This window comes from Diadema antillarum, unplaced genomic scaffold (assembly GCF_040938485.1).
Source record: "Diadema antillarum isolate AM-2024a unplaced genomic scaffold, OU_Dant_1.0 seq00000604_RagTag, whole genome shotgun sequence".
Lineage (NCBI taxonomy): Eukaryota > Metazoa > Echinodermata > Echinoidea > Diadematoida > Diadematidae > Diadema > Diadema antillarum.
In genome coordinates, this window is record NW_027271532.1 from 845,166 (window position 1) to 1,066,475 (window position 221,310).

The 221,310-nt window shown below is 38.6% G+C and overlaps 2 protein-coding genes across 3 annotated transcripts; both read right to left on the reverse strand.

The window, feature by feature from the left end:
- Window positions 1–1,522: 1,522 nt before the first annotated feature.
- On the reverse strand, window positions 1,523–115,292 carry LOC139735868 (uncharacterized). 2 transcript variants are annotated; one of them, XM_071646616.1, is made up of 7 exons: window positions 114,639–115,292; window positions 89,283–89,516; window positions 84,870–85,134; window positions 52,830–52,929; window positions 42,220–42,276; window positions 11,253–11,381; window positions 1,523–3,042 (listed from the first exon to the last, which is right to left on the reverse strand). In XM_071646616.1, the coding sequence occupies exons 1-7, from the start codon at window positions 114,805–114,807 to the stop codon at window positions 2,161–2,163; spliced, it is 1,836 nt and encodes a 611-aa protein (XP_071502717.1). In that variant the 5' UTR covers window positions 114,808–115,292; the 3' UTR covers window positions 1,523–2,160. The 2 variants fall into 2 exon arrangements, with proteins under 2 accessions (XP_071502717.1, XP_071502716.1); XM_071646615.1 differs by having other exon boundaries at window positions 42,205–42,276.
- On the reverse strand, window positions 71,009–72,854 carry LOC139735884 (piggyBac transposable element-derived protein 4-like). Its single transcript, XM_071646638.1, has 3 exons — window positions 72,496–72,854; window positions 72,208–72,457; window positions 71,009–72,055 (listed from the first exon to the last, which is right to left on the reverse strand). Exons 1-3 carry the CDS (start codon window positions 72,852–72,854, stop codon window positions 71,009–71,011), a joined length of 1,656 nt encoding a protein of 551 aa, XP_071502739.1.
- Window positions 115,293–221,310: the final 106,018 nt, after the last annotated feature.

A 221,310-nucleotide genomic window follows, 5' to 3' on the forward strand; every position in this document is an offset into this window, starting at 1 on the left:
GATGATCTGACTTCAAACTTTATATTCTTGGCTCAGCCGTCAGTGACTTTCGGATCCTTTTGTTGTGGTGGGTCACATATACATGCATCAGGATACCCCAAAAGGTTTTTTAGTTACGCCGTCCAAAATTGATTACGGATGGACAACCCGAAAACATAATGCTTCCAGTGACATTTTGTGGTGGAGGCATGAAAATGATGAATTAGTTATCAAAATGAATTGCTAAAATTGATAAACTCATGTATATGAGCATGAGCAGAGTATGGAAATATGTTCACAGCATTACTCAGTAGCTGCAAGAGAAATGACTTTGATCCCTCTACATTAAGCTTGAAAACTGTGGGTAGGTGTGCAATGCATTGTGACGATATTGCTTGAATTAAGGCTGATCATGCAGGAACTAAAAAAAAAAAAAAAAAAAACTAGAGAAGCACCTCTGCGAAGCAGCTCATTTCCACCACTTGTTCTCCGAATGAGATCAGTGATTTCCACTCACACGTATATATGTTGAAAATTGCCCAATTTTCCAATATAGAAGCCTTTTGTTATGTCATCAGCTTCCAGCTGCGCGGCACCTCACCCCAGCAAAGCATGCCCTTTAGTGTGCATATGCAAACCCCAAAAATGCACAGCTTGAACTCCCAAGTTCATTGACACTTCCTGCCAAAAGATCAAAAATCATTCATAAAATCCATAATACCCGGATCACTACTAAAATTTAATCATCTGTTCCTTGTGTCACTTCCAACCTTTCCTAGATGTTTAATCCAAAACAAATCACAACTTTTTAGATTTATTTTGCACACAGACAAACAAACTGAAAAACAAATGTCGATGAAAACATAACCTCCTTCTTTGGCGAAGGTAATAATAAAAATGACATCCCTAGCTAATTTTTGAAGATTCAAACACATTTCCAACATGTTATATTCTATACTATACTTTTGTGTGAAAGGCTTTAAGAATTATCAGGAGGTCTCCTTAATAATAATCTGAGCCTTAAAAACCCTGCCCTCAAGGCCACTTTGGACACCACATAATCTTATGTGTTCTGAAGAACTCTGCATTTCCTCCCCACTTTGGATAATTCCTGCCAAATTTAATAAATGGGGCCCCCATCTTTGGAACTGCCATGGAATCAGTCAGCTTTTCCCTTGAAGTAGAGCATATGCATGCAATGCAATTACAGAGTCACACTTGATCTGAAGTTGTCTTCTACAATCAATGCATTGGATCTTAAACTTGGTACACCCTCTGGTGCTAAATTAGTCCATCTCTGCCAATGCCATAAACATTCCTTCTCTTTACTTCGATCCGGTTGTACTACTTCTAGATCAGAAGAAAGTTATCTTTGAAATGCACTGTTTGGACCTTTAAACCTGCTCCTGTGTCCCACTGGGGCTATCAGCAAAACATTTGAAGTAAACAACTTCATATTCACTACTTATCAAAAGAATGAGCCATGCCACGTTTTGTGAGTGTGTGATCATGCACTGCAAGGTTGAAAATGTATATGTCAAATTTAACCCTTGTGCCCTTCCCACAGGTGAGCACAAACCAAAATACACAATTTTTTTCTTTACAAAGTGGTGGAAGGGTTGTGAAAATCACAGTTCTAATTCACACCATTCCTTCTTTCACCATCATCTTGAGCATTGAGTTAAAAGCTTCATTTGAAGGGGGAGTTCACTATAAATACATATTCACGAGTAAATTCACTGAATGTAGAAATGATAGTACATAGTAGTGAAAAAAAATAAGGAGAATTCCACAAAATTTCATTTTGTATGTAAAGCACACATTCCTTTGACTAGTTACAAGACAAACATTAAGTGTAACATTATTCCCCCGTCTTTCAAAAGAGGTAAGTCACATACTCTTTCAATATGCTACAAAAACCAAAATATGTCAGGTTCTGAATATATATATTTTCCTTTCATCGTTGCCCTACTGTGACAATACACATTGTTTTAGTCTTCTCGTCTAGTGATGACGGCACATGGATTTGATCAAAACTTGTAGGTAAAAATTTAAAACTTCTGAATAGATAGTCCAATGTTACTCAAAATTTGTTGACATGCATTCCTAATATTTCTGCATTTACACTATCCACATATCTGGCATGAACTCCCTTTTAATTATTAGAATAGGTGTCATGCTCTAAAATGAGAAGTAAATCTTGTTCACTGCCTTATAGTCCCATGACATGCTTGCTCCTCTTCCACGCAGTAAGCTTTGACTGCGATTTTCCACTAGTCCACCGAACATAACAAGTTCACCTCGAGCTGTTGTCAAGGAGGCCATGATAGTGGAATCTGGTGGTGGGCCATGCTGGGCTGGGAGTACCCCTGAAACCAATCTCTCATGGAACTCGGGTGATGTTGAATCTGGAACAGGCAACCAGCTGACAAGGGCCTGAGTGGTTGCCTGACTAACATCTAACACATACAGCTGCAATGTTGATTTCTTTGGCTGAGGCCCTGGTGTTGGCCATGGATATGGGCTAGCCTGTGCCTCTGGGCGACATTTACATTTTAGGAGATTTAAATGTGCCCTCTCTGTGGTGCTTTCTGTCACAGTTGAATCAAGCGAGGTAACATTCTTTGTAAGCCCCTTCTGTCCATTAATGATCTTCACTTTAGGTCTAGCTCCCCCATAGTCCTTAGGTCGAGCACCACCACATTCCTTTGGTACAGACTCTACAACACTATTCGTTTTAGTACATGTGCTTGGACAAGGACTGCCATTATCTGCACTGTCTGTAGAAGAGTTTGTGCAAGCGTTGATACTGTCCTTGATACCTGACACTGCCACCTGATGGCCAGACAGGTGCTGGCTGCGACGTAACAGGCTCTGCAGATTGTTCTGACCACGGTGGGAGCTACGCCCCTTGTGCTCCAAGTCTCTGGTGCTGCTCATGGCAGACTGCTTGGTATGAGGCCTTGTGGGGGATGGTGTGTTGGTTGTATGATTCCGCTTGCGGGAAAGTCCGAATGGCTTCTGCCGTTTTGCTGTTGAATAGATGAGCACAGTGTCTCCAACCTGTAATGAATATGAAGGTTTTTAATTGATAAGCAAATTTCTATAGATATTTAAGGGCTAGTGTTATCTGAACACGATACCTCTGGGACTTTACTGTATCACACCTAGCAATTCATACCGGATGCTGTTCGTTATTCCGAAGGTTCGTTATTCCGAAGGTTCATTATTCCGAGGGTTCGTTAATCCGAAGTTTCGTTATTTCGAGGGTTCGTTAATCTGAAACACACAAATTCCCTATACCTAGAGGTTCGTTAATCCGAAAATGAAAAATGGTTCGTTATTCCGAACACTTGTGGCGTTATTCCGAAGGTTCGTTAATCCGAAAATGAAATAGGGTTCGCTATTTCGAAGGTTCGTTGATCTGAAATGGTATAGGGTCCGTAACGAACCTTAGGAATAACAAGCTTTGTTTCATTTTTGGATTAACGAACCTTCAGAATAACGAACCTTATTTCATTTTCGGATTACTGAACCTTCGGAATAACAAACCTCATCATATTCTCGGATTAACAAACCTTCAGAATAACTAATCTTCGGAATAACGTACCTTCGGAATAACGAACCTTCGGACTAAAGAACCTTCGGAATAATGAACTTTTGGAATAACGAGCTGTAACCATAAATACCTTGCTAATCAAGAAGGGAGAGTAACACAGATGCAAAGTGTACAATACATGCACACTGTTCTTTCTTCTCTTTCACTAAATGCATGCATGTATGCACACACATGTAGGCCCCCTACATGCACATATTACACTGAAACCCTGTTATTCCGGTTATAACGAGGACATTATCGGTGCATCATGATAAAGAAAAACATAATCTGATCTAAAATGACGAGATTCCATTTCTTGACCTGCTGCTTTCAAACATGCGACAAATGAAACACTGAAAACTGAATTCACCCTATCAATGTAATCTCTTTCTTGTTCTTCATAGTCTGTGCTCAACACAGTAATGTGCAATGTACACACATGTGCATAGTAGATATACTGTATGCTGTCTCTTGAGACATGAATTATCTGAAGCGGAAAGAGGAAACAAACGTGCTTTATCATCCATTATCAGTGACGAATAACCAAGTAACATTCTTTCTATGTTTTCTTATAAACCACCCGATAAGACACACAAATACCCTCCGATGTTCTAAGATCACTGAACATAATCATTGGATTTTTTCTTGTAATACACATGCTCAAACCAGATTGCAACGTAAAAAAAAAAACCAACAAAGTTCATTCAAAAACTTTTCATCTAATGAAACTCGTGGCAGAAAATAGAATGATAATTTACGTTTTTGAAATGCATGTGCAGCTTATCATTATCCTTTCGATTTTTTTTTTTTGCTGGTTGGTCAATATTGGCATGTACCGCATTACGTAAAAGATTAAAGCTGAAATAATTTATGAAATCGTGATCCCGCCGGGTGGCAATAGTATAAAACAAGTTGAATAGTGCATGTTAATCTATATGAGTTGATGTTCAGAAGAATTAACAAACGATATTGAACAATTTTAGTAGATCTGATTTTTTACATAACCATTTAACACTGCATTTCACAATCGAATGTTTTAATTCTCTCATAATGGTCAATGATGAGGTAGAGATATGCGTAAAAAGGATCACAAATTCAACCCTGTCAAGCATCTTTCAAGAACGCATGTACATACTGCAAAGAGATTTCTGTTGCTACCACAAAATCCGTCCATATAAGCTGCTGGGGGTGGGGCAACAGCAAAACTAAATAGTAACTAGAAATGTTGCTAAGGCGACTGGTATGCCTCCGCCACAATGCATGATTCTCCTAATAGGTCTATAGTACATGTGGACAATGTGTGATTTCATTTTCACATAACTGGAAAAATATTAAAATGACAAGTTTGTCACAAATGTGTTGAATGTTCACCTTCCTTGACCTAGGTTTAATTGGATGAATAGGAGAGCATGTATTTGGGGATTTAAGGACTTTAACTTGACTTTGCCCATTCATAAGTTTATGCATTGAGTAATTTTCAAGGTGTGGAGAAAAAGTGCAATTTCTGTATTGAAAAGTACATTGTTACCATTTTCATCTGGCCTTTGACCCTAAAATTCATAGGATAATCACTGTCAGGCAGAACATGCATAAATATGTAGAAAGTTTCAAGATAACTTGAGCCACTTCTGAGATATGGAGGAAAAAGTTAGTTCAGCACTTCCCCTTGATCTCTGACCTTTTGACCTTTGAGGCAAAAAAAGAAAACAAAAAAAAAAGTTTCCTGAGAATCTCTATCAGGTTATACATGCATACACCAAGTGTAAAAAAAAATAATCCTGCTGGCATTGCATAAATATAAGGGAAATAGTAAAATGTTGAAGTGTTGCCCTTGACCTTTGACCCCTGACCCTTGACCCCATGAACCCTAAATTCTCTAGATAATCACTGCCAGTAAGTACATGTATATATATACTATGTTCCATGAAGATACCTTGATTAATTTCCAAGTTATGGAGAAAAAAGTGAAGTTTTAATATTGTTACTTGACCTTTTGACCTTTGACCTCAAGACCCCAAACTTCCACCAGAGAATCTTAATTGGGTAATACATGTATACACTAAGTTTTAAGAAAATATCTTCGGGCATTGCATAGACATGGTGGAAATAGTGAAATTTTATGTATTTGACCTTGATCTTTTGACCTTTGACCTTGAGCATGTGCACCTAAAAGTTGATAGGCAGAACTTCACCCCCTAATGCACATACATGCCAAGTTTCATCAGGATACCTCAAAAGGTTTTTTAGTTATGCTGTCCACAAAATTCATTACGGACGGAAGGACGGACGGACAACCCGAAAACATAATGCCTCCAGCACCACTTCGTGGCGGAGGCATAACAATGAAAACAGTGCATCATCAGTGCCGCAACGCAAACAAGTCACACCAGTGAAATGGAGTCAAAAGGAGCCTGAGCTTTCGATCCTAGCAGAATCTTTGTCAGAAGTAAAATGACAAACGGGCAGGGAAAGCAATCACAAATAAGAACTACATACAACAGGCACAGTCAGGGGAGGGCTAGGGACACGGAACAGAGAAAACAAAAGGGATGGGTTAGAAGTCAAGGGCAGGGGGCCCAAAAAGCAAGTTAAGGAGGGGGATAAAAGCAAGAGGGTGGACAAACAAACGGCAGAAGTGGGTCAGTGATGATCCAAAGGATCACAGGGCAACTTGTGAAGGATAAAGATGAATAGAGAGGCAACATCACACAAGACAAGCAAAAACAAAGTGATAAAGAATGGGAAAAGAGTGATACAGCAACAATATGAGTGAAAGGGGGGGGGGGGGGGGGGAACGACTGAACAAGCAGCATGCCCTAACCTGGTGTACAGAGAAGTAGCAACAAAATGAAAGCGAGAGTCAACCAACAAATTCAAGATACAAAACATATCAAAGTGTGTGTATGTGTGCACTTATTCATGGTGTAAAACAAGGACACACATACAAACTTTACATTTAAACCGAGGACAAACAGAACCGAGGATGTCCTCGGTACGCAGATCATTCCAAATGGTCTGCTTTTGCATGCTTTTGTGTGTAGGGGTACAGGTTTGTAGGTTCTTGATTAACAATATTGTAGTAAGTCCTCGGTTGGATGGTAATATACAAATGAGTTCTCGGGTGACAAGAGTCCTACTTACACACAGGTCCTTGGTTATGTGGTAAAATTCCTATGGGTAAGACAGGCCTCGGTTTCCACCATAGACGCGTATATATGTACAATGTATGTGTGTGTGTGTGTGATGTGATCTGTCACATCAAAAGTACCGTAGCCACAAGTTGCTGGCACCACAACCCAGAAAAATCAAATTTTAGTTGAGGTACCGAAACTATTTGTCTACCTCAAGCTCAAATTTCAAGGTGTTGCATCTACTAGAAAAGTGTGAAATATTAAATTTTTTGTAGCTTTTAATTTTTTGGCTCATCTATTTTTGTTGCACAGTATGAGCAAGGACTTTGCAAGGCAAGTTCATGAGCTCTGCCCCCTAGCAACTTGTCGAAGCTGATGGGCTGGTGATGATGTACTTCACTGAAGTCGTTCATTGCCCAAGTGCAAGTAACAAAGCATGATCGATCATAAACAAAAACGAAGAGCATTTCTGTTTCTATTGAAGAGAGCCATGGCCTTCGGCGTAGTTGAAGCAAACAATACACAGCATGTGCTCTGTCAGCTGATTGGACATAATCCTAAAATGATACTGTCAAGAATGTGTAGCTGTGTGAACATCTGCTGTAAGCATGTAGCTGAAGTTAACAGATTACATCTTTTCCCCTGAAGTGAACACATTACTTCTTTTCCCCCAGTAGCTAAATGACCCTTAATCTACATGTATAGATATATTAAAGCATTGTGCTATCATTACTCTCGAGTGCTCATTATCTTTATTAAAGGCATTATTTACCATTTGCTCATGAAACAAAAACCCAGCATTAGTGCTTCAGAATAGATCTAAGATGAGAGTTAGGATAGAGACAACCAACGTAAAAATGTTAATCTATTGTAATTAATGTTAAGTACTGTTAAATATTATATTTGAATGTGGATAACAATTACAATACGATTACTTCTAGAATAAACCGTCTACAGTTACCATTTATTGAAAAAAATAGTGATATCACCTCAAATTGTAGGCTTTATTGCAAAATTTTTATATGGTATGATGTTTTGTGATACAACTGACCTACACATACACATCAAATGTGATAACTCAAACAATTATTCAATCAGTTCTCCTAATGGTAAACTATACCTCAATGACAAATTTATTTTTTTTCTCCTTTCTTTACTTTGAATATGTGGTTGTTCAAAGCAAGAAAAATCCGAGCACAAAACTCTTTTGCTACAAACCTTAAAGACGCCAGTGTTGTCTTGATTTACATGTAGCTTTTTTGTGAAGAATATGTACAGCTTTTACGCAGGCAATAAAAGCTACAATGCCCCCCTCCCCCCTAAAAAAAAAAGAAAAAAACTTTGAAATATGGGAGAGGTGAAGAATTGTAGCTGTTCTATCAGTGCAATCCCCTTTAGAGCTAGTTTCTAAATCCTGTGTGTAAGTCATTATCTATCAATTTTTATGATAACAAGAGACCCGGGGGTCACGCGCTCACCTGAGTATCGCAAGTTCACCCTCCATGCATTCTTGCAGACTCTTACCTGAGAACATTGGAAACTTATGGTGGGGGTAGCTTTGAGAGTGGGGGCATGGTGTCCATTTACATATTCCATCACACTGGTAAAAGATACCTACCAAGTACACTGTACTTTATAGAATGTTGGATTATGCAGCTTGGGGAAAAAAGACTTAAAGCCCTATCACTTTTGATTAGAACTAGAGAAAAATATTATTGAATATTCATTAATCTAGGAGGTTTGGACCCCCTGGGGCCCCCAAGGAAAGCATGGTGCCCATTCAAACACTTTGAAATCTTATCCCCATGGGAATGCTATTTGCCAAGTTTGGTGAAAATCCATTATGTTGTTTTCAGCAAGAAGATGAAAATTTAGGTCCGCATTTGGACCCCCCCCCCATCCCATCCTGCTTCCTTGGGTCCCAAGGGGGTGGAGGGGGTAGGGCACCCCTGATTTTCCCATGAATAAACTTGAAACAACAGTCATCAATATACTGACTCATTGTATCAACTTGGCTCAATCACTTCTGGTTCCAGAGAAACTCTGTAAAGATTCCTTACAGGAGGGTGGGGGGTGGGACCCCTGGGGGCCCCCAGGTGGGGCATGGTGCCCATTTGATGGAATTGAGATTCTATCTTCCCAGGGATGCTACCTGCCAAGTTTGGTAAAGATCACAATACCTGCCAAGTTTGGTGAAGATTTGTGATCTAGGGTTTTTAAGAAAAAGATGAAAATTTACAATTTTGGTCCAAATTTAGGTCCCCTGGGGACCCCCAGGTGGGGCATGGTGCCCATTTGGTGGAATTGAGATTCTATCCCCCTAGTGATGCTACCTGCCAAGTTTGGTGAAAATTTGTGATAGGGTTTTCAAGAAAAAGATGAAAATTTACAATTTGGTCCAAATTTAGGCCCCCCTGGGGCCCCCAGGTGGGGCATGGTGCCCATTTGATGGGAATGAGATTCTTTCCCCCTAGGGATGCTACCTGCCAACTTTGGTGAAAATTCATAATGGCATTTTCAAAAAAAAAAGATGAAAATATACAATTTGGACCCCGTTAGGACCCCTCCCCACCCCCCCTCCCCTGGGTCCCAAAGGGGGCACCCCTGATTCCGCCATGAACAAACTTGAAACTACAGTCATCAATGTACTAATTCATAGTATTAACTTAGCTCTATCACTTCCAGTTCTAGAGAAGAAGATTTTTTAAGATTCCTTAATTTTGGGGGTTTGGGCCCCTCTGGGGGGGCCCCCAGGTGGAGTATGGTGCCCACTTGAACAAATTGAGATCCTATCCCCCTAGGGATGCTACCTGCCAAGTTTGGTGAATATCGGTCACGGGGTTCTCAAGAAGAAGATGAAAATGTAAAAAGTTTACGCATGACGCACGCCGGGTGAAGAGCATGCACGCGCTACTGTGTCTCATTGTACCTGATGAAGCTCAGTAGTAGCAAACAAAATGTTGTACATACCTTACTACAATTTTCTTTGCGAGACAAACAATTAATTTTACCCCTATCATCTTAGATAGCTGTATTCTTCATCAGAAATATCTGTCAGATGAATTTGAGGCAGTTGGTAAGTGTGAAGGTCCCCTGATATTTGCGGTTTCATATTGCCCAGAGGTCACCCCGTCCCTGGCACGGCTTCGCAATTTTCTGAAAAATACCTAATTTTCCCTATCAATGTCAATCAGCTCCCTCACTTAAGCCTGACAAATACGAGGGTGATGCGACTCTGGACTTTGCCGCAAATATCGGGGCACTTCACACTTACCAACTGCCTCAAATTCATCTGACAGATATTTCTGATGAAGAATACAGCTATCTAAGATGATAGGAGTAAAATTAATTGGGCATATCATATCGTCTTTGGGGGCAGGTAGGACTGATGTTACTTCATGCACGAGAGTGCTTGAGCATGAGTTCAATTTGGAATAGCCTTTAGCGCCTGCCGTATTCTTCACTCATGGAGACAGGGTTCCCAATATTCGGTTGTAAAACACCACTTGAAGAGCCTTCAGAAACACATTACACAAAGTTGTTGGGTCTACAGCCGGATTTGTGGTAGTGTTCTGAATACCAGTAATCGTGCATGTATTTGTTGCAGGTCGCAACATGGGTGGGTTTTTGTTCTGTACTGCCTGAGAGGCAGGAGGTTTACTTGTGGCCTCATCTCTGGCTACGACTGTGGAGGCAGGAGTTTAACCTATGGCCTCATGCACAGTGGCTTTCTCTTTGGATTTGGTTGTCTTACATTTCCAAGTATCAGCAGTAGCTTTGCTGCCCTTCATACTCTTTTGGGAAAATGTTTTCATTTTGTTGGGGGACCTTTGGTTGATATTTCAGACTGATTCAGTCTTTTCTGTCCGTCCCTACTAGCGTTAGGTATCTCCTGCATCCCACGCTGAGACGTGGTCGCAAGAGACTTGCTCGCTGAGACAGCGTAGTTGCAAGAGACTTGCTTGATTCCCTAGTTTAGGCGGCATGACTACCGATCACGAAGCCCTTAAAAGGGCTTATACCTCATACTGTAAAAGGGAAAGCACACAAATATTTTTGCATGCCATATGTTCCAGTATTTACCGTCTTGATTCTGTGGAATTAAAAACATGCGAAACTCAATTGTCGGAAAACTGCTGGGAAGATCTGACATACATAGCGCTCATAGTGGTCTATTATGCAGTGTGGGAATGATGCTCCCGAATGGTTGCCAGGGCAACCGAGAGAGCAAAGAACTTTTAAGCTACTGAGGTTGATTCTGAATGGGATCAGAATGGCATGTGACATGGATAGGTACGTAAAGTGATATGAAGTAGATAGTTAATGGGTGACAGAAGAAAGATGATGGATGATAGTATGTCAGACAAAAAGGTGACTTGAATCTGGGGGTCAGGTAATGAATGAAGAGGCATTCATTCCAATCATTTATTCAATGATATTACGATTTGTTTTTATTACATAATGTCATATTTCAGCAATACATTACATAAGAGTTAACCATTTTAGCATAAAGTGTAAAATAAATTCAATCATGTCTCACATACCTTGCAGGAGGGATGTTGCCAGATCTGAGGAGCAGCAAACTCTTCATTGCATACTCTCATTTCTTGCCATTTCCACTTAGGGCCACTCATGTCCAGCAGCCAGGCATCTGACAGAATCTCTAGAGGGGCCTGTAGCAGGGACAGAATATCAAGAGATATTGTGCATGCTATTAAAGCCAAAACATAGTTCTCAGAAGGGCTCAAAATTCATCTTCCATCCTTTGGAGTTTGCATGCAATACATCGAAAGTGTCTAAAAAAAAAACAAGGCAAGTGCCAAAATGTGTCCCGCCCATTCGCCTACAAGAAATTAATGTTTTTCTAAATCCTGGAAGTTCATTGACCCCGCCTATGACCTTTGACCTTGTGGTGACCTTCAACTCACCAAGGGACATTTACTAGCCAAGTTTGGTCACAAACGGACATATGGATCAAAAGTTATGAGCCATAATTGAAACGCGCCGTAAAAACTTAACATTGGGCCCTAAAAGTTTGTTGACCCCTGTCTGTGACCTCTGACCTTGTGGTGACCTTCAATTCCCCAAGGAACTTCTACCATCCAAGTTTGGTCACAAACGGACATAGGGATAAAAAGTTATGAGCCATAAGTTATGACCTTCAACTCCCCAAGGGACATCTAAAGTTATGAGCCATAATCGAAACGCGCCGTAAAACATTGGGCCCTAAAGTTCCTTAACCCCTGCCTGTGACCTTTGACCATGAGGTGACCTTCATGTTTGGTAAAATGTGTAACTTTACATAACCACTCTTCCCTCCAAGTTTGATTGAAATTGAAGTCCTCAGTAGAGAGTTATTCAAGTTCTCATAGCATTACAGACGGACTGACGGATGACGGATGGAGGACGGACAGAAGCCGCAGATGATCCCTTAGTCTCCCCGCACCTCCAGTGGGCTCGACAAAATAACTTGTCTGGCTGATGCGATTAGCCAGGATATTGGACTGTTTTGGAGTATTTTTAGATCAAAGTGTGAAATAATAAAAAAGTCGATTTGCGCGACTGTTATTTCTGAAATGCCCTCTTGATTCAATACTGGATACACTACTCGTATGTGATGACTGAATCATGCCCTAGCGGCAGTATTGAAAAGCATTCAGCTAACATGCTGCACACAATTCACTCTCCTGTTTGATACTGCTTGGCCATAATCTGGCAGAACTCCCTAAGTCGATTTTGGTCGATTTTCAGATTTTGAGTGTTTTGTGTGTTTTTTCTCATGCTCTTTCAAGTGGGCCAAAAATTAAGTTGTGATTCGGTACAGAAAGTTATTTTTAGAAAGTAATTTTGGCAAAATTCCTGAGGAGAGAGGGTGATTAATCTGGCAGAACTGCGTAAGTCAAGATACGAAATGAATTTTCCAATGTTAATCAGGCAGAACTGCGTAAGTCGACTTACGACAACGCTTGGACCAAGGTGTTCCTGCATCCCGCACGGACATGGTATATCTTAACACGTGCGTGCGTGGTCTTGGTAGTGACGAATGCGCTGCGCGTTCAAGCTAGCAGTGCCTAGGTAGCTAGACACGTCGTACGGCGCGGCTACGGAGTATGTACACGACGACAGTCATGCTAAAGCAATGGATCCAAAAGCAACTAGAATCGGAATTTGTCAACACTGACAAATTAGGTGATCCGATCTGTTCGGAAATCAATTGTTTGAGTCTCCTGATCCCAATAGGCATGACCATACCGGTTTCATCTGTGTTAAGTGGACATTGGCCGTGTGATGTTTGGATTCTCATTTAGAAAAGGGAGTCAGACCTGCCATCTATGTTACACAATTCCGTGTACACTAACGAAGATACAGAATGAAGTATATTTGACCTTTGACCCCACTTTCCACAGACAAGATGGCATCTGAGCAAAAAGTAGTTATTTTGTGAAATGATCCTTGTAAGATGGTCTTTACGTGTAGAAAATATGGGAAAGAAAGGACATGTATTCACCAAGATACAGGATGATACATTTATGACCTTTGACCCTAATTTACATACCAAAGATGGCATCTGATCAAGTAGTTGTTATTTTATGAAATAATGTCCGTGACATGACCTAAACATGTGCAAAATATGGTGGTGATAGGGTATGTTTTTCTTGAGTTATTGCAAAGAAAATTGCAAAAAGAAAGGAATATGAAAATACAGTGAAGATAAACTTTAATTTCAACCAAGTTTTTGGGCGTGATCCCGATACCGTATGAAAAAATAAAGGGCACATTTACGATAGCCCGAAGTCTCAGCTACAACATATCAAAATCTGGGAGAAATTCTCCGAAGCATAAGTGAGCTAGTGCTCGAAAAAGACAGTCATGTCAATTTTCATTTCCAGAAAAACTGCACTCCCATAGAGATAACACGTAAACTGGTCAAATTTGACAAGCTTACGTTGAATCCATTTTTACGAGGTGATGCCGTCATCCAATTAAAATGTTGTTATTACATTAATGACAGAACATTTAATGAGCTACAACATACTGAAATCTGGGTGAAAATCGGCAAAGGATAAGTAAGATACGCTCGAGTGAACTTGAAATTTGATGTCATTTTGAAAATTTACTCTTTTTATTTCATTAAGAAATTTGATATCTTTTAGTCATTTTTCCAGCATCGCCAACCCATGAAATGACATGTACAACTCATCAGCTTTCAGAATATGTAAAGAAAATTGGGGATCACCGTCCATCCTGGCGAGTAAAATCGGATTTAAAATTGGCGTTTTTTTGGCATAGTTGCACTGTATATCGCCATTGACGCACGCACGGAATTTCAACTTTGACGGGCCCGTATGACGTCATATTGAGTCGGATTGACTTGAAACTTGGTAGAAATATTCCTTGACATTTCAGGCATCCGATAAGTGTGAAAAAATGGGAAATTTCACTTGCATATGAGCTGTGCGTGCGTATATATGCGCGCGCGTACGCGTCCGTCCGATTTTTTCAATTTTTCAAAAAATGCTCCAAATGGTCTGAAACGTGTGCAAAAAAAATTTGAGCTCGATTTGAGGATACAAATATTTCAATGCACGTTTTGAGAGAAAAAATGAATTTTGAGAACATGAGTAGAATGCGCATAATTTGAAATATATGTGACGTAAATTTCATCTAAAAATTCCATTCCAATAATGAGATATGATTGAGAATGTGTTTTCATATAATGACGTCATAGTGACATCACGGTTGACTGATCACTATGATACATTAGATTTATCATGTTTGGGACAAGATACATATATGGTATGAGTTTGAAATTGATAGGTAGAGGACTTTCTGAGCTAACCTCTGCACAACTTTTGAGGAGAAAGAAGAAAAAGAAAAACAAAGAATCAGTACAGATACAGAAGGTGATCCGAGAGGATACTCGGATCACCTAATAACCCTCGTTACTCTTGGGGGAAATTGCCACTTTCTTTCCCTTCATAGACTGGCAGGCTTAAAAACAGGTCAATATGCGGTATGCCTTACAATTAAGTTTTGCTACAATCTAGTGTTTTTTAAGCCTAGAGCATTTCTAGATCTAACAAACGCTATAGTTTGCATCTTGTCTGACATCACGCTCCAGTCAACTTCAGGCCTACTTAGTACTGCAGCACTTGTCCATTGTTAATGTACGTGAAATCAATATACTGTGCAGTAGGGTAGGTCACGCGAACAACAATATCTGTAATCAATAGGCATGGCTTCTTAATCTTATTTTGTTTTTCTTTGTAATAAGCGGTTAGTTGGCTTGGATCTATGGGATTGATCTTGAGAAGTTTAATGAATATCTAGGATACCCTCCATAACGATGACATTTTCGATCCAATCCTACAGACGTCAGAAATTGACCAATACTAACACTTTTACAAGTTTACTTTTTAATACTGGTACCGTACCGGTACTCCCAGTTTAGAGTTGTGCAGTAGGGGCCTACTAGACTACTGGGGCCTACCGTTACTTAACTTAGGCTGAATCGCCGGTTATTCTGTCTTTACTCAGTTTTCTATTTTTCTAGATTTGATTCGGCATAGACATTCTTTAAGTCTGTAATATGAAGAATCAAGAATCTACTGGTTAAAAGCTAAATTATAACCATTTAGCCCTAGAAATAGATCTGAAACTTAGATCTAGATCTGTGATCTACTGTATACGCTATAATTTTCGCGAATTGTCGCTGTCACACATTTTCGCGAGTGGTTAAATTCGCGATTGGGGGACAGAAAATATGAAGTGGCAAAGAAAGTGTGAATTTTCAACTTACTAGCAAATAAGAATGACACTAGTTATACACTGCATGAAAAAGACTTGCCAAACTCTGCGAACTAGTAAGTTAGAATTCAACATTTTTGAAGTGGTTAAGTCCATCATGCTAGATTTCTGACGAGTGGTCCCCTTGCGATAATGGATTGGCTCTCTACAGTATTCGTAAGTAGACGTGGACGTGCATAAACAAGCTTAGCCAGTATGGTCTGTTCGGTAAGCCGTGACATGGTATACTAGTACATGTTTTGTACTGATATGTTCGTATCACCAAGGCAAGGGATTCATTTTGGAAGGTAATATTTTCGCGTGTTGTTAATTTCGCGAAGAGCTCCCGACTCGCGAAATTCACGAAAATAAAACCCCTGCGAAATATATAGCGTATACAGTATACTAATACTACTACATACTAGACATTATAGGCTATGTAAGACTTTATAGACTTACCGTTAGTCATTAGATAGGCAGGTTAGGCTTTACGTTGTTCTTAGATCTACTATAACATTAGTAACAATAGTAATAGGCCTAGATCCCCAATAGACAGCTCTACCTGGATATAGAGTCTAGATCTAGAGTCTAGACTAGAAACTAATTTTCATTGATATTACTAGTCTGTTAATGACGCCCCAAAATAGACGTCTGGATGTTACATAGACCTAACATTGAATAGACAATCGAGTAGAAAGAGTTCGAGAGTTCTAGTACGTTTTAGGCCTGCGTAGAGAGGAATGGTTAGAACACTACTACCCTAACGTTAGTACTGTAGTAGGCCTACAGTAGGAGTCGACACAAACGAGACCTAGGGTCTATTTTTTTATTTCTAATAAAGCTGTAAATACACTTTTAGTCAGGCCTAGCTCCTAGTATTCTTTAGTTTAAATAGAGTTCAGGCCTTCAGCCAAAAGGGTCTAGGCATACTCTTACTTTGGGCATAGACTCTTAGAGTAGGAATGATGAGATCAGTAGGCCTATCGTATGCAGATCCCTACGTACCGCTCTACTAGTCTATAGATGTCTAGTGTATCGTTAGGCCTGAATGGACTACGGTCTAGACGGTCTACAATGTAGTACCTACCTGTAGTCTTGATGAACAATATAGCTTAACATCTAGTCTAATATTATTCTTAATCCAAATGCAATGCTTCATGAGATCGACAATGACCCAAGCAGCAGCAGCCAGGCTTTTGAGGTAGCGGTACTTCTTGTGCCGCTAAATAATACAGAAACATGGACACAGACTGACAATATTTGGGGAAAACAAGTTATTTCCCACATACGAATGAATGGATAAAATGAAATTGAATGTGAATCAATAATGATGACTTTATACAATACCAATATTTCAAAAAATTGTACTCGATCTAAAATATTCATTGTTTTGACACTGCATCCGCTGAATAGTAAGGGGGAAAATAGACAGAGATACATAGTTCTGGCTGATAAACCACGTGTTTATCAGCCAGAACTGCATATCTCTAGGAGATACGCAGTTCTGGCTGATAAGCACGTGGTTGACGACTAAAAAAGATACGTAGTTCTACCTGATGAAACACGTGCTTATCAGGCAGAACTGCGTATCTCCTAGAGATACGCAGTTCTGCCTGAAAAACCCCCCACATGGCCAAAGACTTATGCAGTTCTGGCTGATCAACCCGGGCACGTGACCAGAGATACGCAGTTCTGCCAGATTACGATCGCAAAAATTTGGCGACGATTAATCTGGCAGAACTGCGTAAGTTTTTTAAATTGGTAATCATTACTACTTAAAAAGGTCAAATTGTCATTTTTTTGCTGGAAATAAATTCTTTAGACCAATTATGACCAAGAAAAGAGGAAAAATGCAACTCATCGTATCCCAGTTTAGAAAGGTGTAACATTGAATCTTTAAACCCGATTTCTGGCGTAATGTGTTAAAGGAGATACACAGTTCTGCCAGATTACGGCCGTGCTGTGGCCCTATATATATTGTAATTGATGCAATATGAAACATCACAAAGCAACCACCATCGGGGTATGCTCTGAGACTGTAGTACTTCCGGCAAACCTTTTTTGGTTGGTATTTTGCATCTTTATTGTTACCCAACTGAAACTGTGTGTTTAATCATTCTTTCACACATTCCTTAAGCATCGTGTGTACATTTTAGAGGAACAATTGACAGTTCTGCAGGTAACTGAGAAGTATATTGTCTCTTTAAAAGTTGATAAATATGGCTCCCTGTATTAATTGTGCATGCAACACACATACAACGTACGTCCCCCAAAAATGCAAGTGTTTAACAGATATCACCCATAGAGCCATATAAAGAAATATCATTTGAAACCACTGTCCCTACAACAAGAGTCACCACAATTACAAAAACAACTTCTAAGAGTACATGTGTATGTAACTATTTCTATTCAGACCGCTAAATCCTGCATTAAATGTAACTGAACACACTTGCAAGGTGTAATGCATTGATTTCTACATTTTCTACCATATAATACTAACATTAGACAATGCCTGTACCAGCTGAAAAAGCATTTTTTAAGCAAAAGTTCAAGGATGTTTGACCTTGAACGATTTTGCCCATGATCACATTGAGTTCATGTGCATTTAACGGAGCATTCCTTGGCCAAGTACCAAGAGAATGAATTTTACAAAAAGTTGTTTAATTGCACTGAGGAGATATGTGACAGACAAATACATAATGGACAGGCAACCTGAACAGAGACCATGCAGATAGTATTGATGAGAATATGAATATGTCATGGAGTAAATCATTGCCAAGGCATACTTGGCAACATTTGAAAATCAGAAAAATGGAACACTTTTTGAAAGGAAGAAACCCTCCCCTAAATGTGCAATTCACAAGCACGAAGGCTCTTCGGGCAAGGTCCAGGGCCTGTCTAGGGGCCCTGGAAACTCTGGGGTACTAGACACTCTGAGGCAATCTGAGTTTATTTTAGAGACCATTTTCCCTAAAGTATAGAACCAATTTATGGGTGATTTTCATATAAGCACCTGTCTGGATAATGCTGTTCCCACTGTCATGCGATCCGTTATGAACAACATGATTGGTCATTCATATTTGACCGTGGAAATTTCGTAAGCTTCTCTGAAATTTCACATTTAGGTATAAGGTGATGCAAATCCGTATGTGCTGATATAATTTGGTGTGTTTGGATGCAATATGGTTACGATTAGTCAATTTTACGTGACACTATCTGTCACGGTCTGGTCTCCCATTCAGATACAAACCCGTAGGATTGCCCAATCAAATCCATGATTGATAGTGAACTGACATGATCGTGGCAATCAAGGTCCCTGATTTGGGACTATCTGGTACATGGTGTATGTGCAGATATATTCCGATACATTCCAGTACGACCATCACATACTGACTCACTCTGTTGAGATAGGATACGATATCTTTCACAATCAGGATCAAGAGCAACCATCATTTGAGCTACATGTATGATTGGATAATGTAGGGAATATACAATTAACCCTAACTAGGCCGGGCTTTTTAGGTAGATCATAGAGCCGGGGGGGGGGGGGGGGGGGGGCCTCCCAAGCTCCCCTCCAGATCTCGGCCGTCGACCGCGACGAAAATTCACACACACATTGCCTATGACGTAATCTAAAGTACCACCAGATTAAATTTTTTTAAAAGTTATTATTTATGCTAAATTATGCTAATTTATACGTAATGATGCATGAAATCTGATAATTTGATATAAATCACTAAATAAAGCTCAAAATGGGCACATTTTTTTGGGTAAATATTCTTTTTAGTGTCCTGAGCAAATATAAGAGAAAAAAAAGTATTTTATTGTTTTTTGAATTTCTTATGTATTTCTTTGTTTTTTCGACTTTGTTTTTCATTTTTTTGTAATGAAACTTGTCCAAGACATTGTTTCGAACAAGAAGATATGTTATTAATTGATTTTAATCAATAAAACCCCAAAATAATCATGCTTTTATGAAATTTGCCTGTAAGCACAATTTGCACTGAAATTGTACACAAATTCACGTTTTTGAGCAATTTTTGATCTGACATGCACGTACATATTTATGCGCAACTTCGGAACCGCGTGCCCGGGCACCGCAAATTTGGTGTCAAAAGATGCAGGAGACTCAAAAGAAAAAAGTCATGAAACGTCGCGGCGATAGCTTTTCATGTTAGCGATACATCACGCGAAACGTCGAAGGGGGGGGGGGGGCCTAGTTAGGGTTAATCGTACCCTGGACTTCCATTGTTTTTTTTAAGAGTGAACATTTCAACCCACAACCGTTGAGGATCGCAGGAATTGAAGATGACGATAATATGACATTTGAAGTATTGAAATTTGCTTATCAATAATCACCAGAGAGGAAGGCCAGACCAGTCACAACCTCAGAATGACAATCTTCGAAATTGACAGATAATCCCAACTTTGACATGCTCACTCTCCTCCCAAAAACACCAAATACATTGACCACCACAGATCATTGCCCCTCTCGAGAAATATGATACAAAACAAATTCCTGCTCTTTCCTCCAGGATATGTAACCAACAGAATGAAATGAAATTTAAAAAGAGAGTAAAACCTCTTCAAAGTTGTACATGATATGGTTAATATTTTTTCAATATCTTGTAATATATTCACTGTAGTTTTATATAATATGAGATGATACTCATTTGTTTTGCTACCCTGTAATTTAATTATGTTTTGTTTTTCTTTACAACAATGTAACTGTAATGTCTTTTGTCTTGAGAAGCAGAATAAATGCAATGGAACTATAAAGACAGTGGCCAAATAGAATTACTAAAATTAAATGTTATTTTCATTTTCATATTTCCATGTATTTGTATATAATAAAAAATGTCTTTTTTTTGGGGGGGGGGATATTGGAAGTTTGGTTTAGTTTGGCTTGATTTTATTGTATTACTTCTGTATTTTTCACACCAACATAATTGAACATAGCATAGTAAAGTAATAGCAAATTAATTTGGCAGGGGTATACCTACACCTATTGTCTACTTTCTGTGTGAAAATGTGAATGATCTGTTGAGCCATGCACAAGTAAGCACACATAAAAGACAAAATGGTCACTTTTAATCTAGAGTCACAAAAGTTACTTTGGGGAGTCTGTGATATGCTAAATTTTTTATGAATGTTTTCACAGTGCTGATGTTGTTATTACCACTCACTGTGTGACCCCTTATACAATATGTGACCGTGCATCACAAAACGAACGAAAAGTCACGCCCTTTGATTTCACGTGAGGACTCAAAAAAGGTGAAATGGGTCAACCGAGTCAATCTTGAGTTTTCAATATTTTCTGAAAGAGCTATCCTTCTTCTACACTATTCCTTAGTTTGGGATCATAACATGAATGGGAAAGTGTGTTTTCATCAGTTTTTCTACACCCATTTTTGGGGGAGAATAGAATGATCAGGTATGTCTTATCGTCCCCTTTTCATTTCTTGAAATCCTTTGGACACTCTTCACTTTCAAGTCTAATAACTTTTGAAAGGATGATTCTTCTGCCTTGAAAGTTGGCATTCATCATGGGTAGAATGTGTTGATAGAACATGTTTAATATCAGCTTAATCTAATAATTCCTTCATTGTTGTTTCTCAGGTGGTTTACATCCTGTGTTTTATCCCTTTCATTGCACAGCTAGCACAGCTCGGTAAAGATTAAGCGCTTGAATAGACTCTGTAGTTCAGAGCCTATTTTCTCAGTTCGCACTTTCCAAGAGTGTGCACTTTCTTTCTAGTATTCAGATAAGGTAGTCCATTTGACATGAATTACACATCACTTTAAAGCTTAGAGTTTGATCTTTAAGAATCTGTCCTCCACTAAATATCCATATCTGGCGGCTTTTTGTTTGTTTTGTGATGCAGGGTCACATATTAACAATATATTTTAGCATTTACTGTTCATCTTTACAGTGTGTCCACTCAATCACTCCTTATGTTCACACAACATGTGCTATTACATTGGTAACAATATCTGATGACAATCCTGTTAATTAGAAATGTCCATTGCTGCGCAATGCGATTGTATTCCCCGGCACCAGCAGCAGCTTTTGCTTTATATTCACATTTGAGCGAAGGACAAAGATCCCCTCCCCTTCTTCAAACATAAAGGTGAATATTGTGAAGAATAGGCGCAGCTTCACAAAACAATATTTCTGTAAATAGATTGATCAGAGTATAATGCATCTGAATGCAAAATTCAAAAGTACTAGATCTGAAGATATGTCACCTGCATGCAGAGTGGCTACAGGATAGCCACCAATGTCCCAGTCACACAGTTGCGCAAACATTGCTCTGAGTCTGGTGTTGCATCATAAAAAGTGTAATTTTTAAATGGACTTTGGGATGCAATGCTGGATGTAGAGGATTGTTTGAGTAACGGTGTGATTGGGGCTTAAAATGTGATATTTGACCATTTATAAGGAACATCAGAGTAGCATCAACTAGAAATGTCCCTATGGCGACTGGTATGCCTCCGCCATAATGTATGATTTTCCTAATAGGTCTACAGTACGTCTTGACAATGTGCCATGACAGTTTCATCTAAATGGCAAAATATTATGTTGACATGTTATAATGTCTTGAATGTCCACTTTTTAATTGGATGAACGGCTACATTTTCTAAGAGAGCATTTTTTGGGGGGATTCAGGGACTTTTACTGAACTTTTGACCCTTTTATAAGTCTATGCATTGAGTAATTTTCAAGGTACAGAGAAAAAGTGTAATTTCTGTATTAAAAAGTAAATTGTTAGCATCTTGACCTGGCTTTAACCCTTGGCCTTTGAACCTTGACCGTTGACCCTATGACCTCAAAATTCCCAAGAGAATCACTGTCAGGCACAACATGCATATAGATTCATGATGATACCTTGAGCCACTTCCAAGATATGGAGGAAGTGAAATTTAGCACTTTTACTTGACCTTTTGACCTTTGACTTTTTTGGCCAAAAACTTCCCAGAGAATCTCTATTGGGTAATACATGTATACACAAAGTTTCAAGAAAAATCTGGCAGATATTGCATGAATATGATGGAAAAAGTGAAATTTAATGAGTTGACCTTGACCTTTGACCCCTGATCTTTGACCTCATGACCCCCAAATTCCCTAGATAATCACTATCAGTTAGTACATGTATATGTACTATGTTCCATGAAAATACCTTGAACCATTTCCAAGATATGGAGGAAAAAAGTAAATTTTATACATTTTTACTTGACCTTTTGACCTCATGACCCCAAACTCTCACTAGAAACTCTTTATTGGGTAATACATGTATACACAAAGTTTCACGAAAATACCATCAGGCATTTCATAGATATGGGGGAAATAGTGAAATTTTGAGCATTTGACCTTGACCTTTGACCATGAGCATCTGCACCCAAAAGTTGAAAGGCACAACTTCACCCCCTCATACACATACCTGTCAAGTTTTATTAGGATAATTCAAACAGTTTTTTAGTTATGCTGTCCAAAAAATTGATTACGGACGGACGGATGGAAGGACAGATGGACGACAGACGGACAGAACTTGGACGGACAACCCGAAAACATAATGCCTCCTGCGACACTTCGTGGCTGAGGCATAGAAACTGTGGAAGAGTAAACTATGATGTTCACTATAAATAATCTGGAAGAAGTCAGTTTAAAATGTGACTGTCAAGTGCATGCAAGACAGCAACCAATATGCGACAATTGACCTGTAAAAGATGGAACACTGGGGTAGCATCAGAATAAAACAAGGAAAAGTAGAAATTACGCGGTGCGTAATATATGTCCCCGCCGGAAGTAGCATTTTGTAACAAAATGTGCAATATAGGTAAAAAATCAAGGTCAAAGGTCAAAGAAGTCAAAGGTCAAAATTCTGTGTAGAAGTTTTGAAGCCCTCACCTAGTGCCATCACATAAAGCAAACGGAATTGAAATCGGGTTAGAAATGGCGAAGGAGTAGCATTTTGTAGCCAATGTACAATATAGGTCAAAAATCAAGGTCAAAGGTCAAAGAAGGCAAAGGTCAAAATTCTGTGTAGAAGTTTTGAAGCCCTCACCTAGTGCCATCATTAAAGCAAACGGAATCGAAATCGAGTTAGAAATGGCGAAGGAGTGGCATTTTGTAGCAAAATGTACAATATAGGTCAAAGGTCAAGGTCAAAGGTCACAACTGAAATTCTGTGTAGAAGTTTCAAAGCTCCCATGTAGTGCTATCATATAAAGTAAACAGAATCAAAATTGGCTCATAAATGACAGAAAAGTAGCAAATTGAACATTTTGATCACACACGGACGGACGCATGGACGGACGCACGGACGCACAGACACACACACGTACGGAGCCCGTTTCATAGTCCCCTGCTCGAACTCGTTCGGCGGGGACAACTAGAGATTGTAATTTGTCATTACTGACAAATTAAGGTGATCCGATTTTTTTAAATCAATAATTCGAGTCCTGATCGCAATAGGCATGACCATACAGGTTTCATCTGTGTTTAGAGACATTGGCCGTGTGATGTTTGGATTCTCATTTAGAAAAGGGAGTCATATCTGCCATCTTTGGTACCACATTCTGTATACACTAGATAACAAAGATACAGCAACAAATACATATGACCTTTGACCCACCTTTACACTCCCAAGATGGCATCTGAGGAAAAAGTGTTTATTTTGTGAAATGATTCTTGCGACATCGTCTATACGTGTGCAAAATGTGGGAAAGATAGGACAGGTATTCGCCAAGATACATGATGAAACATTTATGACCTTTGACCCTAATTTACATACCCAAGATGTTGTCCGATCAAGTAGTTGTTATTTTATGAAATAATGTAAGTGACATGAACTAAACATGTGCTAAGTATGGGGGTGATAGGGGCTGTTTTTCTTGATTTATTGCAAAGAAAGTTGCAGAAAGAAAGAAATATGTCAATACATCGAAGATAAGCTTTAATTTCAACCAAGTTTCTCGATGTGATTTCGACGTCGTATGAAAAAACGAAGGGCACTTCACGATGGTGCAAAGTCTCAGCTACAACATATTAAAATCTGGGAGAAATTCACCCAAGGGTAAGTGAGCTAGTGCTCGATAAAGACAGTCATGTCAATTTTCACATCTAGAAAAATTCCCTCCCATAGAGATAACACGTCATAACCAAGATAAAGAAAGAAGTACATATGACCTTTGACCCCACTTTGCACAGACAAGATGGCATCTGAGCAAAAAGTGTATATTTTGTGAAATGATCCTTGTAACATGGTCTTTGCGTGTGCAAAATATGGGAAAGATAAGACATGTATTCACCAAGATACAGGATGAAACATTTATGACCTTTGACCCTAATTTACATACCCAAGATGGTGTCTGATCAAGTAGTTGTTATTTTGTGAAATAATGTACATGACATGAACTAAACATGTGCAAAATATGGTGGTGATAGGGTATGTTTTTCTTGAGTTATTGCAAAGAAAGTTGCAGAAAGAAAGAAATATTTCAATACATCGAAGATAAGCTTTAATTTCAACCAAGTTTTTTGACGTAATGCCGACATCGTATGAAAAAACGGACGGCACATTAACGATAGCCCAAAGTCTTAGCTACAACATATTAAAATCTGGGAGAAATTCACTGAAGCATAAGTAAGCTAATGCTCGATAAAGATAGTTATGTCAATTTTCATTTCCAGAAAAACTGCACTCCCATAGAGATAACACATAAACTGGTCAAATTTGACAAGATGACATTTAATCCATTTTTACGCGGTGATGACGTCATCCAGTCAAATTTTTTTTACTAACATAATGAAAGAACATCAAATAAGCTACAACATACTGAAATCTTGGTGAAAATTGGCAAAGGATTAGTGAGATACGCTTGAATGAACTTGAAATCTGATGACGTCATTTTGAAAATTTACTTTTTTTACTTTTTTAAGAAATTTGATATCTTTTCATCATTTTTTCAGCATCGACAACCCATAAAATGACATGTACAACTCATCAGCTTTCAGAATATGTAAAGAAAATGGGGGTCACCGTCCATCCTGACGAGTAAAATCGGATTTAAAATTGGCGGTATTTTGGCATAGTTGCACTGTCTATCGCCATTGATGCGCGCGCAGAATTTCAACTTTGACGGGCCCATATGACGTCATATTGAGTCGGATTGACTTGAAACTTGGTAGAAATATTCCTTGACATTTCAGACATCCGATCAAAGTGAAGAAACGGGAAATTTCAATTGCATATGAGCTGTGCGTGCGTATATGCGCGCGCGCGCGTATGCGTCCGTCCGATTTTTTCAATTTTTCAAAAAATGCTCTAAATGGTCTGAAACGTGTGCAAAAAAATTTTTAGCTCGATTGGAGCATACCAATATTTCAACGCGCGCATACGCGCACGTTTTAAGGTATAGATGAATTGTTAGAATATGAGTAGAATGCGCTTGACTTAAAATATATGTGACGTAAATTTCATTGAAAAATTCCATTCCATTAATGAGAAATGATTGAGAATGTGTTTTCATATAATGACGTCAAAGTGATGTCACAGTCGACTGATCACTATGATTTTACTAGATCTGTCATCTTTGGGACACGATACATACATGGTGTAAGTTTGAATTTGATAGGCATAGCACTTTCTGAGCTAACCTCTGCACAACTTTTGGGGAGAAATAAAGAAAGAAGAAGAAGAAGAAAGAATCCGTACAGATACAGAAGGTGATCCGAGAGGATACTCGGATCACCTAATTAGGTAAAGTACATGTATGGTACTCCTTACAAATCTGAATGGAATTAACTGGAAAAAAAAAGTGATTGCCGGAGAGGAGGCAAGACAAAATTAAAATGTGATATTTGTCCCTGTAAAAAAAAAAAGAAAAAAAAGTGGATCAACGAGAGCATTACATCAAGTATAGACACGTCCCAAATCTTTTGACTTGTAGCTCATATCATGGCAGACCTTCATACCAAATTTGAATAAAATCCGTCAAGAAATGTAGCCTATAGAGGGCACACAAACCAGTGCCGTATATAAAGAGAGTCTGGCCAACTCGGTTTTTGGCTTACGTGTTTTGAAGCCTGTGATTGGTCAAAAGCTGGTCCCGTGATCTACAGGCGCCATGTCGTTACTGAAGTGAGCTCATACGCAATGCCCATTGTTAACTGCCCCTTATTTGGCTTGGTTATTTTGTTACGTCTGAGCGTACACGCTAATCCTGTGACGCGTAATACGCGCGGTAACGACATGGCGTCCAAATTAGCAGTTGGCCAGACTCTCTTAATATACGGCACTGACACAAACCATCCAACAACCTGACCTTTGACCCCATAAAGACGGAACACTGGGAGCAGCACATCCAAAATATATAGGCTTGTAGATTACATCATGATAAACCGCCATACCAATTTTGAACAAAATCTGTTAACAAATGTAGCCTATAGATGTCACACAAACCCTCCATCAACAATATGACCTTTGACCCTATAAAAGATGGAACAATGGGGGTGGCACATCCAAAATCTTGTGACTTGTAGCTCATATCATGGTAGACCTTCATACCAAATTTGAGCAAAATCCGTTATGAAATGTACTGTAAAGTTCGGCACTTTTTTTTCGTCAGAAAATATGAAAAATCGGGGGTGCGTCTTATACACAGGTACAGTCGAATCACAGAAAAAAATCTGTCACGAACACCCAATTTTATACAGACTTGGGGCTATGTACTCCCATCAAGGAACAACTGCAGAATACCACGCACGACGAGAGCATGTTATAAAAGTGAGCCAACGACCTACGATGTGAAGTGGAAAGGATTGAATAGCTGCCAACGAACCAATGATGTCCAACGATGCATCTATGACGTCACTGCCTGCCCTGTAAATACGATAACGATGCCTCCGATGTGCATAATTTGTGGCCAACGCACCAACGGCATTAAATTTTTGGCCAACGCACCAACGATGCCAATTGTGTGAAATTACCGCCAACACACCAACGATCCGATAAGAAATTTATATGGCCAACGCAACGATGTGAAATTTGTGGCCAACGCACCAATGATGCCAACGACATTAAATTTATGGCCAACGCACCAACGATGCCAACTATGTGAAATTTATATCCTGGCCAACGTACCAACAATATACAATTTGTGGCCAACGCACAAACGATGCCAACGATATTAAATTTATGGCCAACGCATCAACGATGCCAACTATGTGAAATTTATACGGCCAACGTACCAACGATGTACAATTTGTGGCCAACGCACCAACGATGCCAACAATATTAAATTTATGGCCAATGCACCAACGATGCCAACGATATGAAATTTATACAGCCAACGCACCAACGATGCCAACGATGTACAACTTGTGGCCAATTAACGCACCAACGATGCCAACGATGTGAAATTTATACAAGCAACGCACCAACGATATTAAATTTATGGCCAACACACCAATGACGATGTCAATGATTTGAAATCTATACGGCCAAACGCACTAGCGATGCTAATGATCCGATGTGAAATTCATATGGCCAATGCACCAACGATGCCACAATGTACAATTTGTGGCCAACGCACCAACGATGCCACATGTGAAATTTATACGTCCAACGCACCGATATGCCAACGATCCAATGTGAAATTTATATGGCAACTTTCCATTATAAGATACAAACTGTGAACGATCCAATAAATAATTGTTAAACCATGCCAACTCAGGACCACTGACACCATTATCTTCTAGTTGTTCTAGTATTTAGCTGTCACTTGTGAAACTGTTTCAAAACATAACCAGTTTCGTACAAAACAAATAATGACAAATTGTTAACATTGAATTGGTAATACCCTTCCAATTATCTCAGTTTGCTTCATCAGTTTGCCCCTTGACCATTCAACACTTTTGGGGTTTGTGCCATAATATTTCAAATATCATTTCAGCTTCTTGCCAATCATGTGAAACTGTAATCTCACATTATCAAGATAACTAAGCTAGAGGCCTATTAAGAGAATAATACATTGCAGTTGATTTATAGGGCCTGTTCTAACTTCTACATAACAATGTTGTATATATATTGTGACAGTCATGGAAAACAGTAATTGTGATGTGATTTGTTTTTTAATTACAGTATTATTGAAAAAATGTTGATGGAAACGAATCTGTATGTCCTATCATAGACCTATGAAGATGAATCTAATCGACAATTTAAGGAAGTTTCTACCACCACAGACCGACCTCAGACCTTTTCTAGTTTTGACTGTTTTTCAGGCAATTGAAGCGTTACGTGCGTAAAACGAAAATCTTAGAAGGTCCATAAATGGATAAGAGTCTAAGAGTCTATGCCACAGGGAACCACGTATCCCTAGGACTCCAAGGTCTGCATCACCCTAGAACACCAGGGTCCACGTCACCCTAGGACATCAAGGTCTGCGCATCATCCTAGGACACTGGGGTCCACGTCACCCTAGGACACTGGGGTCCACGTCACCCTAGGACACCGGGGTCCGCGTTACCATAACACTAACCTTGACCCTAACCCTAGGACACCGGGGTCCGTGTCACCCTAGGACACCGGGGTCTGCGCTACTGTAACACTAACCCTGACCCTAACCCTTAAAGAGGACACCGGGTCGGCGTCACCCTATGACACCAGGGTCCGCGTCACCCTAGGACACCGGGGTCCACGTTACCATAACACTAACCCTGACCCCAACCCTAGGACACAGGGTCCTCGTCACCCTATGACACCAGGACAGCGTTACCCTAGGACACCGGGGTCCGCGTTACCCTAACACTAACCCTGACCCTAACCCTAGGACACCGGGTCCGCGTCACCCTATGACACCGGGGTCCGCGTCAACCTAGGACACCGGGATCCGCATCATCCTAGGACACCAGCCAGGGTCCGCGTAACCCTAGGACACCAGGGTCCACGTCACCCTAGGACACCGGGGTCCGTGTCACCCTACGACACCGGTGTCTGCATTACCCTAACACTAACCCTTACCCTAACCCTGACCCTAACCCATGGACATCAGGTCCGCGTCACCCTAGGACACACCTGGGTCCATGTCACTCTAGGACACCAGAGTCCATGTAACCATAGGACTGTGGGATCAACGTTACTGTAACACTAACCCTAATCATAAGCTGCAGTGTTGATATAACCATGGAAATATATATATATATATTTTTTTACATCCTGACCGTAAACCTGTACATCTTGACTACTAGCATTTTTAATGTTGATTTGCATTTTGGTCATGGCGAGTCATCTAATAATTGTGGCGAGTTGAATAAGGGACTGATATTTCTGTCAAATCTAGAAAAATCCAATAATACTGAGTCTGTGATCCTTGCGTTTGCGTTGCTTGCGAGCTTACCAACGATCATCCCGGCTCGTGCCGTGGGACCGGGGTTATGCAGGTATTATACTCTAGCCAGATCGTTGGCGTTGGCTGACCAACGATCATAATTATGGAGTCGCATTGCGTTGGCGTTGGCTGACCAACAATCATAATTATGTAGTCGCATTAGATTATTGCGTTGGCGTTGGCTGCGAGCAGACCAACGATTACACCGTCCATGGGATGGGGGGTATATGTAACTGTACTCTCGCCTATAATAGCAATCTAGCCAAATCGTTGGTGTTGGCTGACCAACGATCACATGAACGAAGAAGTCGCGTTATGTTGGTGTTGGCTGCAAGCTGACCAATGATTATACCGTGGGCGTGGGGCCGGGGGTATGTACTCTCACCAGCTAGCCAGATCGTTGGCGTTGGCTGACCAACGTTCATATAAAGTATTGGTGGGGTATTCTGCAATTAAGCCCAATTCGCCAAAGATGTAGCTAGTACATGTGGTATGGGTGGCTTGCACCCGTAGCCGTAGCGGAAGCACATTGTAGGTCGTTGGCTGCCAACGAGGTAAACCATATCGTAGATCCGTTGGCTCGCCAACGAGGTAAACCACATCGTAGGTCGTTGGCTCACCAACATGTCCAACGATGTAGTACAGCAGTCTTTATGGTAGGTGGCATGCAAACATACATTACGGGAAGTACATCGTAGGCCGTTGGCTCGCCAACTAGGTAATTCACATCGTAAGTCGTTGGCTCGCCAGGTAAAGGGAAGCACATCGTAGATCGTTGGCTCGCCAACGATGTGGTAGTATATTTTGTGGAAGGTATTGTGCAGTAGTCTTTATGGTAGGTCGCATGCACACATATGTTACGGAAAGTACATCGTAGGCTGTTGGCTCGCCAACTAGGTAATTCACATCGTAGGTCGTTGGCTTGCCAGGGAAGCACATTGTAGATCGTTGGAAGGCCAACGATGTAGTAGTATATTTTGTGCGGGGTATTCTGCAGTTAAGCCCCCATTGATGTCCGCAGGGTAAGCAATCATTACAACTTACCGATAAACGAGCGATGTATGAATCTGGATACAATACAACAGCTGTAAATACGGGATGTATCATTAATGTTAAAACTTAATCGGCCTAACAATGTATCAATCTGGCCATAGGCAACAGCTGTAAATACGCGATGTATCATCAGTAAAGCCTACCGATGTCTATCAGCTTACCAAGCTACCAACAGCCAACATAGTAGCTGTAAATACGGGATGCACAGGTATCATTAGGGCAATTCCATGGGAATGTGGACATGGCACTAAAATTTCAAGTTTATCATATTGCAAAAGAATTATATCAATCGGTCAAATATTTCCAGAGAAACAGCTACAAATGTAGAGGACAATTTTTCAGTCATCCAAATTGCTAAAATGCATGCTTAACTTAATATATATTTTTTTTAATAGAAAAATTCTGCTAGCACTTCAATTGATTTATTTCAAAGAAGCAAATTGGTTCCACTTCAGTCTCCCATGAGGAAATTTTTATGCCACCTTCAAAAATTTTTCATCACCACATGAAAGTTCAGCCCTTGAGCCATGTAACGCGAGTTACCGAAACAAGAAATATTTTTCATTCTGAAGGAAGCAGTGGAGGTGATTTGTTGGGAATTATAATTTTCTAAATTCATCACACTCTGATACTGTACACAGGATATTGACTTGAATAAACACTGTTATCACATTAAACAAGGCAAGTGCCAAATTGTGTCTCGCCCATTCGCGTACAAGGAACTAATATTTTTTATAACTCCCAGAAGTTCATTGACCTGCTTATGACCTTTGACCTTGTGATGACCTTTAACTCCCCAAGGGACATCTACTGTTCAAGTTTGGTCACAAACGGATATAGTGATCAAAAGTTATGAGCCACAATCAAAACGCGCCCTAAAAACATAACATTGGGCCCTAAAAGTTTGTGATTGTATAATACTACATGCCTGTAGCATCAAGGCCACTGATCACATGCCACATTGAAGAGTCTAGTCAGGCTTTCACCACGTGTGTACATATACATCCAGTGGTGAATGAGAACATGAAATTTATCTTCTTAATTTCCTGCATCAGTATTACAGAATTGTTATTACAGCATGCTATAAAGCAGCAAGTGTTGGTTCTAATTCTTATTCGGTGGTCTACTGAAGTTGACGCCTGTCCGGAGATCAGGAGGTTGCGGGTTTGAATCCTGCTCGAGTATGTATGCCCATGATTTTTTATCATGGCTACTACTAAAACACTGATCAATTCAGCGCTTATTTACGTTGCTGTAGGGCAATTTGTCAATCAGTTGCAATGAAAACATCTCAACGGAAGAATTTCATGAATTTGAATAATTACGCAGTACCCGCTGCATGCTATAAGGATTTGAACCAACACTTGCTGTTGAGCGAAAGCTCGGTGGTCTAATGGAGGTGATGCCTGTCCGGTGATCAGGAGGTCTTAGGTTCAAATACTGCTCGAGTATGTTCTCCCACGACTTTTTTGATCATGGCTACTACTTAAACACTGATCAATTCAGTGCTTATTTACGTCGTCGTAGGGTAATAAGCTAGTTCATAATTACACTGTAGCTCATACATTGGTACAAATGACCTTTCTTTTTTCTCAGTTGGTTCGGCACTTCACTCGTTTTCAAAGCGGCATTATGCATAAGCTTGCCCCACATAATTTATGAAATTCATGCTCAAAAAAAAAAAAAAATTAAATTGCGTTTAGATCAGGGGATCAGAATACTCCCATCATTTTATAATTTAGCAGGCATCCATTTCATTGTTTTGTATTGAATGTAGTAATAGCTTATTTCCTATTATTTTGCGAAATACCATTTTTGATATCAGGTGGATGTGCTGTCAAGCATCATTTAGATAAGGATCGCATGAATAAGCATTACATCACAGATACTTAAAATCTCAGTGAATTTACAAACCAAAATGCCTGTTAGTACAAATTGAAAGGCGAAACATATAGCGAGTACTGTATACAAGTCTTGCATTTTGTGTCTTCCATTCTTTGCCAAAGTCCGATGAATACCATGAAAAGAAAGTTTAAAAGGAAACGAAAAATAGAGCAAATACATGCTGCATTCTAGGGAAATTCTGAGCTGAAATAATATGTATGACACACACAATATTTGCGTAGAAATTTGAGTTTTTTTTTAATAGATTTTAGGTCCGAAAGTAGGGGTGCGTCTTATACTCAGAACTTTACGATAGCCTCTAAAGCGCATAAAAAACAATCCACCAGCAATATGACATCCAAAATCTTCTGACTTGTTAACGCAAAAATGAAATGAGGTTTGTTTTCCGATAGTTCGCTTACCCGAAAATTGGCAAAATAAATGTTATTCCTATAAAGTTCGTGAATCCAAAAATGAAATAAGAGAGGCCTATCTAGCCTACCTAATTCCAAATATTCATCAGTATGTCTCTACTCTGCTTCTCAAAATGCAGGGAAAAAATGTAACTGTAATTGTGGTGATAAAAAGGCAAAAAGTTTAAGCTACAAGTCCATTTTTCTTCATATATGCTATAGCATTACAAACTGACTGAGTGTGAGAAGCATAATCATGAGACAATTTATAGACCCAACATGAAGCTGTCAGGCCTACATCAGCACTTGTTTCTGATACGTACTGTATGTGCAGCATGGAGACGGGCGACACAACGACTGTATAAAGGACATGTGCCTATGGCGGGATTTCACAAAGTTAGGGCAGTAGCTGCAATAGAACAGACGTGAAAGCAGTCTTTGATACATTGTTTGAAGTGTCCTGCAACATCAGAACAGGATCTTGACAGACGATTGTCATTAATTCACTCAACTTACTTTGAACCCTTGCCTACAGAATGGGTTCCTCAGGCCCTACTTAGGATCTGGTCCCACTGGTGTTAAGGCAGATTTGCATATGAATTGCGCACAAAATTGGTTTATATTTGATAAACATCCGCAAACAAAATTTTGTGCGGCTAAAAAATCCTGGCAACAGAAAATTGTGTCTCTGCGGATAAATGCGGAAGTGTGCGGACGTTGGCCGACTCATACAAGCATGTTTTACGAATATTGCGAATGTTTAGTGAATATGAACCAATTTTGTGCGCAATTGCGCAAATCTCCCTAAACGCCAGTAGGACTGGGCCGTAAAGGGCTGATTAACGGAGCATGCAAGCGATTTGCAAAGGATACGAATGGCAGAATCCAACATTCGGAAAAGTTTTTCTCCAAATGTGTTCCGACAATGAAGCCGAAAACCATTCTTAGGCAGTTTGTGCGATGTTCTCACGATGTATGTGCGAATGTATTGGTACTTTCTAAAGGCATCTTAGTTTCCATTGACAACAACATGGGAGGAGAATGGAAGTGATCAATGCCCTTGGTAAAAGAGGCTTTTTGTAATACAAAGGCATGTCTTTTTCTTTTTTTCTGTTTGCTATTGTTGGTGCATTAAAAAATTGGGCAAAACTACAATGCGGTCGACACATAACGTACCAACTCATTCACACAGCGGCACGGACACAAACGCACTAAAGTTTACATTCTGGCTGTTGTGTTGCTTGGAATCATTAATGATAGACCAGTCCTGTGATTGGTTAATTGTCTTACATACCCATGCCGTCACGCTTTAAATTTATATAATAAATGCCGTCGCTAGGTAGAACTGCTGTATTGTTTTGTGTGGGGAAAGAAACAGATTGTGAGCTTGGACGTAACCTGAACTTTGGAGAGCAATTTTCTGTTTTTTTTCAAGAAAGTGACTGACATCATTAGCATAGTGATTCCTTTTTCAACCCTTTGAACCCTGAATCATTTGTGTATTTCATGAGCTATACCCTGAATTATTTGACATACTTTGCATATTTGACTTATGTCAAAAATATGTCAAAATAAAAGTCAATAGATGTAGGAATTTGAACAAATCAAAATCACATAAATTTTCTAGTAGTCTGCTCTATAAAGTATAACACATAAAAATAAAATAATGATTATCATATTTGAAGGAATGTGCTGACAAGGTAGAATAAGAAGACTTCTTTCTTCTGACTAACATTTTTTTCTGTGCCTCGCTGTGACTATCACCATCTTGGCTGTGACTACTTGCTCCATCAGCACACTATGATCCCCCCCATTTGCATCAGGCTGGGAGGTGCTTACGAACTGCTAAATCCACTAAAATACCTGCTGCAACTCATCCCTCGTATCAATTTTGTCCTCAAAATCACTACCTTGACAATATTCAGAGTCATCAATGTCTTCCGTGGATTCTCCTAGTATTCACTTGCAAGAGCCTCCTTGGCTGTGCATGTTTTTCTTGCCATTTTCCCCGCATTTTTACACTTTTTCTCCAATCAAAATGCACCAAAACTACACCTGCAATGCACAAGTTGCATAGATTGCTGTAACTGATCATCTGATCGAAAATGGGGTCATGCAGGAGGTCATATCGAGCTGAAAAGAAGTCACATGACATGAGGCCGGTAAACTGGCCTTTCGAGTTATTTCACTTTCTTGGCGTGGCCGGAAACCTGGCCATTTCGGTTAAATAGAGATGTGGAATTGGGTTGTATCATATATCATTGTAAAGCGAAGAGTCTGTAGAATTCACATACAGGCATAAATAAAATTTCATTTTTTTGCGATTGACTCATGTAGACGAGGCACATCACATATCTCGTTTTCTGATGACATGGCTGCTGGATCTAATCCATTCTCTTGCAAGGTCTTGCTGGAATTTAATCGCACCAACTCTCAGAAGTTGACTAAACAAGAATGAAATTACTGCACAATCAACGAAAGGTGAGCGAATTGATTATTGAGGAATGACTGTTACTACAATACATTTAGGCAGTCAAACTGTAACACATCCCTTCTTCATAGCAGAAATATCAGTCATTCCCTAATTCTTGGATGGAATTGTTTCACCAAGCACAATGGGCATGAATCACGAGTCCCCTACCTTCTCTATGCCTGAAGTGACCAGCCCCCTTGCAGTTTGAAACATGTACCAAATACTGCTTCACTGCAATGTAGCTCTCATTGGACCAGCCACCATACCAGCAAAGAGCGATATGCATGTACAAGGAAGAATCCTTACTCTGCAACCTGACATACTCCTTCAAGACTATGATGGAATGTTTACATCAACTCTTTAAGAAAACGTTAATATAGCTGGTGCAAGATCATTGTCAAGGCCACAAGGAATTATCCTTGCTAGATTACACCACCCATTCTCAGAAGCAATCATATTCCAGCTAATGCTTCTCTTGTAAAGTTCCATTCTACACCACAGGTAACTTTAAAGAGGAATACAAGATTGCTGATGGTGTTGTCGCTAGCACCATCAGTGTATGGTAGCATAGGCTCTCGACTAGCAGGGTTATGCTTTCATCTGATTTGACCAAGGAACAGAATGCCAAGGCTGAGCATCTATTGCAGTCGTCTTTCAATACCTTTGTTCATCTTCAGAGGACATCTGCAAAACAGATATCATAAAACATCACATTTCAACTAGCACAGACGAACCAGTACATCAAAGGGCTTACTGCACTAATGCCTCCGGTAACACTTTGTGGCAGACGCATGATAAGTTATTTGAGCAAGGGGTAATTGTAAATGACCAAAACTGACTCTTGGTAAACATACATTCAACTTGATAACAATGCGTCCTTGTGGGTGAACAATTGAATACAACATACATTCTTTTAACCCGATCTCTGTCATGGGCCGATTTAATGGCCAAAAGCCTGCAACGCCATTGCTCTGGCTGATTCAGTCAGCCCTATTTTGCTTGACAGATTACTCAAAATGCTTTGGTGCTACCACTCTATAAACTCATTTGAGATTGGTTGACGGTGTAAGGAAACTAAATCTAGTGTCAAACAAGCTTCCCCACCAATAAAAAAAGCCTTCTCAAAGTCCAAGAAGCTGTGGTGGCCCCGCCCATATTTATTTGCATTCAGACCGCAATGTGTTGTGTACAGTTTTGCCACAAGCTTCTTGTGTGGAGAACTTACAGGAATCTGTGTATGTGGGACTGTTATAAAGATTGCCGCGTGCGATAAAAAGTCATACACACAGGTCAGTTTCTGCCTATTTTATGTTATTCAAAATAGTAAAATATGATAAAAACATTCAAGAAAGGGATTTCAACATTTTCAAATTCTGTGAAGGGGTATAGTTGCAGTAATATTGGCCTCATAAATATCTGTAGAATGGATGAGTACTACACATTCAGTGCAGCAGTTGTAACTGTTCATTCAGCACTAATAGTCCAGGCTAGGCTCCATAGAAAGTGCACCTAACCTTGTTTTTTGATATATACAATGTTTTTTGATGGTTTCTTGTCAATTCGAGGGTGCTGATTCCAAATCCCATTGATGCCACTCGCGTAACCTTGAGCATTTTCGGCACAATGCAAAAATCCAAAATGGCCGCCAGATATGCTAATTTGGCCATGATAATCCCAGTTATTTCAATTTTATGACAAATTATTCCATCAAATTTTTTAAAATTTTTGTTCCTTGAGTAATTCTACTTGCACATGCAAGAAATTTTTCATTTGAAGAGGTACATTTAGTATTTTAAGCTTATTTTCAATTCAAAATGGCCGCCACTCCTATACTCATGTACTACATGAATGGCAAAAATATGCATAAAAATAGAAGACGAATTTCCAGTCACATACCTACGCTTTTATCAAGTTTTGCATGTGCAATGCAAATCTGATGAGTGCCACTAGCAAAACAAGCAAAAAAAGCAAACAAACAGAAAGTTTATTGTTTTTAGGCTTATTATATTCTTCTTAATACAAAACTTCAAAATGGACACCACTCATATACCCCTGCACAATATGAACGGCAGAGCTTGTGAAATAAACAAATTTTCTTTTTTTTCTGTCACTCAGGTACACTGTTTACCAATTTGTGTGCTGATTATAAATCAGAAGGTTGTTACTAATAAAGGCTGTTTTATTTTTTGATGCAAACATCCAAATTTGCTACCTCAACCTGAAATTTTGGAAAAATCCACCAAAACTTGAATTGACGCCAACATCAAGATCGTTTATCAGGAATTATTAGATATGAACATTTGATGCTTACTTGCCTTGAGATGTTCAACATCAAAATATTCATTCTGATTTACTGAATTAAAAGGCTGAATCCTAGATGAAGACACAAATGAAATTTCCAATTAACTGTCCTGTTCTACATTATCTAAAAGCGATATTATACAAACTTTTCAGTCCCCTCATCCGAGAAAGAACATGAGGCAGGGGAAAGTGGAAAAAGGGACCACCTCACTTCCTGTTGTCAAATCTCTGAAATGAAAACAATGCCCCAAAGTTTTTAATGTTAACCCAGATGAACATGGTAGATGAATTTTACCACGGTTTTTTTTTTCGGAGTGAATGTGTTTGAGTATAGGCCTAAGCATGATGTCGAGGGAGACTCTGAGATCTGTACAGTGCTGCCTTATTCTGAAAGCAGTGTTATAACAACTTCACACTGCTTGTCTTTAATCTTCAGCATTTGAAGATTCAGGATTGCTCTCGGTAACCAGACCAGCTGTGTTAGGACTCTGAATGATGGCCTCCTTAATGGTGGCTGTAAATTAACTCCACTAGAGGTCTTTTTAACATATATGTGGTGACATTACATTCACTTCACGTAGGAAGTTTGCAGATGATCTTGCCTTTACGTCTCAGGGTTAAAGTCCTTGGATGACATGAGCCGAGTACTGACCCATCTCAAGACAATAGTGGAGTACTTCATCTTCTGGAGACTTTGCCCCAACCTTTATTAGATTATCATCAGATCCATGCCTTCCATCTTAGTAACCATCTTGCCAACGCCATGTTTAAGGCAGCCCTCTGTGGCAAGCCTTCCAAGCATAGGCTAAGGAAGTCCACCCTCCTTCACTGGCACTCGATCACTCTCCCTCACACTGGAGGAAAAGGATGGCAAGTGTCACCAGTGCCGTCAACGCATACCTTGACCTTCCAAACACGATAGCATGGGGGGGGGGGGGGGGGGCATTTCATGAAGCATTTTGTCAGACAAATTTGTCTGACAAATTTGCTCTCAGCCAATCAGATGCAAGGATTTAATAGCTTATAACAGTTTGTAAAAAAGAAAAGATCTGACAAAACACTTCATGAAATGCCCCCTTGAACAACCTGCCATCAATGCACCTGAAATCCCACAAGCCTATAGATTTCCCTACTGTAACTTGAAAGCTTTGACCCCAAAACAGGTTGGTGCAGATGCTGGTCTGATGTCATCTCTGATACTACCCAAGTTACCGACAACACTATCTCTGGCCTGGCAACAAAGCCACAGGGCTTCAACGGGTGGTGATCAAGCAAGTCTTCATGTCTTCATCCTGTTTCTATGGCAAATAATCGCCCTCTGACCCCTGAGGAAGTGCTGAACATCACCAGATGTGGTTGCAAATAAAACAATTGCAGGACTAATATGCATCTTTAGCCTGAGAATTCTGCAAACTTGGGGCTGATGTCGCCTGCTGCTAAACATACCATTAAATTAAGGGTTCTTTAAAGACAATAAAAATGACAGTTTTAGTTTTAAGACAACACTGAATGAGATCATGATGTCAAAGTGTATACATGTATTATCAACACCTGATGGGAACTGTGAGAGAACTGAAAGAGGTATCTCACATTGCTCCTTGGTTGATGTTAAATGAATAGTTTGTACGGTATTGCATTATATGACAGTTTCGTTTATGCCCTCAACAGTTTTTGTTGTTGTTTTAATTCAAGAAGAAAATCAGGTTTGCTCGATAATATCAAGGCGGCACTTCTAAATTAAATCATATCAAAGTGATGGAGGTTATAATGATCCATTTTGAACTCGCCTCAGGACTGCTCCCTCCCCCCCCCCCCCCCCAACTCCTTGCTGGAAAAAAAAAAATCTACAATGTAAAGGGCTTTTAGTTGTGCCATTAATGTCCGATGTGTTTTTGTCTGCAACCATGTATCTCTGCACTTACTGTATAGGATTTTTCTGTACTTTGTTAATATGGTTTTAGGGGAATGCATATTACAAGCTTTGTTTTCTAGCTTCCCCTCCATTTTCAACATTATTTGATAAATACGATGTATCTAGGCTCCTTGATATATTGTGTTAGTATTTCATGTTTATATTCAACCGGCATGTAGACTATGATGGTATATTCATTCCTTGCGAGACGTTAGTGAACTTATATTGTTGAGACTTTTGTTGAGACAAAATGAAATATATAAGAAATTGTGTTCAACATTGTAAGGTTTATGAATATTAAATGCTCATAATGTAGTAATTCCCCTATATATTGTAAGTGACACCCAACATATTGCACATACAACACTTTATGATAGCGTAGGTACGGGACTGGAAATACAGTAAATTTGTTCTATATTCCATGCATATGTTTTGCCATTCATATAGTACATAAGCATAGGAATGGCGGCCATTTTGAATACAAAAATGAGCTTTAATGCTAAATGAACCTATATGAAATGAAAATTCGCTTGCAAATACAGATGGAGTAACTCTAGGAACAATAATGTACAAAGTTTGGTGGAATAGTTGGTCATAATATAATGCACATTATTGTGTTTATCACGGCCGAATTAGCATATCTGGCGGTCATTTTGGATTTTTGCATTTTGCCGAAAATGCTCAAGGTTACGCAAGTGGCATCAATCGGATTTGGAATCAGCACCCTCGAACTGACAAGAAACCATCAAAAAACATTGTATATATAAAAAAACAAGGTTGGGTGCCTTCTAGCCTGGACTATAATAGCAGTGCAATGGGTCTCTAGTTAGCCAGGGCCAGTGGGGCAGGTGTAAGGAGCAATAGGGTCGCAGTAGCCTCCTGCCTGTCGCCTGGAAGCTACACAGTCTCGAAGTTGGGGTATGTTTGACTGTTAATCATTATTACAAAAGAAACCGTCACTATATGAAACTTCAGTTCAATGCAGGTTGATCATGAAGAAAATGACTACAGTACAATAGTTCAATTTGTTTCAATGAGGATAGTGCAAAAAGTTGTAGACTACAATGTAGCATACTCAACTGAAATGGATACTCTGAAGACTGAATATTTTCAATAACAATTTTTACCCTTAGATTATCATAACATTATGGCAATACATTGTATTATAGGACATGAATATGGAGTCAAAAGGGGCCCGAACTTTCATTCCTAGCAGAGTCTTCGTCGGAGGCAAAATGACAAACAGGCAGGGAAAGCAATCATATGTAAGGACTACACACAACAAGAACAGTGTCATGGGAGGGCTATGGACACAGAACAAAGAAAACAATAGGGGAGGGTACACCATAGGAGGTCATGGGCAAGGAGCCCATCAGGTAAAGGAAGGGGGATCAAAGCAGGAGGGTGATTGCTTTCCCTGCCTATTTGTCATTTTGCCTCTGACGAAATTTCTGCTAGGATCGAAAGCTCAGGCCCCTTTTGACTCCATTTTACTCCATTAGCTCGCAACTACTGCATAAGCAGTTTTCAGCAGCTTTTTTTTTTTGCTACACTTAGGGCATGAAAAATCTGAATTTAAAGTAAAAAGCACAATTCAATTTATTTTTTTTTTCAGCTTGACTAGATACACACATGCCTTATCTACTTTCAGGCCAACATGTCACTCATTAAATCAGAAATTGCACAAAATGTGTGAAATCTAGGTTGGAATTGAAACAAACTTTTGTTCATAAAATGAAAAGTACTAATGCTATTGCTGAAAAATATCATGTCATCTGAAAGCTGAATAAATTCTCAACAACATTTGTGAGACTTTTTCATGATACAAGAGGAAGCTTTGTGTGAAAAAATGGGGTGGAAACATGTAGAAGTACGTCTGCAAAGATAATTATGTGACATAAGATGGCTTCCTACTAAAAATTTAAGGGCGTCCTCACTCAGATTATTACGTTAAATGGAAGTTGAGACTATAAGCTTTCAAATGATGTATAACATGACACATTAATGTCAAAAGCAACATTCAGAAATGGCCATCAACAATCTTGTGTCTGTGCACTGCAAAATGTCTGAGAAGTCTGGCTTCACCTTATATGTGACAGAAATAGGGTTTAGGAAAGTGAACTGCTGTGACATTTGGGAATGACAGTCCCACAAACAAAACAGTGTATCTGTCTGTGGGAGTCCTTCCTCCAAATAGACATGTTTTATGCCAATACATTCACTTTTTGCTATTACATTGGTAAATGAAATTATCTCAGCATTTCTATGTGACGTATACTTACTTGAGCATGACTTACCTCTTGAGAGGAGGTACAGCCACCGATGATCATTACATGGCGATCATCGATCACAACCTGCACCAAAGACAGAATGGTTTTTCAAGAGTTTCTCTAGATAACGTTAACATATTATTGTTGCCAGCATTGATATAAGATGAATTAGCTAACTTCACATTGAGTTGCTCTGCTTATAATATAAGAATTACTCTAATATATATTTGGATTCTGTAAATGCAGAAAGAAGAGTCATGCACATTGGTGAAATTTGAGGAAAATTGGACAATCTGTTAAAAAGTTACTTTAAAGTTTGGGTAGATCCATGTGTCATCATTGTTGAATGTATATTTGGAGTAAATTCCCCTTAGATACAGTGGAATTTGGGGATATCATAATAATCACGCTTCTATTTGCTTTCGATGTGCACATTCCTTTACTTTTAAAGTATAGTTGACAAAATGAATTCTTGATCCTCACACAATTGGATGTCAATACAGGTAGAGATTACTCCTTGACAATTCAATATCAAAGAACGTGGCAAAATCAAAAGTAATCTTGTATCTTTTCAGAATTGCCTCCTCATGATGTTTTGATTTTATTTCAGATCCGATTGAGAAGTTCACTGTTGATTAAGCCTAATACAAATGGGGGGGGGGGGGGAGGGTACAGGGCCGCCTGCAAGTCACAGTCACAGTAGTTTGAGAGCGACTTTGCATGCTCCAGTTGAGTGTAGTTTGATTGCGCTCACATCAGGACAAATCCACGACATATGGGGAACAGATGCCCCAAATGATCTTTGTTTCTAACACCTTACGTTTTCAAAAGATACTTGAGTTGAAGGCTTAAGAATCAGCATGTGACAAAGTTGGTGATGCGCATATCATTGGCATAATTTAGTTTATGAAAGGAGTTATAAACCTGGAGATTCTCCTGCCTGGATCCCCGAACAATGGCATGGAGACTCTGATCACTTGGACATGCATACTGTATACGCGGTTATTTTCGCGAGGGTTTTATTTTCGCAAATTTCGCGAGCTTCGGGCTGATCGCGAAATTAAAAACACGTGAAAATATTACCCCGTCATACCTTATGAACAAATCGATGACAAAATGCATCCAACACTGGCCAGACCAACACGGCTGTTACACCGGCCAGTACGTACACACACTCCTACTAGTACGGACGGTATGGGGCTGCGGACTGTAGCATTTAGGATCACGACAGAGTAGAATCGCGGACAAATATCAACTTGATATCAAAAAATTTCTCCAATTTGAAGACTTACCAGTAAAGTTAAAGTATTGACAACAGGGTTTGTGCAACGTTTGGTTCTGCCAATAGTCCCTTTCTGTTCGAATTGATGACTTAATGTGACTCGGTCGAGAGGAACCTGGGAGAGCTTGAGAGCCACGCTAAATTGACAGCCAGCGCATGTGCACACATCACATGCGCACAAATTTACAGATTTCTGTGTGAGTATGCGCTGGCCGTCAATTCAGTGTAGCTCTCCCAGGTTCCTCTGGACCGAGTCACATTAAGTCATCAATTCGAACAGAAAGGGACTATCGGCAGGACCAAACATTGCATGAACCCTGTTTTCAATACTTCATCTTTATAGTACATGGGCCAGGTCAGATATTGGTACCACCAAAAGGGACAAAACCTTTGTGGTGCCATTTTGTTTGTTAGACATATGGTCAGTTTTACGGTAAAGGGTGTAACTTTCAATTTTTAGCCTTTTGGCCCACCCTGAACACATAGATTTACAGATCTCAAAGATTTTTTCCCATGTGAGTCACCTTATGAGTAGCCACCTTGGGTAGCATAATCAGGTCCAGGTATTGATGCGTTTTGTTTTGACAGTCACATATGTACCCTAAAAATGACTATTTCGTTGCATTGAAATTTATATAACATTTTTGAAATGTTAATAATTTTCTACAGCAACTGCAGAGATCTAATTTTTTATGTTAAAAGCATAGTTGTATGGTCAATTGAAATGACCAAATTAGTTTGGTTTGTATCTGGCCCTTTATTTTAGAATACTATGACTTCAAATTTGAGGTTTCGGAGGCTTCATTTTCCGTTAACAATTGTTTACAAACTTTGATGGACAGTAATGATCAGTGGATGTGTTTTGGTTACTTTCTTTTATGCTGAAAATAGTAAGGTACAGCTAAACTTTCGACTTACATCAAAGTTTACTTGATTCTAGGGCTATTTGAAATTTTGTGATAATTTTATTCCATCAAGTGAAATTTCCGTTAGCAGTTTTGAAGCCTCCGAAACAAAGTGTTTAGTCAAATAATATGAATATAGATAAGAGAAGCGACCTAATCTATATGTCAAAATGTAGGATATGGGGCCCTAACCTAGTAGACCAAAAATAGTTAAGATCCGCCAAACTCTCTGAAAATAGGAGACAATACAAATTTTCCGTTAACACGTGAAGCCTCCGAGACGCATTGAAGCCTCCGAAACAGCAAAAACATCTAATTTGACATTTCTGATAAATTCTTTGAGTGTCTGCCCCAAATTATGCCATGAAATCATCAACAGACATCTAGACAGACAACAAAAATAATAAAAACATTATGATACTGCAATAATTTTTTGAGCTAATACACTTTATAGAGAAAAAGTGGTTTCGGAGGCTTCAAAAGGATGTTAACACTGCATTTTTGTGATTTTCTCTGGACAAAATCAAATTAGATTTATTGTTCACCCACCCAATGATCGCTTATGACATATCTAAAGATATTTAATCACATTCAGTTTTCTGGCTGCTTTGTTTACTCACCAATATAGATTTACTATATGATTTACCTATTTTTCTTAAACAGTGCAGACGTGTCACACATAACTCACCTTTTCATTCAGCAATAAAATATTAGCAGATGAGGATGTTGCCCCACAAATATGTTTAAACAGTGTATATCAACCAAAAAAGACACAATTTACCCATCACTTTCTACATAACATACATGATTTTCATAAAAACATAAGGCATACCAAATTAATTTTCCAGATGTTTCGGAGGCTTCATTTTATGTTAACAGCATGTAAATGGAATGTTTTGATTACAATTTTGTAATTCTAAGTCTATCAAATAACTGTTTGGACTGAATGAGACTTAATGATTCCTCAAGCAAGGTGTAGATAGTTGTTTAAATGTATGAAAAGCATTTATTTTGTAGGTTTCCTTTTGAAACAATGAAACAGGCTAGATATTGTGAGTAATGAAAGTGACTTCCAGCTTGCGTGCATGCCCACATCATGCAACAGTATAGTGCAACAAAGCAAGTAGTTGTGGATACATCAATGTTCTTAAGTTGGATAACTCATTTTTACTCTTGAGAGAAGTTGAAGTGTTGTGACCATATTTGTATCACTCTTTTGACTGGTTAGACTTTGATAATGAAGACCCAACAATTACTTAATTATTTAGTGTTAAATACACTTTTTTTTTTAAAGAACTGAACACTATTCCTGTCCTGAAAATTCAAGGACTTTAATAGATGGTTATTCAAGAGGGAAGCATACACTTAACTAAGAAATATATTACTTTTGAATTTAAGGTTGTATCTTTTATGCATGATCCAGAGCAAATGGTGGAAAATACTTTTTGGATTTTTACACTTTCGACTCACTATCATCTGAGTGTAATAGTTTCGAAACACAATCTTTTACATGTCCATTTATAACCCATTGACAAATCCATTCCATTGTTACTCACATGGCATTTGTTTTTGCCATACTAAAATCTTGACTTTTTCAGCTTTCCATTTCTTAACAAGTTCTTTGGCTTTCATTTCCAATACTTATTTGGAGGAAAATAATTAATCAATAAATTTGTGATTGGATTTGAAAATAGCTAACATCTTGCAGATTATCATTTCTGTGGTGTGACTTGGATCACAGGGTACTGTTTTGGAATTTTGACATTTGATTACTTCATTCAGACAGGTTTTCATATCAATCTGTATGTCAGATCTGATGCATGTAAGGTGCAACACAATCTTGATACTATACCCTATTTTCCATACTTTATTATGCTGGCAGTGACCACTTGACTATTTTTGATTAAACAAAATGTAACTTGTGTTACGAAACATCTCTTCGCATACATGTGTGAGACTCTATGACATGTTTGCGGATGTAGTTCTCAGTGCAGTAAATGGACAGTAATGGTTGGGATAGGATTGTTTATAAATGACATATAGACCTCTACTTATAAATAGCCTGTTGCCATGGGATACATGTAGTTTACAAGGATGGGTGACTGGAGAAGTTATGTTCATGAAGAACAATATTGAAATGATTGAAATCTTTATAATCTGTTTAGTCCTGGCTTTTCTGGAAAAAGTTACAAGCCCCTAACTATTTTGAAATTCAAAGGGTTAAAACTGTAGTCTGTGGGTTTATATACTATTTAAAACAAACTTGTGGGTTTCTAAAAAACTTAGATATTCTTAAACACATTTGCTGCTTTTTAATTTTTTGCTAAAAAGGTTGTCATTTTTAGAAACAGTAAAAGCTCTGTTAGCAATTTCTTAATGCGCACCTTCAAAAACAGGCCTCCTAGCTGTCACAGGAGTCACACTAACTGGAATTTTATAAAATAACTATAAAAAAAGAAGCCTTTGAAGAATTAAAAAAGAAAAGAAAAATAAAATGATATGAAACAGGGGTGACTTGTATACCACATAAAAAGAAAGTAAAATTCTAACTATCATATATTATAGGGAACTATACATTTGGTCAACATTTTTTTTTTAATTCAAATTCGTACACAGTCATGGGTAGGGTATGTACATTTATCTTTTCAACAGGCGATTCAAAAAGATGAATGGGATCTTGACCATTTCAATTTCTATTGAACTCCATGATAATATCACCAATATATTGATTATTCCAACTCCATTTTGATGATGACAGTTTGATGATGACCCTTACATGGAATGGCTGATCGGTGTTTAAGATTGCTGTTCTATGACCATGATCACTGCATTTGATAGCTATACATGTAGTAGGGGGTATCAGGCATGGTCATATGCAAAAGAATGTTTAAATTTTAAGCCTTTTTTCCCCTTTCTATATTTTACAATGCTATGTTGTAATCTAACCGTCATGCCATCACATAGTCTATTTTCTATCCCTTTCTCATCAACAGTTGAAATTGATTTCACATGTATATAAAACAATTATGATGGGTGGTTTATGTCAATATACATCCCACAAACTGCACTTATAAAGCAAGCAAACATAATATAGCTACAGTTCTAACTCATTGAAAGTAATTCTTACTGCATTATGATGAAAAGTTCGACAAATGCATACAGCTGTACATGTGTGTAGCCTAATCATGTTCTGCATTGCCAAAGTCATGGATATGCAAATACAGTGTATGTATACATATGAGCATAAAGATTTAAAATATTTTTCTTTGTCTCTTAACATATATGTTGGAAAGTCTTTTTTCTGCATACAAATAAATACTATTTCACATGTTACAACATTGTTAGTTATTTGGAAACAATCAGCTGCATTAAAGTACTTCATATCACCTTAAAATGGACCATTTTTGCATGTTAACAGTCATGATGAAGCCTCCAAAACATGCGTTGCTGCTAACTTTAAGCCGCAAAAAAAAAATTAAAAAAAGATGTTCCTAATCAGTGTACTTTTATTGCTACTGTTGCAGTTTCCTTTAGAATCATATTGCCTCATGTAATGTCATAAATTCGAACTGAGCATTGCTCAAAGTGTAGGCCTACACAGTTTGTTATTCACTTTTGTGGAAGCCAATTTCCTTATAATAATAAGTACAATTTGTATGAAGGGTAAACATTATGCACTGCCATAAAATGTACATCTGTATACTGTTATTCACATTTTATTGATGCCTTGTTCTTATTCTAGCATGTAGTGATAGTTGCTTACTGTAGTTTTATTATTTTAAGTGAATACAGGACTAGAACTTTGTGTTACCAGTTTTGAAGCCTCCGAAACACACTAGTTTGTTAACTGAAGCCTCCGAAACTCACAAGTCTGAAAATTTCAACTTTGTCAAAAATAATCCAATTTCTTTGGGATTTGGGTTGATAAATGTTTGTTACCAAGAGATAATTTAGGGCTATGTTTAGAGTGGCTCTTGCTTCTAGAACATCCTTTTAACTTAAAAATAGTTTGTCAGGTACCATTTTTACCTTGGAATTTGAAGTTCACATCCAAATAATTGCAAGAGCGAATATCTGTTGGGGGAAAAGTGTTTTGATATTTCAAATATATGTTCACAGCAAATGAAAAGTTGCATTACCTCCACCATTTATCTTCATTTGGTTGCTGTGGGTGACCAAAACATTCTTGTTGTTTTTACCTAAATTTATCTAAAATTCCATAATAGTCACTTCATTTTTCATATTTAGCCTAAGAATTAAGCTCTGGAATGACAAAATATTGAAAATATAGACATTCCTATATAAAATAAAGGCAAAGATAAAAATGGAAACACAACTTTAATTTTTGACCCTTGCCACATCAAAGTTACACCCTTTACTGTAAAACTGACCATATATAAGTGTGTCAAACTATGATAGCAATTCCAAATGAGTAGCTTAGTCATGAAAAATGTAGTCTTTAATCAATGCATTTTGGGCTTTAATAATCAAGCCTGTGCGTCTGAATCGAGACTATACGCAAAACAATAAAGCACGGTCTCTATGGAGCTCACTGTTTTGAACGCGGTATATCTCTGTGGAGTGATAGTCTACATTCAAGGCAGTCGAGGCTATATCCACAGGCTGTTCTACATGGTACCTCTCTTTATGTAGGAAAAAGTGTATGGAATGGGAGACGTTACTGCACAACGATATTTTCTTACTATTTATTGCCATTCATTTTCTCCATAAAAACACCCATGGAAATTGATTTTTACGATAAATTGCTACATTCCACTGTGCATCTTTTCATATCTTATGCCGAACAAAAAATAACAATTGTTTTCATACAGTTTTACAGCCAATTCAAGGGTTACATCTGGCTAAGTGACTATCAATGAATATTTAAGATATAGCCTAATAAAGGCTAACAGAATGATTATGATAAGATAAGTGATAATGAATTTTCCTGTTTGAAAGAACAGTGAAAGTTGGAATTCTGGAGTAATCACAACAAAGATGGCAGTTCAAAATGACAAGATTATACAGAGCGGAAGATAGTACAATTAAGCAATTCTATTTGTTCCTCGGTATCTAGGGCCTACTTGGATTTTTTTCTTTATACCTTGTGTCAGAGGGGATCGTTTGTAACTTCCTTGTTCGAGACTTATGAAACTCCACCAAAATGCAATTGCTCTGAAAATTCTGACAAATACTCTGCAACAAACACTAATTTGCTCCGTCGACATAGCTCTATCTGCATTTGCAGACATTTGCTACTCCCCAGCTATAGACCGAGGCTTAGTGACTTGTTAGAGTTACATGGCGGTGACCTAACAAAAACAAAACAGAAGAATAAAGCCGCCCCAAAACCTTCTGGTTTGGATTATAACGCCCATAATATACATCTGCGTGCCTATTTAGTGTTTGCTCATTATTTTTTTTAATTGATATTAATGTTCATTTTTCGTATATCTTTTGGTATGATTATCATGGCACTATCTATCCTATATCATGTCACTTTATCCTTTTCCATTACGTGTCGAAGTAAATTTGCTCTATAAAGTGTTTCGTATATTTTAGTAACATTAACTCACCCGTTTGGCAGAATTATTAGCATTAAGAAGGATGTCTTGCTATCTCTCGTTGCGCGCTTTGCTGAATATGACGTAGATATCTCGCTATTGGCGAGTTGGTACTTGGGGTTGTTTGTTGAGGTGCCTTATATAGGTCACTGATATCGAAATGTTAGTGATGATAGTGGCTCTGCTTAGTTGGAGAAGTACAGAGTTATTTGATTACGAATATTATAGTAATCATGATTTTTTTTTTTTTTAAAGGTGACAGATACAATTTTGCCTTTCATATTGTCCTTGAATGCCGTTTTTTAATTCTTTTCCCCTAAATATTTCACACAATGTTGATCGCATTGTTGAATAACAACTCTAAGAATACAATCGCTCTCGTGTGTGGAATGGGGGATGCCCTCGCATTTGATTATATGAAAGTGGAGGAATTGAATATTATCCCCAAAATAGCAAAAAATTTGGAGAGGGAGGTGCTCCGCTGATGATGAAAATTAAATTTTCTTCACCATAAGTTTCTTGATATCTTGTCTGATCACCTTCAAATTTGATGTCGTTTCCTAAAACTTATTATGCATAAAATTATATGTTGTATAAGATGATATGTTTAATTTGTGTTAAAGTATTTTGGTTACCATGGCAACAGCCTAAACATAAGCAAGTTCTGTTTCACATTTTGACCCAGTTTTAGTTTCTTGTTATCTATTATCTTATGTGTGACTGACAAATTTTCTGCAGACTTTGTTTGAGTGTTCTTTACATGACAGCTGCAATTATTGTTTTTGTTTTCAAGCTGATATACTGTTGGAGTAAACAAAAAAGGGGAAAAAAAAAATCATTTTCGGAACAGCCTGTGTATTAAACCTGCGCTTACAGAGTTGAAACTTCCTCATTATAATGTATTCAAATTATTCATACTTTAAAATATATATATTTTAAAGGAAGTATTCAATTATTTTTGAAATAGCTACAGCGCCCTCTTATGTTTTGTCTTGTTTTTTCTGTGGTAAACACCATTTTGTTAAGATTTGGACCTGTAAATTAATGCTCTGAAAAGGTCAAAATGAAGTTCAAATGTGTCTTAATATGTCTACATAGAAATCAACATCAAAAACTAGTTGCATTTTTGCCTTAACTGCCCGACATATGTCTTGAAATTGGTTAATTGAATATTATTTCATGGGATTCTCTTTATTTTCTTTGTATTTTGACGTATTGCTCCCTCTTTGTGGTTTCCAAGAAAAGTTTTGATGGTGCCATTTTGTAAGGTATGTCTTGTTTTACATTTGTGCCACATTTCAGAGCAATCAATAGAAAAATATTGAAATTATAGAGGGAGCGGATTGTGCCCTCAATGGTTTATGGAGCTTAAAACAGGTATTTGGGGTTATGAGGGTTAACGGCTGATACTGAGACTAAGCTACTTCTCTGGAATTGCTATCATAGCAAAATATCATCTACAGATACATACCATTTCAAAATGCATAAGCAGAATTTGTCCCTTTAAGTGGTACCAATATCGTAAAAATCTGGTCTTGGCCCATGGACTATTACCAGTAAGTCTTCAAATTGAAAATATTTTCGATTTCAAGTTGATATTTGCTCCGCGATATTCCCCTGTCATGATCCTGAATGCTACAGTCCGCGGCCCCATTATACGCTATGCGTACGGGGCTGCTGGTCGCAGTTACGTGCTACGTTTGCCTGCGCGAACGAACACCGGCTCGATGTGGTTGGGTGAGGCCAAGGGATGCATGTAAAACTTTTGCTAGCGCTAGCGCAGCTCTGAAAATTTGTCATCTACATCTATATTTGTTGCAACATTTGGTAGGTACTTGTGAATGCCGTGTGTGAGTGTCTCACTGCAAGTTCCCGTAATTGTTCATTTTATAAATCTTCTACTGTGTCTTTCTATTGTCATGTTTGGGAAGTCACAACGCAAATGGAAAAACGTTCCGAGTACGTTGGCAAGTGTTTGAACATGTTTCTCGGGCTTGGCAGTAGACCCTACTACTAACGTTACTAGTATCAATCGCGAATTTAACAACACGCGAAAATGCCACTGATACCGCGATTCGCGAAAATATCTGTACGCGAAAATATTGGTGTATACAGTATTACAAGTGTGAAATGTGACATCCCATGTGGCGAAGTCTAATGACGACGCGATTTTTACTTTTTTTCTGCCACTACATGAGACATTTTCACTTTTGTGAACCATCCATTGGTAGCTGGGTGGACAAGAAAGTAGCTACACATACTACGGTTTCCACAATATCCAGAAGATAGGCTGCTTACAAGAAAACAGAATTTTCACCACTGACCTCTCTTTCACTTCCTATTTATGAACTGCTGCTAATACAAAGTATGGAGTTTTTGCATGGTTTCTGTGAAAATATGCCACTCACAACGCTCATTATATCTCGGTGAAAAAGTCTCATTTGTGGCATTTTAGTTGAAATTCATCTGTTTTGTATTGAACATTACAAAGTCTTCAATGGAGGGGGATCCCCTCCCGTACCTCCCCCCCCCCCCCCCCCCCCCCCCCCCCCCCCCCCCCCGCATTCCACATAAGAACCATGTCTACCTTGAAGGTTGTTGATTACCATGACCCACATGTCTGATCTTCTACATGTTTTATGCTGGAATAGAAGCCAGATTTCTTGTCTCTGTTGAATGAGGGTATGTCACATGTGACAATTTGTTAGCAGTTTTGCTAGTCTTTCTTATTTATCACCTTAATTTCTTTACACATCTGCTGGTTCAGGACAGTAAGTCTCTGTCTTCATGCTGCTTACTTCCTTGTGTTACAATCATTTTGGCCAAGTAAACAAAACCAACATGATTAGGCTTAACCTAATTGCTGAAGAATACTACATTGCTCACCTGTTCATGGCCATATCTTTCACATGGTTTATCATGACTCCTCGTCTCCACCTCTCTCCATGACATTTCCCGCAGATCCAGGACCCACACGCTATTTGACCTGCAAAAATACAACACAATGAGAAAGACGTCTCTATGTAGAGGTCACCACTTTTAATATGTCTTTGTTCCCTCATGATTGTCATTTCGTCTTTGATTCATCTGAAGAAATTATTGCCTCCATGATAAATACAGTACCTGATAGTAGAAAATGCAACAAGAGATGTGAGGGTCTTGTGCTCACCCGAGTATCACTAGTTCACCTTCCACGCATTCACTTGGCAACCTGAGAACATTGTAAACTTGGGAGGGGGTGGGGGCAGCTTTGAGGGTTTTTATGGGGGCATTGTGTCCATTTGCAGATTCCATCACACTGGTAAAGTACCTGTCAATTACACTATATCTAGAAAATTGAACAATGCAGTTTAAAAACAAGGGGGGGGGGGGGGAGGGGGTGTGTCTCGCGCTCACCCGAGTATCCTAAGTTCACTTCACTTTCGATGCATTTTTGCAGACTACTATATAAGAATATGGCAAACTTGGGGGTGGTTGGTAGCTTTGAGGGCTTCCATGGGGGCATAGTGTCTTTTCACATAGTATATATTCCATCAAACTGGTAAAAATGCCTGCTAAGTACACTGCTTTTTGAACATTTGAATATGCTGTTAAAAAAAGAAGACTGAAATGGCCATTTTCAAACAAAAGTTGACATGAGGGTGAAAATTAAAACTTGGAAGAAATCAGTAGGCTTCAATATTTTTTGAAACTCGATATCTTAGACCATATTTTTCCATAAAGATCATGTAAAATAATTTATTATGTCTTGTGATACAGCAAATTTAGTACTAGGGTAATTTAATGTCATAAAATGTGTATTTTTGCATCAAAATTCACATACTGCAAATCATGATAAAATATTTGTATTTGAAGAGTACTTGTTGATAAGATAATACCTTAGTATTGTATTATCCCCTGAATAGCATTACATATTCTCAGAAATTATTTTCAGTACAAATGAGGGCTTTAAAGTTTTCAAAAATGGTTGTCGTGTCACTAACGTTTTAAACATAAAAGTTTTCTAGAGCTGTGTATTTTGAAGATCACATTTCCCCAATACAGGAGCAAATACAGTTTCACCATATCTTATTTCATGTGTAGTAACTTCGTCCAATTTGTAATATGTAAAGCCAGAATCTACAGTCAAAGTTCTGTCGTGTCACTCATGATAACATATTGTACACCAATCAGGACAGAGACTAATCATTAAAACATTATACTAAGTGGAAACAATGAATATAGTCAAATGTCATTCCTGTGAATAAGAGTAAGCCTCCTGTAGCTTCCCCTATTTATTTTCAAATTTGCCCATTGCAACAGGAATAGTGTGGTCATGATGAGTTCATCTGCATGTTATGATGTGTTTGTGTTTGCAATCGGCACCATATCTTCTCCATGTGGGCACTCCACTAAAAATGTTACCCAAGAATAAAAAACAAATAAACAAATATCCAGAAACAACTTTGTTTCGCAGTGGATAGTATTTAGGAAGGGTCATAGCAAACCGATACACATGTAACAATTTTTGGTCCAATTTGGAAAAATAAAACAGTATTTTTCAGCTATTGAAATGGTGTGTCTTTGCTGAAAATATTCATATTGGCAAAATTTGCATGTAGATCTTCTGAAGTACAGTGCCGTGTACAAATTTTCACTATAAAATGACTTTCAGTTGATTAATCCTCCTTGGTATCTGATAAAATAAAATATAATTTTTTTTTTTTTTTGGGGGGGATATGCATCTAATTCTTTCTTCAAATTTCAACCTCTTTCAAAGTGCCATGTCCATATACATTTTTGACATATTCAAGTTTTGGTAGAAAACAGTGTTTTGGTCAAATTTTGTTCTAAATTCAAATGCAAAGCTGAAATGTGATATCACACAACACATCCACACAGTTCTTTAAAAACCTGCATAATTCAGTAAAAGGTGCTATGGACATTACATCGCCATGCTGCAGACATTACACATTTGTAGCATAAGTATTGAAAATCAAGTTATGATTGCGGGTAATAGTTTGGATTCTACACTGCAATATTGATATCTGTCATAATGAATGCCCATGCCCTTGTATTAAACACTGATGTGAGACTTTCATCAGCAATAAGTGCACTGTTCAACAAGGTTTTGACCAATCTTCTGCATCCATTATGATCTTCTTATAGATTTACATATTTTTACCATGAAACTCTTCGACAATTGATGCAACCTACAACTTTGTATGTAACAGCAACAGCATATCATGCTGAGCGATTACACTGTGTTGGCAAGATTATGAGCTCTTGAAACATTGTTTGAGAAGAGAAACAGGAACATCCCTGCTATGGTCAGTTGCTGTCTGACTTGTCTGTGAAACACATTCCAGCCTACATTGTAAATATCTGACCATGTCGTGACTGGTAGCCATCTCAACACATAATTTTGTCAGATAAGAGAGATGTGTTCAAGCATGACACTTAATGCAAGTTGGGTTAGGGGTATACAAAAGACATTTTTCTATTCAATCCAGTTATTTACATGATAATCTTATGTTTCATCATTCAAATAATATGGAAATGAAAAGGAATGTGGCTGGAAAAACCCCTTCCTCAGAGTCTACAGTTTGTTCCTTCTAGAAACTGTATTTTGGTTTGTAGAAATATAATGTTGTATCATAGCAACATTTATGTCTTGAATTACTATTACTTTGCAAAAGAATCAAGTGTTTTGTACTTTTAGGAATCATTTTGTACTGAACAAGCAAAGACATTCATGTGCCATGCAGTCGATGTCTTTATTTTAGAGCAATCAAGAAAAGTGATAACTGTGGTCAGACTTTACTATTTGTAAAGAGGCTAGTGCTTGGAGTATGAAATTTCTGAAAAGGCAAGAATCCATCAAAATTGCTTTGAGTGCAGCAAAGGAGAGCCATTCTTAGAACAGAATTAAGTCACAGCAGTAGTCCTTCTCCCACAATGAACCAACAAAGAAAAAACAACAACTAAACACTTAGAAGCTTCAAGCCGATGTGGAAGCAAATAAACCATTTTTTCTAAACAGACTTTTCTCATCCTAGAAAGGATTGTGAATATACAACAAATTATAGAAGAAATAAAGTAAAACAAAGCCTTCATATAGCAAAAATGCGTACTGAGCATTTGCTGAAGTCTTACAACGTGTGCATTAAGTTTTCATTAGAATAGAAATTGCCTATCAGTGCAGAGTTACCATGAACATATAATGCCAAGAAATAGTTACATTATTTAGATAATTGTGGAATTTTTGCACTTGTTGTGTCACTCACATTTTGGATGTCGTGTCACTCACGGCATGTAAGGGTGAACCATTAACCACCTTCGTAGATAGGGAGAGATTGATTGTGACTATATATGTTAGATAGGTACACTATTGATGTTCATGTACTAGTACTCATGGTACTCTTGGAGTACTACTTTGGCACGAATTCAGCTGTAACCGTTAATGTTGAGAAACCCATGTCCAAAATTTGCCGTGTCACTCACGCACTGTTTTTTAATCATAGTTTACTTGTTAATGGCAGAATTCAAATCCAACTGGTAATGGTACATGCCAGTCCTACATGGAACCTAATATGATAGCCATGATCCATTCATAACCTCCAAGTGAGAAGATATGTGCCCTTCTTACTCTCAGATTGTCGTGTCACTCACATTTGAAAATGACCACATGAAAAGCCTGCTCCCCTTCCCCATTCGATCCCTGACCAACCCCTTGGATCTACAACAGATACTTTGGAAGTGCATTCACTAATGTATAAATTTCTCAGAGTATTTTTAATTCAAAACTTTTGTTTTTACTTTTGCTTTTTAACTATTTATGTGCCATGTGCGCACATCGGACTCAGTTGACTGCGTGCCAACTTCGCATATTCTGCTCAAACCCACAAACCCGCCCAAACGGATCGATAAATAGCCAAATGCCGAAGTACAATGACAACTTTTCTCATGCTTCCGTTCGTCTCACATATATAGCTTGCATTTTATGTGGTGATAGACTATCAAACAGTGTTCCCTCATAGATTTGCATGTAAATTCTAAGTTTGTGTCACTGCTTTGTGTGCAAAAGTCATGCCTTTACTGTAATGTTGCTACCGGTTATTTCAAAGAAAAACAAATATCGATCTGTCATACAATTCTCATCAAAGCAAAGCTTGGTATTTTTTCTACAACTTTGCTCACTAAATGTCCAGCCTAACTGAAATCTATATAGACATTATATAGATTTGAAAAACAGAATGTTTTCTCAAAGCACGACTACGTTGGTGTCTCAGAATAATGTGGCACACAGGGGGTTTCCACCATGGCACACAAAGAGTTAAATGGGGGTTCTGGGTTCTTGTATTAAGTATATAAATTGTCACTCTTGTGATAAACACTGGGTTTGGTGATAAATATGAAGAGATTTCCAGAAGAAGAAAATGTGTTGGCCCCCCCCCCCCCAAATCTGCCATGAACAAACTAAAAACTACAGTCACCAATCAATTTTCACACAATAGATAAATAATGTATTCTTAAATGAATCCCACATGGATTGGAACAATCATCCCCCAGCATTCCCTCTTATTCCCACTGATCAGTTACTAGCCATCCCCTTTAAAATTGAGCCCTGAAGTTCATTGGCCTCTGCCTGTGACCTTTGATCTCGAGGTGACCTTCATGTTTGGTAAAATGTGTAACTTTGTATAACCATTCTTCCCTCCAAGTTTGATTGAAATTGAAGACCTCAATAGAGAGTTGGTCTTGTTTCAGATCAACGGTGTAACTTTGAAAATGACTACTTTATGAACTCTAAAAAATAAGTACAAAGTCGTATTCACTTTTCCTTTGGTAGTTTGAAAGGGCACCAAAAGTGCTACCTCCCGTAGCATAACAAACTTATGTGGTCAATTCATCTCCTTGCCAGGGAGGCATATGTGGTCCAAAAGTGCCATTCTTCAGGGACAAATTTTACAAGGTTTTAGGATAATCAATATTATGTTATAAAGCTTTCCAAAATTAAAATCTTATTATTGCTGTTGTAGAAGAAGAGGAGTCATACTAAATACATGTACCTATCACCATTGGAACACTACAACATCTCATATGTGCATGTGACACTACCTTTAAAGGAGTGTTTCGGACGTGACATTTTCCGTTAACAAATTAGGGTCTAGTAGAATTAGTGCTTGGAATAAGTAAATTCAAAAAGAGAGCATCAAATCATTATTCAATGCATGGCCAATGATGTGTAGATTTACATGTAGCAGTATGAAGGCATCACCCATGCTTGAACAGAAAACATTCAAAAATACCTTTTTGTTAACAATTTTCTGTTAACTTTTTGTCACGTCCGAAACAAATTTCAAATTGAGATAATCAATACAAAAAAATATAACTTAACAGTTTTCACCATTTCTAAGTCACCACTGCTACTCTCATAAGAGTCTGTGAATATTAGGAAAGTATTTGTTTTTTAATAAAAATTTTCTGGGAATTTTACGTTTTCCGTTAACACATGTCATGTCCAAAACACCATGTCACATCCGAAACATACACATGATAACTTTCAAGTCAGGTTCTCCACGAACAGACTTACCAGGTAAATAGTTGCTTGTCTGACTTTCATAACAACACACTGGTTATATGTATGCATGAATTATGTCAGCTCAGGTTCATTTGTACATTTTGGAGTAATAAATATAAACAAAGGGTGTTTCGGACGTGACGTGTTAACAACCTATTTAGACAAATGGACCAGACACAGCAATATACATTTGTTCACTCATTCTACTTGTATCATTATCATTTACAGGGTACAAGATGTAGAATGAACTACAACTAACATTATTTAACGGCACCTACTTGCCCAGAGACACAAGTATGCCTAAATTTAACCTGGGATTGGGATAACTGAGTGTCTTTCATTTCCTCATCCACAGAGGGAAAATGGGGAGTAGAGTTTCAAAATATGTGTAATATCTTCAGTATGTAACTCATATTTGATATCTCTTACATAGTCTCTCTGCAGTTTATTTATTTTTTTGGTAGTTTGAAAAGCAACAGATGTTTGCATTATAGTAAACACTGTTTCGGATGTGACACATTAGTGTTAACATTACTTTTTACTTGAATTCTATACAATTTTGCTCACATCCATTTATGTTTTAAGTCAGTTTCATTAAAATACCAATGCAAGGCAAACTATTTGAAAAAAAAATCAACTTACCATTACTTATTTTTCTTTCTTTTTCACCTTTATTTGTCAAGAATATCCAATACATGTTTGGACATGTATATTGCATAATGTTCTCATTGGACATTCACATGTTATATGCCTGTACAATACATTGCACAGCGACTCATAAGTGTGCTACAGCAGTACATGTATGTTATTAAATTAGTGTCATGCTAAAGTGCTGTGAATAGTGAATCAGTTTCATTAATAATTCATTGATATTTTGTTACAACAACTTCTGTAAACACACAAACTGTAGTACTGAGAATACTGTGAAAATCAAAATGTCAGATTTCTCTCCCTACTTGTACAGTGTATGAGTAGGGTAAATCCTGATTTCAGATAAACTGCGCCCCATTAATAAACATTTTTGTTAGGAATAATCACATGATCTGGAAATGTAACTTATCCAGACAAGTTACCCTTAATCAACTATTCCCCCCCCCCCCCCATGAAGTTCCACCTTAGTGCACTGTGCAGTTGAACTGGGATATTATTAAAGGTGTATGAAACTAGTGTGAGTACTAATAACTGGGAGAGGGCTACGAGCAGTAAGATACTTTTACAACTCCCCTTCTCAATTCTATAAGGGTCATTCTTTTGTGCATCTCAATCTGCTCTACCAAAATATGACAAGTCAAGTTTTACAGGTTGTGCATATGGACATAAAATATATGGAGAACAATCAAAACTCCAAATTGAATTAAAGAGATGTAAACTTGAAATCACATCATATACCATCCACTCCCAACCAGAAGCTGATTTAGCGTTAGAATAGCCGATAAAAATGAATGTTTAAAGGACATGTATATACGCATTGTAAGAACTGTACTTGTACATCCCCGAGTGAGCTAGATACATACATTATGATGTCCCAACACATACGATACAGTAAAGGGCATTGCATCATAGACAGACAGGGTAGTGCAATATATTTGAACAAGCAATGCACTTGTAAATAGATAAATTTAAGTAAATGAAAATGTAAAATGAAACTTGAATTTAATGATTACATAGACACATAAAAAAACAACAATCAAACAAACTGGCAACTAAAAGTGGTATAAGGGGATGTAAATATGATCTTGCCTGCGAAGGTTCCCTACAAATATATTTAAATTTGATGGCACATATGTGTATGCATAACGTTATCTAACTTGTGTTCCTACAATCACAAATACCATGATGGTAGTCAGCATATTTAGCATTTTATTACAAATAACATTTTTTTTTCTTGTTACTAATGGTACAGTGCAGGACCAATTGATTCCAGTATAGTTCTACAAAATTTCGAGGCCATGATTTGATCTTTGTCACAGGTATAAAAAATACAAATAACAGCATTCCTCACTTTGAATATGCATAAATGCACAGAATAATTGAGCATTTCATGTTTGTATGTGCAGGAGAACTGGACAAATGTTCTAAAGGTAACTACTGTAGTAATCTATCTACAAGTTGTAGCTAGTAACCAATTTCAGCAGACAAGTGAGCTCTACTTCAATCGAAGGATGTGTTTGAATTCACCAGGAGAATGTTGTTGCAATTTATCAAATGCATATTATTTATGCACTGATTCTTGAATATTTGTGTAAGAAATCATAAATAGGAGATTATAAATGCTAGTGATGCCATGACTTGGTTGTTATGTACAAAGCACAGGTCACTCATTAGGACATAAAACTACCTGTACATCCTGTATTCTCCATGGCTGTGTTTATCAACTTCCCCTGTTTAAACGACTTTCGAAAGCCCTGTCCACTCCCCTGTACTATTAATGTGCCGCTTGTTTTCGTCGGCTGCGTTTATCAACTTTCCCCTATTTAAACGGCTTTCGATAGCCCTTTCGATAGCCCTTTCGAAAGCGCTTTCCATAGCCCTTTCGAGAGCCCTAAAGCCCTGACTGCCTGTACTATTAATGTGCCGCTTGTTTTCTAAGAAGGGACGGTGAAAAGCAATTACCATCATAAAGACATGATTATCTTCCTTTGAGAGTGACGAGTCATGATACAATGCCACATGAATCAATTGTCTGGCCTATCTGTGAGGCAGCTCCAGTTTAGCACATACTTCAAATATTTCTGAGTGGCGGCATGAGACATGGGATCAAAGGGAATGAGACTGTTGTTACTCTATTTCTCAAACCTTGTTGGTGAAAGAAACACCTCCTTGTTCCAAGCATATGCGTGCATTACACACAGCTGTATACACCTGTGTACCCGTACTCGTGTGCACTTTACGTGGCGCGCGTCTTTTCAGAAACCGGAAACGCATGGTTGCGTAACCACAGTAGGGCGACCTAAAGGGCTTTCAAAACAGCTTTGCGTTTATCAACTTCGAAAGGCTTTTACAAACAGGTTTCTGATAACCTGTTTAGGAAACCTGTTTGGATCGTCACAAATTTGGGGCTTTCGAAAAGGCTTTCCTAAAGGGCTTTCAAAACTGCTTTGCGTTTATCAACTCATGAAAATTCCTGGAAAGCTGTTTGGATAACCTGTTTCTGCCGAGAAAGGAGAGTTGATAAACGCACCCTTTCGTAAAAGGCTTTCCTAAAGGGCTTTCAAAACAGCTTTGCGTTTGTCAACTCGTAAAAATTCCTTAAAAGCTGTTTGGATAACCTGTTTCTGCCGAAAAAAGGAGTTGATAAACGCAGCCCATGACTCTTGAAAACTTGTACTAAACAATCTAGGTTGATTAAGTTTTTGGCAGCATAGAATGCACAGGTGTCATGTATCTATATTATGTACTTCAAGCTCTTTATTTCACTCTGTGTCATGTAAACTTTTAAGAGTCACGTCCGAAACAACATTATGGATTTTACTGATCTATAAAGCTTCGTGGTCTTCAGTCATTATTCTTGACTTGCAAAACTGACCTTTTTCAAATGTGTTTAGGTGACATGAATCACTAAATCCTTCTGTATCTCAATATTACCTGTATCTGACTTGTGTAATGGCAGGTTTCTTGATAACTAAATACTTTGCATGAATTGGCTATTACAGCGTTTTCCAACAAGTGAATAGGACATTTGGTAATAAATTTTCTTTTCCTCACCACTTTAATGTGGGAGGCAAGCTTGAGGGATACAAGTGCGTTGCTTTGCCAGGACAATAGTTAAGGCTTCGTGAAAGGCTTTGTATCAAACATTAGAGACACAAATTTGTGTAAACATTGTGTGTCACGTCCGAAACGAATGTCCTGCATGTATACTATTAATATGTTGAATGCATTTTAACAGGGTTATTATGCATAAACTGTGGCTTGGCCACCATTAAGAATTGAATTCTAATGAAATTGATTTTGTTATTCCACTTAAATTGTATGTTAACTACTGTGTCACATCCGAAACAATAGCCTTTTGTTAACAGTCACGTCCGAAACACCCGAGTCAGAAAAATATCACAAGTTAAAATGACTGAAATCCTGTTATACCTATATCATTGTGTTACTTCCTAAGCATGTTTTGTATACACCATTAGTGATTCATTTACTCTCATTTTTAATAAAGATATTCAAAAAAGAAATGGTCATTTTGTAAAAAATGACATATTTTAAGTTTTCCTCCTCAAATATAAAAAAAGTACATCTCCTTATCAAAAAATGTTGACTAAAATTTGGAGTCTATATTGGAAGCATGAAATATTGATAATGATGGAAAGAGAACTTGAATATTTTTATGCTTCTATGTCAAAATATGGAAAAATGAATTTTTCATAAAATTAACTCCATGCTTCAGTTTGCCTCCCTGTAATTTCCTTTTCATTGAAGCGGGAGCTCTGAAACTTTTTTTTTTTCCATTAAATACCAACCCTAAGGGAAATGTCCAACAACATTTTGAAGCATGAAAAGCAATTCTAAATTTTAGCCATTTTGTCCATCAGTTACACCATTAATCTGACACAAGACCAGATCCAAGTTTTTGTAGCGTTATGGATGGACGGACAGACGCCGCAGGCGATCCCTTAGTCTCCCCGCACCTCCAGTGGGCTCGACAACAATCAGAACTTGCCATCAACAATCTCGTGTCTGCGCACTGCAAAACGTCTGACATTCAGGCTTCGCCTATGTGACACATATCATCCTGTTAAAACTGTGATGGTCTTATGTGAGTGAGTTGGTGCAATTCACAATATTTTTAAGATTTTCTGTTTAAAACAAGAGACCCAGGGGTCTTAAGCTCACCCGAGTATTGCAAGTTCACTAATCTGAATTACACACAGCTCTACTAAAATTTGACCAGGCATTCTCAAGTAGAAGATGAAAATATACAATTAGGGCCCAAATTTGGAGCCCCTCCCAATCCCCCCCCCCCCCTCCACAACTCATAGTATCAATTTTAGCTCTATCACTTCTGGTTTTAGAGAAGAAGATTTTTAAAGATTCCTTAAAGGACAAGTCCACCTTCATATACATGTGATTTGAGTGAATGCAACAACATTAGTAGAACACATCAGTGAAAGTTTGGGGAAAATCTGACAATCTGTTCAAAAGTTATGAATTTTTAAAGTATTTGTGCAGTCACTGCTGGATGAGAAGACTACTACAGTGTATGATGTCACATGCGTACAACGATATAAGGAAAATAAAAAGAGAATTTCACAAAAACTTTTACTTTTTGAATAAAGTGCATATTTCTTCGACTTGTTACTGACATATTTTAAGGGTAATATTATTCCCCCTGTCTTCTAAAAGAGGAAAGTCGAGTATTCTTTTGTTATGAGAGAAAAGTGAAAATATGGTGAATTTTCTTTATTCTTTCTTAATATCGTTGTACACATGTGACATACATGTAACAAGCTATAGTAGTCTTTTCATCCAGGCATGACTGAGCAGAAACTTCAAAAATTCATAACTTTTTAACGGATTGTCCGATTTTGCTCAAACTCTCACTGATGTGTTCTTCTAATATTGCTGCATTCTCTCAACCTACATGTCTATGAAGGTGAACTTGTCCTTTAATTTTGGGGGATTGGAGGCCCCCTGGGTGGGGCATGGTGCCCATTTTAACAAATTGAGATCCTAACCCCCTAGGGATGCTACAACCTACCAAGTTTGGTAAAAATCCATCATGAGGTTTTCAAGAAGAAGATGAAAATGTACAATTTAGGCCATTATCACTTCTATCACTTCTGCTTCTAGAGAAGATAATATTATTCCCCCTGTCTTCTAAAAGTTTGGTAAAAATCCATCATGAGGTTTTCAAGAAGAAGAACTAAAAGTTTGGTAAAAATCCATCATGAGGTTTTCAAGAAGAAGATGAAAATGTACAATTTAGGCCACTATCACTTCTATCACTTCTGCTTCTAGAGAAGATAATATTATTCCCCCTGTCTTCTAAAAGAGAGAAGTCGAGTATTCTTTTGTTATGAGAGAAAAGTGAAAATATGTTGAATTTTCTTTATTCTTTCTTAATATCGTTGTACACATGTGACATACATGTAACAAGCTATAGTAGTCTTTTCATCCAGCCGTGACTGAGCAGAAACTTCAAAAATTCATAACGTTTACACGGATTGTCCGTTTTACCATGGCAAAACCTCCTAACGGATTTTGCTCAAACTCTCACTGATGTGTTCTTCTAATATTGCTGCATTCTCTCAACCTACATGTCTATGAAGGTGAACTTGTCCTTTAATTTTGGGAGATTGGAGGCCCCCTGGGTGGGGCATTGTGCCCATTTTAACAAATTGAGATCCTAACCCCCTAGGGATGCTACTTGCCAAGTTTGGTGAAAATCCATCATGAGGTTTTCAAGAAGAAGATGAAAATGTACAATTTAGGCCCTAATTTGGATCTTCCAAACCCTCCTGCCCCCAAGGGGAGCACCCCTGGATCTGGATCATTGTAAAGAAGATGAAAATGTACAATTTAGGTACACATTTGGATCCCTCCCCACTGGTTCTACAGAAAAATCTTTAAAGATTCCTCACTGGGGGGTGGGACCAACCCCCCCCCCCCCCCCAGGTGGACCATAGTGCCCATTTGATGGAATTGAGATTTTATCCCCCTAGGGATGCTACCTGCCAATTTTAGTGAAAATTCATCATGGGCTTTTCAAGAAGAAGATGACAATGTACAATTTAGGCCCCATTAGGACCCCTCCCCATCCCCCTCCCCTGGGTCCCAAGGGGGGGGGGGGCACCCATGATTCCGCCATGAACACACTCAAAACTACAGTCATCAATATACTACCTCATAGTATTAACTTAGCTCTATCACTTCTGGTTCTAGAGAAGATATATATATTTTTAAAGATTCCTTAATTTTAGGAGGTTTTGCCATGGTAACGCATTGTTCAACATCGACAAAAGATGTGTTGTGCACATCTACATACTGTAGTGGTCACATGTGCCCAAAGTTAAGTCAAATACTACTAGAAATGTCACTATGACAACTGGTATGCCTCAGCCATAATGCATGGTTCTCCTAATTTATACAGACATAGGTCTATAGTACATCTTGACAATGTGTGATGACAGTTTCAGATAAAATATTTCAAGACAAGTGCCAAAATGAGTCTCCAGGAAGTTTATTGTGGTGACCTTCAACTCCCCACGGGACATTTACCAGCCAAGTTTGGTCACAAACGGACATAAATTAATGTTTTTATAACTCCCGGAAATTCATTGACCCCGCCTTTGACCTTTGACCTTGTAGTGACCTTCAACTCCCCAAGGGATATTTACCATGCCAAGTTTGGTCACAAACGGACATCAGGATCAAAAGTTATGAGGCTCAGAGCCATAATCAAAACACGCCATAAAAACTTAACATTGGGCCCAAAAAGTTTGTTGACCCGTGTCTGTGATCTTTGACCTTGTGGTGACCTTCAACTCCCCAAGGGACTTGGTATCTACCATCCAAGTTTGGTCACAAACAGACATATGGATCAAAAGTTTTAAGCCATAATCAAAACATGCCGTAAAAACTTAACATTGGGCCTTAAAAGTTCGTTGACCCCTGTCTGTGACCTTTGACCTTGAGGTGACCTTCATGTTTGGTAATATGTGTAACTTTGTATGAACCACTCTTCCCTCCAAGTTTGATTGAAATTGAAGTCCTCAGTAGAGAGTTATTCAAGTTTTAGTAGCGTTACAGATGGATGGACGACGGACAGACAGACGGAGGATGGACAGACGAAAAAAATGACATGTTTGTCACAAATGTGTTGATTGTTCACTTTCCTTGAACTAGGTTTAATTGAATGAATGGCTATATTTTGTAAGAGAGCATGTATATGTATTTGGGGATTCAAGGATTTTTACTTGACTTTTGAACCCATTTTAACTCTTAACGTGCCATGGTCGCCGATCGGCGACCATAGTCCTGACGTGCCATGGTCACCGATCGGCGACTAAGAAGAGCAAGAAAACTCCTGCTCATTAAAATGTTTGTGGTATCATAATTACTTGCACTATGAAACTGCCATTGATATATAATGATAGCAGATAAGTGTATCTATCGTTTGAACTAAATATTTGTGTATGCTTACATAGGATTTTTTAGAGTAAATTCATGATTTTTCGACAAGGTATGTTTTCTTCGCGCCGGGAAAATTCGGCGTGAGCGCACCCTCTGTGAGCTGTGTATAAATCAAAAGTCTCATTGGTAAACCACGCGTGTGTACGCTATTGAGTCTGCGTGTCTTTTCTATGAGGTTCCAGTCGTCTTGTTCCGCTTGGATGCTGTCCTGCGGGACGGCTGAAAGCATGCTTTCATTTTGTCCCTCAGAGAAGGTCAGCTTTTATTTTGACGGTCAAGCCTTTCATCCTTTTGTCTGTTTGATGTACTGTAATCGTCCCGACGCTTACATACAATCAGATACAAAAGAAGAAAACGCCTTTGTCCTTGTGTATGCACGCGTACCAGCAAGCGAAAACTTGACTCGTGAACTAAGCCGCACGGCACATCCATATAATTTGCGTTGACGTGATCGTCATTGTTTTTAGCCTGTCATTGCCGGTCTCCTTGTCCAAATGAAAGTGAATACCAGGAGAAATTTAGGTTGGCGTACTTTAGGACTAAAGACAGAATGGTAGAAAAAGAGGGGGAGGTGAAAAGGGTATAAAAATACCCAGGTATAGTCCCCTTTTGTGTATGAATGTGTCATTACATAATATCATTAGCGCTAGAAAGAGTTCGATATACACACCTTGAGAAAGGGAAGTACTGAATACATAATGCAGCTGGTATGGTAGTGCCCGACATCATAGTAATTTCGTACGCATATTTCTGCGTACTTACGATCTTCAATACTCGCGGGACCTCGTAGACTGGCCTCACAAATCGTTTATAAGGACCGAAACCGCAAAAATAGAATGCAACACAAAAATGCAAAAACGTTAAGAAATTCACATTTTACCTCAGATTTAGAAGAAGATGTCGATTTATCGCAAGATTTTATCATGGGAACTATTCAAAATGTTCGTATTAGACATTTTGCGGTGAGAAAAAAAAAATGAGCCTCATTAGCCGATTCTTTTTCTCTTTGTCCTCCCCTCGGTAAGAATACTAGTAGGTACATGTAGTGAACCTTGGGTAAGAATTGTGGTTCTGGTGCAAGAACAAGATGTGAAAGCATTGACTATGCCATTACGAAAATCATGTACCTAATTATAATGCGATTTTTTTTTTTTTTTTTTGCGGTTGTAAAAGACAACTTTTGATTTTTTTTTAAATTTTTGGAGAGAAAGATATACTTGAAGCCTATTCTCCAAAAACCTGAGTGAATAATTTGCGTACTTTTGCTGAATTCGTATTTTCAGGACTTTGTGAATAACCGGTGTTATTTTTTGCCGACATTTCATCCACTTTGTGCTGAATTCAAAGCCACAAAAAAAAAGGCGTTCGGTGATACGATCCGCTCTCCTACTGTATACATAGTAAACGATTCATAGACATTCACAAAGCACACATCGCGATAGCTAATGTCCTATCTTTTTGGCCCTTTGTATGCGTTTATTGTGTACTTTCTTCTGACGATAAGTGTCCCATGTTTTGCAAAATGGTAAAGTGCTCAACAAAACTAGTCAACAAAAGGAATTCCAATGTTGACATTGATCAAATCCAAAAACGTACGTGAAGGACTTTCCAAGATAGCGGAAGTCATTCAAACTGACTAAACTCTCACTAAAACCCTGTGGACTTACGAACCTTGCGATATGTCTTTATTTCTTCTTATTGTTGTTGTGTATCAATGAGCTCCTCATATACTTGGCGAGCAACTCTCTTGCACTTCCTCTTCTACAAAATTTCGTGAATAAATTTGGCAAATACAACAGATCACAGTACTGTAGGCTGTCTTACTTGACACCTGACGCTGTTTTACGTAATTTGTGCAAAGTGCAACGTGATTTTGACCTTTTTTTAGCTTAGCTTTTTTGTTCTAATCTAAGATAGAACTAAGTGTACCCGTATAATCAAACCTTTTGTTGTGGAACTTGCCTTGATTCTTGTTTGTGTGTTGTTTGATATGTGTGTGTGTGTGTGTTCTTTTTTTTTGGGGGGGGGGGTACTATCCATACAAACGATCAAGACGCAGCCTTTTTCAATATTCAATAATTGGTGCAATTTGGTCATACAAGAATGTCGTTAACTCAAATCTTTACTTCACAAAATAAGTGAAGAAGTCGAGGTAAAATTATTATATCTCTCTATGATATATGAATAACTTCAAATTATTGTTGTAACGTTAACCTCAATATCCATCTGTCCCTTCTCTCTCTCTCTCTCTCTCTCTCTCTCTTTCTGACAGAATCGCTTTGTCTCTCAAACTCTTGTTGTTACTAATACCCTATTGGCGAATTTCATTTCTTCTTTTTTTTCTCTCTCTCTCTTTTTTTTTTTTTCTGGGGGGGGGGGAGAACTATATACTCTAAAGAGGAATTGCTGTACAAGGCTTCGTACATTGTTTCTTCGTACCTTGCGTCTCGTATGATTTGATGCGGATATAAAAACTGTTAGCTTACATGTTGACGTTGTTGTACAGTACGTTTGCATGGAGTGTATGATTTGATGAATTCCTTTGTTGTGCATGTTTTCAGCTTCGCTTATTATACTTTTCCAACCTTACATGCAACTAAGTGTGCTAATAATCATACTCTTGCTTTGTTTGTATGTGTGCTTTTGAGTCTTGTTTGTCGGTTGTTTATTTGATTTTGTGTTTTTAGGCGAAGAAGAAACTGACGACCTCGATCTATGTATGTATACAATATATATATATATATATATATAGAGAGAGAGAGAGAGAGAGAGAGAGTAAGAAATATACGCATATAATATACTTATATATTTATATATATATATGTATGTATATATACATATATATATATATGTTTATATATATTATATGCACACATGTTTATTATTATTATTATTATCGTTATACTGTATGTCATAGATAACTATTTTTGGAACGTCGAGTTCCATTTCCATTCGTCACTTTCTCTTCTCTCTCTCTCTCTCTCTCTCTCTCTCTGTCTTTCTGGCAATAGTATTCTCTCTTCAAACTGATCTCACTCCACATATACAACCTGTTACTGAATATACATTGCACCTTCTCTCGTCAATATCTCTAGATACTACTAGTATCCTTCAGTAGTTACATACACTTCAGTTTTGCAATCTCACTATAATTGATCAGCTTTGATCTGACATTACACACTCAGCAACGCTGATTAAATTACAAATAAGAAACAGATGAGTATAGTTTATCTCTTTCACTCGTCACTGTGAATAATGCTTTATTTTCAATTCCTCATTCACACGATGACTAGTGATATCCGGAAAAGAATTCACTGCTCTTACATTGGCAACTTACATGCATGTAATATGTGGTGATATGACAATTACTTATTCAAATGCGATCGTGGAACTCGCTGTAAAATCATGACAGCGGCTACTTATTGTTGAAGAGCCAAGGAATAATTACACAATGACATAAATAACCCCACATAATCTAAAGTTTGATAAGATACACCATTGAATTCATAAACACAATATACCATCGAGATTCAGAATTGCCACTGACAAGTATACATTGTAAGTGTAATGAGCACTACACAAATCCATAATTCCATAATTTGTCGGACATATGTATGTATACAAAATAAATTACTAGTACAAGTTGATAATAAACTAGTGCTAGTGGCACAATCACTGGCATATCACTGGTTACTCATGGGGATCGATTTGACCCATAATATCAACCTTTTCTGATAATACAAGAACTTGTGAGCTACATCTCAATAAATTATCACATTGTCATTGATATTTTGTGTATAACCATATCATCAATATGAACGTTTATCTCTTTGTACAGTATTTGATTTTTTTAATGCTATTAATTACTATTTCGAAGACTTACGGATAATAAATAACCAATCCTTACAATTACGGGAATATCACCATTATTGAAATGTACATACATTGTGTGTACACTGTAAATAGGCAATGTAATATGAGAGATAACTTGGCAGAGAAATTCATGTCTAAAGATTTCACGTTACCCTGGCTAATGACATAATCATTGGTAACTGGGATCGATTTGACAGACAATAACCACCTGGTTTTGTGTACATGCAAATGAGTACAAGTGAGAGTACACGGAACGTTTCTTTTGGGGTGAAGTTCAGACAGATATCGCGATTATACTTCAATACATCTCAGTCTTGGATCGTAAAACCAATAATGTCCATGTAATTACAATGAATCATGCACCTGGAAATGCTTGCCATCTGTGAGCTGTAATTTGAACATGCATATTCTATAAGCAACGGTAGACAGGCCTATACACGACAAGTTCATGACATTGTTTAGAGTTCATGTCATCAGAAGACTCAGTGTTTGTGACCTATGATCGGAAATCTTTTCTGGTGTGGTAGATCTCGAAACACGGGATGCAACACATAGCAAGTCCACATTGTCGGCAGTATGTCCTCGTCTGTCTTCGCCTTCCCCTCCTGCGGTCCGAACACACGTAGCAGTCAGGACGATGTTGTCGATCTTCGAACTCTGCTGGGAAGTGGAGCTCAGTCAGTCTTGCCTCGTTGTCGGCGATGGGAGGTGACGGTGTCCGACGATAGCGAGATGCTCTGTAGCCGTTCAGCAGACCCTCAATCACCCGACATCTGAAGTCGCGCGTGGACATCTTGTGGCCAGCCATGCGAAATGCGATGTAAGCGTTCACGAGAGCTACTTCCATGGTGAAGTGGTAGGTTACGCGGTATCCCTTGATTTTCTTATGAGGGTAGCGGTAGTAGGACATGCGTTGATCCATTTTGTCCACGCCGTTCATGAACCTGTTGTACACGTCAACAGTTGCTGGCTTCTGAATCGTACGGCGACCTCCTTCGGCGTTCTTACTCCGTATCTGCTTCTGTTTGAGATCGTTGCTGCTGACGGTCGACAGCACGTTCACGAGTTTCACGTCATGCCAAGTCACTGCTGACATTTCCCTCCCTTTGGCGAAAAACACGGGATCGTCACCTTTCGCAAGGTGCAGACCACCACGTCGGATCTCTTCTGGAAGTCCTCGTCGGTTGCTCCTCACCGTTCCACAGGCTCCAAGTCCGTTCCGTGACAGATCCTCGTAGAGCTTTACGGAACTATAATAGTTGTCCATCACGATCACGCGATCCGTGTTGTAGAATGGCTCCGTCAGCTGTTTCACCAGGGCTTCAGTGGCGCTGTCCCCATTGTCTTGTCCCTCGGCTCCGACATACTGCCGCCACCGCAGACAAAATCCCGTTTGGGCGTCACAGAGCATCCAGAATTTTATCCCCCATTTCCGTGGTTTGTTTGGGATGTACTGTCTGTAGGAGATTCTTCCTTTGAACGGCGCCAAGCTCTCGTCGATTGACAGGTATCCCCCGGGAAGGAAATGCTCAAGGTACGTCAGCTGGGACATATCGATGAGGGGGCGCGTCTTGTGAAGGGGGTCGAACCGGGCTGTCCACGGGGCACGAGCTTCTCGTTGTCATTGAAATGAAGGAAGGTGTTCAATAGCTGAAATCGATTCCTGGAAATGACGTCGGCAAACCCAGGAGTCACTAAGATGTCGGAGTTCGTTTCCCAGTACTGAGGCACAGATGGCTTTGACACCAGTCCCATCGCTATTTGAAGTGCGGTGAAAGCGCGTATCTCCTCCTCATCGGTGTCCAGCCATACGCCGAATCGAGAAGCCTCTGGGAGGGGCGCTGGGCAATCAAAGAATTGTTGCGCATACTTGTTCGTTTCATCTGCTATGTGGGCAAAGATGGGAGTCGGATAGAACTTCGTAAAAAGTCCACTGGCTCCAATCCTTCAGCGTCGAAAAGTAGTCTGGGTTGGTCGTCATACACTCGTCGACTTGACTTGAATCGCTCGTCAGGCTCAAGTCTCCGCCAATCGTGATCGGAGAGTGGTTCAGCATGAGTTGTTGGATGAGGCGGAGGTAGATCATTGAGGTGGTCATCGTCACCTCCATCAGCTTCGTCGCCTGACGAGTCTTCAAACAGTGATTCACCGTGCTCTTCAAACTCCGGGAGAAGACGTGAGGAATCACGTTCTTCTGTGCTTTCACTGCTACGAGATGATTGCGTGTCTTCTTCCCAGTTGTTATCTACAATATCCTCGATTTCGAAGTCAGAGTCCAACATGAAATCACGGACCTCTTCGGCAGTGAACTCACGCCTTCGCCGTTTTCTCGGTGGAGCCATAGAAGCGAGCACACTTTAGCTCATTCAGGAGAGACTGATAGAGTATTTAGAGATTATGAAGCAGTAACGTTGTTGAATCGCAGGAGAGATCGAGATAAATGATGATCACTGGCAATTTCCCCCTTCTTATGTAAGTCAATGTGATCAGTTCGGGTGATAGAATAGCAGGATTAAAACTATCAACGTTCGATACCTTCGCCAATCACGTATAAGCAAAGGTTATTATAGCTCTAGAATAAAACTTTCGTTTGAAAGACCTGAAAAGAAAGAGTACCGCCTATTTCCAAAACCTAGCCCATAATAAAGACGCGGCACGCGTGAATAGATGTTTCATGGCCACCGCCACCTCACCGCGGATACAATAAGAGTGCCTTATTTGCATAGATGAAAGCGCCTACCGAAAGACCGCCACAAACAAAAGAAGGCCTTGACACCCAACCTTGGTCATGGTCTATTACATTCGAAAAACATGTGTCAGTATTTTGTTGGTCAAACTATGGAAATACATGAAAATATCCTGTCGAAACAAGAATATCGGTCTGTAAACACTCGTAAAATAATTGGGAATGAATGTTTTGAACTGGCAGTAATTCAATTGCGAATGTCAACCTTACCTTTTCCCTGTTATATTGTACCTTTTCTCCCAGCAGATTCAAACGCGTTAATAATTGTGACAAACTATAATTATCATGCAGTTGATTTTAGTCAGTAAATCTAAGTTTCATCAAATATGTCAGCGAACTAAACATTGTAATAAAATGAAGTACATTCATTTCAATAAACCATTACCATGTCGATTTAAAAGACACATGTACATATATATATATATATATATATATATATATACACTCATATATACAGAGTGGGAAAAGATAAAGGCATTCATGGACGTATAGATAACGTACATGTTTCACGTATATACAGTATACACACATTCGTTGAACTACGTTCGTGAATGCCCTTATCTTCTCACCCTGGATGAATAATGAAGTAGCTACATGTACACTTGTTCTGTACAAGGTCGAGGCGCCTTCTCTTTCTCGCTCTGTCTCTCTCATTTCATATATATATATAAGTAACAAAAGATAAGTAACAAAAATACAATGAATAATACAATAATGTAAAATGAATTTTGTTATTGTTCTCTCAGTATCAACACTTGAGAAAGGGCGGCGAGACGCTCGAAAATTTGTGTGAAGAAATAAACCGTTGGTGAATACAGCATGAACTTTGTTACAGCTTTGTTACTTATCTTTTTATCTTGCCAACACGTGGGCTACCTTATCAACATATATATATATATATATATATATATATATATATTCATATTTTTAATACACATATGTGTATCTTTATAATATTAATAATTTTGCCTTATTCTGTTCAAATGTATGCAAATTGGTTGCTTTTTTGCGCGCTTTTGTGTTTACGTCCCAAGCCCTTGAAAAAGACTGGTAACTCCGTCGAAAGCTTGGGAGAGTAAAAGGCTATTAGTGAACATTACTGCAACGTCTGCGAGCAGTCTTTCCCGTCACACCTACACATAAATATAATTCAGCACCCACAACGTAGGAGGCCAAGCCCGCTTCACCTTATATGTTGTATATATATGATTATATATAATGAAACGTTTAGTCCGCGTGTTGGTACCAGTAGGTATAGAAAAGATGAAAAAGTAGAGTGGTAATGCATTTTGACAGTCTTCATCTTCATCATCATTTTTTCTGTCTACATGTATATAGAAATATATATATATATATATATATATATATATATATACCAAAATATATGTATCTTACATACAATTATAAATTCAGCAATGTTATAACAACTGCACTTGATAACCTAGGACGGCGCTTCTTCTCTGTCATAATAGTATAGGACAAAATATGTACCATGTAAAGCAGAACATAAAAATGCTTCTCCTTCATGCTTCAGTCAGATTTTTTTATCCCGTTTTGCAAAGCTTCTTCAGCATACATAATACCGTGTTGTTGTAGCCTATAAGAAAAGCAATCAGCTTTTGTGAGAAAAAGGAAAGAAAGAACACAGACAAGTTTCAAACGTAAAACTTGCCATTCATCTCTCTCATCTTGACCACACAGTGGTATAAACACGAACTAAAGATTTGCCACGCAAACGCTAAGAGGACGCTAATCAGGCAGATCATTATGTTCTGAACATGCGCGACACAGCCAACAGCCATGATCATTGTCCAACACGGGAGGCTGCGCCGTCTTGATGTTAGCGTCGCCGATCTGAAGAACTCGCTGTTACCACAGATCAGAATTGAAGATCTCGGGTAGTAGAATACCCATTTCCATGAATTTTGGATACTAGAGGTATTCACATGTGCATAAAAAAATCACACTATCGATCGAGATAAATGATGATCACTGGCAATTTCCCCCTTCTTATGTAAGTCAATGTGATCAGTTCGGGTGATAGAATAGCAGGATTAAAACTATCAACGTTCGATACCTTCGCCAATCACGTATAAGCAAAGGTTATTATAGCTCTAGAATAAAACTTTCGTTTGAAAGACCTGAAAAGAAAGAGTACCGCCTATTTCCAAAACCTAGCCCATAATAAAGGCGCGGCACGCGTGAATAGATGTTTCATGGCCACGCCACCTCACCGCGAATACAATAAGAGTGCCTTATTTGCATAGATGAAAGCGCCTACCGAAAGACCGCCTCAGACAAAAGAAGGCCATGATATCCAACCTTGGTCATGGTTTGTTACATTCGAAAAACATGTGTCAGTATTTTGTTGGTCAAACTATGGAAATATATGAACTTATCCCGTCGAAACAAGAATATCGGTCTGTAAACACTCGTAAAATAATGGGGAATGAGTGTTTTGAACTGGCAACACCTCAATTGCGAATGTCAACCTTACCTTTTCCCTGTCATATTGTACCTTTTCTGCCAGCAGAATCAAACACGTGAATGATTGTGACAGACAATTATCGCGCAATTGATTGTGGGCTGTAAATCTAGGTTTTATCAAGTATGTCAACGAACTAAATATTGAAAAGAAATTAAATATTCATTTCAATAAAGCATTGTCATGTCGATTTAAAAGATATACATACATACATAATATGCAGAGTGGGAATAGATAAAGGCATTCATGGACGTATAGATAATTCAACGTACATGTTCCACGTATACACACATTCGTTGAACTACGTTCGTGAATGCCCTTATCTTCTCACCCTGGATGAATAATGAAGTAGCTACATGTACACTTGTTCTGTACAAGGCGCCTTCTCTTCCTCTCTCTCTCTCTCTCTCTTATATGTATAATATATATATATATATATAATATATATATGTATATATATATAACAGCAACAAATAGTTTCTTCTCGGAGTCCTAAGAAAGTATAGATTCACTACAGTAGGTCAATATAAACTCCGTTGGAGACGTAAAGTGTCAAATGTATTGACTTGACAAAGCCCTATGGGCGAAAATGCGTCAAATTTATGTCTCCAACGGAGTTTATATTGACCTACTGTTGTGAATATATATATATATATATATATATATATATATATATATATATGTATATATATATATATATATATATATATACCTTTATATACGATTTTGCCTTATTCTGTTCAAATGTATGCAAATTGGTTGCTTTTCTGCTTTTGTGTTTACGTTCCAAGCCCTTGAAAAAGACTGGTAACTCGGTCGAAAGCTTGGGAGAGTAAAAGGCTATTAGTGAACATTACTGCAACATCTGCGAGCAGTCTTTCCCGTCACACCTACACATGAATATAATGCAGCACCCACAACGTAGGAGGCCAAGCCGCTTCACCTTGTATGCTATATATATATATAGATTATGATTATGTATTATGAAACTCATAGTCCGCGTGTTGGTACCAGTAAAGAAAAGATAAACAAGTAGAGTGGTAATGCATTTTGACAGTCCAACAGTGCTATTTATTAGCACATTCGGACTTTCAAAATTCATTACCATTCTACTTCTTCATCTTTTCTACCGACATGTATATAGAAGTATATATATATATATATATTTTGACAGTAATGTTATAACGACTGCGCTTGATAACCTAAGACGGCGCTTCTTCTCTGTCATAATAGTATAGGACAAAATATGTACCATGTAAAGCAGAACATAAAATGCTTCTCCTTCATGCTGCAGTCAGATTTTTTTGTTTATTCCGCTTTGCAAAGCTTCTTCAGGATACATAATACCGTGTTGTAGCCTATAAGAAAAGCAATCAGCTTTTGCGAGAAAAAGGAAAGAAAGAACACAGACAAGTTTCAATCATAAAACTTGCCATTCATCTCTCTCATCTTGACCACACAGTGGTATAAACACGAACTAAAGATTTGCCTCGCAAACGCTAAGAGGACGCTAATCAGGCAGATCATTATGTTCTGAACATGCGCGACACAGCCAACAGCCATGATCATTGTCCAACACGGGAATCTGCGCCGTCTTGATGTTAGCGTCGCCGATCTGAAGAACTCGCTGTTACCACAGATCAGAATTGAAGATCGCGGGCAGTACAATACCCATTTCCGTGAATTTTGGATACTAGAGGTATTCACATGTTCTTAAAAAAAATCAAACTATCATTTTTTAGCTCTGTATTATTCAATTTTCAAAACAGATTCAAATTCTGTCCATTCCAGTTGCATTACTCCTGTCTCGATACCGGTGGGACGTGGCTGTTGTGATGGGTCCGTACATGTATTTCCATAACCATCCTCCATCATGTCTATAGCAACGTGGATTGACTGTATGCATTGTGCCAACGATTTTCGTGTACATTTTTCAAGAAGTGATTATGTCAGTAATGCATCTAATTGTTATCAAAAAAAGAAAATCAACAAGCTGTATACAGGTACTTGAAATACGTGGGGTACCTTGTATGAAGAATGTGGTAATGACAGGGTGTTGAAGGAAGGCCTCTGATTTCGACGGACTGTGAGAAAAAATAGGAAATGATTATCATTAGCGCAGATAGGGTCTTTACCAAGAAAGAAGAGTCAATCAGAGCAACGTACAGAACAGAAACCAAGAATTCAAGAGACCTCCCCTGATGGTAGCATAAGTTGTGAAGATTTTGCATGTTCAAAGAAAGCTTTAGTTCATGAATAAACGCAGTATAAGCATATACAAACTTCGCCTTTTGTGAGAGTTCTTTCGGTCGACTTTCAAATGCAGTGAGCATCGCGGAGCTGCAAGAAAACGATACATGTTTTATGAAGACTAGAAGAGCCCTATGATAGTTATAGTCGAAGCCTGTGAATGAAACTTATATACTAGCGTGACACCTACGCTTTATTGAACATGGTTTGAGTTTTTAGGTCAGTAAAACACGTTTCCAAATTAATCTTTGACAGGAATTACTTCGACTCCCTTTGCCTATAGCATATTTTGCTTCATTTCTGTGCACAACAAAATATGAGTTTCAGTACCACCTGTGTTCTGCATTCATTCCTTGAAACCCTTCAGTTTGTAGCGAAATGAAGCATCATCCTATATGCATCCTACAGCATACGAGTGATTGCATGGATGTATACGAAACTACAAACGTGAAAAACAGCTCATTCTGTATTTGGCGTGTACATGCATTCATTTATTATGTATAATTATTATCATCATTGAGCGTATCTAATTGAACTCATGAACCAGACGGCGAAAACTTCCCCCTTCCTTTGCAGCGATAGTGATTACTATTGACATTGAGATTATCGTAACTTCACAGTCAATTATGCCTAATGTGAATAACAAGTCAACGATCAGAAATGAAGAAGTTGAGGGGCAAGATATAAAGAGAGAGTGAGGGAGAGAGAAAGAGAAGGTGAGACAGAGCACATACTTTGATTTATGCAAAGGCACGATCAGTGATCGAAATCATAAAAATTGATAAAGAAAAGTATGAATAATGAAGCTAGCATTCTACGCTACACCGGGACGACTGAACTTCGACAGTATAGAGTGTAAATACTGTTTCTGCTAGAGAAAAAGATGACACTCTGAGTTACAAGACGTGTAGTGAACAGAATTAGCAGCGATAAGAAAAGCGCCTCAGATCTTCCGACAGAAGATAGCTGTATTGACTATACTGCTGAATAACGTAAACTAATCAGGAGCGATTAGCGAGTAAGGAGACGTAATTTCAAAAGAGAGATAATGACATCAAAAAAGCCCACATTAGCAGAGTTTCTAAAGGTTGTCTTTATGTTTGTAGTTTCTTTTCGTTGTTTGTTTGTTTGATTGATTGACATCTTGTTTCTTTGCTTGATATTTTGTTGCCCCGGCGGCTCAATCCCACTTACCAGCATTGCCTTCTTCTTTATAGCTGCTACACGGGTACGATGATTTTTGAAGTCCTTTGATTCTCTCTTTCTATCATTTTGCATCATGGTAATTTTGTTGGAAAGATTTTAGTTTTTACTGCACCTCAAATGTTTTCCCTTATGTTTTTTTTTTTACCTCAAATAACGTGATCATACTAATCATATAATGTTTAACAATTTTATATATATTTTCTTTTTTTTTCAAAACATAAGGATGCGTGCTTGACTTGATCATATTCTTTGATGTGTGGATGCATGACTTTCGCGACGGATGAGTGCTAGACTTTACATTCTGATTTTGCAGTTTTCTCCGATATTACTAAGGTTGTGAGACGTTAGCGGTTAAAATGTCGGGAAATGAATCTGCCGTCATGCGAAGGTCCAGCATCAAAACACTTTTCCGAAGTGAAGTACAATTTCTGGGATACCTCTAATATCGCTGATATTCTGTTTGTAAGTGTTACCCAACACCCAATGTACCGATCACGTCAAAAAGCAAAGTAATAGATTTTTTCACATGGTCATAATATTGGTGCGATACGAAAATGAAACTCACTAAGCTCCAAAATAATTTCAGTAAACAATGATATTGTTACCGATCAAAATCTTTTGAAATATTCAGAAATACGCAAACCAAAAATCACTCTCTCCATTTCTTTACGCCTCCCCCCCCCCCCCCGAATCACCGCACTGCAGTGCACGCAAATGAACTATCAGTAACCTTTGTTTATTTCATATGGATGTGTAGTTCTTGGTCTGTGTGCCATTATGTCCTTCATTTTGAAATAGACTAATTAGTTTGAGAATTTCATATTCCTACAAAACGATGTTCGCATACAGTTCGCGGGAATATTAGACCTAGATGAGGGTCTGATTGCTCTTCAAAATCTGGTGAACGTTTCAGAATGAGGATTATGTAGATATGTGTAGTGCTATATTTTCAAATTCCACTTTGTTCCACGTATCTGGTTTCAGCCAGCGCTAGGCGCAACAAGCACGTGGCTTCAACTGCAGGTTTCAGCGGCTGTCCTCGTGGTGCTGTGAGTAAATCGCTTGTTGTGAGCCAAACACGCGTCGTTGTTATGAAGTTACTAAGGTTACACTTTAGTCATGCCGCGATCGCTTTGGTGGTGGGTAGCTACGCAAAACAAGGAACTGACCATTGATCGATTACTCGTAGACTTTTGATGAAATAATAAGGAAGGCATGCGCCGCATTGTCAATAAGATATTTTTTGGTCCGACAGTGTAGCACATTGTTCAAGGCATCCTCGGATTATCTCCGCCTGTGACCATGGGCTCGCACGCCAACGAGCCCCTCACCGACAAAGGACTGCCGATTTCAATAGGGCACGCTCGCCCCTCACACTAACAAAAGAGGGATTACTGTTGGCACTTCCTGCTCAAATGGATAAAAGAGTGGAAAGACTCTCCTCCAAGACCCGGGACAATTACCTTTACTCTCAAAGAGGAACCGGGACTAAATAACCAAAGTTTGGGAATGAACTACTCGGTCAAAAAAGTAAATTGCATGGGCAAAACAAACTGCGAATATCTTTGAAAGTATACGACTCTAGTTGACAAATGTGGTATCATTCGAAAGAAAAAATGTATATCTAAAACTTTGTCACAGAGTCAAACACACGTTCTATTGAAGAAAATTCACAATTAATTCTTCCTTTTCATGCTACCCAAAATTTCTTAATAATTTTTTTATGATATGATTTCTTTCAGCAATATTTCAAATTAGGATAAATATTACTGCAAACTGACGACATGGCACGAAAGAATTACCATTTCTCCACATTTTTTGTGCAGACAACATTTCAAAACAAGCAGTAATTACAGAGATATGACAGTTTGAAATTACCCTGTCTATCCAGATTCGGAGCTTCCGAGCACTGGCTAAAAATCTCTGGCACGTTAGGGGTTTTGGGCCTGGCACATTAAGAGTTAAGTTCATGCATCTTGAGTAATTTTCAAGGTATGGAGAAAAAGTGTAATTTCGGTATTAATTTCGTAAATTGTTAGCATTTTAACCTGGCCTTTGACCCTATGACCACATACTTCCAAAGAGAATTACTGTCAGGTAGAACATGCATAAATATGTACTAAGTTCATGATGATACTTTGAGCCACTTCAGAGATATGGAGGAAGAAGTGAAATTTACTATTTTCACTTGACCTTTACGGCAAATAACTTCCCACACAATCTCTATTGGGTTATACATGTATACACTAAGTTTTATGAAGTCTTGCAGGCATTGCATAAATGAGGGAAAAAGTGAAATTCTGAGGTGTTGGCCTTGACCTTTGACCCCATGACCTAAAAATTCCCTAGGAACTCACTGCCCATGAAGATACCTTGAACCATACCTTTTGAAATATGAAGAAAAGTGAAATTTTAACATTTTCTCTTGACCTTTGACCACATGATCTAAATTCTCTCCTGAGAATCTACACTAAGTTTCTAGAAAATGCCTTCAGACATTGCATAGGTATGGTGGAAATAGTGAAATAGTGAAATTTTGAGCATTTGACCTTGACCCTATGGCCTGAAATTTTCCTTAAAGAATCTTTATGATGGTACTAATACATATAGTGGCTCCTTATAAAGCACATAGGCCCACCTTTCAGTGCTCATGGTGCTAGTAATCTAGTATGTACACACCAAGTTTCAAGAAAATACCTTCAGGCATTGCATACCATAAAGTTCTGTGTATAAGACGCACTATTTTTTCATCGGAAAACATGGAAAATCGGGGGTGCGTCTTATACATGGGTACAGTCGAATCACGGAAAAAAATCTGTCACGTACACCCAATTTTATAATGTCAACTTGGGGCCATGTATGCCAATTGATGTTCGGAGGGTAAGCAATCACTAAAACTTACGGATAAATGAGCGATCTTTCAATCTGGACACGCGCAACAGCTGAAATACGGGATAAACTTACATCGGCCTTGTGTAGTAACGATGTATCAATCTGGCCATAGACAACACCAGCTGTAGCACTGCTACTGATGTACATTTGTATATCAGTCTACCAAGCTACCAACAGCCAACCTACAGATGAGTAGTAGCTGAAATACGCGATGTGCAGGTATCATTACTAAATTACCGATACCGTAAAACTTATCAATGTTTTATGGCCATAGACAAAAGCTGTAAAATATGGAGTAGGATCGACACTATGTCACCGTAATGTAAACGATGTGTGAAGTATGTACAATTGTACGCATATCCATGGCGTTCGTTTGCTCTTCACGAGGCCAGGATAGCATACTAGTAGCTACACTGTATAGCTACATGTAGCTAGCTAGCAAGCCTTTTGCAAAGGCAGCAGCTGCAGAGAGGCTCTCGCAATGGACTCGTGTGCACACAGCGATCGGATCGGAGCGCACTTGCCCGTTGCGCGCGGTGTGTGCAAGTCCATTGCTCTCTGTGTGCGTATGCTGAAATTATAGCGAGCTGCCTTTTGCAAAAGGCTAGCACTGTGCATACAAGCATGGTACAAGAGACACATATGTTACTGGTAATCCCTCCGGGCGAACAACAGTGAGTGTAATTACCGTACGCACCGTACATCTCGTCGTACGATCCCTCTGCTACACTTGTTGATGTTCTTCTTATTTTTCGTAATGAACCTTCCAGTCTGACATGCGTCAATATGCGAGACACCCTATATATGATAGCAAAGATCGTACTGTACACTCGCGAGTATGATATGATACATGTACCACGATTGAAAGGCAAAACAATAATAGCAAGTGAGTAACGAGACAAGTCTCGCATTTTGCGTCTTCCATATTTTGCTGATGTCCGATAAATACCGTTAAAAGAAAGTATAAAAGGAAACGAAAAATAGAGCAAATACATGCTGCATTCCAGGGAAATTTTGAGCTGAAATAATATGTATGACACACGCAATATTTGCGTGGAAATTTTTGTGTTTTTCAAAGTTTTATTTTAGGTCCGAAAGTAGGGGTGCGTCTTATACACGGAACTTTACGGTATATAAGGGGGAAATAGTGAAATTTGAGCATTATGCCATGATCTAAGATCTAAGATGGAATGCTAAGGGCAGTGGCACAAAATACAACAGGTCTCTACATTTGACTGTCAGTCACTCCAGTACAAAATTTGAACACTTTCTACCACAAAACACCAACTGTATGGCAGCACACAAGGCACCCACAAAGACGACACTGGGAACAGAATTAAACAGGAGAAAATTTTCACCATGAAGCAAGTCTATGAGTTTCAGGAAATGTGGATTGTCATAAATACACAATAAATATTATATGGCAGTGTATAAATTAGGCAGAATATTGAGGTCAGCATTATAACCAAAACTAACAAGTCAAGATCTGACGATAGTACACCTCTGTACTTCAAAGCTTGAACAAAAATCAGTTGAGAAATATGGCCAGTAGAGTGCAGACAAGGAGACCCTTGGAAATCAGTTTCTGTACAGTGCACAGAACAAACAAGGGTGTTACCACCAAAAGCTGCAGGAAGGGAGATTTTTAAATAACACACTTCCATATCAAATGTGGATTTAAAATCTTTCACGAAGTGCAGCCCATAAGCCCCACACAAGACACCAACTAAACTATGACCTTTGACCCTGTAAAAAAGCCCAGTGCATGGGAAGAATTTATCACTTTCAGCTTGTGTACAGTTTTGTTACAAGTTCTGCATTCATTAAATGCTGTCTACGTATCATTCTGGCCTGCAAATCAATCAAATCAATACACACATTATGCACAGGACAGAGTGGATTGGTGAGAATTGGATGCACAAGTTTAACTTTGGAACTGTTTAAACGACAAGCACAGTGAGTGGGTTTTAGACCATTTTCAAAGTTAAACAAGAGCATCCAACTCATCAATCCACGAAATGGGCCTACGTATCACCCGTAAATTTATGAAATTCAACCTTTTTCCCCCATCATGCGTCCGGTACATCTACCAACACAATACCAAACGAGGCTTGAGCCATGCGTTCAGAATTCACTGGACACAAGGCTCAGTGTGGATCAGTATACAAATGACGCAGGGGTCTGAGTGCATCAGTTGGAATTGTGTGCATAAGGTAACTATGGAATGCTTAACCCACGAGGCGAAGCCGAGTGGGTTTAGGCTAAATTCCATAGTTATCGCATGCACACTATATTCCGACGGTCGCACGAAAAGACATGTGCGTCATCTGATTTATAGAATGGGTAATTTTCTTGCCAAGAACCCATTTTTCTATCGTGTTACCCGATGACAAATTTACTAGATGCATTTCCTTTTGGCTTGCAATAGACGACCATGCATCAATTTTACTGGATGCATGGTTTCTCTTCAGAACCATGCATCCAATAAATACTGATGCATGGTTGTTTTAGCCAATAGGCGTCTCGTACTAAGTGCGCAAACGCTTGCTTAATGCGCGAACCTTTGTTACAAGTGCGCGTACTCTTGCTACAAGTGCGCGATAACATGTTTACCACTGTCTCGGCCAGTACAAAATATCACATAGCTCTCTACCAATGAGATCGCAGGATTCTTGCTACCCATTCTATAATAAAAATCAATGCAGGATAATTGACCAATCAGACTGCAGAGATTCTTAAGCCCATTCTATCTTGTTAATGTTAGATTAGGATTTTTACCTTTGTTGGCCATCCAAGAGGCCACCAAATACAACCATCTTGGTGCCGACAACACTTGCTGTGTGTCCTGCCATTGGAGGAGGGCAGAGGCTAGTGGCAACTGCTGACCACTTGTTCTTGTGGGGATAATATATGTGTAGTTCATTGAAGATCTGCGGAGCAAGGTGAGGTGGGTGTGGCACAGGTGGAGCCATGCCACCAAAGAGTATCAGGTTCCCCTTGTAGTTGACCATAGTTGCAGAGCCCTTTGGACTAGGGTATGTTCCTGATAAAGAGAATGAAGTTGAATGAAGTTATATCAAACTATCACTTCATTGACAGCTACAGATAACCCTGAAAATAATCATTATTTGCAAAAAGTGACTTAACCCTGACATTGGTATCTGTAGTATTCTTAAAACAGGGGGGGGGGGTGCATTATGGCCCTTTCAAGATCTCGGCCAAGGATCACCCAATTGCCTCAAAATTTTGCATGATGGTAGAGGATGAAATAATCTATAAAGATGTATAACTGAATATCCAAAAGTCCTTGTCTTTTATTCTTTATGAATTTATTTATGCTCATGTGAGAAAACATAGCTTTGGTTAATTCTCAATGAATAAAGCTTTAGGAATACATAAAGCTAAATGAAAGAAAGATATTATTCAGAGGGGTGAAGGCTCAGGTTTGAGTTTCTTCCTTTGTCTCCCTCTACCAATGAAAATTTTAAGATCGCAACTGCTGATCTGTAAATTAACAATTTTCATTTGTAGAGGGAGACAAATGAAGAAACTCAAAACTGTACATAAAGCTATTCATTTTTTGGTGCATATGTCTTTTATAACTTTCCTCATCAACGCCCTAGAGAAAATAATAGCTTGTGATTTTATTGCTTATGTATTTTATGTTTTCCAATTTTCGTGTATATTTCTTTGATTTTCTTTCAACCTGTTTTGGCTGTGCGTGGGTGTGTGTGTGTGTGTCTGAGAGAGAGTGTGTGTGGTATTTGTTTTACACTACAATAAAAGTGGAAATTTTTGTGGTGTTAAAACTTTTGCGCATTTTGCACAACCAGAAACCAATGTGAAAACAAAAGCACGCAAATATTTTTGCTTGCCATATGTTCCAATAGTTGATGTCTTGATTCTGTGGAATTAAAAACATGTGAAACTCTTCTTATCCCACCAAGCGTGAAAAATTTGTCACACGAAAATACCCACTCTTACAGTATTTGAGAAAGTTATGATACTTTCCAGAAAGTATTTACATAAGTTTGAAAAGTTTCTGATATCATAGGTTTATACACAGTCATACATATCTAGAAATAGCAAAAGTTCAGTGACATGCGTTTGGTGTAATGTAATCTGACACATGTACCAAATGTACGATTTCCATAAATTTGGTATCAAAACGTGCAAGAAGGATCACAGAAAGAAATCATGGAAATTTGTTTCAAAATATTATGGCATGTGGAAGCACTGACAAAATTTGACAAGGGGGCTTTTATGCCCCCTCCCCCCATATTAGGGTCAAACATACATCTTTAAGGATAACATCAGAAAGAATTTTGCGTTTTTTTTTCTTCACTAAAAAGAGAATTAAAGTTCCACAAATGATTTCCTTCCATTCATTTCTTTCAAGAGGAAAGAAGGCCACAAGTAAGAACTGTAAATCAATAACATAAATGAAAACAAGCTGTAAAACTTGAATTTGGTGACTTGCCACTGCAAAGCTGTTCTATTGTATAAGCTGCTTGCGTACAGATATTTTCGCGAATGAGGTCACAGACATTTTCGTGGGATGTTGTTTTTGCGAATTGACACTGACGCTGTCATTACTGCGCTATAAGTGTAGTGCATTGAAACATTATTGTGTGTCGTTAAAGGTAAAACATAGTTCTGGTACGCCTGCACAATTGTTGAATTTCACTCCAAAATGTACAAGTATGCCTAAGAAATGTGTGGAATAATGATGTAATAACAAGATATATATATCAATTTCATTGGGTAACTAGAAATGTCGCTACGGCAACTGGTGTATGCCTCCGCCATAATGCATGGTTCTCCTAATAGGTCTATAGTACAATGTCTTGACAATGTGTGATGACAGTTTCACACAATTGGCAAAATATTAAAATGACAGGTTTGCCACAAATGTGCTGAATGTTCACTTTCCTAGAACTAGGTTCAATTGGATGAATGATTAAAATGGTAGAGTGCAGGTATTTGGGGGAACTCATGATTTTTACTTGACTTTTGACCCTTTTATAAGTTTATGCATTGAGTAATTTTCAAGGTACTGAGAAAAAGTATAATTTCAGTATCAAATGGTAAAATAGTATCATCTAAACCTGGCCTTTGACCTTTGACCTCACAGTTCCAAAGAGAATCACTGTTAGGTAGAACATGCATAAATGTGTAAGTTTCATGATAATACCTTGAGTTACTTTTGAGATATGGAGGAAGAAGTGCAATTTAGCACTTTCAATTGACCTTTGACCTTTTGACCTTTGACCTTTTGGCAAGAAACTTCCCACAGAATATATATTGGGTTATACATGCATACATCAAGTTTAAAAAAATCCTTCAGGCATTGCATAAATATAAGGAAAGTAGTGATATTTTGAGGAGTTGACCTTGACCTTTGACCCATGACCCCCAACTTCCCTAGATAATCACTGCCCATCGGTACATGCATATATACTAAGTTCCATGAAGATACCTTGAACCATTTGCGAGATATGGCGAAAAACATGAAATTTCAACCTTTTTTTCACAATGACATGTGACATTTGACCTTTGACCCTGTGACCCTAAAATCCAAACAAAGTATCATTCCCCCAGGATATTATTAGTTATCCCCTGCTTGTTCATGAAATACGGGCAAATATCTACGGTCTGGTGCCATATTCCATGAGGCCGAAGGACGAATGGAATATGGCACCAGACCGTAGATATTTCCCGTATTTCGTAAGAACAAGCAGGGGGTAACGATTTTATCTTTTAGTGTAAGTGCTAACCTTCTTCTCGCTGATTTCCCCTCGTGAATGATGTTGAAATCGCCGGCTGTCAGCCATGACCATGTTGACTTAGGCCTACGTCTCGCGAGCTGATTACTGCATGCGATGCGCGCATACAAATACGTACACGTACACGCCATAAGATACTGCAGTGCAGTAGCCAGATAGATATAAGTTGCTGTTGTTTATCAAGCGTCTAGTGGTCTCAGGTTATGTGCGCAACACGCTTGAGGACCACGCGCTGTCCATTTGTTTTGTACAGGATTAGCGCGCACTTTCCTATAAGCGTCTTTGGTACACGCGCAGCTGGCTGTGTAATACAGTATCATGACGTCATATCCACGTAATACGGGATATATTTTGTAAGTGGTTGATTGACCAATGAGATTACAGAATTCACGATCACTAAAAGATAAACCCTCATACCAAGTTTGATGCAAAACCACCTCACGGTTCTTGAGATATCGACAAAAACAAAACGGGACGGACGTACGGACGACCCGAAAACATAATGCCTCCGGCCACTTCGTTGGCAGAGGCATAATGATTGAAATGCGAAATATTAACCAAAAAGGTTTGCCAGAGCCGCAGTCTCAGAACGGGGTCAGGCTAACTTAGACTCAAGGACAACTCAGCCTCGCTTTGATAGCGGGCAAAGTTGTCCCTTTGGATTGTAGAGTGCTGTACTATGGGAGCGCTTCGCGTTCTGGCTGGCCGAAGTTATGGGCCGAGTTGATACAACGCGCTCATCAAAGAACCTCTTTGGCGTGCATGCAAAATGAACGTGTGCCTTTGTATAAATATGGTAATAGTAGAAATACTCTGAACAACTCATCATCCCAGTAAATTGCGTCAGCCAGGTAAGTTTCTTGGTAGACTAGATATTGCAAGCAAATATGAAATGGTGCAAGACGGGTTCTCAAACCATCCAAGAATTATGTTTTTACTTTAAAGGGATTGTACAGTTATGGTTGAGACCTAATTTCAGGTTTCTAACATTTTTTGGTGATATAATGAGAAACCTCTTATAAAATGTGAAAGAGCATGTAATTCTATGAGGAATTCAACATTTATTTGATAAAAATTGGTTCTGAAATGGCTGAGATATCAAAAAAGAACAATTCTAATAAAGTGTGGGACCCACACTTTATTACGATCGCTTTGTTTTACTTTGTTTTTTGATGTTTCAGTCATTCCAAACCCGATTTTCATCAAATAAACTTTGACTTCCTCTTAAAATGGTATGTTCTGTACTATATCATAATTGTTTTCTTGGTATCTCGCAAAAAGTTAAAAACCCAATTCTCATCTCCACCAAAACTGTACTATTCCTTTAAATTTGTGATCCAACTGCGATTCACAAAATTCGCAAAAACTACACCCTCACAAAAATAACAGCTTCTACAGTACTTACCTGAGGCCAAGACTCTTGTCCATTCACGCCCACATAGGTCCAGCTGCCACATGTCATTGAAGGCAGTTCGAGAGCCAGAACAGCCACCAAAGATAAAAACCTTGCCATTCATATACACCACACTGTGCGAATTACGTCCTGTCACTGGTGTAGAGGGGCATTCACAAGAGCTCCACTTGAGGACTCCCTCACAGGCAGCATTGACAAAGGACTGTTTCCGCTTAAGAATGACCCCTGTGGTGGGGAAAAAAAGTCAGTGTAGAAAATACTTAAATGAAATTAACCATAAAGTCCTGTGATTGCAACTGCTTGACAAAATTGCCCTTCATTGACGAAAAAAACACAAAATCAATCAGTGTTTAGTAGTCATGATAAAAAAAAATAATAATGGGTACACATTACTCAGGAAGGATTCAAACCTACAATGGTACGACCTCATGATCAGCGGACAGGCGTCTTGTCCACTAGACCACCCAGCCTCCCCCAACAGCCAGTGCTGGTTCTAATCCTTACAGCATGCAGTGGGTACTGCACATTAAAGAGGAATTCCAGTGTACTGTAAAAGTGGTTTCTTTCGCGGTGGTTTTATTTTCGCGCTTTTCACGCTTTGAGGTTGAACCGCGAATTAAACATCACACGAAAATGTTTTGAACTCGCCGCTTGTTACAACGCTATTGCGCACTTGCACACACGAAGATTCCGCGCATTGAGTGTATTGATGGTCAACATACACACAGCGATACCGCGTAATGTACAAATGTAGGAACAAGCATGTTATAAAGTACTCGAGAGACGGAATTTCAGGTAAGCCTGCATTTAATTTTGATTTCTATTTGATAAATGAAAGAATAATTGGATTACAGTTTGGGTTTTTCATGTGCAAAATAAAACAGTTTTTGCCGACTGTGAATACACAGATTTTGCCGACCGCGAATTTAAACACACGCGAAAAAGTCTGCACCGATGGAAACCGCGAAAGTATCTGTACCTGAAAGAAACCACTTTTACAGTACATGTAGTTGAAAGTTAGTCTGAAAAGGAGTACAATTTTCTTGACACAAGAATGGAAATTTGATCAAAATTGGATGAAAAATAAGGAAGTTACAACATTTTGAAGTCGTGCTAATTTTTTTTTTTTTGGAAACAGTTCTCGAACAGTCAATATTAATATGCGAATAGCAAAGTGATGATGTCATCAGTCAGTAGAGCACCGGGCTAGCTCAGGCGGTCTCAGGTTCAAATCCAGATGGAATCCCATTTTCTGTGCTCAATTTCCCCTCACAACTTGCCACATACAGTTGTAGTTAGTTGGTACTCAATTATTTTGAAATATTCACTTTTTTACTCAAATGGAAGAATGCCCCAGTTTCAAATCCTGACATATCTAACATATCTGGGCCCTGTTTTATGAGGAGTTAAAATTGATTTTATATTTGATTTAGACTGTAAAGTCTATGGCAGCTTCTGTGGTAAGGAAATTTAAAATCGATGTTATACAAATGATGCACAGGATAGAGTGCGTTAGTGTAGGCGTATAGTGCACTCGAGGGTATTTACAATTGTGAAACATGCACTCGGCTTCGCCTCGTGCATGTTGCACTACATTGTAAATACCCGAGAGTGAGCTACGCCTCCACTAACGCCACGAAATAATCCTGTGCATCATTTGTTTTATAAAATGGGTCGAAAATTCTAAAACTAACAGCATTTTTCAGCGTTTTTCACGTACCTTTGTGGGTCAGACGTCCGAAGATGTTCGTCCCAAACATTTACGCATGTCGCACTCGGAAATCCCGCACATACAGTATAAGTATGATGGGGGGTTGGGTTTCCGGACACTTAAGTTCCCGCATGAAAACTTACTTATTTTACATAGAATATGCACCCTTTACCTTAAAGACTTGATATAGACTCCTCATATAGGCCTACTAGACAACATACTCTGAAATGGCGTGAGAATTAACCTGCTAAATCGTTGGATTTGCCCTTCAAAGTGACTCCATGTACGCGTCCGGTCCCACAACGCTTGGTCTACTGTACTGTACAAAGTGTACGTATAGTAGAGTATACGTACGCCACACATGTTATGCACGTGGGAAGAAAGGCCGGCCGGCCGGCCGGCAGCCCGAACTAGAAGTTGTTTACAGAATTGACAGCGCGTATGCATGCAATTCAAAGGAGCCGCAATGGGACTAGAATAAAGGAAGCACACGTGACTCATTTCAGCGCTTCCTATTGGCTACATTCTTGAACCCATTTTATAATATGTTTTGATAAAACAGGGCCCAGTCAGCATTGTATCCCCAGATGTATTATATGCTTGGAGGATACTTTTGATTCAGCAGCGTTACGTCGCCGTCTCCGCCACGTCACATTCTTGTGTGTGCTCTAGCAGCCACAAATCTGGACGGATTTCTTTGAAATTTTGTATGGAGGTTCATATTAGTAACGTCTCCACGCCTACAACTTTGGGTGATGCTGCCCCCAGTATTCTGTCTGTTATACGGTAAAATGCCATATTTTTGTGCATAGTTTGTGTGCGCTCTAGAGGTCATATCTGTCAACAGATTTCATTAAAATTTGGTATGGAGGTTTATCCTGATGTAATCTGCACGCCTATATATTTTAGATGTGCTGCCCCCATTGTTCCGTCTTTTTTAGGGTCAAAGGTCATGTTGTTTATGGATGGTTTGTGTGCGCTCTATAGGCTACATTTGTTTACAGATTTTGTTTAAATTTGGTTTAAATTTGGTATGAAGGTCTACCATGATATGAGATGCAAGTCTAAAGAGTTTGGATGTGCTGCCCTCAGTGTTCTGTCTTTTTTAGGGTCAAAGGTCATATTGTTGATGGATGGTTTGTGTGCACTCTATAGGCTTTATTTCTTGATGGATTTTGTTCAAATTTGGTATGGAAGTTTATCATGATGTAATCTACAAACCTATAGATTTTGTATGTGCTGCCCCCAGTGTTCAGTCATTTAAAGGGTCAAAGGTCATATTGGTGGATGGTTTGTGTGCGCCCTATAGGCTACATTTCTTGACAGATTTTGTTCAAATTTTGTATGAATGTCTACCATAACATAATCTACAAGCCTACAGATTTTGGATCTGCTGCCCCCAGTGTTTCGTCTTTTATAGTGTCAAAGGTCATATTGTTGATGGATGGTTTGTGTGCGCTCTTTAGGCTACACTTCTGAACAGTTTTTGTTCAAATTTGGTATGAAGGTCTACCATGATATGAGCTACAAGTCTATAGATTTTGGATGTGCCGCCCAGTGTTCCGTCTTTTATGGGGTCAAAGGTAATATTGTTGATTGATGGTTTGTGTACGCCTTATGGGCTGCATTTCTTGATGGATTTTGTTCAAATCTGGTATGAAGGTCTACCATGATATAGGCTACAAGTCCATAGATTTTGGATCTGCTGCCTCAAGTGTTTCATCTTTTATAGGGTCAAAGGTCATATAGTTGGATTGTTTGTTTGCGCTCTGAGGGCTGCATTTGTTAACAGACTTTGTTTTAATTTGGTATGGAGGTTTATCATGATGTAATCTACAAGCCTATAGATTTTGTATAAGTGCGCTCCCAGTGTTCCGTCTTTCATAGGGCCAAAGGTCATATTGTTGTTGATGGATGATTTATGTGCGCTCTATAGGCTACATTTCTTGACAGATTTTGTTCAAATTCGGTCAGACGCTCTACCATGATATCATCTACAAGCTTATTTATTTTGGAAGTGCTGCCTTCAGTGTGCTGTCTTTTATAGGGTCAAAGGTCATATTGTTGGTGGATGGTTTCTGTGCCCTCTCCAGTGCCAGGGGATACAATCAAATTTCTAGTTATTCTGTTATAATTCAACCACTGGGAATAACATTTTTACGCTACAATAACAGACACACTGAATTTTCATTTTTTGTACATGATCAATGGAAAATTTAGGTGGCAATGACATCCTCAGTTCACTCATTTGCATTTTTATATCAACTTGTATGAGAACTGTTCTGCAGAAACTAGCAAAACTTCACAATTTTATAACATTTTACTTGATTTTTATAAAATTTTCATTGTGGTATTCTTGAATAAGCTTTCACTTTCTTACGAGACCAACATACACATGTCATGTACATGCATGTGGTACTGAACTGGAATTCCTCTTTTTAAATACAAATTAATTCTTGCATCAAGTTCTTTTTATTACAACTGATTGACAACTTGTCTTTAATCAATGTAAATAAGCACTGAATTAATCAGTGTTTAGTCATAGACGTTTCTAGCCATTATAAAAAAAATCATGGGCTTACATACAATGTACCTGGGCAGGATTCAAACCTACGACCTTGTTGAACCAACAAATGTGGAAATGCCCACAATGTAGAAATACATCAACCACAAATGTAGTAGAAAGTCACCCACAAATGTAGAAATTGAACAGGGGCCAGTCATGTAGAAATAACGTGTTGGTGTGCTGTGCAACCGCATAAGTGTGCGTGTGTGTGTGTGTATGTGAAATATGATGGTATTTTACATGGCCAGTGCAACATTTTGTGTGTGTGTGTGGGGGGGCGGGGGGCATTTTCGGGTTTCATGAGCTAACAAGCAAAAAATAAATAAATAAATAAAGAAGGCCTTTAGCACAAATTCATAAAAAGTTGATAACTCTTGCTGGAATGCCAGTTGTCACGGTAATGACAAGAATGCAGCTTCCAGATTGGCTTTTGCTATGGGTAGTTGTCATTCAAGTAAGAGTTGACATCCTAACATCTTTTAAGAAACAGGGCCCTGTTGCACTTCCGGTGTTCTTCAGCTGACAAGCAAATTAAAGGAAGGTCTTCAGCACATGTGCTTAAAGGTTTCATTCTATTTTTTTTCCACTACCACTTCTGGGGTAAAATACGGCAAGTGCCAAAATGTGTCTCACCCATTCACGTAGAAGAAATTAATATTTTTATAACTCCCAGAAGTTCATTGACTCCGCCTATGACCTTTGACCTTGTGGTGACCTTCAACTCACCAAGGGACATTTACCAGCCAAGTTTGGTCACAAACGCACATAGGGATCAAAAGTTATGAGCCATAATCGAAATGTGCCATAAAAACTTTACATTGGGCCATTGGGCCATAAAAGTTCATTGACCCCTGTCTGTGACCTTTAACCTTTTGATGACCTTCAACTCCCCCAAGGGACATCTACCATCCAAGTTTGGACACAAATGGACATAGGGATCAAAAGTTAGGAGCCATAATCGAAACACGCTGTAAAAACTTAACATTGGGCCCTACAAGTTCATTGACCCCTGTCTGTGACCTTTGACCTTGTGGTGACCTTGAACTCCTCAAGGGACACCTACCATCTACCTTTGATCACAAACGGACACATACATTAAAAATTATGAGCCACAATCGAAATGCGCCGTAAAAACTTGACATTGGGCCCTAATGTGTGACTTTGTATTTTAAAGGGATGGTACAGTATTGGTGGAGATGAGAATTGGGCTTTAAAGTTTTTGCAAGACACCACTTATGAAGTAGTACAGAGCACACCATTTTAAGAGGAATTCGAAGTTTATTTGATGAAAATCAGGTTTGAAATGACTGAAACATCCAAAAACAAAGTAAACAAGGAAAAGTAGAAATTACGCGGTGCGTAATATATGTCCCCACCGGAAGTAGCATTTTGTAGCAAAATGTGCAATATAGGTAAAAAATCAAGGTCAAAGGTCAAAGAAGTCAAAGGTCAAAATTCTGTGTAAAAGTTTTGAAGCCCTCACCTAGTGCCATCACATAAAGCAAACGGAATCGAAATCGGGTTAGAAATGGCGAAGGAGTAGCATTTTGTAGCCAATGTACAATACAGGTCAAAAATCAAGGTCAAAGGTCAAAGAAGTCAAAGGTCAAAATTCTGTGTACAAGTTTTGAAGCCCTCACCTAGTGCCATCACATAAAGCAAACGGAATCGAAATCGGGTTAGAAATGGCGAAGGAGTAGCATTTTGTAGCAAAATGTACAATATGGGTCAAAAATCAAGGTCAAAGGTCAAAGAAGGCAAAGGTCAAAATTCTGTGTAAAAGTTTTGAAGCCCTCACCTAGTGCCATCACATAAAGCAAACGGAATCGAAATCGGGTTAGAAATGGCGAAGAAGTAGCATTTTGTAGCCAATGTACAATACAGGTCAAAAATCAAGGTCAAAGGTCAAAGAAGGCAAAGGTCAAAATTCTGTGTACAAGTTTTGAAGCCCTCACCTAGTGCCATCACATAAAGCAAACGGAATCGAAATCGGGTTAGAAATGGCGAAGGAGTAGCATTTTGTAGCAAAATGTACAATATAGGTCAAAAATCAAGGTCAAAGGTCAAAATTCTGTGTAGAAGTTTTGAAGCCCTCACCTAGTGCCATCACATAAAGCAAACGGAATCGAAATCGGGTTAGAAATGGCGAAGGAGTAGCATTTTGTAGCAAAATGTACAATATAGGTCAAAGGTCAAGGTCAAAGGTCACAACTGAAATTCTGTGTACAAGTTTCAAAGCTCCCATGTAGTGCTATCATATAAAGCAAACAGAATCAAAATTGGCTCATAAATGACAGAGAAGTAGCAAATTTAACATTTTGATCACACACGGACGCACACACGGACGGACGCACGGACAGACGGACGCACAGACACACACACGTACGGAGCCCGTTTCATAGTCCCCTGCTCGAACTCGTTCGGCGGGGACAAAAAAAGCGATCGTAATAAAGTGTGGGTCCCACACTTTATTGGAATCGCTCTGTTTTGGATATCTCAGCCAGTTCAAAACCAATTTTCATCAAATAAATGTTGATTTCCTCATGGAATTACAGCCTCTTTCATATTTCATAAGAGGTTTCTCATTATCTCACCAAAAAAAAATGTTAGAAACCTGAAATTAGGTCCCAACCAAAACTATACGATCCCTTTAAACCAAGGAGGTTTGAGAAATGGAGTAACAACAGTCTCATTCCCTTTGATTCCATGTTTCATGCCACCACTCAGAAATATTTGAAGTATGTGCTAAACTGGAGCTGCCTCACAGATAGGAAGACAATTGATTCATGTGGCATTGTATCATGACTCGTCACTTTCAAAGGAAGATATGTCTTTATGATGGTAACTGCTTTTCGCCATCCCTTCGTAGTGAGTACTTAGAACACAAGTGGCACATTATAAGTACAGGCACGGGGATGTGCGAATAAAAATTGTACAAAAATTGATGAAATGAAAATTAAAATTACTTGTTTTTACATGACTTTACACTCATCTGTAACATATAAATGAATAAAGAACTTATATATTCGAAAATTATACCATATCAGTTTCATTTGTCGGAAGCGATCGGAAAGATGATAAAATCAGCTTTGTAGTGAGAGTACAGTTTCAAATATTTTCACGACATACAGCTCAGGTTTACATTTTTGCACATAATCTTAGACGGGATTTACTTTTGTTTCATATGCTTTATTATTAAGGGAACATTCATTCTATTTGACAAATAAACAAGCAGAATATAGACGATATAATGTTAGAGTTTAAAATGAATCTTCAGATTGCTCAAAAAGACGGTGACATGGAACCCTGATAAGATAATCAAAGGCACAAGTGCACCTGTGGAATTCTTTTGTGCATCAATAGAAAATGGCAGCTGTTTGAATAATTACAGCCAGTTGGAACTCCATCTCTTAAACCTCCTTGCTATAACCACTCTTCCCTCCAAGTTTGATTGAAATTATAGTCTTCAGTAGAGAGTTATTCAAGTTTTTGTAGTGTTACAGACGAAGACCTCCCGTGGGCTCGACAAAAATGATGTCAAGAATGAAAACCCAACATTATCGACATTTTCCCTTTGTGGTTTGGACCTTCTTGGTACAGCGCTGTCGTGTTTTAACAGCCACTGGGCTGTGTATAGTTAAGACAATGGTAAGTGCAGGCAAAGAGGGCGCAAGATACAGTAAAACACAGTTACATGTACAACATACATGTAGTTACTTTCAACTTTCAACAAAAGTTACAACATTGCGATAAAATGGTGTTCAGAATATAAATTACTGATTTGTTACAGCAGACTTAAAGAAGAAATCCGGGACTACATAAAGTCATGCTCAAATGAAAGACAAAAATATGAAACGCTCAGATATATTCTTAATTTCACAAATATTTGACAGAAAATATTTTTAATCATTTTGTTTAATATTTTCATTTTGCGAGACGCATTAAAAGTGAGCGAGACTGTTCTCTACCACAATGCAATTCCTGATGACGTACGACCTGCACTTCCGTTTTCTACGATCGCTGCCTGCCCTTGCCACAGAAATTGTGTGTGTGTGCCACTTGTATAAAGTACTATGTGTGAGTGTGTGTGTATGTACGTGTGTTGTCGCAGCGTTCAGCGTTCAGCTCACAGCATGCGTCGCGTCGCGTCCCACTACACCGTGAACCATATACATACGTACAGCATGCAGTTCATACATCGCTTGTTCTTTCGTTTATAATTTTCTCTCTGCTCTAATTAGCGCCCATTTTGTTAATTTCCGTTTATTGCCGTACGTTCATTCTATGTGGTTTTACTGCAAGTGTCATGTCGGGTCCACCTGGATATGCTTTCCAACCAGAGTGGAATCAAGAAGAACTGACCGAGAGGGCTGCCGCTGCTGGCAGTGCTGATGCACATATCCCATCACGCGCGCACGAATGTCATCCTGGAACCAGTGCAACTCAAAATGGTCTTCGCATACGACTCGATTTGGATTAAATTTGTATGTTGCTGAGCCATTTTGCACACCGTTCCCTTCCATTTCTGGATTTGGTATCTGAAAGAAGCTCTTTTTCTTGCCTTTCCCAGGCTTATTCGTACGCCCGTATGCCTGACACATCGGCATCTTCGCTCAATGTTATGATGCACGCACGATGTCGAACAGCATGCATATCATGCATGCAGCTCAGTGTATACCATAACACAGTTGCGCAAGGTACTGTACGTGTATTGACCTCCTCCTAAGCTCCTCCGCAAATAAACTTCGCTCGAGCAATGTGAGGGTGAAACGTCATCGGGTCACGTGATTGATTTCGATTCCGTACAGCAATTTGAACTGTTTGGCTGAAAATATTCCCAAATGTAAAAATCTTGTTTGCTGCAACGGTTATGAAGTGAGGTATATTATTAAGCTCATCGGAATCCTGGATTTCCTAACTATATTATGAATAATCTTTGTATAGGTCGTGGATTTCTTTTTTAAGGACGTTCCTCAGTTAAAGTGAAGTCCATGTCATTTCCCTCAACCTTTCCATGTACCGTAACTTTGACCCATCCAAAGCCCAAATATAAAACCACAGGTTCATGTGCTTGTTTTTCTTCTACGGGACTTTGAAGAATATGACAATCTGTAGTCCAGGACCAAAATGATAGATAGCGTTACAGGATCAAGACCATGATTGGCAACAAAATCCGGGCCCCGTCTTATAAGGCCTTCAACTCAATCACAAGTCCCCAAATCAATCGCAACGTGCATTGCAGCTCTCAAAAAACTTGTGATTGATTTCTATCACAAGTCTTTATAAGACAGGCCCCTGCAATGACAAACTGAAATCCCCATAATTCTTTCAAAATCCATGTTATTTTCTCCAAATTTGCAAGAATTGCAGAGAATGGTACCCAAAATAAGGAAAAGGTTTTAAGATTAGGGTTTATTAGGGGCCATGTGCTCGTTTTTGTGCTACAGATTGTAGCAGCGCCCCGATGCGACATAAATCGTCGTACAAGTTGTAAGTCCCCAAAATCTGGTCAGGAACCTATGCAGAAATGCCCTGACAGGGTGGGTTCATAAATCTCATGCTGTACAAAATGTCCCCTCAAAAAGATTACAATCAAATTTTCGCATTGATAACACCCAATATGATTAAACTGTGTAAACGCTACTTCAGGGTCTTAAAATATAACATCTTAGCTCTACTTTGCAGAAAACCCCATTCAATTTGGTTAAGCGGTCACAGAGAATTGTGGATTGTTGTAAAGCATGTCATGAGTCTTATTCTTCCAAGTTTAGCACTTGGATGCTCTTGCGTGTGAAAACAATAGACAGAACTTGGAGGGAAGAGATTCTTGACATCCTCTACAAAATTCCTCATTTCTCTTTGACCACTGGCGCAAATCGAATGGGGTTTTCTGTAAGATGTGAGCAATGAGTTATAGTTTCACACCCTGTATTTGGGCAATTCCATGAGAAATGTTCACTTTGGTGAAAAAATGAAGTTTTGAGTTTCACTTAAGTTCTCAAATATTCTAAAAAAGTAACATATATATTTTCATTTTTCACTAGTTGCATCTTTGTCATTACAAAATTTTGTATTTTTCTCAGTCAATGAAAATACTGTATATTGGCTATTTTTAAAGAGTTTAGTGTTCCTGTCTCTAAAGAAGGCCAGATATGTCCTAGAGGCCTTGTTCAGCTTTTAAATTTATAGTCCAGTGCATATATCAACGGAAAATCACAACCAACTTCCTTAGCATTCATCAGTTTTTGACCCATTGATCCTCAAAGTTGTGTGATTTCTATAACATTTGAAGTGTCATGTCCGTTACGTTTTTTACTATAAGTTTTCATAGCCAAGAGGAAATTAGTGTAAAGTTGCTGCAAATTCATTTTCTATGTTAGGATTGAATCCCCTTGCATGTGTGGAAACCACTTTTCTATATCACTTCTAGTTTTCCTGTAAATGGCGTAACGGACATGACACTTTGCGTAACGGACATGACACCTCATATTAGACAAGTGGCAGAAATAACACTGTGGCCCAGAGAAACAGGGTGGTGATTAGTTTTAATTGCTTGAGGATAGTAGGACATTTCTATACTTTAGTAAATAATTAAGTCTGCACATCACTCAATAAAACAAAAACAAGCAGACTTTGCTTTCTGCCACTGGAAGACTGTTGATTTTAGATGATCTTGCTCCCCTCTTACACCGGTTTGATCCATTCCCACCTCTTGTAATCCTGACTGATAAACAGCAGCTGTCATTCCAAGGAGTATTTAGACAATGGAGTTTTCACTGTTGGCCTTCCCTTCAATACTTAAAATGAGCGCTTTCTACATATAAGTACATCGTAGACCACATTTAACACATATCTGCCATGGAGTCAACACAACAGCCAGGAACTCCTGCACAAATGGATCCTCGTGCATCCAATGAACATGATCACTGATGATACAACAACAAAGAATCCAAATGTCACCAGCATCAATGTCTTCAATGATAGTGTTGCCTCATAATTTTTTTTTTTTTAAAGTTTGTGCTGCATCCATACATGTACCTCTCTCATCTCTATGACTCTATAAATCCACACCTTCAGTGGCACGTTAATGAGATATCACTTGCCAAGAGGGCTGAGAATGGAATTGTTTGCTTTATTAAGCGTGTTGACAATACATTGTAGCTCTATCGTCAGAGAAAGTCAGTCTGAATGCTACATGTGTACCTATCCATTTCATCAATACAACTAAACTAGATGTACCTCTATGCCAAGGGATATACCGGTATATATGACAGCGCTCAGCATCATACAAAAAGCACAATTTTGAGATGCTATGAGAAGATGTTTATCCACTGAAAGGTACACTGTAATGACTGTATAATCATTTACAACCAGTTGGTAGGGAAAGCATCCAGTATTTCAAAAAGTCCTACTCACAAGCTGGTGGGAATAATGTAACCAGTACACCACTCTGGCAAGCCTTAAGAAGTGCCTAAGCAAGCAATAAGTTGATTAAATACAATTTGTATGAGTTGAATTTGCCATGAAGAAAACAAGAAATACTTTGTTGCCCAGGTGACCACTCTACATGGAAATGGATTATATGTTGTGAAAATTCTCTGAAAAAAGGGGCTTGATCATTCAACTCTATAGCCAAGAAAAGAAAGCATTTGTTGACAATGATAAAGTACTGGTACTAGCAGTGGTAGTTTTTACAATAGTCTATCCAAGATTGGATAACAGAGGATGATTCTACTCCAAGGATGACATTGATGCCAAATGAAAGAACTTTGCAGAAATGAAATTTACATACCTTATTTCTTTCAGATGGTAACACTAATTTGATAATGGTACCAAACAGTTTTGTGGTCCTGTTTCATTGCATAAAAGTTGATGCAATCCTGAGTGCATTTTAATGATGTTGTATTCAAACTTTTTATTTCATACAGATCTGGTTCGTTCTGTTTTCTCTGCCTATCCGCAGATATGGAGACATGGTCTTCTGTGTTGTACATGTACAAAAATTTGTATGTCATTGTGGTACTCTGGGCATTGTACTCCATGTGCTTTAGAGTAGCTGTTAGATCACTGAAACCTGCAATAAAAGGACTTTTTGATGTTTTGTTCAAGAACATAATGTAGTTAGCAGTGTGCAGTTATTTTAATCTTTTTATTTTGAAACAAAGAAGTGAAACTATGGTTCACCTTACAAGGGTGTCATGTCCGTTACGCTAGTGTATAATACTAAGTATCAAATATTAGGCCACTAAGAAAAAAATAACCATAGTATAAGATAGTAATATGTCCTGTTTTGCTATGGTGGGTGGTAGTAACTGGAAATTTGTCACTAATTGTAGCTAGCTGGTGCAGGAGCGAATTTGTTTTATATTTGTTTGTTTTGTAAATATATACAAAGACTAATCCCCCTAAAATGATATAAATATAAGAAATATTACATGATTGCAGTTATGATATGTGTCCCTATGTTCTAACCTTACTATGCCAACAATTGAACATCTGCTATACCTTGTAATAAAAAAATTATCTTAGCTTACAAAAAGTGGACAAAACTGTCATGTCCGTTACACTCGAAGTGTCATGTCCGTTACGCAGTATTTTAAACTATTAAAAAAGAATGAACAGTAAAACTACTCTAAATTAGGACTTTATGAGTAAAGCATGACCTAAAGGTTTAATCAAGACCCAAACCAGCTGCATCTTATCCAAAAATTCACAGGAATTTTCATAATGGTAAGTAGATCAAAATGCCTTGTCCATTTAGTGTCATGTCCGTTACGCTCGCTAAAAATGCAATTTCTCAACAACCACTTGATAAATTTCCACGAAATTTTCTGTGTACATTACATATACTTAAATGTGTCTGATAAACTCAATTAGAATCTTTTGGAGACTCCCAATTTCACTGTGTGATGGTTTGAATCACAATAAAGTGGTCTGAATGTCATGTCCGTTACGCTGGAATTGACCATTTGTACTTGGATTGATTCACTATTTTTAAAGATATCATTGCGGAGGGTCCAAGTGTAATTTTTTGGGGGACATACGGTACATTCAAAACCCATGTCATTTTCACCAAACCTGACCAAATTGTAGAAGGTAGCTTACTAATTCCACAAAAACAATAATAAGTGGGGGTTCATGTGCATGTTTTTGTGCTAGCAGTGCCCCCCAAGCGACATATATCATTGTAAGACCCCAAAATCTGGGCCCCATTTCATAAAGAGTTTATTTGATGACAACTCTTATCTGGAATGACTATTGTCATGGTAACAACAAGAATACAGCTTCCTGATTGGCTGTTTGCTGTGGAAAGTGGTCATTCCAGCAAGAGTTGTCATCCTAACATCTTTTATGAAATGGGGCCCTGGTCAGGAACCTATACAGAAATGCCCTGACAGGGTGGGTTCATAAATCTCACACAGTACATTAAAAACCCATGTCATTTTCACAAAACTTGACCAAATTGTAGAAGGCTTACCAATTCCAGAAAAAAACAATAAAAAGTGGGGGTTTGTGTGCTAGTTTTCTGCTGGCAGCACCCCGATATGATAGAAATAAGCCTAGGACCCCAAAATCTGGTTATAAACCTATCGTGGGTGCCCTGATTAGACGGGGTTCATGAATGTCATTCTGTACATTCAAAACCCATGTCATTTTCATGGAACTTGATCAAATTGTAAAAGAAGGGTTACTCAGTTGATGCAAAACAATTGTAAAAATGGGGGGGGGGGGGGGGGTTCGTGTGCTCGCTTTTGTGCTAACAGCGCCTCCTTGCGACAGAAATCATCGGAAGACCACCAAATCTGGTCAGGAACCAATGCAGGGATACCCTGATAGGATGCATGAATCTTATGCGGTTCACTCAAACCCCCATGTTAAAAAAAAAACAAACATCGCAATTGCAGTGACAGGGTGGGTAAATATTCAGAAAGGAAGGTCCATGTGCGTTTTTGTTATTATTTCCCTTGCACAGCCATATAATGTTATTAGGCCTATAAGGACGCAAGCGTGGAAAACTCCACTTTGACATGCCTGTTTGTTGTTGTTTTTTTACCCACTTACTGTAACCATGCGCAGAAAGTGATACCAGAAGAAGATGAATAGATATAAGGAAATGGGAGTTTTGGCATTAGTCTGACGGGGACTACAAAGGAAAAACAAATCTGAATATAATGGCATTGATTGTAGATTGCATTTGTTGGTTGTTGCAGTGGTTGGTAAAGTGCGTGTTGTAAACTATGGAGATGTACATTGTACATACCTTGAGTACCCCGACTATAGGGGTTACAGGCCCTACAAGTACAATTGTAGTTACCTTAGCACTCGAATTTACCATGTTGATGAACAGATAATGAACTGTATGTCACAAAACAGATCTACAGTTGTATGGAGTGAAAATGGAAACAGCTCAGTTCCACGCTTCCCGATTCTGTTGATCAGTGTTGTGCTATATTGTGACCATGTATATGCGGCTCAGACCGCTGAACTTTGCCTAGTACGTACAGATTGTAACGCGTACAGTCGGCGTGCGAGGCCGCCCAGTGCGGCCACGATGAAGAGCTGTCAGATATCCAAACGTAGGCTAGCTCGCTCTACTAGCAGCTGCTCAGCTCAGCTCGCTCAGCTCATCACTCGTGTGTGCGCTTCTATGCTCTTTGTTACGTCACCGACCAACCTGCGAAGCTAGGATCCTTAAGGACGTTCCTCAGTTATGTTTGTGCGCATCTTAGCTGGGCAGGTTGGTCAGTGATGCAACAAAGAGTGTAGAAGCACATGCACGAGTGATGAGCTGAGCTACAGTAGCTGAGCTGAGCTGCCGAGATACTAGCAGATCAAGCTAGAGTGTGGTGTACTTCCGGATACCTGACAGCTTCCCACCGCGGCCGTGCAGGGCGGCCTGATCGCTCGGCCCGCGTGGCGACTATACTCATACATGTACGCTAAGTTCAGCGGTCCGAGCCACATACGGTATACATGGTCATGGTAGCACAGCACTGATCGACGGAATAGGGAAGCTTGGCAGTGGAACTGAGCCGTTTCCATTTTCATTCAGTAGATCTGTTTTAAGACATGCAGTTCATTATCTGTTCATCAACATGGTCAAGTTGAGTGCTAAGGTACCTACAGTGTACAATGTAGTCGGGGACTACTAGTCTACTAGACTACGGGTAGGTGTTAAAAACAACAACAAAACATAAGGCACACATTTCATCTTTAAGTTTAACAACTAAAAACAATCTGAGTATCTCTGTTAAAATCTACACTGTATAATAAATTTGTCATAACTAATAAAAAAATATCATTTTTTAACTTTGGGTTACAAAATACAAGATCACGAAAGTATTACCAGACATGTATTCAGATATCCATTCAGATATTAAGTTTTGATTAACAAATCTAGTGTAACAAAAGGAAAATCGAAGAATTAAATAATTAAATTATTACTCAAGGTACATCACCATAGTTTACACGTATAACACACACTGTAGTACCAACCACTGCAACAACCAACAATGCAATCTACAATCAACGCAATATCTTAATTGTTTTTCCTTTGGAGGACAGAGTAATGTCAAAACTCCCATTTCCTTGAATATTTTTTCTTCTTCCTCCAGTATCATTTTCTGCACAGTTACAGCAAGTGGGTAAAACAAACAAACTTGTAAGTGTAGAGTCCACTCTCATTATGGACTGTGTAAGCGAAATTTTAAAAAAAAAACTTAAAAAACACACATATGGACCTTCCATCCTGAATATTTTCAACCCTACCACTGCAATTTTGACAAGTTTTCTTTTCTTCTTTTTTAAATACATGGGGTTTTTAGTGTACAGCATGAGATTCATGAACCCATCCTATCAGGCTCAGAGTATTCCTGTATTGGTTCCTGACCAGATTTGGGGGTCTTGCGAGGATTTCTGTCGCACGGAGGCACTGATAGCACAAAAGTGAGCACATGAACCCCCCATTTTTACAATTGTTCTTCATTAAGTAACCCTTTGTCTACAATTTGACCAAGTTTCATGAAAATGACAAGAGTTTTGAATGTAGAACATGACATTCATGAATCCCACTCACTCAGGGCACCTGGATCTAGGTATATAACCAGATTTTTGGGTCCTATGATGATTTCTGTCATATGTGGGTGTTGCCAGCACAAAAATGAGCATAAACCCCTCATCTTTATTGTTTTTCTGCAATTACGATTGTAGTAAGACTTCTTCGACAATTTTGTCAAGTTTTGTAAAAATGACATCTAGGTTTTGAATGTACAGCATGAGATTCTTGAACCCACGATCAGGGCTTCCCTGGATAGGTTTATGACCAAATCTCGGGGTCTTACAATGATTCCTGTCACATGGGGGTGCTGCTACACATTGTAGCACAGAAACAAGCACACGAACAACCCATTTTTACAATTGTTCTGCATCAAGTAACGTTTCTTCTACAATCTGGTCAAATGTCATAAAATTGACATGGGTGTTGAATGTACAGCACAAGTTCTATGAACCTATTCCTTCAGCCCACCCCTAACAGTAACAGAAAATGCTCCTGACAAGAATTTGATAGATTTCGGTGGTTTTCTTTCTCAAGAATGAGGGTGTACTGTAAACCCCAATTTTAAAACATTTTCCTTGTTTTGGGTACCTCTCTCTGCAATTCTTGCAAATTTGGAGAAAATAAAGAGGATTTTGAATGAATTATCATGGGGATTTAAATTTGCCCTTAAAGATTTTGTTACCTATCATGGCCTTATCCTCCAACGGTATCATTTCTGCACTGTACCACAAAATATGCGTTGAAGTCCAGCAGAAGAAAAACAAGTACATGAACCTGTGGTTTTATATACAATGCATATTTGGGTTTCGGATGATTCAAAGTTACGGTATGGGAAGTTTGAAGAAAATGACATGGACTTCACTTTAAACTAGAAGCACTCGCAATCGAGCACATGTATCCCCCGATCCCGTCTCCCATTCTCCATCTGGATTACTTTTTAGGCCAGAATTTTGTATGATATGGCAACTGTTGCAGGATACAATAAAATCCAAAATAGGTAAAGGTGTATAGATTTGACTATGATAAATTTACATACCAAATTTGAAAAAAATGGGTCAAGAAACAAGGCAGGGTCGCACACACAAGCAGACCCTGTAAAATTTACCTTTTCATGTGTAAAGACGAAACAAGCGAGGGCGCCACCACCAAAAACAATATGGGCATCTTCATTTCACTATAATGCACCTTTTTGCCAAATTTGAAGAAAATCTTATAAGAAATGTGGCTGATAGAGCACACACAAGAAATGAGCATTGGCATCCAAAGTCGAAACACTGAGGGCACCGTCACCACAAACTGTTGTGTCCTTCATGTAGAATGATCACCCATTTTCCTCCCTAGCAAGTCTGAATAAAATCTATCAGGTAACAATCAAGTTATTGCATAAATAAGCACTTTTGCAAATTTTGACATGATCAAGATGACCTTTGACCCTGTAAAAGGTGGAACAGTGAGGGCAGCATTATCAATAGGTATAGATGTATTTGACTATCATATATTTACATACCATTTCTGAAAAAAAATTGGTCAAGAAACAAGGCCAGCGTCACACACACAAGGAGACCCTTGAAAAGTTACCTTTTCATGTACAAAGAAGGAACAAGCGAGGGCGCCATCACCAAAAACAATAGGCATCTTTGTCTTACCATAATACACCTTCATGCCAAATTTGGAGATGATCAAAGAAAAACTGCAGCCAATATAGCACTCACAAGCAGACCCTATTGAATTTACCTTTTCATGTTTAAAGATGGAACAAGTGAGGGCGCCATCACCAAAAACAATAGGCGTCTTCGTCTTACCATAATACGCCTTCATGCCAAATTTGAAGATGATCGAAAAAGAACTGCAGCCAGTAGAGTGCTCACAAGCAGACCCTATTGAATTTACCTTTTCATGTATAAAGACGGAACAAGTGAGGGCGTCATCACCAAAAACAATAGCCCTCTTCATCTTTCCATAATACACCTTCATGCCAAATTTGAAGATGACCGGAAAAGAAACGCCGCTGGTAGAGCGCTCACAAGAAAATCTCTGCGGCGGCAGACGTGGCGCGACGAGGCCAAATCCATAGTATCCTCCAAACTCTGTTCGGGGGATACAATTAACTGAGGAATGTTCTTAAACAGTCTCAGAATACAAACAATACCACCCAGAGGTGTTTCACAGTAAATTTTGAAGTCTCTGTGTGAAGACTACACTGGAGCCTAAGTGGAGGTGTAATCCCGGTGCAAGGCGCTGTAACTCATACGGGTTGGGGTCGCTGGCGGGCAATTCCATGGTACTGTATACGCTATATATTTCGCGGGGGTTTTATTTTCGTGAATTTCGCGAGTCGGGAGCTATTCGCGAAATTAACAACACGCGAAAATATTACCTTCCAAAATGAATCCCTTGCCTTGACGATACGAACATTTCAGTACTAGAATACCATGTCACGGCTTACCTAACAGACCATACTGGCTAAGCTTGTTTACGCACGTCCACGTCTACTTACGAATACTGTAGAGAGCCAATCCATTATCGCAAGGGGACCACTCGTCAGAAATCTAGCGCAATAGACTTTCCACTTCAAAAATGTTGAATTCTAACTTACTAGTTCGCAGAGTTTGGCAAGTCTTTTTCATGCAGTGTATACTGTAACTAGTATCATTCTTATGTGCTAGTACATTGTAAGTTGAAAATTCACACTTTCTTTGCCACTTCATATTTTCTCTGGTCCCCCAATCGCGAATTTAACCACTCGCGAAAATGTGTGACATCGGCAATTTGCGAAAATTTATGTACGCGAAAATTATAGCGTATACAGTATATAAGGCACAGATGCCGAAAATTCAAAATGATATTTGTTTCAAACACCATACATTTTTAGACAATACTTGAGTTGAAGTTTTAAGAATCATTATGTTTTTCAATAAAAGCGGCCATTTTGATTTTCAAAATGGCTGCCAAAACATGCCTATAACTCAATAGTACTGGTAAGAAAGAGTGTATTGTCACATAACTTACTCTCTGTATATCCACTTTACCAGTACTCTAAACAACAATCTTTTATACAGTATGCAGTTACCAGAGAAGTCTTTTACCACATGATAGAAAAAAAAAAGCTGGTTGCTTTAAAGGATTTGATAAAAACTTTTAATTAGTTTGACAATGATGGATGTAATGTCAGTTACCAAAAACAAGGAATTTTTAACTTTATTCATCAAAATAAATGAGCTGTACATGGTGTAACTTGGGATTTCTAATGTATGCCCATATACCTTCCAGGAAGGCATATGGGCATACATTCCTTTTAATACCAGAAATAAGGATACTTGGCATACTGGAGAGTCAAAGTGAACACTTCAAAATGTGTAACGTCAGTTTAACGAAACGTCATATACCAGTATGTAACGTCAGTTACCATGATAGTAATTATAACCGAGGCAAATTTTTTGACGTAAGGCCATTTCAATACATCGGGAAAGTCTAAGGTTATAAAGAAAGAGCAGCAATCCCTTTGATAGGGAATGACATCATCACCATGGTATGTCCATGAATGCATTTTTTTGGTCATTTTATTTCATTTTTTTATTCATTTATTCATTTATCTCTTTATCATAATTATCATTTTATTTTTGGCTTGAGCTTTTGATTTTCGGTTCAGCAAAAGTTTAAGGTTACATCATCTGAAAGTTTAGGTTTACCACATGCAATATGCACTCAAATTACTATACAATACATTTACAGTCCTACGGGATGATAAAGCTACCAAAGTTTGTAGGCCTAATCAATGATGTGGTTGCATGGTAACCACCATTTTCTATTAAAAAGCTTTTGTACAGGTGTATACCAACAGTTTTATAATCTTTACTAATGATTGCTTTTGCTTGCATTTTTCTTTTTTTCTGGAAGCTTCTAAAGTGAAGTTTCTATCTTAAGGCAAATGCACAAACAGATATATTTTTTCACTTGCACTTACAGCTGTAAATGTGTGGTTTAGTTAATATGGCACATCTTGTATTATGGTACACACATTACCAAGGCATGTACATTGTACTGTCATTACTGTTTGAAACTTAACACTGATGTTGCTCAAAGTGAGAGGTGATTCTAGGGTAGAAAAGAATTGTTCATTTTGTTGATTACTTTATTTCATTCATGCAGGGACATGTTGTAATACATTATGAACAGGAAGATTCTTTTCTATTGATCTTAGAATTCTTTCATTGCAAAGTCCTACGTATTTCTTGGTATCTGGGATGTACAGTCAAACCTGTCTATAGCGGCCACCCAAGGGATACGGAAAAAGTGGCCGTTATAGACAGGTGGCCGCTATAGACAGGTAATCCAACTTTGTGTGCATTGCCTACATGTACATGTATCATTGTTGTATTTATGTGTGTACGTATGCACACGTGTGTATCATGCGTAGAACAATGCCGGTGTTTATGAAATTGTTGCACAGTACACTAGATGTAGCATGTGCACAGTCATGAATTAGTGCATTATTGTGACTGAATAAGTGATGAATGCAACGGTGGCGATCACTGAATGTTGCCCAGAAATGACTGGCACGGCTAAAAAGCAGAAAAACACCCTGGGGCCTGTCTTATAAAGACTTGTGATAGAAATCAATCACAAGTTTCTTGTGAACTGCAATGCAAGTTGTGATTGATTTGGGGACTTGTGATCGATTTGAAGGCTTTATAAGACGGGGCCCTGAATTATCAGCTCGGCTACGGCTCCATCGGGTTTTTGGCCGCTATAGACAGGTTAAAATCTACCGCGGGAAACAAAATTTGTGGCCGCTGGCCGCGTTAGACAGGTGGCCGCTATACACAGGGTCTTTAACATGGCTTTTCTCTCGGGGGGATTTTTCAGTGGCCGCTATAGACAGGTGGCCGCTATAGAGAGGTGGCCGCTAAGGCAGGTTTGACTGTATTTGAAACCTTGATATACCAGTGAAAAGGAAAAGAAAAACAATTATATTACTGTAAAAGTGGATATTTTCGCGCAACTAATTTTTCGCGCTCGGCGAGGTAAGAAGAGTTTCGCGTGTTTTTAATTCCGCGGTATCAAGACATCAACTACAGGAACATATGGCAAGCAAAAATATTCGCGTGCTTTTATTTTCGCGCTAGTTTCTGATTGCGCGAAATGCGCGAAAATTTCAACACCGCAAAAATTTCCACTTTTACAGTACTTCAAGCAAGGAATAAACCAATAATGCCCATTTGACCAAAAAAGCATAATGTTTTTTCTTCACAGAAAAATATCAAAAGTGTAACACTATTTATTTAAGTCAATTGATGATGGAGATCATTTCTTTATTTGTGGCCCTAACAATGCCTTGAAGGAGAAGAAAGAAAAGAAAAAGAAATACTGGTATATAAAAGTAGATTTCATACATATCAAAATGCATATTTATGAGTTGATATTTGTATGTGTTTTTTCCCCATGACCTGAAAGATCTATATTTTTTTTTTCACACAAAAAAAATATATGTGTTTTGTGTAGTACTGCAGGGTATTATGGGTGGGGCACTCTAGACAGAAACTTTCCTGTTCATTTAAAAAAACAAAACAAAACCCTTAGTTATGTCAATATTTATACTTGGAACTGCTGAATCTAAATGGCTCTTTGTAATCATAACTGTTAAATAAGCATTCACTCTTAAGACAAAAAATGTAAAGAAATATCCTCTGGTGCATTTACATTATTTTTGCTCAACTGTGCTATGGCGGGGGGGGGGGGGGGGGGGGGGGGGGGGAGCTTTCCCCCTATTGCTAAGGGCCCCATCCCATTTGTGTCTTTAGATTTTGTTTTCATTTGTTTTTAAGTAAATGCCTGGGATTGTTACTGATATACTGCAGCAGTATAATAACCTGTTAAATAAATTAGTTCTCTGTAAACCCCATAGCAAAAGTATGTGTAACGTCAGTTACTGACATGTTTACCTTTAAGTTTTCATAGAACACAAAGAAAATGGACTTATGTTTCATTTCATTTGTGTATTTGTAATTGATGAACCAAGGTATGATTCCATATCAAACAAATCACTCTGAAAGGTCAGAATTATAAAACATCACAAAACTGTATTCCCAATCATGATTTTGCATGTGTAAACCCTATGGCAAATGGAAGCATAACGTCAGTTACCATCATGCCTTCACTGAAATTGGCATGGTGCTAAAGGAAATATCTAAAGTGAACCTAGGTATATTGCCATATTAAAAACATAAAGGTTAGCAGTCAGGGACATGAGATATTTCCATTTAAATCTGCACCATAATTTCCAATGTCCTTTTTCCGTAACATCAGTTACCAACACATTTTCACTTGCTATGTGATAAGAAATACAGTTTGAGAGAAAAACTTTCCACCTATTTCTTCATTCTCATGAACTCATTCATCAATGCTAATTACAAGCCCCAGGTGCTTTCATTCACAAAACTACAATGGATTGTAAACAATTTCATGAAAATCCTTCAGTAAGTCAGTTACCATGGAATTGCCCTGGTGCGGTTACACTGGCGGTAGACGTGACTGTTTCTTCATTACAGTATTTTACTTACAAGTGTATTTTGGCTGGTCTAGAACTTCAAAACTTTTCGGAGATCTAAGAGAATTTCAATACAAATTAACTGCTTCATAAGGGTGGCTTTACAGCATATAAGGAGCACTTATTAAAGGTGCATGGTCCCTGTGGTTTAGTCAAATGCGTACGCGGGCGCACGGCGCAAGTTTCCTATAGAGACCTATGCTATCGACTCCTCTTTAGCGCTTATGCTGTGGCCCACTTCCCCGAGTCCGAAGAAATCCGATTCACTGTAGATCTAGTCAGTGTTCCGATCACAGTTCGGCTCATGATTCGGCTGAGGGGGATGACAGCTTTAGCAAACTTCTTTTGTGATGTCATAATAACAAGCACATATGCACGCACCCTAGCATTACTACAGACTGCGCGATGCGCAGAGAAGACAACAAAGGCAATGTTACTTAGCAACATCTTCATTGTACATGTATGCACTTTACTCTTGATGACAGCTCGACTTCGGTAATCTTCGTATGAATGCTAACGGTGATCGGCAGTATCATCAACAGCGCCCTCTACACTACCGGGACTATGCACCTTTAAAGTTTTGTTTTGCTGTTGTTAATGTTAGATATGATTCATGTTAAGCACTCCCAAATAGGCCTTGGGATATTAATTAGATCAGGAAAATTCAGAAATTTGAAGAAAAAAACGAACTCACTGCACCGTATAACGTTAGACACTTTTGACTGGTCTACAAACACAGCTGAAATAAACAACATAGAGGTTCTAGATGTCTAGTCATAAGTTTGGTGAACATAATTAAATCATTACATAAAATCAATTTGATTTGTGGTTGTTGGTTGATGTAAATTTATTTCTAACGTCGGTTCATAGAAGATTCTAGAGTAGAACCCTATTCTACCCTTACGCCGTAACGGTTAAATTTAACAGTGGACAGTGCCTTTATATTACTACATGTACCGGGTACTACTGTACTACTACTAGACACTGACAGGCTCTAACGTTAGATTCTACTAGGTGGGCATTGTGGGTGGGTTCATCAGAATTCTTATTTCAAACACTGAAACAAACGTCCCGACTCCTATCCATTAAATTTACTAGGACAATGCGACTAAACTTTGAGACTAGCTACAGTCAATATGTATAGAAATAATTTACGGAATTGGACTATTGACTAGTAGTAGTACTGTTGTTAGATAGGCCTAACTGAAGTCTAGAACAGTAAGTTACTGAGTTAGTGACAATTCTTCCACATAGGACAGCAGTAGACTGGAACCTGACGAGGAAACAGTCACGTCTAACGTTACATACCTTAACATACCTTACATACCTTGGATGTGGGCGTAAAGTTATACTTAACTTATTTGCCCCTCGGTGTCGTCATTACATGACATTAATAACTTTTGGTTAGGCGCTGTGCAGTATAACATGGACAAAAAAATATCCCATCGGGGTTGTATTTGTTCTTGTCTCGACTCCAGAACCTCTCTAAGTTAGACTTGAAACTATTCACGGATGGGCTGTCGACTACAAATGATGGCAACTTATTCCACTCACTAATAACTCTTTGAGAAAAAGAGCACTGTCTCACTTTGGACTTAACATGTTTCTTCATCATCTTAAACTTATGACCACGCGTCCTTCCTCCAACTGAGAACTCAAAAAAGTCTGAGGACTTCATATCATCAATCCCATTCACAATCTTAAAAATCTGTATCATATCGGCTCTATGCCGTCTGTATGCCAATGAAGGCAATTTCAAATGTTTAAGTCTTGCTTCATAACTCAAAGGTCTAAGTGGACGTATCATTCTGGTAACTCGACGCTGTACATTCTCTACTTTTACAACATTCTTCTTCCAATGAGGATGCCACACTGATGAACAATAGACTTTTACAGTTGAATAATGAATAATTGTCTTCTATTACTGTGATGTACTTGTATTTTCAATCTGTTTGCTTTGATGTACAATTGTAAAGCGCCTTGAGCATTTAATCAAAGTGGAGAACGGCGCTATAGAAATTGTATGTATTATTATTATTATTATTAATAAATCCTTTCTCATTGAAAGTAGAAAATGTACGATTGATAATTCCAATCCAACGATTCGCTGCAGTACAAATTGTGTCCACATGATGAGTAAAATCTAACTTCTTGTCATAATTTACTCCAAGATCTTTTACATATGTAGCTACTGGAATGGGCGCGTTTGTTTCATCCATTGATTGGCATTGTATAATTGACACATGGGTTACATCCAATATACAGTCTTCAAATAAAGTTATAGACTTCAAATGTGAAACACTTTTCCTGTCCTGCACATAAACGACCATACTAGTTATAACGTTGGTGGAGTACAGTTAATTCTGAGCATACCGACGGAACCGGAACAGAAACAGAAGGGTCTACCCAACAAGGCCTACAAAGTCATGGATATCCAACAATCCCACTTTTTCTATTAGGCCTACCTTGTATCAACCGCCTCCATAGCTTACACACGCGCGCGGCAAGTTGTAATTCACCGTACGGTGAAAGATGTACCAATACGCGTTCTAATATTTCCTCAGGGAGGTCATTGATGATAAATGTCGCCGTAGAAGAGTCTGAATCTGATGAGCTGTCATCGTTTTCCTTCATACTGGACTTCACTCAGATTCGGACGATACGATCCTAAAACTGAAGTATGCCGGTGTACAAACAACGTTATAAAGCTTCACTTAAATACCAGCTTAGCCTTCGAAAAACAGGGGAGGTCAGTGTTGACGAATCGGTCACATCAGATAGAGTTCTATGACGATTGTATACACCATTTCCATGTCCATAGAGAACACACTGAGCTGAGTGAGAAAACAGTTCAAATGCTCTTACGAGATCGAGAATAAAACGAAAAGTGTGTACTGGAATACGGCGTGTCGTCACGGTCATTTAAACTGCATTCCAGTCTGAATCGATGCGGGTCATTAAACTCCTCTGTGAAGACGATTCACGATAGCTTTGACGACTACGGGTTCAAAAGCGGTGTTATTATCACTCAACACAACAGGAATTTTGTACAGAAAGTTGCACAGACCAACGACGCCGCGACGATCACGAGAATGTTTAGCTGTGCTGAGCCAGCTGCGCTGCGAATATTTTGCATGCTCGCAACTACTAACGTCAAGGGTGATGCATTGCACTCGCTCCGCGGCGAGTGTTAGCCTGCTGGAAGCCTATTCCACAGAAATCCTAGTACACATCACCACACAGTCAGTGCGCAATACAGCGAGCGGTTCCGCGTACTAGTAACTTCCAAGTCGAGAGCTGCGAAGGTTGGCTGTCGTATTTCGGCCGTCATGTCCTCCACTAGCACTCTGGTTAATGTTATGATAATTTTACGCAGACTAGTCTTGTAGAAACTCCTTTTGGATATACAACCTTCACACTGCATGACGAGTAGTGAAAAATCAAGTCGAATCCGTGGAATCGAGTATACATATTATTATAGCGAATGAAAAGTTTGAGAAACACAAAAAACACAAAAATAAAAAGAAAACTAGAGATTGTAATTTGTCATCACTGACAAATTAAGGTGATCCGATTTTTCTTTTATCAATGATTCGAGTCCTGATCGCAATAGGCATGACCATACAAGTTTCATCTGTGTTTAGAGACATTGGCCGTGTGATGTTTGCATTCTCATTTAGAAAAGGGAGTCATATCTGCCATCTTTGGTACCAAATTCTGTATACACTGAATAACGAAGATACAGCAATGAATACATATGACCTTTGACCCACCTTTGCACTCCCAAGATTGCATCTGATGAAATAGTGGTTATTTTGTGAAATGATTCTCGCGACATCGTCTATACGTGTGGAAAATATGGGAAAGATAGGACAGGTATTCACTAAGATACAAGATGAAACATTTATGACCTTTGACCCTAATTTACATACCCAAGATGTTGTCTGATCTAGTAGTTGTTATCTTATGAAATAATGTACGAGACATGAACTAAACATATGCAAAATATGGGGGTGATAGGGCGTGTTTTTCTTGAGTTATTGCAAAGAGAGTTGCAGAAAGAAAGAAATATCTCAATACATAGAAGATAAGCTTTAATTTCAACCAATTTTTTATCGTAATCCCGACATCGTATGAAAAAAGGAAGGAAACAAAACGATAGCGCAAAGTCTCAGCTACAACATATTAAAATCTGGGAGAAATTCACCGAAGGGTAAGTGAGCTAGTGCTCGATAAAGACAATCATGTCAATTTTCACATTAAAGAAAATTCCCTCCCATAGAGATAACACGTCATAACGAAGATACAAAAAGAAGTACATATGACCTTTGACCTCAATTTGCAACGACAAGATGGCATCTGAGTAAAAAGTGGTTATTTTGTGAAATGATCCTTGTAACATGGTCTTTGCGTGTGCAAAATATGGGAAAGATAGGACATGTATTCACTAAGATACAGGGTGAAACACTTATGACCTTTGACCCTACTTTACATACCCTAGATGGTGTCCGATCAAGTAGTTGTTATTTTATGAAATAATGTACGTGACATGAACTAAACATGTGCAAAATATAGGAGTGATAGAGGCCGTTTTTCTTGAGTTATTGCAAAGAAAGTTGCAGAAAGAAAGAAATATCTCAATACATCGAAGATAAGCCTGAATTTCAACCCAATTTTTTGACGTGATTCCGACATCGTATGAAAAAACAAAGGGCACACTTACGGTAGGGTAAAGTCTCAGCTACAACATATTAAAATCTGGGAGAAATTTACCGAAGCTTAAGTGAGCTAGTGCTCGATAAAGATAGTCATGTCAATTTTCATTTCCAGAAAAACTGCACTCCCATAGAGATAACACGTAAACTGGTTAAATTTGACGAGATTACTTTTAATCCATTTTTACGAGGTGATACCGTTATCCAATCAAACTATTGTAATTTTAGGTTTGAAAGAACTTTAAATGAGCTACATCATACTGAAATCTGGGTGAAAATTGACAAAGGACTAGTGAGATACGCTCGAATGAACTTGAAATTTGATGACGTCATTTTGAAAATTTACTTTTTTTACTTTATTAAGAAATTTGATATCTTTTCATCATTTTGTCAGCATTGCCACCCCATGAAATGACATGTACAACTCATCAGCTTTCAAAATATGTACAGAAAATGGAGGGTCACCGTCCATCCTGACGAGTAAAATCGGATTTAAAATTGGCAGTTTTTTGGCATAGTTGTACTGTATATCGCCATTGACGCGCGCGCGGAATTTCAACTTTGACGGGCCCGTATGACCTCATATTGAGTCGGATTGACTTGAAACTTGGTAGAAATATTCCTTGACATTTCAGGCAGCCGATAAGTGTGAAAAAACGGGAAATTTCTATTGCATATGGGCTGTGCGTGCGTATATGAGCGCGCGCGTACGCGTCCGTCCAATTTTTTCAATTTTTCAAAAAATGCTCCAAATGGTCTGAAACGTGTGCAAAAAAAATTTGAGCTCGATTTGAGCATACAAATATTTCAACGCGCGCGTACGCGCCCGTTTTAAGATATAGATGAATTTTGAGAATGTGAGTAGAATGCGCTTGACTTGAACTATATGTGACGTAAATTTGATTGAAAAATTCAATTCCATTAATGAGATATGAATGAAAATGTGTTTTCATATAATGACGTCATAGTGACGTCACGGTTGACTGATCACAATGATTTTACAAGATTTGTCGTCTTTGGGTCACCATACATATATGGTATAAGTTTGACATTGATAGGCAATGCACTTTCTGAGCTAACCTCTGCACAACTTTTGGGGAGAAATAAAGAAAACTAGAGATTGTAATTTGTCATCACTGACAAATTAAGGTGATCCGATTTTTTTTTAATCAATGATTCGAGTCCTGATCGTAATAGGCATGACAATACAAGTTTCATCTGTGTTTAGAGACATTGGCCGTGTGAGGTTTGGATTCTCATTTAGAAAAGGGAGTCATATCTGCCATCTTTGGTACCAATTCTGTATACACTGAATAACGAAGATACAGCAACGAATACATATGACCTTTGACCCACCTTTACACTCCCAAGATGGCATCTGAGGAAAAAGTGGTTATTTTGTGAAATGATTCTTGCGACATCGTCTATATTCGTGTGCAAAATATGGCAAAGATAGGACAGGTATTCACCAAGATGCAAAATGCAAAGTCTTAGGTACAACATAAAATCTGGGAGAAATTCACCGAAGGGTAAGTGAGAGCTAGTGCTCGATAAAGAAAAGCATGTCGATTTTCACATTAAAAAAAAATCCCTCCCATAGAGATAACACGTCATAACGAAAATACAGAAAGAAGTACATATGACCTTTGACCTCACTTTGCACACCCAAGATGGCGTCTGAGCAAAAAGTGGTTATTTTGTGAAATGATCCTTGTTACATGGTCTTTGTGTGTGCAAAATATGGGAAAAATAGGACATGTATTCACAAAGATACAGGATGAAACATTTATGACCTTTGACCCTAATTTACATACCCAAGATGGTGTCTGATCAAGTAGTTGTTATTTTATGAAATAATGTACGTGACATGAACTAAACATGTGCAAAATATGGGATTGATAGCCATTGTTGTTGTTCATCTATTGCACAGAAAGTAGTAGAAAGAAAGAAAAATAAAGAAAAAAATATGTTATTTTATAGAAATTTGAAGGAGAAGCATAAAAAAATCAGAAAAAGATAAAGTTAGGAAGGGAGATTAAGACTAACTAAAGAAAAAGAAGAAAAAAAGTGTTTAAAAAAATGAAAAAAAAATATTGGCAGGGGTGAGCCTCGAACCAGGGACCTTAGGATTACGAGTCGGATGCGCTATGCAATGACCTATTTCATGCTCCATAGGCCCTGTGTATTAAGCAAAATGACGCTGCATCGAAGCCACGTGCCATTTTCAACCAAGTTTTTCGACGTGATGCCGACGTCGTATGAAAAAATGGAGGGCACACTTACGATAGCCCAAAGTCTCAGCTACAACATACTAAAATCTGGGAAAAATTCACCGAAGCAAAAGTGAGCTAGTGCTCGAAAAAGAGAGTCATGTCAATTTTCACTGCCAGAAAAACTGCTCTCCCATAGAGATAACACGTAAACTGGTCAAATTCTACAAGGATACATTCAATCCATTTTTACGAGGCGATGACGTCATCCAATCAAAATGTTGTTTTTACATTAATGAAAGAACATTTCATAAGCTACAACATACTGAAATATGGGAGAAAATTGGCAGAGGATAAGTGAGATACGCTCGAGTAAACTTGTAATTTGATGACGTCATTTTGAAAATTTACTTTTTTTACTTTATTAAGAAATTTGATATCTTTTAATCATTTTGTCAGCATTGCCTACCCATGAAATGACATGTACAACTCATCAGCTTTCAATATATGTAAAGAAAATGGGGGGTCACCGTCCATCCTGACGAGTAAAATCGGATTTAAAATTGGCAGTTTTTTGGCATAGTTGCACTGTATATCGCCATTGACGCGCGCGCGGAATTTCAACTTTGACGGCCCCGTATGACGTCATATTGAGTCGGATTGACTTGAAACGTGGTATAAATATTCCTTGACATTTCAGACATGCGATCAAAGTGAAAAAACTGGAAATTTCAATTGCATATGAGCTGTGCGTGCGTATATGCGCGCGCGCGTACGCGTCCGTCCGATTTTTTCAATTTTTCAAAAAATGCTCCAAATGGTCTGAAACGTGTGCAAAAAAATTTTGAGCTCGATTGGAGCATACAAATATTTCAACGCGCGCGTACGCGCACGTTTTAAGAGAAAATATGAATTTTGAGAACATGAGTAGAATGCGCATAACTTGAAATATATGTGACGTAAATTTCATTGAAAAACTTCATTTCATTAATGAGATATGATTGAGAATGTGTTTTCATATAATGACGTCATAGTGACGTCACGGTCGACTGATCACAATGATACATTAGATTTGCCGTCTTTGGGACATGATGCATACATGATATAATTTTGAAATTGACAGGCAGCGGACTTTCTGAGCTAACCTCTGCACAACTTTTGCGGAGAAATAAAGAAGAACTAGAGATTGTAATTTGTCATCACTGACAAATTAAGGTGATCCGATTTTTTTTATCAATGATTCGAGTCCTGATCGCAATAGGCATGACCATACAAGTTTCATCTCTGTTTAGAGACATTGTCCGTGTGATGTTTGCATTCTCATTTAGAAAAGGGAGTCATATCTGCCATCTTTGGTACCAAATTCTGTATACACTGAATAACGAAGATACAGCAATGAATGCATATGACTTTTGACCCACCTTTGCACTCCCAAGATTGCATCTGATGAAATAGTGGTTATTTTGTGAAATGATTCTCGCGACATCGTCGATACGTGTGAAAAATATGGGAAAGATAGGACAGGTATTCACTAAGATACAAGATGAAACATTTATGACCTTTGACCCTAATTTACATACCCAAGATGTTGTCCGATCTAGTAGTTGTTATTTTATGAAATAATGTACGAGACATGAACTAAACATGTGCAAAATATGGGGGTGATAGGGCGTGTTTTTCTTGAGTTATTGCAAAGAAAGTTGCAGAAAGAAAGAAATATCTCAATACATAGAAGATAAGCTTTAATTTCAACCAATTTTTTATCGTCATCTCGACATCGTATGAAAAAACAAAGGAAATAAAACGATAGCGCAAAGTCTCAGCTACAACATATTAAAATCTGGGAGAAATTCACCGAAGGGTAAGTGAGCTAGTGCTCGATAAAGACAATCATGTCAATTTTCACATTAAAGAAAATTCCCTCCCATAGAGATAACACGTCATAACGAAGATACAAAAAGATATACATATGACCTTTGACCTCAAATTGTACAGACAAGATGGCATCTGAGTAAAAAGTGGTTATTTTGTGAAATGATCCTTGTAACATGGTCTTTGCGTATGCAAAATATGGGAAAGATAGGACATGTATTCACTAAGATACAGGGTGAAACACTTATGACCTTTGACCCTAATTTACATACCCAAGATGGTGTCCGATCAAGTAGTTGTTATTTTATGAAATAATTCACGTGACATGAACTAAACATGTGCAAAATATAGAAGTGATAGAGGCCGTTTTTCTTGAGTTATTGCAAAGAAAGTTGCAGAAAGAAAGAAATATCTCAATACATCGAAGATAAGCCTGAATTTCAACCCAATTTTTTGACGTGATTCTGACATCGTATGAAAAAACAAAGGGCACACTTACGGTAGCGTAAAGTCTCAGCTACAACATATTAAAATCTGGGAGAAATTTACCGAAGCTTAAGTGAGCTAGTGCTCGATAAAGATAGTCATGTCAATTTTCATTTCCAGAAAAACTGCACTCCCATAGAGATAACACGTAAACTGGTCAAATTTGACAAGATTACTTTTAATCCATTTTTACGAGGTGATACCGTTATCCAATCAAAATATTGTAATTTTATGTTTGAAAGAACATTAAATAAGCTACATCATACTGAAATCTGGGTGAAAATTGACAAAGGACTAGTGAGATATGCTCGAATGAACTTGAAATTTGATGACGTCATTTTGAAAATTTACTTTTTTTACTTTATTAAGAAATTTGATATCTTTTAATCATTTTGTCAGCATTGCCACCCAATGAAATGACATGTACAACTCATCAGCTTTCAAAATATGTACAGAAAATGGGGGGTCACCGTCCATCCTGACGAGTAAAATCGGATTTAAAATTGGCAGTTTTTTGGCATAGTTGCACTGTATATCGCCATTGACGCGCGCGCGGAATTTCAACTTTGACGGGCCCGTATGACGTCATATTGAGTCGGATTGATTTGAAACTTGGTATAAATATTCCTTAACATTTCAGACATCCGATCAAAGTGAAAAAACTGGAAATTTCAATTGCACATGAGCTGTGCGTGCGTATATGCGCGCGCGCGTACGCGTCCGTCCGATTTTTTCAATTTTTCAAAAAATGCTCCAAATGGTCTGAAACGTGTGCAAAAAAATTTTGAGCTCGATTGGAGCATACAAATATTTCAACGCGCGCGTACGCGCACGTTTTAAGAGAATATATGAATTTTGAGAACATGAGTAGAATGCGCATAATTTGAAATATATGTGACGTAAATTTCATTGAAAAATTTCATTCCATTAATGAGATATGATTGAGAATGTGTTTTCATATAATGACGTCATAGTGACGTCACGGTCCACTGATCACAATGATACATTAGATTTGTCGTCTTTGGGACATGATGCATACATGGTATAATTTTGAAATTGATAGGCAGCGGACTTTCTGAGCTAACCTCTGCACAACTTTTGCGGAGAAATAAAGAAACAAAGAAGAAGAAAGAATCCGTACAGATACAGAAGGTGATCCGAAGGATACTCGGATCACCTAAAAAAGAATCCGTACAGATACAGAAGGTGATCCGAGAGGATACTCGGATCACCTAACTAGAGATTGTAATTTGTCATCACTGACAAATTAAGGTGATCCGATTTTTTTTTATCAATGATTCGAGTCCTGATCGCAATAGGCATGACCATACAAGTTTCATCTGTGTTTAGAGACATTGGCCGTGTGATGTTTGCATTCTCATTTAGAAAAGGGAGTCATATCTGCCATCTTTGGTACCAAATTCTGTATACACTGAATAACGAAGATACAGCAATGAATACATATGACCTTTGACCCACCTTTGCACTCCCAAGATTGCATCTGATGAAATAGTGGTTATTTTGTGAAATGATTCTCGCGACATCGTCTATACGTGTGGAAAATATGGGAAAGATAGGACAGGTATTCACTAAGATACAAGATGAAACATTTATGACCTTTGACCCTAATTTACATACCCAAGATGTTGTCTGATCTAGTAGTTGTTATTTTATGAAATAATGTACGAGACATGAACTAAACATGTGCAAAATATGGGGGTGATAGGGCGTGTTTTTCTTGAGTTATTGCAAAGAGAGTTGCAGAAAGAAAGAAATATCTCAATACATAGAAGATAAGCTTTAATTTCAACCAATTTTTATCGTAATCCCGACATCGTATGAAAAAAACAAAGGAAATGAAACGATAGCGCAAAGTCTCAGCTACAACATATTAAAATCTGGGAGAAATTCACCGAAGGGTAAGTGAGCTAGTGCTCGATAAAGACAATCATGTCAATTTTCACATTAAAGAAAATTCCCTCCCATAGAGATAACACGTCATAACGAAGATACAAAAAGAAGTACATATGACCTTTGACCTCAATTTGCAACGACAAGATGGCATCTGAGTAAAAAGTGGTTATTTTGTGAAATGATCCTTGTAACATGGTCTTTGCGTGTGCAAAATATGGGAAAGATAGGACATGTATTCACTAAGATACAGGGTGAAACACTTATGACCTTTGACCCTACTTTACATACCCAAGATGGTGTCCGATCAAGTAGTTGTTATTTTATGAAATAATGTACGTGACATGAACTAAACATGTGCAAAATATGGAAGTGATAGAGGCCGTTTTTCTTGAGTTATTGCAAAGAAAGTTGCAGAAAGAAAGAAATATCTCAATACATCGAAGATAAGCCTGAATTTCAACCCAATTTTTTGACGTGATTCCGACATCGTATGAAAAAACAAAGGGCACACTTACGGTAGGGTAAAGTCTCAGCTACAACATATTAAAATCTGGGAGAAATTTACCGAAGCTTAAGTGAGCTAGTGCTCGATAAAGATAGTCATGTCAATTTTCATTTCCAGAAAAACTGCACTCCCATAGAGATAACACGTAAACTGGTCAAATTTGACAAGATTACTTTTAATCCATTTTTACGAGGTGATACCGTTATCCAATCAAAATATTGTAATTTTATGTTTGAAAGAACATTAAATAAGCTACATCATACTGAAATCTGGGTGAAAATTGACAAAGTACTAGTGAGATACGCTCGAATGAACTTGAAATTTGATGACGTCATTTTGAAAATTTACTTTTTTTACTTTATTAAGAAATTTGATATCTTTTAATCATTTTGTCAGCATTGCCACCCCATGAAATGACATGTACAACTCATCAGCTTTCAAAATATGTACAGAAAATGGAGGGTCACCGTCCATCCTGACGAGTAAAATCGGATTTAAAATTGACAGTTTTTTGGCATAGTTGTACTGTATATCGCCATTGACGCGCGCGCGGAATTTCAACTTTGACGGGCCCGTATGACCTCATATTGAGTCGGATTGACTTGAAACTTGGTAGAAATATTCCTTGACATTTCAGGAAGCCGATAAGTGTGAAAAAACGGGAAATTCCTATTGCATATGAGCTGTGCGTGCGTATATGAGCGCGCGCGTACGCGTCCGTCCAATTTTTTCAATTTTTCAAAAAATGCTTCAAATGGTCTGAAACGTGTGCAAAAAAAATTTGAGCTCGATTTGAGCATACAAATATTTCAACGCGCGCGTACGCGCACGTTTTAAAATATAGATGAATTTTGAGAATGTGAGTAGAATGCGCTTGACTTGAACTATATGTGACGTAAATTTGATTGAAAAATTCCTTTCCATTAATGAGATATGAATGAAAATGTGTTTTCATATAATGACGTCATAGTGACGTCACGGTCGACTGATCACAATGATTTTACAAGATTTGTCGTCTTTGGGTCACCATACATATATGCTATAAGTTTGACATTGATAGGCAATGCACTTTCTGAGCTAACCTCTGCACAACTTTTGGGGAGAAATAAAGAAAAATTAAGGTGATCCGATTTTTTTTTTTTCATCAATGATTCGAGTCCTGATCGCAATAGACATGACCATACAGGTTTCGTCTGTTGTTAAAAACGTTGGCCGTGTGATGTTTGAATTCTCGTTTAGAAAAGGGAGTCATATCTGCCGTCTTTGGTACCAAATTCCGTATACACTAGATAACGAAGATACAACAACAAATACATACGACCTTTGACCCACCTTTACACTCCCAAGATGGCATCTGAGGAAAAAGTGGTTATTTTGTGAAATGATTCTTGCGACATCGTCTATACGTGTGCAAAATATGGGAAAGATAGGACAGGTATTCGCCAAGATACAAGATGAAACATTTGTGAACTTTGACCCTAATTTACATACCCAAGATGTTGTCCGATCAAGTAGTTGTTATTTCATGAAATAATGTACGTGACATGAGCTAAACATGTGCAGAATATGGGGGTGATGGGGCGTGTTTTTCTTGAGTTATTGCAAAGAAAGTTGCAGAAAGAAAGAAATATCTCAATACATAGAAGATAAGCTTTAATTTCAACCAAGTTTTTTATCGTGATCCCGACATCGTATGAAAAAACAAAATGAAATTTAACGATAGCGCAAAGTCTCAGCTACAACATATTAAATTCTGGGAGAAATTCACCGAAGGGTAAGTGAGCTAGTGCTCGATAAAGACAATCATGTCAATTTTCACATTTAAAAAAATTCCCTCCCATAGAGATAACACGTCATAACGAAGATACAAAAAGAAGTACATATGACCTTTGACCTCAATTTGCACAGACAAGATGGCATCTGAGTAAAAAGTGGTTATTTTGTGAAATGATCCTTGTAACATGGTCTTTGCGTTTGCAAAATATGGGAAAGATAAGACATGTATTCACTAAGATACAGGATGAAACACTTATGACCTTTGACCCTAATTTACATACCCAAGATGGTGTCCGATCAAGTAGTTGTTATTTTATGAAATAATGTACGTGACATGAACTAAACATGTGCAAAATATAGAAGTGATAGGGCGTGTTTTTCTTGAGTTATTGCAAAGAAAGTTGCAGAAAGAAAGAAATATCTCAATACATCAAAGATAAGCCTGAATTTCAACCAAAATTTTTGACGTGATCCCGACATCGTATGAAAAAACGAAGGGCACACTTACGGTAGCGTAAAGTCTCAGCTACAACATATCAAACTCTGGGAGAAATTTACCGAAGGGTAAGTGAGCTAGTGCTCGATAAAGATAGTCATGTCAATTTTCATTTCCAGAAAAACTGCACTCCCATAGAGATAACACGTAAACTGGTCAAATTTGACAAGGTTACTTTCAATCCATTTTTACGAGGTGATACCGTTATTCAATCAAAATTTTGTAATTTTATGTTTGAAAGAACATTAAATAAGCTACAACATACTGAAATCTGGGTGAAAATTGACAAAGGACTAGTGAGATACGCTCAAATGAACTTGAAATTTGATGACGTCATTTTGAAAATTTACTTTTTTTACTTTATTAAGAAATTTGCTATCTTTTAATCATTTTGTCAGCATTGCCACCCCATGAAATGACATGTACAACTCATCAGGTTTTAAAATATGTAAAGAAAATGGGGGGTCACCGTCCATCCTGACGAGTAAAATCGAATTTAAAATTAGCAGTTTTTTGGCATAGTTGCACTGTATATCGCCATTGACGCGCGCGCAGAATTTCAACTTTGACGGGCCCGTATGACGTCATATTGAGTCGCATTGATTTGAAACTTGGTATAAATATTCCTTAACATTTCAGACATCCGATCAAAGTGAAAAAACCTGAAATTTCAATTGCACATGAGCTGTGCGTGCGTATATGCGCGCGCGCGTACGCGTCCGTCCGATTTTTTCAATTTTTCAAATAATGCTCCAAATGGTCTGAAACGTGTGCAAAAAAATTTTGAGCTCGATTGGAGCATACAAATATTTCAACGCGCGCGTACGCGCACGTTTTAAGAGAAAATATGAATTTTGAGAACATGAGTAGAATGCGCATAATTTGAAATATATGTGACGTAAATTTCATTGAAAAATGTCATTCCATTATTGAGATATGATTGAGAATGTGTTTTCATATAATGACGTCATAGTGACGTCACGGTCGACTGATCACAATGATACATTAGATTTTTCGTCTTTGGGACATGATGCATACATGGTATAATTTTGAACTTGATAGGCAGCGGACTTTCTGAGCTAACCTCTGCACAACTTTTGCGGAGAAATAAAGAAACAAAGAAGAAGAAAGAATCCGTACAGATACAGAAGGTGATCCGAAGGATACTCGGATCACCTAACTAGAGATTGTAATTTGTCATCACTGACAAATTAAGGTGATCCGATTTTTTTTATCAATGATTCGAGTCCTGATCGCAATAGGCATGACCATACAAGTTTCATCTCTGTTTAGAGACATTGGCCGTGTGATGTTTGCATTCTCATTTAGAAAAGGGAGTCATATCTGCCATCTTTGGTACCAAATTCTGTATACACTGAATAACGAAGATACAGCAATGAATACATATGACCTTTGACCCACCTTTGCACTCCCAAGATTGCATCTGATGAAATAGTGGTTATTTTGTGAAATGATTCTCGCGACATCGTCTATACGTGTGAAAAATATGGGAAAGATAGGACAGGTATTCACTAAGATACAAGATGAAACATTTATGACCTTTGACCCTAATTTACATACCCAAGATGTTGTCCGATCTAGTAGTTGTTATTTTATGAAATAATGTACGAGACATGAACTAAACATGTGCAAAATATGGGGGTGATAGGGCGTGTTTTTCTTGAGTTATTGCAAAGAAAGTTGCAGAAAGAAAGAAATATCTCAATACATAGAAGATAAGCTTTAATTTCAAGCAATTTTTTATCGTCATCCCGACATCGTATGAAAAAACAAAGGAAACAAAACGATAGCGCAAAGTCTCAGCTACAACATATTAAAATCTGGGAGAAATTCACCGAAGGGTAAGTGAGCTAGTGCTCGATAAAGACAATCATGTCAATTTTCACATTAAAGAAAATTCCCTCCCAGAGAGATAACACGTCATAACGAAGATACAAAAAGAAGTACATATGACCTTTGACCTCAATTTGCACAGACAAGATGGCATCTGAGTAAAAAGTGGTTATTTTGTGAAATGATCCTTGTAACATGGTCTTTGCGTATGCAAAATATGGGAAAGATAGGACATGTATTCACTAAGATACAGGGTGAAACACTTATGACCTTTGACCCTAATTTACATACCCAAGATGGTGTCCGATCAAGTAGTTGTTATTTTATGAAATAATTCACGTGACATGAACTAAACATGTGCAAAATATAGAAGTGATAGAGGCCGTTTTTCTTGAGTTATTGCAAAGAAAGTTGCAGAAAGAAAGAAATATCTCAATACATCGAAGATAAGCCTGAATTTCAACCCAATTTTTTGACGTGATTCTGACATCGTATGAAAAAACAAAGGGCACACTTACGGTAGCGTAAAGTCTCAGCTACAACATGTTAAAATCTGGGAGAAATTTACCGAAGCTTAAGTGAGCTAGTGCTCGATAAAGATAGTCATGTCAATTTTCATTTCCAGAAAAACTGCACTCCCATAGAGATAACACGTAAACTGGTCAAATTTGACAAGATTACTTTTAATCCATTTTTACGAGGTGATACCGTTATCCAATCAAAATATTGTAATTTTATGTTTGAAAGAACATTAAATAAGCTACATCATACTGAAATCTGGGTGAAAATTGACAAAGGACTAGTGAGATATGCTCGAATGAACTTGAAATTTGATGACGTCATTTTGAAAATTTACTTTTTTTACTTTATTAAGAAATTTGATATCTTTTAATCATTTTGTCAGCATTGCCACCCCATGAAATGACATGTACAACTCATCAGCTTTCAAAATATGTACAGAAAATGGGGGGTCACCGTCCATCCTGACGAGTAAAATCGGATTTAAAATTGGCAGTTTTTTGGCATAGTTGCACTGTATATCGCCATTGACGCGCGCGCGGAATTTCAACTTTGACGGGCCCGTATGACGTCATATTGAGTCGGATTGATTTGAAACTTGGTATAAATATTCCTTAACATTTCAGACATCCGATCAAAGTGAAAAAACTGAAAATTTCAATTGCACATGAGCTGTGCGTGCGTATATGCGCGCGCGCGTACGCGTCCGTCCGATTTTTTCAATTTTTCAAAAAATGCTCCAAATGGTCTGAAACGTGTGCAAAAAAATTTTGAGCTCGATTGGAGCATACAAATATTTCAACGCGCGCGTACGCGCACGTTTTAAGAGAAAATATGAATTTTGAGAACATGAGTAGAATGCGCATAATTTGAAATATATGTGACGTAAATTTCATTGAAAAATTTCATTCCATTAATGAGATATGATTGAGAATGTGTTTTCATATTATGACGTCATAGTGACGTCACGGTCCACTGATCACAATGATACATTAGATTTGTCGTTTTTGGGACATGATGCATACATGGTATAATTTTGAAATTGATAGGCAGCGGACTTTCTGAGCTAACCTCTGCACAACTTTTGCGGAGAAATAAAGAAACAAAGAAGAAGAAAGAATCCGTACAGATACAGAAGGTGATCCGAAGGATACTCGGATCACCTAACTAGAAATGTCGCTATGGCGACTGGTATGCCTCCGCCATAATGCATGATTCTCCTAATAGGTCTATAGTACATGTGGACAATGTGTGATTACATTTTCACAAAATTGGCAAAATATTAAAATGACATGTTTGTCACAAATGCATCGAATGTTTACCTTCCTTGACCTCTGTTTAATTGGATGAATACGACAGCATGTATTTGGGGATTTAAGAACTTTAACTTGACTTTGACCATTTCATAAGTTTATGCACTGAGTAATTTTCAAGGTATGGAGAAAAAGCGCAATTTCAGTATTGAACAGTAAATTGTTATCATTTTCATCTGGCCTTTGATTTATAAGAGAATCACTGTCAGGCAGAACATACATAAATTCAGCATGTACTAAGTTTCAAGATAACTTGAGCCACTTCCGAGATATGGAGAAAGAATTAAGTTCAGCACTTTCACTTGATCTTTGACCTTTTGAACTTTGACCTTAGCAAAAAAAAAAATCCCAGAGAATCTCTATTGGGTTATACATGCATACAGCAAGTTTTAAAAAAAGTCCTGCTGGCATTGCATAAATATAAGGAAAATAATAAAATTTTGAAGTATTGCCCTTGACCTTTGACCCCTGACCTTTGACCCCATGAACCCTAAATTCCCTAGATAACCAATGCCAGTCAGTAGATGCATATATATGCTATGTTCCATGAAGATACCTTGAACAATTTCCAAGATACAGAGAAAAAAGTGAAAATTTAACATTTTACTTGACCTTTTGACCTTTGACCTTTTGACCTCATGACCCCATGACCCCATGACCCCATGACCCCATGACCCCATGACCCCAAACTTCCGACGGACGGACGGACGGACGGACAACCCGAAAACATAATGCCTCCGGCACCACTTCGTGGCGGAGGCATAAAAAAATGAAGGCACTCTGAGAGCGCATACCTCCGCCAAACAGGTCATTTCCACCACTTGTTCTGAACCACACAAATCAGTGATTTCCACTTATAAGCATGCTGAAAATCGCCCAATTTCCCGATATAGAAGCCTTTGTAGTACGTCATCAGCTTCCAGCTGCGTTATCCCGCATCACCTCGCATTATCCCGCATCACCGCCAATTTTTGTCCAAGATCCGGGCATGTATTCTTTGGTCTTCCATATAAGTGCGGACATTTTATCAAATATCTGCCTCCTTATTGTCAGATTTAAAAAAAACACAATGAAATTTGGCACTTTTTCATTGTTTAATTATTTTCATTTTCAGTGGCGTACCGTGGGTCGAGACATTGGGGGCGGGGGGGGGGGCACCTCGTGGAAAAGTAATTTTGAGGGTGTGTATGCTTGTGCGTGTGTGCGTCGGCTGTCGGTCTGGCTGCATTACGGAATGTGATACTTTCAACTGCGCAGTCATTGAGCAACTATAGGCGTTTTCACATCAGCCCGATAAAAATCCAAGCTCGAGATATTTTTTAATTTCCCGAGTCAGAAAATAGCGCGCTATTTCGAGTCGGGCTGATGTGAAAACGTCTATTGTAAGTTTTCCTTACATGGATTATGGAATGAGGGTGTGAAACGACAAATTACCGTCAGCAACATTAGGAGAATTGCATAACGATAATATACGAGCGAGCGGAGCGAGTGAGCTCGAAAATTTTGACATTTAGTTTACAGTCCCCAAACTGCATGCCGTTTATAGCTATATTTTTTCGCTTTGGAAATTAAGGGGGAGCGCACCGGGGCGCAACTGCTGGCAATTACTGGCAGCAACATCTGGCGAATGGCATAACGATTAAATGCGAGCGAGCGAAGCGAGCGAGCTTGAAAAATTGGCATTCTACAGTCCCAAAACTGCCGTTTGTAGCTATATTTTTCGCTTTGGAAATTAAGGGGGGGGGGTGCACCGAGAATGGCATAACGATTAAATGCGAGCGAGCGAGCTTGAAAATTTTGACATTCTCCAGTCCAAAAACTGCCGTTTGTAGCTAGACTATATTATTTGCTTTGGGAATTAACGGGGGGGGGGGGGGGGGGCGGCGCACCGGGCTCAACTGCTGGCAATTACTGGAAGCAACATCAGGAGAATGGCATAACGATTATAAATGCGAGCGAGCAAAGAGAGCGAGCTTGAAAATTTGTCATTTTACAGTCCAAAACTGCCGTTTGTAGCTATATATTATTTCGCTTTGGAAATTAAGGGGGGGGCGCGCACCGGGCTCAACTGCCGTTTGTAGCTATATTTTACATCAGGAGAATAGCATAACGATTAAATGCGAGCGAGCGAAGCGAGCGATCTTGAAATTTGACATTTTACAGTCCAAAAACTGCCGTTTGTAGCTATACTTTTTTTCGCTTTGGAAATTAAGGGGGGGGGGGTTGCACCGGGTGCAACTGCTGGCAATTACTGGCAGTATGCATAACGGGTCTAGGACTTGTCCCCCGGAGGACGACTCCCCCGGGGACTACTCCCACATGACAACTTCCCCAGAGGACGTCTTCCCCGGAGGACTACACCCCCCGGAGGACTACTCCCCCGGAGGACGTCTCCCCCGGGGGACCACTCCCCCGGGGGGACCACTCCCCCGGGGGACCACTCCCCCGAGGGGACCACTCCCCCGGGGGACCACTCCCCGGAGGACGAACTCCCACCTGACAACTGCCCCGCGCCCTTGGGACGTCTCCTGGGGGACAATCCCATACTGAACAGAGATGGGGTTTTTTGTGTGTGTGTGTCCTAGAAATTAAAATTAAATTCATCTCTGTAAAAACAGTATTCTTTTTATATAAAATTTAAATTAAAGTTGGCGTTACCTAAGACACGTCCATCTTTATAACAAAGTTTTTGAAATCTCAGCACAAAGTTTTTACCATTGTACACGCTACATGTAATGTCGAAAAAAGTAGAAACGCAGGTCCATTTTATCACTGAAAATTAGTCAAGAGATAAACACATTGACGGAAACACGCTTTTGAGGGGAGAGTTCATTCCTTAGCATGTACCTGTTATTCTTCATTATTTTATAATATTTTAAGAAGTCCATTCTTTGATGATTTTCTTTTTCTTTTTGCAATTCTTGATTATGATAAGTAATACGTTAAATGAAAGAAAGATATCATTCAGAGGGGTGAAGGCTCAAGTTTTTGAGTTTCTTCAGTTTGTCTCCCTCTACAAAGGAATATGTTGTTAGAAATACCCTTTTAATGGGGTTATGATTTTTATCTTAGATTCTTATGATAGTTACTATCCTGTATGTCACTGTTAGTAATTTCATTGTGCAATTTTCGTTTGTTATGTTGACTGTGAATTTATCTGAACATCATTACAATTCTTAATGTCGAAGAAATAATTGACAGAAAAAAATATGAATATTCTGTGCCTGAAAAGACTTGAACGTGTAAAAAGGTAATATCTTCCAACAGGCAATGGGCACTATAATGCAGAAACAGTATTAGCACTGGTTGCACAGTTACCATTCATGCATCCTGAATGCACCAGCCACATACCGGTATCTGCATGACACAACCCTTGCTGTACTCTTGTTGGTAGAAAACACCAGATTGATAGCTAGAACTTGTTATTAAGAGTATGGTAGTCAATACTACTTGAAAAAATACAGAAAAAAGTGCAAAAATGGCAGTTGGGGTATAGGGGTAAACGGGGCAAGGAAAATTTATGCCTAAATATGGGCAAAAGGTTAGTATCATGTGGAAGATTAGGTTTTACACTAAAATTATCAATATAATCCATTTCCTTGACCCCAAAAACATGGGGTTAGACACCAAAACCATCACAACTGACCAAAAAATAGCCGAGTTATAACCAGAAATGTCTTTTTAAAGCCGAAACGGCGACCAGCTTGGATTCTTTACGATTTCGGCCGGGGCACCCTGGATTTCGCATTTTTTCGTTCTTTTTTTCAAAAATGGTGTCAGAAGGCACATAGTCATCAAACTAAGGTGTGATGAGCATGTTCTGAAAATGTCACCCTCTTTTGCCCATCTCTAAGAGATGTCAAAGGATGACGACTGTAATATTTAGGCTGTTATTTAGAGAGTTCCTTAGTTGTTTCTTTAATCAGTCAGAATAAGAACACGATCTTGGCAGTAATTACGTTTGTTGTATTACAATCAAGACGAGTTTGAACAATGCAAATGCTTTAGCGATATCGATTGCATCGGATGCCCAAGGGAAGAAACGGACACTGGTCAAAAAGTATATGTGCACACTTTGTTAACACGCAGGTGATAGGTTGATATGTTTTTATTCTTCTAGGTCTTGGGTGCAAGTAAGGAAGTTTGCTGAGGTAGTACATCTACCTCCGGGGTTTCTCGAGAGGGGCAACTATAGAGCATAGCAACAGCATCATCTCTATGGGGATTGGTTGGTGCGGCTTGTGCCGAAAGGGTGGGTTGGGTGGTGGCGCGTCGCGTTATAGTCCGGGAGCCAGCGGGGGTCAGCCTAGCTGAAAAGGTTACCAATTTTTATGTATATAGCAATTTAGTACATATGCCCCTAAGTATGGAAATGCACGTCTGACTGGTCATCGGTGGTGGATGTGGCCAGGAGGGCCACGAAAAGGACCCCTCAAAATTAGGCTAGCCTAGCTGGAAAAGTAACCCCATGAAAACAACTGGAACTTGTTCGTTACACTTACAGGATAAATGAATGACCATTGCCAGACGTTTTAAGTGGTGGGGGGTAGCCGCCAGACGCCCTTAAAGACCCAAATTTTTCCAGCTAGGCTAGCCTAGCTGAAAAAGTAACCTAATGAAACCCACTGGAACTTGTTCGTTAAACTTACAAGATAAATGCATGATCATTGCCAGACGTTTTAAGTGGTGGGGGGTAGCCGCCAGACGCCCTTAAAGACCCAACTTTTTCCAGCTAGGCTAGCCTAGCTGAAAAAATAACCTAATGAACCCCACTGGAACTTGTTCGTTACACTTACAGGATATATGCATGGTCGTCGCCAGACGTTTTAAGAAGTGGGGGGGGGGGGGGGGGGGTAGCCGCCAGATGCCCTCATAGACCCAATTTTACCAGCTAGACTATAGCCCTGGCTGGAAAAGTAACCTCCTGAAACCCACTGGAACTTGTTCTATGTTTGTATCTCACCTGATAAACACTGTCGACATAGTATTCTGGTGTTCTTTCAATAACTTTCCACACTTTTGAGCCATATAGGACCACCAAATTCACTCCTCAGATAATCTAATGATTGCTGTCAAGTGTTGATATTGGTAAAGTCCGACTACGTCAACAGTCAAAAAGTCAATGAACTACTAGTATACCATTTGAAAATCTCTGTAATCACAAAGTCGATACGTGGACGAGACATCACTTCGCTTTTGCCGTGTTAGATGGTGAATATAGTTGTAAGCTTCCGTTTCTAATTCATACAGCACTAGCATATCATGTCTGAGAATAGCGGTAAAGAAGATTAGAGTCTTTGGCAACAAGTGCAAAATTAAATTCTGTGCCTTATTTGCTGAACAAACGTCGGAGGAGGACAACGACCTGTTAGGCAATATGGCGGACCTATAGCTCTATATTATTAGTGTTATAGAATAAATGACAATGATGTAGTTCTGGTAGTTCTGAAGCACACTCTTCATTAGATATTTTTGCAATGACTCAATGTATACCTATAATCGAACTAAGTATATATCCATGACTTTCTCATGAATTACGGCAGAACGATTCGGTGAGGAAAGTTTTCTGTCATGTCATTACGGAAGAAGTGAACGTGTCAATATTTTGCTATTTGTTCCATAATTATTTCTGAAGTGGTTAAATGTATTTCCCTAAAACATTTTTTCTTTTATATATACCTACGTTGCATCCAAATGCCTATTCGTTGAAAAAAATGCAGGCCATGTATTCAAAGGTCAAAGATCATAGGTTATGGAAGTAGGGTATACAACATTTCACTAAGTTGTTGGTGTTTTTTTTTTGTGGGGGGGGGCATGATTCAAAGTGTCCTAAAACCTTGTATAATACATGCATTTAGTTTTTTAGTCACGACTCTTGTTATTGTATGATGCCAAACTCTTCCCGCTCATACAAATGCAGCCGTTTCAGGGAATGATATACTACTTCATGATTTAGTAATGCTGAAGTGGTTCATAACATTCCATTGATACTATGTATAGAACAAAAAGTGAATTTGACAATGGTAAATGATATCCGCAATTTACTCTTTGACAGGTTCTATCATCCGATTAATAATTTATAATGTATAAATTGAATATACAGTAGTCCCCTATTCAGTAACTACAGGTTAAGTTTCATAGTTAAACTGCATTCATTTTGCACGCGACCATGGCGTTATAGCCAAAGATGATTGAATTCTGTAAATCCCTGTGTGCCTGCACAGGATTGGAAAACGAAACAACTTTCTGTGTATAGAACAACGAAACAGAAACTGGTGCATGCATTATTCTCAGTCACTTTGTTATTCATAATGATGGTTTGCTCATTGCAGTTCCGGAATCTCAGCTCGAGGGACTCGATTTGATCCCAAATCAGTCGGCAGCGTGTATCACCCAAAACAACATCTGAACACATAACTGCAGTCCTCCATAGTCTCTATTGGTTGCCGATAAGGGCTGGTATCAAGTTTGATTTTCATATTATTTACAGTACCTTGTATTTAAATGTTTTCATCGAAATGCCCGTATACAGTATGCGTATCTCAGTTAACTCTTTAAACCATAGTTGTGATAATCTACGTGCCAAGAATCTCATGTTTTCAATAAGCGTGAACTCCAAGACATGTCGTGATAAGGACTTTAAGACAATGGCATCGTCATTATAAAACGAATTCCCCTTTGACAAGACACGTTTTAGATTTTAGATAGAAATATGGATTCGTTTGAATGCATACAAACATCTTCTTAAATCCTCTTACATTTTGTTTTAAAGATATGGTGTATACCTTAGAAGTGTTAGAAGCATGCTCTTGTTTTAGAGGCTTTGAGTACTGGTAAGAAGCATATGTTATTCTTATAGATTATGTGAATAAGTACGCATTCAAGAACGTTTTGAATAAAACGTATCCAGACAACTGCATATCATATTTCACCTCTTCCTTCATGCAGAAGTATACTCTTGCCGAGAAGGTTTGTTTGATAGATATAGTGCTCACCTTATTGAAAAGGTAATTGGGTAATTTTTTGGTTTCAGTATATAATTCAAACACAACATTTTCACAACTCACAAATTCCACACGCACACACATTTCATGATTCACAAGATCCAAGTTACACTAATCCTATTTAATTTGCAGAGTGCAACAACAACATAAGTTATGTACTGAGCAAATAGGCTTATACATCAGTTCGCACTATTCAAGGTTTAGAGTAGTTAAGGAACTAAACCGTACCACGATTATGTGATGCTAAGTTGCACCTTGAGATGATGGGCAATATTGCCCCTATGAAGGAGCAGGCAGTGATACTGACTTGCTCCTTTAAAGGAGCAATTTTGCAGCAGTCATGGAGCAAATAAGCACCACATAGGTGCAACATCATCCCAATAAGGCACAACATTGCACCCTCAAGAGAGGGTACATTCTTGCATCCTTCGGGTATAAAGTTTCACCTAAAGGTACGAGGTTGCGCCTTTTTCAAGGGGGCAAAGTTGCTCCCGAGGGTGTAACTTTCACCCTTTCTTGCGGGTACAAAGCAGCACCCAAAGTTCCAAGATTGCACCCTCAAAACAAGGCACAATCTTGGAACTTTGGGTGTTTCTTTGCACCCTCACGAAAGGATGTAAAGTTGCACTAAGATGTAAAGGCTACACGGGGTGCAAAGGTGCGCCGAAAGGTAAAGGGTGCAAGATCGCACCCTCAAGAAAGGTGCAACTTAGCACCACTTAGTGTGGGTGGAAAGATGCACCCTCAAGAAGAGGTGCAATCTATAGAAAGATGTACCCAAGGGAACATTTTCGCACCCTCAATAAAGGGTTCAACTTTGCACCCTCTCTGCAGTATTTTTATACACACGTGAATTCCTTGTTCCTGTGAGCTACGTTTAATATGAGCGTGACCCAGTATTAGACACGTGTCAAGCCTTTGCAGACACAGAATTTTTTCTTCATATTGTTTAAAGGTCATTTAAAAAAAAATAAATATATATTTATTTCTTTTAAGTTAAGAGGAGCAAATGTGGAGATCATGACCTGTGATACATGTTACGGGAAGTCTATATTTTTATGTGTACTCGTGTTTTTTTTTTCAACTACAAGGAATTACCTATGAGCTAATTGGATAAAGAAGCTGAGCATTCCTTTTTTTCATCAGTTAATGTCAGTGCTGGAGTATCATTCTTGAAAAGTTGGCATCTAAATGTCCTCCACACCAAGTACTTACTGTATAAAATTATATTCCTGTGAGTTACGTTTCTTATGAGCATGACAGATCTGTAGACACGTGTCATAGTGGTTACAAACACTAAGTTTCCTTTGCTTTCATCGTTATCAAGAAGCGATTTTGAACAATTTCAGAACCGTCATAGTGGTTACAAACACTAAGTTTCCTTCGCTTTCATCGTTATCAAGAAGCGATTTTGAACAATTTCAGATGTTCTGTTTTTTTTCAATTTCGTTACGAGAAGGCAATAATGATTTCATGTAAAACATGTTAAGGAAAGTTGATAGTTTGGTTATTTTATCATTACTCATCTTCGTCTTCTCAACAAGAAGATGATACACATGAGCTCATTTGCTAAAGAATTTGAAGGATGTTTAATTGCTGGTAGCCACGTAGGGGCTTTTGTCATAACATTTTGCATCTTAATACCTCGAAACTAAGTACATGCAGTATTAGTTTATAGATAACATAATATTTTTGTTGTTGCTGTGAGCTTATTCATATGAATTTTAGACATGTTTCTCATATGTTTCTGTCATATGCTTTACTGAAGAACAGCAAATGTTGAGTATATTGGCAAGAGAGGTTGATCATTACTTTACATTTAAGTTCATTGAAGTGCCGGAGCATAAACTTGTCTTGAACTACTAGCATCCAAAACCCTCCAAACCAAAAACGTGCAATACTAGACACGACAGGAATTCCTTGTTGTTGTGAGTTATGTTTCTTAAAAACACTGAATTTTTCTGCTTTTGCAATGTACTATGTTCAAAAACACTCTTGAACAATTTTCAGATTTCGTTTCTTTCTTAAGAGAAGAAAACGGTGAGGTCATGTGAAGCATGTTCCTAGAAGTTTTATTTCGTTAATACTTTTTCTTTACCCATCTCCTCAACCGTAAGGTGATAAAGTACCTAAAAAGTCATAGGCCAAAGGTGTTGAGCTTTACTTCCCCTTTTTAAAGTAAATTTAAGAGCTGGGGCATTATTTTTAAAAAGTTGGCATTTTAAGCTATGTACACCGAGTACGAGTCTTACTGAATGGATTACTTGTTGCAGTAGAATTGTATTTTTTATGAGCTTGATGGAGTATTAGACAATTGTATCAAATGTTTGCAAAAACTGTTAATGTATTCCCTTTTGCTAATGTCCAAAGAGTTCATTTGCCAAGTTTTGATTGTCTTTTGTTTTAATCATCAGGGGTTTGTTTTATCACGGTCATAGCGGAAAGAAACTTAATTATAAAAAAAGCGTTCATATAAGAAGAGATACTGTAGGACACAATTTCATCAAAAGTTGTGATTTTCAACATTTCCAAAATGCAATTGATGAATATTTCTCCTCAGGGCACAGAAAGAAAGTAGTTTTTGTCTTCTTTTTTTTCACGTCAGTATGTTATAATACCCGCGGGTTTAGGCCCATCCCACCAATTTCCTTCCGGATACTGTACCCGGCCCTGTTTTTTGTTTTTTACTTTTGTTTTACACTGCAAAGAAAATGAGAACACTGATGTTTGAGAAAAATCCCGACATGTTTGATTGGGCAATTCTTTTTTGCTGTCTATTATTCTTTCCAAATAAGTTTTTTGGTTATCACTGAGGACAAATACAGATACCCTATTTCTTCTACCAAAACCACAGCACTGTATATTCTCATATTTCTACAGTATTTCGTCTCAACACTTGCCCTATTGATATTTCAAAGCATGTTTCCCTGTGCGCTCAAGAAACTCCCCCATTAAAGGAGACCTCCGGGTGATTCTCAGATTTTTACATTTGTACAACTATGAATTAGTTATACTGAGGACAGAGTTTCAGAATTTGTGATAATTGGGATGAAGAATAAGAATATTTTCAAAAAATAGAACAAATTGCAATGAACAATGATGATGACATGGGAGAGTCACCATAAGAATGAATGAGTTGGGGCTCAAGGAATCAGAACAAAAGAATAAGGCATGCATAGATTATAGACAGGTGAACTCGCAAGCATGCGGTATTGTTATGGAATTACACTTCTATCATTTCTGAAATATGTGAACCTTATAGCTGGTAAAATTGGGTCTTTGAGAGCGTCTAGGGGCTACGCCCCACCACTTAAAGCGTCTGGCAACGGTCATGCATTTATTCTGTAAGTGTAAGAACAAGTTCCAGTGGGTTTCATGGGGTTACCACAACAACATTTTACATCACATTGTTGAGGTCGCCCGGTTAGGTATCCATGGGAACGGTGAAGCTTCACCGGATATCATCATACAAAGTGATCTTGCAGGTGAAATAAGGCCCAATCGGTCCACTGTTCCTCTGGAATGCACGCAAACTGACCTAATCCCGGACCTATGCATCCTTTGGAAAAGCGATAAGAAACTCGCAATTATTGAGCTCACAGTCCCTTTTGAAACAAATTTGCTCAAGGCAAATGAACGGAAGTCAAACAAATATGCATCTTTGGTATCTGACATCGAAGCAAATGGTTACACTGTTGTCTTTCTACCTATTGAAATAGGTTCCCGGGGCTTTGTTAGTAATGACAATGTGCAAAGGCTGAAGAAATTTCTCGCGTTATGCGGAAAACCAGTGTCTTTCAAGACGTTTCGGGACAGATTGTCGTCACTTGCCATCACTTCTTCATTTGTAATTTATTCGGCTAAGGAAGAACCAAAGTGGGAATGTCAAAATACATTGTTTTGACATAATTCAATTCTAATCCTTGGCCCAATGTTTAGGTTGAGGCCACTGGATTAATTGTGTATCGGATTGATATTCGGGAGGGCTTCATGTCGGGCATGAGTTTTTTTTTTTCCCGAGATGGGCTATCATTATAACATATAATTATGAAGTAGTTGAGATGTGTGTAGGGTTTGCACTTAGTCGAGTTTATTGCTCTATGTGATGGGAGTGTTCTGCCGTCGGATGGGCTCTGGTTTGAGGTTTGGAAAGGGTTTTTTTTTTCTTTTGTCCGTTTAGTCTGAATAAACTTTGTTATTTTGAGTTATGTGAGGGAAACCAGTGTCTTTTAAGACTTTTCGGGACAGATTGTCGTCACTTGCAATCATTTTTTTTTCATTTGTAATTTATTCGGCTAAGGAAGAACCAAAGTGGGGATGTCAAAATTCATTGTTTTGACATAATTCAATTTTAATTTTTGACCCAATGTTTATAATAGGTTGAGGCCATTGGATTAATTGTGTATCGGATTGATATTCGGGAGGATTTGATGTCGGGCATGAGTTTTTCTGAGACGGGCTATCATTATAACATATAATTATGAAGTATAGTTGAGATGTGTGTAGGGTTTGCATTTAGTCGAGTTCATTGCTTTATGTGATGGGTGTGTTATGCCGTCGGGTGGGCTCTGGCTTGAGGCTTGGAAAGGGCTTTTCTTTTGTCCATCTAGTCTGAATACATTTTGTTATTTTGAGTTATGTGAGGGAAACCAGTGTCTTTTAAGACTTACTGGGACAGATTGCCGTCACTTGCAATCACTTCTTTATTTTTAATTTATTCGGCTAAGGAAGAATTAAAATGGGAATGTCAAAATTCATTGTTTTGACATAATTTTATATCAATCCGTGGCCCTTTGTTTAGGTTGAGGCCACTGGATTAATTGTGTATCGGATTGATATTCGGGAGGGTTTGTTGTCGGGCATGAGTTTTTGTGAGACGGGTTATCATTATAACATATATATATATATTTTAATGTATATGAATATAAATTAAAGGTTTATAATAATGGTGCGTCCCCATCCGGGTCTGGGCTTTTCCAGGGTTTTTCCGGTTCCCCGGGGCTGAGTCGTCTCATGTGATATTAATAATTTATGTAATTTATTGTTATTGTTATGTTAATGTGCGCGGAATGAATGACCGTGTCTCATTGTGAATAATTTATGTATGCGGAATCGCCCCACTTTATTATATTGGACTCACTGGAATACAAAATAATGCAAATGTTTGTTAAAATTCAATAGGTATGTTAAATGCCGTCAAGAGAAAAGTGTATCATGTATGTACTACACTTGGCCGAGTTTTCTTCTTCTTCTTCTTCGTCTTCTTCTTCATGCTATTTTACTTTTCTCCTTTTTTTCTTTCTATGTCTCCATTTTCTCTACTCCTAATCTTTCTGGTCTCATTTCTTATCCTTTTGCCTGCTTATACAATATTTTTTCACACTTTGAATATGTGTAGGATTCTGTCAAAGTTATGTGTGTTTATGTTCGTAAATCTTCTGTAACATTGTGTGATATTTATGTATATGCCCTGCTTATTCTGTTCATCCAGTTATGTCCTGGGCTTTTATGTTTTGTATTTATGTATTCCTTTGTTCGACTTGTATATCAATAAAGTGATGAAATATATATTTTCAGCTAGGCTAGCCTAGCTGGTAAGAGTTTGGTCTTTGGGGCGTCTGGCGGCTATTGTCTGGCAACAATCATTCAATTATCCTTTGAGTGTATCAAAAGAACAAGTTCCAGTGGGTTTCAGGAGGTTATTTTTCCAGCTACAGGCTAGTCTAGCTGGTAAAATTGGGTCTTTGAGGGCGTCTGGCGGCTACCCCCCACCACTTAAAACGTCTGGCAACGGTCATGCATATATCCTGTAAGTGTAAAGAACAAGTTCCAGTGGGTTTCACTAGGTTACTTGTTCAGCTATATAGGCAAGCCTAGCTGGAAAAAGTTTGGTCTTTAAGGGCGTCTGGCGGCTACCCCCACCACTTAAAACGTCTGGCAATGGTCATTCATTTATCCTGTAGGTGTAACGAACAAGTTCCAGTGGGTTTCATTAGGTTACTTTTTCAGCTAGGCTAGCCTAGCTGGAAAAATTTGGGTCTTTAAGGGCGTCTGGCGGCTACCCCCCACCACTTAAAACGTCTGGCAATGGTCATTCATTATGGCGTATCCTGTAAGTGTAACGAACAAGTTCCAGTGGGTTTCATTAGGTTACTTTTTCAGCTAGGCTAGCCTAGCTGGAAAAATTTGGGTCTTTAAGGGCGTCTGGCGGCTACCCCCCACCACTTAAAACGTCTGGCAATGGTCATTCATTTATCCTGTAAGTGTAACGAACAAGTTCCAGTTGTTTTCATGGGGTTACTTTTTCAGCTAGGCTAGCCTAGCTGGAGTTGGGTCTTTAAGAGCGTCTGGCGGCTACCCCCCACCACTTAAAACGTCTGGCAATGGTCATTCATTTATCCTGTAAGTGTAACGAACAAGTTCCAGTTGTTTTCATGGGGTTACTTTTCCAGCTAGGCTAGCCTAATTTTGGGGGGTCCTTTTTGTGGCCCTCCTGGCCACACCCACCACCGATGACCAGCCAGACGTGCATTTCCATACTCAGGGGCATATGTACTAAATTGCTATACACATAAAAATTGGTAACCTTTTCAGCTAGGCTGACCCCCGCTGGCTCCCGGACTATAAATGGGAACACCACCCTTCGTCCAAAGCCCCCCCCCCCCGGTTTTGCCGAAAGGGTGCGTTGGGAGCGTTGGATCGCGTCGCGTTGACTGGAACCCCACCCTTCGTCCAAAGCCCCCCCCCCCCCCCCCCGGTTTTGCCGAAAGGGTGCGTTGGTACTTTTTCTCTTTTTCTCATGTAACCCTATAAAGCCCAAGCTATTTTGATGTTATTGTTTGATGTTTCATCGTCACATTTGGCACATGGGTAGAGCAACTCATAGTCTACATGACCGCATACTTGATTGTTTTCATGGTGACACATAGAGGGCGCTATTTACCAAAATATAAAGAAATACATAGGAAATATGCTAAAAACATGATTTTTCTGTATAATTTCTTTATCCCCAGTATGTCTTATCATAGACCAATATTTTTCATATTTGCCACAAATGATCTGCAAGTCAAAGCTCATTATTTTTTATGGTTGAAATTTCTCAAGATCACTACATGGGGGCGCTATTCATAACAAAATAAAGAAATACATTATGAGACCTGTGATGTATTGTTAGGGATAGGTACATGCATAGTTATCATATTTCATATTCCAATAATATCGGAATTTTAAGTTTGCAGATTGATAATGTGATAAACAAATGATATTAGAGGTATAACTTGGGTGGAGGAATCAAAATGACACAAAATAGAATGGCAATCTTTGGAAAATACTGTTATTTTCAAGTATCTCTATTATATCTACTGTTTTATGGCATTGTCACAGAAAAACAAAGGAAATAATAGGAAAAACATTTCAGGGCCATAATTACTTCACATTTTGCTCCTTCAGCAAATTTCAGCCAAGAAACGCCCATTTCATACATTATAATATGGTTAATTGGAATTGGAACAGAAAGATATGCAAAATCTGACTGACATGGTTGTCAGTTTTATTGTTGCCATGGCAACCAGCAATATCAAATATAGCTAAATCATATATCAAAATGTTTGGAATAAGATTTTTTGAAAAGTCACCAAATTTGGTTAAAACTGGATTAAGGGCGAAGGAGTGGCGAATGAAAATCTGGTAGGGGGCACAATGTGCCCCCCCGGGCTTTATAGGGTTAAAAGACGAGTTTTGAATTCATTTTTTTTTCAATTTTTATTTCATACTTCTCAATGAAGGAATGTACATCAAATATAATAAAAACATAGTGAATCATAATATCCGGTTTGGATGTACAGTAAATTAATGTAAGAATATAAAACATATAGTGGTCAATCATCGTACGTTTGGTTCTATGTATAACGCTAAAGAAATATGACGGAACCTACTTAAAAGCGAGCTTGTGAAGCGTAGGTCCCAAATTCTAAACAGAGTGTAAAGATGAGGAGCACGGATGCAACGTAGGACCAAAATAAAGAGAAACAAAAATGAAAGGCAAAAATACCTGGTGCACTAACAGAATCTTCTCAATACATTAATAGTGATATACAGACAACCACATTCTGCAGATGTAAGAACAGTTGATTTAACAATGTTGACAATAGTGTAGTAGTATGATTTGAATAATGGTGAAAAGAGAACAGCTCGACATGCGAGTCCTCGGAGGAGATACGGGAAACCTAAAGAGTGAACATACAAGTACTAACATTCAAAGAAAATTTGGAATTAATTAGAATTACCAGCCAGTATAGCACTGAGGGGAATACAACAAGCCAGCTGTTCACGCGTTCCGAAGTCTTAGGGTACCAAAAGGGTTACTGGTGTGAAGGAATTTAAGAGCGCAAACAGAGAGGCTTAACTGATTTGAATAACAACAACCAACACAGCAGGAAAAGGCACATAAACAAGAAAGAAGGAAATTTCAATGGACTTACGCAATGTAATTATTCAATAAATTATGTCTTAATTTATATTTGAAGGTCGACAAAGACAAACAACCTGCGAGTTCTATGGGGAGATCGTTCCAGTACTTCGGCCCTGTATACATAATTGTTTTTTTCGCAAAAATGGTTCGGGTACGTGGTAGGTGATAATCGTCACGTTGGCGGGTGGGATAGTTATGAATAGAGTAATTTCTTTTAAACATATGCAAAAAAATATCAGGAAGATCATTTTTGGATAATTTGTACATGAATATCCCTAAATTGTAATAAAACAAATCTGACAATTTCAAAATTTTGTTCTTATGGAAAAATTCATCTGTATGAGATAGATACCCAGTCTTATTAATTATTCTAATAGCGCGCTTTTGTAAGAGAAAGAGCGAGTCAAGCAAAGACTGGGTCGTGTTACCCCATGCCAGTATTCCGTAGTTGAGGTAAGGGGAAATCATAGTCGAGTATATAATTTGCAATATATTGGTTGGGAAGTAATCTTTCAGTTTATTTAGAATTCCTGCATTCCTAGATAAAACTTTGGTTAAAAAGTTGATGTGAGACTTCCAAGATAAATCGCTATCAATATACAGTCCTAGAAACTTAACAATATCAACCTTCGTTAAATTAATGCCATTAATTTGGACATAACCAGGAATAAATTGCAAAGAGTTACTGAACAGCATATAATATGTTTTATCAATGTTTAGTGATAACTTGTTGGCATGAATCCAGGATTGAACAAGTTTCAATTCGCTGTTTAACATATGAATAAGCGTATTAGAATTACGATGTGAAAGAAATAAATTTGTGTCATCTGCAAAGCATATAAAAGAAAGAATCTCTGATGAATTTTGGAGGTCATTTAACCAACTTATATTAAACTATATTTAACCAACTGATATTAAACAACAAATAGCAATTAGACCAAACAGTAATTGGACGAAATGATGACTAGACCAACTGGTATATATTAGACCAACTGATATTAAACAGTCTATTAGACCAACTGGCTGTAGACCAAGTTGTAATAGAGTGTAAACCGATCCGGACGATAGCTTCTTTGAAATGGTTGTTTGAAGGTTAAATATAAATTCATTTTTTTTTTAATATTACATGAGAAAAAGTACCAACGCACCCTTTCGGCAAAACCGGGGGGGGGGGGGGGGGGGGGGGGCTTTGGACGAAGGGTGGGGTTCCAGTCAACGCGACGCGACCCAACGCTCCCAACGCACCCTTTCGGCAAAACCGGTTGGTGCTGCATAGCTAGACACTAGTCTGTGCGTTCAAACTGTACTAATTTCAAACATTTGGCATCTCCCTTTCTTTAGAAAAGTAAAGTTTCTCTTTTTCACACAGATTTTTTCATTTATCAACTACCACTGAAACTTAATTAATAAGGCATTGTCTTTTTAGGATTATCTTGGCAATTATTTGATACGTTGTTCACACAATATACTTGTCCTATTTGAGTAATAATGAAAATACTTTACTTGTATGGGCGTGTTTGACTTGCTATATCTTATTTCTTACATTCAACCTTACTACATGTGTAACCATAGCAACATATCTTATAAACACAAACATTACTACTTGTAAAGTGAGTAACACTTCACTTCAATGTTGAGATATCACGGCTTTGTATGACACATTACAACGCACTCTTGTAACGTCGTCAGTTCAATTTCGTTCTTCACACTTGGAGGAATACTTGTGATTGTTTTGTAAACTGTACTTTTGTTCACTTTTAGAAATGTGTTATTTTTGTCTTTGAAGAAACGTTAATCATTGTTTCTCTTATAATAATCAACAGAGCTGTTACTTTGGATAAGTTAGATGAAACACTTTTATTGCACTCAAAATGTAACCAACTCTATTCTCCATATGGGCAATTCCATGGGAATGTGGACATAGTTTATCATATATTGCAAAAGAATTACTCATTACGTATTACCCATATATTGAAGTTGAAGAAACTAAAAGAATTATATCAATCGGTCAAATATTTCACAAGAAACAGCTACAAATGTTGAATACAATTTTTCAGTCATCCAAATTGCTAAAATGCATGCTTAACTTAATATAATTTTTTTTAATAGAAAAATTCTGCTAGCACTTCAATTAATTTATTCTAAAGAAGCAAATTGGTTCTACTTCAGTGTCCAATTAGGAAATTTTTATGGCACCTTCAAAAAAATTTAATCGCCACATGAGAGTTCAGCCCTTGAGCCATGTAATGCGAGTTACCGAAGCAAGAAATATTTTTCATTCTGAAGGAAGCTGTGGAGGTAATTTGTTGGGAATCAAAATTTTCTAAATTCATCACCCCCTGATACTGTACACAGGATGTTGACTTGAATAAACACTGTTATCACATTAAAAAATGTCAATGAAAGTGTAACGCGAGTTACCGGCATGTAACGCGAGTTACCGACTATAAACACTAGTTCCCCCCAACATAAGCAAATTTTAACACTCAATTGAGCTAGATTGTGGTGAAAACAATCAAATGCAGTGTTAAACATTATGCTGAACTGAAACAAAGGAGGGAAGCCTAATAAACTGTGATTGTATAATACTAGAATCAAGGCCACTGATCACATGCCACATTGAAGAGTCTGGCCAGGCTTTCACTGCATGTGTACATGTGCATTGTTTCCACCAGTGAATGAGAACATAAAATTTATCTGCGGAGTTTCCTGCATCAGTAGGCCTAATACAGAATTTTTATTCCAGAATGCTGTCAAGCAGCAAGTGTTGGTTCTAATCCTTATTCTGTGGTCTACTGAAGACGATGCCTGTCCGGAGATCAGGAGGTTATAGGTTCGAATCCTGTATGTATGTATGTATGCCCATGATTTCTTATCATGGCTGCTACTAAAACACTGATCAATTCAGTGCTTATTTACGTTGATGCAGGGCAATTTGTCAACAGGTGCAATGAATAATGAAAACATCTTAACGGAAGAATTTCATGAATTTGAATAATTACGCAGTACCCGTTACAATACATTCTATAGGATTAGAACCAACTCTTGCTGTCAAAGCAAAGTCGCAGTAGGTGGTCTAGTGAAGATGATGCCCATCCGGTGATCAGGAGGTCTTAGGTTTGAATACTTCTCGAGTATTGTATGCCATGACTTTTTTATCATAGCTACTTAATACTAAAACACTGATCAATTCAGTGCTTATTGAATTTACGTCGATATATAGGGTAATACTGTAAGCCAGTTTGTTATTACACTGTAGCTCATGTACACATTGCTACAAATCACCTCTGTTTTTTCTCAGTTGCTTTGGCACTTCACTTGTTTCCAAAGCGGCATAATGCATAAGCTTGCCAGACATAACAATATATGGAATTCACTTTCAAAAAAAGGATGAACATGCATTTAGATCACGGGATCAGAATACTCCCATCAGTTTATAATTTAGCAGGCATCCATTTCATTGTTTTATATTGAATGCAGTAACAGCTTATTAGGTGATCCGAGTATCCTCTCGGATCACCTATTGTATCTGTACGGATTCTTTCTTCTTCTTCTTCTTCTTTATTTCTTTCTCCTCAAATCTTGTGCAGCGGTTAACTCAAAAAGTCCCCCCCTATCACTTTCAAACTTATACCATGTATGTATCATGTCCTAAGGACGACAGATCTAGTGTATCAATGTGATCAGTTGACCGTGACGTCATTATGACGTCATTATCTGAAATCACGTTTACATCAATATCTCATTAATAGAACGGAATTTTTGAATGAAATTAAGATATCATATAGTTCAAGTCAAGGTCTATTGATATATTTCATAAAATTTGGTCACGTTCATACTAAACGAGCGCGTACGCGCGCGTTGAAATTTAAACATGCTCTAATCAACCTCAAAATTGTTTTGCACACGTTTCAGGTCATTTACAGCATTTCAAAAAAAATCGACGGACGCGTACGCGCGCGCGCATATACGCACGCACAGCTCATATGCAATAGAAATTTCCCGTTTTATCGCACGGATCGAATGTCTGAAATGTCAAGGAATATTTCTACCAAGTTTCAAGTCGATCCGACTCAATATGACGTCATACGGGCCAATCAAAGTTTAAATTCCGCGCGCGCGTCAATGGCGATATACAGTGCAACTATGCCAAAAAACCGCCAATTTTAAATCCGATTTTACTCGTCAGGATGGACGGTGACCCCCCATTTTCTTTACATATTTTGAAAGCTGATGAGTTGCACATGTCATTTCATGGGGTGGTAATGCTGACAAAATGATCAAAAGATATCAAATTTCTTAATAAAGTAAAAAAAGTAAATTTTCAAAATGACGTCATCAAATTTCAAGTTTATTCGAGCATATCTCACTAGTCCTTTGTCAATTTTCACCCAGATTTCAGTATATTGTAGCTTATTTAATGTTCTTACAAACACAAAATTACAAAGTTTTGATTGGATAACGGTATCACCTCGTAAAAATGGATTGAAAGTAATCTTGTCAAATTTGACCAGTTTACGTGTTATATCTACGGGAGTGCAGTTTTTCTGGAAATGAAAATTGACATGACTATCTTTATCGAGCACTAGCTCACTTACCCTTCGGTAAATTTCTCCCAGATTTTAATATGTTGTAGCTTAGACTTTACGCTACCGCGAGTGTGCCCTTCATTTTTTCATACGCTGTCGGGATCACGTCAAAGATTTTGGTTGAAATTCAAGCTTATCTTCGATGTATTGAGATATTTCTTTCTTTCTGCAACTTTCTTTGCAATAACTCAAGAAAAACGGCCTCTATCACTTCCATATTTTGCACATGTTAAGTTCATGTCACGTAAATTATTTCATAAAATAACAACTACTTGATCAGACACCATCTTGGGTATGTAAATTAGGGTCAAAGGTCATAAGTGTTTCATCCTGTATCTTAGTGAATACCTGTACTATCTTTCCCATATTTTGCACACGCAAAGACCATGTTACAAGGATCATTTCACAAAATAACTACTTTTTACTCAGATGCCATCTTGTCTGTGCAAATTGAGGTCAAAGGTCATATGTACTTCTTTTGCATCTTCGTTATGACGTGTTATCTCTATGGGAGGGAATTTTTTTAAATGTGAAAATTGACATGATTGTCTTTATCGAGCACTAGCTCACTTACCCTTCGGTGAATTTCTCCCAGATTTTAATATGTTGTAGCTGAGACTTTACGCTACCATAACTGTGCCCTTCGTTTTTTCATACGTTGTCGGCATCACGATAAAAAAAAAACTTGGTCGAAATTAAAGCTTATCTTCTATGTATTGAGATATTTCTTTCTTTCTGCAACTTCCTTTGCAATAACTCAAGAAAAACACGCCCTATCACCCCACATGTTTAGTTCATGTCACGTACATTATTTAATGAGATAACAACTACTAGATCGGACATCTTGGATATGTAAATTAGGGTCAAAGGTCATAAATGTTTCATCTTGTATCTTGGTGAATACCTGTCCTTATATCTTTCCCATATTTTTCACACGTATAGACGATGTCGCGAGAATCATTTCACAAAATAACCACTATTTCATCAGATGCAATCTTGGGAGTGCAAAGGTGGGTCAAAAGTCATATGTACTTGTTGCTGTTTCTTTGTTATAGTGTATGCAGAATTTGGTACCAAACATGGCAGATATGACTCCCTTTGCTAAATGAGAATGCAAACACCACACGGCCAATGTCTCTAAACACAGATGGAACTTGTATGGTCATGCCTATTGCAATCAGGACTCGAATCATTGATTAAACAAAAATCGGATCACCTTAATTTGTCAGTGATGACAAATTACAATCTCTAGTTTCCTTTTATATTGCAAAATACCATTCTTGCTGTCAGGCGGATACTGACAAGTATAGGTAAGGATCGCATGAATAATCATCACATCACAGATTCTTATCTTAGTGAATTTACAAACCAAAATACCTGTTGATACAAATGACCTTATTCTGCATGCGCAAAATGGAATTACGAACTGGTCTATTTGTCGATCAGTTGCAAAGAAAAGAACTAGTCTTCACTTCAAACAAATATAGGATTTGAATTTATGAAAGATTGTAAGCTTTTTTGTAAACTTGTAGATAGGGTTTGATACTTCCATGTTTTGTTTTAAAAATACTTTCAACATTGTTCATCTTTACACTCTGAGAATTACAATGCACTTATACACCTAAATCATCTTGGTATATATTCAAACATATTCAAGGTCTCTATGAGGAGTGAAGCTTTTTTTACTCTTAAATGCATTCCTCTGTTGGGTTTATTCGTCAAATATTTTATAACATTTAGTCATTTTACTATCTAGTATTGAGCTTCTCTCAAAATATTCAACACAGGATACAGTGCCATCAGAACAGTTGTATGTCATTGATTTGTGTCATCCTGTGTTAGTGGACATAATGTAACGTGAGTTACCGTAACGCGAGTTACCGACATAAAGGCTCCCTACATTTTACCAGGTCATTGTTACTCAACTTTGATAGTGTTAATTTATGAGTCCTAAGCCACTATCAATTCAAGGTAGGAAAACTTTTATCAAGATTATCTAGTATGAGGAGACTTTCCAAAAAGATGTCGTTATAGAAATGACCATGTCCTTTTTGTGTAACGCGAGTTACCGAAATTAAATGATTCAAGAATCCGAACATGTTTGTCCTGTAATTTTCTTTTTGGATTCATTTAGTTGGTGTATGTCTACATAACCCATGATGAAAAAAGTAACTTATAGATCCTACCAATTACAAAGTTATGGGCACATTATCCCATATAATGTGCCCATTATTTGTAACGCGAGTTACCGTGGAATTGCTCCCATGCATGAATAGTTCAACATCTAAAACATTATCACAGTCCCGTGATCATTGTCATTTCATTTCCCGTCAAATTCCGGTATCAGTTTTTACACTGGTCCATATTTTTGACCTGATCTTGTGATACGATATTATGTTGAGTCATCTAGCTTTGTTGCATTAAGGATTGCTTTCCGCTGTACCTCTTCTGATGTCAATTCTGTTTTGACAGGAGCATTTTTCCTTCACATTCCACTATGCAACTTCTTGGAAACTTTGTCTTTGAAACAACAGCATCTTTCCAGAGATTGTTTTACATTCGCATCTTCAAATGTTCTCCTTCTTTGAGTGGAGAGAGCTTTTTTTTTTTCGCTTCGATCAAAGTAATTTTACTGCACTTTTGTTTCTTGGTCAGCTTTGTTTGCACATTTCTTGTTAGGTGATCCGAGTATCCTCTCGGATCACCTTCTGTATCTGTACGGATTCTTTAGGTGATCCGAGTATCCTCTCGGATCACCTTCTGTATCTGTACTGATTCTTTGTTAGGTGATCCGAGTATCCTCTCGGATCACCTATTGTATCTGTACGGATTCTTTCTTCTTCTTCTTCTTCTTTATTTCTTTCTCCTCAAATCTTGTGCAGCGGTTAACTCAAAAAGTCCCCCACCTATCACTTTCAAACTTATACCATGTATGTATCATGTCCTAAGGACGACAGATCTAGTGTATCAATGTGATCAGTTGACCGTGACGTCATTATGACGTCATTATCTGAAATCACGTTTACATCAATATCTCATTAATGGAACGGAATTTTTGAATGAAATTAAGATATCAAATAGTTCAAGTCAAGGTCTATTGATACATTTCATAAAATTTGGTCACGTTCATAGTAAACAAGCGCGTACGCGCGCGTTGAAATTTAAACATGCTCTAATCAACCTCAAAATTGTTTTGCACACGTTTTAGGTCATTTACAGCATTTCAAAAAAATCGACGGACGCGTACGCGCGCGCGCATATACGCACGCACAGCTCATATGCAATAGAAATTTCCCGTTTTATCGCACGGATCGAATGTTTGAAATGTCAAGGAATATTTCTACCAAGTTTCAAGTCGATCCGACTCAATATGACGTCATACGGGCCAATCAAAGTTTAAATTCCGCGCGCGCGTCAATGGCGATATACAGTGCAACTATGCCAAAAAACCGCCAATTTTAAATCCGATTTTACTCGTCAGGATGGACGGTGACCCCCCATTTTCTTTACATATTTTGAAAGCTGATGAGTTGTACATGTCATTTCATGGGGTGGTAATGCTGACAAAATGATCAAAAGATATCAAATTTCTTAATAAAGTAAAAAAAGTGAATTTTCAAAATGACGTCATCAAATTTCAAGTTTATTCGAGCATATCTCACTAGTCCTTTGTCAATTTTCACCCAGATTTCAGTATATTGTAGCTTATTTAATGTTCTTACAAACACAAAATTACAAAGTTTTGATTGGATAACGGTATCACCTCGTAAAAATGGATTGAAAGTAATCTTGTCAAATTTGACCAGTTTACGTGTTATCTCTACGGGAGTGCAGTTTTTCTGGAAATGAAAATTGACATGACTATCTTTATCGAGCACTAGCTCACTTACCCTTCGGTAAATTTCTCCCAGATTTTAATATGTTGTAGCTGAGACTTAATGCTACCGTAAGTGTGCCCTTCATTTTTTCATACGCTGTCGGGATCACGTCAAAGATTTTGGTTGAAATTCAAGCTTATCTTCGATGTATTGAGATATTTCTTTCTTTCTGCAACTTTCTTTGCAATAACTCAAGAAAAACGGCCTCTATCACTTCCATATTTTGCACATGTTAAGTTCATGTCAAGTAAATTATTTCATAAAATAACAACTACTTGATCAGACACCATCTTGGGTATGTAAATTAGGGTCAAAGGTCATAAGTGTTTCATCCTGTATCTTAGTGAATACCTGTACTATCTTTCCCATATTTTGCACACGCAAAGACCATGTTACAAGGATCATTTCACAAAATAACTACTTTTTACTCAGATGCCATCTTGTCTGTGCAAATTGAGGTCAAAGGTCATATGTACTTCTTTTTGTATCTTCGTTATGACGTGTTATCTCTATGGGAGGGAATTTTTTTAAATGTGAAAATTGACATGATTGTCTTTATCGAGCACTAGCTCACACGGCCAATGTCTCTAAACACAGATGGAACTTGTATGGTCATGCCTATTGCAATCAGGACTCTAATCATTGATAAAAAAAAATCGGATCACCTTAATTTGTCAGTGATGACAAATTACAATCTCTAGTTAGGTGATCCGAGTATCCTCTCGGATCACCTATTGTATCTGTACTGAATCTTTCTTCTTTATTTCTTTCTCCTCAAATGTTGTGCAGCGATTAACTCAAAAAGTCATTCACCTATGACTTTTAAACTTATACCATATATGTATCACGACATAAGAACGACAGATCTAATGTATCTTTGTGATCAGTCAACCATGACGTCACTATGACGTCATTATCTGAAATCACGTTCACATTCGTATCTCATTAATGAAATGGAATTTCTCAACGACATTTACATATAATATAGTTCAAGTCAAGTTCTATCGATATATTTAATAAAATTTCATCACGACCCTGGTAAACGAGCGCGTACGGGCGCGTTGAAATTTTAATATGTTCCAATCGAGCTCAAAATTGTTTTGCACACGTTTCAGGTCATTTGGAGTATTCCAGAAAAAATCGACGGACGCGTACGCGCGCGCGCATATACGCACGCACAGCTCATATGCAACTGAAATTTCCCGTTTTTCCACACTTATCGGCTGCCTGAAATGTCAAGGAATATTTCTACCAAGTTTCAAGTCAATCCGACTCAATATGACGTCATACGGGCCCGTCAAAGTTGAAATTCCGCGCGCGCGTCAATGGCGATATACAGTACAACTATGCCAAAAAACTGCCAATTTTAAATCCGATTTTACTCGTCAGGATGGACGGTGACCCCCCATGTTCTGTACATATTTTGAAAGCTGATGAGTTGTACATGTCATTTCATGGGTAGGCAATGCTGACAAAATGATTAAAAGATATCAAATTTCTTAATAAAGTAAAAAAAGTAAATTTTCAAAATGACGTCATCAAATGTCAAGTTCATTCGAGCGTATCTCACTAGTCCTTTGTCAATTTTCACCCATATTTCAGTATGATGTAGCTCATCTAATGTTCTTTCAAACATAAAATAACAAAATTTTGATTGGATAACGGTATCACCTCGTAAAAATTGATTGAAAGTAATCTTGTCAAATTTGACCAGTTTACGTGTTATCTCTATGGGAGTGCAGTTTTTTTGGAAATGAAAATTGACATGACTATCTTTATCGAGCACTAGCTCACTTAAGCTTCGGTGAATTTCTCCCAGATTTTAATATGTTGTAGCTGAGACTTTACACTACCGTAAGTGTGCCCTCTGTTTTTTCATACGATGTCAGAATCACGTCCAAAAATTGGGTTGAAATTCAGGCTTATCTTCGATGTATTGAGCTATTTCTTTCTTTCTGCAACTTTCTTTGCAATAACTCAAGAAAAACGGCCTCTATCACTTCCATATTTTGCACATGTTTAGTTCATGTCACGTGAATTATTTCATAAAATAACAACTACTTGATCGGACACCATCTTGGGTATGTAAATTAGGGTCAAAGGTCATAAGTGTTTCACCCTGTATCTTAGTGAATACATGTCCTATCTTTCCCATATTTTGCACACGCAAAGACCATGTTACAAGGATCATTTCACAAAATAACCACTTTTTACTCAGATGCCATCTCGTCTGTGCAAATTGAGGTCAAAGGTCATATGTACTTCTTTTTGTATCTTCGTTATGACGTGTTATCTCTATGGGAGGGAATTTTTTTAAATGTGAAAATTGACATGATTGTCTTTATCGAGCACTAGCTCACTTACCCTTCGGTGAAATTCTCCCAGATTTTAATATGTTGTAGCTGAGACTTTGCGCTATCGTAATGTGCCCTTCGTTTTTTTCATACGATGTCGGAATTACGATAAAAAACTTGGCTGAAATTAAAGCTTATCTTCTATGTATTGAGATATTTCTTTCTTTCTGCAACTTTCTTGGCAATAACTCAAGAAAAACACGCCCTATCACCCCCATATTTTGCCCATGTTTAGTTCATGGCTCGTACATTATTTCATAAAATAACAACTACTAGATCGGACAACATCTTGGGTATGTAAATTAGGGTCAAAGGTCATAAATGTTTCATCTTGTATCTTAGTGAATACCTGTCCTATCTTTCCCATATTTTTCACACGTATAGACGATGTCGCGAGAATCATTTCACAAAATAACCACTATTTCATCAGATGCAATCTTGGGAGTGCAAAGGTGGGTCAAAGGTCATATGTACTTGTTGCTGTTTCTTCGTTATAGTGTATACAGAATTTGGTACCTAACATGGCAGATATGACTCCCTTTGCTAAATGGGAATGCAAACATCACACGGCCAATGTCTCTAAACACAGATGAAACTTGTATGGTCATGCCTATTGCGATCAGGACTCGAATCATTGATAAAAAAAAATCGGATCACCTTAATTTGTCAGTGATGACAAATTACAATCTCTAGTTCTTCTTTTTATTTTCCTTTATTTCTAACCAAAATTTGTGCAGCGGTTAGCTCAGAAAGTGCATTGCCTTTCAATGTCAAACTCATACCATATATGTATCATGTCCCAAAGACGGCAGATCAAGTAAAATCATAGTGATCAGTCGACCGTGACGTCACTGTGACGTCATTATATGAAAACACATTTTCATTCATATCTCATTAATGGAATGGAATTTTGCAATGAAATTTACGTCAAATACATTTCAAGTTATGCGCATTTTACTCATATTCTCAAAATTCATATTTTCTCTTAAAACGTGCGCGTACGCGCGCGTTGAAATATTTGTATGCTCAAATCGAGCTCAAATTTTTTTTGCACACGTTTCAGACCATTTGGAGCATTTTTTGAAAAATTGAAAAAATTGGACGGACGCGTACGCGCGCGCACATATTCGCACACACAGCTCATATGCAATGGAAATTTCCCGTTTTTTTACATTTATCGGATGCCTAAAATGTCAAGAAATATTTCTACCAAGTTTCAAGTCAATTCGACTCAATATGACGTCATACGGGCCCGTCAAAGTTGAAATTCCGCGCGCGCGTCAATGGCGATATACAGTGCAACGATGCCAAAAAAACGCCAATTTTAAATCCGATTTTACTCGTCAGGATGGACGGTAACCTCCCATTTTCTTGACATATTCTGAAAGCTGATGAGTTGGATATGTTATTTCAGGGGTTGGCGATGCTGGCAAAATGATTAAAAGATATCAAATTTCTTAATAAAGTAAAAAAAGTAAATTTTCAAAATGACGTCATCAAATTACAAGTTTACTCGAGCGTATCGCACTTATCCTTTGCCAATTTACACCCAAATTTCAGTATGTTGTAGCTTATTAAATGATCTTTCATTAATATAATTACAACATTTTGATTGGAGGACGGCATCACTTCGTAAAAATGGATTGAAAGTAATATTGTCAAATTTGACCAGTTTACGTGTTATCTCTATGGGAGAGCAGTTTTTCTGGCAGTGAAAATTGACATGACTCTCTTTTTCGAACACTAGCTCACTTATGCTTCGGTGAATTTCTCCCAGATTTTAGTATGTTGTAGCTGAGACTTTGGGCTATCGTAAGTGTGCCCTCCATTTTTTCATACGATGTCGGCATCACGTCGAAAAACTTGGTTGAAAATGGCACGAGGCTTCGATGCAGCGTCATTTTGCTTAATACACAGGGCCTATGGAGAATGAAATAGGTCATTGCGTAGCGCATCCGACTCGTAATCCTAAGGTCCCTGGTTCGAGGCTCACTCCTGCCAATATTTTTTTTAAATTTTTTTAAACACTTTTTTTCTTCTTTTTCTTTAGTTAATCTTAATCTCCCTTTCCTTACTTTATCTTTTTCTGATTTTTTTATGCTTCTCCTTCAAATTTCTATAAAATAACATAATTTTTTCTTTATTTTTCTTTCTTTCTACTACTTTCTGTGCAATAGATGAACAACAGCAATGGCTATCAATCCCATATTTTGCACATGTTTAGTACATGTCACGTACATTATTTCATAAAATAACAACTACTTGATCGGACACCATCTTGGGTATGTAAATTAGGGTCAAAGGTCATAAATGTTTCATCCTGTATCTTGGTGAATACATGTCCTATCTTTCCCATATTTTGCACACGCAAAGACCATGTTACAAGAATCATTTCATAAAATAATCACTTTTTGTTTAGACGCCATCTTGGGCGTGCAAAGTGAGGTCAAAGGTCAAATATACTTCATTCTGCATTTCCGTTAGTGTATACGGAATTCGGTACCAAAGATGACAGGTCTCACTCCCTTTTCTAAGTGAGAATCCAAACATCACACGGCCAATGTCCCGTCAAAACAGATGAAACCCGTATGGTCATGAATATTTGGATCAGGACTCAAATCATTGATTTTCGAAGAGATCGGATCACCTAATTTGTCAGTGTTGACAAATTCCGGTTCTAGTTAGGTGATCCGAGTATCCTCTCGGATCACCTTCTGTATCTGTACGGATTCTTTGTTTTTCTTCTTCTTCTTCTTTATTTCTCCTCAAAAGTTGTGCAGAGGTTAGCTCAGAAAGTCCGCTGCCTGTCAATTTCAAAATTATATCATGTATGCATCATGTCCCAAAGACGGCAAATCTAATGTATCATTGTGATCAGTCGACCGTGACGTCACTATGACGTCATTATATGAAAACACATTCTCAATCATATCTCATTAATGAAATAGAATTTTTCAATGAAATTTACGTCACATATATTTAAAGTTATGCGCATTCTGCTCATGTTCTCAAAATTCATATTTTCTCTTAAAACGTGCGCGTACGCGCCCGTTGAAATATTTGTATGCTCCAATCGAGCTCAAAATTTTTTTGCACACGTTTCAGACCATTTGGAGCATTTTTTGAAAAATTGAAAAAATCGGACGGACGCGTACGCGCGCGCGCATATACGCACGCACAGCTCATATGCAATTGAAATTTCCAGTTTTTTCACTTTGATCGCATGTCTGAAATGTCAAGGAATATTTATACCACGTTTCAAGTCAATCCGACTCAATATGACGTCATACGGGGCCGTCAAAGTTGAAATTCCGCGCGCGCGTCAATGGCGATATACAGTGCAACTATGCAAAAAAACTGCCAATTTTAAATCCGATTTTACTCGTCAGGATGGACGGTGACCCCCCATTTTCTTTACATATATTGAAAGCTGATGAGTTGTACATGTCATTTCATGGGTAGGCAATGCTGACAAAATGATTAAAAGATATCAAATTTCTTAATAAAGTAAAAAAAGTAAATTTTCAAAATGACGTCATCAAATTACAAGTTTACTCGAGCGTATCTCACTTATCCTCTGCCAATTTTCTCCCATATTTCAGTATGTTGTAGCTTATGAAATGTTCTTTCATTAATGTAAAAACAACATTTTGATTGGATGACGTCATCGCCTCGTAAAAATGGATTGAATGTATCCTTGTAGAATTTGACCAGTTTACGTGTTATCTCTATGGGAGAGCAGTTTTTCTGGCAGTGAAAATTGACATGACTCTCTTTTTCGAGCACTAGCTCACTTTTGCTTCGGTGAATTTTTCCCAGATTTTAGTATGTTGTAGCTGAGACTTTGGGCTATCGTAAGTGTGCCCTTCATTTTTTCATACGACGTCGGCATCACGTCGAAAAACTTGAATGAAAATGGCACGTGGCTTCGATGCAGCGTCATTTTGCTTAATACACAGGGCCTATGGAGCATGAAATAGGTCATTGCATAGCGCATCCGACTCGTAATCCTAAGGTCCCTGGTTCGAGGCTCACCCCTGCCAATATTTTTTTTTCATTTTTTTAAACACTTTTTTTCTTCTTTTTCTTTAGTTAGTCTTAATCTCCCTTCCTAACTTTATCTTTTTCTGATTTTTTTATGCTTCTCCTTCAAATTTCTATGAAATAACATATTTTTTTCTTTATTTTTCTTTCTTTCTACTACTTTCTGTGCAATAGATGAACAACAACAATGGCTATCAATCCCATATTTTGCACATGTTTAGTTCATGTCACGTACATTATTTCATAAAATAACAACTACTTGATCAGACACCATCTTGGGTATGTAAATTAGGGTCAAAGGTCATAAATGTTTCATCCTGTATCTTGGTGAATACATGTCCTATCTTTCCCATATTTTGCACACACAAAGACCATGTAACAAGGATCATTTCACAAAATAACCGCTTTTTGCTCAGATGCCATCTTGTCTGTGCAAAGTGGGGTCAAAGGACACATGTACTTCTTTTTCTATCTTCGCTATGACGTGTTATCTCTATGGGAGGGAATTTTTTTAGATGTGAAAATTGACATGACTCTCTTTATCGAGCACTATCTTACTTATGCTTCGGTGAATTTCTCTCAGATTTTAATATGTTGTAGCTGAGACTTTGCAGTATCAGGACTCGAATCATTGATAAAAAAAAAGATCGGATCACCTTAATTTGTCAGTGATGACAAATTACAATCTCTAGTTAGGTGATCCGAGTATCCTTCGGATCACCTTCTGTATCTGTACGGATTCTTTCTTCTTCTTTGTTTCTTTATTTCTCCGCAAAAGTTGTGCAGAGGTTAGCTCAGAAAGTCTGCTGCCTATCAATTTCAAAATTATACCATGTATGCATCATGTCGCAAAGACGACAAATCTAATGTATCATTGTGATCAGTCGACCGTGACGTCACTATGACGTCATTATATGAAAACACATTCTCAATCATATCTCATTAATGGAATGAAATTTTTCAATGAAATTTACGTCACATATATTTCAAGTTATGCGCATTCTACTCATGTTCTCAAAATTCATATTTTCTCTTAAAACGTGCGCGTACGCGCGCGTTGAAATATTTGTATGCTCCAATCGAGCTCAAAATTTTTTTGCACACGTTTCAGACCATTTGGAGCATTTTTTGAAAAATTGAAAAAATCGGACGGACGCGTACGCGCGCGCGCATATACGCACGCACAGCTCATGTGCAATTGAAATTTCCAGTTTTTTCACTTTGATCGGATGTCTGAAATGTTAAGGAATATTTATACCAAGTTTCAAATCAATGCGACTCAATATGACGTCATACGGGCCCGTCAAAGTTGAAATTCCGCGCGCGCGTCAATGGCGATATACAGTGAAACTATGCCAAAATACTGCTAATTTTAAATTCGATTTTACTCGTCAGGATGGACGGTGACCCCTCATTTTCTTTACATATTTTAACACCTGATGAGTTGTACATGTCATTTCATGGGGTGGCAATGCTGACAAAATGATTAAAAGATAGCAAATTTCTTAATAAAGTAAAAAAAGTAATTTTTCAAAATGACGTCATCAAATTTCAAGTTCATTCGAGCGTATCTCACTAGTCCTTTGTCAATTTTCACCCAGATTTCAGTATGTTGTAGCTTATTTAATGTTCTTTCAAACACAAAATTACAAAATTTTGATTGGATAACGGTATCACCTCGTAAAAATGGATTGAAAGTAACCTTGTCAAATTTGACCAGTTTACGTGTTATCTGTATGGGAGTGCAGTTTTTCTGGAAATGAAAATTGACATGACTATCTTTATCGAGCACTAGCTCACTTACCCTTCGGTAAATTTCTCCCAGATTTTGATATGTTGTAGCTGAGACTTTACGCTACCGTAAGTGTGCCCTTTGTTTTTTCATACGATGTCGGGATCACGTCAAAAATTTTGGTTGAAATTCAGGCTTATCTTCGATGTATTGAGATATTTCTTTCTTTCTGCAACTTTCTTTGCAATAACTCAAGAAAAACGCCCTATCACTTCTATATTTTGCACATGTTTAGTTCATGTCACGTACATTATTTCATAAAATAACAACTACTTGATCGGACACCATCTTGGGTATGTAAATTAGGGTCAAAGGTCATAAATGTTTCATCCTGTATCTTAGTGAATACATGTCCTATCTTTCCCATATTTTGCAAACGCAAAGACCATGTTACAAGGATCATTTCACAAAATAACCACTTTTTACTCAGATGCCATCTTGTCTGTGCAAATTGAGGTCAAAGGTCATATGTACTTCTTTTTGTATCTTCGTTATGACGTGTTATCTCTATGGGAGGGAATTTTTTTTAATGTGAAAATTGACATGATTGTCTTTATCGAGCACTAGCTCACTTATCCTTCGGTGAATTTCTCCCAGATTTTAATATGTTGTAGCTGAGACTTTGCGCTACCGTTAATTTTGATTTCGTTTTTTCATACGATGTCAGGATCACGATAAAAAACTTGGTTGAAATTAAAGCTTATCTTCTATGTATTGAGATATTTCTTTCTTTCTGCAACTTTCTTTGCAATAACTCAAGAAAAACACGCCCTATCACCCCCATATTCTGCACATGTTTAGTTCATGTCACGTACATTATTTCATAAAATAACAACTACTTGATCGGACAACATCTTGGGTATGTAAATTAGGGTCAAAGGTCATAAATGTTTCATCTTGTATCTTGGCGAATACCTGTCCTATCTTTTCCATATTTTGCACACGTATAGACGATGTCGCAAGAATCATTTCACAAAATAACCACTTTTTCCTCAGATGCCATCTTGGGAGTGTAAAGGTGGGTCAAAGGTCATATGTATTTGTTGTTTTATCTTCGTTATCTAGTGTACCAAAAATGGCAGATATGACTCCCTTTTCTAAACGAGAATTCAAACATCACACGGCCAACGTTTTTAACAACAGACGAAACCTGTATGGTCATGCCTATTGCGATCAGGACTCGAATCATTGATGAAAAAAAAAAATCGGATCACCTTAATTTGTCAGTAATGACAAATTACAATCTCTAGTTAGGTGATCCGAGTATCCTTCGGATCACCTATTGTATCTGTACTGATTCTTTATTTCTGGACAAAAGTTGTGCAGAGATTAACTCAGAAAGTCCTCTGCCTGTCAATTTCAAAATTATACCATATATGTATCATGTCACAAAGACGACAGATTTTGTAAAATCATTGTGATCAATGGACCGTGACGTCACTATGACGTCATTATATGAAAACACATTTTCATTAATATCTCATTAATGGAAAGGAATTTTTCCATGAAATTTACGTCACATATAGTTCAAATCAAGCGTATTCTACACATATTCTCACATTTCAGTTTACACTCAAACCGTGCGCGTACGCGCGCGTTAAAATGTTGACATGCTCCAATCGAGCTCAAATTTTTTTTGCACACGTTTCAGGTCATTTGGAGCATTTTTTGAAAAATTGAAAAAATTGGACGGACGCGTACGCGCGCGCACATATACGCACGCACAGCTCATATGCAATAGAAATTTCCCGTTTTTTCACACTTATCGGCTGTCTGAAATGTCAAGGAATATTTCTACCAAGTTTCAAGTCAATCCGACTCAATATGACGTCATACGGGCCCGTCAAAGTTGAAATTCCGCGCGCGCGTCAATGGCGATATACAGTGTAACTATGCCAAAAAACCGCCAATTTTAAATCCGATTTTACTCGTCAGGATGGACGGTGACCCCCCATTTTCTGTACATATTTTGAAAGCTGATGAGTTGTACATGTCATTTCATGGGGTGGCAATGCTGACAAAATGATTAAAAGATATCAAATTTCTTAATAAAGTAAAAAAAGTAAATTTTCAAAATGACGTCATCAAATTTCAAGTTCATTCGAGCGTATCTCACTAGTCCTTTGTCAATTTTCACCCAGATTTCAGTATGATGTAGCTTATTTAATGTTCTTTCAAACATAAACTAACACAATTTTGATTGGATAACGGTATCACCTCGTAAAAATGGATTGAAAGTAATCTTGTCAAATTTGACCAGTTTACGTGTTATCTCTATGGGAGTGCAGTTTTTCTGGAAATGAAAATTGACATTACTATCTTTATCGAGCATTAGCTCACTTAAGCTTCGGTAAATTTCTCCCAGATTTTAATATGTTGTAGCTGAGACGTTACGCTACCGTAAGTGTGCCCTTTGTTTTTTCATACGATGTCAGAATCACGTCAAAAAATTGGGTTGAAATTCAGGCTTATCTTCGATGTATTGAGATATTTCTTTCTTTCTGCAACTTTCTTTGCAATAACTCAAGAAAAACGGCCTCTATCACTTCCATATTTTGCACATGTTTAGTTCATGTCACGTGAATTATTTCATGAAATAACAACTACTTGATCGGACACCATCTTGGGTATGTAAATTAGGGTCAAAGGTCATAAGTGTTTCACCCTGTATCTTAGTGAATACATGTCTTATCTTTCCCATATTTTGCACACGCAAAGACCATGTTATAAGGATCATTACACAAAATAACCACTTTTTACTCAGATGCCATCTTGTCTGTGCAAATTGAGGTCAAAGGTCATATGTACTTCTTTTTGTATCTTCGTTATGACGTGTTATCTCTATGGGAGGGAATTTTTTTAAATGTGAAAATTGACATGATTGTCTTTATCGAGCACTAGCTCACTTACCCTTCGGTGAAGTTCTCCCAGATTTTAATATGTTGTAGCTGAGACTTTGCGCTATCGTTATGTGCCATTCGTTTTTTTCATACGATGTCGGAATTATGATAAAAAAACTTGGTTGAAATTAAAGCTTATCTTCTATGTATTGAGATATTTCTTTCTTTCTGCAACTTTCTTTGCAATAACTCAAGAAAAACACGCCCTATCACCCCCATATTTTGCACATGTTTATTTCATGGCTCGTACATTATTTCGTAAAATAACAACTACTAGATCGGACAACATCTTGGGTATGTAAATTAGGGTCAAAGGTCATAAATGTTTCATCTTGTATCTTAGTGAATACCTGTCCTATCTTTCCCATATTTTTCACACGTATAGACGATGTCGCGAGAATCATTTCACAAAATAACCACTATTTCATCAGATGCAATCTTGGGAGTGCAAAGGTGGGTCAAAGGTCATATGTACTTGTTGCTGTTTTTTCGTTATAGTGTATACAGAATTTTGTACCTAACATGGCAGATATGACTCCCTTTGCTAAATGAGAATGCAAACATCACACGGCCAATGTCTCTAAACACAGATGAAACTTGTATGGTCATGCCTATTGCGATCAGGACTCGAATCATTGATAAAAAAAAATCGGATCACCTTAATTTGTCAGTGATGACAAATTACAATCTCTAGTTAGGTGATCCGAGTATCCTTCGGATCACCTTCTGTATCTGTACGGATTCTTTCTTCTTCTTTCTTTCTTTATTTCTCCGCAAAAGTTGTGCAGAGGTTAGCTCAGAAAGTCCGCTGCCTATCAATTTCAAAATTATACCATGTATGCATCATGTCCCAAAGACGACAAATCTAATGTATCATTGTGATCAGTGGACCGTGACGTCACTATGACGTCATTATATGAAAACACATTCTCAATCATATCTCATTAATGGAATGAAATTTTTCAATGAAATTTACGTCACATATATTTCAAATTATGCGCATTCTACTCATGTTCTCAAAATTCATATTTTCTCTTAAAACGTGCGCGTACGCGCGCGTTGAAATATTTGTATGCTCCAATCGAGCTCAAAATTTTTTTGCACACGTTTCAGACCATTTGGAGCATTTTTTGAAAAATTGAAAAAATCGGACGGACGCGTACGCGCGCGCGCATATACGCACGCACAGCTCATGTGCAATTGAAATTTCCAGTTTTTTCACTTTGATCGGATGTCTGAAATGTTAAGGAATATTTATACCAAGTTTCAAGTCAATCCGACTCAATATGACGTCATACGGGCCCGTCAAAGTTGAAATTCCGCGCGCGCGTCAATGGCGATATACAGTGCAACTATGCCAAAAAACTGCCAATTTTAAATCCGATTTTACTCGTCAGGATGGACGGTGACCCCCCATTTTCTGTACATATTTTGAAAGCTGATGAGTTGTACATGTCATTTCATGGGGTGGCAATGCTGACAAAATGATTAAAAGATATCAAATTTCTTAATAAAGTAAAAAAAGTAAATTTTCAAAATGACGTCATCAAATTTTAAGTTCATTCGAGCATATCTCACTAGTCCTTTGTCAATTTTCACCCAGATTTCAGTATGATGTAGCTTATTTCATGTTCTTTCAAACATAAAATTACAATATTTTGATTGGATAACGGTATCACCTCGTAAAAATGGATTGAAAGTAATCTTGTCAAATTTGACCAGTTTACGTGTTATCTCTATGGGAGTGCAGTTTTTCTGGAAATGAAAATTGACATGACTATCTTTATCGAGCACTAGCTCACTTAAGCTTCGGTAAATTTCTCCCAGATTTTAATATGTTGTAGCTGAGACTTTACGCTACCGTAAGTGTGCCCTTTGTTTTTTCATACGATGTCAGAATCACGTCAAAAAATTGGGTTGAAATTCAGGCTTATCTTCGATGTATTGAGATATTTCTTTCTTTCTGCAACTTTCTTTGCAATAACTCAAGAAAAACGGCCTCTATCACTTCTATATTTTGCACATGTTTAGTTCATGTCACGTGAATTATTTCATAAAAAAACAATTACTTGATCGGACACCATCTTGGGTATGTAAATTAGGGTCAAAGGTCATAAGTGTTTCACCCTGTATCTTAGTGAATACATGTCCTATCTTTCCCATATTTTGCATACGCAAAGACCATGTTACAAGAATCATTTCACAAAATAACCACTTTTTACTCAGATGCCATCTTGTCTGTACAAATTGAGGTCAAAGGTCATATGTACTTCTTTTTGTATCTTCGTTATGACGTGTTATCTCTATGGGAGGGAATTTTCTTTAATGTGAAAATTGACATGATTGTCTTTATCGAGCACTAGCTCACTTACCCTTCGGTGAATTTCTCCCAGATTTTAATATGTTGTAGCTGAGACTTTGCGCTATCGTTTAGTTTCCTTTGTTTTTTCATACGATGTCGGGATGACGATAAAAAATTGGTTGAAATTAAAGCTTATCTTCTATGTATTGAGATATTTCTTTCTTTCTGCAACTTTCTTTGCAATAACTCAAGAAAAACACGCCCTATCACCCCCATATTTTGCACATGTTTAGTTCATGTCTCGTACATTATTTCATAAAATAACAACTACTAGATCGGACATCTTGGGAATGTAAATTAGGGTCAAAGGTCATAAATGTTTCATCTTGTATCTTAGTGAATACCTGTCCTATCTTTCCCATATTTTTCACACGTATAGACGATGTCGCGAGAATCATTTCACAAAATAACCACTATTTCATCAGATGCAATCTTGGGAGTGCAAAGGTGGGTCAAAGGTCATATGTATTCATTGCTGTATCTTCGTTATTCAGTGTATACAGAATTTGGTACCAAAGATGGCAGATATGACTCCCTTTTCTAAATGAGAATGCAAACATCACACGGCCAATGTCTCTAAACAGAGATGGAACTTGTATGGTCATGCCTATTGCGATCAGGACTCGAATCATTGATAAAAAAAATCGGATCACCTTAATTTGTCAGTGATGACAAATTACAATCTCTAGTTTCCTTTGTTTTTTCATACGATGTCGGGATTACGATAAGAAATTGGTTGAAATTAAAGCTTATCTTCTATGTATTGAGATATTTCTTTCTTTCTGCAACTCCCTTTGCAATAACTCAAGAAAAACACGCCCTATCACCCCCATATTTTGCACATGTTTAGTTCATGTCTCGTACATTATTTCATAAAATAACAACTACTAGATCAGACAACATCTTGGGTATGTAAATTAGGGTCAAAGGTCATGAATGTTTCATCTTGTATCTTAGTGAATACCTGTCCTATCTTTCCCATATTTTCCACACGTATAGACGATGTCGCGAGAATCATTTCACAAAATAACCACTATTTCATCAGATGCAATCTTGGGAGTGCAAAGGTGGGTCAAAGGTCATATGTATTCATTGCTGTATCTTCGTTATTCAGTGTATACAGAATTTGGTACCAAAGATGGCAGATATGATTCCCTTTTCTAAATGAGAATGCAAACATCACACGGCCAATGTCTCTAAACACAGATGAAACTTGTATGGTCATGCCTATTGCGATCAGGACTCGAATCATTGATAAAAAAAAAATCGGATCACCTTAATTTGTCAGTGATGACAAATTACAATCTCTAGTTTGTTTTTCTTCTTCTTCTTTATTTCTCCTCAAAAGTTGTGCAGAGGTTAGCTCAGAAAGTCCGCTGCCTGTCAATTTCAAAATTATATCATGTATGCATCATGTCCCAAAGACGGCAAATCTAATGTATCATTGTGATCAGTCGACCGTGACGTCACTATGACGTCATTATATGAAAACACATTCTCAATCATATCTCATTAATGAAATTGAATTTTTCAATGAAATTTACGTCACATATATTTAAACTTATGCGCATTCTACTCATGTTCTCAAAATTCATATTTTCTCTTAAAACGTGCGCGTACGCGCGCGTTGAAATATTTGTATGCTCCAATCGAGCTCAAAATTTTTTTGCACACGTTTCAGACCATTTGGAGCATTTTTGAAAAATTGAAAAAATCGGACGGACGCGTACGCGCGCGCGCATATACGCACGCACAGCTCATATGCAATTGAAATTTCCAGTTTTTTCACTTTGATCGCATGTCTGAAATGTCAAGGAATATTTATACCACGTTTCAAGTCAATCCGACTCAATATGACGTCATACGGGGCCGTCAAAGTTGAAATTCCGCGCGCGCGTCAATGGCGATATACAGTGCAACTATGCCAAAAAACTGCCAATTTTAAATCCGATTTTACTCGTCAGGATGGACGGTGACCCCCCATTTTCTTTACATATATTGAAAGCTGATGAGTTGTACATGTCATTTCATGGGTAGGCAATGCTGACAAAATGATTAAAAGATATCAAATTTCTTAATAAAGTAAAAAAAGTAAATTTTCAAAATGACGTCATCAAATTACAAGTTTACTCGAGCGTATCTCACTTATCCTCTGCCAATTTTCTCCCATATTTCAGTATGTTGTAGCTTATGAAATGTTCTTTCATTAATGTAAAAACAACATTTTGATTGGATGACGTCATCGCCTCGTAAAAATGGATTGAATGTATCCTTGTAGAATTTGACCAGTTTACGTGTTATCTCTATGGGAGAGCAGTTTTTCTGGCAGTGAAAATTGACATGACTCTCTTTTTCGAGCACTAGCTCACTTTTGCTTCGGTGAATTTTTCCCAGATTTTAGTATGTTGTAGCTGAGACTTTGGGCTATCGTAAATGTGCCCTTCATTTTTTCATACGACGTCGGCATCACGTCGAAAAACTTGGTTGAAAATGGCACGTGGCTTCGATGCAGCGTCATTTTGCTTAATACACAGGGCCTATGGAGCATGAAATAGGTCATTGCATAGCGCATCCGACTCGTAATCCTAAGGTCCCTGGTTCGAGGCTCACCCCTGCCAATATTTTTTTTCATTTTTTTAAACACTTTTTTTCTTCTTTTTCTTTAGTTAGTCTTAATCTCCCTTCCTAACTTTATCTTTTTCTGATTTTTTTATGCTTCTCCTTCAAATTTCTATAAAATAACATATTTTTTTCTTTATTTTTCTTTCTTTCTACTACTTTCTGTGCAATAGATGAACAACAACAATGGCTATCAATCCCATATTTTGCACATGTTTAGTTCATGTCACGTACATTATTTCATAAAATAACAACTACTTGATCAGACACCATCTTGGGTATGTAAATTAGGGTCAAAGGTCATAAATGTGTCATCCTGTGTCTTGGTGAATACATGTCCTATCTTTCCCATATTTTGCACACCCAAAGACCATGTAACAAGGATCATTTCACAAAATAACCACTTTTTGCTCAGACGCCATCTTGGGTGTGCAAAGTGAGGTCAAAGGTCATATGTACTTCTTTCTGTATTTTCGTTATGACGTGTTATCTCTATGGGAGGGATTTTTTTGTAATGTGAAAATCGACATGCTTTTCTTTATCGAGCACTAGCTCTCACCCTTCGGTGAATTTCTCCCAGATTTTATGTTGTACCTAAGACTTTGCATTTTGCATCTTGGTGAATACCTGTCCTATCTTTGCCATATTTTGCACACGAATATAGACGATGTCGCAAGAATCATTTCACAAAATAACCACTTTTTCCTCAGATGCCATCTTGGGAGTGTAAAGGTGGGTCAAAGGTCATATGTATTCGTTGCTGTATCTTCGTTATTCAGTGTATACAGAATTGGTACCAAAGATGGCAGATATGACTCCCTTTTCTAAATGAGAATCCAAACCTCACACGGCCAATGTCTCTAAACACAGATGAAACTTGTATTGTCATGCCTATTACGATCAGGACTCGAATCATTGATTAAAAAAAAATCGGATCACCTTAATTTGTCAGTGATGACAAATTACAATCTCTAGTTCTTCTTCTTCTTTCTTTATTTCTCCCCAAAAGTTGTGCAGAGGTTAGCTCAGAAAGTGCTATGCCTATCAAGTTCAAACTTATACCATGTATGTATCGTGTCCCAAAGACGGCAATCGAACTAATATCAAAGTGATCAGTCGACCTTGACGTCACTATGACGTCATTATATGAAAACACATTCTCAATCATATCTCATTAATGGAATGAAGTTTTTCAATGAAATTTACGTCACATTTATTTCAAGTTATGCGCATTCTACTCATATTCTCAAAATTTACATTTTCTCTTGATATATGCGCGTACGCGCGCGTTGAAATATTTGTATGCTCAAATCGAGCTCAAATTTTTTTTGCACACGTTTCAGACCATTTGGAGCATTTTTTGAAAAATTGAAAAAATCGGACGGACGCGTACGCGCGCGCGCATATACGCACGCACAGCTCATGTGCAATTGAAATTTCCAGTTTTTTCACTTTGATCGGATGTCTGAAATGTTAAGGAATATCTATTCCAAGTTTCAAATCAATGCGACTCAATATGACGTCATACGGGCCCATCAAAGTTGAAATTCCGCGCGCGCGTCAATGGCGATATACAGTGCAACTATGCCAAAAAACTGCTAATTTTAAATTCGATTTTACACGTCAGGATGGACGGTGACCCCCCATTTTCTTTACATATTTTAAAACCTGATGAGTTGTACATGTCATTTCATGGGGTGGCAATGCTGACAAAATGATTAAAAGATAGCAAATTTCTTAATAAAGTAAAAAAAGTAAATTTTCAAAATGACGTCATCAAATTTCAAGTTTATTCGAGCGTATCTCACTAGTCCTTTGTCAATTTTCACCCAGATTTCAGTATGTTGTAGCTTATTCAATGTTCTTTCAAACATAAAATTACAAAATTTTGATTGGATAACGGTATCACCTCGTAAAAATGGATTGAAAGTAACCTAGTCAAATTTGACCAGTTTACGTGTTATCTCTATGGGAGTGCAGTTTTTCTGGAAATGAAAATTGACATGACTATCTTTATCGAGCACTAGCTCACTTACCCTTCGGTAAATTTCTCCCAGATTTTGATATGTTGTAGCTGAGACTTTACGCTATCGTTAATGTGCCCTTCATTTTTTCATACGATGTCGGGATCACGTCAAAAATTTTGGTTGAATTTCAGGCTTATCTTCGATGTATTGAGATATTTCTTTCTTTCTGCAACTTTCGTTGCAATAACTCAAGAAAAACACGCCCTATCACTTCTATATTTCGCACATGTTTAGTTCATGTCACGTACATTATTTCATAAAATAACAACTACTTGATCGGACACCATCTTGGGTATGCAAATTAGGGTCAAAGGTCATAAGTGTTTCATCCTGTATCTTAGTGAATACATGTCCTATCTTTCTTTCCCATATTTTGCAAACACAAAGACCATGTTACAAGGATCATTTCACAAAATAACCACTTTTTACTCAGATGCCATCTTGTCTGTCCAAATTGAGGTCAAAGGTCATATGTACTTCTTCGTTATGACGTGTTATCTCTATGGGAGGGAATTTTTTTAAATGTGAATATTGACATGATTGTCTTTATCGAGCACTAGCTCACTTACCCTTCGGTGAATTTCTCCCAGATTTTAATATGTTGTAGCTGAGACTTTGCGCTATCGTTATATTTGATTTTGTTTTTTCATACGATGTCGGGATCCCGTCAAAAATTTTGGTTGAAATTCAGGCTTATCTTCGATGTATTGAGATATTTCTTTCTTTCTGCAACTTTCGTTGCAATAACTCAAGAAAAACACGCCCTATCACTTCTATATTTCGCACATGTTTAGTTCATGTCACGTACATTATTTCATAAAATAACAACTACTTGATCGGACACCATCTTGGGTATGCAAATTAGGGTCAAAGGTCATAAGTGTTTCATCCTGTATCTTAGTGAATACATGTCCTATCTTTCCCATATTTTGCAAACACAAAGACCATGTTACAAGGATCATTTCACAAAATAACCACTTTTTACTCAGATGCCATCTTGTCTGTCCAAATTGAGGTCAAAGGTCATATGTACTTCTTCGTTATGACGTGTTATCTCTATGGGAGGGAATTTTTTTAAATGTGAATATTGACATGATTGTCTTTATCGAGCACTAGCTCACTTACCCTTCGGTGAATTTCTCCCATATTTTAATATGTTGTAGCTGAGACTTTGCGCTATCGTTAAATTTGATTTTGTTTTTCATACGATGTCGGGATCATGATAAAAAACTTGGTTGAAATTAAAGCTTATCTTCTATGTATTGAGATATTTCTTTCTTTCTGCAACTTTCTTTGCAATAACTCAAGAAAAACACGCCCTATCACCCCCATATTCTGCACATGTTTAGTTCATGTCACGTACATTACTTCATAAAATAACAACTACTTGATCGGACACCATCTTGGGTATGTAAATTAGGGTCAAAGGTCATAAATGTTTCATCTTGTATCTTGGCGAATACCTGTCCTATCTTTCCCATATTTTGCACACGTATAGACGATGTCGCAAGAATCATTTCACAAAATAACTACTTTTTCCTCAGATGCCATCTTGCGAGTGTAAAGGTGGGTCAAAGGTCATATGTATTTGTTGTATCTTCGTTATCTAGTGTATACGGAATTTGGTACCAAAGATGGCAGATATGACTCCCTTTTCTAAACGAGAATTCAAACATCACACGGCCAACGTTTTTAACAACAGACGAAACCTGTATGGTCATGCCTATTGCGATCAGGACTGGAATCATTGATGAAAAAAAAAATCGGATCACCTTAATTTGTCAGTAATGACAAATTACAATCTCTAGTTACTTTTGGTTTCAGCAGCTGGCTAGCTGTTGGCAGGGTGGTCCTTGTCCTCCTCTGCATCAACAATTGTGCAGGATTAGCATCTATAGCCCATCGATCGGTGTGTACCGATAGTCAAGAAATGCCAAATCTGGATCTGTTCCATCTCTCATTGCCTTTTTCATTAGACATTGCGATTTGTACTGTCTTTTCAGCTTTCCCATTGCTATGTAGAAAGTGATGAAGACGTGACATGCTTGAATTGGTACTGACAAGCAAACTCTTTGAACTGGTCACTTGTAAACTGTGTACCGTTATCTGATACCACAATCTCCAGTATACCATTACGTGCAAAAGTGTTGTTTGCATACTTCAATTACTCTTACGCTAGACATTTTTTTTTGTTTTTGTTTTCCATGTTCAAACGTTATCAAATAAAATTGTGTGAAACAAAACTCAATTTTCAATTAATTGAAACTCGAATCATCCCATCTTTGTGGTTGAGAGATTTGTGTTGGTCGTGCGAGAGTGCTTTCCCAGGGCTGTTGGAAGATATTACCTTTTTACACGTTCAAGTCTTTTCAGGCACAGAATATTCATATTTTTTTCTGTCAATTCTCCGACATTAAGAATTGTAATGATGTTCAGATAAATTCTCAGTCACCATAACAAACGAAAATTGCACAATAAAGTATTGCTCACAGTGACATACAGGATAGTAACTATCATAAGAATCTAAGATAAAAATCATAACCGCATTAAAAGGGTATTTCTAACAACATATTCCTTTGTAGAGGGAGACAAACTGAAGAAACTCAAAAACTTGAGCCTTCACCCCTCTGAATAATATCTTTCTTTCATTTAACATATTCCTTATCATAATCAAGAATTGCAAAAAGAAAAAGAAAATCATCAAAGAATGGACTTCTTAAAACATTATAAAATAATGAAGAATAACAGGTACATGCTAAGGTCAGTAAGGAATGAACTCTCCCCTCAAAAGCGTGTTTCCGTCAATGTGTTTATCTCTTGACCAACTTTCAGTGATAAAATGGACCTGCGTTTCTACTTTTTTCGACATTACATGTAGAATGTACAATGGTAAAAACTTTGTGCTGAGATTTCAAAAACTTTGTTATAAAGATGGACGTGTCTTAGGTAACGCTAACTTTAATTTACATTTTATATAAAAAGAATACTGTTTGTACACAGATGAATTTAATTTTAATTTCTACGACACGAAAAAGAAACATCTCTGTATCAGAATTCACTTTGGACAACATCTATTTGGAACCTATCAGAATAAATTCTGACTTAATGTCGTTAAATTTCAGACCATTTCTTTCCATCCATGCCTTAACATCATCAATACATAATTCTAATCATTCTAAAGCTTCTAAGAGTTCAATCCTGGTTGGTGAAAAAGATACAAACATTTGTAGGCCTATATCGTCTGCATAATAGTGATACTGAATGTTGTGTCTTTCAAAAATGTGCCTAATCCTTGAAAGATACAAAGAGAACAGAAATGGTCCACCTACAAAACAGACCCTTGCGGGACACCGCAAGTAAGTGCAGCCAGAACAGAGTTATTGTCATTGATGTTAACATTGTGAACGGCTGGTAAAGTAAGATTGACACCACTCTAATGCAAGTCCTATGACACCAACAGATCTGAGAGTCTGGGTGAGAATGGAATGGTCCACAATATCAAAAGCTGCCGACATATGAAGTAAAACAATTGCAGTGATATTCCCAGCACCCATCTGTCTCAAACTTTTTTTTTTGTGTGTGTATTTCTGGTTTTTGTTTTTGTTTTGAAAATTATAACATATGCCATGAAACAAAGCACATATCATACCTATGAAAGTATAATGCTCAATGGAGCATAAATGAACACACAACCAAGACAACACAACGAAAATGTCTCCCTGCATATGCAGTGGAGTCCCACCATAACAAGAGCCATGGGAATGAATTACGTTTTATAAAATAATAATGTAATTAAATCACATAATAACAGGAAAAAGCAATCACAATAATTAGAGGTAACGGCCGGGTGCCACTCTTGAAAGAAACAAAAATCAAATACAGATTTGTCGACTAAGGTAAACTCCCCACCAATCTCTCTAACTAATAAGGGCAAATTCCTCATCATTCACTCCAAAAACACTAAAACGACTCTGCCTAGGTGGGGCTCCACTGCATATTACCCATGTCTGCACAAAATTAGAATAAAGTAACATTCCTTTACTGATTAATCACTGTGGTACATGTACGTAGCGGGAAGAGGAATCGAACTATTATATAAATGAAAGTGTCTATTTTTTTAAATGAGAGCCCAATTTACCCCTTTTCTCAGTTATTTTATATTCAATTTTTTGTTCCATTCGAACAAAAGACAAAGGATAAAAATTTAAATCTACCTGCTGAACATCTGTCTCAAACTTTGACCCCGTTCAGTGCAGGGCCGGGTCGAGCCCGGCCCGAGCCGCGGCCGAGCCCCGCCTCAATTGCGGTACTCGGCCCCACAGGGCAAGGTTCCCACCAAAGACGCTTAATACCCCGTTCCCACTGCCGATCAGATCAACTCGATCAAGCGAGATCAATCCCGATCACCAATTTTTACCAGAGCAATCCCGACCAAATGATCGATCGTCCTTCAACATGATCCCTTCCCGACCGCTATTCGATCTTTTACGATCCACACCCGACCATTCTCGACATCTCCAGAATCTCTCCTCGACAACCACACAGATCTCTACTCGAACATCCCGATCTACACACAATCAATACACGATCACTTCACGGTCAATACTCGATTTCTACTAGACTTCTTAGACCAGGTCAACATGACTCGATCTGTGTAAGATCTTGCATCGAATGGGTCGGCAGGTTCGTACACTGATCGAGTGATAGAAGAATTGGTTGCAGTTATTCGTTTGGTTATAAAAGACAACACAGTTGCTTGTATACGGCATGGCCCAAAAGAATGCTATAAAACTGACTCTTAATTGCAAAAGCAAGAATGAACGAAAGAAATTATTATCTTTAGTAGTTGATAGACGAACACCTTTTTTGAAACAACAATCATCAATTCTCGTGCAGGCATTTCGATTCTGCAGTAATTTTTTCCTGAAAACTTGTGATTTGCAGTTTTGATATTTTTGCCACCCTAGCCATTCTTGACAGAGGGACAACTTTGACAACTTTGCAAGATAAAGTTTCCGACAAAAATTGCTGCGCTGGTCTATAAATCGATGACAAAGACTGATCACTATTGTTTGTGAGCCACTCAAAAAGGTACAAAAATGCATTCAGTTGTATTCATTCATTTTATCCGTTTTCAGTAGCTATATTGGATGCATTCGTTATCAGTTTTATGGCTTCACTATTGCTCGGTCAAGTAGGATATCAGTGCCCAAAGTTACAGATTTTGTAAATCACAAATTTTCAGGGAGATCAAGGCGAAGGTTTATTCTCATTGTGTCAAATAAAATTTGAAATGTTCTTTCTATTAGATAATGCTACGATCTCATTCAGTCGCTCATATCTTTTTATATAAGAGACAGTTTTGTAGCACTCTGTCTGCCGGGACACCATGGGAATAGTAGGTTCGTTCACATGCATTCAATATTTGCAGTATATATAAGAACACCTCTCGGGTCTCAGGTTCGAATCCCGATGGAATCCCTTTTTTTTTTTTTTTTTTTTTGCTCATTTTTCCACTAAAATATATACAGTAGTCCTTCTGGTCAGTTTATTCTGTCTTTATTTGTTACATACTCAAAAAGCTGCATCGCTTCGGTGATCCCTCGCATTTATCCCAAAGTTGAATTATCCTTCGGGTTTATGCCAGGTTTAAGCGTGTGTGTCACACACAAACACACAACTATACCTTCTGACCATCCGAGCATTGGGAATTAAGGTTGTTTTTTTGTTGTTTTTTTTTTTTACGAACACTGAACTAGGGCTTTGCTAGGGCTTTTTTATGTATGTATTCATTGATAAAGTATAGGCCCAAGAGTGTGTAAAAGAAAATACATGTATCATATTAATTTCTAAATTCATGATGTGTGCTGATATGTGAAAGAGAGTATATCATTATTAAAATAATGCATATATAACATTTCATATTAGCGAAAAAAGATGAAAATCTTGGTTGTTTATTTTTTTTTGTCAACTCATCCCACCCAATCGATATCAAGGTAGCCTTCAAGCAATGTACATACAACTCTCAATAACCAAAACCTTATCAAGCGAAGCAAAAGTGTAACATCTACGTAAATAGAAGTAAAGTAAATAACTGAGCATTTATGAATCTACGTTACAACTACTGTTTTAACAGGTCAGCATAAGAAATAGATTTTATATCAACGTATCCAACTTCAACTTTGAAACACACAAGCAAGCAAAAAAATTCAAGAAACATTTCTCAGTATATAAGTAAAGTAACTAATGTAGAAAATTTCCTTTCACGTTACAGTCATATTGCCAGTATACCGATTTTTAAATCAATTTATTTATTTTTTTAGTTTCAGTCGTGTTTCCTTTCTTTCTTTTGGTATTTTTGTCTGGAGAGTCTAATTCTGCCATGTCTGCTGTTTGTTGTCTTTTCTCTCTTCGTGGCCCTATTCTTTTCTTCAGTGGGCCAGGAGTGGCTGAAAATACTGACGATATTTAACTTTCTTACGTGGCCAAGGACTGCATGTAACTTTTCTTAATACCTGAACAATAAATGAGTGCTAAGAAAGTACGTCTGCACATGCTGCAACCACTGTCAAAAAAGTGTTCCGTATTTGATCGAGTGCCGGTCGAAGCGTAATCGAGTTTAGTCGAGTATCAATTAAAAGCAGTCCTGTATCGGTCGTATAGCGGTCGAGTTATTCGTGAAACTGATGAATCCTGGATCGAGATGATCTGAAATCAATCGTGTAGCATTCGAGTATAACTCGAGATGATCGGGAACTGAGCTCGGGGGAAAATCCGTCCCGACCACACTAGATTTCTATACGATCGATTCCCGACCAGCTCGATCTCTTCTCGATCACTACCCGAGCTGTTGATGTTCGGGCTTCCTACTCGAATATTTTGGACATGTCCAAAATTATCGGGAAGGAAGCAGGAACGATGCCGATCAAGGTAGATCGACCTCGAATACCAATGCCGAGCGAGCCCGACCAGGCTAAAAAGACTTGATCGGGATTGATCGAGTTGATCTGATTGGCAGTGGGAACGCACCATAACCACTGCCGATCAGATCAACTCGATCAAGCGAGATCAATCCCGATCACCTATTTTTACCAGAGCAATCCCGACCAAATGCTCGATCGTCCAAATGCTCGATCGATCCCTTCCCGACCGCTATTCGATCTTTTGCGATCTATATCCGACCATTCTCGACATCTCCAGAATCTCTCCTCGACAATCACACAGATCTCTACTCGAACATCCCGATCTACACACAATCAATACACGATCGCTACACGGTCAATACTCGATTTCTACTAGACTTCTTAGACCAGCTCGACGTGACTCGATCTGTGTAAGATCTTGCATCGAACGGGTCGGCAGGTTCGTACAGTGATCGAGTGAAAGAAGAATTGGTTACAGCATTCGGTTGGTTATATGAGACAACTCAGTATTTATGTTTGAATACGGCGTGGCCCAAAAGAGTGCGATAAAACTGACTATTAATTGCAAAAGCATGAATGAATGAAATAAATGACTATCTTTAGTATGGGTTTTACCGATCAATTTCGCACTTTTGTCAGTCCATTCGATAAAAGGTTCATTCAATTTAGCGAAAATCTTCATCACTGCACATTCGGTCATTCAAAATTGCAAGTTCGTTAAATTTAGCATTCCAATCAATGAGATTTGCACATGTGCACACATTCATGCACACATTCAAATTTTTTGGCTCACACTGATCCCATATTTTATCGCCTTAAAACTCTAAAGGCCCAAGATATACATTTATACTTAACTGCTATATTTATGTACAAACACATTCGAAATTTATTACCATTTTTCCATAATGCCCTAGTTACTAATGATCATATTCACTCATACCCTACCCGTCGTTCCCATGATTTTCATTTAAGTAATCCAAAGCTTTTACTTGCTCAAAAGTCGATTAGACATCACGGTCCGGATACATGGAACACTCTTCCTGAAGAGTTGAAACAGTGTGCCTCCTTGTTTTCATTCAAAGCAAACTTAAAGAAGCATATTTTATCACAGTATACTTCAAATACGAATTAAGCCCGAATAATTTATATGACTTATGTTGGTCTCCCGATAGTAGCAACATCGTAAGTCATTCCCTCTTCCAGCAAACCAATTTTATCATTCCAAATCCCAGCCTATCTGCCCCTGTGCACTCTCAAGCACTCGCACGCACATTCACCACCTTCACACATCAGAGTTTATTTTCCCCTGCTATTCTCGCAGCAGAATTTGTATTGTTTACCAATTTACCTACCTACCTTTTCCTCGGGCCGGCCATCTTTTCAAGCAATGCTTACAATGGCGGCCCTCTGCATTATCATTTCCTAAATATAATATTGTTATTGTAATCCCAGCTGCATAGACATGCATAATGTAATATCATTAATTTCCTTTTATATCATTGTTTATGCAAGTCAAACGACTCTGTTTCAAATATACTTTGTATATTTCCCATGTTCACGATTATTCAGTTTATGTATATTGATTTGCAGAAAATAAAGTATCTATCAAACAAATGTGCCTATCGAATTCGTAAAACTGGCATTCAAATTGACACGTGCTCTTCAGTCATTAAAATTCGCCAGCACTGGCGAAAGGGTTATTTCAGTCATTCCATTTCGCGTATGGGCAGTCAAATTCCTAACATGTTCATTGAAATCAACGCCTTGTTATTTCTTTTTTGAAAAGGTGATAACATTTAAACGCGTATTTGTATGTGACTTATTGTTTCATCCACGCACTGTTAAGCAGTAAAAGTATCGCATTTTTGACCATATCATATAACTCGAATTTGCTGTTCTGTAACGCAGCTTTTCTTTCATACATGACATTTTAGGCCTACATGTACTAATACTCTAGTTTAACTTCATCTTCTTACAGTCATGACGGCACAAGTTAGATACAGACGTATTTCTCAAGGGGACAGAAAAATAATCACAGGAATATTTGATGATCATAACCTTGACTTCCTACAACTGGCTGACACACGGAATGAAGCGCTCAAGGTAACGGCGAGATAAGTTGTGGCCATGCACATGCTGCACTATCTTCGGACTAAGCACATTAAAGAAAAAAAATGTTGCCAAAATCTCTGAAATGAGTACGAAAATATGAAATATAATGACGCTTGGAAAACAATAACTATGTTAAGAAAATAAAGAAAGAAGCAAACCATAAACATGCATGCGTGCTAAATTGACTGCAAAAGATGTTAAATTGATTGCCAAAAAATGAATTGGAATGAACGAGAGCAGCATGTCCGTGATCACGTGACTATATCATTCTAAACTGAATGAACGAATAACCAAATGGTGCTTGCTTTACGAATTTCAATTGAAATAGTGTATAGAATGAGGCTAAAGGTAATTTGAATGCTCCAAAGTGAATTTAAATGAAGAGATCATAAAATTGAACTACCGAACATTTCACCAATGTTATATTTTTCTAAATTGAATGCGGAAAATTAGGAATTGGACCTACAAAAGTGCGAAATTGGCAAGGAAAACCTATAGTTGATAGAAGAACACTTCCTATTTTGAAACCACAATCATCAATTCTCGTGCAGGCGTTTCGATTCTGTAGTCATTTTTTCCTGAAAAAACGATGACAAAGACTGATCACTACTGTTTGTGAGCCACTCAAAAAGGTACAAAAAATGCATTTAGTTGTATTCATTCATTTCATCCGTTTTCAGTAGCTATTTTTGACGCATTCGTTATCAGTTTTTACGGCTTCGCTATCGCTCTGTCAAGTAGGATGTCAGTGCCCAAAGTTACAGATTTTGTAAATCACAAATTTTCATGGAGATCAATGCGTCTACACGAAGATTGACTATCAGTGTGTCAAATAAAATTTGAGGTGTTCTTTCTATTGAATAATGTAACGATTCATTCAGTCGCTCATATCTTTTTAAATAAGAGACAGTTTTGTAGCACTCTGTCTGTCAGACACCAAGTATAATAATATATAGGTTCGTTCATATGCATTCGATATTTGCAGGGATGTGAAGAATAGCAAATCTAAGTTTGATGTCTCATAAAAACATTAAAAAAAAAAATGTTACACCGTCGCGCTTCGTAAGTGTATTACATATAGGTGGGCTGAAATTGATTTAGTCTAAAATGAAACATAGGCATATATGCCCATAAATGCACCATTATATAGAGTTGGAAAAAAATGACTGTTGTACAACCCCAATGAGTCGTGTTATCTTTGTCATTATTGTTCTCATTATTAAAGAATGAAAAAAGTGAATGAAAAATATGTAGGCCCTGTGTATTCATTGATAAAGTATAGGCCCAAGAGTGTGTAAAAGAAAATACATGTATCATATTAATTTCTAAATTCATGAAGTGTGCTGATATGTGGAACAGAGTACATTATTATGAAAATAATACAATATGATAAACAAAATGATGAAAATCTTGGTTGTTTATTTTTTGTCAACTCATCCCAGCCAATCGATATCAAGGTGGACTTCATGCAATGTACATACATCTCTCAATTAAAGAAAAAACCTCATTAAGCGAAGCAAAAGTTAGTGTAACATCTACATAAATAAAAGTAAAGTAAGTCACTGAGCATTTATGAATCTACGTTACAACTACTGTTTTAACACGTCAGCGTTAGAAATAGATTTTATATCAACGTATCCAACTTCAACTTTGAAACAGACAAGCTAGCAAAAGAATTCAAGAAACATTTCTCAGTTTATAAGTAAAGTAAATAATCTAGAAATTTTCCTTTCACGTTACAGTCATATTGCCAGAATATCGAATTTTTCTCAGTTTCAGTTGTGTTTCCTTTCTTTCTTCTGGTATTTTTGTCTGGAGAGTCTAATTCTGCCATGTCTGCTGTTTAGGGTGTGTTGTCTTTTGTCTCTTCGTGGCCCTTCTTTTCTATTCTTCAGTGGGCCAGGAGTGGCAGAAGATACTGACGACATTTTACTTTTTAACGTGACCAAGGACTGCATGTATTTTTTTCTTAATGCCTGAACAATAAATGAGTGCTAAGAAAGTACGTCTGCACCTGCTGCAACTACTGTCAAAAAGTGCTTGGTATTTGATCGAGTGCCGGTCGAAGCATGATCGAGTTTAGTCGAGTATCAATCGATAGCAATCCTGTATCGGTCGTGTAGAGGTCGAGTTATTCATGAAACTGATGAATCCTGGATCGAGATGATCTGAAATCAATCGTGCAGCATTCGAGTATAACTCGAGATGATCGGGAACTGAGCTCGGGGAAAAATCAGTCCCGACCACACTAGATTTCTATACGACCGATCCCCGATCAGCTCGATCTCTTCTCGGTCACTACCCGAGCTGTTGGTGTTCGAGCTTCCTACTCGAATATTTTGGACATGTCCAAAATTATCGTGAAGGAAGCAGGAGCGATGCCGATCAAAGTAGATCGACCCCGAATACCAATGCCGAGCGAGCCCGACCAGGCTAAAAAAGCTTGATCGGGATTGATCGAGTTGATCTGATCGGCAGTGGGAACGCACCATAACTGATGCTATCTCAGGTTCCCACTTAGCCGAGTTGGAGTCTCGAGTTGTGCCGAGCTGCGCGTGAAATTTGTCAATTTTAACGAGCCGCGCATGAGTGATCTATATAATTATACGAGGCATCATCGAGTTTATTACGATAGCTGTACGAGTGATCCGAGCGTGATACGAGTCACATCGATCTTGGTGTGTGTTGTGATGACATGTGTACGACTTAAACCGAGCTTTCATCGAGTTATAAAGAGCTTGTTACGAGCCCGTTATGAGTTCGCGCAATCCCTGCTGTTCGGTTTGGCCTCCAGTGGGGTCTTTTCTCCCATTTTCCTCTACTGGGACCTGGGGGGCATTTCATGAAGGAACTTGTCGGATGAAATATCTGACGAGTCAATTATATCCGACAAGATTTGAGAAATTCTTTAGTCTGATTGGCTGATTTCTCTGAACTTGTCGGATATAATTGACTTGTCGGACATTTTATCCGACAAGTTCCTTCATGAAATGTCCCCCTGGTCTTGTGGGTCTTGGCATGTTTTTTGTCTTAATTTTTTACGTATTCTAGAAATGTAATGGCAATGACCTATTTGTGCATGCACGTGATCGTGCGTTTAGGGTTAGATGAATGTCCTCTGTCTTGCAAAGCGCTGGGAAAATGTGAATAATTCCATATTAATAGGTCAGTGCAATGCACTCTGAATAAGCTAATAAAAAACTCTTAAGTCGCAGAGCTCGATCTAAACTCACCCTTAGCTCGAGGGCAATTCCCCCTTACACATACTGGTAGTAGAGTCGTAGTGCTTGTATCGCACTCTTCAAAGCTCTATAGCAGAACTCGCGTATCCCGCTTGAAGGTGGCGAGTTACGGAGAGTTCATCGCGAGCTTCGTAAGAGTATTGAGAGTTTGTTACGAGTAGTAAGAGTATATTACGAGTTTAAACGAGTTCAGCACGAGTTACTCGAGTTAAGCAGCGTTTACACTTTGGCGAGTTGACATGGCGAGCTATGGCGAGTGAAGGCGAGTTGCCAAAATGAGGCACTCGCGATAACTCGCGTGAAGCTCACCATGTAAATCGGGATAACTCGCGACAACTCGGCATGGCTCGGCGGAGCTCGTTCAAGCTCGGGACAACTCTCCTTGAAGTCGTGAGCAGTCCCAAAATTTTTGAACATGTTCAAAATTTTTGCTAACTCGCTGTAACTCGTGCTGAACTCAGCTAGACTCGTTATATACTCGCGTTACTCGCAATAACTCGAAAGAAGCTCGAGATAAACTCGTAATAACTCGTAATAACTCGCCATATTTGAGTATACGCGAGTGCATTCCGAGTTTACTAGAGCGAGATACGAGCACTGCGATCGTATTGCGAGTGAAGGAGAGGTGCCCGCGAGATTAGCGCGAGTTCAGATCGAGCACCCCGAGTTACAGCGAGTTTCGTATGAGTTTAGTCAGATTGCGTTGCAAGTGCACATTGACATGCCAGCTGAATAATAAATATCCAATGTTCTATATTTTTCCATATATATTTTAAAATGAGAGCACATTTTAATCGACCCACGCATGTACACGTACTTTTAAAACGGCCATTGTCACTGTATTATTACAACTAGCAAAAATAGGAGAGGAATATGCCCCGACCCAAGAGATCCAAGTGTTGTGGCCATTCAGGTAGTTAAACACCGAAAGAATAATGTCATTCAAACAAGGGTAGAAGTAGAAGAAGTGCAGGAAGAGAGAATGGAGGCGGAAGAGGAGATCAATGACGAGCAGAGACAGGTAAAAGAACAAGACACCAAACTAGACCAGGTCCAAGCTCAAACTACTGAGCATCAGGCCTCGCCTGTCGAACTGGTTGGGGAGGAAAATGAACCCATTTTTCTCCACTCGCAAGGTTCTCCGTCTGCCACCCCAGGGAAGACGGAAAAAAAGAGCAAAGAAGTCCACCCCAAACAAGAAGTCCACCCCTGAGAAGTCCACCCCGAAGAGACGAAAAAACACCTCACTGCATATACATTCACTGAAGAGCAAGCAGTAGAATTAGCAGAGTGGTACAGAGATCACGATTGTCTGTATAACAGGCGACTAAAGTCATACAAGGATACTGCAAAGAAGACAAGGCTAATCGAAGAGAAGGCCAAGGAGTACGATCCGGTGTGCTCCGGTAAGTGAAGATGAATATTAATATCTATTTTTTAGGGGGGCCCTCTGGCGGCAAAACGGAGTTTCGCTAAATATATTTTGTTGAATTAATTACCATGATTACTACCATGATTATGATTGCCATAATTATCGAAAATCCTATAAACAGCTGACAACATGACATGTTATCATTTAGTCCTGAAAATTTTGACCCCCACTTTTCGTTTATCCCGTTAGCTAGCTATATACTTCACTGTATGATAAACAAGAATTTAATAAAGTTGTTTGTTTCTTTCCATTAATTTATGTGATCTAAATTCCCAGTGTTCGATTTCTTTTTCAGTTGAACAGCTGAACAATTTCCTCAAGTCTATGAGGACACAGTACAGCCGTCTGACGAACCCAAAGTCTGGAAAGGGGACCAGAGACACACCTTACAGTGAGAGAGATCAGTGGATTCTCAATACATTCCGCGTCCTGGAGGGACATATTGTGAGGATGAAAGGGAGAACATTGGGAAGGGTAAATATGCATTTGATTTTATTAAGATCTGTAATAAGCTACATTTAAACAAGATATAGAAATCGCCATCGTGTGTCTTTCTTGTAAAAGATGTTGATCGAGTGATTTATTTATTTTTTGCAGACCTCTAAAGAACAAGTAGCATCCCAACCAAGAGAAGACGTATTAAATACTAAAGCACTAAATGATTCCTGTGAAGCATTTTTTTTTCAAAGATTAACTGTTACATCCCAACATATATTCTGAAAACATGTAAGGACATGCAGCCCAGATTTTTTTTATGAAAATTGTAATCATCATCTGCTAGAATAATAATTCTAGTACAGTTGTCCATGAGGTGAAGTTTTAGGTTTTCACTCTGGAAGGACAGAATGTTTACTGTGAAGCATAATTATGTTAATGTTAACTTTTACATCCAAACATATATTCTGAAAGCACGTTGACATGCAGCTAATTTTTTAACTGAACATAATGTTAAATACATGTATTACCTCTAACATCAAAACAAGAGATTAAACACGTAAATTGCGATTTGGACATTTCATCTCGACCATACAGAAACCTTATTTGTTTGAGTTAACTCCGTCAAAGTAAAATTATATGCATGCTTTCAGGATAGGCATTTCTTTAAATTTACATTTTCGTCAACCAGTTGTATCCGAGTAATTGAAAATATTTAATCTCAATGTTATAAAGGAGTTACTTACTTTTAACATGTGAATTTCAAACTGTTCTCAATTTCGCTGATATTGTAGTTTTGTATATATTCACCTACATAATTATGTTTGAATTAATATGGCAGATGTTAAGGAATAAAGGTTCGCAAGTACATTTTAACACTCGATATTAAAACAAGCATTGAACACTATATATGATAAGTGTTGCAGTGAACAAAAAATTTGATCAGGCATTGTCCCATACACTAACATGAATTAAAATAACAGACAAAATTATTACTAAAATTATTCAGTTCTTGGGGTTTTTCTGGGATACATTAATAGGTGATTAAACATTATGATAATGAACATTGTTCTGTATTAAAGAAAAGGAACAATTAAGTGTTACATTACTGTCATTAATCTTAAGATCTCAAAATATGTTACGTGTGCAGAACATTTTGGTTAACTGTGATTTTTTTTGTTTTGTTTCGTGATACCGTATAATTCCTGGTTAACTGCTCAATAACTTACTAGTTTTGTGTAACATGGTGAAATATAAACGATGTACCCTTATGAGTATTGAAGTGACTGGTATCCTTTTATTATGTGGTAGCTCCTCCAGCGAGCAGATGAGGTCAGAGATCTACGAAGGTCTTCTTTCGCCTTGTCATCTCCCCCCGCAAGACCGTCCAGGTCTTCACCAGCTAACTCCGCCATCAACGTCTCATAGTGTCCGTACTTTGGCCTCCTCAACAACCAGGGTCTTGTCCAAAACCTCCTTTGAAGCATTTTGGTCCTCTCTTGAGCATCTCTTTTACTGCGGCGCCTCCTTGACAACAGGGTCGCACCAATCGTGCAGAAGATCAGGGTCTCTTCTTCTTCAAGCAGAGCGAAAATGCTTCTGGCATCCATCTTTGAGCGCCAAAAATGTGCATTTCCCGCCCCTCGATCGTATAAAACTCTTATTACTCGTAATAAAATCTTGACAACTCGTTTAAAGCTCGCTTTAAGTCGTATGAAGGTCGCTGCAACTCATACTAAGCTCGGTATGTCTCGTTTCGAGCTCGGTTCACTCGTACAGCGAGCGTAGTGAACTCGGCGTTGAGTCTTATATCACTCATGCAAATTCCAGAAGAAAAAAAAACACATTTCGCGCGAGTTTGTGCGAGTTAACGCGAGTTGGAGCTCGCACAGCTCGCGCACGACTCGCGACTCCAACTCGCCAAAGTGTAAACGTTGCTTAGGGATAATTTTGAACATGTTCAAAAATTTTGGAACCACTCGCAAGTTCACGGGGAGTTTTGCATATTCACTTCCGACTTGTCGCGAGTTATCCCGAGTTACATGAAGAGCTTTCCGCTAGTTATCCCGAGTGCCCCTTTGAGGCAACTCGCCTAAGTGAGTTTGGGAAAGAATTCAATATTATAAACATGTATTTCTAGTTTCTTCGTAATGCGCAAATCGAAATGAATGAAAATTAGGCCCTCTTAAAAACCTAATATTTGTCTATAATGCGCACATTTCCGCATGTTAGTTTTCTATCCTTTAATCTGGGATATTTTGATCTTTCAAATAAAGTACTCCGCTATAGCGTGCTCCAGCGTGCTTTTAAACAATTTGCTGTTAAAATTGTCAGTTTTACACTGCATTTTGATTCGCTGCTCCAACTCAAGGTACACAAATTCATTGTTGCCATCACATTGAAAGAGAGAGAGCGAAATGCAGTAGGGGCAAGTATTTCTAGATGTGAGAGCACTAGTCCCGATTATTGATGCTCTCTTTTGTCAAAGCACCTGATTTCCACCCGTACTGAGTTAAGCGCATGATTTCTCGGTGGTGCCGCGCATGACTTCAAAGGAGAGCAGGAGTCGCCTCTCCTTTTCTAACACCTCCCTGATTCAAACCTTTCAATATTTCGTCGTAGTAGCGCTCTGATTGTAAACAAACGACTATTAGGAGTATTGGGAACGCACCATCGCAGTTGGTACCGCATTTGACCCAGTTTGCGTTTACAGTGAGAAAAACTGCGATACGCTGATTGGTGGCTATCAAGAAAATCATTCTCCTGCAAGTAGTCTCGTAGGCGTGAGAAGGAAACACGTTCCATAACTTTGCTAACAAATGGTAGGTTTGAAAATGGTCGATGTGTAACAAAGTGTCATGTTCTTATCTGAATGAGGTCTTTTGAGGGTTGGAAATATCACCGCTGTTTTAAATTCGTTTGGCACAACATCGCTGCTGAAAAACTGCCATTTATTATGCTTGTAATGGCAGGGGTCGTCACTGATACACACTTTTTGATCAGATCTGTACATAAAGGATCTAATTCACATGACTTATTTGGAGACTTCATAATCATATTCATAACCTCAGTTACATTGGCTGGATTTAGTGAGTCTAATTTTGAAGTAGTTGAAACTCAGCTCCAGTTTTAACCACATGGACATGGTTATTGGTAAGGACAAGCGTATATATTCGCTATCTTATCTAAGAAAAACTGATTAAACTAGCTGGTTTGCCAATTCTTTGCCAGAATTATGCCCAGGTAGAAGGGATGTGTGTTTTTCTGCCAAGAAGTTTGTTTACTATACTTGAAAGAGTTTCTTTGTGTCTTTTCCACAGTCATTAACTTGTATGGAGTGATATTCAGCTTTCGCTTTTCTGAGTGGTGAAGGGACATACTGACGTTGTTTACAATACAACTGCCTATCGATCTCTAACAACGATTTCCTCCATCTTCTTTCTAATTGCCTTCGACGCAGTTCTGCGCACTAGCAATTTCTTCATTATACCATTGAGTGTTTGGGCGAACGGTAATACAGCGCTTCTGAATAAGGGTGTACTTGTCCCGAACAGTCGACAAAGTAGAGTTATAACTGCTGATAGCTTTTTCAACGTTTTCAGCACTAGAGCAAACAGAGGGAAGAGATTCCATCATCGGATCTTCACGCAGCATATACTAGTGTTGACTAACCGCACTTTCCGGGTTGATATCATTTGCTTGTAGGAGGCTTTGACAGGAGTGTTAATTTCACACATTATGGCAGCGTGGTCAGAGATGCCCTCACAGACCCTGATATTTTGGACAGTTGTCACATCATCTTGTCTAGTCATGAGCAAATCAAGTATGTGCCCTCATAGAAGTGTATAAGTCTCTGGAAGGAGACAAAGCAGGAGGATGTGGGAGTGGATAATTCCTATTCCCCCTCCTACACGAGGGAGATCCTGTATTTTATGATTGCTGTTAAACGTTCTCGTGCACACATTTTGCACATTTGGAAGACTGTCTATATTCAAAAGTGTAGCCACAATCTTACCAGTATAGATAGGGGGGGGGGGGGGAGAGAAGGCGTGGGAGAGTGCTATCTCCAACCTTCCCTTAGGAGCTTTTGCCTTTTAAAGTTGAAATCGAGATGTATCGTATACGCATTTTGATGGAATATTTGGGAAATTGTCCAAAAATTGTACTAAATCTTATATGGGGGAACTGAGCGAGGAAAGGGTTGATTATAAGGGGATAATCCCCATGTACATGAGGGAACATTTGATTTTTTTTTTTCAATTTAAGTGATGTCTTGTGCATGCCACTCAGAAATTATTTGATATTTTGGACCTTTCCATTCTCACCCAGACTCTCAGATCTGTGGGTGTCCTAGGACTTGCATTAGAGTGGTTTCAATCTTACCTTGCCAACCGTTCCCAATACGTTAAGATTAATGACTGTAACTCTAATCCGGTCACACTTCATTGCGGTGTCCCACAAGGGTTTGCAGGTGGACCAATGTTTCAAGGATTAGGCACATTTATGAAAGACATAACATTCAGCATCACTGTTATGCAGACGATATAGACATATTTGTGTCTTTTTCACCAACCAGGATTGAGCTCTCTGCAGCTTTAAAACAATTAGAATTATGTATTGATGATGTTAACCCGTTTCATGCCGAATTCCGAAATCCCCATAGATTTAATACACAGCCCATACCAGGTTCCCGTACCATAGGGAATGGGTTAAGGCATGGCTGGAAAGAAATGGTCTGAAATTTAACGACAGTAAGTCAGAATCTAATCTGATAGGATCCAAACAGATGTTGTCCAAATTGAATTCTGATACATGTACAGTAAGCCTTGGAACAAAGTTCGTAATGTTAGTGTTGTATTTGATGCAAATCTAACATTCAAAGGCCATCTTCATTATTGTATCCCAATCTGTACGATTTCATTTTCATAACCTGGGCTCAATTCGGAGATATCTAACCAGATCAGCAGCAGAAAAACTGATTCCTGCTCTTATTTCGTCTCGTCTAGATTTCTGCAATTCTCAGTTTTGCTGCCTTCCACAAAAAGAACTCAGTAAACTGCAACGTCTCCAGAATTGTGCCACTAGATTACTTACTTTCACGAAGAAAACTACACATTTTACCCCCAATACTTCGGTCCCGACAGTGGCTCCCTGGAGAAAAACGTATTAACTTCAAGATTTTTCTTCTTGGCTACCGTACATTGCACAAATTTGTCCCTGCCTACCAATACCTTCAAAATACTCTTCATCTTCACCAACCACTACGAAATTTCCGTTCATCGAACTCTAAAAATTACAGGTACCTTGTTTAATCAAGCATAGATGGGGGATCGTGCTTTCTCAGTATTCAAGGGCCAAAAACTTTGGAACAACGGCGTAGCCAGGATTTCATCTCAGGGGGGGGGGGCGGTTAGTGTGCGAGGGAGCGAAGCGACCGAGCCCGAGCGAGCGGAGCGAGCGAGGGGGGGGGGGGGGAGGGTGTGGGAGGGGGGTGTCCCCCCTCCCACGGTAAGAACTTTTTGCATTTTGATGTTGTAAATGGTGCAATTTGATGCATGTTTTTGCGCGTTATATCGACGTGAAACAGTCCCACTTGTTTAAGGTAGCAGTTTATTTTGATGTAGATTATTATTGAACAATTTGCCTATAAAATGCTATAAGTGAAATACACTTCTTGTATTAATTCTTTTCACTGAATATCATGAACGCGACTGAACTCGCGAGCGGAGCGAGTGAAGGAGGAGGGGAGGGTGTGGGAGGGGAGTGTCCCCCTCCCACGGTGAGAACTTTTTGCATTTTGATGTTGCAAATGGTGCAATTTGATGCATGTTTTTGCGTGTTTTAACGAGTTGAAACAGTCCCACTTGTTTAAGGTTGCAGTATATTTGATGGAGATTATAATTGAAAAATTTGCCTATAATATGGTATAATTTAAATACACTTCTTGTATTACTTCTTTTCACTGAATATCATGAACGCGACTGAACCCAAGCGAGCGGAGTGAGCGAGGGGGGAGGGGAGGGTGTGTCCCCCTCCCACGGTAAGAATTTTTGCATTTTGATGTGGGAGGGGGTGTACCCCCTCCCACGGTGAGAACTTTTTGCATTTTGATGTTGCAAATGGTGCAATTTGATGCATGTTTTTGCGTGTTTTAACGAGATGAAACAGTCCCACTTGTTTAAAGTTGCAGTATAAGTTAGTGTAGATTATTATTGAACAATTTGCCTATAAAATGGTATCATTTAAATAATCTTCTTGTATTAATTCTTACACTGAATATCATGAACACTGTCTGTTCAGCAGTCAAACAGAAAAAGCATGCACACGAGGGTGTAGATAGGGCCATATCCCCTCCCACACGAAGGTGATTTTGCGTTTTCAGACCTGAAATTCAGCGATCTGTTGCAAATATTTGGTGCAATACTTTTTCATCGAAGTGATAAAATCACGGAATTTAGCTCTTATTCCGAATGTGCACCATCTGTGTGTATGTATAAAGTCTAGTGAGGTATATAGAGGAAGGGGAATTCCTCCTCCCGCTCGCGGAGCTTTTGCGTTTTTAGAATTGAAATAAAGCGATCTGGGTATAGCCACAGTCTATACTTCTATGCATGGTGGAAGGGGGGGGGGAGGGGCGGGGAGCAGGGAGAAGGCGTGGGCGAGTGTTATCCCCACCCTTCCCTTCCGATCGAGCTTTTGCCTTTTTAAGGTTGAAATTGAGATATCTCATCTACGCATTTTTGATGGAATCAACATCTGGGAAATCACACACACACACACACACAAAAAAAAAAACTGATGGGGGGGGGGGGGCTGAGGGAGGAAAGGGTCGATTAAAAGGGGAAATTCCCCTTATACATGAGGGAACCTTGAGTTTTCGGAATATAAGTGATAAGTCTTGTGCACTCAGAATTATTCATAATTTTTTGTAAAGCTAAAAAGTGTACTAAGCTAGGGAAAGAGGCACAGAGGGGGAGGGTTTGGGAGGGGGTATCCCCCTCCCAAGCACGAGAGATTTTGCATATTTTGAATTGAAATTCAACGATCTGGTGCACACTTTGAGTGAAATATTCAAAAAATATCTTATTTGATGAAAGGTTGCAAAGGAGACCCGCTTCATGTGCATGCATATACAGTATACATGCATTTTTTTTTTCCGCCTCCCAAATCCCCGGTCCAAATCTTAGGAGGGGCGATCGCCCCCATCGCCCCCCCCCCCCCGGCTACGCCAGTGCTTTGGAATAGCCTTCTAAAATCTCTTCGACAAGCATCTTCTATTGATGCTTTTAAAAAGAACCTCAAGACTTACCTTTTCAATTCAAATTGACAATAAGTTTACCTGTATGGATATATGTACGCATATTGTTTGTTTGTGTATTGACCTTTTATCTTCTGTGACACTCTGCTGTAACGTGATACAATGTACTCTATTCTACTGCGCAACGAGAATTTTTTAGGTAGAATGAGCGCTGTATAAGAGTATCTCTATCATTATTGTTATTACATGTATTGTACTTGTAATGAATATTGTATTTCATACAATTCTATAAAATGGGCTCTAGAATCTCTGTAATCTGATTGGTCAATTGTCATGCATTGATTTTTACTAATCCACACTGAGCCATGCGTCCGGTAAAATCCGAACGCATGGCTCAAGTCTTATAGTATAGTAGTTGTACCGGACGCATAATGGGGGAAAATTGTTGTATTTCATGAATATACACTCTAAAAAAATCCGGGTCAGAACTGACCCGGAACTGGGTCCGTTGGGGTCACACACCGTTCCGCGTCAGAAATGACAAGAAATGGGGTCAGATATGACCCATCCAGAGTCATGAATTGGGTAGTGATCCCATTCTCTGATGGTCATATCTGACCCAATTCATGTCATTTCTGACCGGAACGGTGTGTGACCTCAACGGACCCAGTTCCGGGTCAGTTCTGACCCGGATTTTTTTAGAGCGTACTGACCCATTTTATTACACAAATGAACCACAGGCCTGTGTCGTGGATCAGTGAGAATTGGATGCTCTCGTTTACCTTTGGAACAGTTCCAAAGTTAAACTCACGCAATTCTCACCGATCCACTCTGTCCTGTGCATCATTGTATACAGTGCACTCCCGTTATAACGAAATGCTAGGGACCGGCAGTTTTCTTTCGTTATAACGAAATTTCGTTATAACCGAACAAATACAATATAACGAAAACAAGGAAACCACACATTGTATATATATTCTGTTGTTGAATACTCATCATACACTGGAAAACTATGTGAAATGGGATGGTACCTTTTTGATTTCGTTTAAATATTATATTTAAAAGAGAGCATAAAGTTGTTTGTATTGTCACACATGACTGTGTAGAAAATGATGGTTTAGGATTCGGTTACAGTTCGCTATTCCAAAGGTTCGTTTCTTACTTAAGTTCGTTATTCCGAAGGCTCCTTATTCCGAAGTTTCGCCATTCCCGGGATTCCGAAGGTTTGTTCATCTGAAGCTTCCTCTTCCGAAGATTCGTTATTCCGAAAGTTCATAATTTAGATAGAAATATATAGTTCGTTTTCCGAAGGTTCGATGATCGGAAAATGAAATGAGGTTCGTCATTCCGAAGGTTTGTACAAAAAAAAATGAGAAAGGTTCACTATTCCGAAGGTTCGTTGTTCCGAAGGTTTTTTTAATCCGAATTTGAAACAAGATTAGTTATTCCGAAGGTTTATTCATTTAAAAAAAAATTAGAAAGGCTAGTTATTTTTTTTTCAATGTTCCGATTAACGAACTTTTGGAATTCCTATCATTTTCGGATTAACGAACCGTCGTATACTAAGAACCATATATCATTGTCGGATTAATGAACCTTATCAATAACGCACCTTTGGAATAACGCCAAAATGTTCGTAATAACAAACCTTATTTCATTTCCGAACTAACGGACATTGAGGTGTATCAGAATCTGTGTGTTTTGTAATAAAGAACCTTCGGAACAATAAAACGAACCTTATTCAATTTCAGATTATTGTATTACAATAGCGCAAGTTCCTTTCGGAAACTGTGCATGACACACAGAGCGAACACACAGTGATGTGAAGCGTTCGCCCATGATGCAGAGACGCTATAGGCCCTAGATGCTTGTTCCGCTACGTATTTTCGAAAGCGATCCGCATTTCGTTATATAACGGGGCACATTTCTTTTGTTTTTCTTTGTCAGTGGCGCTCGGAAAAGACTTCGTTATAACAAAAAATTTCGCTATAACCGTGTTCGTTATAAGCGAATTTTGTACCATAGACTTTAGTGGCGATAATTTTGGGAGCAGAAGTTTCACTTCGTTATTACCGTGTTCATTATAATGTTATTATCATTATATGCACTGTACTAATTCATTCTTTCTCACTGCACTAGCTTTGAGCACTATAGTCATGTGGAATTGGCGCTTTAAACGAATGTCATGAAACCGTGGGTGCAGATAGATACAGTACACAGATGATTTGTGCTCGCGTATACACACACAGACACACACACGCACATGCACACACACATAAACATACACATACACACAGGTAAAATGAGGTAATTCGGAAATTGTCGTGGGAATGGAAATCTCACCCTGCTGTATGTTATAAACATATACACCAAAGGGACAGTGAGAATGCTGACATTTCAATACATGATGTATTTCTTATGAAAAGAAAGTATATGATGCGGTTATATGGACATGTTTCAGTCTTTTACCGCTATTTGTTTGAATATTCTTTTTTCTAGTCTAAGAAAGCAGAAGGAGAGCACTATGGTCATATCGATATCCAATGTTATTTGCCCGCTGTAGTTTGTAACACCACACACTTTGAAAAATATTGAAGCACGCGTGGTGTCATGTTGAAAATCAACGGGAATGGCATGCTAGATGCCATAGCAAGTATCGGGAAATTACTCGCAGTATCCAATGCTCCTAACTGCATATCTTTTTGTTTACCATATCTTATTTTCCGTTTGGTTGGTAGCTCGAAGCCCTATTATGAACTGCAAAACAGAATATGTGTCAAATGGTTGTCATTAGTAAGTGTAAGGTCAGAGCATGTAGCAGCTCCATGGTTAAACTAATATGTATAGTTACTTGCCTTCAAAACTGAAAAAAAACCCTGTAAATACACGTCTGAATTCGCAATCAAACTCAAGTATCTAATTGATCTCATAATGGTCAGTGGATGGCTATCAAAACGTTTAAAGCCTTCTGGAACTGAATACTTACATCTGTACATGAGAGGATATCAGTAAAAGAAGAACTAGAAATATCACAGAAGGGAATTCAGATTGGATACGAGTGTCTTAATGATACGAGTGTCTTTAGTCTTAATGACATCATACTATTGGAGTCTTGCTGGACCTCTCTAAGGCATTTGATACCATAGATCGCAAGATACTACTTCACAAATTATCACATTATGGTATCAGAGGAAAGGCCTTGGAGTGGTTCAGGAATATACTAATCGAAAACAATTTGTATTCATCAACGGTCTCACATCGACTCTGCAAAACGTTAACTGTGGTGTTCCTCGTAAGGAAGCTTACTAGGTCCTCTTTTATTCAATATACATTGTATTCTTTATGTCAATGATATGTCAAATTCTTCACGCATCCTTTCTTTTTTATTGTTAGCGAATGTCACTGATGTGTTTTTATCTGATTCTGATCGATCAATTGATAGTCTAAACACTGAATTAATGAAATTACTTCAGTGGATAAGAGCGAACAAACTGTCAATTAATCTATTTAAAAAAAAAAAACCTAATTGCATGTTGTTCAGTAATTCTCTGGAAAATTTACCGAGAAATATTTTCCTGGAAGACATGATCATAGAAGAAGTCTCTTCCATCAAATTTCTAGGCTTGATTCTGGACAATAAACTCACCTGGGATCTACATAATGATTCAGTATTTCGTGTTATTTCAAGGAATATATAGGTGTTATAAACAAAGTTAAATTCTATCTTCCAAAAAATGCACCTTTTATGTTATACTCTACCTTGTTACTACCTTACCTAAATTATGGGATACTCGCATGGGGAAACATCTTTTCTATTTATATCGATGACATCTCTCTACATTAAAGAATTGACTCTCTTCTGAATCCAGCGCAAACACATCCTTGTGTTGCACCGAAAAATATTAATGACATCTCTTTATGTATACATTACAGAATTGATTCTCGACTGAATAAAACACCACCTTTGAATGATAAACACACCTGTTCCACTAGTGACTACCACAATCTAGTCCCCTATATCTCTCCCGATATATCAAATCGGGGAAAGAGTAGCAAAAGTGTTCAGAAATTGATTAAATCAGAAGCATCCTGGAAGCATAATCTTTCTATGCCTTGCAGAACTGATTCTCGTTCCAGTGTGGCATTGAAATATATTTCTCATCTTCCTATGCTCTGTAGAATTTACTCTCGTGCCATGCAGTGTTTCCCCAAAATGTATTTCTGATCTTTCTATGATTTATAGACTTGATTCTCAACTCGGTGTTGCACCCAAATATATTCTGATCTTTCTATAATTCATATAGATTTGATTCTAGCCCCATGGAGGGTTGTACCAAAATATACTAATGATCTCACTGTACATTACAATATTGATTCTCGCCCCACATTGTCGCACCAAAATATACTTTTGATCTTGCTATGATTTATACCGTATGTCCCCCCCCCCCCTCAAAAAAAAAAAAAAAAATACACCGGTACCCTCCGCAATGATAACTTTAAAAATAGTGAATCAATCCAAATACAATTTCAGGGTACGAAATCATAACTCATTGCCCACATTTTTACAGAAAACCCCATTCGATTTGCTTCAGTGGTCAAAGAGAAATGAGGAATTTTGTAGAGGATGTCAGGAATCTCTTCCCTCCAAGTTCTGTCTATTGTGTTCACACACAAGAGCATCCAAGTGTTTAACTTACTAAAAAGAAGAATCAGACTCATGACATGCTTTACAACAATCCACATTTCTCTGTGACCGCTTAACCAAATTGAATGGGGTTTTCTGCAAAATAGAGCTAGGATGTTATATTTTAAGACCCTGAAGTAGCATTTTGACAATATTGGGTGATATCAATGCGAAAATCTGGTTGTATTTTTTGTTTTTTTGTTTGGGGGGGACATACTGTAGACTTGATTCTAGCTCCAGTGTTGCACCAAAATATATCACTAATCTTTCTGTACATTACACTATTCACTCTCGCCCCAGCATCGCAATTTTTGATCTTCCTATGTCAATACATAGACTTGATTCTTGCCTCAGTGTTGCGGCAAAATATATTTCTGCTTTTCCAATTCCATGGGCGTCACCGGGGGGGGGGGGGGGGGTGCGTTGGGTGCGAACGCACCCCCCTTCAGATCCTTAAAAAAAAAAAAAAATCAGTCTGCGAGCGACCTCAACGCCGGACGCTAAATAATTACTCTTTTCTTTTTTTTTTTCATATTTTGCACCAGGGACACACACACACACACACACACACACACACACACACACACACACACACACACACAAATCAATTCGCACCCCTGGTTCTGGTAGCACTGATTTTATACATATCTATTAGTATTCTACAGTGTTTACTATTTATCGACCGTACTGTACATCCCTACGATACCCAGCACTTATACACGTTTGCATGTACGTGTGCTACTTACAAGTACATAGTAGGGTCTATGTACATTACTTCTGACCAATCCATATTGCCAGCCCAAGAGCGAGCCTTAGCCTCATTAAAAAAAGATGAAAAAAAAAATGGAGGGGCAAGCATATTATTTTGCCCACCCCCCCCCCCTCCATAATTCCAGAGACGAGAAGATTTTCTTATCTTTTTTTGGACCGAAAAACAAAAAGTTACCCCCATAAAATATTGGAGGGGCAAGCATATTTTAATTTTGCCCCCCCCCCCATAATTAATAATTCCCGAAATGAGAAATTTTCTTGCTTTTGAAATAAAACAAAAATGTTGCCCCCATAAAAATATTGGAAGGCAAGCGCACCATTTGCCCCACCCCACATGATCATAATTCCCGCGATGAAAAGATTGTCTTGCTTTTTTGTTAGAATTCAAGAAATCTGTCCAATTATTTCACCCAAAAGCAGTGGCGTAACTACGGGGGGGGGGGGGTGCGCCCCCTCATAATCCGCTGGTAAAAAAAAAAGACTTACCGAAATAGTAATTCCAGTGTTAGTAAACTGCTTTTGAATGAAAGGGTGATCAAGAAATAAGATATTTTTCTATGATTTCTTTTAACCATAATTAGATAGGTATATAGTGTGAAACATTGTTCAAAAAGCCCGGACCCGACAAAAGATTGTGATTCAGCGTGATTCCTGGTTGGCATTCTGCATATAAGCAGGATGTGCGCAGTGTACTCAGTACATCCGAACGAAGAGTCGCTACAATGTTGCGCAATGTGATGTAGAATGTACAGCACCTTTGTACCTTACGCTTCGTTATATCAAAGCTAGATCATTGCTTTTGCAGTGTTGCTTTACATACTAGTCTATTTAAAAATGTCTTGCATTGCCAATAAAAAGACTTGACCTGGGCTAATTCCTAACTTTTCCATGTACATATAATACACACACACAAACAAACACGCACAATTAGTTTAGGGGATGCTCTAAAGTGCAGATTTTGGACATCCTTTCCCCGCTTGGTCACTTCGACGCCACCTCGCTGGTCATACCTCCCCCAGTCATGAACATAAACCCACACCCTTGACTACCAGTGGCGGATCCAGGGGGAGGGGCGCACCGGGCGCACCGGGCGTCCGCCCCCACCCCCCCTTTAATTTCCAAAGCGAAAAAAAAAAATATAGCTTCAAACGGCAGTTTTTGGACAGTAAAATGTCAACATTTTCAAGCTCGCTCGCTCCTCTCGCTCGCATTTAGTCGTAATGCCATTCTCCTGAAGTTGCTGCCAGTAATTGCCGGCAGTTGCGCCTTGTGCGCCCCCCTTAATTTCCAAAGCGAAAAATTATAGCTACAAACGGCAATTTGGGGACTGTAAAATGAGTATATGAATATAAGAACGACCCAAGTCCATGGAAGACCATTTCGAGTAAACTAAAAAAAACTTCATATCTTTTTTATTTGTCCAATACCAAGGCAACATTGTATATACAAATTAGAACATATAATAATTAACATTTACATTAATTGTGGAGAGGCCATTTTGTGTGGTGGACTTGGGTCGTTCTTTGATTCATATGGACTTGGGTCGTTCTTTGATTCATATACATGATATTCTGCTATAGAGATGAGAGAAGGATGAGAGAGGGCGCTATTATATGAATGTAAGAATGACCCAAGTCCTTCATTCTTACATTAATATAAGATTTAACTCATTCATTTCAGGCACTTCCGGGGGTAATTGGGATTTATCATTTATACACAAGATGAGTCCATGCATAAGCTACAATTTCCCATGTCAAACTGAATTTGGCCAAAAATTGGACTTGGGTCGTTCTTATATTCAGGTCTTCAAATGTCAAAATTTTCAAGCTCGCTCGCTCCGTTCGCTCGCATTTAATCTTTATGCCATTCTTCTGATGTTGCTAGATACCAGTAATTGCCTGCAGTTGCGCCCGGTGCGCCCCCCTTCATTTCCAAAGCGAAAAAATATGGCTAAGAACGGCAGTTTTTGGAGTGTAAAATGTAAAATTTTCAAGCTCGCTCTCTTCGCTCGCTCGCATTTAATCGTTATGCAATTCACCTGATGTTGCTGCCAGTAATTGCCAGCAGTTCCGCCCGGTGCCCTTCCCCCTTAATTTCCAAAGCGAAAAAATATGGCTAAGAAAAGAACGGCAGTTTTTGGACTGTAAAATGTAAAATTTTCAAGCTCGTTCGTTCTGCTCGCTCGAATGTAATCATTATGCTCTCCTGATATTGCTGCCAGTATTTGCCAGCAGTTGCGCCCGATGGGCCCCCTTAAATATAGAAATATACCTACAAACGGCAGTTTGTTTTTTACTGTAAAATGTCAAATTTTCAAGCTCGCTCGCTCGCATTTAATTGTTACCCAATTCTCCTGATGTTGCTGCCAGTAATTGCCGGCAGTTGCGCCCGGTGAACCCCCCCCCACCTCCTTTATTTCCAAAGCGAAAAAATATGCCTCCAAATGGCAGTTTTGGGACTGTAAAATGTCAAAATTTTCAAGCTCGCTCTTTTCGCTCGCTCGCATTTAATTGTTATGCCATTCACCAGATGTTGCTGCCAGTAATTGCCAGCAGTTGCGCCTGGTGCGCCCCTTAATTTCCAAAGCAAAAAAATACGGCTACAAACGGCAGTTTTGGGACAGTAAAATGTCAAATTTTTAAAGCTCGCTCGCTCGCTCGCTCGCTCGCATTTAGTTGTTATGCAATTCTCCCGATGTTGCTGCCAGTAATTACCGGCAGTTGCGCCCGTTGCGCCCCCACCCCTCCTTTATTTCCAAAGCGAAAAAATATGGCTCCAAATGGCAGTTTTGGGACTGTAAAATGTCAAAATTTCCAAGCTCGCTCTCTTTGCTCGCTCGCATTTAATCATTATGCCATTCACCTGATATTGCTGCCAGTAATTGCCAGCAGTTGCGCTCGGTGCGACCCCCCTTAATTTACAAAGCAAAAAATTATGGCTACAAACGGCAGTTTTTTGACTGTAAAATGTCAAAATTTTCAAGCTCGCTCGCTCGTATGTAGTCGTTATGCAATTCTCCTGATGTTGCTGCCAGTAATTACCGGCAGTTGCGCCCGTTGCGCCCCACCCCTCCTTTATTTCCAAAGCGAAAAAATATGGCTCCAAATGGCAGTTTTGGGACTGTAAAATGTCAAAATTTTCAAGCTCGCTCTCTTTGCTCGCTCGCATTTAATTATCATGCCATTCACCTGATATTGCTGCCAGTAATTGCCAGCAGTTGCGCTCGGTGCGCCCCCCTTAATTTACAAAGCAAAAAAAATATGGCTACAAACGGCAGCTTTTTGGACTGTAAAATGTCAAAATTTCCAAGCTCGCTCGCTCCGCTCGCTCGTATGTAGTCGTTATGCCATTCCCCTGATATCGCTGCCAGTAATTTGTCGTTTCACACCGTCATTCCATAATACATTTATAAGGGATGCAACCCTCTCCGGCACTTCCACACCCTCCCCCCCCCCCCCCCCCCCCGATGAAATCCTAGCTACCGGCGCGCCGTTGCCCTTTCCCCGCTTGGTTTCCCTCAAAAAACAGTAAAAGTCTAGGGATTGAGAGCTTCCTATATTCCAAATGTCTGTCCAAAAAAATCTCGTAAACATTTAGTGTCAAAACGCACCCCCCTTGAAAAAAAGCTGGTGACGCCCCTGAATTCCTAAATATTCTCTTCACAGTTTTGCGCCAAAATACATTTCTGATCTTTCTATAATATACTTGATTCTCTCCCCTGTGTTGCAGCAAAATGGATTATATCAGTGATCTCTGTGTATATTTTATCATTTACTCTCGCCCCAGTGTCGTACTCGCTGTACGACACTGTAATGTACGATGCTCTGTACATTACAGTATTGACTCTCGGCCTAGTTTTGCACCAAAATTATATTTCTGATCTTTCTTTAATCTATAGCCCCAGTTATGAATATTCTATAATTATAGAAAGATCAGAAATACATTTTGGTGCAAAAATAGAATGAGAATATACCTTATAAGACATTATCTTTCTATGATTTATAGTGGGGGCGCTGTGGCATAGTGGATAAGACTCCCGACCCCCGATCGGAAGACCCGAGTTTGAATCCCGCCCAGTGCTTACATCCTTGGTCAAGATGTTTTGGGTGCACGTCACGAGACCGACACCCACGAGTCATACAGCTCACAAGCCATATAGCCCACTGGTTATACAGCCCACGAGTTCGACACTGAGTAAATAAAGCCCACGAGTTCTACATCAAGTGAAATAAGCCCACGAGATATACAGCCCATTAGTTCGACACTACGCTTTAAAGGCTCACGAGACCGACACTATGAAAACAAAGCCCATCCACGAGACTGACACTTGGCAAAGAAGGCCCACGAGACCGACAGGATGAACAGCGCCATCTACATGTCAATTACAAATATGCACCTGTACAGTGTGTTCCATGAATGGGAAAATTACACACTGGCGGTTGCAATTTCGTCACACTATCAAGCGAGAAATTGTAACTAATTGAACAACACCATCTACATATCAACGACATCAAGTATGTATTTTTACACGTGTGGCTTTTAGGGAGCAGTTCTGTTACGCTACCTTGGCAATGTTACAATTTTTCTTTTTTTCGATAAAATTGTCCCCTTCATGGGACCCTGTAGAACCCACTAATGTCAAAATCGACCACTAAAGGGCTTTTTACACTTGTGTTTCTTAACCCCGGACTTTCTCTGACCCAGGACTATCGTTAGTCCCGTACCAATTTTTTCAGCTTTTTACACTCGCCAATTAGTCCCGTACTATCTCTTGTCCGGGGCTAAGGAGAAAACTGACCTTTTTACACTCGTATTTCTTAGCCCCAGACTTTCCAAACCACATGAATATTCATAATTACGCTGTGTACTGTACACGTACACGCACGCACCGGCAGCACTTGATTACCTCGTTTCTGATTGGTCTGTGAGGGTCGGACTTCGTCTCCGTCGCTTAGCCCAGGATTATTTTTCGTTCTGTTTACACTCACTTGCTTGGCACCGCAATTGCGGTGCTAACCCCTGCTATTTTGCAGGGCCAGATAGTACCGTACTATCGGTGGGGCTAGCCCACTTTGGCAAAAACGAGTGTAAACAGAAAGTGGGCTAAGGATAGTCCCGTACCAACGGTGGGGCTAAGGCCCCCCCCCCCCCCTTTAGCCCCACCGTTGGTCCGGGGCTAAGCAAAATTTTACAAGTGTAAAAAGCCCTTAACGTCACAACATGTCGACGACAAAATGTCATAATGACCACAAATGTCATAACACGTCGACTACAAATGTCAAAATTTCCAAATTTAATGCAAATGTCATATCGCGTCACAGGGGCGGATCAAAGAATTCCGTAAAGGGGAGGCGCCTTTACAAAATCAAAGGCTGACGCGACCCCCCCCCCCATTTTCTTCTTTTTATTTCTATTGTTTTAACGAAATATAGAGAGGGGCACCAGAGGGGGATGCGCCCCCTGTCGATCCGCGTTTGCGTGAACCACAAATGTCAAACTCGGATTAACCACAAATTAACCACAAAAAAAAAAAAAAAAAAAAAGAGACGGGGAGGGGGCGCCGCGCCCACCTCTAGATTCGCGACTGCGTCAACCACAGGTTAATGTCAAAACCCATTGTTTGCACTACAGGGGCGGATCCAGGAATTCCGTAAAAGGGAGGCGCCTTTACAAAATTAAAGCTGCCGCACCCCCCATTTTAAAAAAATTTATTTCTATTGTTTTAACTATAAAAAAAGAGAGAGAGAGAGAGGGGGGTACCAGAGGGGGATGCGCCCCCTTCTCGATCCGCGATTGTGTCAACCACAAATGTCAAAACTCATTGCTTGCCTAACAGGGGCGGATCCAGGAATTCCGTAAAGGGGAGGCGCCTCTACAAAAAAGCTGCCGCATCCCTACCCCATTTTTTTCTTTTTATTTGTTAAAAAAAAAAAAAACAGATAGGGGGCACTAGAGGGGGTGTGCCCCCCCCACCCCATCCGAGATTGCGTCAACCACAAGCGTCGAAACTCATTGCTTGCATTACAGGGGCGGATCCAGGAATTCCGTAAAGGGGAGGCGCCTTTACAAAATTAAAGGTTACCACTACCCCCTCCCATTTTTTCTTTTTATTTATGTTATTTTATCAAAATATAAAGAGGGTCACCTCCCCTTTGCGGAATTCCTGGATCGGCCCCTGTACTGCAATCAATGAGTTTTGACATTCGTGATTCGCCCCCTCACGATCCATGATTGCGTCAACCACGAATGTCAAAACTCATTGATTGCAGTACAGGGGCGGATCTAGGAATTCCGCAAAGGGGAGGTGCCCCCTCTCTATATTTTGTTAAAACAACAGAAAAAAAAAGAAGAAAATGGGGGCGGGGATCGCGCCAGTCTTTGATTTTGTAAAGGCGCCTCCCCTTTGCGGAATTCCTGGATAAGCCCCTGTAATGCAAGCAATGAGTTTTGACATTCGTGGTCGACGCAATCATGGATCGAGAAGGGGGTGCATCCCCCTCTTTTGCCCCCTCTTTTTTTATTTAGTTAAAACAAAAGAAATAAAATGAAAAAAGGGGGATGCGGCAGCTTTAATTTTGTAAAGGCGCCTCCCCTTTACGGAATTCCTGGTTCCGCCCCTGTAATGCAAGCAATGAGTTTTGACATTTGTGGTTGACGCAATCATGGATGGAGAGGGGACGCATCCCTCTCTGATCCCCCACTCTCAAACAGAAATTAACCCTAACTAGGCCGGGGGGGGGGGGGGGCCTCGGAGGCCCCCCCCCCCCACTCGACGTTCCGCGCGATGTATCGCAATTGCAAAAAGCTATCGCCGCGACGTTTCATGACTTTTTTCTTTCGAGTCTCCCGCATCTTTTGACACCAAATTTGCGACGCCCGGGCGCGCGGTTCCGAAGTTACACATAAATATGTACATGCATGTCAGACCAAAAATTGCTCAAAAACGTTAATTCGTGTACAATTTCAATGCAAACTGTGCTTACAGGCAAATTTCATAAAAGCATGATTATTTTGGTGTTTTATTAATTAAAATCAATGAATAACATATTTTCTTGTTCGGAGCGATGTCGCGGACAAATTTCATCAAAAAAACAATGAAAAACATAAAGTCGAAAAAACAAGAAAATACATAAAAAATTCCAAAAAACAATAAAATACTTAAGAATTTTTTCTGATATCACAATTTTTTTCAATTACATTTGCTAAGGACACTAAAAAGAATATTTACACAAAAAATGTGCCTGTTTTGACCTTTATTTTGTAATTTATACCAAATAGTTTGATTTTATGCATCATCATGCATAAATAGAGCATAATTTAGCATAAATGATGATTTTTTTTTGAAAAAATAACTTCATGGTACTTTAGATTACATCATAGGCAATGTGTGTGCCAATTTTCGTCGCGATCGCGCGGTCGACGGCCGAGATCTGGAGGGGGGCCTGGGAGCCCCCCCCCCGGCTCTATCAACTACCTAAATAGCCCGGCCTAGTTAGGGTTAAAAGAAGGAAATTGGGAGGGGGTGTGGAAGCCTAAAGGCGCCTCTCTTTTACGGAATTCCTGGATCCGCCCTGTAATGCAAACAATGAGTTTTGACATTAACTTGTGGTTGATGCAGCCGCGGATCTAGAGGGGGACGCGGAGCCCCCTCCCCGTCTCTATATATTTGTGTTAAAACAAAAGAAAGAAAAAGAAAGGGGAGGGGTTTCGCCGGCCTTTGATTTTGTAAAGGCGCCTCCCCTTTACGGAATTCCTGGATCCGCCCCTGTGACGCGTTTTGACATTGTGGTCGACGTGTTATGAACATTTTTGGTTAATCCGATTTTGACATTTGTGGTTGACGCAATCGCGGATCGACAGGGGGCGCATACCCCTCTGGTGCCCCTCTCTATATTTTGTTAAAACAACAGAAATAAAAAGAAGAAATTGAGGTTGGGGTCGCGTCAGCCTTTGATTTTGTAAAGGCGCCTCCCCTTTACGGAATTCCTGGATCCGCCCCTGTGACGCGATATGACATTTGCATTAAATTTGGAAATTTTGACATATGTCGTTGACGTGTTATGACATTTGTGGTTAATCCGATTTTGACATTTGTCGTCGACGTGTTATGACATTTGCAGTAAAATGGAAATTTTGACATTTGTCGTCGACGTGTTATGACATTAGTGGTCATTATTACATTTGTCGTCGACGTGCTATGATAGTGGTTGTTATGACATTTGTCGTCGACGTGTTATGACATTAGTGGTTGTTATGACATTTGTCGTCGACGTGTTATGGCATTAGTGGTTGTTTTGACATTAGTGGTCGATTTTGACATTAGTGGGCTCTACAGACCCCCCTCCAAAAAACAAAAACCAAAACCAAAACCAAAACAAAACGAAACAAAACAAAAAACAAATGTATGAAAAAAATGATACTTCATAATTATTTTTATGCGCGGGGAGCTGCTGTCATACGGTTAATAGGGCAGATAAGTCCTGGCAGTGATGCATGCTGGTGACAAACTCTGGTCAGCCCGGCTCGTACATTGAACTGGCTTCTCGGTCGCGCACACTAACCTAGACGAGGGAGGTGAGTCTAACCTCCCTGCCTAGACCCCTCATTTGCCGCACGCAGGGCGCTCTAGAGCGGATCGAGGCAACGAATGCCAAACGGATCCGAAAATTTGGAGATACGCTTACATCCGTTGCTCGTCGTTCGTGACCTGCTTGACGTTCGCTGTATCCACTAGCTGTTCGTAGACATTTGCAGAGATCCGCCGGAGCCAAACGGAATGACGATCCGCTTTGTGTTCGTTTAGCATCCGCTGTTCGAAAGTTTTGCTCGCTCTGCGTTCGTTTCTTATTCGTCCGCCGTTCGTCCAAATTCACCTAGCAAATCTTGACAGGAACACACGTTAATTAAACGTAGTAGAAAAAAACAACAACAGATATACATTAGTACACATGACATTTCACTATACGTATTCTGGCATTAAGTAATAAATGATAGATACAACCGCACTTGCAGTGCTTGTATCGAGAACATTAGTCTAAACCGCTACCATAACAGTCAACCTGTTGTAAATGGGAATCTCTACATGGTAATTGGGAATTGTGAAAGTTCGACTCGCGTTATCATAGGAGGATTAATATTAACTGGTGAATATAATGCTTTAACCGTGGTTAAAGGACTTTACCTTATACACATTGTGTATAGATGTTATTGATAAAACTATATGCATTTTATCTCAAAGGTAAATTTTGATAGATCGACTCTAAGCACTAAAACATTGAAACTCCGATGCACATTTTGAGCAATACAACATATTAATACCTATCGACAATGTTACTGTGATTTTCCATTGTTATTGGTGCTGCTGGTGAATATTATTTCCTGTAATTGATCAGTAGGGCCCATCTTTTATTTATGATGCAGAACGCGAACAAGCATGCTGAAAGAGATGAGATGAAGAGAGGACTGTCGTGAGGAGACCCTTATTTTTTTCTTCAATATAGCACTTATTTTGATGATCTTTGATGATTCGCCCAATCACTCTTCATGAATATCCAGAAATCCCGGATAATGATTATGTATGAGCCAAAACCAACGCATAATTTTGACGAATATGCCCAATAGAGGTAAATAATATTATCACCATCAAGCTAAAATCATTAACATACCATTACATGACACACTTATCAAAATGCTTAAACAGAGAAAGCAAGAGAAGCAGACAAGATCTTGATTGTCCACTCATAAAGACAAAAAAGAAAGATGGCTGTCGCAAGAAAAAAAGAAAGAAAGCGGTCGAGTTTAAGTTCTGCTTAAAAAAAAAAGAGATTGGTGAAGTGTGCGTCAGCCGAGATCCGTCGCGTGATTGCCGCAGTATCGCTTTGCATAAATATGTTGGGTGTTCGCTGGTCATTCGTTTTGTTCGCTCAGCATCCGTTGGATGGCCTGTACGCATGCGCTCGTAACACGGTCAGCATACACTCATCATTTGTTAGGCGAACGTTCGAAAACCACATAGCAGCGGATTCGAGCGTATCTGGACTTTGCCAAATTTTGCCCCTAAAAATACTATCCGCTAGGCATTCGCTGATTTATACGCATGATATTATGGTACAGAAAGAAAGACTCCTGCATGCGATATGTAAGCATCAAAACAGATTATTTCATCTATACGTTTCAATAAATAAACATATACTTTACAATAATTCTAATTTTACGTTATGTAATAAGCAAATATCCGGTGGTGCAATGTGCAAGTCTAAATTAGACAAAAGCTCGGTTACATAAGTACCTTCGTCATTTATCAGGCTTGGGTCTTTTAGAAAATCTTCTGAGTCTTTTCACGTATATTAATGGCTTTTATAAATGATTGTCATTGTATGTAGATAATATTTTTCTTATATCCCGTTGATCTTTGCCTCCAATGTCTGCGATCAACATGGCTCTCTCTATCAGATATTTCGGACAATCACATGAGTAATGACTTAAATTTTCTTTTTCCTGGCAGTGGGGGCAGTTGCCTGTTTCATGCAAATTTACTTTCAACTTGTCATAATTCAGTCCAATATTGCACATACGGATTTGGTGAATAAGGATTTTGTTCATCCCTGTTTCTTAATCTGCATTCAAAATTTCCAAAAACATACTTCTGTTTTTCTTTTTAAGGGGACTTTGTTTCTTCCCATCTTTTTTTGCCACTTCTTGTTAAAATAACCATTTGAAACATATCTAACTTCCGTCTTATTGAGTCCATTGTTGATACCGATATGTTTTTCTTGTAGAGCTGTTTTTGCCGCTTTATCTACTGTCTCATTGCCCATGATGCCACAGTGGCCGGGCACCCATTCAAGATGCATTGTCGTACCCCTGAATAGCAAGTGCATCGAAAGAATGTGCATTTCTTTCACAAAAGCATCCTGAAATGTACATGTTTCAAGAGCCCGGAGAGCACTTAAACTGTCAGTAAAAATTACAACTCCTGTAGACACATTACTGAGTTGTCTCAACCAGGTTAATGCCAGAAGAAGTACAGCAAGTCCCGACCTATGATGACGTAAAATCCTGCAGTCTTTTCGATTCAATATATTTGTAACAGGGAACGTAAAAAGCAGCTCCCACTCTGCCTGTTTGACTTCTGGATCTATCCGTGTACATATGCAAAAATAATAACTCCATTTCTTTTGTGTAATTTCTAATCTCATTTGATTTTGAAACAATAGATTACCTGACTTTCGATATTAACCTATACTTAACTCTATTGAGACATTCATTTTGGGGATATACCAGAGCCGGGATAAACCCAAGCGAGTTACCGGCTCAACAGGCATATCGAGGTAGTTTTCCTCTTTCAACTGCACAACCCTTTTCCCAAAAGAGTTACTTGAAAGGGTTTTGCCATCATAAAATCTGTTTTGCCGACAGTCCTTGTCATCTTCCTGCAAAGGGTGGTCGGGAATGGTTTCAGTTCATTTTATATACCTTGCACTCAGCATTTGTCTCCGTATGTCTAAGGGCTTCGCTCCTGACTCTGTTTGGAAAGTTCTCAGGGAGGTTCCGACTTTGCTATATACCCAGACATGACAGAGCCTAATATGAACTGAGTTGAGTATATTTTTGATATGATCAGATGCCGAGGCATATGCTTTATGATTCATATACTGTTATCAAATCTTTTATTCTATTTTACATATGCCAAACATTTAAGTATATTTATTTTCTTTTTACTTCTACATGCCAAGTCTTGTATATGAGATTTCCACGTTAACTTCTTGTCTAATATAACTCTGAGATATCGGTGTTCTTTTCTCCGAATAAGTGGTTGTTCGTCTAGATATATAGATTTTTCTTTATTGGAGCGTGAAAACAGTATTGGAACAGTTTTAGGGGATAAGATGAGCATGCCCCGTCTTTTGAACCACTCATTAAGTGTATTGAAGTATCCTTGTAAACATGAGGTCACCTCTGTGATGTCGTTACCCGATTGCCACAATATGTAATCGGCGGCGTATACTAGTAATAGAACTTTGGGGTTGGGCCTAACCGGAATATCCCTTGAGCATCAGGGTGAACAGAATGGGGCTCAAAGGGCTTCCTTGGTGTAATCCGTAAACCATCTCCATAGTTTCAGATAGTGCATTGCCCACACGCACCTGAAAGGTAGATTTCTCGCGAATGTTTGCCTTCCACAGTTTGACCAGGAGAGCTAAAGAAATACAAAAAAGTAAAGACGGTACTTTATAGTATGTTATACGCTGAGGCCGCAAGAGCGTATCGGGCAAAAGAAAAACAAATAAAAGAAGGAACACAGAAAACTCCTCTTCTCTCGGGCTACAGCCTATCATATGCCTTGACTAGATCAATAAATACTGCGACTGTTTTAATACTAACTTTAAGATTTTTCTGTATTTCATTTTCCAAGTGAATCATATCATCCACATAGCTTCCTCCTTTACGGAATCCACTCTGTATCGGGAATTTTAAATTATTCTTTTCCACACACACACACACACACACACACACACACAAATTATCCTCTCTTTAACCATAATTTCCATGATTTTCGTAAAGCGAGGTAGTAATGTAATTGGCCGGTAAGAACTCACTTCTGTGGGGGGGGGGGGGGGGTATTTGCTTTCAAAATTGGAATCAAGATCTAGTGTTTACATACGTGTGGTGTAAGACCAGTTTCCCAAATTCGATTGTAAAAAAGTTCCTTAGAAGGTATGGGCATGTTGCAGTAAACCTCATATCCTATTCCGTTCAACCAGGCGTAGTGCCTTTTCTTGAGCTAGGTGCTCTGTCTAATTCGTCTAATTCCCGGAGCTGAAAAGGCTCATTATAAACTAATTCACGACTTTTGTCAGAATCTGCCTTCATCATTTCCAAAACTTCACATGTCCTTATAATTCTTATCAGTTTCCTGTTTCCCTCCTACGCTACCGAAATATTTTCCTAAAATATGTGCTTTATATTTATCGCTGACGATAATGTCCTCTTCGCAGTGTAAAGCCCCTGTCAAACTTTGCGGATAGGCCCACCTCACAAGAAACGGGCGATATTTTGCTCATCCGTTGTTCAAATCGTCACTCCGGTGGACAAAGTGCAATGTTTCCGTATTAGAGGAGCGTACATGCACGGTTTTGGGGCCGAACAAAACGAAGAAACAACGCACCTGGGGCGATTGTGTACAGGACAATGGAACGTGAGCAAACGCATGAGAAACGAATATGAACTGCTTGTCAACAGGACAAAACGCACGAGGAACAAATAGGTGACTCATGAGACGTACATCGAACGTCAGAGATCCATTGACGTGACGGCTATCGGGCTATACATTTATTGCATCATCTTGGAGCGTCCACCGCTCGGCCAGTTCTGCCTCTACTACCTGTACACTTCACATCTCATATCAGCTCCCACCAATATGCCAAAGGGATCGAAGGCCAAGACTTAGCCTCCTCCTCAATATGGTGGCTACTTGTTGCTAGACCTTTGACACTACTTTCTTCATTTTGGTCCTAGATATCACTTACATGCAGATTTACCTAAAAGTTTCTCACTTTACACAAAGATCACTTCCATATATATGCCCGATGTTACTTCATAAATTTAACCTTCTCTATTTTTTGTTTCTGAATGATGTTTTCAGATGTTCTTTATGATGATTTACAGCTGGATGAACGTTATTTTCTCAAGCAAACTCACATAATTATTCTTCATTGAACTCCTCCATTGTATTTGAAGATCCTGGAGTCAAAGAACATTTGACTGCATTCAGAATATCAATGTAAGGAATGCATTTTTTGAAGTTTGGACATCACTGAAGGTTTGAAGCAGTCTCTATTTTCTCTAAACGGTTTATAATGTGATACATCAAATCAAATGCATCACAGTGAGATATGGCTCAATAAGATTTCCTAATGCTATTCGAACCTTGACGTCATGGATTTTCATTTTGATGGTTTCTGCTCATTGTCTCATTTTCAACTCAAAGTTCACTCACAACTTTTAACCTGTGAATATCCAACAGTTTGTCTCAGCCGATGCCCAGTCATATCGAATATACTTCATTGCCCCATGATAGCGAATCTGATCAAGGCTGCCCTTTTGGTAGGAAAAGAATAATGATGTTTCCCTAAATTTGTTCAGATCTCTGCAGTTCCTCATTATTTACAACAATCTTACAACAGCCATGATAGTAAACTGACTGAAAATCTTGCTTTTCCGAAAGACTTGTCCTGTCACAGAGGGGTGAAAAGTCCACCCCCCAGAAGATGTGGTCTTGCCGACCCTTAAATATATGATACATTTTGCTTTCTTTTTGATGTGCCTCTCACCTTTTCGCCTGAAACACAATATTTGCATGGTAAATTCGGGTAGACTCAGCGAAGTAGTTCTATTTTTTCGCCTTTGTGTCTTTGACAATTAGTCATACAAACCAAATTGCCCGTGTCTCTCAGACGTATATCGTCCAGAGGACAGCATCTGCCTTCTCTGTTACTTGCGTTGCCTCCTCCAGGCGGCAATACAAGTATATATATTTTGGAGGGCCGTGTTGGCATTCTGCAGATTCAGACCTACCTATAAGGCTGCCCTGTATCGATGTACATGTATATCTTGGAGCCGGTGGCAGTTCATCGAGACAGAGAGGCATTAAATGAAAAGGGCGAGGTCCTACGACGTCCTTATAGTACGTCCTTGCCGGAGTCAGTTGTAGCAAGGCTGGTACACATTCTTCAAACATCAGTTTAATTTCCTGTTCAGATACTATGGATGTGCTGTAGTTATGCTGTAGATATGCTGTAATCATAATTTATGGCCGTCCTGTCCGTTTGTCATCCATAACTGCATGCGTTTTGCCCGGTAATTGTCGTGTAGCTATGCAGTGGGTATGCGTTCAATGTGCTGTACATAGTCGTTCTATCCGTTCCATTTCTTGCAGTAGCGGACTTTACAGGAGGCCTAGCGGATCGAAACGCCTGGAAAACGACAAAGTACAGTACAGATACAGGAGAAAACGTGCAACTATACGACAAGGGTCGGATCGCGCCATCCGTTTTTGGCGAGGAAAAACTTTGTGCATGCACAAAGTTTTCTGGCCGCTCTGACGGAAATCATCGGAAGATAATCGTCCATCCTAAGGATAAATAGGACATGAAACGCATTTTAACGGATATCAACGGATGCCAAAAATCGACCTTCGTTTCCAATGCGTTTGCCTTATCCGACAAAGTGTGACAGAGGCATAAAGCAGGCATGTTTCTATGTTTCACAATCCTTTTTATTGTTTGCCATACCTTTGGAACTGAGGAGAAGCGTTTAGTTTCGAACTAATGCCCCTGTCACACTTTTCCGGATAAGGCAAACGCATGGAAATCGAAGGTCGATTTTTGGCACCCGTTGATATCCGTTAAAATGCGTTTCATGTCCTCTTTATCCTTTGGATGGACATTTGTCTTCCGGTGATGTTTGTCAGAGCGGCCGGAAAACTTTGTGCATGCACAAAGTTTTTCCTCGCCAAAAACGGATAGCGCGATCCGACCCTTGTCCTATAGTTGGACGTTTTCTCCTGTATCTGTACTGTACTTTGTCGTTTTCCCCACGTTTCGATCCGCTAGGCCTCCTGTAAAGTCCGTTGCTGCAAAATGCCAACACGGCCCTCCAAAAGTATATTGCCGATTGGAGGAGGGAAAGCAAGCAACAGAGAAGGCAGATGCTGTCCAAGAAGTGGCAAATTGGCCCTGAGAGACACAGGCAATTATAGGTTTGAATGAAAAATTGTCATAGACACAAAGGCGAAACAAAGTCTAACTACTTTGTTAAGTTTCCCCGATTTGCCATGCAAATGTTGTGTTTCAGGTGAAAAGGTGAGAGGCACATAAAAAAGAAAGCAAAATGCATATTTTTCCAGGTCGGGAAGACCATCATCTTCTTGGGGGGGGGGGGGGGGGGGGGGGGGGAATCCTCACCCCTCTGTGACAGGACAACAAGTCTTTCGGAAAAGCAAGATTTTCAGTCAGTTTACTATCATGGCTGTTGTAAGATTACAAGTAATATTGAGGAACTGCAGAGATCTGAACAAAATTTATGGAAGCATGCATAATTAACACACTAGTTGTAGGTTTTACCAGCAAAAAGGGTAGCCTTAACCAGATTCGCTATCATGGGGCAATAAAGTATATTCGATATGACTGGGCATCGACTGAGATAAACTGTTGAATATTCACAGGTTAAAAGTTATGATTGGAACATGAGACAATGAGTAGGAGCCATCAAAATCAAAACCCATGACGTTAAGGTTCGAATAGCATTAGGAAATCTAAATGAGCCATATTAGTGTCATGTAACTGTGATGCACTTGAATTGATGTACCGTATCACAGAAACTGTTTGAGAGAAAATAGAGACTGCTTCAAACCTTGAGTCAATGTCCAAAATTTGAAAAATGTATTGCTGACATTGCTATTCTGAATGCAGTCAAAATAGTGTTTAATGACTTCAGGATCTTCAAATACAATGGATGAGTTCAATGAAGAATAATTATGTGCCTTTACTTGAGAAATCAACGTTCATCCGGCTGTTTCATTGTAAAGAACATCTGAAAAAAATAATCAAAAACAAAAACAGAGACCGTTAAATTTGTAAGTAACATCGGGCATGAATGAGAGTGATTTTGTGTAAAGTGAAAAACGTTTGGGTATTACAAATCTGCATGTAAGTGATACACTGTATTTAGGGCCGAAATGAAGAAAGTGGTGTCAAAGGTCCAGCAACAAGTAGCTAACATATTGCGAAGGAGGCCAAGTCTTGGCCTTCGATCCCTTGGCATATTGATGGGAGCTGATATGACATGTGTGAAGTGAAGTGTACAGGTAGTAGAAGCAGAACTGGCCAAAGTGTTGGACGCTCCAAGATGATGTAATGTATAGCCCCAGGGGCGTCACCAGCTTTTTTTCAAGGGGGGTGCGTTTTGACACTAAATGTTTACGAGATTTTTTTGGACAGACATTTGGAATATATATAGGAAGCTCTCAATCCCTAGACTTTTACTGTTTTTTGAGGGAAACCAAGCGGGGAAAGGGCAACGGCGCGCCGGTAGCTAGGATTTCATCGGGGGGGGGGGGGGGGGGGGGGGGGGGAGGGTGTGGAAGTGCCGGAGAGGGTTGCATCCCTTATAAGTGGATTATGGAATGACGGTGTGAAACGACAAATTACTGGCAGCGATATCAGGGGAATGGCATAACGACTACATACGAGCGAGCGGAGCGAGCGAGCTTGGAAATTTTGACATTTTACAGTCCAAAAAACTGCCGTTTGTAGCCATATTTTTTTTGCTTTGTAAATGAAGGGGGGCGCACCGAGCGCAACTGCTGGCAATTACTGGCAGCAATATCAGGTGAATGGCATGATAATTAAATGCGAGCGAGCAAAGAGAGCGAGCTTGGAAATTTTGACATTTTACAGTCCCAAAACTGCCATTTGGAGCCATATTTTTTCGCTTTGTAAATAAAGGAGGGGTGGGGCGCAACGGGCGCAACTGCCGGTAATTACTGGCAGCAACATCAGGAGAATTGCATAACGACTACATACGAGCGAGCGAGCGAGCGAGCTTGAAAATTTTGACATTTTACAGTCAAAAAACTGCCGTTTGTAGCCATAATTTTTTGCTTTGTAAATTAAGAGGGGTCGCACCGAGCGCAACTGCTGGCAATTACTGGGAGCAATATCAGGTGAATGGCATAATGATTAAATGCGAGCGAGCAAAGAGAGCGAGCTTGGAAATTTTGACATTTTACAGTCCCAAAACTGCCATTTGGAGCCATATTTTTTCGCTTTGGAAATAAAGGAGGGGTGGGGGCGCAACGGGCGCAACTGCCGGTAATTACTGGCAGCAACATCAGGAGAATTGCATAACAACTAAATGCGAGCGAGCGAGCGAGCGAGCTTAAAAATTTTGACATTTTACAGTCCAAAAACTGCCGTTTGTAGCCGTATTTTTTTGCTTTGGAAATTAAGGGGCGCACCAGGCGCAACTGCTGGCAATTACTGGCAGCAACATCTGGTGAATGGCATAACAATTAAATGCGAGCGAGCGAAGAGAGCGAGCTTGAGAATTTTGATATTTTACAGTCCCAAAACTGCCATTTGGAGGCATATTTTTTCGCTTTGGAATTAAAGGAGGTGGGGGGGGGGGGGGGGGGGGCTCACCGGGCGCAACTGCCGGCAATTACTGGCAGCAACATCAGGAGATAAATGCGAGCGAGCGAGCTTGAAAATTTGACATTTTACAGTAAAAAACAAACTGCCGTTTGTAGGTATATTTCTATATTTAAGGGGGCCCATCGGGCGCAACTGCTGGCAAATACTGGCAGCAATATCAGGAGAGCATAATGATTACATTCGAGCGAGCAGAACGAACGAGCTTGAAAATTTTACATTTTACAGTCCAAAAACTGCCGTTCTTTTCTTAGCCATATTTTTTCGCTTTGGAAATTAAAGGGGAAGGGCACCGGGCGGAACTGCTGGCAATTACTGGCAGCAACATCAGGTGAATTGCATAACGATTAAATGCGAGCGAGCGAAGAGAGCGAGCTTGAAAATTTTACATTTTACAGTCCAAAAATTGCCGTTCTTAGCCATATTTTTTCGCTTTGGAAATTAAGGGGGGGGGGGGGGGCGCACCGGGCGCAACTGCAGGCAATTACTGGTATCTTGCAACATCAGAAGAATGGCATAAAGATTAAAGGACAAGTTCACCTTTATAAACATAAGGATTGAGAGAATGTAGCAATATTAGTAGAACACATCATTGAAAATTTGAGGAAAATCAGACAATCCGTTCAAAAGTTATGAATTTTTTAAATTCTTGTGCGGCAACCGCTGGATGAGAAGACTACTGCAGTGTATGAATAACTTGCGTACAACAATATAAGGAAAATATAAAGAGAATTTCACAAAATTCCATCTTTTGAAAAAAGTACACATTCCCCTGACTCGTTACCGACAAATGTTATGGGCAATATTATTCCCCCTGCCTGTAGAAAGAGGCAAGTCAAGAGCTCTTTTATTATGCGAAAAAAGTGAAAATATGTTGAATTTTCTTTTACATTTTCTTTATACTGTTGTACGCATATGACTCACAAGCTGTAGTAGTCTCCTCATCCAGCGGTTCCAACGCAAAAATTTTAAAAATTCATAACTTTTGCATCGATTGTCCAATTTTCCTCAAACTTTCACTGATGTGTTCTACTAATATTGTTGCATTCTCTAAATCCTTATGTTTATGAAGGTGAACTTGTCCTTTAAATGCGAGCGAACGGAGCGAGCGAGCTTGAAAATTTTGACATTGTTACAGTCCCCAAATTGCCGTTTGTAGCTATAATTTTTCGCTTTGGAAATTAAGGGGGGGGGGGGGGCGCACCAGGCGCAACTGCCGGCAATTACTGGCAGCAACTTCAGGAGAATGGCATTACGACTAAATGCGAGCGAGAGGAGCGAGCGAGCTTGAAAATGTTGACATTTTACTGTCCAAAAACTGCCGTTTGAAGCTATATTATTATTTTTTTTCGCTTTGGAAATTAAAGGGGGGGGGGGGGGGCGGACGCCCGGTGCGCCCGGTGCGCCCCTCCCCCTGGATCCGCCACTGGTAGTCAAGGGTGTGGGTTTATGTTCATGACTGGGGGAGGTATGACCAGCGAGGTGGCGTCGAAGTGACCAACCGGGGAAAGGATGTCCAAAATCTGCACTTTAGAGCATCCCCTAAACTAATTGTGCGTGTTTGTTTGTGTGTGTGTATTATATATACATGGAAAAGTTAGGAATTAGCCCAGGTCAAGTCTATTTATCGGCAATGCAAGACATTTTTACATAGACTAGTATGTAAAGCAACACTGCAAAAGCAATGATCTAGCTTTGATATAACGAAGCGTAAGGTACAAAGGTGCTGTACATTCTACATCACATTGCGCAACATTGTAGCGACTCTTCGTTCGGATGTACTGAGTACACTGCGCACATCCTGCTTATATGCAGAATGCCAACCAGGAATCACGCTGAATCACAATCTTTTGTCGGGTCCGGGCTTTTTGAACAATGTTTCACACTATATACCTATCTAATTATGGTTAAAAGAAATCATAGAAAAATATCTTATTTCTTGATCACCCTTTCATTCAAAAGCAGTTTACTAACACTTGAATTACTATTTCGGTAAGTCTTTTTTTTTTTTACCAGCGGATTATGAGGGGGCGCACCCCCCCCTCCCCCCGTAGTTACGCCACTGCTTTTGGGTGAAATAATTGGACAGATTTCTTGAACTCTAACAAAAAAGCAAGACAATCTTTTCATCGCGGGAATTATGATCATGTGGGGTGGGGCAAATGGTGCGCTTGCCTTCCAATATTTTTATGGGGGCAACATTTTTGTTTTATTTCAAAAGCCAGAAAATTTCTCATTTCGGGAATTATTAATTATGGGGGGGGGGGGCAAAATTAAAATATGCTTGCCCCTCCAATATTTTATGGGGGTAACTTTTTGTTTTTCGGTCAAAAAAAAAAGATAAGAAAATCTTCTCGTCTCTGGAATTATGGAGGGGGGGGGGGTGGGCAAAATAATATGCTTGCCCCTCCATTTTTTTTTTCATCTTTTTTTAATGAGGCTAAGGCTCGCTCTTGGGCTGGCAATATGGATTGGTCAGAAGTAATGTACATAGACCCTACTATGTACTTGTAAGTAGCACACGTACATGCAAACGTGTATAAGTGCTCGGTATCGTAGGGATGTACAGTACGGTCGATAAATAGTAAACACTGTAGAATACTAATAAAATCAGTGCTGCCAGAACCAGGGGTGCGAATTGATTTGTGTGTGTGTGTGTGTGTGTGTGTGTGTGTGTGTGTGTGTGTCCCTGGTGCAAAATATGAAAAAAAAAATAGAAAAGAGTAATTATTTAGCGTCCGGCGTTGAGGTCGCTCGCAGACTGATTTTTTTTTTTTTTTTTTTTTTTTTTATTTTTTTATTTTTTTAAAGGATCTGAAGGGGGGTGCGTTCGCACCCAACGCACCCCCCCTGGTGACGCCCATGAGCCCGATAGCCGTAACGTCAATGGATCTCTGACGTTCGATGTACTCTCATACGTTACCTATTTGTTCCTCGTGCGTTTTGTCCTGTAGGTAAGCAGTTCATATTCATTTCTCATTCATTTGCGCACGTTTCACTGTCCTGTACACAATCGCCCAAGGTTCGTTGTTTCTTGATTTGGTTCGGCCCCTACACCGTGCACGTACGCTCCTCTAAAACGGAAACTTTGCACTTTGTTCACCGGAATGACGATTTGAACAACGGATGAGCAAAATATCGCTCGTTTTATTGTACGGTGGGCATATCCGGTAAAGTGTGACAGGGGCTTAAAGGACTGCCAGTAATCGTGCTTGGCTTTACGGATACGCCCCTTTTACACTTTCACGGATCGCATATTCTCCGTATCGTTTCCGGCATAACCGTGTTGACTCCTTATCTGGCATCATCCCTGATCATCCGGCGTGTCCACGGGAAAAAAAAAAAAGAAGCCTGCTTAAGTTTTCATCCCGGACATCACGGAGGAAAATCAATACGAATTCTTCCTTGTTGGTACCGTCTACTCCGTGTTACCTCCGTATTTCTTTCTTGTAGGCACCAGCCACTCCGCGTTACCTCCGTACTCATTCCGGGACAATCCGTGAAGACATCGGGACACCCGTAAATAGCATCGGCTCCATCCACAAAGCCACAAAGGTGATAAAATGGGCAAAATTTCTTTATTTCATTCTTAGATTTTTGGAGTGTAAGAATCCATGAGGCAAATTCAAGAACCAAGAACCAAATGTTATTTTTTAATTGTCCTAGAATAACATTTTAAATGTATATAATTTTTGTTTATATCACTTCTTCTCTAATGTCAATTGAATTTGGATTTGACAGCAGATTCTTCATTTTCCTCCATTACATTCAGCCTTGCATGATATATCTTTGGGGGCTACAAAGGCATTGTAGAGATCATAGTATTATTTTTATTACTAATTCGTGTTTCTTATTGTGTTTAATTTGTCTTTTGTTCTCATTTTTATATGGAAGAGCACTTGAGCATGAATGACAACTTGTTCATTTTTGCAATTTTTACTTTTGTGCCTTGGAAGAGAAAAACTAATGTGTTCACTAATGCATAAAGTTTCCCTTTTAATTCACCCACCAGGTTGATAGCCAATTAGATTGGAGTCATCCCACGAGACCGACACCCATGAGTCATACTGTCCACAAGACCACAAGACCATCATTAAAAAAATAGGTCCAGGGGGGTGTTTCATCAACGTTTGTCAGCGCTGACAACTTGAATTACCATAGTAACAATCAGTGACCAGAGCATCTCAGCCAATCAAAACCAAGGATTTTGCTTAAATTGGCAGCGCTGACAAACGCTGATGAAACACCCCCCAGGAGTCATACAACCCACGAGTTACTATATACAGCTCACGAGTCCTACAGCCCATGAGATCAAAACTATACGCAGAAAACGCTCAAGAGATCGACACTTAACTACGCAAAGAAAGTC

Bases quoted from the DNA above. Each gene is read 5' to 3' on its own strand.
- LOC139735868 (XM_071646615.1), bottom strand. From the start codon at position 114,807: ATGAAGGAAAACGATGACAGCTCATCAGATTCAGACTCTTCTACGGCG. The intron at 52,930-84,869 runs GTAAAAATCCTA...GTATTTTTGCAG, and splicing joins CTCTTGGATGGCCAACAAAG to GTCAAATAGCGTGTGGGTCC. The intron at 11,382-42,204 runs GTAAGTATACGT...TCCCTGCTACAG, and splicing joins AAGAGGTAAGTCATGCTCAA to GCCCCTCTAGAGATTCTGTC.
- LOC139735884 (XM_071646638.1), bottom strand. From the start codon at position 72,854: ATGGCTCCACCGAGAAAACGGCGAAGGCGTGAGTTCACTGCCGAAGAG. The intron at 72,458-72,495 runs GTATGACGACCA...TCGACGCTGAAG, and splicing joins TTCAAGTCAAGTCGACGAGT to GATTGGAGCCAGTGGACTTT. The intron at 72,056-72,207 runs GTGACTCCTGGG...GATATGTCCCAG, and splicing joins AAACGAACTCCGACATCTTA to CTGACGTACCTTGAGCATTT.